The sequence below is a fragment of the Cygnus olor genome, chromosome 6 (genome assembly GCF_009769625.2).
Source record: "Cygnus olor isolate bCygOlo1 chromosome 6, bCygOlo1.pri.v2, whole genome shotgun sequence".
In the NCBI taxonomy this organism is placed as follows: domain Eukaryota; kingdom Metazoa; phylum Chordata; class Aves; order Anseriformes; family Anatidae; genus Cygnus; species Cygnus olor.
The window spans coordinates 38,838,071-39,112,594 of NC_049174.1; the positions used below are offsets into that span (position 1 = coordinate 38,838,071).

The 274,524-nt window shown below is 48.3% G+C and overlaps 3 protein-coding genes and 3 long non-coding RNA genes across 19 annotated transcripts; 3 read left to right on the forward strand and 3 right to left on the reverse strand.

Moving 5' to 3' along the window:
* The first annotated feature begins 14,051 nt into the window (after positions 1–14,051).
* Positions 14,052–140,290, forward strand: FMNL2 (formin like 2). 9 transcript variants are annotated; one of them, XM_040560741.1, is made up of 28 exons: positions 14,052–14,293; positions 76,764–76,847; positions 84,573–84,653; positions 87,984–88,060; positions 89,248–89,331; positions 90,754–90,906; positions 100,317–100,425; positions 101,624–101,700; positions 104,139–104,232; positions 115,957–116,031; positions 119,712–119,822; positions 120,649–120,798; positions 122,886–122,987; positions 123,840–124,155; positions 124,556–124,753; positions 125,847–125,867; positions 128,146–128,270; positions 128,822–129,024; positions 130,221–130,455; positions 131,203–131,271; positions 131,433–131,513; positions 131,904–132,033; positions 132,412–132,575; positions 133,269–133,370; positions 133,896–133,994; positions 134,912–135,035; positions 138,220–138,266; positions 139,675–140,290. In XM_040560741.1, exons 1-28 carry the CDS (start codon positions 14,177–14,179, stop codon positions 139,711–139,713), a joined length of 3,267 nt encoding a protein of 1,088 aa, XP_040416675.1. In that variant the 5' UTR covers positions 14,052–14,176; the 3' UTR covers positions 139,714–140,290. The 9 variants fall into 9 exon arrangements, with proteins under 9 accessions (XP_040416675.1, XP_040416673.1, XP_040416672.1 ...); XM_040560739.1 differs by lacking the exon at positions 138,220–138,266 and adding an exon at positions 136,787–136,920 and having other exon boundaries at positions 139,675–139,858; XM_040560738.1 differs by having other exon boundaries at positions 14,053–14,293; positions 138,220–138,313.
* Positions 140,291–143,756: 3,466 nt separating this feature from the next.
* On the reverse strand, positions 143,757–165,340 carry PRPF40A (pre-mRNA processing factor 40 homolog A). Of its 6 annotated transcripts, none has more exons than XM_040560747.1 (26): positions 164,885–165,340; positions 163,922–164,059; positions 160,859–160,939; positions 160,415–160,445; positions 160,206–160,228; positions 158,929–159,030; positions 158,717–158,827; positions 158,157–158,277; positions 156,871–156,895; positions 156,091–156,390; positions 155,596–155,704; positions 154,633–154,697; positions 153,850–154,014; positions 152,224–152,332; positions 151,872–152,022; positions 150,928–151,061; positions 150,528–150,642; positions 150,279–150,370; positions 149,991–150,107; positions 149,369–149,506; positions 149,154–149,249; positions 148,398–148,484; positions 148,214–148,310; positions 148,062–148,123; positions 146,672–146,806; positions 143,757–145,220 (listed from the first exon to the last, which is right to left on the reverse strand). In XM_040560747.1, exons 1-26 carry the CDS (start codon positions 165,248–165,250, stop codon positions 145,128–145,130), a joined length of 3,063 nt encoding a protein of 1,020 aa, XP_040416681.1. In that variant the 5' UTR covers positions 165,251–165,340; the 3' UTR covers positions 143,757–145,127. The 6 variants fall into 6 exon arrangements, with proteins under 6 accessions (XP_040416681.1, XP_040416680.1, XP_040416682.1 ...); XM_040560746.1 differs by having other exon boundaries at positions 150,279–150,382; XM_040560748.1 differs by having other exon boundaries at positions 158,929–159,006; positions 164,885–165,339.
* A 78,695-nt stretch (positions 165,341–244,035) lies between these two features.
* Positions 244,036–247,353, forward strand: LOC121072578. Its single transcript, XR_005821319.1, has 3 exons — positions 244,036–244,470; positions 244,670–244,728; positions 245,125–247,353. It is a non-coding gene; the product is annotated as an uncharacterized LOC121072578 (long non-coding RNA).
* Positions 247,354–253,994: 6,641 nt separating this feature from the next.
* LOC121072459 lies at positions 253,995–258,630 on the forward strand. Its single transcript, XR_005821233.1, has 3 exons — positions 253,995–254,098; positions 254,869–257,880; positions 257,963–258,630. It is a non-coding gene; the product is annotated as an uncharacterized LOC121072459 (long non-coding RNA).
* A 3,460-nt stretch (positions 258,631–262,090) lies between these two features.
* LOC121072460 lies at positions 262,091–263,058 on the reverse strand. The gene is made up of 2 exons (XR_005821234.1): positions 262,979–263,058; positions 262,091–262,892 (listed from the first exon to the last, which is right to left on the reverse strand). It is a non-coding gene; the product is annotated as an uncharacterized LOC121072460 (long non-coding RNA).
* A 35-nt stretch (positions 263,059–263,093) lies between these two features.
* RPRM (reprimo, TP53 dependent G2 arrest mediator homolog) lies at positions 263,094–263,701 on the reverse strand. The gene has a single exon (XM_040561718.1). It carries the CDS (start codon positions 263,699–263,701, stop codon positions 263,360–263,362), a length of 342 nt encoding a protein of 113 aa, XP_040417652.1. The 3' UTR covers positions 263,094–263,359.
* Positions 263,702–274,524: the final 10,823 nt, after the last annotated feature.

A 274,524-nucleotide genomic window follows, 5' to 3' on the forward strand; every position in this document is an offset into this window, starting at 1 on the left:
GCAGCTGTGCACAGTCCAGAAGCATCTACGGAACTCCTGCTCTAGGTGACAGCACAACCAAAGCCACAGGACATTTCCCCATGGCCCTTAGTAAACCCAAATTCCTCGGTAAATAATTAAATCCGCAGCAATAACAAGACATGGGAGGAGAAAAGAAAAAAAAAATAGGGCTCTGCCAATTATTTGAGTCCTGCAGGAACAAGCTGTTCATTAAGAATAACTCCTAGGAAGCCCTACCGAGAAGGACAGAAAAACAACTATAAAAAAAAGTTACTTCTGAACTCGTTTCTCCGGACCAAATCTGGCAGTCTGCTCCCCCCGAGCAGCGAGCAGGCCGTGCCCCCGCGCTGGCTGCTGTGCCGTCACGAGGACCACCTGCAGGCTCTGGTGCCTGTATCAGCGACGGACCGGCTTCTGCTCGCTCTGTGCTGCCCTGTCACACATCAAAGGGGCCCACTCTGAGCTTCCCACGTCACTTTTATAACAATGTGTTGTCATAATATTTAATTTCAAGCCTTAACTTTTATAACAGATGTGTTGAAGGACAATTAATATTGTCCAAAATGTTTGCTTTTAAAGAACTTGGGTAGCACTTAGGGAGCTTTTCCCTACTGCCTAAAAGCCCAGAAGTGACTTGCTAAGACTTTGAGCTTTGTTTTGCAACTGACTGGGCTCTCTGTATTTTCCCAGCTGCCCCCTAGTTTACTTGCCAGTTTTTGTGGTTTACTGAAATATTTTTTCCTCTTTTTCTAATGGTCTCTCTCCCTTGGTGCTCTGTGTAGGAGTCATGCAGACAGAGAAACTGATGCATGCAGCAGAGAAATGCTGAAAATAATTCTGCTAAAGCATTTCAAGATGTCCACGCGAAGACTCTCCCCCTCAGCCCTTCTGATTTTTCTGTTAGGTGAGGCTTCAGATGAGGGAAGCTGGAGAGCAGCACGCTCTTTCAAGTGTTAGTATTCAGCGTTTTTACTGCTTTCTGCTCAACAGATGAGCAGACCTCGTATCCTTTGTGCCCTTGCATGCGAAAAGATACTGCTTGAAACAAGTACGGAAAAGCTGGAGCGTTTTTATAGTGACTTTTACTTTATACACAGCCTGATGCCACTTAAATGCAACATGCCCTCACTGTTTAAAGACTTTGATTCATTATTGTTAATTTTTTTTGGCTTTTGTTATACAGATTAAGCATTCAAGTTTCCTCATGCAAGCGCTTAGATGCCTTTTTATGCGTGGTTATTGCAATACACTCGGAATCAAGCTGATATGAACTGAAATAGATTTTTTTTCCCAATTAAAAGTTTTATTTCCTTGTACCTGTTGTTTCACAGCGTTATTTATCTTTCTTATATCAGCCACCATGGAGAAGACGGAGGGGGAGAGGTTAGGGGGCCAGTATGGATGCATCCCACTTCTCCCCAGTTCTTCCATGCCCAGCACCCGCCCAGCACCTCGATGCAGCAGTCACCTCCCAGCCACCGCCCTGACAAAGGCACCACCGGGGCAGAATGCGGCCGCGATGCATCCCCGACTGCTTCACAAGCCAAATTTCGGGTCAGATGCTTCCTCTGACGAGCCCCCGAGTTCAGTGTCCTTTCAGTGCACGCATTCGCGCTCTGAAAGGGAAGCGCCGGCACGCTGCTTCGCATCTCGCTGTCCGGTGGCAGCTCGCGCCCAGACAGTGTGTAAGCAGGACCGGGGGCAGAGCTGGACCTGTCTGCAGCTCCGGTAACGTCAAAGGGGTTGCATTCGGCGTGCTGGGACTCCTAGGAACCCTTCTGAGGCTGGCTTGTGCTTTTCAGAGCGGCGAGTGCAAATGCAGAGCTCGGTGCTGGGCAACAAGGCTGCGCGTTATTTTGGGGTGCTCATCCCAACTCAAGACTGAGCATCTGGACACACTTTCCGTGCCTTCAAGCACATAATTAGCAAGGCAGCACAGAGCACACAAATGTACATTTTTAATTATTTCTGAGCTCCTACACCCGCCTTTATGGATGCTGAAGTAGGAGAGAAAACAGCAGCGCGGCCCGGCAGTCGCTGTGTCAGACAGACACGGTCACACGTTTAATGTATGCTCAGCAATCAGCTGATCGCACAGGACAAAACGTATCCGGTTGGTGCTGCGAGTCTTGTTCCACTTCTTCAGCAAAAAAACAAAACAAATCAAAACAGACCCGTGTCAGAGAGAGACTCGGGAGTTCACGAGACAGGGACTGGGACAAATGAGCCAGCCCGACAAAATGAACCCCCGCGTGCAGCGAGCAACACAAGTCTGCTGATTCGAGCTGTGCATTTTCCAGGATTTACCCCAAGCTGCAGGTTCTCTGGCAGCCAGGGGTCCTGGCAGAAAGGGAAGTGGCTTTTTTGCTGTTGTGGGTACACGCAGGAGGATCCTGTGGTACCCGTAAGAGCAGAGGCCCGCCCAGATGTGCCACCAGGATGCTCCTGGCTCACCCGTCAGGATCAGCGACGTCGCACTGATGCAGTCTGCAGTTAACTCTGCATCGAAGAAAATCGCCTGAATTTCCCTTAAAAGTGTGTCTCGGAGAAAACGTTTCCTTCAGTTTCCCGGCCCTGCATTTTTTGTACTTCAAACCTGCCACGGGAGGACTGAAAGGAAATTCTCCAAACTGTCGGAAATGTCCTCTCCTGGCAAACTGGGCCAGATCTGCCTCTGGTTGCACACCTGTTCGACAAGTAGGATAGGCTAGGATAGGCCCTGCGTGACTGTCTTGTGGCTAAATTCATGTTTATAAACTACTCTGAGATCCTCAAATGAAAAAAGGTTTATGAGCAGAAAATAATGAGTAATTTGCCAGTTTCTAACCTCATAAATGGATGATTTTAAATTGGAAGAGGCACCGCAGGGGCGTGATCACACAGGCGGGCTGGGAACAGCATTTCCCTCCGCCGTCCTGGGAGCTCCAGCTGCATAATTCCCTCCATCGCTGCAAACCCAGCTAGCATTTCACAACGAATTGAAAAAAAGCCATTCTGAATTTATTTTATAATTTTTAAAAATGGAAAGCTCGTTTGTTTTCAGCCAGCCTCGTACTTCTTTTGTTTCTCTTTTCGTGCCGCATTCACACGGCTTGCGAGCAAAGCCGCCCGGAAACATTAACTGGAGCAGGGGAACCAATTCCACTCAGTTTGAGCCGGTTCCTTTATTCCACACGAATTACGGCCAGCGGGTTTGCCCTGGGGCTGCTGGCTGAAGCAGCCGGTTCAGCCCCAGTGGAGCGTGGCAGAGGCAACGTCCCGCATGCACGGGAACGCTCGTGCAGGTAGCAGGAGCCCGGTGCCTGGGGCATGCACAGAGGACGGGGAGCTGCCCTGTGAGCCCCTTCTCCCTGCCGCAGAGCTTGTGCCGTCTGATACTTTCATACAGGACAGCAAAACTGCAGCTTAATCGGGTTAGCGAATCGTGCTAAGAGCCGCCATAATGTTTCCTGTTCAACACTGGGGCTGGTGCTGGGCGCTCGGTGCGGGGCAGAGGTGGGACAGGCGCTGGTGGCCCACGGCAGGGGACGGCCGAGGGGGGAGAAGCGCAAAAGAGAGCTTGGTGCCGGCCGCCGGCCGTCCCGGAGCAGCAGCCAGCACTGACACCCCATTAGGACACGGACCAAAAGCGCAAATCTGCTGGTTTGGCCACCGGTGACTTACATTTTTCTAAAGAAAATGCTTCTGGCATTTGTGAAAAAAAAAAAAAAAAAAAAAGAAGAAAAGAAAGGCACCGCGCCAAGGGTCTGGGGGAGCTGCTTGACTTATGTAGGGCTGCCGCTGCCCGTCTTGTTTGTGTCGTCAGAAAAGGCTGCAGCTCTCACATTGCTCACGGCAGCAGCTGAGCCGCGAGGCTTCCTGCTCTGCGCTCCTAATTTTGCTTTAAATGCAGAAGAAGGAGAGGGTGAGAAGCCTAAAGTTTCCCATCCCCAAATGGCTGACTGGCTACAGCCCCATGCGGGGTCACAGGGAGCCCAGCAGCGTGCTGACCCACGGCGAGTGTCACCCGCTCTGGCCATACCGAGCCCCGAGTCCTCCTCCAGCTGCCGGCACCAAACTGTACGGTTTTTAAAAGCATTTTGTCACCTATTGCCCCACCAAATGCTGGATGGTTCATCCCAACGCCTCTCCTTGCATCCCTCGTTCTCTTTCTCAGAGCCTACAGGGAGGAGGGGGACCTGGGGACATCCCTGCCCATGACAGGGGTGGGCTCTGAAGCCCCTCCAGCCCAAACCCCGCGGCGGGGCTGTGGTCCACGTTGAAGAGCAAACACACGTCTGAGTCAAAATATTATGTCACAGGAGATCCCGTGGTGATGGAAACGACCTTATTTCATTGCTGCCCCAGAAACAGACCTGCTCGATGCTCTCCGTGGGCCGCAGCAAAGGCTTGGCCAGCCCCGGGGCGCAGCGGGGACAGCGGAGGTGCAGCCGGGCTCTACGTGCGCAGCCACCGGCCAGATGCTGAGCATCACCTCCTCCAAAACCTCGCGCACGGAGCAGCTCGGCGGTTAGAACGCCGCAGGTGTTTCACAAGAAGGTGTTTAGGAAGGCCGCTGCCGGCGGGACAGGGACGGGGACAGGGCTCCAGGAGCGGGCAGGTCCCACCAGCGCCGCGTCCCACAGCCTTGGGGCACCGCGGTGGCAGCGCCGTCGTGGGCAGCCCGTCGTTGTGAGCGGGTGACAACCGCTGCTGCCCCTTGTGTGCCGCAGAGGAAGGCGAGCTCGGCTAGGAAGGGTGGAGGAATGTCACTGACTGCCTTCTACATCTGTTACATCTCAGAATAATTTATTTTAACCTCCGAAGATACAAGGGAAAATATTTGAAGGCGATGGAGCCTTGCCAGTATTTCCAGTTCATTATAAGCAAAGAACTGTTGCTTATAGCACTTTTTTGGAGCGGAGAGCAGTCTGGTTTTAAATCCCTTAAGCAATGAGGAATCGTATACTAGCCAATGTAAATTCTTCTGCGGTAAAGAATTCACTAATTAAAAAAGTTTAATTTTTAAATCCAGCCTAAATTTTCCCCTCATTTCCTCCCTTTCCATAAATGTTCTCTCTGCCTTCCCCGGGCACGGCCGGCTGCCGGCTGCCCTGCGCTGGGGCTCACCCCAGTTTCTCGGGGCTGGCTCCAGGCACAGCCGGGGCTGGGGCGTGCTCGGGGCCGGGGCCTGGGGGAGGTGGGCAGGGCTGGCTGGAATGTTAACTGCCTCCAAAGATGCTAAAACCGTCCAAACTGCGCGGCCGGGGGCAAAGGTGAGGTGAAGGACAGGCGGTGACCCAGCGATGGGTGCGGTGGGAGCGCCTGGCGTTTGGGGGGCGTTTGGGACCGCGTGCCAGCAGCCCGGTGGCGGTGGGGACGTTGGCACCGTGGGCATGGCGGAGCACAGCGTGCTGCGTGTGAGAGGCAGCAGAGACCCAGCCCCTGCACAGCCCCACCAACAAAACACAAATTAACAAAAAAATGCTATTTTCCAGCTGCAGGTTCTGCTTGCTCCTGCGCAGGACCGAGAGCATGACCCCGTTAATCAGTATGGGGTAAAAAGCCATTTCTCCCCATTCTGCTTGCACATTTTGGGCTGTGAGAGGGGCAAAGGATGGGCCTGCGGGCCTGGCGTGGACCCAGCATCGCACCGCACGGGTGGCAGCGAGCGGCCAGACCACGGAGCCTGGAACAGCCGGAGACACGAGCAGAGAGGCAGCTTCGCCTGGAGATGACACCGTATAAGCAGATACGTGTGAGTGTTAGCAACGTTCAAGTTTAATTAAATTCCTGCAAGGTTTTTTGGGTCTTCATAAATTTCCTTTGAGCTTTCTGCCAACTAGGATATGCTCTCTGGCTTCGGAATATGAAAGCGAGTGTTGTTGTGTTTTGCAAATATATTTTCTAATGCATGCAAGTGCTGACTATGCAAAAGCCTCCCTGGTTTCCATGATTAACACAATTACAGAAGCACCAAGGGTAGCAGCCCTTCTTGTTTTCGACTATCCTTCACAAACAGGAGACGGATCAAAGTGTCCTGTGATTAAGTTCATTAATCACACCCACACCGTGAAAAACCGACGACTCTTCTGCCCCATTTTTCACAGGGGAAGGCATGCTCGGAGCTGGCCGGGGTGGATTCTGTTTGGGTTTGGTTGTGTATTTGCTCGTGGCTCCCGCAGGAGGACGTGGCCAGGTTGGCAGCGGCGAGCCCGCAGCGCGGCCCTGGGCAGGGAGCCTGTGACTGGGAGCAGCGCCAGCCCTGGGGGGGGGGGGGGGGGGAACGGGGCCGTCGTCACCTGTGTGCAGCCCCCCTGCGCTGGTTTTAAATTCTGAGTTTCACTGAACTCCAAGCAATGGCACGACGAGACCTCGCTTGCTGGTAGATGGCGACGGGAGGCCTGGGCCTTGCCGGGCCGCTCCTGGGCTCGTGCCCGTGGGGGGACTGCAGGGCGGGAGGGCGGCACAGCCCGGTCATTTCAGCTGGGAAAGGGATTAAGGTCTAGAAGAGCAGGAGCCAAAGGTCTCTCTGGGAATGGTCAGAAGGGGATACGCTGAGAAATGTGTTTAAAAACAGAGAGGTTCTTCCCCCAGGGATCTGCCACCTGGAGCACCCTGCAGCCCGGCCTTTCGGGCTCTTCGTGCTCGGAGGCTGCACCCGCACTGCTCCACGAATAGCCCTGCTCCTCCGGGGGCGTGCTGAACCCAGTCTGGGACCCCACAACGTGACCTCTGCCGAGAATTAGCGAGTAACTTCCCGTGGCTGCACAGACTTCTACCGCACGCCCTCTCCATCGTGTCCCCAGGCGGAGCCCTTCCTTCACTGCCCCTCCTGCCGCTCTGCCACGGCCACATCGGGGCCGTGCCGGGGCTCCTGCAGCCCCTGGGGAGACAACAGCGGCTGCAGGAAAGCTGCCGGCCCCGCAAACAGCACCCTGTGCTGGTCAAGTGGGAACAGGGAGGGCGAGGTTGGGTTTGACCCTTCACCGGGGTCTAAACGCTGAAACGTGGAGCACCGAGCGCTGCAGGTACCCGGGGCGCGCCGAGGGCGAGCTGCTTTCACCCGGCGGCACCGCACCGCCCGCTGTCCCACGGGGGCTGCTGCCTGCCAGGTACAACGCGAGCCTTTAGGTGACACCGCGGCTTTCGGCAAGGCTGAATTAATGACGGGCCACGGGCTGCAGGGCTGGAACCTCGGCGCAGCATCGAAGGGGTTATCCCGATAAGCCGGCAGCCCCACGTGGAACAAAGCTGGCATTTCAGCGAGAAGACAATGGATTGTGCTTTCTGTATTCATTTTAGTCATCCGTTTGGCATCGAGGCTGAGGTCACCCACCCAGCCATGCACTGCAGCATCTCTGTTCTCGCTAGCAAGGAGAGAGAAGCAAAACAAAGAGGAGCTGAGTCGGCAGGAATGGGGCAGCAGTGGGGTCCGGAGAAGTGCTCCGATAAACGGCTTTCAGATAACGCTGCTGCAGTCCGCGTCAGGACACTGCTCAAAGCCCTCCTGAGCAAGCATTTTCCCTGCCACACGTCCTAGCACGTTGCACAGCCGCTGGTCACACTCCACTCCTGTCTCCCGTCGCAAGCAGTAATTGCTAGCTCGGCCTGCTTTTGTGGCTGAACGATGCGATTTGCAAGGCGAGCACTCAAACAGCAGCCAAAAGGGTGTAGCGACTGCTACCCATCTGTAAATATTTTCTCTAGCAACAGCTTCATTTCCTGTGAAACATTAAAAAGTTTGTAGATCTAACACGCATGCATATGCAGACACGCGTCTCAAAAAGCACACAGCGGGCACGCACACGGGCACAACCCGGCTCAGGCCAGGCTCTGCACCACGCAAAGAAAAGAGCCAATTTGTCACCCCATCCTGTTTTCTGGGAAACACGCTCTAATTATGCTACTAATAACGAGGAAACCCGTGTTCTCTGTCTCACGGCTTCATTCCCAGGGAGATTTCCCTGGCCGGCAGCCAGCCTAGGACCAGGCGCGGTGCATCCTGATATTGGGGTGCCCGGCGAGCCGCGGCCAGCCCGGCCAGCCCAAACCATCGGCGTTCCTCCAGGGGCAGGAGGCCTCGGGCAGTGCCTCCTGGGGCTGCTCTGGTGCACGCATCAGTTCTAGCACGTGTATAGCTGCGATGGTCAGACAGAGCACACCGAGCAGCTCCGGAGCTCCAGGTGTGTGTCCGAGCTGGCAAGGCTGTGCGCAACGCTCCCCTGCGGAGCCACCGCCGAGGCTGCTGGAGCTCAGACCGGCGGTTCGCAGAAGACCAGACCTGCCAAGCTGGGACACCGTTTTGGATTCCAGTTTGGCCTTGCATTCCTGGTGGGACAAGGCGGAACCTCGCGGGCTACAGCTGCACACGGAAAACCTGCGCTCTGTCCTTAAACGGCGCCATCCGCATTGCCCTGGTGTCTGCTGGGAGCTCCAAGCTGGTACGTGGAGGTCAGGAAGCCTGCTCTGATGCGCACGGTCTGGGCAAGGTGCTGCAGAGACCGAGCAAGCCCAGCGCTCGCAAGCCTTCCCCTCCCCTGCTCGCTGAGAGACAAATGTTATTCATCAGCCCTGCAAATTGAAATCCATATTTTTCTCATGACTTCTGAAACTCATTTAAGGCCTCTAAACGGCTTCTATCGGCCGAAAAAATTAAATTAATTGTATTCCTCTTGCCTAACAGTCCTCGGGAGTTCTTTTGTCAGGAGGCCCTGGTGGCAAAACAATGGAAACTTGTGCGGCGCTGACGCCTGAGCGCGGCGTGGACGCGCACCGAGCTCGCCTCCCGGCCTGGCACAATGCTGCCATTGTCCCACGGCTGCCGGCCAGCCGAGGCCGCGGAGCCGCCGGAGCTCGGTCCCGGGACCCGCACGCTGGCAGGCGTTCTGGGAAGACAAGGGAAGAAGGAGTATTTTTGCAATTAATAAAAACAATCCGCCGAGGTCAGAAAACGTCCCCGCCTTGACAATGGCTGTGACGCTCCTTTGATAGCCACGGGTCCCGCAGCCAGCTGAAAGCCACGGGCAGGCGCACAGATACACATCTAGCCTAGCCTCCGTCTCCAGCCGCGTTCAGAAAGTGCTGCTTTACACCCAGATACGAGCGCTGTTAAATATTGACTCATCCCCTCCCATTATTTTCTGCTCCATTATCTCATTTTCACGAGCGTTTGCAATTCTTTGCCTTTCTGGGAATTCAGAAGTTGCGTTTTGTCTGCCTGCCTTCCTGCCCGTAAATCTCCGGCGAGCTCCCAGCCGCGCCACAAGACAACACTCGAGGGACATTTGCTCACAAACGGGATGCCATCGGGCCGGACACGGAGCTCCTGAGCCGTGCTGGGGCTGCTGCGGGGACCCCTGCCTGTGGCTGGAGGCCGGGGGCGTGCGGGGAGCTCTGCACCCATCCGGGCTGGTGCTGCCCGGGGGAGCCTCTCCCTGCTCCGCTTTGGGCGATGCTGCAGCCCCGATGGGTGCAGGAGGGGATGGGGAGGCAGGGTGTGGAGGTCGTGTGCCAGTGGGGGTCTGGGAGAGCACGCACTGCAAATCTGTGCCCGGTGCATGGAAAACTTCAGCCATAAATAACATCAATTTCTAAGGATCCTGAGGAAGCGTGACAGCTGAGCGAGCACCCCGTGTTTGTGAGTACATCTCCCGGGGACATGTTTTAAAGCAGACGCTCTCTGCGCTCCATCCCACGGACCAAATGCTCGTGCTGCTTCCTGTAACCAAATTTTTCCCCAGACCGTGGGCCGATGGCTCAGACTAGCTGTCTTGGAAAGCAGGAGGATCGGAGCTTTGCTAAAAATACCCCGGGCTGCATCCCCCCGGCCGGCAGTGCCAGGCAGGTTTGCTCTCGGCGAGCAGTCACGGCTGTGCCGAACCGGCGCTGCCTCACCTGCAGAAATCCGGGTCAATAAAGCGGCAGAGGCACAAGTCGGGTTGTTTGCCATTACCGCGGCTTTTCTGCCAAGTGCACGTGTTCGGATTCACGCTGAGAGTTGCACTCTCTGGACTCTAGAGAGAGCTCTCACTGCCGCGTCCCTGCCGGCTCTGCCGCGCACACAGCCTTGCTTCAGCGACTGAGCCTGAATATTTCTAAGAAATAAATAAAGGGTCGGAAGAGAGATGCAAAATCCTTGTGCCAGCGGCTTTTGGGCTGAGCGGCTGCAGGTCCCCGGGCCCAGAGATGTGGGGATGCTGTGTCTGGAGCTCGCTGCCGTCGGGACGCTCTGAGCAGAGCCGACTGCTGCCCATGTCACGGCCTGGCTCCAAGGCGCTGCCTCTGATCTCCCCAAACCAGCGCTGGCAGCGAGTCCAAGGACGTCAGCACCATTACAGCAAAGCGTAGCTGCTGCGAGTAAATCAGATTCAAAGTTAATAATCTGATTTCTAGCAAACAGAGAGAAATCAGAGGGCTAACAAGATATGAGCCTAATAACTCGGCGTGCTGGGACTCGGGCCATTTGCATCTGCTATCACAGGCTCAGATCTCTGCGCAGGGTGCAGGAACAGGCGTGTGCGATGAGGCTGTGGACACGGGCACGGAAGGGGATGTTAGCAGAGCGGGGACGTGCCCACCGCCATGGCAGGAGGTAGGATCAAAGCCGATGAGGCTTTAGGTGCTGACGTACAGGCGCCTGTAGAAAAGAAATCAGCGTGACGATCAGTAAGGCCCTTCAGAGTGACTGCGGACTTTTCGCGTTCCAGGTGCTTTACTGATTTGTATTTAATTAATTTTCAAACAAAACATGTACCACTCAAAGATAACCTGCAATACTGTTAAGTAAAGATAACCTGCAATACTGTTAAGTCCAGCAGGCCCGACCATTATTTTACAACTTATTTCTGCAATCTGTTGGGGCTAGATAAGGCAGGTTGCTGGTACTTGGAGGAAATCTCTATAAATACAAGGCTAACAGGCACTGAGGTAGATTAGCAGATATGTCGTACTGGGTAAAACACGGCAACCCCAGGTGCAACCTCCTCCTCTTTAACAGCTGATGTGCGCAAAGATAAAGACTATCTATCAAGTCCCCGATTTCCCATCATTGGGATATCACCACAGAAGATGATTTTCCTTGCAAAGGCTATTCTCAGAATCCAGCTTTTTTTTTTTTTTTTCTTTTTCCCATTTATTATAGAAGAAGTCCTCTGTAGTCTTCCAGGCAAGGTCAGCTGTTACTGCGCTGCAATCAATAATCTCTTCTTAAGTGTGCGCGCTCAGCTCACAATGGAGTTTACGGTCGCAGTACATCTTTATTATGAATGAACACTGCCTCTGCCATTGCTGAGCTAGTACCTAGCTATTTATTAAAGCCTGACATTGACCCTCCAGCTTCAAAAGCGTTAAATCAAATCGTCTGGAACTCCGCAGAAATGTCAGCTCAGGATCCACTGGGAAATGCTTAGCATTGGCGAAAATGAGGCTTCATAAAACGATCCTAGTCCAGTAGATCAGAGGAATTTAAGAAAGGCTTGAACCCAAACTTCCAGCTTTGTTTTGACACAGAGATCTTGGTGACAGAGCTATCGGATTGCTTCGGTAAAGGCTGGGAAGTATTTGTCTCATTCCCCAGTGAAATTCCACATGTGATTATGGTTTGGAGCCCTTGCGGAGCTGGTGTGGCCATTAACCCTGGCTCAGCCAGTGACACCCTGGTGGCATCACCCAGCATGAACAGCTCGGACGCCTGGGATGAACTCTGGAAACTAGAAATGGTGTAGCTGGTTATCTAGTTTAAATAAATAATTGCAAAACTGAGGTCTTGTTAATTAATTTTTATCCCAGAATAATTTATTTAGTTTAAGTGTGAGCCAGCTAAATAGCTTTTTATTCAGCAATGCTGCCGCGCTGATTTTAATGCTTGCAAATGTTGGCACCCCAGCGACGGACTACAACAAATTGTTCAAAAATAATTTTGTTCTCTTAAAAGAATTCCTTCCCTTTGTGCATGCTGCATTTATGGTAAACAGTCACCGTGCTCATGGATGGTTAGTTTCATTAAAAATTTCGCAAGTCTGGTTTTGAACTGCATATGCCTTATAGCATGATTTGGAGCTGAACTGGCTGAAGGACAGCCCATGGCTCCTTGCCTCAATGTCAGCCAAGGAATCCAGTTTGACCTGCCGTTATCCTCACCTTCCCCAGGTATGCATGGCTAGCAGCAGCTCCTGGTCCCCAAATGCCTTCCCTCATCCAGAGGGCCTTAATAACGCTGAGATGATTTCCCCTAATTCAGAAAACTAAGTTGTCGTGGCCCTGCTTTGCACTGGCAGCCGGGGCATGGGGAATGCTCTGCAGCACAGGCAGGTCCGCTGCTGGGCAAACAGAGCACCCGTGGCTACAGACGGTCTGTGTCACCCTGCAGCCTGACCCCCAGCCCTCGTCTGTGATACTCTGATGATCCCTTATCTCACAGGGGTCTTGAGAAGCTTAATTAACTAAAGGGCAGTCTACAGTTCTAAAAAATTATCTTATTAAGGATATTGTAAGTATTTTAGGGTGTTAGCAAAGCGGTTTTAAGAAATTCTTGTCTGTTGGACAAGAATGTTTCCAATCGTGCCACGCTCTCCTGTTGCTAAATAATCATGCACATTTTCTTGCTTTTCTTTCCCCCTAAATGAATCTCCACATGGATAGTTACCAACTCCTACCAGGCAAAGCCAAAAATATCCTATATCCCAGCAGAAATTGATGGATCTGGCCAAACCCCTTTGCAGAGCACACCGGTACATTTACTGCTGCCTGCCAGGTAACAGCACTAGTGAATCCTCGTGTAATTTGACTCATGAGATTCACTGACTTTCCTGAACTAGCTGGCAGCAGAAATGCAGAACTTCGCACATAATGGCTGAAAGCCTTTAATGATGTTTTCAATTTTATTCATAATTGCGAGCTGGCACAGCACCGTGCACCAAAGTGATGCATATGCAAACCTCTACTCCGCAATGCCAAAGCAAGAACGGGCCCGGAGTCAGTGAGAGTGCCCTCGTGACGGTGAGGCTCGGTGAAATTCATTCCTCTTTGGAAGGGCAATCGAACGCTAATGTAAAACAGGGATACTGATTGCCAGGTGTGAGGCAGGGAAGGAATCAGGCCTCAGCTGGAGGTATCAGTGCAATGCAGCGGGGTCACCAAATGGGTCAATGCCATCTTGGCCAAGTTGCAGAGTTTTCCTCCAAACCCACGTCAGGCACCTCGCCACTGGGCTAGTGCTTGTAATGCCGCGGGGTGAACGGAGAGCAGCCCAGCTCCAAGCATTAACGTGGTCTGGCCTTGACCGTCGTGATCTTTTTGGTCCAGAGAGAGTTTACAGGAAATGGTAAAAAAAGTCAGACAACAACATCTGGCGAGAGGGCGGCTTTGATGCACAGGGGACAAGGGCGATCTGCGGGGTGACGCTGAGGCAACACTGTCGTGTTTATGGGCTTGTTCAGGCGGCATCACCTTGAACTTTGGGATTTGTCACCCCATCCTGCTGTCTTCATGAAACCCAAACCCGGTCTGTGGGGCTGGAAAGCGAGGCCGCCCCAGGAGGACTCCCTGAAAATCCCTTACACAGCTTGCGTGGCTCTAAACAAACAAGGCTCGGAGCCGCGAGGGCGGCATCTTCACCCCAACTCCTGTCACGGCGCCCCAAACCGTGGCTGGGTGCCCCAAAACCACGGCTGGGCGCCCCAAACCACAGCTGGGCACCCCAACCCACGGCCGGGCTCCCCAAAACACGGCTGGGCGCCCCAAACCACGGCCGGCGCCCCAAACCGCCGTCTCCGTGCGGGGACGGCGAGGGGCTGCCTGTGTGAGGCGACCCCCGCGGGAGAGCCCGGGCCGCCCTTGTGAGGTAAAATGGAGGCCGGGGGCGGCCGGGCCGGGCCGGGGCGGGCTGAGGGTCGCGGCGGGGCTGAGGAGGGCCGGCGGGACTACGAGTCCCAGCGCGCCCCGGGCCGGGGGCGGAGCGGGGCTTTGTGCGGGCCGCGGGGCGGCATGCGGGGGAGCCGGAGCCGCAGCCGGAGCCGGAGCCGGAGCCGGAGCGAGCCCGCCCCGGGGGGAGGGCGAGGGCGGCGAGCCATGCCGGGCGGCGGCGCGGCGTTCCGCCGTCGGTGCTAGAGGGCGACCGCGGGGCGCCGAGCCCGCCTGGCTCGGCGGCGCCGGAGCGCGGAGGCAGCGCGGAGGGGCCGCCGCCGCCGCCGCCGCCATGGGCAACGCGGGGAGCGTGGACTCGCAGCAGACGGAGCTCCGGGCGCACAGCGTGCCCCTCAAGCTGCCCATGCCCGAGCCCGGCGAGCTGGAGGAGCGCTTCGCCGTCGTGCTGGTGAGCGCCGGCCCCATTGTCTGCGGGCGGGCGGCCGGGGGCGGGGAGGGGGCGGCGGGAGCGCGGCGCTGCCCCGGGTCGGGGGCGGGTGGGCTCGGCGGGGAGCGGGGGGTTTGCGCCGGAGCCCCCCCGGGCTGGGGCCGCCTGCCCCCGGGCACCTGCGGGCTGTGCCGGGCCGGGCCGGGGCTGGGCGGCGGCGGGCCGGCCGCGCGGACTTTGCCTCTTGCTTCGGCTCCTTTCTGGCCGTGTTTGGATCCCTCCACCTGAGGAGCACAAAGGGCTGCCCGGCCGGAACCCTGCTGCTCCTGCAGCTTCGCCCGACGCCACGCACCGGCCCTGGTGTGGTGGTCCCGGTGGTCCCGCAGCCGCAGGAGGCGGGCACCACCCGGGGGCTCCGGCACTGCGCTCGCTTTTGGCTTGAAAGCCAGGAGCTGGGCGGGGGGGGGGGGGCATAAACCCGTGTGTGTGCGGTACCCCGAGGTCCCGTCACGTCCCACGAAAGCTGCCGGAGTGGCTCCTGCGGCAGCCACGGGGATGGGGACGGGCGGCCCCCGGCTCCTGCGGTGCCGCTGCTCGGGGTGGGCGCTCGCTGGTATGTGCGCAGGATTATTTCTGGTTAGACCCAATTAGATTATCGTGTCTAAGAAAAGAATAAGCCTATTCAGCTGGGAACCCCCCACCGATGAGCCAAATGGTGAGTGAGATGTTACGATTACTAGGTTTACTGGAAAACGCCTGATCTCGCCCCGCGCCTGTCGGGGAAACCCGCGGGCGTTGTGCTGGCGGGGGAACGCCCCCACGTGCAGCCCGTGAGCCCTGCTTCGGCGCACCGTACCCAGGGGGAGCCCGGCTTAACCTGCGTGCACAGCCAGCAGGAGGAAAACTGGGGACCTACCGACTGGGTCGGTGAAAGGGAGAAGCATCGGAGCGTCGTAGATAAACACGTAACATAAATACGGGGGATAGCAGGGCCAGGCCTGTGATTTCTTGAGGTACTTGCAAGGAGTGGGTGGCATCTGTTTGCAGAAGGTGGACTTAAATTAAGGTTCAGAGGACCGGCCACTGCTTTGCTGGAGGGAACGGCGGCAGTGCAGGCACGTCTGTGGGATCGGTCTGTCGGATCCCTGCTCTGCGCCTGGCAGGAGGAGCTGCAAGATGGGGCTCAAGGGCCGCTGCTGGCACAGCAAGCTGAGAACTGCCTTTAGCCTGCTCTCGAAACCAGTGAGGGATGGCTGGTATTTGTTGCAGCTTCCAGGAAATATCTGACCAGTTTATGGAAGAATAAACTCCAGGGCTGTTATTATTTTGTTTTCTCTGCAGCGCAGAGGGGAAGATGGCTGTGGCACTGGTTAAACCCCAGCACTGGGCAGGCCGTAAAATAGCAGAGATTAATGAGAAAGGAATGGCAGTCTGGGGGAAAGCAGAGATGAGGAGTATTTTCTGTAGGGAGAGGGGATTAGTCAGGAGATGAGTATGAAGAAAGAGATGCTGAACTTCCTAGGACTGAAGCTCACCTTCTCGGCACTCTCGTTTAAGAATTTAGCCTGGCATAACCGTTCCTCGTGCACCGATGAGATCCCGAAGGGCTTTGCTGGCAATAGCGCTTTTGTTGCTGCTAACGATGTTTCCAAGACCGCTTTTGACGCCAGTGAAGGTGCAGCTGCCTGCAGGTACACGGTCGTCACGCTGAGCAGGTCGTCTCTGTGCATAAACTGTGGGGCCGTGTGGGGAAGGTTCCTGCTTTGCCACGCTCGTGGCAGCCGCCCTCTGAACCACGTGCATGTCCATGAAGAGAGCGCAGGATGGTCATGTTTTTGCCATAAGTGCTGTAACATTGGCTGCTGTCTTATTTTTTCCACTTGGAACATGCTACCCTAATCTACTCCAATAGCTCTGTGGTCTGTGAAGCGGGTGGACGAGCAGCGGGGCGCCTGGAGATGGTACACGTGTGTGCTAGCTTGTGTTTGCTAGCTTGTTAGCAGCCTTCGTTTTGTGGAAGGTCTCTGATGTAGCAGTTTGTCCGCTTCAATCACACACAGTCATCTTATTGCCTCCTTGGTTAGCCTCACTCTTTGAGGTTTGAGGCGCGTAAATTGCAGGAGGTGATGGGAGAAGTGCTCCAGGTCACTGTTTTCCAGTGAAGCTCTCAAATGTAACGGTGCTGATACGTTCCTTCGCCTGTAACGGTGCCACGGGCGTTACTGAGGACGGGCTGGGTGTGTGCCACGCTGCCCACCAGGGTGAAGGACATCAGGGCCGGGTCTGGCTGCATCACACCTCCCGGTCCTTGGAGTCGGTAACACGGGAGGATTGTCCCTGTGAAGCTGTGTTATCTGACATGGATTTAGCGACTGGTGAAGTAAACACGCTTCCCTGGGCTCCTTGCTGCAATGAGGTTTTTACTTGTCTCTGCAGGGGAGGACCAGGGGTCATTTGCCTGTGTGTTTCAGGAGGACATTGATGGTGTGCACTTAACAGAGACGTGTGGAGGATCATCTGAGAGAGATCTGCCAGCTGTGTCATTTTTTCCATCCTATCGAACTGACGGGAGTTCTTCCCTTTTGTTGGGATATGTGTAATAATTCCCTTGGTTCCCAGCTCGTGTGAGAGCGTAAAGTCCAGGAAGGTGGCAGCACAATTCCTGCGCTCTTGCCGCCGAGTTCCCCGTTCCCCGACGAGGGGTGCTGGGTGCTGGGACGGACGGAGCCCAGCTCTCGCCTTGGCTCTGGGGCTTGCCAGCACCAGCACAGCCCCTGGGCCGCGAGGCCGCAGGAACCTCCTGCCGGAGCCAGTCCCTCACCGTGCTCCATCTTCCTCTTCAGCTGCCTCGGATTTTTTTCTCCCGTCTCTCTCCTATGGGGCACGTGCACGTAAATCCCGAATGCGAGTAACTAACCCTAATTTATCGAATAGGGAGCCGTTGCTCAGCGTGTGCGAGCGCCGGCGCGGCCCGAGCGCGCCGCATGTGTCCGTAGACATCGTGGCACCAGCGTGCGATGCGGCGAGCCGGGAGGTGCAGGGGCAGGAGCCAGGCTCCCCCTCGCAGCAGCAGCAGCTCCGGCAGCAGGGTGGTCTCCCTCTGAACCCCTAACGGGGCTGCGTGTTTGCAAACGACACGTGGTTTGGAGGAAGCGGCCGGGACGGAGTTGGCAGGGTAAATTGTTGCCTAATGAGCTGTGATTGACATAATTTGACTGCTGGATTACATATCTGCGGTGAGGTTAGCAGGAAATATCCTCTTACCCCCGCCGAGTGCTGGTTGGTTTTACAGAGGAGTTCTCTGTGCCCGGTCCCGCGGGACGGAGGGATGGGTCTGAGGGGCTGGGGGACGCGGAGGGAGGACACGGTTCTGCTTTCTGCTCCGCTCTGCCTCCGGGGAGATGGGACCTGCCTGGAAGGTCCCCGCACACGGGGCTCTGCTGGGCAGCGCTTCTTCTACTTCTCCTTCTTCACCGGGGATTTGGTCCGAGCATCGTTTTCCGTACGGGGCGAGGGAGCAGCGCAGTGTCTATTGCTAAGGAATTTGTAAGCTCGGGGTGAAAGTCTGTAACGTTTCCCAGCTGTTTTCCATTCTTCTTCCTAATCCTCTATCAAATGCATTATGCATTGTTGTATAATATATACAGCTTAGAGTCTGCAAAGCATTAAAAGAACGTGACGTTGTTGCCGGGGATGTCTGCAAGGTGGTGTTTGGTTCCTGCCATTTGGGTGGGGTTGGTGGGGCACCGACGTCCTTGTTGTGGTTCCCAAACCTGACGTAACTCTCTGGGGATGAATTTCAACTGCGACACTCTACTCCTGTATCGGGCGAAATTTGCATTGTTTTTATGGGATTTGAGAGCAATGTGATGGAAGCTGAGAGATGCTGAATTAGCTTTAGGAGCAGCATTCAGGAAAAGTAGCTTACTAGATTTCAGAAATCGGAAAGCCCTGTTGTGTTTTCTTGCTCAGGCCTTCTGTCTGACAGATTTCTGCCTCTGGGCTCTTTCCTCGGGATCCCGTTTAAATGGTTTGAGCAATGATACCTTCTCCCTGAAGAAACAACCTAATAAGTCAAGTTTAAAAATAGATGTTTCTGACGGGTTAAATTCATGGAGCGAACAATCGCTTCACGGTACAACATCTGTCAGGCTGGCTTGTAAATGGCATTTGCAAGTAGTTCTGCCCAGGTATCGCAGTAGAATATTTTGATAAAGCTGTGTGGTTTGGTGTTTTTTGAGCATCTGAACCATGAGGGTAGCCCAGTGGGTGTTTAGCTGCCAGCAGGTTACTCACATTCCTAAAATTAATTCAGCGCCTGGGAACCTGGAAGGCTTCAAAAACGGGTAAGCGGATGCGTGTGCGTATATTTTTGTGTGTACCGAATTTCCATGTAAAATAATCGCCTTAATTTATTGGGCTGCTGTGCCGGAGGTCTGAACCCATTCTGACAAGCTGCGTGTGTCACTTCCTCGTGACTGCAGCGTGCTTGGGGTGGCCAGGGAGGGAGCAGGGGGTGCAGGGACGGACTGGGGCAGGAGGGATGGATGTCTGCGGTGGGTAACAGCGGGTCAGTCACCTCCCGGCGGAACGGAACAGGACCGGGTGAGAACCACGTGCCGCCGTTGTCGCTGTTTTTCAGGCGTGCTTTGCCTCTCGAGATGCTTTACCTTTCCATGCCGAGTAAACAGTATTAAAGTCTGCGGAAACGTTTTAATCCTGAACAGCAAACCCAGCAAAAACACAAAAGCAAACAAAAATGTTAGATTCCCCCCGCGTATTTGTTCAAAATAACCCCAGTCGGTGGAACATCTCATTTTTCTAGTAGTTTTGCTCCGGTTGACAAAGGTTGTAAATTATTCAAGAAACTTTGTGAAGAGACCAGCTCCTCCGTAAAACAAAACAGCTGCCCGAAGGTGTGCACGCTAGTTGCCAGCCCTGCTTTCTGCTGGTGCGGCTGTTTAACAGGAGGGCAGTACGTTCCCGGCACGGCGTGGGTGCCCTGCGCCCTCGCAGGTGGGGCAGCCCTGGTGCCTTCCTGCGGGGCTGCACCGGGCTGTTTTTAACAAGGTCCTGCCTGTCTTCTGCTCCCACTTCCAGGCTTCCACCTGCTGAATAAAATATTTTTCCCAGTCTGTTCAGAAAGGTGGTGTAAATCTGTCGTCTGAGTCAGCCAGTTCTTACTCCGAGGGGGTGAGTGACCCTCCAGGAACTGCTTTTTTTTTTCTTTTTTCTTTTTTTTTCCCCATTGTTATTTGTGGCTTTGAGTGCGTCCTAAAGTGAAACCAAGTTTCGACATTCACTTTCTGATCTTTTGTTTGGTCACTGGAGTGCTACCGAAAGGAAGACCAGTTCTTAACATTTCCCCCAAATACGTTTTTAATCTTGAGCTGTCAGCGTTTCTGCCCATTTTTCAGTGTTGTTCCTTCCAGCTCAGAAAAACGAGGATAAATCCAATCTATTGTTTGCTCCCTTTGAGAAATGGGAAGATCCCCGCGATCGATTTCAGTTTTGCTGTTCTTTTCTGCCCCGGCCGCTGGCCGCGCTGCGGCGTGTCGTGGTGCTGTGCTTGGAGCAGCAGCCGCTTTGAAATCAGGTTGCTAAATGGGCGCTCCTAAACAATGCTCTTAAATAACAGAAACTGCAAATACGAAGCCATTTAACACACGGCAAGGCCTTTGCTCTGCTTTTTCAAGGTGGGCTTCCCGCGAAGCCGGCGTGGTGGCAGCCCGGTGACTGCCCCCTCGCCCCACGGGGTGTCCCCGGGGTGCTCGCACCCAGCTCTGCCCGCGCCCCAGCTGCCGTCCCGACCCCGCGCCGAGCACGAGCTGAAGGGCTCTCCACAGCACAATGAAATTAATTATGCAAAGCATGCTAATTCAGCCACGCTCTTCAGCACCAGTTTATTTTTAAGCATCTGGGCTGTCTCATGCGTTTGAATGGAGCGCATTATGGTGGGGATCGGAGCGCTTGCTGATGCAGGAAGCCACGGGGGAAAGCAGCAAGCGGGGCGACTGCTCGCTGGTTTCTTGCGGGTGCCGTGCTCTCGGGAGCCGTGCGGGACAGCAGAAGGCACGGCTGTGTCAGACGGGCTGCTCAGGGCAGTGCCTTGTCCCCGTCAGCGCGCTCCTTGGTGGCACTGGGGCATGGGCCTGGGGCGCTTGTCGCTGCTGAGCAAGGTACAGTGCCAGAGGTAAAGGTCATTTGCTTTGGCGACTGAAGACAGAGCCTCAAAACTGGCTGAGAAGCAAAAGTGCACGTCCTGCTTCCCGAGAGGAAGAGGGAGAAACGCGCATCCCAGCCGAGGCTGCGAGGCAGCTGCTCTCGCTGGGGGAAGGCTTCTGCAGCGAGTGATGTGTAGCCACATTTTAGACAAACTGAGATGAATTATTGTTTGTTTTCCTCTCTGTTTGTTTGGGAGAGTCCATCTGGGAATTTGGGATGGGAAACGAGTGACACCAGCTCATTCAACTTGATTTATAATCGTGCTAGAAAGAAATCTAGCCCGAGCCTTGAGCACTTCGGAGCTCCAGCATCACCTCAGCCTGCTTCTCTGCTAAAAACGCCTTTGGGTGGTGTTGCCTGACAAGTAGTCGTTTCCCACCTATCAGGCCCTGCTAATTTCAATTCCGAAGGGTCAGCATAGCAAGATGAGCAGGGTTTTAGCTCGTGGACTTCGTGCGATTGCATCAGTTGAAACCAAAGGGCTGGGCTTTTGGTTCACACCGCGGTGTCGCTGAGCAGCGCCCCGTGTCCTGCAGGAGACCTCGACTTCTGCGGAGGGCTCCCGGGTGTGCAGGCAGCAGGAGCTACGTGACGTGCTGCCCCAGTTTAACTGAGCGTGGTTTCCCTTGCGCCGATCGTTTCGACCTCGATCATCTGCTTTCTAGTGTTAGTAACTCTAGATGCACAGCGTAACGCGTGGATGTGTTGGAGAAGGCAAGCATTAATTTGTCCCAGGCACCGTCTCCTCCTAAAGTAGCGCCTTCCTGCCTTTCCCCGGCGTTTCGTTGCATAAAGGCTTGGGTAACGTATAATTTGCCCCTACTCCGTTGTAACTAACATACTGGAGAAATTAGCTGCGTGTTGGTTTTCAATCTACCATGGGATCTCTAACAAAACAAGTGCTTGTCTTCCGTCACTGTGCATCTTTAAACATATATTTGGGGAGGATATTCAGAAGGCAGCACAATAGCCGCATTGTGCTGGAGATGAATGGCCTTCAGAGGAGCACCGTGCGATGCGTGGACCTCCAGGGCTCCGCCTTGCAGCTCTCCAGAGCGACTCCGGGGCTGGAACGGCGCCCGCCCGGGCCTCCTGCAGCTGGAGCGCGGGGAGGCACGCGGGGACACCCCCGTGTCAGCACCCCGTGAGCTGCCCGTCCATGTGCCGGGGCTGCCCGGTGCCGATCGGGGCTGGGGCGGGATGGGATTCGGCTGGGAGCGCCAGCACTGGTGGCCGTGCTCTTGGACGCCCTCCTGCTGTGCCTTTCTGCTTTGTTTTTTGGAAGTGTACCTAGGGGGATGCCCCAGCCACTGCTCCCGGACCGTAGCGGAGGTGACGGGAGTCAGCACAGCCCGCTCTGTGCCCTGAGGGATCCTCAGGAAACCCCTTGCAGGTTAAAATGCCCAAGCGGCACAGAGGCAGCGCTAACCACGGCCTCCTGCCCCTCCGGGAGCCGCGTCCGGGCGCAGCGGGCAGAGGCACTCGCACCCGGTCCTCGAGCCCCCGTGGCAAGGGAAGGGGCGCTGCTGGGCCTGCTTGGTGGGGTTGCAGCATCCTGCAGAGCTGCCCTGCCCTCTCCTGCGTTCGTGGTCTGCTTTGTCCGCTTTTCCGCACGCGGATGCTGGCTGACGACAGAAATTGGTCCCAGACGGACGATGGATGAGGCCTCCAGGAGGCTGTGAAGAAGTCTTAGTTTTTCTGGGGTGTGTTTGGGTGTTGTGGGAGATATCTGAAAATACAGGAATTGTTGTTGTTGTTTTCTTTCTTTCTTTTTTTGTTTTAAATACACATTATCTGGCCAGAAGTCATTTTACTATAAAAGGACTTGGGGAGAATATAGATTGTACATCTGTTACTTGTTTGTCTCCAAAATGACTGTATAGTCGAGGCCAAAAGCAAAGAATAGAGGGTTGCACAAATTGGCAGAGTTTCTGAAGCCTTTCAGAAGCCAGTAATTAAAGCGAAGAAGCAAATCGTTGAATCCAGAAATTCTGGTTGTTCACCCATCCGATGTCCTGGCACGTCCCTCTCCTGACTCCTGTCGTCCCGCGTTCCTCGTCGGAGGCAGGCGAGCCGCGCACATCGATCTGCCCCCGCTGGGTGCGTGGCACCCAGCCGAAAGGGTCTGGGAGCGATGGGGACGGTCCCGTGGAGCTTACTGAGCGGTTGTCGGACAAACATTTCCAATTATTTAGTGTGCTTGGGAGTGCTTCAAAGGGCTTTCTGCCCAGCTCTGCGAGCCTCGCAAATAGAGAAGATCAAATGAATTGCTATCGCAAACATTTAACTCGAAGTGTGGCCGAGAGGGAGCTTTGATCTTGTGTGCGTGCACGGGAGCCTCTGCGTAGCTGCGGCCCCTCGCCGCTCTGTTAGATCCGCGCTGTGTTTTTCTTCGCTCAGCCGCAGTAACCCGACGCCGCACGTGTCGGTAGCCGTGTTGCACGCTCAGAGGCAGGCGTGACACCTGGCACCGAAACGGGGCGCTGGTGGCCAGGGTGCATCTGGAGCAGCGTGAGCTTTGGAGAGGGGTTGGCCCTAAACTAGGCATGCCCAGTCGGTCGTGTATTTGAGCATCGCGGGGCGCGGCACCCCCTCCAAAAGGCATTGCCTTGGAGATCTGCCTGTCGGTGCGTCTGCACGAGGTGCTGCTCGGTGGCCAGGCTACCAAAGCTCTTCAGGGAGGCTGAAGAAGCAAGTGTGGCGTAATGATAGTCATTAACGTAGGCTGCGGATTAGGCCAGGAAGAATTTGGTAGTAATTTCAATCCCTCTGTGATCACGTCTAGTTTACGGATAACTCTGAGGAGTTGTTGCAAATGTTGTTCTCTAAAACTAGTCAACTTGAACTAAAACTTGAACGAGGCTGGAAGTTGTCGCGTCTCTGCAGTGATCCTCTCCCCGCGCACGGGAAGGGGGCGTGGAGCTGTGAAAATGCAGCTCTGCCCCCTTTCCGAGCCGCAAATACAAACGCCTGTTCTCTTGATCATGTAAATGAATATCCAAGTACGGTGAATGCACATCATTCTTTTTGTTAAATAAAACACGAGCTTTGTGCTTTGCAGCATTTTTCACCTGCGAGTCTTTCTCCAAGCCTCGCTGTGCCGCAGCGGGAAGACAAGGGGTGAGAGTTATCGTGGTCATCTTTCGAAAAATAAAGCTGGAATTGCCACGAGCCCCCAAAACTGAGCAGCAGAAGAGAGATCAGAAGTAAATGTCTCCCAACTTCCCCGCACTTGCTGTAACCACTGGGAAAATAAAATGGAAATCCTCGCTGCCTCCCCCTGTGAACATGTGTTTGACACATTGGGAAGCCCGCTGTGCCTCTCCAGCTAGCGTGGTGATTTGGGACCTGGCAGCTGGCATTCGGCTCTTTGAAGTCACCTTTGCAGACCCATATGAGCTTTCCTTTAAAGCCTTTCATTTGTCTCTCTCAGCTACGCGGAAGTCGAAGAGCAGCGTTTTGGTTTGTTTATTTTGTGGCATTTTAGGACATCTTTCCTCTTTGATGCATTTAAAAATCTCATTTTACCATCTCCTGAGGTTTTGTCTGCTCCTCACCTTCTGCTCCCGTTCTTCATTTCCTGCCGTATGCTGGAGGTGGGATGTCGGTTTTTGTCCCTCTGTGCGTATGCACCTGTGTATGGATTGAAACGTGCTTTTCTGATGACGACAAGCTGTATTTCAGAACTGGCCGACCTGTGAGGCCAGACGAAGGTGGGAGAGGATACGTTCATCCGCAGGCAGCTCGCTCGGGCAGAGGTGGTTGGTGCAGCGGTGCCAGCACCGAGCAGACTGCCTGCCTCTCTTTGGAGAAGCAGAGGCACTATCAGAGCTGTGCTGGGTCTCGTTAAAGGAAAGAAAAGGAAGATGAAAGGAGGTCGTGAGGGTGTAAGGAATCATCTTGACTTGGGAATTAGTTCTGTGTCTTCTATCAGTAGAAGAAAGACAAATTTCTTCTTTAATGTGGAGATGGCTGAGTGCATGAACGATGTACTCGAAACACCGGGGGAAAATGCTTTTCTTTTAATTTTGAAAATGCACTTTTATATGAGAAATTGTAACGCCTGGAATAGGTATTCAAGGGTGATTTCCATGTGCACATTCGCTGTGCTGAATGCATTCATGAAAAGTAACAAGTTCAGCTGGCTGGGATCCAACGGCTGGAAAATGGGAGAAGAGAAATTTATGAAGCCCAATTTAACACTTTGTATTAATTAAAATAGACCAGCACCTGTGAAGGATTCCATGCTCACATACATGCCTGCTTGCCCTCCCTTCCAAGCGAGGTGTGTCTCACGCAGCGAGCCCGTTGCGGTGTCATCGGAGGAGCGGCGGCTGTCCTGCCACTGCTTGCTGCGGGAGCAGCAGAAATCCTGCCCGAAATACAGCTGTGTACACCTGTAACCCCAGACTGCCGCGCAGAGCAGTGTGCAGGTGGGCTTCCTCTGTCCTGAGGAGGATTTTGGCAGAAGATGAGGTGCTTCCATTAAAATATAACAGAACTTGTGCAAGAGTTTACGTGAGCTGCGTCCTTTTGTGTTCAGCAACAGCAGGATCCTTGATCAGCAAGGGTGATGCAAATGAATTTGTTGTTCACAGAGCGGGGCAGGAAAACCAGCTCGCAGTTTTCACATGCTGATACTGCTCCTGCATCCTCAGATACGGCAGTGATTACAGCTGGCAGTCAGTGGATCGCGAGCGCGCTGCGTTTTCTGTTAAGATGGGCAACCCAGATACCTACAAACAGGAGGGAGGCAAAGGCTGATCAAGCGTGAAGTTCTTCTTTGGCACGGAACTTGCGTGGCTCGAAGAGGCAAGAAGATGTACAGCCGAGAAAGAAAGGGACTTGTACTTAGAAAGCTCAAAGCTGTTGTTTATTTGTTTTTGCTAACATTTGTTTCTGAAGGAGGATCTTTGTTAAAGGTGAATTCCCTATTCTGTTTAGCCAGCGGAGAGAAAATTATCGTGATGCGCCTGTAAGGTGTTCAGTGAATTAATTGTCCATTAAAACCAGATTGCTCTCAGGTGCTCCAGGATCCTCGAGGTGCCCACGCAGGCAGAGTATTCCTCATGTTTCTAGTACAAAACACAGCTCTTGTATTGAAACCACCCAGGGAGTATACATAAATAAGCGCGTGGAGGTGTCTGCATTGAGACAGAAACCTGTTGTAATATTTCTAAGATTAACCTACAGGCTTGCGTGGGTATGTTCTCCCAACTGCTGCTGCTGTGCCGAAACATACGATGCAGAAAAGACAGGCAAAACAGAAAACCTTCCCCTCTGAACACTGAAAAAAATCCTTATTTAGATTTATTCCATTTTCAGAAGTGCTCAGTCGAGGAATTACTTGGAGGAAAGTACCCTCCCGAGGCAGCTCTACCCCAGCGGTGCCCGCATTGTGTGTGCCGCGGGCCGCTCGTCCCAGCGGGGCTGGCATCTCGCAAGAGGGCCGTGTTCAGAGCCCGTTTATTGCAGCGAGAGCTTTTCTCGCAGAGATACTGGTGCAGAATAGGGCGTCTTTTGCTGACACGTAGATCAGTGTAGCCAAAACACCGGTTAAGGCCTTGAGTGTGGCCGCCCTTATCCTGCCGGGCTGTTCGTGTGGTTGACCTTGTGCTGTGTCGTGTTGCCTCCACGGACACATCTGCCGTTTCTGTAGAAGCTGCAGTCTCCAGCTTTTAGTAATGACCTAATTTTGGTTTACAAGTTGCTGCTGCTACTCGGGGTGCCGGGGGCCTGGCTGCGGGCTGCCTCCTCCTCGTGCAGTTAGGAGAGCCTCCTAGTTTGCTTAATCCCTCGTTCACAGTTTTCGGTTTGCAACGTTGCCTTTCCTCACGGGAGCTGGGTGCTGGTGCGGCATCTGAGTGCACTGTAATACTAAGGATTTAGGCGGTGGTTAAAATAGAGCAGATCAGTAGATTTATGGATTTTCCTGGCCAGGCTCCATCCTCGGAGCGGGATGTCTGCGCGGGTCCCTCCGCGGGGATGTCTCAGAAGTTGCGCGTGGCGGAGAGCGCAGCTCGGTGCTCGGCAGGCGCGGTGCTCGCGTGGTTCTTCTGCCGCGTTACTGCCAGCGCAGCCCAGAGGCTTCTTAAAGTGCAGATCGGGAGGCCTTCGTGTCTGCCTCTTGCTCCAGGCCTTCTGCCACATGGCATCTTCCAGGCACTGGGCAGTGCCTTTGCCGTCCGTCGCCTGCTGGGGTGGCCTTCGCTCCTGCTCAACCGCCTGCATAGGGGGCAGGAGAGACCTCGGAGGGCTCTGGGAGGGGTGCAGGCGTTATTTACTGCCCGCGTGGGATCCTTAAGTGCTTTTAGTACTTTCATGAGTGCTGGCCTAAGTACAGACTTGGCTTTGGGTTGTTGTGCTTTGTTTGTGGGTCCATGCAGTGACGTGGGCAGCGCTGTGGTCTTGCATGGAGAAGTTAGGAGGAGCCAGGCTGCAAGCTGGCACATCGAGCACGGTCGTTGGAAACGTGAAGGGCTCCCTCGCTTCACTGCAGGCATAGGTGTTACATTAACGGGACGCTTCAGACTCGGCGGAGGAACTGCCTTAGCAGCCTGCGCCGTCTCCCCCGAATTATCTTGAAGGCATTTCTAACTTTGTGGGAGGGAATGCGGCTGAAGAAATATCAACATGCCGTGAGCGAGCACACTGTGTGAGGGAGCGCGGCTTAAATGTTTCAGCGTTGGTAGGAGGCAGAAGCGTGTTGTTTCTGCCTTGCTTGGGGACTTGGGCAGTGGGTAAGCTGGGGGCAGGGATCCTGCCTACTGGGCTGCTGAGCAGCAGGGGAGCAATTTGACAACATTTAACGCAAATTCATCGTGACGGTAAAAGTTTGAAAAAGGGGGTGGTGGGAGGGCTTTTGGGAGCGTGCCGACCCGGGGAGGCGCACAGAGCCCGGGAGCAGCGGGGCTGGTGGCGGCCATGCCGGGCCCAGGCCGCATCCGGTGCAGTGTGAGCTGTCGGGGCGCTGCCAGGCCGTGCTTCACCGTCCCACGGCTGCTGTGCCTCAGGACCTTGCTTCAGTGGCTGCCCCCTCACAGCCGAAGCTGGCGGTGCTGTGGGGAAGCAGTGTGCTCGCCATGGTCAGGGAGGCAGCGTGGCACAGCGTCCTTCTGCCCTGGTTATCTCATCGGTCACCTGAAGGCGCATGTCCTGTGAGAGGCACTGTCATCTATTACCCCGTGTTATATCACGTTAGCATTACTTCTGCGCTCTTTTTGCTCTTTATTTTTCATCAGGGCGGTCTGTGACTTACAAACCAGCCGGTTTGTAAAGGTCCCTGCGTTCTCTGTCACCAGCACCCAGCGGTGCTCGCACTCCCACCTCATAGCTCCTCTTTGCGCAGTATAAAGTCTTGCAAATCTCAGGTAATTGTGATGCCTTTTTTTCTTTTCTTTTTATGTTGTATTCCGGCCTCTGGAAAATGTCACCAAGTGCTGCAGCTCGTAAGAAATGAAAGAGAAACCGTTCCTTTTTACGATTTGGCCTGCTCCCTCGCAAGGGAGGAGGAGGTCACTCGAAGGGCTGCGGGCTCTGTGTCCCGCAGGCTTGTCAGAGCCTTGCAGTCCTTCAAGTCCCCCGGCAGTGCCCAGACAAATGGTCACGGGCTAATGCTGAAGGGCATTTGCCTTAAAGCCAAGCCCCGCGTCTCCTGCAGGCCTCCTTCCGGCCCCGCTGGGAGCGGAGGGCAGGACGCGGAGGCCGGTTATCGGGCTGCGTCGCGCCGGGCGGCTGGAGATAGCTGCGAGGCGAGGGGACGGCCTTGGCCCAACGCCTCGGGACACCCGCGCCCTCCCGTGCTCGGTGGCGCAGTGGGTGCGGGCTGGGGGCGGGAGGGCGAGGTAAAGCCTCTAGGACTGCTGTGGGCCAGCACACGCGTCCTGTGAGTCAGAGGAATGAATGCCCTCCTCTGCTTGCAGGTACGGGATGTGGTCGTCTGCACGGGCTGGTGAGGCACCAGTTCCTCAGCCCCCGGATCTCTCCTTCTCTTCTTGCTGGGACTGCACCCCCAGGGTTAAAACCTTGTTTTTTTTTGAGGGTTTCCCCATATCATCTCATCTGCAGGAAGGAGAGGACTTGGCAGAAGATGGTGCCGTTTAGTGCAGAGCATCGGGAGGTGGGACACAGAGCCCCGTGCCCCACGGCTCGCCCGGCCCCGCGCACACCGTGCCTGCTCTCCTCGCCGCCGTGGCTTTGTCTTCTGCCACGCGGCTGTGTCGGTCGCGATGCTGCTCACCGAAATCTCCGTGCTGTACAGGTGTCCTGACACACGAATGAGCTTTGTTTTGTTTTTTTTTTTTTGTTCGGGTCGCCCGGAGGCTGTGTGTATGCCAGCACTCCGTGTGTAAACAGGGAGATCCCTTGAAGCGCATGTTATTCCCCTGCTCCGATGGTTTTTGCCGTATGAGATGTATGGCTTGTTTATAACATCTGGTGGTTATTGCTTTTAATTTGAATGCCGCTGATGTTTCTGAAAGATGCTTTTCATTATGTTCGTGGGGCCTGATTTCAGTGACATTAAAGGCTCTCCCACTCCGAGAGTGATACAAAGGCATCTTGGGGGGGATAGGAATTGGGCTTACACTTTGTTTAAAATCGTGCTGCCTGGCCGTGCTGGGGGCCGGGGCAACAGCAGCAAAAGGCACTACCTTGTAAGAAATCTTTGTACCTAGGTCGACAAGGACTGCTGGTGATTGTGTGCGTGTAGGTGCAAATCTAATCTGTTGTCCTAATCTGACAAATTTATGAGGAGTTGATGCGCTCCAGAGGTGATCTCTGCTCCTCCTTCTCGGTCAAAAATACAGTCTTCCCTGTATGTGTGGTAGTTCTTTGAATTACGGGAGTGGACAAATGGTTTTTGTTCACTTGTCTGGATGCATAAAATGAAATTAATACCCGTAGTTCTCTCAAAGAACTTCGCTGAGGCAGTTGAGGGCAGAATTTGGTCTGCCTTTTGTTAGTTTTAATCTACAACACACTGCATTCTTAAATTAGAGAAGATTCATCCTAGAAATGTACACAGTCAACGCTTTGAAATACACTGAAGCTCTGCATTTTCTACATAAATTATATACAAAAAAAAGCAAAGTTCGAACCGTTAAGCTTGCAACCAAGCCTCTTTCTTGCAGATGGCGAGCTGCCGGGCAGCTCAATGAAAGGCAGATGTCCTCTCTGCCTACCCAGTTGGGAGCAGCAGGACCGAACTGCGGAGTGCTCGCCGCCGTGTGTTGTTTCACATGCCCGCAGCCAGCTAGCACGGGCTTCGTTTGCAGCCCTGCTCCAAGTGGCAGCCTCCAGGGCTCAGGGGCACGGGGCGAGCTGGCAGGAGCAGGCATCGTCCGTGTGTCAGGGCTGTGCCTTTGCTAACCCCAGAGCACTTCTAACGTGGATAAAACTACTGAGTTTTCTTAGCCTGGCTCTTTTCGGTAAGAAATTGAAAGTCTTGGGTTGAAGATTCAGCCTCAGACAGACCCTAAATAGCGGCTTCACTGAAATAGTCGATGCTTGTCACAGTTACGAGCATCTGTAGGTAGTCTGACAAGAGGGGCAGAATAATAGCTAGTGTCGTTAGCCTAGTAGTAGTGACTTTCATGTCATTGCAATTGCAAATTTAATCGAAAATTTAGAAGCAAAACCAACTCCTTTCTGTTTATGGTATTATCTCCTTAAAGCATGTATTTATTTCTGAATACAGCATATTACATATGAACTCCTGAAAAATGAAAAGATGGTTTATTTTGCCTTAGGGAAAGCAACAACCATACTTAAAAACCTCCCAGAGTAGACATCTTTGGAGAGCATTTTACAATTGGGTTCCTTCCTTGCTTTCTGTTACATGCTCAACCCTCGGACTAATGAGAGTATAAAACTTTCACATTAATATGCAATATCTCTTCCGAAGATCTCCCAGAGCCTCTGGCCTGTGGCAGCTCCACGTTGCGTGGAGGGTATGTTACACGCATAACCATTCTGCTTGTAATCTCAGTCGTACACGATTTAGGATCTGTAGAGGTTTTTACTGCTTTTTTACTTACTCGTTAAATCATCTGGAAAACATATTTAAGTTTTTATGTCATATGGTTTTTTTTTCTAATGTAAAAGCAGTCTAAAAGCCAATGCAAGTGTTCTTTGGTGCGCTCGGAAATGACATCCCACTGCAGCAGAGCGTCTGCAGTCAGCACGGGGCTCAGAAGGATCGGCTTCATGATGTTTAAAACCTGGTGCACAGGTTCCTGGTGATGAGAAATTTCCTTTACCTGGTGAGCTCTCAGACTGCTGCAGCGGCCCCAAGCTTCCCTTCTGGACCGATACTGTAATAGCCCAAAGAGAAAGCCCACAGCCCAGGTTTTTCTCTTTCCTTTCTAAATGAATACTGTAACCGTGAAGCAGACAGCAGCAGATACTGCCCACACTTCCATTCTGATGTAAAGAAAAATGACACACAGTGTAAATGTCATTGCTTGCTTCCCGTGAGCAGGTGCCCGCAGTGACTGGATGGCCCTGGCAGACCATGGCAGACTTAGCGTTTTGGCTTCTAATCGAAATACACTGCTGTAATTCTTAAAGGGAAAGCAAAACCCACGGCCTTCGATGGAAAGGTTTTTGCTGCTAAAAGCAAATGGGCAGGTGCAGCACCAAGTCCACTGCTGCTCCGTAACGGGTGCTGGGGAGATACTGTGCGTGGTGCTCACACACCTGCTGTCATTTTGTGGTGAAAAATGCCACAGAGAATTCTGCTGGAGGGCGATCCAGATGCACGGCCCAAAGGCATTTAGTACTTAGGAGCAGGTAACAGAGAGATTTCGGGTTAGAGCATTTCTTTATATAGGAAAGTTAGTTTAAATAATGCAGCCGCAATTCCTAGCCATCTTGGTCGAGTCCATCTGCTGGTGTATTCGTCATACTCGAGTTCAGTGCAAGCTGGTGTGGGCTGGCAGCGAGTCCATTAGACACGTTGCAGAGAGGTTCTTTATCATCTCGTATTTGAACTTCACCTTTCCTTAGAGCTGCCCTACGGCCACGGATACGGAGTTACCAGACTTCATATGTGGAATCCTCAAAAGCCGTTCTTTTTAATGTCAAGTAATTTTTATTAATTTATGAATCAAGAAGCCAGTAAAACCTCAAGTGAGATTTAATAAGCTCTGTTACCAGTGTTTATGCATAACAGAAAAAACACAGAGCTTTGTGCATGTATTCCCTTTCTTCTTACTATCCTGCAGATGCGTTGGAAGGGTCGAGTACAATGGAAACGATCCTTTGATGCTAATTGACAGCTAATCAATTAACTGCTTCCAAGTAAAGACAAGAGGAGGCAGTCTCACATTCTCTCAGGTCAAGTTTAATAATCGCTTTGGGGAAGAATCCTGATGAGAAGCAAAGCGTCGTGCCGTTCAGATAGAGCACCAGAATGCTTACAAAATGCAAGAATCGTGCAGGTTTTGGTAACGTGACAGTAACGTGCAAGCCATGCGGGGTGGCCGGGGAAAGATACTTGCCCGTGTCAGTCACCCCTCACCAGACCAAATGAGATTTGCTCTCTGAGAACGTATGATGGAGGGCCTGACTTCCAGCACTGTAATTAGAGTGTTATTTTCATTTCGACTTAAGAATATTAGAGCTACAAATCCACCAAAGTTACAGCCAATCCTTTGGGTTCATGAGGGACAGATGCTTGGAAGAAACGCTGGGTATTAACTGGACAGGCTGTGTATTAAATGCCAGTATTTAGGGCAGAGTTCTGCAATCCGTGTCTCCTGAGGAAATCCAGGAAAACGGACACCCCCTACCCTGGGGGAAGCGGAACAGCGAGATGTGGGCGACGGGGCGCCCGCGCTGCCCTCTGCCTGGGTGATCAGCGTTACCAGCATGGGTGTGCAGCAGTGGGAGAGTTGGTGTTCCTCCTAAGCTGCTGCTCAGGATATGCTAACGGTCTGTAAAACAAACAAACAAACAAACAAACCAATTATTTCCAAGCGGTAAATAACCTGCGAATGCATGGAGCTGCTCTGAATTATTTAACACCCATCGTGTTTCTCACTTGCAGCAACAGCTTTATCGGTTTATTGTAACGTTTGAGAAGACAAGGGAAAGATTTGCTGTTGTCTGTTCCTTTTGTTGAGGTTCTCAGATAATTTGTCTTGGATAACCTCCTCTTTCTTTCCATGTTGCCACTGCCTGTGGAAGGGTCTCTCTCTTCCCTTTTTTCCCATGGGGGAAAGTCTGTCCCTGCCTCAAATCTCCTCTGCCAGGAGGATGCAGACCTTTGGAAATGGCAGGACTCCTGCGCTGAGCACTGTGGCAGAGGTGTACAGTCCTTACGGGTGACGAAGCACCTTGGTTGTGTGTGCCCGGGCTTGTCACTTCACATTCTGCATCCCGACGGTTTGCAGACTTGTATTGGTCCTTTTTACTGTGCTCAAGCCTTACTCTGAAGACCTGGGGGGTTATTTTTCCAACTCGTGGTCTCCTCTGATCTCAGGTCGTTGGTGAGCCTGGTGCGGTTCCTGGAAATGCTCTTTCCTTCTGCAGGCTCTGGTGTCCCGTCTGGTTCCTCCTGTTGGGGCTGAGCACACAACCTACTTTTCTGTACCTTAGTCCTCACCTGGCTAACTCGGTGCAGCTCCTTTGCTTGCAGGTGATATCGCCTCCGGATTTCCTCTCTGTTGGGTGTGCAGGTCTCCTTGTGTGCTCCTTCAATGTCTTACACGTACAAACGAGGACAATTCCCTCGTAATTTCCCGGGCTACCCAACTAAGACTCAGTCATTCAGCACCTCAGCACGCAGGTAGGTTATTTACAGCACGGTCGGCTGCGGACCCGCTCAGCCTGGGGTGGAGCAGGGCACATCCCCTGCGTTGGCAGAGGGCTGATGCCTTGCCTCGTGCTGCCACAGAGCAGGGCTGGCAGCGTGTTCGGCGCTAGGAGGGAGCAGTGCCGCGAGGCAGGCTGCTCTCAGCTGCTGGCGGAGCGCTGGGGCTGGCTGTCATTCCCCTTCTACCAGCAGAGCTGGTCCGAAACCAACTTAAACACGGCGCGATGTAAGGGAGCGTGGCTCTGGCCCACAGATGTTTAAAATGAATCACGCTGCTTGTCTGTATTTCTCAGCTGGGGTTAACTCCTGGACTATGGAAAATAAAAATGGGCTTTTTATTGCTTTGGAGGCCGCATTGTTGAGCTAATGCCACGGGTGCTTGGTGATGAATACTGTAGCACCAAACAGCTGTCTCTGAGAGCAGTGCAGTTGGGAGGCAATATGCAGCTTACCCGTCCAGCCCAGCGAGATGATGGGATTGAATCACGAATAGATAAACAGAGCTTTGTGTTTCTCTGTGCTCTCCGAGCGGGGCTTCTCTCCCCCCGAGTTCTTAAACATCGAAACTTAAAGGAATGAGCAAGGAGGAGTTCGGCTAAGCAGCGTAACACACCCAGCAGTGCTCTTCCCTGCTAGGTTTCTTATGATAAACCTCCGCAAATTTCTTTGAAGGCAGCAGCATTAATGGCGTGACAACTCAAAAGCAGCAATAATAATCTTTGTGGTCATTAATTTAGGACATGGATTGGAAAAGCTTAGGAGTCCAAAAAGCTGGGATGTGCCTAGGCTCCGTCAGCCTGATGCTGGCTTCTGACAGCACCTGGCCTTTCAGGTAGGCTGCTCCGACGGACCAGAACGACGTAGGAATATATGCAAAAGTGTAAGCATGCCTAATTAAGAGCTGATTGACTAATACTTTTATTATAGCATTGGTGAGACTGCTGGTAGAGGCGGCAGCTCGGTGCGTACCGGCCCAGGGCAGAGGAATTTGCTGCGAGCGGAGTTCCCCTTCTCGGCAGTGGGCTGTGCGGGCACCAGCTGCCGGCAGCTGCTCGTGGGTCAGGTTTTGGTGGTGCTCAGGCGCACCTGACGCCAGCCTCAGGGCCACCACTGCCACAGCACGGGGACAGGCTAGCGGGAGCAAAGTTCACAGTTAATACGACTGAACGGGTGTTCTTCTGAAAAGCTTTCTAGCAAATGGTTTTATACTAGGTTAAAATACATTCCAACACACGACATTCGTTTTAACTTTTCAATTTCTTAAAACTTTCGCTGCAGCAAACCCGAATCTAGGCTCATCAGTGCAAAATGGTCCTAACCGAGAGCTGTTTATCGACTCCGCACTGTAATAAATCTTGGTTCGTAGTTCTTGGCAGTCGTTGGCTAGACGCAGCAGTACAGCGGAGCGGAGCAGCACAGCCTTGTTCCTGAACGCAACTGCTGGGAAGGTGGGATGCAAGTGGTTAAGGGCAACTGAAGAGAAATTAATGGTTGACGATGGGTGAGATGCAGTGAAACGAGGAGGCATTATTTTAAATACTACCCACGCTTTCACTGATACGAAGGTTTTGGCCCATTTGTAGAAATTGCCCGGTGAGCTGATGGAGCGGAGCACTGCAAGGGAGGTTTCGTTGAAAGATGCTCATCGTTGGACATGGAAGGTGTTAATCAGGAAATTGGGGCGTTCTCCTAGAGGAAATTAATTTAATTGCAGTTCAGATTTTCTGCGCTAAGAGGGAATAATCAGAGTAATTTTACTCAACTAGGGAATGGCACAGAAAGACGTCCCTTTGTGGCGGGCAGCATATTAGTGATAGTTACCGTGAGAGGACCGCAGTTCAAAGAGTTTCTGTAGCCTGGTGCTTATTTTGCTGTGCTTCAGCCATTAACACTTGGGGACGAGCATCTCACCCTAATGAGGCCTTATTTCTCAACTGGCCATCTGTTCACTGAGCCCTCTCTAAATCTTCCTCTGCTGCAAACCCTCCTCCGGCCGCGCTGAGGTCCCGGCTGGCTCTGGGCTGCTTTTGTGTAGCAAAACAAGTCAGCGCCGAGTCTTCCTACCCTGGACCCGTGAGTAGCTTGTACTGCCGAGGAGTTTTTGGATGGACTTAATAAATGAGTCTATCTGGACAAGAAAAGACCCAAAAGACACACATGACAGCGAGTTAACAAACAGCTATTGAAGACAATGGCCTTTTTCTCAGCCTCAGACTGCGTGTCTCTCTGGCTGCGTTTCTTTTTGTGAAATGCCAGGGTTCTTTTCTCTCCTTCCCCCCTGCATTTAAACTCCTTTTCTGTCCAAAATCGTCGTTTAACTCTCCTACGACTGGTGCTTTTACGACATCTACCGCAATATTTTTTGCAGGCGCTGCATGCGTTGGAGATTAGTCTGGCCGATCAGCTTTCCCTGAGCGCAGTGGGAAATCCCTTTGCTCTTAGTGCTTAACAAAGAGAAACGAGAAATCTGGGAAGGTTTCACCTTCCTGCTCTGTGCTGGTGTGACAGCCCCCTGAGCGGGGCGCTGCCTGGGTGCACAGCCCGCGGTGGGGACACCCACGCGCAGAGGACACCGCGAGTGCCGCGCCTGACCGGGGCTCACAACTCTTCCAGTCCAACAAGAGCATGAGATCCGCGCACGCCTGCAGTCCTCTGGCCTCAGGGGACTCGAGAAGTATTTAACAGTAATATCATTTTTTAGCTGTGTACTTCCATTTGTCGTTTGAGTGCCTTAACGCCTTGGAATTGTAGAACTTGGGAATTCTCTGATTCTGCAGTCCTCTGCCGTTGGAGTGCTGTCCCGATGCTAGCCCCGACACCTCGGAAGGAGCCAAGGGAGGGCATATGGATCTGACAGGTAGCCAAAACCCTAAACAGAGCTCTTCTGACATGGGGTTAAGGAGCCGTTTCTGTGTAGGGTTTGTTCTACATAACACTGGTGCAGCTGAGAGAAAAGCTGTGCGGAGCCGCGCGCCCGTGTGCGGAGCGTGCTGCGGTGCTGTGGCACAGCTTCCCGCTGGGCCGGGACCAGAAGGCTGTCCTGGCAGCGTGGCTGAGCAGCCCTCTCCTGGGGACAGCTCGCACCAGTCACCGCGCCAGCCCCGAGCCTTTCAGCGCTCACCTTGGGCAGAAAGACGCGCGGGGTCGCAGCCAGGCTGCCTTGCTGGTGAGCGGGGTGGTGGGCACCAGCTTGCGCGGCCACCTGCTCCTGCTTGCGGCCAGGGCTGTGTTTATCAGCCGCCGATACGGGCGAAGCCCTGGCGGTCCTCCCTCAGGGGAATGCGGAGGAGAGGGGCTTGGAGGTAAAGGTTGCGTTGCAGTCCCGGAGCGTAAGCAAGGCTCCTTGGAATTGCAAAAGAATGAGTTGTTTCCAGGTTGGAGGAGCAGCAGTGCACTCTGTGGTCAGCAGGTAATACGGGCACTTACCCTAAATGAGTTGTCTCTGAAAATAGGGCAGGAATGCCATTTTGGACTCTTGGTGACTTTGCACTTTGATAACATTCAAGGAGAGAGCGGAGGTGAGGCATTTGCCGTTTCTGTTAAACACGTCAGCCTGGTTTTGGTGGTCCTTTATCTGGGAATATTTCCATGATGGCACGAGCAGGATTTAGGTCAGTCTTGCCACATTTTGTTTGTGACTATAACGTAATTTAACATTGCCCAGGTGATCCACGCAGGCTGATTTTCTTTTTTCCTTTTTGGTGTGTCTCAGCAGTGCTTTGAGGTCAGACTCTCTTTTCCCAGGCTTTTGCAGCGTGCTAGCGCGTTCGTTCTGAAGTGATGGATCGTGGCATGGTGAAATGCTTCTCTTCCATAATATCACGGTACATCTTAGCGCTGTACAACTGTATAAGAAGTTTAGGGACACATATTAAAGCTTTCTATTTTCTGTCTGTTTAATAAAAGCTGCATTTGCTCTTTGTGTATATACAATTCGTGATTTATTTTCAGGAAGGATGGAAATTTTGTCCCTATGGTAGCTTCTTGTGAGTAATCAGTTTCATCCTTCATATTTCCTGTGTTTTCTTTTTTAGCAGAATGCAGCCTCCTTAGAAGGGTTCAATTTACATTTAATTCACATTCAGTTCTGTATATATTCACGGTCAAATTCTGTTTTTAGTTAACTTATAGACAACTTCATTGACGTCAAGAGAGGCTGGATGCATGTAGCAGTGTGGCTCTCCATGATTTTATGCATTTATTGCTTTCATTTTGGCTCGCAGATACAGATCTCTGGTGTCTGTCATTACAAAGAACAGATGCCCCTCATTTCAGACCCAAATTTATTCCTATCCCACACAGATCTGGTTAGTGTTCCTGCCCTGTTATTGTTGCACGCTGCGCAAATGCATGTGAAGTGGGAGGTCATGAGACCAAGAATACAAATGGTGATATATGTTTAAGTTCTGCAGTCTCCCAGCATTAGCAGTTTCTCACTCTGCTCTTTCCACATTCTTCCCTTGGCATTGCTGCAGCTGGGACGGAGCCGCAGAGCAGATTCGCCGTTGTGTGACCGTGAGCGTGTTGGTGTCCTGCTGGTGACAGCGGCTTCTGGGCGCTGGCCTGCGCCGGACGCTTTCAAATGGGAAGCTGTAAAAGCGTGGCCCGTGTGCGCTCTGTTCCCTGGCGAGCTGTGGATTTGTAGCTGTGAATGAATCAGGAACTGCACCTTCCAGCTTTGATGCTGCCCTGCGTCTTTGATGCCTCCTTCCCAACGCGCGGCGAGCCGCGAGTGCTGCCCTCGTGCCCTGCAGGCGTTGTGGGTGGGGTCGGGAGGAGTGGGACCCCGCTCTTCATGCTCCAGTTGCACTTGAGATGTGCAGGCTCTCACCCTGCTGGCACCTCACGTGTGTGCAAGCTGAAAACGGGCCCTCGGTGCTCCTGGTGGGGTGCCCTGAACCGTGCAAGGGAGGCCCTGACGGAGCAGCTCTAGTTGGCGTGATGGGAGCTCCTGCCGAGCCCCGCGTGGCGGCACTAAGCACAGCCATCCAAAAAAAAAATACCCAAAAACCAAAAGATCACCTTTTCCAACTTTTTTTCTTTTTTAAAGCAATACTTTGCATACTCTTTATAAATAATGCCTTGTATCTGAGTTGTAGGGTTCCTGCAGAAGAGCAGGATGGGACTTGCAGCCGAGTTCCTGTTGACTCACCGAAAAGCTCCCGAGCTGCCGCTCTCCGTCCTGACCGTACCCCGGACACGACAGGTCCTTCGGTCCTCGGTGTCCCTGCAGGGGCTGCTGACCGGGTGCCAGCGAGCGCCATCTGCCGCGTTCATTTCCACGCGAGCGCCTGCGGAAGCAGCCGCCTGCACCCTCGCAGCGGTCGCCGTGCCGCGTTCCTTGTGGCCAGCGTGTCGCTGGCACGTGCCCTGCACCCTTTGGCTGTCTCGTGGCTTTGTGTCCCTGGAGCACCTTTTAACAGGAAAATGGGGGTCTGGGGGAAAGCAGCAGCCTTCTCTTTGCTGGGGACGGTGCTAGGTGCCTGCGGCCGCCTCACCTCTGGGCAGCCCCGAGAGCACGGGTGGGAGCTGAAGCAAGGCAGACACTGGCTCCAGCTCCTTCCCTTCCCCTCTTTGTTGCGGGGGTAATTTATAGATGCTGATACAAAAGCTCCCTGTTGAAGGCTCATTGAGTTTAATGAAGTGAGTTTGCTGTGCTTGGAAATTAAATAAAAACCCAGCAAGCCAGTAACCTTGAGACAGGAGAAGAGGGTGATTAAAATGCTTTATTCTGAAATGTCCAGGATTGCGAGCCATTCACGGATATACTTACTGATTAAATAGAGTCCTAACTAAAAAATAAGGATCAGCAAAAAACGATTGTATTAAAAAAAAAAATGATACCGGGGGAGTAATGTCTTTCGCGAATCTCTTCCCCAGAATCGCACCATAGACGCACGGGTGCTTCCCAGTCAGATCACATGCCTGAACATATACTTTTTGCATTTTTGCGCTGGGGTAATTGTAAATACCTGTCTCCATTTGCAGAAAGGCATTTCACAGGAGCTTCTTCCTCCTGTGAAATTACAGCTCCAGCGCTGGACTTGCCGGAACATATTCTTGTCCTCAAAGCCGCTGCTTTTCCCCCCGAATTTCCCCGTCCCTCCCGGATGGGCGGCGCTGCTGCCGGCGGCGCCAGGGGATGGCAGCAGGAGCACGGGGCCCCTGGCCGCCAAGCTGGCCCCCTTGTGCAGGGCAGGGAGCTGGATGGGGCTGGAGGTAGGAACCCTGCTTCTTATCGCCCTGCTGGGGTGCTGGAGGAAGCCATTCGGAAATTGGAGCTCTGTCGGAGGATCTGTTCAGGGGAATAAGTGCTGTGCACACCTGGCCTCGGTTGTAGCTGAGGACCTTTAAAAGTCCGGAGCATTAACATAAATAAATCCTCATCCATAAAGGTAGAACGAGCTTAGCCTTCCCTGGCTCCCCTCAAACTTGTAAAGCAGTGTAATGTACGTATCCATCTTCACAAAAACATTTAGAGGTCCGAGGGTACAAAGTAAAATCTGCTGCAAAGTCTTGCTGCTGCAAGGTGGGTGTAGCCTCTTCAAAAATAACGTGTTTGTGTAGCCACTAATGTTGAATTCAGGAATGTAAATTCATGGGATTGTCGTAGATAGTTAAAGAACCGATATCCCGTGTGTCGGTCGCGCGTCCAAACGTGGTAGCAAAGGAGCAGCAGTGATACGAGCCCAGGCTGAGCCCAGCCCGTTCCGACTGAAGCTGATGAGAACGGCACGGCCGGATTTCAGGCCCGAAATGGGAGCTGTGCCAGATGGGCACCTGGGCTCGTGTTCGTGCCTCCGGCTGGGTCGGAGCTGCCGCGGAGATCGGTGCCGCTGGCTTTGCTAAAGCCACGTGAAATGTGGCACACGGCGGGGCTCTGAAGCTCTTGCTCGGGTGTCTGGCTGGAGCACGAGCTGCTGGTAGAGAGATGTGCTAGGAGAATGCAGCGTAACCTGAAGGAATTTGAATGGCTTCAAATTTTTGTGAGCTGAAACCAGCTTTGTGAATCCTGTTGTTTCTCTGAACGGCTCGGCGTTGCTCAGTTTTGGGGTATTTTTAGATGCAAAGCGCTCTGCTCTAGTGCCGAGGGGATGAGGTTGGTAGCGCTTTGATGTGGCTGCACGAGCACGCACGCTCGGCTTTCGTCGGCGTTTGGTCTTCTAGCGAGCGAAACGAAAGAAGGAAAGTGAGCCTGGGTTTCTCCAGCCCCCTGCGTTTAGCAGCGCCGTTCGGTCGGTGGTTGTAGCGCCCGCTGGGCACCTGGAGATCCCTTTGAGATGTATTCCTGGTTTGTTTCTCCCCCAACGCCTCCTGGCTGGATCAAGGGGCCTTGCCTGGCCACTTTGCCTCCTGGCCTGAGGCAGGGGCTGCTCTGAGCCAAAGCAGGCGGCCACCTTTGGGGGCAGGCCGGGAGACTACCAGGGAAAGCAGAGCACCAGCCCCTCTTCTCTAGCCCCTGTCTGTGGGGACGGAGGCAGAAGGGACTTTGTGGGCAGAGGGGCTGCGTTTCTGGGCCTTCACCTTGGGGACGAGGTGTGCGCCGGGCTCGTGTCCCCTCACGTCGTTATCTGAGGGAGTTGGAGGGAGCTGGGAAGGTGCCTTGGGAGCTCTGCTGGTCAGAAGTGCCTTTTTGGGGGACGGCTGTCGGCGTTCGGAGGTGCTGAGCCGCAGCTGCCGGGGCTGGCTTCGGTGCCTTCCCCCAGATGTCGAACCGGTCAGGTGCGGGAGGCGGGCGCGGGCCTGGATTTTCTTGTTGTTTTAGCGATCATGCTAAGCGTGGCTTCAATGAAAAGCCTTTATTTTCTTACACCCACGTGCGTGTTTACTTCCTTGTCATACCTCTCGGAGTTGAAAGGGCTCTTTCATGAAAAAAAATTCCCCGGCAAACAGGCGCTTTTGTTGTGGTTTGTGTGATGACGGGCCGGGGAGAGTTTGTCTGCGCTTCCAGCGAGAGCGCGGCCGATCCCGGCGTCCGCCCGCTCCTTTCTGGCTCCGCGTGCCCGAGCCGAGGTGTAGGTGTGGTGCACGGTGCTTCCCGGGGCAGCGGGACACGCGTCCCCCAAAAGACAACGGGATGTGTGCCCCCCAAAGGGCCGCGGGACACACGTCCCCCCAGCCTGCCGCTCTGGAGCGGAGGAGGAGTGGGCCGTGGGCGATACGTGGTCGGCATTTCAAGGCAGTCCCGTGGCACAAGTGCTCCAGCACACGTTTGCACTCGGTTGCACTCCTCTGAGCGTTGCTGCTTGTGCTTGTGCGTGGATCAACACTAATGGCACCGGTTTTAATTAAGACGAGGGGGACGGTGCCCGCAGAGGGCCTGGCATGGCAGCAGGGAGGCCAGCCATGTCCTGCGGTTCGGCTTCCAGCAGCAGCTGTGAGCTGGGCATTGGGGCTCGCCTGGTCCTTAAGAGCCACATCGTGGCTAGTATTCAAGTGTTTGCATCCGTTAAATCTCAGAGAAATTAAAACAAAAAAAGCCCTCCAGCTAGCTTGGAGGGTTTGCAGTGAAAGGCCCCTGTGTGTAAAATTTGCCCCCAGAGCTCGTCACCATAAAATGCAAGAAAACAGCAAAGGCATAGAGTGTCCTGCTGCTGTGCTTGTGGCACGCACCGAGAAAAAGAGAGAAGAGGTACGTGTTGGTAGTATTCAGGATACAATTTTGTTACTGTATGTGAGTGCTCACCTTGTATTGCTTTGAAGAAGTCTCCTATTTTAAAGAGTATACCAACAAACGGAGCGAGATATCAGCTGGGGCTGCCCCAGCCCTGCGGTGCCCAAGGCCAGGCCGGGGGGGGTTTGGGCAGCCTGGGCTGGGGGAGGTCCCTGCCTGTGGCAGGGGGGCTTTGAGGTCCCCTGCAGCCCAAACCCCGCTGTGGCTGTGACCTGTCTCAGGCTCATGAAGGCAGAGAACCCAAACTCACTTCCCTCCTGCGCAGTGACGACTGCAGCACAGAAATACTTGGGACGGGGCTGCCCAGGTGGGACCCTGCTCTGACACCAGTGTCAACCCAGAGCAGTTTAAGCCCCAGAGGTGAGTGAACACCATGTCCTTGTAGCGCTGGTGTTAGTGATGTGCAGGGGTGCGGGTCCCGGCGTTTGGCACCAGCTGGGAGTTACGTGGCTGCAGAGCTCCCGGCCTCGCGCGTCGGTGGGACCCGAGGAGCCTCGGGGTCTCCTGCACAAAGCACGGCCAGGGCTGAAACGAGACCCCAACACATTACCCAGCGTGAGAAGAATGCGGCCCTTCCGCTGCCTCTGTGTTTGATGATGTTGAGGAAAGAATCCAAACAAGGTGGGCTTTTCTAAAACATTACTGTTATTTTCCTTCCTTCGGCCCAGCTGCACGTACGGCTGTGGGGGCCTGGTGCTGCTCGTTGTCCTGGGGCTGAGGCTGGGTGCTTACAGCGCTGCAGGGCGTTGCTCGTCCAAAAAACTTGGTTGCAGATGAGCCAGCAAAGGCATTTCCTTCTGAGCATTGATAATGTATCGGGGTAAGCAGCTTTGCAGTACGGCTGCAGTAGACACAAAATTCCCCCCCCCATTCTCATGGTCCATTGCGATAATCCCTTTCCCAAAAGGCAGGAGCGGCCACCGGCTCAGCCTCTCTCCATGCGCCTTCCAGCTTTACCCCGAGAGCACCTTCTGCTTCCCCTCCAAAGCTGCTCGCTCCAGCTCGGCGCGGGGCTGCCCGCAGTCACCGTGTCACTGGGTCAGCGGCGCATCCCTGTCCTCGGCTGGCACCCGGCACCCTCCCGCAGAGCTTCAGGGTTGTTTTGGCCGCGCCGCGTGGCGTCGTGCCACGTTTTTCCAGGCTGGACGTCCTCGGGTCTCAGGGCAGAGAAGGAAGCTCCTTAGCGAGCTGGAGGATGGAGCAGGCGTCGGCTCTCGTGCCGATCTGTGTGCTCCAAGGACCTGGGGAGAGAATCAGAGCCTAGCGCTTCTGCAGAGCGAGCGCTGCCTTTGTTCTGCTGCCTCCCGTGCCCGAGCAGCCCTTTCAGATTTGTTTATAGAGGCTTTCTAGATGTCTGCCTGTGAAACGCTCGGCCCTCGAGGGGATAACAGAAAAATTAAGGGTTTTCGTTTGAGCTGCAAACCTCTCCTCCCCGCCTGGAAATTGCTGGCGATGCGCTTTCTTACGGCTTTTAAGCCTTTGGGATAGAACGGGAAACAATCAGAGGTCAAGTGAAAAAAGAAGTAGTTTTGCTGAAGAAGTAAAGAACGAGGCTGAGATGTAGGTCAGATGCACACAGCGCAGGACTTGCAGAGCTATTTTCTCCGGCTAGATTGCACTTAGACTTTTTGAAGTTCACATCTGGTGAGCAGATTTAAGGTACGAGCCTGCAGCGTTTGCGTAGTAGTTCCTTTGCTCGCTTTCTAAAAATACGACTCGGAGACCTCCCTTTTGGTGAGACGTTGGAGCTCTCGCTGGGCTCCTCTCCCCTGCACGTTGCCGAAGCGGTGCGCGGCAGGTGGATGGAGGCTCCTTGTTTTTTGGGTTGCCGGCCGCCTGCTGCCCAGACCTTGCGAGCCTGTTTGGATGCAGGAGGGGAAGGTGTCAGCATGGTTTCCAGCAGGTTTCCAGCGAGCAGGAGTTTGTTTCTCCCTCTGGACCCCAAGCAGCCCGGCGGGGCAGGCACAGGGCTCCGAGCGAGGGATGGTGCCCGTGCGCTGTGCCTGCTTCTTCCTCGCCCCCCGCTGCTCCGCAGCGCTGATCTCGCTGGAGGCGCTCCAGGCTTGCGTCAGGCAGAGCCGGCCCCAGCCCTCTTTTCCTCCGACTCAAATCTGGAAGAGCTCTGTCGAAGGCAGCAGAGCTGCGGAAGAATATTTATAGACAGGAAGGGAATCTGGTCTCCCCCCACCCTTTGGCAGGGTAACTATCAGTTTCCTTAAGATACACGCTTGGCAGCAGCGAAACCTAACTCATGCCGTTGAGCATGCTTCTCCTTAGCGTTCATCAGATGTAAAATGTCATGGCTTCGTCCTGTAACTTAATTTCTTCCATTCGGATATGTGTTAGGAATGAAGTCAACCGAGGAGATCACAAAGGCAGCATTGATGCGGTGGTCCCCACGCGTCCCCCCGCGGGAGGAAGGAAGCGGCAGCGGGCTGGCAGCGCGCTCCGCACCTCGGCACGGGAGCGTGCCCGGCCCCTCTGCGGGACCACGGGCTGGCCCGCCCTGCCTGGAACCACTGCAAGAGCTGCTCGCAGGCCCCTCGCCATCCCAGGCGAGCGTGGCTGAGAAAAGGAAAACCATCTGATGTAAATGAAAACACCTAGCTGGTGTGTTGGACGGTTTGGAAGCTGCCCTGTTCGACCAGGCTGCAGCTGCAGGTTGGCGTTCCGTTCTGCCCTCGCGTTTGAGACCAGGCAGGCTGCGACTTGGGGATGGCTCTGTTGCCACTCGCAGCATTTGAGGAAAAAACGCGTGATGTTTCTACACCTATAAGAGGGATGCCGTTCACCTCGAAGCGGTGAATGTAGTCCTTTCGAGGCGCATCAGAACTGGAGTGACTCGGTTGAGCATGGGTTGAGCACGGGTTAACGTGCCTGTGTGAGGCTGCGGTAAACGTTCAGTCATCGCGGCGAGGAGCAAGCAGTATCTCGGAGAGGGATCAACAAGTGAGCAGAGTTTTCTACGGAAAACTCGAATAAAGTCATTTGCTTTCCTGACTCACGCGGCGAGGGAACAAATCGGTTGTGAAGGATGGGACACAGGCTGGCGGAGGCACACGACGCCCTTGGCAGGCTCAGGGCTGCCAGCCGCAAGGCGCGGGATCAGCCAAGAACCTACACTTCTTTATTTTTGTTTGCAGTGCACCTCAGTGTTTGGCTTAAAGGTTGAGTGTTTTTATATAAATAGCCCTTGGCGGGCTTCAGCTGAAGACATAATCCGTTTAATCGGTGCAATCCCCTCCATGCCTACTTGCCCCTCAACTTTCCTCTTTTCTGGACTCGCTGCCCTGTGGAGCTGGCACCACCTCGAGTCGGGGGCGCCCCTTCACACGCCGGTAGGCTGCTTGTGTGCTCGTTTATTATCCCGTTTATTTCAGAAACAGCAATTTTCGTGCCGAATAAAGGGGAAGACTGAGAGCGTTGGTGCGCTGCGGGACCCCAGTGCTCCCCAGTCACCCCAGTCCCTCCTCTCCTCCCCCGTCCCAGCTTTTTCCTGCACAGCTGCTCTCAGGAAGAGATTTTCAGCGGTGCCAGGATGAGCAGGGCTTCTGTGCTTGGGATGCATACGCATATTTTGGTGCTTGGGATCCCGCGGGACCAATTCCAAGGCCTGTTTTATTGGTGACCCGTTGCTCTGGCCAGCGGGTGCCGTGCCCAGGCCGTGCAGCTGGGGTGCTGTCACTGCTCGCCCGGGCCGGCGAGTGTGTCGGCGTGTGTGCGCCGGGCGTCCTCCGCCTGGTGTCCGTCGGAGGCGATGGCACCGAGGTGGTGTGGGCGCAGGGATGGGAGGGCTCCCGCCCCGCTGCCTGTGGTCTGGTTGTGCAATGGCCACGAAGCAGCAGAGTCCCGTAGGTATAATTACACGCTTCACGTCGTGGGATGTGCTCCTGGGCTTTCTTCTCGGGGATCATAAATTTTTTGAGTAATGCTGCTGCGCGTATCCCTGAAAGTGGCACTTGCACAATCCTTTCCAGGAAGGGGAACGGAGCGCAGTTTGCCTCGCAGAGCCCGGTGGAGGAGTTTAATGTCTTAAATTCCCTTTAATTAAAGGTGAGGAAACCGAGATGTGGAGAGATTAAGGACCAGTTTTCTAAGGGAGCGCAGCGGCTAGTCAGGACTAGATTTTCAAAAGAGCTCAGCTCCATTGAAGTAGCAAATGAAGGACCGGGTCTTCAAAGCACCCCACCGCGCTGGACGCCGAGCCCTCGCGGCAGGGCTGCCATCGCCGGTGGGAACTGCCCCCCGGGCGGAGGGAGGGCGTTCCTCTCCCTCTCTAGGTGGCTGTGGGGATGTTTCCATCCGAACTAGCCCCCGGTGGCGTGGGGAGAAACAGGCGCTCGGGGCTGCGAAAGCTTTGACTGCGTGGGTTTTGCATGGGGGGGTCAGGCAACTGGCTGCGCCTGTTCCCCCGCATTGGCTGTGAAGGACGGTGGCCTCGGTGGCGTGTGGCTGTACAGTCGAAGCACGGATCTGGAAGCGCCGGGGTCTGCCTGCACGTCTCCATCGCTCCGTACCGTATGTGTGTCCCCTTCCCTGCTGCGGCCACGTGGGGTGGCCGGACCCGTCCTCCCGCGGTGCGCCGCGTGCCCCAGCATCTCCCCGGGGCTCCGCTTGGACGAAGCCGTGAGGACAAATGAAACCATCATCTCAGAAGAGGACGTCACAAGTATGGATAAGGCTGTAATCTAATTTGGTGCCTTCGCACTGGTATTAGTACCGGAAATAATTCGTGCTTTCCCTGAAAGCCTTTGAATTCCGTGGAAAATAAAAGGGCACGAAATAGTCTGTAAATGTTACGGCAGATTATTTTCATTGAAAATACTGAATACGAAGACCATAAAGTAACCCGAGACAGCATGAAAGCATTTCTTCGCCGGTGATTACTTTGCTTGGAGTGGAGACCCCAGCGTGGCGGAGCTGCCCGAGGAAGGAAGGCGGGATGGGGTGTGCATTGTCCCCTGATATTCTAGAAGAAAAACGTGTAGCAAATTAAAGAAAAGGTATTTGCCTCTTGAGGTGCTTAGAACCGTGCTGCGTACGCCTGAAAGGCTGTTCCGGGAAGCTCGGTGCCAAAGAGGAATGATGAGGAAGGAGAACCCTGCCATTGCGCTGAGAACTGGCATCCCCCTCCTGCGTTGCCACGGGTGGGAGGGAGCGGGGCCGGGGGTGTGGGTGTGGGTGCACAGCATCTGCTCGCCCCGTTCCCATCCAGGTGACTCCGTGGTGCCCACTGGGGGGCCAGTGCCCCCCCGTCTGGGCTTCTCGCCTTACGCTGGGGCTTTGCTGTGGTCTCCGGACAGCTGCCGCCTTCCTCACTTGATGTGGCTGCGTTCAGCTGGGTCCCAGCGGCTCCGGCAAGGAGCAGCGCGGCCTTTTTTCTATTAACGAGCACATGAAAGATGCCCGCGGAAGTTGCTGGGTCCCCTCCCCGGCCTTTTCTCAAATCACAAAGTGCGATCTGCGCTTGCCTGCCGTGGCGCAGATGTCAGCAGCCGCTGTGCCGCACAGCTTCAGTGCAGGCGTGCGCTCGGTGCTTTCCAGATAGCTCTTTTCTTTTTTTTCTTCCGCGCGTCTTTAGTGCCTGTCCAATTAGTCCTTGTTGTCCTCTCTCTTCCGTAAGAGCCAGAGCAGTTCAGAGAAGAAGAGAGGAAAGGGAGGTAGCTCCAGGGCTGGGCCGTGCGGCTCCGTGCTCGCTGCCCGAGGGAAGAAATGGGTGCTGGGGGCGAGCCACCGGTGGGATCCTTCGGGCTTTCTTCTCAGCAGGAAGGCCATGGGAAGTGACTCAGGCTGTCGTGCAGCTCTGTGCATACCTGCTGAACAGTGAGAGACTGAGGTGAAAGCGTACCGCAGAGGAAGCCTGTGTAACTCTAAGAATTTCCGTCCCAAGGGGCAGCCTGCACCGCGTCGTACGGCCGCGGAGCAGCGTCCGCGCAGCTCATCGCTGTCTGCGTGTGGCTCCTGCTCCCAAAACTGCTTCTTCCCTCGAGGGGGAATAGGTGGGACTGTCTTCGCTTCCAGCACGCCTTGGTAGGGACCTCGTGCGGCGCTCTGTGCTCGCACACTCGTGAGGAAACTGAAAAACGGGGATGCTTCATCTGGACAGCTCTTGCCCTCGCTGGCAGGATGCGGTGGTGTAGCTGTGCAAAGCTGCACCGCAGCCCTTAGTTTTCGACCAAGAAGTAAACAGACACGGGGCTGAGGAGTAACGGCTTTGGGTTTTTGCTGGGAAATGCGCTGACCAAAGCTAAGCGAGAGGGAAGTATTTGGAGAGTGGCATTTCTCCTGGCTCCTTTTCAGAAAGCGCTGCTGTCGGTCAGCGCCAGCCTGAAACTCAGCGGCCGCGACCTGAATCTGACCAGCCTTAAAGGCAAGGAAAAAAACCCACCTTAATTACTCCTTACTGTTTTCCTCTTTTTTTCCCCTCTTTTTTTTTTAATCAGCAGTTAATTTTTTCCTGCTTTACCTGCTCTCCCTGCAGCAGCTCCCCATGTGGATGGGGAGCGTGGGTCCGGCTGCCGGGGCAGAATTGGCTCCTCGGTGCAGAATTGTCCTCGTGCACTCCTGGAGGAGCCCTTCTGTTTTAGGCTGGAGGGAGAGGTCAGCCAAGCGAAGGCCAATGACCGAGGTAACCTGCAGCATTGCTTGCCGTGTGTTTGCAATCAATATTGTTTTCTGGCCGCCTCCAGGAACTGGCTCGTCTGATTTCAGCGCCGGGGCGAGGGCGCACGGAGCACAACTGCCCCGACCTCCGCTGGGTCGCCGCCAGCACCTTGGGCTGGGGGCGGCCGCCGCTCCGAAACGCCGCTGGGTGCCCTGCTGGAACGGATCGGCCCAGAAAACTCCCTGCGGAAATTGTTCTTACCTTTAAAATGTCAGTTCTCCTGCCCGGGGATGTGTTTCCCCGGGGCAGCGCGCTGAAGCAGGGCGTGCGGCACAGGCCAAGGACAAAGGAGCAGAAGGGATTTGGGTCCCCCGTAATGAAGCTAGGTTAAAGAAAACCCCCATGTGCCCGCATTTCCCTTCTTATTTAGTCTTAGAGACCGACTTCTTCAGCAGGGCAGGTGGTGAACTGCCGTGCGGGTGCCCTGCGCAGGTGCAGCAGCGCAGCGCCGCTCCCAGCAGAAGGCAGCCCGGTGGGGCGAGGAGGGGGACGGAGGAGCCCCGCTGGTCCGTGCTGGGGGGGCACAGCAGCCTGCCTCGGGCTGCCTCCCCGAGATCCAGGAGGCGCTGGTGGATCCTGCCGTCTTCAGGAAGGAACCTGGGTCCGTCCTGGGGTGCTCAAAATCAGCGGCACATCCGTCCCACCCGGGTGTTAGGGAGGGGCGTTGTTTGTTTTTTATCCCTGCATCATTCTCTTACAGGTTTAACGTCCCAGCAATAAGATTGCAAGCGAATAGCGTGCAAAGCAAATCTATAGGAACTCGGGGACGGCAGGACAGATGCTGTTTGACTTCCTGACAGGGGTTTTGCTGTCAGGGTGGCTGCCTGTGCGGCTGCAGCCGTGCCTTGGGAGTGGGCCCAGCCCGCGGGGTCTGGCTGTGGAGGCCGGGCGGGAGCCCTGGCGCAGCCGGGGCTGGGTGTGGGCTCTGCCTGCGGGCGGACAGGGTGCCTTGCTGGTAAGAGTGCCAAGGAGCCGTTTCTTTTGCATCCGAAGCTGCAGTTCAGAAGTTCCAGCCCCTCCGTGGTTGGAGAGAGTCCTCCTCCCTTCCGTCCCCCTGCGGTGCGGGGACCGCTGCCTGTCTTTGCAGGCGCCCTCGAAATGAAGCCGCTGGGCACCGCAGCCGCGTTAACCTCTGCTCCTCATTCCTCTGGGGCAGCAGAGGTCTCTGCTGCGTGCACCACCCTCCTGCCGCCTGCTTTTGTGTGCAGCCACGGACTGAAAACTTTGGTTGAGGCGTGGAACTGGAAGAGGGTTTCCGAAGGTTCTGTACGTTGCGAAGACACAACTGACGTGTCCAAGAGTTGGACGATGCCTGGGCTGGTTAGGTGCTGAGCGTTTTCCATAGAGAATGGAGAATTTGTTGCAAGAATAGCTGTTATTAAAAGCAGGCACAAAAAACCGTCAGGAGACATTTTGTATCTGATAAGAGAAGCAGGAAGATAAGAACTCCGTGCAGTGAAATCTCAGCTTAATTGAAGCTAGGAGGGAATTTTTGCTGTTTTATTCTCCAGGACCAGGATTTCAACATGCTACTTGGACTTTCTACAAATTTCCAGGCTTGGTTGCATCTCAGGGGACCGCCGCAGTAACTTCCCTTCTCGCAGAACACGCGGCACCGCTTCGCCGAGCCGTTCCTGCCGCACACTGCAGCGGCTGCGCACCGGACAGTCCACGGGGAGCCGGGCGGGCAGCCCCACGCAGGGCCTGTGACACCAAAAGGAAGGCGGTTTTTGTGTAAATCTCTTCTGGTGAGTCAGTGGTGCACCTGAGCAACAAGCTGGCTAAAGAGTGTTTTTCATGTTGCATTTATTTATCTTGTAAGTGGCTCGTTGGTTCGGATGCGGAGCCCTGCTTCAAACCCATCTGCACGAGAGGGCTCCGTGCCCTCTCGCTGCCTTTTCTCGTCTTAGGTGGCAGTGCAGTCGGGTCAGGGGCAATACTTCGGTCTAAGCTGGGGAAACAATGAGCTCGAGCAGCAGCCACAATGAAAAGCCACGTTCGTTCCTGAATAAATTTGTCTGTTTGGTAGCAGGGTGAGCTTGGCACAGTGCATGTAAAGTACACCGGGAGCGCACCCGTTCTGGCAGGAAGGTTTGTCAGCGTCCAGAAGTCCACGCAGTGGGGTTTGTGTGCGGTGGTGAGGCTTCAGCAGAAGGTCTCCGGCTCCGGCTGCTGGAGCTGGGGCCACTGGCATCTGCCAGGCACTGGCATGGCCTGCATCAGCTGTGGCTGGCAGCTTCATCCTTGCACAGGGGATGTGAATCCCGGAGTCGGCTGCAAAGCTGCCGGTTGCCAGCGCTCAGTGCCCGGCAGCGGCCGCAGTGAGTTAGGGCACACACGTGGCACTGGTCAAGCCCTGAGCTGCGGGGAGCGGGAGCATCACGGGCACGAGGGCTTGTCCTAGGAGCCCACAGCAGCGAGGTGCACGGGAGTGAAGGTGCTGCAGAAAAATAACTGCTGTTTTGCTGAGATGCTCTGCCTCGTGCTGTGAGCGGAGGTGCGTGCCGCTGTGTGCCGGGCGGCGGGTGTCGGAGCAGCCGGGTGTCACAGCCTCAGTGCCCATGTGATTTGCAGGCACAAGTCCCGACAGGGCAACCCCAGGGGCTGCACACTGCCTTTAAGAAATGGCCAGAGGGCGGCGGGATTTGAGGGCTGTGTTGGCTGGGATGCACTCGCTGTGCGTCTGCAGGAGCTGCGAGGAAAATGCAGCGCGAGAGAGTTCACGTGCACAAGCGTGCGGTAGGTAGGGCCCGGTGTTCTTGTGCAGCGTTCTGAATAGTGCCAGAACAGGTTTACTTAGGAGAGCTTTTATTACCTTTTTTTCTAGTTGCGCTCGGTTTTCATTTCCACAGTAAATTTTTAACCACAGATCTGTGTTTTTGCTCGGTGAAGGAGCTAAATAAAAGAAGGCCAAAAGCCTAACTTACAGTTGTTATTGTGATTTCTGTCCAAAAAATCATTGTTTACTTTACCATTGCAAATGTATACACATGGCACCAGCAGCTGGCTGGAATTATTTGGGGCCAGATTCTGCTTTTGTTGAAACTGGTGTAACTTCAAAATAATTCCTTTGTCTTCTGTTACAGCCGGCTCGGGGGCCTCTCTGAGTGCTCAGCCCCTCTGAAGAGGGGTCTGTGTGCGAATATATAGAAATCTTTGTGTCCATATGTGGTGAACCGGCTAAATGTTTGGTGTTCACACTTTAAAATAGGTTTGTTAGCGTTTTTCTGATATTTTGTTGAAAAATGGAACAGAATAGCAGCCCTGTATTTCGGTGTCATCATGCACAGACCCCCACCCTGGGCCTTCTCTGTGGTCCGGGTGCCAAAACCGTGCCCGAGCAGCCGGGATGGCAGCGAGCAGCTGGACCTGCCGAGGAGGTCAGAGACTACAGGGTTTGTCTAATGGAGCTGCTGCGACACAGGATGCGAGCCGTGATCCCCACACACAGCATGTAGGAAGCAGCAGCTGAAAGCTGATGTTCCTTTTCTTTCTCTTCTCTCTAACCTGGTGGGAACAATGGCCGGGGCCGCGCGAACTGGCAGTGGGTGCAGCGTGGGTTGGGTTCGGAGTGTTTGGGATGGCCCGCTGGTGTTTGCAGGCTCCTCAGCACACCTCAGTACCCCCGGTGCGTGCCGGGCGAGAACCGGGCGCGTCCCCGAGGCGCCTGGGTGCTGCTGTTGTGGTGTGCGGGAGGCCAGCTCTGCGTGCGCACCGTGGGAGCCGAGAAGCGCCGGTCCCATTGGCCTGACAGGCTGAGCGTGTTTCTTACAGACCACACAAGAACACGGAGTATATTTTTACAGTGCTCTTTTCCCGAGGTCCATACGGTTTCCGTTTATTTATCAGCGGAGGCGCGCGGGGCTGTGGGTAGGTTTTCCAGTGCCATTCTTTCGATGCCATTCTTTCGATTCCAGCCCGGGAGTGTTAGCGGTGACCGTCAGCGGCGTCCCCAAGGTGCTCCCCGCGTGGTGCTGCCCTGCAGCTCGCAGTGCCGCCTGAGAGCGCAGCCGCCCCGATGCGCCAGCTTACGGAGCTCTGCTTGGAGCCCGCAGGATTATTAAACTTGGAAGGCAACGGAGCTTGTGTGGTAATTATTTATGCAACTAGAATTAAGGGTAGAGTCTAACTGTGGGAAAGCAATTGAGAGAAATATACCTTCCTTGGGTTGGTTCAGGGCAGCAGGCTGTGTTTTTGTAGTCCTCGGTGCTGGACTTCTTGAAAGATCCTACAGAGCCTTCCATAATTCTGACACATAATCTCTAGAAGAGATATTAGCATGTATCCTCTCACATCAAGTTAGGCAGAAAGCTCTGCTGCAGAAATATGAATAAACCAGTGCCTGATTCACACAGGCTTTGTTCAGCTTCATTGATTCGGGTTTATGAACAACTTTGATCCAAGAATGAAAGACGTGCACCAGATGTGTACGATTTCAAGCGACAAGTACCCTTTATTTGCAGGTACTCCCCTGTTTTGCTGGAATTGATTTGTATTCTTCGTACGCTGGCAGTGCTGGGGATCGTTTTTCCTTGTTCACACAGTGTCTGCTCGGGCTGCACCGCTCCCTACACCCACACTGTCTGCTCACCCGGGCTCTCTGAGCATGTTAAAGCTTGACATCACCGTTTAGTCCCAGTCTGATTTCGCAATAATAAAAAGCAGAATTTGGAGAGAGAGCTGCCAGTTTTAATAAGCGCTAAAACACACCCAGCCAAGTTTACTTTATTGTTCTTGGGATACACAAAAAAAATTGTTTGCACAATAACATATTTTGCAGGGTTTGGCTGACTCCAGCCTTTCCTGCCTCCTCCTTTGTTTTCCGGATGCATCAGCAGATGTCCATGAAAGTGCTAAATCTGCACCCTGCCTGACCTTTGCTATTGAGGAAGGTAAATCACTCCTGGCAGGAGGCTTCCCAGAATATCTCCAGAATGATACTATTGCTATTGTAAACAAATCTAATTAAAGAGCTTTTTTTTTTTCTTCCTGCTAATATTTTAATCAGTAACCTACCTCATCATGGGTGCCTATTTGTGGTTTTACACTTCAGTGCTTTCTCAAGAGGCAAAAAAAAATAATTGCTTGGGATGTAAACTTTGGGTCTGTTTTGCTGTTGTTTCTTTTAAAGACATTTTGTGGGGCAGAGAGTAACTCGGAGATTAGGCCAACAAAAAGATAAATATTTGAAATACGACTTGGAGGAAGATGTTTTAAATCTGCATTTTGTACGTGTAGCTGTGGTGGAGTCCTGTGGGCTCCCCACCCTGGTCCATGGCGCTTCAGGGACCGGAGAAACCTGAGCAGGAAGGAGTAGGGGCGGGAGTGATTGCCCAAGGGCACAGCCTGTGGGCCAGAGGTGTGGAGCTGGGGAGGTCTGTCAGAAGGGTCTTCTGGTGCTGCTGTGTTTCCGTGGGTTGTTCTTCTTGTAGTCATGTTAACAATTTGGCTGCCTCTTCGTCAGCAGTTAGGAAAACTTGCTGGGATCTAAAGGTTCCTACATCAATACCTAATGCCTGAAATAGCTGTATCCCTTTCCAAAGGCGGTGTCTGTAGGATCTTGCGCACAGATCTGGTCAGCGCCCAGCTTTGGGAGCGGGGTTCAGACCTCCTCAGCAGCAGTCCTCCTGCCTGCTCTTGCTGTCCCTGGAGCAGCTGGAATTGCTTCACAAAATTCCCCTGACCGAATCCCCACATCCCACCTACTGTGGCTAGGATCCTGGCAGCAAGGGAGCTGCGCTGGGGCTAGCTGCCTCCCCTGGGGCCACCAGCGTGCTGGCAGGCGCTCGCACCCAGAGCCGTGGGCCAGGAAGGTACCTGGCAGAGCGAGGGGACAGGGATTTGGCCTGGAGCTGTGCAGATCTCCCAGAGGGGTTCTCTGGAATGTCTTAAGGGTCAAATTTTCCAGTGTATGTGCGTGCAGGTTAACAATACACTCCACTGTGATTAGTTTTGTAAAACGTAGGGATAGAGGATTGTGCTCGTCTGGGGTGTTGATCGTGAAAATAGCGAGGATGGCAAAGGCGTGCTGCTGACTTCAGTGGGAGTTTTTGGCTTGGCCTGTTTGCAAGATAGCTCTTGCTCACAAGACATGTAATAAAATCATTCTATTGATTTAAACAAAAAAAAAGTCAAAACTATGCCTGCATATGAGCAACATAAACATCAGCATAAATATCAGGCTTTGTACTTTGGCTTAAAACAACTCAGACAGGAAACTAATACCAACGCCCATTTCAACAGATGTCGTGTGCCAGGAAATCAATATAACGCCTTTCCAAGCCAGAGCCACGTTCTGCACGAGCAGTGAGTAGTGAAGTCATGGCTTAACACAGAGGGAGCCTCAGAGCCCTTCGGAGGCACGAATTTCTTGTCAGGAAGAGCGCTGTGTGTAGGTGTGTGCGCTGAGGGTGCTGCAGGGCCTGGTGGCCGGACAGGGCCTTTGAAGATGAAGGGCTCTGCCTTTTCGCTGTCGTGGTGGTCAGAGAAGTCACACCAGATATCCTCAGGATGTTGGGGGCCTGTCCCCTTTTTGTGGCCCGGGATGGCTGCAGAGCTGTCCCCGATCACCTCAGCGCTGCGTACGGGTGCGCAGGAGGGCCCGGCTGCCCTCGCGCCGTTCCTCACCTCCCTGCCGTGGGCTCCCGGTGAAGCAGCTGCGGAGTCCTGCGCTTCACTCCTCGCAGCAAAACCAGTCCCGCTGGGTCCTGGGGCTGACGTGGGGTTTTCGAGTGGTGTGAGGAATGTCTGCTGTGTCTTGGGGACAGAAGTTCGGCTGGTAAATCAGTCCTTGAGGGCTGATGTGGCTTGCGTCAGGAAATCAGAAGAGGAGTGTGCTGAAATGGTTTCCCATTCTTAAAGCACTTTGGGTTTGAGGTGGGACGGGTGGCTGTCCCGTCTGCACAAACAACGGGGCTAAGAGTTCAGTACGGGGCAGACTTCAGCAAGAACAAAACTAAGCTGAATAAAGATATCTCCCTTAAAAAGCTGGTAAAGATATTTCCCCTAACACTGCGTGGAAACCAGGTGACAGTAAGGGCTGGGAATTAGTTTAAAGGTCTGCTTGGTAATGTCATTAGGAGTTTGCTCTGACTGGAGGAAATCAGGGCCCTGCTGTGTCCTAACCTCATTTATACGCTGCACCCCCAGCATAGTTTTTCCAGAGGTGCCACCAAAGCACCCAGAAATGGTCCCTTGTGCTCACGTGAATGGCACGGGGTGGGCAGGAGCTGTTCTTTGTGGTGGGCAGGATGGTGCTAATTTTAATGGTCCTTAATTGTTAAATTAAATCATAACAGGCCTTGGTCAGCGTGAATACCAGCGTTATTCGTAGCTCCCTGATGGTCCTGGCCCAGCAGCCCGGTATCATGGAGCAGGCACTAACCGTAGGCAGCCTGTGCACAGGGAGCCGCGGTGGAAGAGATGTTAGGAGGGTGATGCCATGCAGTGAGGTGTGAAATGCACCCGAACAGGGGAACGGCCCGGCCCGGGAGATGAAGAATTGTAATTAATTAAACCCATTGAGACCGACTTCAAGGGGTTCTGGTGACGGCCTTGCGAGCAGTAGAACAAAGCACCTGCAGCTTCAGATGGTGTCTGTAAAACCCCGGTACGCGTGCGGAGCTTTATTAGTGGCTTTCCTGCGTTGCGTTAGATGTTTTGGTGGATATCACAAGATCCTAATTGGTAAAACATGTTCTATTAAAATAACCCTCTGCCCTCATGCTTGGCTGGCCGTCGAGACGCTGTTTGTCAGGGAACAGAGGAGGTGCAGGAACTGAGAAATCCCCTCGGAGCTACGCCCGGACGGCGCTGGAGCGAGGTCTGCTGGGTGTATCTGCGGGGAGGACGTGGCGGGGGGGTCCCGCCTGCGTGCTGCAGCCTGGCTCACCCGTGGGCTGTGTGTGACAGCTCGATGGGTCTCCCGCACACCTCAAAACCCCTGCTGGCGGTGCTGGGACCGGCCGCGGGTGCCAGCACCCCTCCGGCACCCCGGTGATCTCCTCTCCGCCTGGTCCTGCTCGGCTGGTGCAGGGAGCATCTTGCCAGGTACCTGCTGTGATTTAGATCCATGGACAATTGCATCGTTTATATTATTTCTCATAAAAGTATTTATTCCAGTGGAGGAGCTGCCTGTGTTCTTACAGGGACGGGTACTGTCACGGTCCTGCTTCTGGGGTGCCCTGTGGCAGTGAGCGTCCCGGTTGTACCAACGTGGTGTTTTCTGTTTTTTTAACTTTCCATGGAAGGTAGCAGGGGGAGCATGAGTAACTCCACCTGTCAGCCCGGCCTCTGCCTGCTGAGAAGCTGTCTTGCTGGTTAAATGTTGTCAAACTGCATAAAACACTGCGTAAATCCCTCTCTGGCTCTTCCATTCATCAGTTTTCAGGCACCTCAGGCTCCTGCTGCTCAGACGCCTGCCTCCTCTGCAGCCGGTGCTCCGGCAGAGAGGAGGGCGGCCGCGGGCACGGCACCTTCTGCCTGCTCAGGCGGCCCTGGGTGTGCTGCTCACGTTCTGGTGGGCACGGAGCGATCCGGCACGGGCTGTGGGGCACGTCCTGGTCCGCCACTGCCGCAGCCCCGGGTGCCGTTGCGCCGGGCTTTGGCTCTGGCTGGGGCGCGGATGAACTCTGTCTCCGGGAGGGCTGGAAATGAAGATCGTTTATTCTTTCTCAAGCAGCTGAGTGATGTTCAATTTTGGGTGGTTCTGTTTTTCTTCTGACAAATGCTTTTGGAAGAAGATGCCTGCTGCTGGGGATGGCCGGAGGAGCGGATTGCACAAGCGCAGCGCTCGCTGCCAGCAGCGGGACGCCGAGGGCCGGCGCGGGGCTGTGGCCACCTCCGGTCCCCATCCCGCAGCCAGACCGAGCGGCCACCTGAAGGAGAGGCCTCATGTTGTGCTGCCGGAGGTGATTTATTGCTGGTATCAGTGCAAAGAATTGCCTTTTATCTGGAAACGCAGGGCTCTTGCTAAAAATGTGAAACACCGAGAGAGGTGCTGCTGCCACAGCCCTGCTGCAGACAGAGGCATGGGGGGAGAAATATGTTAAAGAACAGTGTTGCGCTGTTCTCCCCTTCAACAGATGGTTATTTCTGTTGTCCAGCGTGACCTTATGTGTCTGATCCTGTGTGCCTTCTGCGTTTTTGTTGTATTGTAGGGAGCACAGGCTCTTCTCTTGCATGCAGATGTCCTTCAGCTGCAGGCACGGCTCTCAGACTTGCAGCTGAAGGATTGGCGGTGGCTGTTTCTCGACCTACCCGCTCTGCTTTGCTCTGCCACCGCGCTGGCAGGGGGAGCTTTGCCAGCACCGATGGGCACAGCCACGGCCGTGCCGTAGGAGGAAGCTGGCAGAGCTCGAGGTTGCCCTGCCCAGGAGCCCTGCTGCAGGCTGCTGGCCCTTAGCTGTGAGACCTGATGTCCTGGGAGCAAAGAAGCATTAATTGCGACTTTCTGAGCTGGGCGATTTGGGAATTGATCATCTTTTCTAATCCCGTGGTGCTGTAAAGTATCTGGTTGCTCTGTGTTCCTCTTGGCAGGGCGTTAGGATGGGCATTACCCTGCCAGGTCTGCACTGGCTCCTGCAGACAGGAATTAAGATGGACGTGGTGTTCGGGGAGCTTCACGCTGGCCTTATAATGCTCTCTTTCTGTCTCGTTTTAAACCAACAGCGTATAATTTTAGCTGGTATTAGCTGTGTAACTGAGCAGTAAAGCTACCCATTTTAACGGTATGAATTGCAGTTAATGGGCAATACTGGCTGTGAAATAATAATGCTTACCTCCAAAAGCTCCTTTCCCTTTTTCTAACAACTTGGCTAATGAGTATTTGGGGCAAAAGCGATAGTTAGGACTTGCCTGAGGACATTTCATGCTAGCTGGGATAAGCAAATGCGTTGAAATCAATGCCCCTCGGGGGGAAGACGTGGTAGGAGTGTCGCTGGTTTGCAGGGGATGGGCTGTATTCCCGTCCAGCTGTCCGCTACCCAGTGCTGGTACCACCGACCTGCTTTTGGATGGGAACTGCCGCAGCCTGCCCCCAGGTGAGTGCAGTCCGTGGCACCAGCTCCACTGGGAAATGAGCAAGGGGAAGGCGTGGGGCTGCCCACGGAGGCGCAGCACGCTCCTGGTGATCGCTTCTCCTGGTGCCGGCGGCACAGGGAGGTCGCTGGCACAGCGCTCGCCCCTCCTCGCAGCAAAAAGCAAGCACGGAAGAAGAGGAGGAGCAGGGCGGAGGGAACGGCATAATCCCAAATTACAGGCAGGCTCCAGGCTGGACGTGGTATTTTGGGTTTTACAGCTATTTTTAAGTGCTCCGCAGCCTGTTCAGACGTGTGCCAGGAAAGAGAAATCCGGGCAGGGACCTCTGCAGCTGCAGCTCCCGTGCATCTCCCTGCTGCTGCTGTCCCAGCCGCTGCCTTTCTGCTTCCCCCGCTGTCCGAGCAGAAGTTTGTGGACGTTTACCTGGTGCTGGGTGTTTAGTGCTGAGCGCGAGCTGGCCCCAGAGTGGGGCAAACCTGGTCGGGGCTGATGCCTGGCGCTTCCAGCCCTCTTTCCAGCAGAGAGACTGGGAGGAGGACGTGACCCGTGCTCTTGGGTACGAGATGGCTTGATTGATGTCCCCTGGCAGGCGTTAAGAAAAGAGGATTTCACGTCGTTCTTTTCGGTCGCTGTTTTCCCCGGACAGCGTCGTGCCTCCTGGCCCTTACGGTGCCATTCGTGCCTCCGCCTGGGGGCTGCCCCCGCCTGGGGGTCTCCGAGTGCTTGAAGCTCAGCCCTGCGGCGAGGTCGCAGCCTGGGTGGGGATTTTGTTGTGCAAAACTCAACCGGATGAGCTCACCTCTCGCTCCTGAAGTGGCTCCTTCACAGAACTACCCGCTTCGGAGAAGGGCCCTCGGGGCCGAGCCCTGCCCCTGCCTCCCCTGCTCCCTGCAGCCCCACAGAGATGGGGCAGAGCCTCGGGGATGGGGCAGCTCTCTGGGCTCAGCCCCGTTTCCCCTCTGCAGGTCCCTGGGACGAGATCGAGGGGAGCAAAGGCTCTCCCATCATCTCCGGTTCCTCAGACCAAGCCCATCTCCTCCACTTCGACCCCACCTCCGTAGGATTAGTTTGGAGGTGGCTGCAGAGGCCTCCGAGGAGCCACACCGCCCTGCTGCCCGCCCGAGCGCTCGGCATCTTGCTGCACGCGTGGGGGGGGAAGGGGGGGGGTTGGGCATTTTTGGGGTGAAACGAGGGAGTCTGCAGTCTGACCGCGCCCAGCAGCTCAGCCCCTGGCAGCCCGAGCACGGCACCGGCCGTGGTTGAGCCGAGGTGGCCCAGGCTTGTTTTGGGGACGGGGCAGATGTCGAAGGGTGCCCCAGGTAGAGCTGAGCCCGGGAGCTGCTCGTGCCGGGCTGTGCCCGACCCCGTGGGGAGCTCGGGGGGCAGAGGGGGGGGGTGCTTGAGCCAGGTTCTGCTGCTTGTTTTGCCGTGCTCGTGGGGGTTTGCACTTGTGCCTGTGGCTCGTGTGCTGCTCTGCTGGTCTGGGTCTCAAGCGCCGCAAGGGAACCTTCAGGAGAGGGTTTCTGTCGCTCCTTTTTACAAAGGAAAAGTCTTTCGAGTGTTTCCGTTGTTATTAGGCTTTGCAAATATTTATAAAAATAACACTGTGAACCCTCCCAGCGCTGCTGCCATCCTTGGAAACACGGAAGGAGGGAATTTTGCTCGTCCCGTGCCTCTTTGGAGGTTCAGGGACTTGCAGCACAAACCCCAGCCCCGAATCAGCCGAGCAGCTCAAGCCAGCCCAACGGAGAGGCGCCGGCTGCGCGGGCTGTCCTGGGATACAGACATCGCAGCGACACCGCGGGGCTCCTGCCCCAGCCTCATTAGCAGGGCAGAAAAGGCAGGCTAATTAGCTGGAGCTGTGCTCAGCGAGGATGCCCAGCGCCGTGTGGAGGACGGGAGCCAGCCCGGGCGGCAGGAGCGCTGTGCCCGGGGGTCCCCAGCTGGGAATTCGGCGACCCGGAGCAGAGCCCCCGCACGGCTGGGTGCCCCCCCGGTTCTTGTTGGCAGCGTGCTTTTTGTGCTCGCCCGCGTGTCGGGGAAGTAACGCGGCCTCGGGAGGAGTGCCGTGCAGGTTAGCGGTGCTTGTCCCGAACCGGTTCTTCTGACGCAGGTTGCACTTTCGTGCGTAACCAAGCGCGCCTTCCCTTTTTCCCCCTTTTGTGATGAGTCCTCCTTCACCTCTTCCTAGGCTGGTGGCGACAGCAGGTGGGTGGGGGCAGGCAGCTGAGTCCCCGGCTCTGCTGTCACGGCGTTGTCCCCGTCCCCGTCCCCGTCCCCGTCCCCAGCAAGGGCAGAGCCTGCCCGTGCTCCTCCTCGCGCGCCGCGAGCGCTCCCCGCGCCAGCCAAGGGCTGCAGAGGTGCTCGCACCCATTTGCATGCGGCGCTTGCTCCTGTTAATGCTTCCTGGTGAGTCGCTGCTCTAAGGAGGAAAGAAAGCCTTCCAAATAGATGTAACCAGATCCCCCGAATCCCTGCAATAAATACCGTATGTGCTAACATTCAGTTTTTCCCCTTCAGGGGCTGGTACCTCCTTGGCTCTGTGCGGCTCTGCGGCAGGGCTACCTGCGGGTGCCCGCGCTGCAGCGGGGAGGCGGCGAGGTGGGCTCGGGATTAATTCTGCTCGTCCCCTCGGTACCGTGCCGCCCCAGAGCCTTTGCTAGCACACGCTCATTTTCATGCAGTGCCACGCTGGGCTCCTGCGCGAGCCCGCGAGCAGTTTAACCTCATCGGCATGCCGGGGGCTGCCCGGTCTCCCGGCGTGGGAAGCGGCGGAAAGTCAGAGCTGGATTTAAGAGCGAGGTCTTCATCCCGGCAGTCCCGAAGAGCTCCGGCTGCCGTGCGTGCCCGGGTGACTTGGGTGTTAAAAAAAGGGAATTTCGCTTGTGCTCGGTGGTGCTCCTGCACGTCCGCGCCACTCGGGGTGTGCAGGAGGCTGCGTGGATGACAAATCAGTGTGCCTCCGGGTGAATGCGGCGCGCACCGGGGGCTTGCTCCCAGAAAAGAGCCTCCCTACGAACGCCTGTTTTCAGGCCCGTGGTTCTCTCGGCGGGTGGTGCTGAGCTCAGGCGTGCTCTGTCCCGGCGCTTGCGGCCGGCAGCCGGCTCGTCCCGCCCGGGCTCTGCAGGTCGAGGTGCGTGGTTCCTGGGTCAGGGGTTTGTGAAACACTCGAGTCCAGCTTCGTCCTCCGCAGCCACGGCAGCTCTCCGAGGCTGCCTAATTAATAGGCCGTTCGTTGATGGTCAGCGACCGAGGACGGCGGCTCTGGCTCAAAGAGGCGGAGGAAGAGCAGCCCTGGGAGCCAGCCTCCATTTCCCTGGGGAGGGCTTGGGACTGCGGTGGGCGCCCGTGGTGCCACCCAGCGTGCTCGCTCAGCTTTTCCACGTGAGCCGCCCTGCTTCGTGCCGGGGTTACAGCTGTAAATGATGAGTGAGGAAACGTGCGAGGGCTCTTCTGAGCACACACACCTGCGCGTGGCTTTCCATCGCTGCTGGAGGCAGAGAGGCTCGCCGACAGCCCGGCTCCCGGGGTGTCTCTCTCGGTAGGCCTCATCCAGACGATGCTGGGCGGGATGGCTGACTTTAGGAATGATTTAGGGAGGAAACGCTGGTGGCCTTGTGGAGGTGGAGACAGGAGAAGCGTTGTCCTGGGCCTGACCTGTTCAGCGCATGCCATGGCTGCGCTGTGATGGCAGCAGACAAGCAGCAGCGAGGAGGGCTGCCGGAAGAGATGGGAGGTTGGTTTTCTACCAGGAGTCATTTTGCTGTTTCTGTGCACTCGAGTGAGCTTGCAGCCCCCGTGCCCCTTGTGCAAAAAGTGACGCAGGTACCCAGGCAGCGCAACCAAACCCCTCCGCACCGTGTGCCGGCCCGTCACCCGCTCTCCATCGCGGTCACCACCGAGCCCAGGCCCTGACCCAGGGGTGGGAGCAAGCAGTGGGACCTGGGTGTCACCTGCTGTGCCCACGGGGCCACCAGGCCCGGCTTCACCCTGCCCGGGGCTCCTCCTGCTCGCCCCTCAGCTCCCCTGACGCAGCTCCTCGCTGCGCTGGGCTCAGCTCCCCGGCGCTCAGAGCCCTCTGCGAGCGGCCTGCTCCTTAGTGGGGGTTAATCAAAAGAGCATTACCGGTTAATTTGGGGCTCTTGAAGAGCGGCAGAGCCTTCTGGAAAGGCATTAGGTAGCTTAGCCTCCTTTTTCTTCCCCTTCTTTCGCTGATATTTACAGCGTCAAGGTCAGAACAAGAGAACCGCAGGAGGGGCACGGGAGGGCCGCGCGCTCCGAGCTTTCTTGTGGGGGAAGGAGCAGGGAGGCACTTGCCGTTCTCCTGGGACGGCGTTTCCCAGGAAAGCCGCTCTCATTCTCCCGGCGCGTCCTGTCGGGACGGTTGTGCAACAGCCCCGCCGCCCTGTGTTAGCTGACTTCATTTCTCAGCGCGATGACAAAGCCCAAGGGGCTTACAGCGCGGCGGGGCGGATTTTCCGCCGGCGTGCACCGGGCGCGTCCCTCGCCGGGCGCAGGCTGACGGCGGCCCGCCGGAGCCGGGAGCCTGCGGGAGCGGGGCTGCGGCGCGTGCTGGGACCTCGCGGGGACGGAGCTTTTGCAGATGCTGGCGCGGCTTCCACGTGCTGCAGGGAGCCCAGGCAAAGCTCATCTACGGCTCTGCCCTGGCTGGGGAGCAGGCCCGGGGTAAAATAGGTGTACGGGGTTTCGTTCGTTCCCCGGTGCGTTGGTGCGAGACGCGGTGCCCTCCTGCACCGCAGTGCCCGAGGCAGAGCGCCGGTGTCACCGCACAGCTTGCTCCCCGCCGAAGGGAAAGCGCCAGGATTTAGCTCAGGGAGGGAGATTTGCGGCCAGGTAGCAGGCAGCTTTCACAGCATAAGCTAGACGGTAATAAAAAGTGTATGCATTCATCAAATGTAAACATGACCTCAGTTTTGTTAACACCTGCGGATTTTCTCCACCTCTTTGGCAGCGAGGGGGGGATTTTAGGAGGCTTCGGCGGTGCCGTCACCTAAACGGAGCTGTCTGGCTTCTCGCTAAGCTCTGTGGGTGCCCTGCTTGCCTTGCGGCGCCTGCTCCAGAAGCGCCCAGCGAGTCCCGCTTCGTGCCAGCTGGCGCCCTGGGTGCTGCAGGTGCCTCGGGATCATCCGCGAGACCCCGCGGAGCAGCAGCCGAATCCTGCCCCGAACGGCTCGCGGCCGTGCTGAGCTCCAGCAGGAGATGTAACGTTGCAGGGCAGTGCCCTGTCATGTTTCTCGTTCGAGTTTATCAGCGCTCATCAAAGGGTTTTTTCATGAAATATGAGTGTCTTCTGTTTACACTCTTCACGTACCGCACTCTGGAAGTCACGAGGCTGATATCTCGCGGGGTTAGCAGGTGAACTATCTCCAGGATTACAAGATTAAATTAGAAACGTGTTTGTGGATAAACAAAGGCCATTGCAGTACGTGTCGTCGGCAGGTGAGAAAAGCAGTGGGACTCGGGAATGAAGGCGACCCTGGAAGTTTGGCTGGGGCTGGAGAGAAGCCCTCAGCTGGCAGGCTGCAGCGAGCCCCCGTGGTGTGGCTCGTCTCTGTGACCTGCACATCCTGCTGACGAGGAGCCGGCCGGTAAGGAACGAAGCTGCGAATAAAAAAACAAAATGAAAATGCATTCATTGCGCCGGGTGTGAGAGCAGTAAGGGGCGACGCCCGTGCTTCGTCTGTAGGTGCCCGTGCGTGTGTGCTACCAACGGGACGTCTCCAAAAGTTCGCTGATCATCTCAGAGGTTAAAAGCGGCATCCCGAATGGCCCCATCGTTCTCCAGCATTTGAGCAAGTACCTTGCACGTGCAAGCCTCTGCCTTAAATACCATTTTTTGGGTTCCTGTCTGAGTGTGACGTCAGGCAAGGCGTACCACGGGTGACTCAGTGGCTTGCTGTGGAAGTTTATTGGAGGTGGATTAGAAGCAGTGCAGCTTTCTAGGCTGGGGAAAGACGAAATCTATGCAGCGTGAGTGACTCCGGTGCGCGCTGGAAACTTCAGCGTGCTGAGCATAAGCAGAAGCCCAGAAAATGTGGTTAGGGCTTTATTTGGAAAAACTAACCTAGCAGAAACTTTTATGGGAAAGCGCGAGCACTTACTGGTCTAGCACCGAACTTGAGGGCCCGTGTTGGGAAGGCTGCAGTAAAAGCGTTTAAAGAACAAGCAGAGCCGTGCAGCCGCTCGGTTGCGGTGTGCTTCCCGAGGGGAGGTTTCGGCAGGGCTTTGTCCCGTGTCCCAGAGCTCAGGAGGGTTCGCCTCGCAGCGGACCTGGGGGCAGCACTCGGGGCCGACTCTGCCTGCACTAACTCCTCCTTTATATTTCATGCCGAGTTGTCTGGCAGCCTGTGCGCGCTACATGAAAGCTAACGTACTGCTCAGTTTGACATCTGTAGGGCTGTGCAGTCTCCTTCTCGTGGCGGAGGACGAGCTGGGAGGCCGAGGAGAAGGGGAGCAGGAGCTTCCCGGCGAGGATTACCCGGCTGCAGAAGTGGGCGAGGTCAGGACACGGCAAGGACAGCCTGTGGCCGTCCGGGAAGGGAACGGGCTTTGTTTACAGCATCGTCTTTTTGCAATCCATTTCCCAAATAAAACAAAATAACCTGAGTAAAAATGAAGGCGGTTATTTGGGTGATGTGGAGCCGTGGTGACTGTGCACGAGGCAGGAGCGGTGGCCTCCTTTTCTCCAGGGCGCCGCTTTCCCAGGGGAAGAAATGCCGAAACGGCTGCAGCGGGGGGCACCGAGGGGACCACAGGACCCCGTGCGCACGCATCCCGCACGTGGACGCCGGGCATCGCCACCGACGGCACGCCTGCCATGGGCAGGTTGTCTGCGGGAGCCTGCCCTGGAGCAGGGTTGCTGCTTCCTACACGTCTTGTTTCTGCTCACTTGCTTTCAGTCTCCCGCGTGGAGCTTTTGCCAGCTCGTTTTGTAGGCTGCTTTTTTTTTTTTTACAAAAACACGGTTCCTTTAAAAAAAGAGGCCTTAAAACCAGCCTTGTGCTGCCTTCTCTCCTGAAGGCGAGACCCCATCGGTTGGTAGGGAGCCGAGGTGCCTCTGCAATCCCATTGCACGGGCGGCTTCATAAAAGCCCCCGGTAAAATGGCTGTGAACTTCCCATCACCGAGGAGGGCGTCGCGGGGGCGTCGGCGCGCGGGCCCCAGGGCTTGCAGCACGGTGCAGCCTTGTTCGGGGACCGGCTGCGGCAGCGCGGCCCCTGCCAGGTGTCCGCGGACCCGCACGGGTTGGTGTGATGGTTCAGAGTGAGCACGGAGTTGGACTGAGCGCGGCAAGTTGCCTCACGGTGCAGCCGATCGTGTAGACAGAGGGTTCTTGCTTTTCGGTGCTTTGCTTTACCTGCTTGTTGCAGGCGTCACTGAACGCCCTGGCGGGACCCCTCTCCCTGCAGCAGCCGGCCGCGGGACGCGGACGTGGGACGGGGCACCGCGAGGCTTTCTCACGTGCAGCCCTGCCGCAGCCAGGGCACGTCCCACGTGCCGTCGGCCGCTCGTCAGCACCGAGCCCGTCCTGGTTGTGTTCCCTCGTGGTGCTCTCGGCCTTCCCGGGCACGCTGCGGCTCTGCCCTGTCCTTGACCAAAGTATTTGCTCAGCTGATCGTCCAGTCAGATCCCGCTGCCGAATACTTGGAGCCTGACACCTCGGCACTGAAAGGCAACAGGAAAAAAAAAAACACTTAAGGGTACGTGAAAACGAGACTGGTGAAACGTCAAAAATCAGGGCTAGCGGTCTGAAGGCACGTGGTTTTTAGGATTATTCATATGATGGCGTGTGTGTGCTTGTGCGCCATCCGTTTTTACCAACTCTTTTATTGTCAACCCGGGCAGACGTGAAATAAGGTAGGAAGAGCCTTGGGGGTCAGTTGTAAGGGGCAGAGCAGTCCTGCTGTACGAAGAATTTCTCATTGCGGCTAGAAGTCACACGCTTGTGGTTTCCGTTGGCTTGCCATGCGCCTCTTCTGCTGGGTTCCAGTGGTGCCTGCAGTAGTCAGACCTGTGAATATTTCCAACGTAAACCCGAGTTTATAGCTCGCCTGTAAAAATTCCCTTGGGTTTGAAGCTTGGCGTATGGGAGCCTTTTCTCGTGTTTACATTTTTATGTATAACAAGCTTTCAGATAAATTGCTCTCGCTGCTCATCAAGTACATGAGTGTGGAAGAGAGGGAGGTGAATAGCTCGCAGTTCTTTAAAAGTGCTTATCACTTACGGTTGATTCGCTGCTTACGACTTCTTTTTGTTTGCTTAGTCCGAAGGCGTCCCGTGTACCTCGTGGAGAGCCTCATCCTCTTGAGCTTTGGCTCACTGACACGGAGATCTTTTGTAAAATTAGCTTTATTAAAAAGGTAACTAACGTATTCCTTGGTCCAGGACACGTGGAGGGGTTTACTGATGACCACCTGGAGGTGGCGTGGCCGTGGCTCGGGGCATTACCTGCCCACGTCACAGAAGTCCTCCAGGGGTGGAGGCAGCACCGCTTCTCTAGTGCACCACAGTGGTAGTGAAGCAGTTGGCTTTTCTCCCTGTTGTCCCTGACTTCGTTTGTTTTTCTTGGTTTATTCAGGCCCTTGATATTATTCAAATGGACGTTTTGTTTCTAGACCAACGTCAGTCAGAGAAGCTGCCGGCCTGCGGGGTTTCCTCTGCGTCCTAAGACTGAACTGAGGTGGCCGTGGGGTTTTTGTTGCCTTTTAGCTTTTATTCCTTGTCTGTTGTGAAGGTGTACAAACTTCACCCCTCTGGGCAGCCCGTCCCCGCAACTGCCCTTGAGGGAGCAGGTTTTAAGGGGAATTTTTCTTAGGTTTTAAGGGGAATTTCCCATATTTCAGTCTGTGCCCACCGTAAGTCTCACCATATTTTGTTCTGGTGTCTGGGGACTTTTATGTGTATGTCTGTGTGGTGTTGGCGTTCACAGTTTGTCCTGTTTTTTTCTGGACATGTTGAAGTAGATCAGTTCAAATACCCGTATGCATTAGCATAAAAACCGAATAAAATGTGTTCATATGGGTTCGTACATAGGGGAAGAGGTGCAATCATACAGAAGAAAACCGTTCAAGTTTCCACTGAATTGAGGCTTTTTAGTTTGCTTGGTCAGGGGCATTTTTGTGCTACCCTCCGAATTTGGCTGCGCAGTTACAGGTTTCTATGTGATACGCATTCTTAAAGTGGTAGGTTGAGAAAGGGGTTGCTTTCTCTGTTGTGTTTTGTGTACACCAGCGTGAAAAATGAAGCTAACCGGATGTTTCAGAAGTGCCCTTTCACCGTCCCGTGACCTCCTGTTACAGCTCAGTACGGCGGCGCTAGGAGGGTACGAGAGGAAGGGAGCACCTGATAACATCATCCCCACAGCTTCCCCACGCCACCTAGGGTGGGAGAAGGCCTCTTCCTGTCACAGGAGGGCTTGTAGCACGGTGGGATCTTCAGCTGCTTTCAAAACTCCAGTTAGAGGAAATTTCTCTAACCGCCTTTTTTACTGCTTTGTTGAGAGCTCGCAGCTTTTCCCCGGCGAGGCTGACCTCGCAGCTTGGCTGTGAAGAGGGCGGGAGCCTTGGCAGCTGGGAAGGTTAGCAGCGAGGCGGTCGGAGGCGATGCGTGACTCCCGTCCTCTGCAAACCGCCTCTCCTCCTTACAGAAGGAGCACAGGATGGTGCTCCGAAATTCTCCGGGGGTGCGTGGGTAGCACTGCTCTCACTTCATCACCCCGCTGCCTGCGGTCACCGTGTGAGCTCCTGCCCCACGTCGGCTGTTTCGGGGTGCTGGGGCAGCGTGTGCTGGGGGGGCAGTCGTGCAGAGGTACTGCGGTGTCCCCAGCAGGCATGGACAGGATGCCTCTGATCCTCCTGCCGTGATTCGGCTGCAGGAGTGGGTTCGGTGCAGGTACGTCGGGGCTGACTCCTCCTGTGAAGCCAGCGCTGTGCGACACAGCCCCGGGGTGTTTCGGAGAGGAGATTTACGCCTTTGGAAGGAGCGTGGCCTCTGAACTGACCGTTCTTTGCAGCTGCTTTTATGCTGAGACTGTGCACTCACCGTGTGTGCACGGATGGGTTGTGGCAGCCACTGCTGGGTGCTGCTGTCCTTCGTTTTAGTTTCTCCTTTGGAACAGTGACCGATAAGCAGCCGTTCGCTTCTGCTGCCAGCTCTGCGGCGTTTGTGCTTAATTCCGTAGGGACTGTACTGAACAACATCATGAGGGGATGATGTTCTCAGACACGACGCTGGAACGTCTTTAATTTCGGATTATCGGTTTGCCGTATCAGTAGCGAGTGCGCTTGGACAAGCGAGTACAGCGGTGGGGTGTGCTCGCAGCCATCTGCCGGGACGGGTGAGTCAGCCGAGAGCTGGGCTCCGCAGCTTCTGCAGCATGGAACTGTTCCTCAGCGGTGAATTAATGAGGTTTCAGCTTTTCCAAAATCTGTAAAGTATTAGTCTGGGTCTGAGCTTCTGAACGGCATAAACAGCCCTGTGGTGGGAGCAGCCGTCGTTTGCCACCAAATCGTTCGAGACGCTTCTGGGATGGAATTTCAGCGGCGGATGTCAGAGGCATCGTGACTGCCCAGCGAGACCCGGCTGGGCGTGTGCTTCTGCTGCCAGCTCTGCACCGTTTGCTGGCAGTGCCAGGACCGAGCTGGGCTCCTGGGAATGCGCGTGGCCGCTGCAGGGTAGGGGCACGAGGGGCACGAGGGGCTGTTCGCACGGCAGAGAGTGGCCACGTCCCAGTGCCGGGTGGAAACGCAGTGTGAAACCTGGACGTCTGGCTGTTGTTGTCCTTCCTTGTCTGCTGGGGAGCCTCGGGTGTTGGCCCAGGCTCCTGGGCCTCAGTTCCCCCGTTGGAGCCCTGAGGTAGGGGGCGCTGAGCAGCCTCGCCAGGCCGCCGGGGTGCGTGTGAAATCGCTGGGCAGGATTAAAGGCTCGGTCTCACTTTTTTCCGGTCCTGGTTCTTGAGACGGAGCGCATCCGCATTGCCGCTGCTTCTTAGAGGAGGTTGTGAATCAGGTTTGAAGCTTTATGGGGAAAAAAAACCCAAACATGTGTAGGTGTTTGTAGCTGGACACCGTGCCTGAAGGCACTCCTGGGCCTGAGGTGCAGATGTCAGCGACTCACCTGGCACTGAAGGGCCCGATTCTGCCCTTCGAGGTGCTTTCCCTGCAGGTACAGGGCATGGTTAGTGGCAGAAAGGGCTCGTCAGTGACAGCATCCGTATTTTTAGATCAAAGAACCGTTTAATAAGAAAAAAAAAGGGGAGAAGGAGGATTAGAAGAATAAGTACATTTAATTTTAGCATGGATTCCTCATAAGGTCAACACACCCAGAATTGCTTCACTCGCTTCCAGCTTTCCTAAATAAACACACCAGAGCGGGGCTGAAAGGTGAGGTCGTGCAGAAAGTTACAAAAAGCTAAATTTTCATATTGTACAAGAATATTTAGGGCTGGTTTAGTGTCTGGGTCCCGGAGTGAAATTTTAGTACTGCACAGAAATACGGAGGGGCGTTTCAGTAGGCAGCCGTCAGCAGGGAATTTGGTTCCTTTCTGATCCTGGTTTCTGGAGGGACCCGGGCACCTGGCAGTGCCAAGAAGTGAGCCTGGATCCACTGAAGAGCCCGAGTTTTCTTCCCAGGCTCTCCCCAGCCAGGAAAGGCGCCTGCTTTCTTTCAGTTTTACGAAGTCGGGAGGTATGGAGTTGACTTATGGACCAATTTTGGATTTACTTCGTAAGAACTCACCAGACATTAATAAAAGCTTAAAATAATTCAGACTGTGCCTTAAAACAGTCCTGACCATAATACAGAAAAATGAAGATTGCAGCTCATCATTGTGGAGGCAACGGAGATAAAACCGGGAGAGCCGGAGGTGAAACGCGGTGGGACGTGGCTGTCTGCAGGCTGCGAGGGCTTGAGGAGTTTAACTGAGGAGCTGGAGAATAACCTCACGTTAGGAAATTCCGGGTGAGGATAGGGGGTGCTTGAAGTCTGCAGTTGCTGGGGTAATGAGCAAAAGTTTGATGTCTGTATGTAAATCTGAATCTCATTTACAAAGGCCGAGAATATTGCTTTTTGTGTATTAAAGCCCTGAGCTGTTTCATCAATGCTACCACGGAGCCAAAAACTACAGAGGTTTGCTTTTCTCTCGCGCGAGTGGTTGTGCAAATCAGAAATAATCCCAGTCGGAGGAAAGGCAGAAGGAGAAAGTGCGCGGGGAATTAGGTCGCAGGAATATAAGCTTCTCTGTCGCGTCTCAGCGAGGGATTGGCATTAACCTGCGCCCTGCCCTGCCACCACGGGCACTGCGGCTTGGCTTGAGGATACATTCACTGAATTGAAATTTAATATTACCATTGCATCCCAAATTTTAAGGCTGGCCCCAACCAACGTTTCAGAGCACAAGCTACGGTGATGCAGAGTTCAAAGGCTGGGAGCCAGCACCGTGCACCTCCCTGCAGAGCTGCGGCCAGGCTGAGCCCTGCGGGATGCGGCCGTGCCCCCAGGGCTCCTGGGCACCCCGGGAAGCTCCAGGGAATAGGAAACGTTTTTTTTTTTTCTCTTGGAGGCTGGTGAAAACTTCTCGTGTTTTAGGGGTAGCTGCGCTCTAAGTGGCTTACTAAAGCATGCAGGGCCTTCCGTGTGAGCGGGTGGATTAGGAGGACTCTGCCGTGTTCGAGGCTAGCACATGAATGTCGTGATTCATAAATAAAAGGGATTTGGACTTCAAGATGATAAGATTAATAAGAAAGAGCAACAGCCTAATGCCGTTAATTAGCAATGCTTATGCCTTTGAGTCCCTCAAACTGCTGCTGCATTTGTTTTCCAAAACATTAAGCCTTTTAATTCTCTCTAAAACGAGGAATAAGTCACAAAAAGCAGACTTCGCCCCTCGCCCCAGCAGCGTGTGGCTCGGTGCCGCCGGGACCTGCAGTGCCACCCAGACCTGCGGCCACGTGCCAGCCCTCCCAGTGGCAGACATCACTGGAGCCACTGGGTGTTGTGACATTTCTGTGACAGGAGCTGGTTCGGCCCCTCCTTTCCAGGTATTTCTGTTCCCAAATTACCGCGTCCCCAGGGCGCTTTGGCCCTGGGTGGCACCCGGCCTGCTGCTGTAGCGTTTCCTGTGCGTAACCCTGACCGTGTGCCCCTGCGCGTCCTGCCTGTGCTTTTGAAGGTGCCCTCCTTGTAAGGGGTTCCCTTCTTTCTTATAATGCGCTTCTTGGTCCCGAGGGATGCAAGCGAACCAGCCAGCCTTGGGCCGCACACCCGGGTGATGCACCCCGCGGGGGAACCTCGTGTTTTGGGCCCTGAACAGGGTTTCAGTGCCAAAACCCACAAGCTACGCTGTTCGCCCAGTGAATTCAGGTGCTCCGGCACCTCAAAGCCTCTCGCTGTCACGCCGATTGGATTGGACTCTCGCTGTCACGCCGATTCAGATAAAATCATCAGGAAATGGCCAAGGGAAGGCAGCCGTGTGCGAAGCGTGTTCGGGTGGAACGAGGCCGGCTCTGGACGAGTCTGGGTACGCAGCGCGTTGCCGAAGCATCTGGCACGGGCTTCGGAGACGCTGCTGGGGGTGCCAAGTTGGACAGAGCTGAGTTTTGTTTAATAGGTTAAAAATATATATTTCCTTGATGCACTGCTGGTTTTATTTTTAACTCTTAAGCAATTTAATATTTTGTAGGCCTGCTAGTATTTCCCCCAGTTTTCCATCTGCTACTGTGATTAATTCGAGTTCTAGCTTTCTAATGCCAGTCTGGAGCAAACGAAATGGAAACCTTACCTATATTACTTGGCACGCAGCGGTAGACATGAATAACTTTGGAATTTGCGGGGAAAAAGAGAAGTTATGTGTGTGTGGAGCCAAAATAGGGTTGGAAGCCGGCCCTTGCAGACAGCAGCGCTGCGTTGGGGTCTGGCTGAGTTATTTCTGGGGGAGGTTGTGAAGGTGCTGGTGGAGGAAGAGGGCGGCTCGCCTGCAGGAGGCAAAGCCAGGCGTGGAGCACATCTCCCGTGCCTCGGGTGCTGGCGTTACACCGGCTGGGGATGTGGGCAGGAGGGGGGATGCCGGGGGCATCCCCTCTGGGCACAGCAGGGGCTTCGGGTGTATCAGCAGTGGTTGCACTGTCAAAAGCCTTCAGAGCATGAGCGGTAACGAGGGTAAAGATGGGGAGAGGAATTGCAGGCCCTAGGCACGTAGTTGGCTAAAAAACGCCGGTATGTGTGAAGCCCACAGCCGTAGGACCTGGCAGTGGCAAGGAGGCATCTGTGAGTCACTGCACCGGTCCGCAGGGAGCAAGAAGCGCAGGCTGCTGGTGCATTTGGCTAATTATGACTGGAGTCAGAACTATTGCAAGCAGCGAGGTCAGGCCGAGCCAGCTCGGTAGCCTTCTTTGCCGTGGTTCCTGCTGTAACAGCGAGGGGCTGTGCGGTTAGATGCAGCGCGCTTGGGTTTCGGAGAGCCACTCGACAGAGTGCCGTGCGTAAACGTGACACGAATGTGTTGCTTCCCACCGAAGTCAAAACACCCCGGCTCAGCGACTCGTTCTCCAGCAGGGAACGGCTGTTAATAGTAAGAGCAGCCGAAGAGCGAGGAAACGAGGGGTGCTTGGAGTGTGCTGCTGGGGGAGGCTGTGCTGGGGCTGCGGGAGGGCAGAGCCAAGGCCGGGGCTCAGGAGCCGGGAGAGCAGCTCGGCGGGTGCCGGGGCGCGGAGGGGAGGACGTGCGCGGTGCCCGAGTGTGCCTGCGTGATGAACGGAGGGCCTGGGGCCGCGGGTGATACTTTCCAGTAGACGAGTGCCATTTGATCCAGCCCTAAGAAAGCCCTTCAAACCGATCGTGCGTAGCACATGAAAGGTAATGCCAAGCTGGCTCCGGCAGTGTGAGGAGCCCCAGCCCAGTGTGTTCCCTCCTTACCGCGCCAGCGATGGGTCCAGCGGTGCAGTCGGCAGCAGCAGCAGCTTCCTTCCCTGTCACCTCCCAAAAAGGGAGGCGGAGCGCTCGAGGAGCCGCTGGAGGTGACCTGCAGGCGCCTGCCATGGCCGAGGCTCCCGTCCCTGTGTTAGGGGGCTGGCACACAAGCAGACCGCAAAGCTGCTGTAAACCCACTAATAAGCAGTAAGTGGGCACGAGCCATGCACCGCGTACGGGCAGGGGTTGAAGCCGGCCGTACGCACTGTATTCGGAATAATTCTGCCTGTCAGACCAGGGCCATCTGAAGTAAATTGCAGTAATTGTTGGAATACACGAGACGGTTGTGTGCAGCAGAAGGATGCGGAGTGAAGGAGTTCACATTTCGGGATGAGATCAGATTTAACTCATTTCGAAATGAGATCACACCAACCTGCTGCCTGGGTCTTGTTTTCCCTGTTTCGGGCCCTCGTCCACGCTGAGCTCTTGCCATGACTGGATTCTGCAGAGGTTTCCAGGCAGGTTTCTTGTCCGAGCGCCAGCTCGGTTCGGTAAGCTGATTAGGTATAACAAGATGGCAGTTTGACAAGGCGTGTATTGCAGGTAAACAGCGAAGCTTTTCCTGCAGCTGAGATGTAGTGGAGCTCTGAAATGTGTTTGCATCCTCAGAGGTAAGGAATGGCACTTGAAAAAGCCCCAGGAAAAATACCAAGAAGTGCATTAAAATGATAAGTAGAACTGATAAGGTGTGTGCTAAGAGACTGAGAGAGGAATCAAGGGCAGATAGGATCGCAGCCTATAAATACTGTCAACATGACAGCATGGATGAGCAAAAAGAAGAGTATTCGTTATCTGATAGAAAATAAGCTTTGGGAAGAGCAGTCATTGCAGCTGCAGGTGACGCTCATCCGTTGGGGTGGAGGTAGATCAGGTCCTGCGGGAGAGCAGCAAGCGCATCTGCAAGATGCAGGAGGCCAGATGAGCTGGAGACCTGTTTTCCTTGCCTTCCTCGGGGATCCTGCACAGACCGGGAGGTCAGAGTGCACCGGAGGGGCCTCGGGTGTCAGAGCATTCCCGGCAGGAAGAGACGTTCGCAGCCACGCCAAAGATTTCAAAAGAAATCTGCACTGGGGACGGGAGCGACTGCGCTCCACCCCGGCAGGGCTGGTGCTGGCGGAGCACGGCCGTGGAGGGAGGTGGCTGCGGTCCTGCTGGGGCTGCCCGGGGCTGTTCCCGGCCAAGGGGGACGTGGGCACGGAGTCGAAACCTGCGTGGGTGCTCCCTCCATGTGCCGGGATGCGGTGTGGGGGTGTCGGTGTCAGATCAGCAGCCACCGCCAGGTCAGCTCTCGGCTTCCTCGTCCCGGCTTTAACCCGGCTTGTGCAACGCCTGCTGGCGCTGTCAGTGCTGCGCAGCCTCGCAGCGGCGCGGTGACTGCCCCCATGGCAGCGTGCAGGGGCCGGGACGTGGTGCCAGCGCACGCGTCCCCGTACCCGCCTGTCCTGTCGTGGTTCGGCTCGACCAGCCCAGTGCATTTCTGATGAAGTGCTTCAAAAATACCGATCCCTACTGCGTAACCACTTAACGTGCGCGTTGAAATTCCTCGGTTAATGCTCCATCACGTGCCCAGGACTTCCCGTGTGCCACTTGTGTCCAGGTGTGGCTGTTGCGGTCACAGCGTGACCCTGGATCCTGGCCATTGCTGGGGTTTCTTTCAGTTTAGGTGTAGTGTGCCCCTTAGGGTGGGTCCACCAGCGTACCCGCAGGCTGGACTGGTGCTCACAGGCTCTTGGGGGTGCTGACAGCAGCTTGGGCTGTCCGTGCCCCTCCTCTTCCATTAACTGCGATGGACAAATGGAGGATGTCCGGCCCCAGGCCGGCTCTGTGAGCCCAACAGTCACAGAGGGGCTCGGGGGTGTTTCCAAGGACCCCCAGGACAGGCTGGGTTTGACAAAGCTGTAAACCTACTGCACAGGCTGTGAAGGTGTGTCCTGCTACAGCAGAGTGTCTTGGTACCTAAACGTGGGTTTATTGATTACCGCTTCACTGCTGGAGTATTTATGGAGCAGCCTTTGATTCTGGCCTCGTTCTGTGCCTGTGGTGCTGCGGGCTCCCGTCACCTTTTTCAACTGAACCAGGGGAGCGCAGCGCCCGTCAGCGCTGGAGGCCGTGGGGTGCGGCGCTGCAGGGCCTGGCGCCCCGCTCCGCTCCCAGCAGGGAGCCGGGCTCTGCAACCCAGTGCTTGCGTCCTGGGGGTTAATTCGGGTGACTCCGTGGCCAGACGGGTGTGCCGAGGAGAATGCGAGCTGCAGACGGAGAGGTGCTTCGTGGCCCTCGCGTTCGGGCACTTCGCCTTCCTGCGCTGCGCTCGGCCGATAGGGAGGCTCTCGAGACGCCGTGTTTGCAGAGCTCTCCTCAAACAGCGCGGCCGTGCCCTGCCTTTGGGACCTGGCCCTCGGGAAGGCTGCCCCGGGACAGAGCGCCCGCTCCGTGCTGCCCTGCCCCGGACCCCTCCCGTGCTGGGGTATCTCACCTGGCACCAGAGGGGACGGCGGGCGATGGGCATCGTCTGATGGGCATCAGCACAGGTGGCGCTCGCAGCATCCAGGTCGTTATTTCTGCGCGTGCGAGTCACACACATCGCCGTGGGCAGCAGCGCTCCTGGCCCCGGTGGCTCTGTTACCCAGATACGGTTGCGTGCGGTGACATTTTAAAGCCTGAATGGTGTCCTGCTGTTGAAATAAAACGAAATGGCATTTCAGGACTTTTTCTGGAGAAAAGTGGCCTTCTGCAGCGCCCAGCGTGCCGCTGGGTTGGGCGCTTCCCTTATCGACGTGCTTGGGCAGGGTAAGAGAGGGGGCAGAGGGGCCGTGGTGGGCGGCAGCGCTCCGGTCACTGCCTCCTCCTGCTTCCCAGCGCATCCCCGCAGCAGGAGAGGCATTGCTGGGCCCTGCCGTGTGACTCACTGCTGCTTTTGGGGCCAAAGACGACGTTGAGAGGGAATGTTTCTGAATAGCTCTTGTCAACAGGAATTCACATAAAACAATTACAGCAACCGCAGCCATGTTGTCTTGGTTTGCTCGTGTCTGACTCCTCCTGAGCCCGAGCCCGCTGTGGTCCCTCACGTTCGCTTTCTCTCTCCCTGCAGAATGCGATGAACTTGCCGCCCGACAAAGCCCGGCTGCTGCGGCAGTACGACAACGAGAAGAAGTGGGAGCTCATCTGCGACCAGGTAAGGGCGGCTGGGAGGGCTTTTAGCGGGCACCCTGATAAGAGCGTGCACTGGTGTTTGGGCAGCGCGCTCCCACGGCTTAAAAGGGGAGGTCGCAGAGGATTTGAATGGTTTCAAACACTCATTTGTTTGGCCTCGTGCTCCATTGTTGGTAACAACTCAACGGAAGCCTTGTGCTGTGAACGTTGCTTAGTTTGCAAGGCAAAATCTTGAGCAGACCAACCCTCCGTCCCCTCCTGGTGAGTGCTTGGAGTTGGGTCTGTCTTGACCTGCGTAACGCCGATGAATGGTGTTGATCCAGTGAGCGTCTGGCTTTCCACGTCACGAGCCATTGTCGCAGCTGGCGCTAGCTGTCACCTTCAGCGAAACCCGAGTGGTGATGGTGAACTTCCCTTCGCCTGCACAGCCTGCACAGCACCCTCGGATTAAGCAGCACCATATGCTGAGGCATCCTTGGTGTCCGAGCTCTGCCGTGGAGTGCAGACTTGGCAGTGCTCTGCAACAATTAACAGGTTGGCTCTGCCATGGCGAGTGAACAGAAGCTGCATTATGTAGAGAAAGTGAAGCATGCAAAAGGTAGGGTGTGCAGTTGTGAGCCAACAGCAAAATCGGGCTTGCCATAAACTTCAAAAGTAATGGCTAATGAAAATAATCGATCTGGGACTGACAGAGTAGGATGTTTCCTTGGAAAGTAAACACAGAGGTACCAGGATGAGAGTTTGGCAGAAGGTACAGTCATGCTGTGAGGTCAGGAACATCATAATAAATAGATTTGTGAGACATTTCCTTTTCATCCATTACAGTGGCAGAGCCTCTGATGAAATCCAATTACCCCAAAGTAAAGCTGAGTAAAGAATTGCTTGCTTTTTTCACGAGTTTTCTGTGCAAAAAAACTTAAGCATTGAGCTATTTAAAGTTTCACTTTAGCGAGACGCTGAACAAATTGCTTAATCTACTGTAAGTGATTTGTTTCTTCACGGCTGCTTGCTTAGAGCGTGCACATCCAGCGCGTGGACGTGCACGCGCAGCGCCGCGCTCGAGGCTGAGCGCCGCGCTCGCAGGGAGCTGGCAGCGGGCAGGCAGCAGCAGTGAGCTCACAGCCCTGGTGTGCACACTCCCACCGCAGAGCGGACCCACCCTCCGCAGCGCAGCTGCTGCTGATTCACTCCCGAGCTCTACAGCAAGACGGGAGGATCGGGCGGGTGGAAGCGCAGCGAAGGAAGTTTGCAGGGTGCAGTAATTGCATGGCTGACAGCTCCTTTCACAACACGCGCAGTGCTCCGCTCCCCGTTGCTCTGAGAAGGGGACGCAGCACGCGGCAAGAGCCTCGCTGGGACTGGAAGGTCCCGAGGGGAAGGGGGGTGACGTGTGCCACGTGTGCCACGTGTGTGATGCGTGCCATGCTTCCCGGGGTCCCGCAGTGCAGGGGACGAGCTCGGGCAGCGAGGGGCTGCGTATCCGTGATGGGTCGCAGCTGCCCCGACGTCCCTGGTGGGTGTTTGCCAGCCGCTCTAAACTGGAGCAGCGTGAAGCAGGTGTCTGTAAAAGCACTAATACAGCATATGGTGTGTGAAATATTTATATCTGCCCGTGTAATTACGGTACGTAGCCGAAAACACTTAGAGGAACGGATTTTGTATGGAACGTGTAGGGTTTAATGTGGAAGCAAATGTCAACTATTTTCTATTGATATCAGCCATTAAACCTTTATTTTGGTTACTGAAGGACAGAGGATGTAAGTCAGTATAACAGTTTGCAGGCTTATCTCTTACCTTCCTGTGCTGGCGTTCAGCTTGTCGGAAAGGGAAAAGAACGGAAAGTTGCTCTTAAGTGGTATTTTCTAAGTGGTCTGCAAAGCAGGCCCTGGGCGTTTGACTGTGAAACATTTTGAGTCTACTAAAGGAGAGAATTCGGCCCAGAAAAGTAACTCTTACTTTTAAAAAAGTGAGATTAAAAAACGTGGGGAGTTACTGGTCTCATGCTTAATAATAATAATAATAATAATAATAATAATAAATAATAATTCAAATCTGCTTTGAATTAGGTTTAGGCCCTTTCTGGTGAGTCACTGTAAGGGTTGCTGGGCTGGCTGTGGGGACTCATCCCGGGTGGTATTTTCTGTTCCTTTGTCTATAAAACTTAGAAGTCATTTACACTTTGCTGTGGCTTTCCTGAAAGCTTGCTGCCCTGCCTCTCTGGCCTAGTGACCAAAGCATAAATTTAAGGAGAAGGAGAAGAACGGAGCCAGTATTCCTATCGCCACTCACACGTTTGCAGTGATCCTGGTAGTGTGTCATCGAGGTGGGGTAGGCAGTGAGGCGACCTCGGTCCCAGGGGGAGCTACAAATCTAAGCAGGACAGGCAGGAGGGTGCATGGGGGGGTGGCAGAAGCTCTCCCCGTGGTTGTGGGCTGGCAGGGAGTGTGACCTGGAGAGAAAACCCCGAGGAGCCTTGTTTGAGAGCTCCAGCCCTCGCTCTCCTACCCGGAGCGTCCCTGGAGGGGCGAGCCGGGGGTCGTTAGAGAAGGACAATTAATTCCCTGCGGCTGAGTGCCGGCTCTCCAGCCTGGAGGCCCCAGTGGCAGGCCCTGGGGGGAGAGGAGCAGTGCTGGGAAGGATCCAAGCAGGGAAGAGGATAACATGCCCGGAGATGATGAGCCACCCCTTTGGTTTGCTGCCTTCACGGAGAGTTCTGTTCGGTGCTACTCCGGGCATTTTTGTCCCACAGTGTGCGGTGAGGAATTAGAGGGGACACGGATGTTGAGGGCGAGGTTGGGAGCATCGTAGGAAGTTCTTCATTGCCCTCTAATGGCAAACCGTGGCAGGGGCAGAGAGCGGGTCCTCTCCCTTGGAGGAGCTGGATGGAGGTGTGTGGGGAATGGCGGGACCCGAGGTGGACGCGGTGTGACTGACACCCAAAATACCTTCACCGGGTTGTTTCTAGACCTCTCGCCCTTCTGTGGCGAGGCTCCAAAGGAGGCGGGAAGCAGCCTTTGGGCAGCATGGAGGCCTCCAGCAGCCCCCGGGTGGGCGGCCCGGGGAGAGCCCAAGCACAGAAACGTGGTCTTGAGATGATCCTGTCAAAACCGAACTGCGTTCACGGTGGCCTGGGGAAGGATAACGTCTGAAACCAGAGGGACCCCAAGACTTGTGCTCATTTACACTCAGATTAAACAAGCTTTGACTGTAGTTGTCAGATTTAATGAGAGAAGAAGGTGGAGGTGCCTTCGGGGCAGGGTGCAGGCGGCTCTCCCGTGGGTGCCCGTGGGTCTGGGGGGGTTCTGGGCAGCGTGACTGCCGGGTGGGACGTGGGGACACTGCAGCCCTGGGGATTTGGCACAGATACCTCAGGTAGGCCCCTAATGTCCCAATGGGAACGGGATGAAGGGACGATGATCGAGAGGTGGCACCTCTGGCTGTATGTCACCGTGTGGTGCTGTTACCACCTTGCACAGGAGCTCTGGATTTTTTGACGACTGGGTGCGTTTCACAGTTTTGCACATGCCACAGTAGTCACTTACAGCTCTGAGAGCCTTTGCGTAGAAAATACTTGTTTTGTATACCAGTGAATCTCTCCCCCTGCTTGTTTTTTGTTTAAAGAACCCACTGTGGGTAAAATCTGACCCTGCCTGCTTACCTGGTGCATGAAAGCTAAGAATGAAACGAGCTAGCGAGGGTAGTAATAATAGCGTACATTACTAATGCAGAAAATGTCCTGAATGTTTTTGGAAGCAGAAGATCTCTGGAAAAGCCACAGTTTCCTGGTTTCGGAATAAATACGTTTCCCAGATTTGGGTGAACAGGGGATGTATCGAGTTCTTCTTAGGATCACATTGAAGGGGAAACGCAGAAATCCAGCAGTTCCTCTTTGCTGCTGAAATCAAGCCCTCCACCCCCCTTTTTTGTATCCATCAGGAAAAGAAAGTGCTAATGCTGGAGGCTGCTGGTGAAAGAAACACAGGAGCAGTGTTGTGCTCCCCCAGTTCAAGCCTTTCCCTGAATTCCCGTCATTTATTGCTCCAAAGGGACGCTCTGGGGCTCGCTCATCTCAGCGTCTGGCAGCACTCTTACTTTTCAGCTCTTAGGCACAGTTCCCCTGCACAGAGCACCGCTCCTCAGCAAGTTTTCAAGGAAGAAAGGGCCCTTTATTCTTGCAAAATTAATTTACATGCTAGGTGGCTGACAAAGGCAGGGTAGGGTTATAGTTGGTCCATGCCTTTCTCGTTTCAGGGCTGTAGGTAGAGTTAGTGCTCATGAGTCACGTAGTGGAGATAAAATAGGCGTTTTGTCGGGATTTGTTAACTTTGTTGTGTCTGGTGGGCACAGCTCTGTGTGACCACGAGGGGAACCGGTAGTGTCCGAGTCCTGGTGTCACTGACTGGCTAATGCTGTGTGCTCAGTGAAATTCGGAGAGCTGAACATAGATTTTAAACTTTTTATGCGTGTGGTAAAAATCCCTTACCTCCCAGTTCAAGTAGCGTGAAACTCCTGGCCATATAAATTTTTATTTTGAAAGCAGATTTGGCCGATGAGCAATTACGGATTGCCAGAAGGGGAGAGGAGGAGAAGACAGCGAAAAGCAAGAGTTTTTAGCTCATTACTTATGGTCCTTACGGAAAGTGAATTAGGCGTAGACAGCAGTTCCTCAGTGTTAGCCGGGGCGTGTGTTTGCCTCTCCGATGAAGTACATGCTCTCGAGAACACCAGAAGGAAAGGACCCAAGCTTTTCAGTGTGGGACCTGGTGAGTGAGTCCCAGGTGGCCGTCAGTGCCCAGCACCGAGCTCTTGCAGCAGGCGACATCTCAGCCCGAAGCAAGGCGGTCAGAGCTGGATCCACCGAGGCAGCAGTCAGTGCCGGCACAGGGCGACACTGAAGGCTGGTCCCTCGTGACCTTCCAAGGCAGAAAAAACACTTCAAGGGCCAAATCTGCCCTTACAAAAATTTTTACTACCAGAATGTTTCCAGGACTAGCAGATGTTTGCCACAAGTGGTTCTTACTCACTAGTTAGAGAAGAGCATTGCTGTTCATGGATAACCTCTTCACAGTCCCTCAACCCAAATAATTCTGCTATACAATAATGAGCAGCATTTTTTTAATGAATGTGCTGTAGAGATTATTGCATAAATACATAGTTATGGCTGGGTTTTGAGAAAACAAACAAAAATACACCTGCAATGCAGATATTACTAGTAAGTTTGCTCATTGGGCCTCTTCGAGCAGCTCATTCTGAAGACTGCAGCTATTAAAACCGGCTGTTAGTGAAGACTTGTGTCACTGGAACAGGCGATGTCTGATTAGCAAATAAGAGAAATGAATCTAAAAGAGTAACATAGCTTTTCTAGAGGATTAGCTAGATTACCACATCAGTGCTAGGGAACTCCCCAGGCACCGTGGGCCCTGTGAAGCTGGAGACCCGCTGCTGCCCAGAGGAGCTGGCCTTGTGGCCGTGCCCGCTGCTCCCTGCGCTCCTGTGTCATCACTGCTCTTCGGCGACAGCCCCGCTGCTTCGCTCCTTCCCTGGCAGGTGCAAACGGTGGCGTTTGGACATGGTTATCTAATGGCAAAGTGCTGGAGTATCTCCGGAGCTAATACAAAACTGCGTCGGGGGGAAGGAGAAGTGGTGGTGGTCTCCAAGGTTAGGATACCTCTGGTAACTCTTTTCTAGTCTGCCATGGGCCACGCTCTCATTTACAGCAAAGTGCCGTTTTTGTCTGTCTGCCAGAGTAAAGAAGTTTTAAAATGAGTTAATGGATGGAATTACTTCTAAATAACTTGTATTCCTGCCCACTGTAAAGCCATGGTTGACACTGTCCTATGAGGGCTATAAGTGTAAACGCGAAGCTGTCCCAACTGCTCTGCAACAAGTGCATGAATTAAGTTAGCAATTCAGGTACTTTGAGTATTGACATCTTAATCTTTTACATGATTTATTTGATGTACTTTTAATTTTTTCTGTGTACGTCTGCCAACGTCTGCGGGTGTTCCTGCTTTCCCCCTTCCCCTCCATCACCGCCCATCGTGTCTGTTTTCTAAGTGCAGGGGGGCACGAAGGGCACTGAGCGGTGCGAGGTGGGGGACATGGTGCGGGGTGGCACAGGGGCGACAGGGGCCCTTGGCTTCCCTTCGGCCAGGGAGCTGCCCGCCAAGAACTCTGTCTTTCTGGAGCTGCTTTGAGATGAAAAGGAAATGCCAAATTCCAGGGCTCGCTGTTTGGCCTGTACATCTGTGTGAAGGTGCACGGAAGAAAAATTGTTAAAAAAAAGAGGAAAGAACTGTTTGCTTTCTGTCTTTCAGAGCTATAACCCAGGGCTGGTGGACCACAGGGTAGATTTATTAGTCCATTTTTTCTTCCTGACCATGATAAATTACTTTTTTTACAGCAAGCAGCAAGATAATAACAGGAACAAGTTTCGGTGTTCAGACAGTACGTTCTGGTAACTGGGCAGCAGCACACTCTTCGTTAAGAAATAACTTCCAGATAATGTAGTCAAAATTGCATCCTGACCTAATAAGTGGAGGTTTCAAATATCAGTTATAAAATGCGAAGCTGTAACATCAGGAGGAAATCGTTATGAGATCTTTCCTCAAGGGAGAGGGCAGAATAGTTTAAAATTCTTCCAAGATACAAATAGTATCAGGACTTTGGGTAATGCTCTTAACAGGTTTGGACACAGCGCGCTCCTTGCAGGCTAACTTGTGCTTCACAGCAGCTTTATAGAATAAATGTCAAACTGGCCGTGCAAAAGCAAGCAAAAACCAAGAGGGACTCGAAGTACAGATGTTGTTGAAGGTTTTCAATATTACCAGAGGTTTTCAATAGCAGTTGGTACGCCCTCGAGAGGAGTGCAAGTGACAGCACGTGGCGTGCCAGCCTGGCCCAGCTCCGACGCCCCTCTCCGCTCTGGGTTGCTGCAGGGCTGGTGCCACCGAGCACTGCTTGGTGTTTTTTGGTAGGGCTGTGCCTCTCGGGCTGCGGGTCAAGGTGTGCCTGTGGTTCCTGTCCCTCCACGGTGCTGCAGCTGGAATTCGGTGGTGGGTTGGCGGCACTGATGGGTGTGTTTTGGGAAGGCGGATAGAATAAAATCGATTGCAGTTGAGCAGTTCTTGTGCCTGGAGGAGGTACACGTGCTCGTTTGTACCCACTCATCACGGCACAGGCAGAAGCAAAGTTAAACAGTACCCGTTAAAATATTACTTGTCTACTGCTAACGTACTACTCTTGCGTTAAATTTTCCAAAATCCAAATAACAAAATAAAGTTTCTTCTGTGAATGGACCACGCAGTGTGTTTTTAGGATCGTTCCAAATGACAGAAAAGGTTTCTCAGCTCTTGTGGTGACGGCTTTCAGTCCGACATGGACACGCATTTGCTCTTCCAACCCTTCTCTTTTCTCGCAGTGCTCTGACTGGCAGAAGCCCTTTGTTTTCAGATGTGTTTGTTTGTACGTGTAACCAAAATTGTCATCGAATATGTAAGACAGGTTTTTATGCCTCCTATATAAATATCAAATTTCAGGAAATCAAGACACATGTAAATATATGGTATTTGCATGCATATTGTATATGCATAGATTCAGTATTTATAAATACAGGGGATGCGCATATAAATTTGTATTATGTATAAAATGTTTAAATATGCATGTGCGTGCATGTATTTCATACCATTAATAAGTAAACATGAAAATGTTATAAAACGGCTGATGTTTATTCTTACATCCTTTGCAGGAAAGGTTTCAAGTGAAGAACCCTCCGCACACGTACATCCAGAAGTTGAAGGGCTATCTGGACCCGGCAGTGACCAGGAAGGTGAGGAGCGTCCTGTTTCCTCTCGTCCTCTCGTCCTCGTTCCTCCACGAGGATGGTCCTGGGGTCCCAGTTCCTTCCTGCCTTTGTGTAAAAGGCTCTGCGAAAGTAGCTGAGAAAAGTCTTGGAGATGTAACGAAACGCAGAGACAAACAAAGAGAAACTGGAAAGACACTGCGGTTTCTGCAGCTTAGAAAGAGGAACAGATGTTGCAAAGAAAGGGACCATCTGACACATGAAACAAATTGTTTTAATAACTTTAGCTTCAATAAATAGTCTGACAAATTATCACTGAGCTACGCTCTAGGTCTGCCTTTCCATGTGGGCAGTGCTGGTGGCAGGTAAAGCCCGTGCCGGGTGGCGTGGGTCTCACCCGTGTCGGGGGGATGCTGCAGCTCTGAGTTGTTCTCGGCATTCACGTGAAGGGATTCAGTTCAGCTGGCACGCGTTCACCTCTTGCTTGCGGTCCCATCAGAGAGCCTCCCGCATACTTCTGCCTATTTTTTATCCAGAATTGTCTGCTAATGACTCACAAAAGACTCAGGCACTCCACCTGCCCTTTCAAAGATGCCTTTGTCAGTTGAGGTAGACACCTAGTCACAGGAGAGCTGCTGGAGCCAAACGCTGTCCTGTAGGCGCGGAGGGGCCCTCCTTGCACCGGCGGCGTTTGCTGGAGGTGGTGCTGTGGCTGTGCACACGAGCGGCTTTCCGCAGAGCGTGGCAGCTCTACCCGGCGCTCAGCAGGTCCCAGGCTGGGGAAACCAGGCCTCTGGGAAGCAACCGACCCTCTGGGGGAGCGAGATGTGTAGGGCTGGGCACAGCATCAAGGGAATGTGGGCGTCCCCGAGCGAGGCTTCTGCACCAGCAGGGAACTGTGCCTGGTTCTGACAGTTCTGCACCGCCCTCATGGGCTTAGAACTAGCTGCCAGGGATCTTAGAAGTGTAAATTTACATCCCATTCGGAGGACCGTCACTCAACCTTTGGTATTTAACCACTGTGGACATCAGCTCATATCCTGTGCTGATAGTTCTAATACCCTAAAAAAACCGGCACGGAGAGCGTAGCAGTTCCTGCCATTGACTGCTCCTCTTGTCCTCGACAGTCGCTGCTTTGTGCTGCCCTGCAATTAGCTGAGATGGGTGCCCCGCAGTAAAATACATATCCTGACACAGTGCTTCGAGCCAGGGCCGGCTCGAGGGGCGGCCGAGCCGCACCGCTGCTCCTGCAGACACAGGCAGCAAGCGCCCACCCCGCGCCGCCCGCGCCGAGCCCTCGTCTGCAGGGCTGCAGTGATGCCTTCTGACAGGGCTTCTCTTGTTGGGGGCTGCGGCGAGGAATAGGGAGCCATTTAGGAGGAAACCTTTAAAATTTGCCCGTAGCTGATTGTAGGTTTTTGTTGTTTGTTTTATTTATTTATTTTTTAAAATCTGAACGGGGGTCTTTGTGTTTTTCTCCTGCAGGGTTTTGAAATTCGTTCAGTGTGTTTGGCTTTGCTCTGTGGTTAGTCCCTGGGCACACATTGAAGCCTTTCTTATCCTAATACTACTATAAGAGTCCCATGACAAATGACAAAACCGAAGGAGCCTAAAAATAGCTCCACTGAGTTCCTCTCTTTTGTCGCATTATTCTGTATCACCAGCAGCCTTTCCTCAGCCTGGGCTGCGTGTCGGAAAGACTTACAAATGGGCTCCTGGACGGATGCTGGATATTGTGGGGAGAGCTCGGATTACCAGAGTTGCGCCTGTGATCGAGGCTGGGTCAGCGTTTTCGCTGATAATGCCCCGCGTGGCCAAGAGAAGGTGGCTCCCAGCGCTGCTGTGAGATGTGCGCTTGGGCTTCTAATTGGGACTGGGGACGGCTCTTCCCAGGAAAACGGCGACTTTTCAGCTGAGCTGAACTTTGGAACAGGAAAATTAAAAGTGTGGAAATTAGTCATTTTTAAAGAAATTGCAGTTTGGTGGCTTCTAGGGGGCCGTAAAGCACTGAGCCACTTTATTGCTGTCTGCCGTGGTGGCCTGGGAACAGGCTGCCTGTTTCTGTCGTGCCCCCCTGCCCCAGGCTCTCGTCTTTGCCTCCTGCTACATCAGTATTTTGCCTTCACTTCCCCAGATGTGGGGTTTTATTGCTTGCGGTTAGATTGTATCAGCTCTCTCCGGAGATGAGGCGTTGGGTTTTTGTACTCTGAGCTAATTAACCGAGGTCCAGAGAAACCGTTCGTCTGATCTCAACGAGCTATTTCAAAGGAGAAACTAATAGTGCCGTGTGTCCACCCGGACCTCGCAGTGAGACCCTTATTTCAGTCTGCCAGCGGGTTTCTGAGCTGGGAATTCAGTCTGAGCGCCAGCACGCCGCTGGTGCTAACTAGTGTGTGACAAAACCCTCGTGAAGAGGCAGCCGATCACCTTCCCGCAGGTCAGCAAGGCGAGGTGAATCCTGTGCTTTCCCCGTGCTCCCGGCAGTGAGCCAGCTCGCGGCGCTCCCTAGGAGCCAGGCAGGCCCAGATGTCGCTGCGGGCTCCTGGCGGTGCACGGAGAACAAGTACCCTCTCCCGCAGCGTGCAGGAAGGTCCCTGCGGTGGCCTCGCTGTGTCCTGGACGTTGACAAACCTTCCCAGACGCACCCAGCTCTGCCTGCCTGGACTTGGGTGTGCATTTACAGGTCTTCTGCCATTGCCAGAGCCTGCTCTGAGCCCTGGGGTGATGTGGAGCTCTTGCTGCATCACAGGGAGGTTTTGCCAGGCAGTCCTTTCTCCTCCTGCACTGGGATGACACGAAACATCGTCTTTTTTCTACTGCCCAGCATTTTACTTCTGCCATTTCATGGCCTCTTCCCAGCTTCTGACTTTGCAGATACAATTTTGCGTGCATGAAGCATTAAAGCACGCAGATAGTAGCACATGTGTAGTTCATTACTGACTTGCACCCACAAGTTTGGTAATTAGACAGAAATTACAGCAGTTTTTTGGTGTGGGTGTAAGGTCACAAAAGTGAGATTAAAACATATGGCTGAGAGTGACGTCCAAACACTGTAGTTCTCAGTGGAGAGGTTGTTACTAAAACAAAGCTTGTATTGTAAGGAAATATGTATTTATCTACAGGCTTTTCATTTTCTTAATCCTGGAAACTCAAAATATACACGGGAACAGAAGTTATTTTTCTGAGTTTGTTTCTGTTGACTGCCTGACTGTTGTTGTTGCATTCCTCAGGATTTAAGAGAGTCTCTCAGTTTGCCTGAATGTTTTATGTATTCAATCTGTGCTGTATGAGATGCTGGCATTTTTAATAGCATCACAGAAGTCTAAGTGTTGTTTTTGCCTTCTCACTCCATTACAGAAATTCAGAAGACGAGTCCAAGAGTCTACTCAAGTACTCCGAGAACTGGAAATTTCTTTGAGAACAAATCACATTGGGTAAGGGTTTTTGATGACCTCTGGTCTTACTAGATTTACATCTACTGATGGATGTCTTTCAGAAAACATCTCTGCATGCTAGGCAATGGTACCACTTATATTGATTGTTAAAGCCTGAAGGGCTCAGGTAAGGGATAGCTAGGCATCTCAGGAGAAAATTCAGCCTTAATCCTTTCATGATAGGGTTAATCCACATCTCTGTGAAGGCCGTCAAAAGATTGCTGCTCACCCTAAGTAAGTCAGGGCAAAAGTGAGAATAATTGGGTCTAGAATAGTAATAGCACTGCAGCTATAAAAATATGTATATTAAAACATGCTGGTTTATAGCGTTAACATGATACAGTTCACAAAGCCTGGCTGTAAGTAACGTTGCCAGTATTTTGCTTTCACAAAGTAGAAAATTCTTCTCAAATAGCACAAGTAAAAGCATCGCCAGGACTGCAGGTTTTTATTGAACAGGCCGTCTCAGTGCGCATTTCTGCCTGTTTCATCTGTCTGCTTGGGGCCTCAGCACAAGAAGCCTCAGTGTGTCGACCAAAAAGGCTTTGCGTAATTGTCGGACTGAAATTCATGGCAATAGGTCAACGCTTTTTAAAAAGGAGAAGGCAAAAATTACTGCTAAATGTGCAAATGTGCACCTGGGCTGTCAGGGCCGACCCTTGCTACTATTACTCTTCCACGTGTGCTGTCCGTATGCACCTGAAAGACTGCCAGAGGCCAGGGTGTGGAAAATAAACATGAGAAGTGCTGGAGGACAGACTAGAGGACAGACGTAGCCCCTGCCTGGGCATCATGGAGCACGGAGGAGGAGTTGGGCAGCCGAGCTCTGCGGGACATCCATGGCCCTTGGTGTTTATTAGGCCAAACGTCTAGCTTCTGGGCAGCGCAGGGTGTGCATTGGAGAGGGGGTTTTATGGTTTTGAGGTGCAGTGTTTTTCTTGTCCTAGCGCTGCAAAAAGGCTTTCAGTACATTTCAGTACATGTGTTTCAGTACATTTGTAAAGCCCTCTAAGTAAACAAAAGACTTCGTTTTTTTCAAAGTCCTCTTTTCCTGAGTGAGAAAGAAGAGGTTTTACTCAGCAGTCCTGTCTTCCTGCAATGGATGTGTCTTCAGTTTCTGTGAAAAGAATTCCAGTAACTGCACAAAACCGGTGAAATGCTCTGACGTCTCTTGATTTTTCCAACAGATGGGTCAGGGAGTTCTTGAATGAAGAAAACAAAGGCCTGGACGTTCTGGTGGAGTACTTGTCGTTCGCACAGTACGCAGTCACGTAAGTAAGGCTTGCCTCCTACTTGCTGGGCTTGCAGGGCTAAGCAAAACCCCTGGGAGAGGGAAACGCTGATGAGATGCTCAATGAGATGCTTGGCTTCTCCAGTAGCAGAGCTGCCAGGCTCGGTGCCAGAGCTTGGTCCGGTACTGTGTGCCTACTGCAGAGCAGGAGCAGAGAAAATCGTAATGCTAGTCCTAAACTATTGAATTATAGCATCCTATAGAGGAAAAAAACCCTTTAACCTTTGTGATTATTTATCTTTAGGGCTTTACTGATGTTTTTTAGCCTTGGTAGCCTCTGACTGTCTTAGGGTACAATGCAAAAACGATTCAAGGAATGTACTGAAACATGCAGGCTTCCTTAGAAATAGGTTTGTGATTAGTGTCCAGCCCCAAGGAGCGTAATGCTGCCTGCCATGTTCAAAGCACCATCCCCACATTAACCACTACTCACACAGCTCCTGGCAAGCAAGTTCTTGTGTGTCCATAGGCTTTCCATTCACTGTATTGTAGCAATAGATTTTTGTATAAAATTTTATGAAACTAAGTGGTGGGTTAAAGATACTATTGTAGTTGGGAACTCAAGCTGAGTAGAGTTGATGTTTTATTTTTAAAAAAGATGCCATCAGATGTATATATTGCCATTGCACAGAACAAGATTTTTGGTGGAGTTGCAGTTGAATCAATGAAGGAAAATTATATGTTTGAAAATGTTACTAACACTGGAAAAAACTGTGCACAGCAAAAAGATGTATTTGTATAAAGACTTTGTTCCTAAAATTATACAAATATACACAAGTTAGCCTGCTGGGTTTTTTCCCTCTCTAACGTGGTGAACATGAGTAATAACCTCAAAAACTGTAAGGGGAACAAGCAATTTTTGCTTGAAAGAGCAGTACAATGGGCAGCAAATCAGAAATCAAAGAAAATCTATAACAATTATGGTAATGTATTACATATGCTAGCAGATTAGTGAGGGCCAACAAGCCAGTGTAAATGCTCAGTCACATATTGATGGAGGAAACTGAATTAGTACTTGCACAACGTATTGATTTATTGCAATAAAATGGAGACAGCTTTAAGCATTCTCCCTCTTTCCTTCAAGGCAATGCTTTTCATCTGCAAAGTGGCCAATGTTGTATTTATTTTACATTGAAGTAGGATAATACATAGCTGTTTGATCCCTCTGAAACAGAGCGCTCGTGCGGTTAGCTTCGCCCTTTGTCAAGGTCCAGATTTGCAGCAATATGTATTTGAAGCTCGCTCTGAATTGCAGCTGAAGGGAAATTAGTTTGCGGTGCCTTCTTCCTTTCTTTTTGTAATCTTTTGGGACCTACTAAGTCTGCAGATGTTTAACAGGAAGGAAAACGCTATGTGCATCTTTGCTGTCTAACCCAGCTTCGGAATTTCTATTTCCTTTCAGTTTTGACTTCGAGAGTTTGGAGAACAATGTGGAAAACTCGATGGACAAGTCCAAACCTTGGAGCCGATCTATTGAAGACCTGCACAGAGGCAGCAATTTACCCTCGCCAGTTGGCAATAACATCTCCCGCTCTGGCAGGCACTCGACTTTACGGTAAGGCACTGAAGCAGGCAGTAGGTGACCTACAAGCAGCGAGTGCCCGAGTGAGAAGAGTCAGCATGGTTTTCCAATTAGACTGTTTTTCATCTTCCCTCGTTTCACAGTGTAGGCTCAACGTACATAGGAAACATGTCATTGTGCTGATGGTTTTGAGGTGGAAAGAAGTGCTAAGCTAATAACACGGGGCAGCATCTCACAGCAATTGAGGAAATGAAATGAATAAGACTGCCTCCGTTTCCAATGGCAGAATGATCTAAGGATGCGTGATATGTTTCCGTCAGGTACAATGTGACTTGCACAGAGGAAGCAATTACTCTTCTCCAAAGAGCATCTCGGGATTTCCGTGGATCCAGCCAGGCTGGAGCTCTGGTCTGGTGTCTCATCCAAAATGGTCTCTTCTAGCAGCACATCCCGTCCATTCTGCTCTGAACAAGATTTATTTTTTTAAAGGCCACTTCCATGCTTCAAACCTGATGTTAATTTGAGCACCACCCCAGGCTTTACTATGAAGTCTCTCTTTCCAAATAGTGGTTGTTCTTTTTAGTTTGTGGAAAAGGCAGGATCCCTTCCCAAGACTGAACGTCAGTCAGCTCTGTTACAGGACCTTGCATTCCCGCGATCCTTCACTATCACAAAACATACTGAAGAGCATCTTCAGGCTACCAGTACAGTTACTCAGGGGCACAGCTCGGAGTGCTGAAGGGGATTGACTCTATACACGTTTTGAGTCTTTTGGGCTTTTGTAGAGCTTTGTTACATGGTGTTGTGAGCATAAAGGAGTCCTACAGAGATGGAAGCAGTGAGGACCTGCAGATTTTTTCTGTGTCTTCCAGTCGAGGTTCAGTTCTGGTTTGTCACTCAATGCTAATGTTGGCTTTTTAGTTTCTGTTCAGTGGCTGCCATCCACCTACAGCCTGAGTGGTGGCGGATGTGAGATCTGGAATATATCAAAGACATCAGGGAGAAAGTAGAGAGTAGGAGGCAGACACACAGCTCTGGCAAAGAGATACAGGCTGTAGAGTGCAGCAAAATCAGTTGACTAGTTTTTTTTCTGATGTTGCAAAGGTGATTTCAATGTTTGTGGTGTGTTTGGTTTCTGCCTACTTCAACAGAGAATGCAGGGTCTTATGTTTGGAGGAGGGCGTCTGATCCTGCTCTCTGCCTTTGGGAGGCATGTTTGTGATCAGTTATTCCAGAAATGCGTAAGTCAGGTATACATTACATGTCTCTTAAATTTTTTTCTCTTCATTTCCTTCCATCCTTTTTCTTCTTTTTTTCATATCCCCCTCTCATCATTTTTATTTTCCGTTTCAATGCCTCCTTCCTCCTCACATCCACCTTTTCCCTCCCTCTTTCAAATGTTCTTCCCCGATTCTCTCCCCTGCATCCTTCCCTCCTCTGCCCTCACCCACCCTTCATGCACCATCAGATTGGTTTCTCTGCCCGAGCAACTTCAGTTCAAACGCCGCCAGAGCTGCTTTTCACCCTCCTGCCTCTGGAGCGGCTTCACTTTGTGCTCTGCTGATGAGGCTTCGAGCCGGAAAACCTCGTAAGTGCCAGGTGTGAGGGCGCACGCAGCACGGGCTGTGCCGCGCATGGGAACCGCTCCCATGCCCTATAATCTGAGAATCACACATCTTGGTAAGCGACCACCTGAGCCTCGCTGGGAGATTTCAGCCTCCAAAATGTGTGGTTATCGCATTATAACTTCAAAGTGTAGTTTGCTTCCGTAGAGTGGGATTTTCTAGAAAAGACTGAAATGCATTTTACTTTGACACAAGGCATTTGTTTTCTTTATCGTACTGCAAAAAGCATTATTAGTTTCATACCTAAGACACCAAGCCTTAATCATTATCCATGTTGATTAACCTTTTAAGTAGAAATATTGCTAGACCCTTGGTTTTCTCTTAGAGCTGAAGCACGTTTGTTGTGGGTGAAGGCTCCTGAGTTCGGTTACCTGTACTCCTGTCCCAGATGGGTGCAGCAATGTCACCTAGCACAGCGTGTGTCTGCCACGTGCTCCCCCACCAGACCAGGGCCCTTGGGCAGGAGCCCTGGGACAGGATCAGCATCTTTGATGTGTTCTGGAACGATTATTTTTTCTGTAGATGGGGACGGTGTGTGTTAAGAACAGTGAAAGGTAAAAGTAGATGGGAAGTTTTAAGACTTGTTTTTTTGATTAATTTTCGATTAATTAATAAATATTGGTCAACCGAAATGGAATCTTCTCCTGAGAACAAAGTAGGGTCTCCACAGGAGGATGAGCAGGACTGCATTAGTCGAAGTCAGTAAGTTACTGCCCCGTGCTGGGTGGGCAGCGTGCCTGAGGCGTGGAGACCCAGGTCACAGGTTCTTCTCTGCAGGAGCTCCTCTCCTGTCCTCGTTGACAGCCCATGTACGGGGAGAGAGGAGGAAAGGGGCCTCCCTCTGGGATGAAAAGGGAAGAGTCTGACAATCGCAACAGGGTAATGTAAAATTCGGGAACTAGACTCGTCCCTGCCATGCCAGTATGAAAGATGAGAATGTGCTTGGCCTGGATTCCCTTTTATTAAACAAGATCTGGGGAGATTTCTCCCAAACTAAGTTAACTGCAGGTCAAGAGCTGTGCCTTACCCTCATCTGTAATCTCATCTATAGTCTCGCATACGTACAGAAAGCCGAGTGGATCCCCACATGCAGGGAGACCGGCAGAGTCCTGGCGAGGCCGGGGCATGGGACGGGGCAGAGCGGGGCTGGTGGCATTGCGGTGGCGCGGGGGCTGTCGCTCACAAGACATCTGATTTCTCCCTTTCCTCTTTCCCCACCCTTTGCATCTTTGAGCGCTCTTGGTTTCACTTCTGTGTGCAACACCTCCCCCCCAATTAAATCCTGACATCTCTTTTGGACAGGCGAGGGGTTCCTGCCAGCTTTCACATGTGGTTTCCTCATTTTTGGTGCCTGGCTGGCAGCATCACGCTACTGGCTTGCCAGCCTGTCCTCAGGGGTCAGCCGCTGCCACCCTCAGGGCCCTGCAGCTGGTGTGCATTGTACGCATTAAATTGCAGTAGCAGGGCTAGGAGATAAGCACAGCGTAACCCTGGGAAGCGCTGCCAGGGCGATGCCCTCGCACGCTTGCAAACGACACAGCCCCATCGCAGCGAGCAGCTCCTCGCGCACGGCCAGGACTGGGTGCCCCTCTGCGAAGCCTTCCCGGCCGGCGCCGTGGGCACGGAGGCTTTCTGTGCTTCCCTTTGCGTGGCTGAGGCTCTCCGTTTGCACGCTGTAACTTTACTCGGCTTCCTGGAGCTCTTTTTAGCAGTGCTAGACCCTGCCAATTCCCCGCTCGGAGCTGTTTCCTTGGCAACTGAGATTTTTTTTAAAAAAGAGGCACAGGGATTTGGGAGGCAAACACCAAAACGAGGGTAGAAGGATAAAAACAGGGATGAATCTTTGGGGATTTTATTGCTGCTCTTTTTTTATTTTTTTTTTTCTAAGAAGAGCATTGCTTACACGTGAGAGTTAGACCCTCCTTTCAGATAAATATTCATAATGACTTCGTAGTGTCCCAGGCCATTAGAAATTCCCTTTCTTCTGAGTCTAATACTTCAGTTTTTTATGTGGATTGAACTCAGAAACTTATTTTTGTTTCCAGAATCTGCAGAGTTCATAGTGAGACAGCAATCCAGACAGACGTATCGTAATCCGTAGATGGGCTTTAAATGCATTCAAAAATTGGACTCCACTTTGGCACTGCTTCTCATGCTACAGCGATTTAATGTGGACTTTGCCATTTACACTTCCGCTCTTCAGGGAGCGGCTGACTTTGTCATCATGCATTTTGTCAGACGCTTGCTAATTGAGCTGAGCGTGTTTTCTGAGCAGTCAGCTGCCCGTCCTGCCATTTTCTGGTTTCTTGACCAAGAGACCTGAAGGTCTCAACGCTTGTTCCCGTGCTTGAAGTCAGGTAGGAGACGTGCGGCGTGGCCGTGCTGAGCACTCCCCAGCGTGCTTTTTTTATAGCCCTGAGCTGGCTGTGCAGCCTGCGAGAGGGGAAGAAGAGTTGGGGAAGACCAAACCAGACTGTTACAATTTCTTTTCTCCCCCTTTTCTTTTTTTAAGCAGCAAAGGTCTCTTCAGCATTATGGATTAATAATTTTCCCAGATTTTTTTGAGAAAAAGACAAAAACTAGAGGCCCAAAGCGATTTATTCTCTTTACACGTGCAGCTCAAAACCAGCTTCGTTGCCCTTGTTTGAAATGCCAGAAAAGAAACATTTCGGGCGCCGGGGCCACCCGCTCTGTCGCGCCCAGGCGGACGTTTTTGCCCTTGCATGGGCAGAGGAGCCGATTGCAGCTCCCTTGTTCCTTCCTCTGTGGAGGCTGCACGTTCCAGGTCCCCGTGGAGAAATGCAAAGTTGGTAGGAAATTTTCCCCCCCTTCAAAGTCCCTTTCTGCCACTGAAGCAATGTTTGTAATGCAAACACCACCTCCTCCAAGCCACCAAAATCCCAGTGGGAACCAGGAGTCCTGGTGCATGCAGAGCTGGGAGAGCTGCCGGGAGCCACCCGGGGCCTTCCTCTGCTCCCACCAGGAGGGAGCCAGCAGGACACATGAGGGCGGAATGCTCTTCAGCAGATAGTAAGATAAAAACGGTAAGAGAAAGCAGCCGTAACTTGGGTTTGCTATTAATGCTGCGCGTTGGAAGCCTGCACCTTTGGATCGGGCACATGTCCTCGTTCTGAGCGTGGAAGTCCTCCCTCGGAGCTGGTGGGAGTTTGCTTTATGTGCATGTTTACCATGGTGGAAAGGGCTTTTTCTTATGTTGAGTTCCCCAGCTCATTGCACAGGTGTTTTAATTAGCTATATGTGGGACTTTGGTATCTAAGGACTCTCTTACATGGTGCATTTTCATAAAAACGATGACCAAATTATTCCTGAACAGAAAGGTACTTCCCTGAGACTGAGGCAGGAAAGAGCCCTAAATTGTACGTTTCAGCACAGGGTTGGGTGGTGCTGGTTTCGCCACGTGGTCGCAGTGTCACGGCTTGGAAAGGCCGGATCACGAATACTTCCCCAGCTGCCAGCCCAAGAGCCCGGAGGTGGGGTAGCTCGCTCAGCACGGCTGCCGGCCCGTCCCGGCTGGCAGTAGGAAAGCATTACGAGCTGCAGGAGCCTGCACGTGGTCAGGTTTTCTGTTTCTTCCTTTTTTCAGGAGTAAGGTTTTATGGTTCTTCTTTGAAGGAGGGGCAAAGGAAATAAAAGAGGAGCCATCTGAATTTCATTACTAGTATAAATATACGCTCGGCGACACAATCTTTGACCTGCAGCAGACAGGAAATCAAAACCACCAGTTCACCCAGATGCTCGCATCAGCCTGATGGTTAGTAACAAGAAATGACATAAAAGCAAAAGAAGATCGTCCACCCTGGTTTGGCTCGTGTCGGGTAAAGGGAGGTGTCAGAGCTACCGCCAGGCTGTCCTGCCTTTAGGAAGCAAACGAACAGCATCAGGGGCTGGTGCAATTACCACTAATGCAGAGGAGGCATCTTGATCCTTACTTGCAGTGTGCAGTCGCTGTGAAAGAGTTTCTGTACAAAAAATCCTCATCGATTCTCGGCATTCACGTCTACGCAAAGAAATTTGCATCTGTTGAAGGGAACCTCTCTAAATCTAGGGCAGAATCCCATCTGTGCTGGGAATATTTTCTCTGCACTGCAGCTCTCAAGCGCGTACTCTGTACCGGTTTCTCAGCCTCGTCGCAGACCGCCGTGGGCAGAACCGAGAGCCGCAGGGTGCGCGCTCCGCACGTCGCCGATCTCGTCGCCGACAGGGGCTGTGCGAGGTCTTCATCCTTCACTAGTTTAAGGAGCCTCGCCCCCATTTGTTAGAGCTGACAAACCTCTACAGATGCGTAAAGGCATTCTGAAATCGGAGGAGTCGATGCACCAGACACCGAGAAAGCTTTTTTCTTCTCTCAGCGGCATGATACAGATCTAATTGCTCTGCTTATTAAAATTTAAATGGAAATAATGTATGCAGTCTTCAGTAGTTTAGAGCTGAGATAAGTCATTATAGGAAAGATCTGTGTATGACTAGAAGTGGCTTTTAAATCTTTTTATTGCAGTGTTTTTCATACTTAGTGAAATGCATATGGAGATGTTTTTCCATGCTCTCCCGCGAGCGCCGGCAGCGTTTTCACACCTCCCAGTTCTGACTTGGTATGGGCTCCACATTAAATGTGGTCTTGCTTTTCTTTTGTCGCAGGAAGGGATGCACTCCTTTTCCTGCTGTTCAGGGCAAACGTATGGCCTAGGTAAGCACAGAAAAAGCTGTGTATTTACGTCTGCCGTTTTCCAGGCAGGTCAGGGATTGCCACCTGAAGGTGGGTGCTTGGCTCTGCCCATCCCAGGCTCCTCAGAGGAAAGGTGTAATTTCACCTGCATTACTTCTGCACGTACTTTGGGTGTGTGGGTTGAAGGGAATACCCCAGCACTTCGGAGGGAAAAGAGGTGCCCTAGGTTTTTCCCCGTCGGTTCTGGGAAAGCGTTTTGTTGCCGGGGATGACCGGAGGCAAGGGCCGGGAGGTGTGAGAGCGCAGGAGCTGTCGGTGGGACTGGTGGCATGGCCGTGGAGCCCTGCAGCACACAGCTGGGGCTCCTCGCCCACCCGTGGTGCCACCACGAGCAGCAGACAAGGTGCCCAGGAACCCAGGGCGAGGTGCAGAGCCCGATAAACATCCTGCTGGCAGCTTGGAGAGAGCCGGGCGGCCCCGCAGTGCCTTCCCTGACAGAGGAGGGAATGAACAACGGGTTAAAACTGGAGCCGGTGGAGTTTTGCTTACCAAATGTGAAGCTGCCCACGTCTTGCCTGTGCTCGTCCTGTATTCTGGGCTTTCTGCCTCCCCTGCGCTCCCTGTCGGGGTCCGCTCCCCGAAACTCGCTCCGAGTGCGCCGAACGCTCCCCGTGGCTCGGCAGAACTGGGTCAGGTTTCCTGCAGGCCTGAGATCGTTCTGGAGTGCCCGTCGGCTGATTTATGCATTCATATATATGGAAAAAAAAAACCAAAAAGCCGTTTGACTGAATTCTGCTTTGAATTTTGGGGTTTCTTTCATCTCGGCGCTCCTGGGAAATGAAAGCAGAGCGCAGGCACTGCTGCAGCCCGGGCACAGCGGCTGTGCACCGCGCCGGAGCTCCTCTCCCGTAGTCTGTTCCTACTTGTTCATGTATTTATGAGTATTCTTTACTAACAATGAGGTTAATCGTTGATTTTAAAAGCCACGCCTCTTTTTAAACAAAACGAGTAGCGTGAATTAGACAAGCAGGTACACAGTAGAATGGGCAGTGCAGAGGGCAGTCTCCCAGATGCCCTCAAAATGTGGCAAGAAAAGAAGGTGAGAGGAAAGCAGCGGGGTGCTCCCTCTGAAGCCGTATCAGGTGCCTTCCAGGTGCTGGCTGGGGACAGTGCTTCGTGCAGGGTGCACCAACCACCCTGGGATGTGCCTCCTGGTAGTCTAGATTACCTCCAGCAGTCTAGATTTAATCACCCTAATACAAGGATGATTATCTGTCATCCCATCCCGGGTTTAGTGGTTGTCGATGGGTTTTTCCTTTGTGAATCAGTGTAAGAGCTTTTGGAGCAGTGGTGCTGATGAGCCCTGGTTCTCCGAGCGCTCTGCAGAGTGCCTTTAGAGCAAGCAGGTCTGCTTTCGTCCCGTCACCCGCTGACTGTGTTTGATGGCACGCAGTTCCCGTGTTACAGGAAATATCGAGGGCTCGTTCCCGTCACTCCCTCCCCGCCACTCGCCCTCGCCTGCGTTGATGCAGTTCTCCCTTGGCCCTTCCAGGCAGAAGAGCCCGGTCTCTCTCTGGAAGCTGTCCCCGTCGTAGCTCACTGCTCGCCCTGCTTCTGAGGGTGTTTGCAGCTGTGCTGTGAGTCACCGCTGGGTACCAATATGGGTTCGTCTAAACTGAGGCTCAGCACTTAGTCACGGCTCGGGATGCCACAGTCCTGAAGCTTTTCCCACTGCGTTATTTTCACATATCAAACACAAGAAGAGCCCTCCCATGAATTGTCCAGGCTGCAGAGGTGGCATTGGCAAGGGTGAGGCTAGCCGCAGTTGTCTGAGGTAGCCTTGCTTTTGCTAATGGCCGTGTTTACGCCAGCTGCCAAGTTTCATCTACAAATTTCATCTTCCTCCCCCAGTGGGGCTGCTCTTAGCATAACAGATGTCAGAATTCACAAACCTCTTAATTGCGTGTGCGTCATGGTGTTTTCCTTTCTGCCTTTCTTTCAGCAGATTTTTATGCTTTCTTCCTCGGCTTTCAGGCCTGAGTGCGATAGTTTGAAATGCAGAATGATCGCTGTGACCACTTGGGGGGTTTTGCCAGCCTCACAGCCTGCCAGCTGATGCCCTTCCTGCTCCGTGACCGCAGTGGCCGGGCTGTTTTGGTGCCACCTTGCCCCTCCAGGCCACTGGGCTGCGGCTGGGGACACATGGGACAAGCCTTGGGCACTGTCACTTTGCTCCTGCTCCACTTCAACACCCATTATATATATATATATAAAATATACATACAATTATATATTATTATTAGTGCATTGCTGTCGGAAGGGTTTCTGGACCATAGCCTTAATCTCGTTGTTTATTCAGTGCTGTGTATGACTGCAAGAACATATATGTATTTCACATGTCAGCCGTCTCCTTGTCTCCAGTTTCCTGTGCTCAGCTCCCAAAGCATGTTTTGCCTTAAAGAAAATAAGCAGTATCTCAGGAAGAGCTGAAATGTGGTTTTCATTTACCGTGCCATAGAAATGACAGATTGAAAGGTTTCCCTTTGTGTTTATTCCATGCACTTATTTAATAGAAGTCAAGGTTGATTTACCAGTTAGGGGTTACAATTAAAATAATTAATGCCTCTGTGCTGTGGAAAGTTCCTAAAGGCTGTATTTTCCTCGGATAGTTTGGAGGGCTTTCAGAAAGCTCAGCTGCAGAGTAGAAGAGAGGCACCATTCTTAAACGAAATGCAACCGAAATTAATAAGTTTACTGATGCCTACAACTGTTCACTTTCATTAAAAGTCTGTGTCTGCACCAGCAGAGCATATACAGAAAAAATACGGGATACCTCTGCTGTGGTAGAGCTGTGGATGAGAGCTGGCAGGTCCTGCTCCCTCTGCTCCCGTTGGTACCTGGCGCTGCTCAGTTCCTTCAGGGCCCGTTAGCCTTGTGTCTGGGCTTCCCGTGCTGCTAAATCAACAGCCCCTGGCCTTCTTTCTGCTTTATTTGCATGCGTATTGTCAGATGGCTGCGTGCTCTGCAGAACTGAAAAATGTGTGCGTTTTCACCAAGTGGAGGAATGTTTCTGTTCCTTTCTTCTGGCCACCTACAATAGTCCTGTGACTGATGAAAGCTGTTTTTGTTTGCAGGTACAATACCTTGCCAAGCCGAAGAACGCTAAAAAATTCCAGATTAGTGAGTAAAAAAGACGATGTTCACGTCTGCATCATGTGTTTACGGGCCATAATGAACTACCAGGTATTTCCCTTTTCATTCTTTTGGACCACATCACTTTTTCTTGTTGGGAGGGAAAGGTTAGCGGTGAATGATTAAGGTAAAACTGATGGGAAGGGTTAAATGCTTATTCGTTCTTAGCGTAGCTGGGAAGCTGCATATAACACAGCCTTTGTCCACCTGCACAGCTGGCACACGTGAAGGCACACAGATAAGAGCACACGCGTGGTGGGCCAGGTCCTGTTTGGTGGACCTCCTTTGCACTAACTCATTAGAGTTAGTAATCTGCACAGATTACAGTTTGTCTCAGAATTTAGTATTAACAAGAGAATTTTTAGAAGAGTTAAAGTTAGACACTGGTGGAAAACAAGATTTCCCTTAGTCATGTGCTTATGTGCCAGTCATGTGCAAGGCTGTTGTAGTAACTGCAAGTCAAAGAACGAACTGGACCAAAGCTTCTGGACCAAAAAACCAAAGTTTCTTCAGTGGGATGCTGTGTTCATACGGCATGCCCAGGTATCTTCGGGTGCTTTGGATTTGTCACTCAAACAGTAACAGCTAACAGCTAGGTGATAGGTAACCTTTATTACAAGTTGTGTGGTCTTAAGAGGTACTCTAACACTGCTACGTGTGTGAGCTGGGCTCATGGTGATGGCAGCTCCCTGGGAGCTACAGGATTTCTTTCTTCTAACAGGAAGGATGCAAGCAATGGTGCAGTTGTGGTACTAACTGATACCGTATTTTCCAAAGCAATTCTTTTTTTTTTTTTTTGAGAGCAGACCCCGCAGTACTCGCGCAGTAGCTGCATGCAGCAGTTGCTCTGTGGCAGCATGCGTGTTGGAGAAGTGATTTTGGCAGCTGAACTGCAAATCCCCCTTTGGAGAGTAAATGGCACACTGGACTGTCAGAAATAAAAAGTGTCGGGAGGGGGGGAAGAACAGGCAGAGGGGTTGTCAGTGCTGCAGGAGCAGCTCTTGGACCCCTTTTTGTTGGCTGCCGTGGCCAAACCGAGTACCTCCGACGTGTGGTGACAGAGTCGTTGTTAGTCACGGTGTGAGATGGAAATGTGCTGACTGACTTGATAAAACTCAGCAGTGTTTTATTTGGCTTACAGCATTGTGAAAGACTGCCAGATCTGGTCAGAGATATGTAATTTGTTGGGTTTTAAAAATAATAACTTCAGTTTCAAAGCTGAGACGATATTTTCCCCTTCTCTTTTCAGTACGGATTCAATATGGTCATGTCGCATCCACATGCTGTCAATGAAATTGCACTAAGTTTGAACAACAAGAATCCCAGGTAGGCTGTGCTTGCTATCAGAGAATTTAAGAAGTAGGTAAGTAAAGAGTACATGGAAAGGGGTTTTCATGGATATGTTTATGCGCAAACCTGTAGCAAAAATCAGACTTCACTCTGAATCACGTTCAGTCGGTGTTATGGTGGGAATAGATGAGCAATTTCCATCAGCAGTAGTTCCGTTGGTTTCAGAAGCTGCTGACTCTTCAGCTGTATCTTTGCTGCTTGAGCTCCTCAACCGTGCTACAGTGCAACTCTGCTGATCATGGGCAGCTTCACATGGGATTTTCCTTAAGAAACTAAATTTTCTTCAATAAACTTTGTCAGAGGGGTCCTCAGGTTTGAATGTCTTCGAGAGAGGGTTTTGTTCTTGTCCTGCCTCTGTACAGCACCTGACTCAGCGTTGGGCGTCTCTTCAACCACAGCCACAGTTTTGTAATCCCACGGTGGAATTAATTGCTGCAGGGCCGTGTCCCCTCTTCTCCCCGCACTGGTGGCCCTGGTAGCTGCTTCCAGCAAGGCCTGGAGCTGCAGACCTCTTGCATGTCTAATGAAACCAGATCTGACATACTGATGTTTGCAAGGAAAGGTAAAACTAGGGGATGTGACAGAACTAAACAGCACCATATGGAGAGAGCGCCTTTGCTGAGGCTGTCCACTTGCCTCGCAGTACACCGCTTGAAATTTTGTCCTGATGGAAGTAGGTACTTCCTTCCTCACTTCTCCTTAGGCTTAAGTCAGCAAGCCTGGGCACAGCGTAATGGGAAGGATATGGGAAGTTTATTGTTTTTATCATTTTTTGGTGTCTTGAGTCTGGAAATCAGGTGATGAAGAGACAACTTAAGGTTTTGGTTTTGAAAGAGGTGAGTTGTTTAGATTCCTGATTATTTAAAAAAAATGCATTCAAATGTGGCTAGAACACTAGAAAGACAATTTAATGTTATGCTGTTCAAAACCTAATTACTTCTTGTTTTAGCCCCATCATGATTTTTGAAGAAACCTGAGTTTTGGGTGCTTAGGGTTGGCTGAGATGTGCTCAAAGGGAAGCAGCAGCTCTGAGACGCGCTGGAGCGTTGACCCCAACCACACTGCGGAGCTAAGTGCCACGAGAGCTGGCAGGCCAGGGGGAGGATGAATGTAGCAAGCAGTCATAGTCTCCATCTCTTCTGTGTGTGCCCAAGAGATGCCAACACAGTGGTACTGTCCTCTGCCTGTCCCCACACCAGTTGCAGATGTGCAGGCAGCAGGCGGGTGGGGGCTCTGGCCAGCCTTGCAGACCTGGGCATCCTCCCGGCCACGCTGTGCACACCCATCTCCGTGCCCTTTCCCTGCACACGCAGCTCATGGCCTGCCCTTGCAGAGGATATTACTGATGAGCCATAGTGAGAACTCCTTGAGCCTGTCTGAAAGAGCTTGGGTTTTCTTCTTGTGGCAGGAAAAAAAATTGATGAGTAAGGATTGAAAGTGATCCATATAAAATTTCCTCGGAAAGTGAACATTTTATCTGGTTTCCAAAGATAACCTTGACACTTTGAAAGCCAAAAGGTATTTCTTTTTCTGTAACATCTGGTTTGAGTCAGTGCTTAAGCATGAGACTAATTTCATATGTGTCTGCATGATTTTAATATCTGCTCATAGCTCATCTGGCCATAAAGTCCGGTTGGTGCTTTTGCCTTATGTGAACCCTGTAAGAAAGTACTGGGGATTATTTGTATTGGAGCTACAGTGAGTCTGTTGCATGCTTTTCTTTCAGTAATCGGATGTCTTCTCCCCCTCATTACTATGCCTGTGTTAGCACTGCTGTCAATCAGTTGCCCAGATTTCTGATTCAAGAGGGGAGAGATGTGCTGAGGCATCCTCTACTCACTTCAGTGTGCCACAGCTTACTTTTCGGGGGGGGCTACGAATAATGCAAATTGTCACAGAGAATAATTCAGATCTGTATCGGGAAATACAGATGTGAGTTAAAAGCACGTTCACCAAGAAGTGGACTCAGAGGGAGCGGGCTGCTCTGCGGGCAGCTGGCTCCTGGCTGGTGTGCGGTGATCCTGCTGTGCCCCAAAATGCCTCCTCGCCGAGTTTGTGCAGGCGAGCTTCTGGGAGTGCCAGCTATGGAAGGCTGACATGCTCTGCCTTTACCGGATTGATGTTCTGCCATGGGTTTGCTTGGATTTCCACAAGTACAATCTGTGATTTAAATTTTTGCATGTTTTGGGAAGCATTAAAATGGGGGAGAGCCGCATGATCCCGGAGACTCAAAATACCCTGGATCAGACGATGCTCAGCATTATGCATCCTGCAGGTTTACTCGCTTCGAGAGACTGAATGCAAACTACTGGATGCAAACTACTCCTCCCAGCATCCGCACATCATTTGGCAAACAGGTAGAAGGTGCTCAGCACATGCTTGTCATTGATTGCCACGGTTTGGTTTCTTCGCAGGACAAAGGCCCTCGTCTTAGAACTCTTAGCCGCTGTTTGTCTCGTCAGAGGAGGGCATGAAATCATTTTGTCTGCGTTTGATAACTTCAAGGAGGTACGTTTTTCTGCTTTATCAGGATTTGATGTGCATATCTGTAGCTCTCTGTGTGTTAGCTAGATCGTTCTCTTCCATCTAAATTTCTTAGACTGAGGATTTTCCATTAACTGTAGATTTTCCAAAAATCACTTTGAACTGCATAGACGGCAGTGATCGTGGCATTGTTTTGTGCACTTTTGTGTAAAAGAGTGGAATCCCAACAAGGTGAACCCAGTCTGCGAATTACTCCCTTTACCTTTTGGTCGGTTGAGCTGTGCCCCTGAAAGGGAGGGCTGATGGAGATTTGGAGAGCTTTACTCCAGTTCCTCTGTTTCTGAATGCTTTTGTACGTTCTTAGATGAAATAACCAGGAATTGTGGATTACAGCTCCCATTTTCAGAGCAATTCACACAAGCCTTTGAAATGCAAAATTCCTGGTTTTACTATCAGCAAGAATTTTATTTGTGAAGGAATTACAAAAGCGAGCCTCTGTGATAAAACCCTGACTCTGCTGAAATTAATACAAGTATTCTGGTTTGCTCAACTGGGGCAAAACTGTCATTCGTATGTGTGCACGTTCAAGAGTAGCACGTTTGCATACGGTGGTTAATGGGAATTGAGAACATTGTATGAATGTTCAGAATTACCGGTGTGGGAATCAAGCACAAGAAAGCTGCTATTCTGGTTTATTTTGAATATTGGGTATATGTGTGGATGTACTATCAAAGAAAAAATTAATCTAGTCTTACCAGCTCAAAAATTGTTAAACTTGATGAGTCCCAGCTGGACTGTGTATAAACATGTAGCAGGTTTTAGCTTAATGCCACTGTTGCTCGAAGCGGGTTAATGCAGGTGATCAACGAGCCAAGTTGTTAGGTTTTTTACTTTTTGTGTTTTGGGAATTATTTCTGGTAGAGAGATACCGATCTCTGATTTACATCCTCTGTAAACATTTGCATGTCGTGGAGCTCTACCATAGCTGTAGTGCTGAGGTTCCTGCCGGTATACGGAGCCGGAGCAAAAGGTTTGAAGTCATCTCCAGTGTGGTCCTCTTGTGGAAACCCCGGGTGTGCAAGACCAGACCCGTCCGAAATGTGAGCCTTGGTGTGTGTTTCCTGAGAACAGAGCTGCTGGGAATGGCGCGGCCACTGGCGAGGCTTCACCTGGGGTGAAGTTAAATTCAGGCTGAGATTATTTTGCGACCGTGGAGAAAGCCGTGCTTTTGGGTTACACCAACAAAAGGGGTGGGCAGTGTGGCTTTGTGAAATGAAGGAATGATGGAAGCGAATGCAAATGGGATTGTTGTGAGAACACTTCTGTAACATCTGAGAAGTGCTTTATTTAAATAGGAGAAGCACTAAACGCGTGAAAGTGCGGCGTCAATACTCCAGGCTTAAATTCTCCGTGGCTCGTTACTACCCTGTTAGAGAAGAAACATAACTCGTTAGGGAGGACAGCGTGAGGGATCCCAGATAAGTCTGGCAAACGACTAGCAGAAATGCCACTCGTCGGGATGGAGTGTGGGGCTCAGTGAGCAGGCCCTCGTGCATGTCACAGGGAGGGATGGGCAAGGTCCCTTTCGCTCCCTTTCCTTCCTAGAGCCGCAGTCAAGTTTTTGCTCCTTCCTTTCCTTCTGTCATCTTTTTCCTCCTGCTGACACTCAGAAATCGTTACGTAGCCCAATCAGTTCGTCTTCCATTACTTATTTATTCCTCTGCTGTTTGTGCTTGATGAAGCCATTCGTTCTGTGGACCTGCTGGACGTTGCAGGTGAAGCGGGTGTGCGAGGAGAGGAATTTTACCTGTCTAATTTCTGCCTTCAGCTGTTCTGTTTGTCCAGTTATCCTGCCTATTCTTGCTCTGTACTGTTGTTTTCCAGTTTCCTCCTGGGCGACTTTCGGTAGTGGTTTCAAGCCTTTCTGCTTATAATTCATTCAACTGGTCTATGAGAAACCTCTGAGTTACCGACATGTAAAGCGTCCAGGGTTAAATTTCTAGCAGGATACTTCCACTTTGAATTACTGTAAGCTCAATAATATTTGTGTGGCTTCTCTAAGTATGCATCCCAGGGCCGCCTCAGCTTCCCTGTGGTTCTTTCATCAGACACAGCATACGTATTTAGGACAGATTAGACTTGTTGAACTAGATCTCTGCCACCCTATCTCCTTGCCATAAAATAACTTCAAAAGAAACCTGAACTCCTGTCTAATGCTCTCCCTGTAATAAAGTCAGTAGAGAAAACAGGATATTTCGGACCAAATTCTGCTCTCATTTGCATCGGGGTGAACATCAAATATTTCATTAGGCTTTGAGCTTTGCTCCGATGTAAATGAGAACAGGATTTGGCTCTCAGGGTTTGCTTGAGCTAGAAAACCACAGCTGATCTGAATCTTGTCAAGAATTCTTTTCGAAAATGGCTTTTCACTTGAAAATGATTTTACAGGCCAGCTTTTTCTGGCTGAGGTTGGGATTTTCAAACGGACAGTTTGTTTTCTTAAGGTGTCTCTTGAAAATCGTTCTTGCTCACTTACTTCGCCTGCAATCCTTGGTTCCCGTGCACAGGGCGCTTCCCCCTGCAGCGGGCTCAGCACTGCGCGTTGCAGCCATAGCCCCGTGCTGCCTTTCCAGCAAATAATTAGGATAACGTCGAGCGGGTCGCTTCTGCAAATGGAAACACATGGATGTCCTGAGGCCACCAAGAGCGTGCAGCAACCTAGGAGCTGGAGAAGGAACTGAACATAGCAGAACTCAACGGAGAAAACCCGGAACTGCTGTTACTGCCGGGAAACGGAGAGCAGGGAGGGAAGGGGCAGCGTGGGGTGGGGGCACGGAGAGGCAGGATTTTGTGCAAGGTGAGGAAGCCAGGCTTTGCACGGTCACACTGATTTTGGGAAAGGCGAGCCCCTGCTTCAATGCAGCGAGTGACAGAGCTGTTGAATACCTTCTTCTTGTTCTGCCAGAAGGCAGGAAGCAGTTACAGTGCAGTCCTTATCCGTATGGCACGGAACAAATCAGTTGTTTTCAGGGAGACATCAGTGTGAGTTTCTCATCTGTCTTTGTGTTTCCCCTTTGTGTTCTCTGCCGTGTTGACAGGAGCTTGCACGCTGAGGATAAGCAGGGGATGGCGAAGGCTGATCTCGTGGTGCTTCCTGCAGCGTGCTCCGTGCTTTGGGAGCTGTTCCCTAGCGGCAGGACAGCGACCTCCAGCCTCTGAGGGCACCTCCTGCCTTCGGTCCCTGCTGCCAGGCCAGTGCAGGCGCTGGGTGAATTGTTCCCAGTTTCCAGGCCACATGTAGCACATCCCTTTTCAGGAGGTCTCGGTCGGGGCAAACGGGAAGGAAAGTTAAAACGAGCTTTGTCTTTGCGTACAGAAAGTGGCGCCGGGTGTGCTCGGGGCCACTTGCACTCTGCGTGTGCAAAGCTTCCTTTTTCTGTAGGATGCTTGGCTGAATCCTGCTGCACTTAGGGGAAATAACGGGGAGTTCCTGTGCCACACGAAACCCACATGGATAGCCAGGGGCGTTTGCTGTCTCCTTATCTGTCTGATAGTTTCTGGCCTGTTGCCGGTTCTGTCTGCAGCCACCGCTTGTTCCCAGCATCTCGCGCTGAAGGAAAATGCTGTTTGAAAGGGGTAATGGCAGCCTTGGCTGGACGAGCTATTCAGCACTGCCCCGACCCCTGCATTACCCACTTGCAACCGGGCTTCCTTAGCAATATTCCCAGGTCCTTTGTGCTTGTTTCCATGGATTTGTGAGAACTGGCTACACGGTTTTATCCGAGTTGCCTGGGATTTGTGTTACAGGATGAGCAAATGCACTTTAGCAGAATGCCAGGGGAAGAAAATGAGAGTAAAGTTAGCCCAAGACAGCTCTGTAGGAGCTGCGGGGGTCACAGACCAGATGCTAGGAGCCTGTGCCCCATTTACATTGAAGCAGGCGGAGTGCACCATTGGAAGACAAGATATATTTTCCTAATGCTTCTTCAGAGTAGTTGATTCATTTTAGTAGTGTGATTGTATGTGTGGGTACACAGAGAATTAAGCTGCTGTCTTTTGCTGCCAACAGTAAAACCTTTGTTTTCCTATTATTTCATGGCATACTGCTTCTTGAAGCAGGCATGCTGCTCTGGGTTCACAGAGGCGGCGGTGCACTGGATTTGGGCTCCTTGGTGTCCTGGTGAGTCTGTGCGTGGCCGTCAGGGGCCGTGGGAGCCAACACGGTGCACGTGTGCGGCTTCTCACGCACTCACACTCGCTTTGCACGGACGTGACTTGGAGGCTGTGCTGCTGCTGCCGCGGCAGCCACCCGCCACTCGCTCGGGGCACAAAGCGAGTGTCAGTCAGACTGTCCCTGCGCTGTGTCATCTGCCCGACATTGGGCCATAATCAGCGTTGTTCACTGCTGCCTTCCGGAGGGAGGATGCTTGCGTGTTGACGGGGTTCTGCAACCTGCGAAGAAGGTCTCTTCCGCGAGAAGGTCGCTTAATTGTAATAAAAAGGTGCCAGTGAGCAGATAGTGCTCGCATGCCTCTGTGCTGAGGGCGGGTGCGCAGGAAATGTTCTGCTGCACTTGGTGCTAGTGGGAAGATGAACGTTGTACAGAGCTGAGAAAGAGAATGGGAGAAGAACCAAGCCTGCAGCTTGCTGAGAAGCGTCTGCTCTCCCAGCTGACCTGGCTGGTATCCTGCTGAAGACCAGAACATCTTTTAACAGGGGGCAGCTCTTGTCTGTCTGCTCCCAGGCGGGGTGAAGCGAGCACGATGGGAACCTGGTGGCGATGGGGGATCACCTCCGGGCATCCCCTCCGCTGACAAGAAAGGCAGGCTCAGGGGCTTGCTGCGGGCAGCTGCAGCCCTGCGGGAGGGAGCTGCCGGCCTGGGCACCGTGCCTTTGCTGGGCTCACTGCAATTGTACATGGTGGTGCCCAGATGGCAACCACGGCTCGGGATCCTCAGGGCCAGTTCTGAGCTGGGGGTGGGCTACTGCTGCTCCACCGTGCAATTTTGGAAGGTTGTGCGCTCCCAGCAGAAGTCCCATAACGCTTTGCCCGTTACATGTCTGCATTTATATACATACATACACATATATGTGCATGTATAAAGATATACACCTTTGTCTGTTGGGCTAGGTTGAAGGACCTTGTGCTTGCAGAGCAGGCTGGTGGAGAAATCTGGTGAGATTGGCCAGAAATAGAACCAAAAAAAAGTTCTCGTTAAGCAGAACTAAATAAAAACTTGTTGAGGCTATGAATGCAAAAAGCTGTTTTCCGGCTCGTCTTGGCCTTGCTTCTTTTTTATCTTTTTATTTTTTGCAGCATTTCTAATTAGCTGTTTAATTTGCATTCTTCATAAGCTTTTTATTTACCAAAAGTGTAGTAGCCAGTAAGTGAACAACTTCAGTAAGTTTACTTGTTGAAAAAAGTCCAAACCCAACAGCTCTAATGTATTGCACAGTGAAAACAGCTACAAAGACTTTTTTTTTTTTGCAAATACTAATTTCTTCAGCTTTTGTGAAGATCTGAAAATGGCAGTTTTTGACTATACTTTGCAGCGTTCTGAACTAACATTTTAAGGAGCAAAATCTTAGATCCTTATTCAGCTTTTTGTTAATCTCCATTTTGAACATAGGCTTTACTTAAATAACAGCTAAGTATTTCTGAGAAAAGACCAGAGGGCTCTACCACTCTTTTTTTTTTTTTTTTTTTAAATAAGCATAATTGTAGTTTTATACCAAACCGAGGAGGCAGAAGAATTGACTGCGATCTGTTGCGAGACAGAAAGCCAGCCAGAAATAATCCTGGCTCTCTGCAGGAAACACTTCCCGACTTTGGCTCTAACCCAGCAAAGCAGTTAAATTGCTTATTATATAAGCATATACCAAAATAATTGAATTCAGTAAGGTGAGTGGATGCTTGTGTGCTTCTCCATATGGGAAATAATTTTAGAGTTTTAAAATAAAAAAAGAATAGAGGTGCTTTTTCTAAGATGAACCATATTTCTCAGAAGACCACCTCATTTTGCTCTAAGACAAGAGGAAATGCCAAAAATATTCTTGGAATTCAGATAATCCAGGAAACTTTTGGGAAGCTCCTCATTTTGTGGTTATCCCAGCGTCTGAACTTTCCTGTCTGCTCGGCCGAGAAGAGTCAGCATAGCTCCCTGCAGGCCCGGGGGTGAGGAAGGAGCACGGTCCGGGACGCTGGCACTTCCTCTAGTTTAACACCAGTTTAATTGACTTATTTGTTCGCTGCTCTGCCGTATCTGACAGGTGAGCAGAATTGCAGTCCCATCGCACATCGTCTACTCACGACAGCGATGCCGGGCGTATAATGGCAGGATTCGTTTGGATTGCTGTGCAGCGAGCTGGAAAGCCGAGGCATGGCAAATGAGCCTCTTTGTTTACCTCCGTCAGTTTTCACTCCAGCGAAGTGAGACAATATTGTTCAGCCCTAACTTTTCACAATACTGAATTCAGGGTCAGATTTCTCTATTTGAATAATGAGTGACAGCACTGAAAACAGCAGAGCTGGGTTATTCTTACAGGCCATTATAATAACTCAGTGCTAGAAGAAACAGTTTGCAAGTGCTGGAAAATGTAAATACATTTGTTGTCTTTTCTACTGCAGCAGTATTTTCAGGGAGCCTTAACCCTGCTGGTAGAGAAGTAAGGGGTATTTTAACCTAGTAAGTATTAAGTAACTGTTTACTTAACCAGTAACTTATGAGAAAAGTGATTTTTTGTTCTTCAGCGAACTGCAAAAATGTCAGCATGATCAGTCAAAACAAAGTGTTCCTGTTGAGCGCTGCTTGCCCGTGGTGGGATCTGCTGACCACAGTGGGCTGTTGTGGGGGAGAGAAAGCAAGCATTGTGCCGCCGGGACAAAGGAGCACAGACAGGAGGAAAGGTTTACAAAGGGTCGCATGAATTTTTGGGTTGCATATACATCAGGCTGTTTATAACACCGCACCCGGTATGGGCTGTGTTCATGTGCACAGTGCATGTGTGCCCTGAAATGATGCTCCTCGCCTGAGATCAGTCGCTCTTACTGCACTCAGAGGGTTGTGGAAGGAGCAGGGATTAGCTTAAAATAACCTTTGAGCACCACATGGTTAGATGGTCACTTTAACACTCGCACTGACAGATAATGGTGCTGTGTTGCAAAGCCTCTGCTAAGGTTTATGTGTTTCAAATTTAGCCCTTTAGTAACAAGTGACTCGCACCGGAGCGGCTGCAGCAGGCGGTTCCTGGGCTGCATGGGCTCCGTGTCTCAGGCGTGCGAGCATCGGCAGATGTGGAGGAGATAGAGGTCTGGCAGCTGTGGCTCCTAGTGTGCGATTTGCACTGTTGGCCAACAAAGCTGCAGCTTGAAAGCCTGAAAATACAGCGTGCGTTCCCTGCCGTCTCCATACGGAGCTCGCTGCGTTGGCTGGTGGTGAGGTTTGGTCGCAAGCTCGGCTCCCCAGGTGATGCTTTGTGTCGTTAGATAATTACCTGGGGCAGGAGGATGATGTGCTTCACTCTGCCTGGGTTTTCACTTTGTCTGACCCTGCGCATGAAAACATGGCCCTTTTTTCAAAATAGCCCTGTTGCCATGTGCTGTCTGCCCCGGCTGCCTTTCTCCAAAGGCCACGTGAGTGGGAGCAGCGCGGGCGCTGCCGCGTTTGAACTTTGCTCCTGGGTGGTCTAGATGTGAACTGCGTGACCTGACAGCACTGCCAGGTGGATACGGATGCAATTGTCACAACATTTTTCACAACAGATCTTTTTGCTTCCTTACAGCGCTGCTTTGTACCTTTGCAATGCGTCCGCAAAGGGCTTACCTCGTTAGCACCCAGAGCCCTTCCAGAGAAAGGACCCTTCGTGGGTGGCTCTCCATAAAGCCACATTGTTCTTCGAGAATGACGTGGGCTTAACGCAACCTAAAAAGATTTTTTCACAACCTAAGTAGAGACAGAGGCTTATTATAGCTGCGGTAACCCATTTAATCTTTCTTCATACATAGAATAATGCTAATAAAAGAAAGATCAGTCTTTCTTAGTCCCAGCCGTACTTCCAATGCAAATGACAGACCTTGGAAATTTATTCAAATATAAATGGCAACATATGGTTTTCTGCGGTGGGATTTGATTTCAGCATTCGCCTTGGATTTCGGCCAATCTTCAGGCTGTAGGCTTCATCTACAGTTTCGCTCTCTTTAATCTTCCAGGATAAATTATATCATTTCATGAAAGTCAGCTCACTGTCTCTCTTGAAGCACACATGTTCCCAGCACTGACTCATCTGATGATAGTGTGAAATATCTGCAAGCAGCCGCTGAAAGCCACAGGTTGTTGGTGCTTTTCCTGTTGCTATCAGCTGCCGAATCCAGCCAGCCGGGGCTGCTGGATTCCCATGATTGTCAATTGTCTGCTGGGCTTCTGTCACGTCAAGTTGCTCCCTGATTTAATTAGTCAACGCTAAATGGCTGGTGGTTGTTTATGTCAGCTTTTCTCATCCATGCGGAACGGTTTACATTAGATTTCCCAGAAATCAGTCCTTCCGGCTTGTATTGTTGAGCGATCCTATGTGCCATTGTCACGTTTATTTCCATAGTACATGATCTTGTTTAAGTCCTCTCCATTTTGTCCGAAGTGGCTACATGAGAGGTGTAATTGTTTAAAGAGCTCAAACTTGAGATGAACCTATTTTTTCTTTTGTTGTATTGACTCCAACTGTTTTGTGGTAAAGGGAGAGTACGAAGAGTGTAGGAAGGACTTGCTGTTGGTTGAATTGAAATACCATGCCAGTTACTATAGCAGGAAAAAAAATGGCTTGGATAATAATGCAGGGATGAGCACAGCTAAGCAGCCTGTGGCGCAAATCAAGGAGAGGCTTCTTCGGGTTTGGTTTGAGAGGGAATTGGATCAGGCCCAGTGTATGCCTCTGAAATCAAACTACATTGGAGGGCAGCTGCTGCCTTTGATCTTTACAGTGCAAGTGGGTCCCTGAAGCCCTGCCAGATCCTGGTTTTGGCTCTTCCTGGGGGAAGTGAGTCTCTTTGCAGCGACTCATCCCTTCTCCTCCTGAAGGCCGTGCTGCTTCTCCCTGGGAGCATACGTGGCCCAGGGAGGCGTGCACGAAGCAGCAGCGGCCGGCCTCTTCCCAGGCAGCAAGGAGTGAGTCTGACGGCCCTCGGTAAGAGGGTGCCTGGCAGGGTGCTCACAGTAAGTCCCTGAGGTAGGTCAGGTCGCTGCATGTTCACTGAAGCTGAGCTCCTTTGCGCAGAAACCATTCCTGGTTCTGCGCGCAGAGAGTAATACAGAGATGCTCTGGTCCCTGCTGGAGAGCACTCATCTGAGCTTTTGCTTTTAAATGCACACTTGTTCAGCCAGATGCTCATGATGAGCTCTGTATCTATCTCTGTATCTTCCCAAGGGCGCTTCTGGCCATTTTGGAGTTGAGTTTGGACATCTGGTGGCTTTGCAGAGCCTAAGTCTCCTAAGTGAGGCCAGCTCTTGTGCCACCACCCCGCAGCGTGTTGTGGGGCAGGAGCAGGAACTCACTCGTTTGCCCTAGGTTTCGGTTAGAAACATTTTGGAGCTGCCCTAACTCTGTATACAGTGTTTGGGCTTTGATCTCCCGGCGAAAGATGATTCCTGGAAGGCTTCAAGAAGATTACCCATGAAGAAAACCCTGGAGTTAGACGGAAGATTTAAAGCCTGAAGCTGAATGACCGGTGTCTCTCCAAACTCACCTGTCCTTTTCATGTCCCAGGGCCCTCCTCTGCTAAGCAGAGACAGGTCATGCATCCTCCTCCCACTGCACAGCTGCGGGCCAGACAGCACAGCAAGACTTGCTGCACCCAAGTGGGTCTGTCTCAGCTCCGTTTCACTGTATCTTGGGCCTTAACGTGTGTTTTACAGGCAGAGTGGAGCAGCCCACGTAAGAGTGTTCAGTGCTTTGAAACCCCTTCCATGATGCAGGCTGTACAGAGAGCTGAGTCCTTTGGGTTTATGATTGTGACAATTTGCCTGACCAACGAGCACGGTCTGTTTTTCACAAGGGTGCAGGCTTTGCTACTGAAGTATTTCTAATGAGTTTCTAAGGTTTAGCTGGAAACACGCTGCATTTTAAACACCATTTTAGCCAGTGCTGGTGTACACCTTTGGCACCCTGCCTAGCAGATGCGTGTGGTTGCTGAGCCAGCACCGAGCCCATTAGTTGCAAGCTGTGGCACTGCGGCTGTGAATATTGATGGTAGTGTTATCAAATAGTCCATCATAACCATTGTCACTGACCTCGTACAGAGATCCAGTGACAGACATCCCATTGACGTCAGGTACGGACCACAGATATATGAAGAATAACCCAGTTATGACAATTTTGCATGGGAATGACAGAAGATGTGTCATACTCACTGCAAATAGATTTCCTTCAGTCGTAACAGACAGCAGAAAGCAGGGGAAAGAGCACCCAGCAGTCCACCACAGGCAGTGCTTTGCAAATCCAACGATCAGCTTAGTTTAGGTCCCATTAAACTCTGTGCAAAACCTCCCGCCGACTTCAGCGAGGTCTGCTCGGTGCCTTCTTGGTGGAGATAAATACTGCAAGACAGAGACAGCTAAAAAGAGAAAGCTGAGGGGGGATTAGTAATAGCAATGCATACTTCGGAAAGAATTTGCTTTGGGGGAGTAGGTGGAAACCTGGGTCAGGGATGTGGTCCTGCTGTGGAGGCACTGTAGAAATGCATCCAGAGAACCAATCCTTGCCCCAGAGGGCTTAGTTCCCAAAGAAGCACCCAGTGCTCCCACCAATCCTAATTACCATTCATTGGCTAATTTCACATAAATGCTGCATGATGAGCTGGCTCTTGAGGGAAGCAACAGCTGATGTTCTCAGATCTGGAATGAGGAGCCGTGGTGGTAGCTGCCGGAGTTACCGCTCTGTGAAGTGGCTGGCTCCCTGGGGTTGTAATCATGCTGATTCATTCGTGTCCGCCTCACAGTAGCATCCAGCACTCCCCAGATGTTTGTCTGAAGTCTGGTTAAGAAAGAAAGAAGCCTCTTGGGCTCACCAAGGGTTTTGTTCTTCGAACAAAAGGAGGGCAGCAGTGCCCACTCCACGTTCCCTTTCACTTTGCAGTGTGTTTAGTATTTTGTGAGTTTGTTGGGAATCACTCAGATCATTTGTCTGCTGAGAAAACTAGGACTCAGCCAGAGAAGCTATGGGGGAGTAATAAGATTTAAGCAATATACTGAGACCTACTTTATCTTTGATCTTATTTCTCCCTCAAGTTGGATGCGTTTCCTGCCAGCACCCCTGTATTACAGCTCTGTAATTCTGAGCAGCTGATCGTTGTGCTGATGCATTTCACTCCTCATCTAGCCTGTGATAATTTTCCTTTTATCCTCTCTGTAATTTGGTCTTCTTCCTAATTACATTATGTTACAGTGGAAAACCAATTCTGAACTGTAAGAGAGGCCAAGTCTTCCCGTGGCATAGCCTAGTGTAACTCTGTTGTAACACTTGTACAAGCGGTGGGTATCCCTAAATTTTTAGGGGGAAAAGAGCTATGAAGAGTTATAGTTGGAGAACAGGTGTTGCTGTGAATCCTCAGCTGGATTTGTCATGAAGAAGAATATTTGTAACAAGAGAGGGAACGTGGACAGAGAGATTTTGAGCAAGCATAGAAGCTGCTTTTTAAATGTTTTTAATACTCTCTCTTGCCAATTGCAGTTTAACATACACGTGGTGATTCTTTTATAGGTGTGTGGAGAGAAACAGCGCTTTGAGAAGCTGATGGAGCACTTCCGAAATGAAGACAACAATATAGACTTTATGGTGAGCACTCTTTATTATCAGCAGACTTGGGTTTCTCTACTTAGTGTGTCTGTTCCTGCTGTCACACGCAGCGGTGTGATGTGTATGATCCTTGGCCTAAAATTACCACAGCACAATTTTTCAATATTCTAAACTGCATAGTATAACTCTCGTATTTTTTTAGTTTCAGTTGACTTGCCTTCAAGAAATGTCTTCTACCAGAGCAATGGCAGTAGGAAAGTAGCCTTTGGTTGCGTGTACTATTTGTATGTGGCAGGATAGCTGCATCTGCAATATCAAGATGCATATTCTGTACATGGGCCAACATCCTCAAAATCACAGACAGGGAAGTGTGGGAGAGACTCACTGCAGCTGCTGTCTGTCCTTATCTGTAGATAAAAATAGCAGTAGTTTTCACCGCTTTGGTTCCTCAGTGTGCATGTGTATGATTATTCACCAAATCCACTTCCCCTGGAGCACAGCAGAAAACAGCAAGAGAGGAAGATGTTACTGGCACCCACAGATGCCAATGCCAACTTGCACGTTGGAAACACGTGAAAGACAGAGGGACATGACAAGGATGAGCTGGCTGGTTACGTACTTGATATAAAAAATACTTCCGTATCTATTTCTTTAAAGCATGTGGCATGTGGGTGGTCATTTTGGTTGGAAGGTCTATTTTTAATTACTAAACAAATGCAGTTCAGATATGGTTGGTGCAGTCTCACTTGCACTACTCATGCCCAATGCCTCGAATATGACACGATCCTGTTTGTAGGTGAGAGAAGAGTTTCTCACCTAGTCACGTTGGCCATTTGTAGGGTCACTGTGAAGCACATGTGACGCTTTATACCGTTCTAGTGCAGAGCTTTGTGTTAAAGACCTCTTTCTGCCAGGAATTAGGCATTAAACCAGCTGGTGGGGTGCTTCCTACTGGCTTTGAAGACCCCAGTGTCAGTGACTTGCAGCCACAGTGGCCAGGGCCAGGTTTGCACCCACAAGGTGATGGCAGAATCAGAAGGAAGCAGCGTGAGCAAGATAGGATGACCTTTTTCTCATAGTTTAAAAAAAAAAAAGTGTTATAGTGATCCCTGCAATTTTACTAAAGTTAGCAAGCTGCTCTCAGTAACTCTGTGACATGTTACAGTTGGGTTTGTTCCTTATTGCAGTCCCAGTAAGGACACGTTGCTAGTCACAGTATACATTAAGTACTCTCAGATGTGCGTACAGTTCAGCCTGTAATTTAACAGAAAGATTTGTCAGGCCCCAGCACCCAACTCTTGGTTGTTTCTGCTGTGCTCCCAGGGAAGGGTGATTGTAACTGGGGAGCAGGAGAGCAGCGCAGCGTAGTGCAGTCTGCAAGCAAGACAGTGGCACCAGCCTGCGGCCTGTCACCTTCTTGTGAGCTACAGGATTTGTCCCCTTTATTGGAAACAGCCATCCCTCATCTTTATTTAAGATAAGAAATGGTGTATTGCAAGGTTGGAACAGGGAATGTACCTGCCAGCATGTCTGTACAAGCCTGGTGAGCTGTGAATATTCAGCATCCAACTGGGCAGCCTGTTTCATCTGTAAGAACATTCCCTGGTCCTCTCAGGTTGAATTTAGTGGTGAAATTTGCTTGAAAAAGGATAAATAGAGTTTTTTCAGAACTTGCCCAGCTAGTAATAAAGTCTGCACCTTTGGGTTGCTTCCATTGACTGAGGGCTTGAATATATGACAAGCCTAGAGCTAGAGGAGAGAGCTCATGACGAATGATTTGGCAGATCTGCTCATTCTTGTCACCGTCTGGCCCTAACGCGCTCCACATGCTGCTGCGAGCAATAGCTGGGAAATGTGCCTGGGCGCGAGGAGGGGGCGCGGGGCTGCAAGAGAGGTACGAGAGGTGCGGAGCCGAGGAACCAAGGTGCTGAGCTGAGATGTGGAGCTGTGCAGAGAGCTCCTGCCCGCTGCCTCTGCGGTGCTGTGCTGCGGGGACCTGCAGGCTGCACCGTTTGTCAAGGGTGCATTACGAAGGCAGAAGTCGTTCATTTCTGCAGGATGGGATGAAATGGCTCCAGGATGTAACGTTAAAGCTCGAGTAATTCAAGTAGTTGTAAGGAGTGAAGATAAACAGAGAGCTATTCCTGCAGGACCTGGCTTTCGGGCTGCCCTAGATGGAGAAGACAAGAGTTGTCTGGGAAGCTGGAGCTCAAAGGGGCAGCAGTTAACTGCGTGGATCTAATGGGGGGAAAGAACAACAAAAAGGCAAAAGTATTTTAGAGAAGGTTCCTGTTGTTGACATTGACTTACTTCATTTTAAAAGCAACTTTCTTAGATTAATTTTCTTTGACTTGATAAATTCCTTAGTTGTGTATGTAAGGATCTGAGAAAGGAAATGAGAATTTGGCTCTAATGTTGTAAGAGCCAAAGCAAGTATAACGAGAGCGCTTTTGATATGAGGAAATTTGGCTCTGGGAGATTTGACAGGACAGCAGTGTTCAGCTGGCCAAGGCCGGCACCGGCCCTAGGAGGAACCAGAGTTCACCACAGAAACTGGAAGGAGTCCTCTGCCATGCAGGGAGTCAAAACTAACTGCGCGAGCAGGGTTGTTTGGGTAAGAAATGGGTGCACGTTGAGTGGCAGGGATGAGACACCCCAGGAGATTGTGGCCCTGTGGTTCCTGATGGCTCCTGAGCTAGCTCAGGTTGGGAGAATGGGCATCCCATCCCCAAACCTGCTGTCAAAGGCCACCGTACAACAGACACTTGCCCACTAGTTTATTCTTGGGCCTTGAAACAGAGAACTGGCCAGTTTCCAGTAGCAAACTGGAAATCCAGAGGGCAGCCTTCAGTTCTGTCTTCCCACAAAGCAGCCCAGAGACGTGGAGTCGCCTGGAGGCTTGTGTTCATTCTAGAAACCTAGGAGCTATCTCAGTAAATGCTGGGAATGTGGTATTACTTCTGTCACAGTGTCTCCAGCAGGACTGGCTTATGCCCTAGAGGGACACATCAAGGACGAGGCAAAACCTCTCAGAGCAGTTCAGGGAGCGACACGGAGGTGATCACCCGAGAGCTGAAAGAGTTGGGGATGTGCAGAGTGGGATTTGGCTGTGCCTTACGTTCCCATAAAAAGCAAACCTTTGTGGGGTTCCTGGCCCACTTCCTGCCCTTCTGCAGGCAGCTTGCTCTGCTGCTCCTAGGGCTCACGGCCCCCTTCGCTCGAGGGCCTTTGTCTTGTCTGTGCTGTGCTTGGACGTGGTGGCATGCCAGCTCGTATGGTGTGGTCCCTTGTTCAGTTACCAAACCACAGATTTTAAAACACGCTTTCTGCAAATAACAAAGCACCTTTTGTTAAGTCCCCTTTTCCAGCTTAAGGGTTCCAGTTGCAAAATTAATCTCACTTTTAAAGGCAATTTTGGAACACGGCATTGTTTTCTTAAGAACTTGTGTGCTTGTGTGATGTCTTGCAGTGCGAGCTGGCATGGAAAGCCAAGCAGCGTGCAATAAAGGTAGGCTCCACAGACATGACTTAATTTCTGGAATCCATGTTTCCCTTTATCACAACAGACAAACACCCTGTAAGCCTGAATCCAACGCTGATGGGGAAAAAAAAAGCTGCAGAACAGCAAATCACGGTTTCCCTTGGCGGCAGCCATAACAAAGTGCGGTCACTAGCACTGTGTGCCCTGCCGTGCTGACCCGTGATGGTTCCTCTTGCAGGTGGCCTGCATGCAGTTCATCAACATCGTTGTCCACTCGGTGGAGGACATGAACTTCCGAGTCCACCTGCAGTATGAATTTACAAAACTGGGCCTGGACGAGTACCTGGACGTGAGTATGGCCAGGTTCCTACACGTGGCTGTTGCTCGCCAGACGGGTGAGCTTATTTGCAGTGTGGGGCTGTTGGCATGTGTGGGCCTTGCCCGGAGATCCGGGCTGCTCCTGCCTCTGCCCTGAGGGCAGCAGGGACACGAGCGAGGCCGGGGAGGCAACAGGTAGGCAGTATGAGGAGGCCAAGCCTCCTGCTGTCCCAAACGTGCTGCCTCCGACAGCTTTCAGGAGGGCAGCACAGGGCGGCCCCACAGCCTCTGCTGAAACTGCCGTGCTTCGGTGCCTGACAGGGCTGCGGCCTGGAGCCATCCTGCGAGCTGGAATTACAGTCCGGGAGCTAAATTGGTATCTTCGTCTGATAACAAGGGGAGGATGAACCACAGCCGCTCTCTGTGGCAGTGGCGTGGCACTGCATGGTGCAGGCCGTGCGCTGACCTTCGGCCTCGGGCTGTGAGCACCGTGCCTGGAGGCACTCGTTGCGTGGAGATGGTACGGACGGGCAGTGCCTCATGCTGCAGGGCCCCGTCCGTCTCCCATTTGAAAAAATCCCTGCTCAGTGGTACCCTCTGTAGTAATTGAAGATAAGACAGTGCTCATTTTTATTTGAAAGTTCTGGATGTTTGGTCTTCAAAAATGACTGCTTACCATTTTTCACCCCAGCTAATGTTAAAATGCAGAGTGTTGTTAAAATGTTAAAATTAAAATTCCTGAATGTTGGAAGTGGCTGGGCTCCCACTGTTCTCCCTCCCCTTTTCACTGTGTGCAATTATGTTTCTTCAAATTGCTGCCTGTGCTGAGTGACAGCTTTTTATTTTTGGATTTACAGAAATTGAAACACACAGAGAGCGACAAACTGCAGGTGCAAATTCAAGCTTATCTGGATAACGTTTTTGACGTGGGAGCATTACTGGAGGACGCCGAAACCAAGAATGCAGCCCTGGAAAGAGTTGAAGAACTGGAAGAAAATATTTCCCATGTTAGTACAAAACTGAAGTCACTTTTACCTTTGGAGTGGTGCAGAGCCTGCTCTGCACAGGGCCTTTGGTATTTCCCCTTTCTTTCAAGAGGTGGACATAAAAGCATAGTGGGGGCTAGAACCTTTGGGGTGAGGAGTACTACTTTAAAGGGAGCCTGTGGACTGCTGTGTTTTCTTTATGGGGGATGAAAAGATATGTGGCAAATGAAGGAATTCTGGAAATCTCAGACAGGTAAACTTCCTGGGTGCTCTCATGATGTAATTTGAACCTCACATGCTGCGTATTTTAGTTAACTGGGTTCACCACTTGCTTCAAAGATTTGTTCGTAAGATGTTTATTGACCTGATGAGAAAATGTCTTATTTACTATCTCACACAGCCCCTGGCTTGTTATAAAGGAATAGGATTGACTTTTTAGCGTGCAGCTCAATGTGCAGTTTGTGTGTATGTTAAGGGCCAGTTTGGTCCTTGCTGTGCAGCACCTGCCTGTCTGAGAGCTTACATGGCCCCCGCTGCATTCCTGAAGTACCTCGATACCACCAGCCCATTTATCCCCCAAAAGCCGTGGTGGGCTGAAGAGGGAATTGTCTCCACGTGGAGGTGCTGAGCAGAGAGCAGTCGTTATTCCTGCTGGTGGGACCTCGCCTCATGTGCCTGTGGAGGTCCTGGTGCCACAGCTTTGCGGCTTCGGAGGTTTTAGCTTCTATTTGCTTGTGGTTCTGGGTGGAGGCACTGGGCACACAGAGCCACTGCAAAGCATTGTTATGAGCTGGGGAAGCTAACTTATGTAGAAATGGCAAATTCCATAGCAAATTCTCAGTACCAGTAAATAGAGTAGATAAGGATCTCCAACTCCAAAAGCACAGTGAAAGCTCTGTTTGGCTTCCAGCACTCGCAGCAAGGATGTGTGAAGCGGGAGCAGGCAGGTGGAGTGTGGCCACTGCCGCGGGGCTCCTGCTGAATCCGTGGGGCAGGGCCGTGTCCCGTGCTGGAGGAGGGTACGTGCGGAGCAGATAGCTGCTGTGATGGCTTCAAACATGTTGCTGGGCTCAGGAGGCAAGGGCTTAGTAACATGGACTGAAAAATAGCAGTGTGCAGATATGTGGTGTTTGCTCATCGCTTTTCTGTCCCATCTCTTCTTGGTGTCAGCCGCTTTAGTCCAGAAAACGTGGCTTGGCTGTTTTAAAATTAAATAAAAGTGTTTTCCATACTTCAAGAAAGGGTCATTCTATTACCAGTCCTATATGGCCATCACTTAGAATAAATATATTAAAAAAACCCTTCCAGTGCAGTATCTGCCACTCTGAGGTGCTCTTCTGCTAGAGAAAAATGATTTGGTAGAAATGGCACGGGTTGCTTCGCAGATCTTTCAGCTGTTTAGAAACGTAATGGTTTACTTTGGTGGCAAAATATTAAGGGCTGACTTCTGATCTCCTGTTACACAAACTAGACTAATCCCAGGAGTATGGACATAATTTTCTGTTATTTGTTGACAGAAATATTAATAACAGAATTGCAGATTTTAATCTCAAAAATACAGAGACCAGTACCACCTTCACCAGCCTTGCCTGAATCAGAGTGATTAGTGGTAATGGAAAAAGCCAACATGAACATCATGGCTTTCAGACCCCAGGTTTGTGGGGCTGGTAAAAAATAGAAATAAATCAAAAGACCACGGGAAAGAATGAACTCTCATTAATTGCTGATTAAATTAGCTCAATTGTGAGAGGAGATATTTACAGGTCCCACCACTTCGGCATCTATTGGCTTTCAACAGTGCCATTGTAGGATTGTGGGGTTTTTTGGGTTTCAGATCAAACTTGATGTGTATACAAAATAATAGCATTTTAAGTTTTTACTGTAGAGTAGACTCTCTAACTGGACAGGCTCGTGGCTGTACTCCAGCCAGGCTGCCTGCTAGTCAGGGCTGAAGGGTAACGTTCATCATCATCAGCCCTTCAGTAGGGCGCTTGGTGCCACCTGATTCCTCCACGTAGGACCCCTTGCTCTTTCCAACAAGTGTTGCTGACATTTTGTTTGAGAAAACTACTATTACTTACATAATTTATTTCTCTATTGTACAATAGCTTTCTGAAAAACTCCAAGATACGGAGAATGAAGCTATGGCAAAGATTGTGGAACTGGAAAAACAGCTTATGCAAAGAAACAAAGAACTGGATGTGATTCGGGTAAGTGCAATAGGTAAACTCTGGGTGATGCCACATTCCAGTGGAGGGATCTGCTGTGCATTTCATGTCTGGGAGGTAGTGGCTGTTTTAACGGGTTGAGCATTTTCCATTAGTTTTCTAATTTTGAACCTAGAACAGATTTCAAGTAGATTTATTTGTCTGTGCTCTCGGAGATGGACATTTAACTCTTTGAGTGTGGCAGCAGATCAGTGAACTAGACAAGTACATCCTATTGCTCAGGTCTGTAGCGTTGCTGGTTGAGTTTTGCACACGTGGTTGGCTGTGGAGGGGAGTTTGAGGTGGAACTGGAGTCTTTCAGACTCAGGTAGCGCAGCATCAAGCACAGCCTGCTTTCTGTGCACAACCCAGACTTTCTTTCTTGGTGTACTATTTTAGTAACAAAAATTGTTAATGTAATACTAACTTCAGCCTAAATGTGTCCCAAAGCATGGCAGCTTCTAGAGTTCCTTCTGAGTGTCTGCCTTGGGTGCTTGCAGGTACAACTCCCCTCCAGATCAGGAGCTCTGTTCATACTTCCCCTTATGGGTCAACATCTGCTCATAGGCAGAGCAACCAGCAAGGCAGCAGATACTCCGAGTTAAAATCAAAATCAAGGTAGAGTACATCTGCTGTGCGTAGGTCTCAGTACTGCACACAGCCTTACCTCTAGTGTGGGAAAAACAAAAAGGAGGCCTTCCTCCCCAGTCAAGATATATGGTTTGTGTCAAAATGCTTCGTTAGATAATGCCTGGTGCAGCCCACAGTCTGGTGTCAGGCTGCCTTCTGTTGCTGGTGTTGGCATTCTGTTTTGTGAATAAAACTGCAAATGACTTGTTTGTGTGGCATTCACAGGAAATCTACAAAGATGCAAATACCCAGGTTCACACCTTGAGAAAAATGGTGAAAGAAAAAGAGGAAGCCATCCAGCGACAGTCAACGCTGGAGAAAAAGATCCATGAACTGGAGAAGCAGGGGACCATTAAGATCCAGAAGAAGGGTGATGGTGACATCTCTATTCTTCCTGTGGCTCTGGCCTCTGGGATGGTGCCGGCAGGCTCAGAGGCTGTGGCTGGCGCGTGTGTCACACCGGTTGCTGGAGCAGCAACTACTGTCCCCTTGCCACCACCTCCACCACCATTACCAGCCTTAGCAGCAGCATCTGAGGCAGGTAAGAAGCGTCACGTCCCCGAAACACGGGCTGGCTGGGAGCTTGAGAGCTGGGGTTTTGTTGTGCTGGGGTCAGGCATGGTGGCCTTACACCAAAAAACCACCTTCAGTTGTTGTAACGAGCTTGCAGGTCAGGTTTGTTTGATCCATTTCTGAGCTCTTCAGCTGGCAGGAAAAAAAACACTAGCTTCTTTCATTAGGGTGGTTTCGTCCCGTGCTCATATACTGAGGTAGTGTGGTGAAGGGTCCAGGAAATACCTGGCTAGTATAGAGGTGGAGAGGAGAGCTGGGGGGGGCCAAGGAGGGTGGTGGGCCCTGTTGTGAGTTGTTCTGCGGCGGCTTGTGACATTTTGATTTCTGTTCCTGGCAGTACCTCTTCTCTTCTCTCCTTCTTTCCGTAGTGCAAAACGGCCCTGTGACGGTGCCAATGCCGCCTCCACCCCCGCCTCCACCGCCGCCTCCACCACCACCACCTCCTCTCCCAGGTCCAGCTTTGGACACCGCTCCTGCGGCTCCGCTGCCCCCGCCGCCCCCGCCGTCAGCTCCCCCCCTGCCCGGGACAGCCTCTCCCACCGTGGTTTTCAACTCAGGGCTTGCAGGTAAAACACCCCCGCGTTTCCCCAGAGTGCTGAGCGTTTGCCTGCAAAGTAAAGGCAAGGCCGGGGCATGTGGACTAGAGGGGACAGGATACCGAGGTGGGACTTTTTTTCTCTTAGTCGCCTAACCAATACTCTTTATCTCTATCTGGTATTATACTTAGAGGGATTTATAAAAGGAAAGATCATTTATCAATCAAACAGATTTGGTTTGGTCTATGAGAGATGACTTCTTCAGTGAAACTAAAGCTGTTGCCAGAAATATTTTTCTAACATCATCATTTTTGGCTTGAAGTGAACAAAATATGGTTTTGAAAGAAATGCAAAGCTTCATGGTTTTGATTTCTGCTCAGAACATGAAGAAGAAATATCTGTGAAAAAAAAGGCAAACTTTTTGTAGTATTTTGGAAGGAAGAAAAATTTCCTGACCCATCTTCAATCATGTTTTTATGCACTCTCTATCATATGCCAAGCATCTCACAGAGCAAGTGAATGTTAATTGGTATCACACCCCTTCCCCTGCAGGAAATCTCAAGAGTACATTATGATTCCAGAGACTGAGAAGGTCTGATTAATAGCTTTTTTTTATTATTAAGCTAAGTAAGTATTCCAGATTCCAGCCTTTAATTTTTTTTTTTCTGAAAGCAAAAAGCATCATGGAATTGGAAGGTCCCAGGGTGTATTAAAAAAAAAAGAACAAAAGACGATGCTTGGTTGAGGTTACGGGTTAATCTGTCCCCAGTGGGTTTCCCAGAGCAGCGCAGTGGTCCTGCAGCGTGCAGCGCTGCTTGGCACCGTGGCTGGGGGAGCAGAGCGGAAAACTTGCAAGCAGGCGCTCCCTTCTGCCTCTGCTGGGCCAGCCTATTCTCCAGAGGTCTTTCCACGTGGAGAAGACCCCTGCCTTAGCCTGGTGTCCTCGTGGTGTGCGGGGACGGAGCGGCGGAGCGAGCCGTGCTGCAGTGCTCGGTGCTCCTCGAGTGCGGAGGCTGCTCAGCGCAGTCTCTTCAGGGTTGGAGGGGAAGCAGTGAAGCGATAAACCTTGCTGTTCTGACCATCACTAACATTTTTTTCTCTGTTCTTTCTGCTTCCTGATTAGACGGGCCAATCAAGCTCTTCTGTAGGTTGCTCTCTGCTAAGTATTTAACTCTCTTCTCCCCTGTCCCCCTCTGTCCCTCTGTGCTGTGACCTGTGTGTGCCGCGGACGCGTGTGCCCGTCCGGGAGGTGGAGGGAGGGGTGCAGGCTGCCGCAGAGGGGTGCTGGGTGGAGCAGGAGCACGCGTTAGCTTCAGGGTGCTGCCAGCCAGCAGGATTTGGCCACTCTGAGGCCCTGATTCAGCAAAGCACTTCAGCAAGTAATTAAGATGTGTGGTTTCTTTTGAGCTGTCCTCCAGCCACACTCTTTGCACCATTCACATCAAGAATTGTCTTTTTTCCCCCAAAGGCTGAAGCACTGAGACTGGGCAGCCTCCACCAGTTACAGATGCCTTCCTCAGGGTCTGTACCCAGCCGTGACCATGTCCCCGCTGTGCTGCCCTCAGTGGTGCAGCTCCCAGGGATGTTACCTTGCCAGCTGTTGCTGGGTCTCTGTAAGGGAGGAAGAAGGGAATTTTTAAGGGATTTTGATTAGCTGAGGTGGGAGCTGGGTCACGAGGCAGTTCGTTTCCCTTCCTGTCCTGAAATAACCCAGCAGCAGTTACTAATCTATTCTAATGTATGCATCAGATGGAAATGTTTTTTTCATGGGTGTTTCAGCTTGGAAAAAAAGTCTTTTTTATTTTAGGAATTATTTAGAAGTAAACACATTAATTGTACAAAGAGTAAAACCATTTGGCTTAGGTGAGCAGAAGTTTATCATGCGTGTTCATGTCTTCCAGTTGGGTGCATGTACTTCTCAAAATACACAGACTTTCAAGTTGAATATTGTGTATGTTCCCTGTTACTCACTGATGGTTCTTTGTTTCGAGCGAAATGTCTTGCCAGTAATTCATTCTCTGCAGTGTCCCTGCAATATGAGCATGAGCCCGAAAGGTACACAGATGCACAGCTCAATTCTTTTAAAAGTGGGAGGACGAAGTGAGAGAAATGTTCTCGTCGTTCACCTGGCTCCGGTGCACAACGGGAGAGTGTCTCCTGAAGCAGGTGGTCTCTGTCCTGCCCAAAACGTACACACAGACTTGCTAGGCAAAAGTAAAATAATTATTTGCTCAAGTGCTGTGCAAGCAGGGAAAATCCATCTTCTGAAATCACAGGGAAAAAAACCTAGCATCTCTACATAGCATCAAAAAATGAGCATCAAAAAATGAGCTTCCTCTCACTACAAATGCAGGGTAGGAAGGAGCCAAGACTTCTTCCTTGCAGCAAATACTGGATTGAACTAAATCAGACGTTAACCGCTGGCACCTTGGGGAAACACGAATGTGCTGCGCAGTGCTGTGGTTCTGAGCATCCTCAGCTGGGGAGGTGGGGGGCATGGGGGCACCGGGGCTGCTCTCACCTGCCTGCCTCTGTGCGAGTGCCCAGGCTTGCAGAGAAATGGCTCTTTTTTCCAGCACTGGAGATGAAGGACCATGGCTTCTGTTTCCTGCTTGCAGTTTGGATAGAAATGGCTCATTTTCTAAATAATTTTGGAGCAACACGTTGATTGATTACTTTAATGAACATCCCGATTTTGTAGCGACTAACAACACTGTATGTACATCATCTTACAAAGAAATGAGCACCGAATTACCAAAATTACTGATGTACCCTGCACTTCTGGAGGAATAGCAACAGAGTTGTGTTGTTTTCCTTGCCCCAACATTACTTTTTGTACTCTGTTCACTGATTAATGGCAGTAGTTAACCGTCATTTTCTGTAGCTTCCCTGTGTAAGTTACTAAAGCACACAAACTCTGCACAACCCGAGAAGACCAGACCCATTATTTCAGCTGTGTGAAAGCTCACTTGTGCTGCTGCCCACCCCTTGGGCTTTAGAAGACAAACCTGGCACTTCTGAAGCCGTGCTGCCCCATTGCAGCAGGGTACCAAAACCTGGGGAGAGGGGCTTCTCTGCTTCTTGTCCCCTGACTTGGGCTGAACTTTGCGACCCATCGGCTGCCAGCAGCACACCCTCCCTTCACATCGCTTAGGGAAAGGTGTCCTCAGCTGCAGCTGCTGGTTCAGTCCCGTCCTGCAAACGCTGGGCCTGAACCAGCCGAAGGGCTGGGTAAAAGCCCCTCTGCACTGCTTGCCCGTCGAGGCAGCAGGATCTTTTCAGGTTTTTCAGGGTGATAGTTTAGCTCTGGCCAGTTCTTTCTCCAGTGCTGAAATACCGACTCTAAAGACCACAGTCTGGGCGCAAGGGGTGTTATTCAGCTGTCGGGGAATTTATCATTTCCTTTCCTCTGGTGTCTCTAGCTGTGAAAATCAAGAAGCCGATCAAGACCAAGTTCCGCATGCCAGTGTTCAACTGGGTCGCCCTCAAACCCAACCAGATCAATGGGACAGTCTTCAACGAAATAGATGACGAAAGGATCCTGGAGGTACGAGTGCTGTCTGCTGACTTCTCCTATCCACTTCTGTCCATAACCTGAGTCAATATTGGCTTTTGCGGAGAGAGATTTTGGCAAACAGCTCATCCAGTGGCCTGTGGTACCCAGTAAGGAGTCCTTGTAGCTGCTGGTATTGATTACAAAAGGTGCACAATTATTATGTGCATTTGTTTAAAGCAGATCAACCGAGAGGAAGATTCAGCTTTCCCAACCTAAAATTGCTGGTCCAGCCTGGTGGGTTTGGGCACGTGTGGGCTGCACGCCAGGGAAAGAAGCCTAAAGCAGCACGGAGCAGGGTTGAGTACTCAGGTGTTGCGTGGTCCCTGTGCCCTGAAGATGCACGTGGCTGCATGGACTATTTGGGGTGGAGGCCAAATTTCCTGGTTACTAACTCGGGAGCACATGTTTACTACACCCCGCAGCCACAGCCTGAAGTACTCTGCTGCAGCCACAGGGTTTTACTGCAGCTCTGGTCCACTATTAGGCAGTGCGGGCTGTGATACTTGCTGCGGGAGGGATAAATCATGTTCTTTCCTTTTTAGGATTTAAATGTGGATGAATTTGAAGAAATATTCAAAACAAAAGCCCAAGGTCCAGCCATTGATCTTACTTCAAGCAAGCAAAAAATAACTCAGAAAGGGTCGAACAAAGTCACGTTACTGGATGCAAACAGGGCCAAAAACCTTGCCATTACTTTAAGGAAAGCTGGAAAGACGGCAGATGAAATATGCAAAGCTATTCATGTGTAAGTAAAACACTTGTCAGCAAAGCAGTCATACTCAAGATTTACTGTGGTTTTTGGTAAGTGGAATGGTTTTGAATTGGCAGTTGATGTAAATGTTTTTGCATCTGGAAAAAATCCAAGAGTAAGGATGGAACCATTCTGAATTCCCACAAATCAGATTCCCTTGTACTGAAGTATGTTAACTTGCAGTTTTATGTTGCTGTATCACTGTATAGGCTTAACAAATTAACACGTCTTTTATTAAAGAACCTAATTCATGTGAATCCACAGCGTGCCGTTGCACACCGAATCTCTCATCCTGTTTACACGATCCTTTCCGTTACAATGAACGCTCAAAGCCCAGGGTGTCAGGGGGAGGCAGCTATCGCAGTGTGCTCTGTAACGCACAAGTTCAGTCCAAGTGCACTGGAAGCCTTCTGCATACAACGAGCTTTACGTAATCGCCGCACGCAGTGCCAAACTCCGATGTGATACAGGTGTATCCGACAGACGGGGCAGGTCCCCCAGGGAATTCTGCTGCGCCCTGTCCCCTGGTGGTACAGAGCCTTGGCTGCCAGCTCCAGCAGCAGCAGCAGGGCCGGAGCACAGGTGGAGCTGCTCCTTTGGGCCGGTGCTGGAGTCGTCCAGAACCTGGTGGTGTTCGTGGCCAAACATCTGCTATTTCTCTAAGAGTGAGATCTTCAAAATTTGGAAGTTCAAGCATTACACTGGGCCTGGGGAGGAGAGTCACCCAAACCTGCTGTGGATTGAGGCAGCTCCAGGGTTTACGGGGCTCTGGCCCAGTAAAATAGCTATTTGTTCCTCCCAGCATATCTTTGATAAAAATGAGATGTGGCCATGCACAGGCGAGGGCACTGGGCACTTTGTTCAAAGCAGAGACAAGATGCCAAACAGCGGTGTTCCCATCAGCACTCGTGTCTGTGTCGTCTCTTCAGTGCTACCTTGTTCACACCTTCATGTGCAGGCAGCTTCATGTGCAGCACTGTGTCCCTCACCCCAGCCAGGGCAACACGAGCAGGAGTAGCATCACAGCATCTTCGTAGTTTCTCACTACTGACCCAGGCTGACGTGTAGCTGAGCAGTGTAGGAGGCAGAGGTTGTTCCATTGGCAGCTTTCTCACTTCTTTTACTTTTCTGTCATTTCAGGTAGACCCTTGTTGTGACACTGCTTCTTCTGTCTTTTTGTTATCACCCAGGTTTGACCTGAAAACGCTACCAGTGGATTTCGTGGAATGCCTCATGCGGTTCCTGCCCACCGAGAACGAAGTGAAAGTGCTGCGGCTCTATGAGCGGGAAAGGAAACCCATCGAGAACCTGTCCGACGAAGACCGGTTCATGATGCAGTTCAGCAAGATCGAGAGGCTGATGCAGAAAATGACCATCATGGCCTTTATAGGCAACTTCGCAGAAAGCATCCAGATGCTGACCCCGGTGAGTAGGAGACAACCCCCGGAGATGCCTCTGTGATGCATTAGCTGTGCAGAACCAGGGCTCCCCGAGGCGTCAGCCCCCGCAGGAGTGCTGCTCTCTGTGGCACGAGTCAAGCTTGTGGGGAGCATTGCAGCTACATGCTGGCGTGAGGCAGCCAGTGAAGGTTATAGAGAGTTAAAGGTTAATTTTTCTGAGAGATGGTTTGAGTGTCATGGAGTGATGATGAGTTCTCACAGAGCCAGAATGAGAAATGATTACATGAATGAAAAAAGTGTTTTTCTAGGTATGTTTTCATTTATCAGTGACTCAGAGATCTCAGGCACTCTTTGTATGGCAGCTTGTATGCTGGGCTGCTCCATATCATCCTGCTTTTTCCCTATAGAAGTTTAAAACTAGTTTAAATAAAAATCTAGTTGTTTGTGTCATCAGAAAAAGTTACTATCAGTGCTGGTCTGGGAGCTCTTTGATGTGTGTCCCATCCAGTCTGATGCATCTTTCACAGTAATAAGGACTGAAATGTAAAGACAGTTTCACTCAGCCACATCTGAATGTGCTAAATCTGCAGTGCAAATGAATTATTTGAAATCCTGACATGCCAGGGCAGGGTAACATTCATGCTAGGGCCCACTGTATGGATCAAAACAAGTAGTTTTTTTTTTTTTCTTTCCAAAATGTGTGTTGAATTTAACTTTACTTTGGGGTTTGATGTGCTTTATTAACCAGCCCTCTTCCTGTGTTTACCTGCAGCAACTTCACGCAATAATAGCTGCGTCTGTCTCAATAAAGTCATCCCAAAAGCTTAAGAAAATACTGGAGGTAGGTCTGATTTTGGTTACGTTCAATAGCCCAACCACTCGCCCCTTATGTGTGCTGAAAGCATGCATGGATGCCTACATACAAACTCTCCTTTCAGAGGTTGCACAGACACTGCGCATTTGTCCTGAAAATTCATGTTCTGCTCTGTTTCTTTCTGGCAGATAATCTTGGCTCTCGGTAACTACATGAACAGCAGTAAACGAGGAGCTGTGTATGGATTTAAACTACAGAGTTTAGACCTGGTGAGTAAACCAGAGGTGACGAGGCCGGTACCTTGCAGGGTCACAGGCTGCGATGCATTTCTTGTAAGCTGAGAGTGGCTGCTGGCTGCCTGGGGGCTCGGCCGGGGCTTTCCAGCCGGTAGAGGCAGCGGTCGGGGAAGGCACTTCCCACCACACTGTATGAGTTTACTTGGCTAATCATCATTTTGGAGGCCCCTCAGGAGAAGGCCACAAATCCTTGGAGGCTTTGCGGTCTACAGTTTGAAAACCACCCGGTAAACATTTACAGGAGCTTTTATAGCTGTTCCTGTCGGTTGGAGAAACACCAGGAAAAAGCAAACACCACTTTAGTCACTTTGTTTGGTGTCCGCTGCACCTTAACCCAGCTATCTTTTTGCCTTTTCTCCCCAGCTCTTAGAAACAAAGTCAACAGACCGAAAGCAAACCCTGTTGCACTATATTTCTAATGTTGTCAAGGAGAAGTACCAGCACGTATCCCTCTTTTACAACGAGCTTCATTACGTGGAGAAGGCTGCTGCAGGTACTGTAACCACTGGGACCATCCAAAAAATAAAGACGGGTGGTTTAAGTGTGTGTACCGATTGGTCTTGTAGTAAAGCCAACTTAGGAAAAGATGCTGAATTCTCAGCGTCAGCGGGTTGGCTGAGCTAGTGCGGGCACAGGGATCGGTGCTGTCGCTGTCCTGTCGCAGCAGTGACCTCCTGTGCCTGGTGAGTGGTGGTGGCAGTGCTGGTGCAGCAGGCACACGTGGCTGTGCGAGGGACTTCAGGGTGAGCCACACAGGCTGCGTGACACACAGCTGTGGTTTGGGGGCACTTCTCGGTGAGGAACTGTTCACGCTGTGGGTTTGGGTACTTGCGCAGCAGGAGTGATTCAGCAATTTCATTTTGTTTCCTAGTATCTCTTGAAAATGTCCTCTTGGACGTGAAAGAGCTCCAGAGGGGCCTGGATCTGACAAAGCGTGAGTACACCATGCACGACCACAACACAATGCTGAAGGAGTTCATTCAGAACAATGAAGGAAAGCTGAAGAAACTGCAGGATGATGCCAAAATAGCCCAGGTAATTCTTAATTCTTCAAGATTGGCAAGGGGGTTTGAATGGTGCAAGAAGCAGAACACCGTCTGTACACACACAAGTGCTTTCTGCTGAAGCCAAACTAGCTTGCAGCTGGTTATGGCACTCTCCAGGTTCTCCTCCGTTCTGACTTAACAGTGTAAAATGGCCATTACTTGTGGAATGAAGATTTGTTGGCCTGTCGTGGTGTATAAATAACCTCTTCCATGCTGTTATCCGCACACATACTGTATCCTCACACATACTAACCACCCATTCTTCCTCCTTCATGGTGAGACTGAGTTTAGATTATTTGCTTGTGCTAATATTTTCCTAGCATTTTTTCTTCTGGCTGCAGATACGTCTTACCTCTGTCAGCCTGGTGATAACCCTACAGATGTTCTTCTCAACAAACTCTGTGGTTCAAACCCTCAAGCTCCCTTTTGAGGCAGGCTTTAGCCCATGAGGGCACAGCAGCATGTCACTGCAAAGGACATGCTTTTATGTACACAGCAGGGAGGAGAAGGAGCAGCAGTTCTGTGGATTTGTTCCTGAGTTCATATGCTAGATGTAGATGTGCTGGTGTCAGCCAAGAGTTTCACACTGAGGAAATGTAGACCCTCACACTGAGTTCTGCAGTAATGGCTGGTGAGTATATCATGAAGTATGTGCAGCACAGTAACCGTGTGCTTTTTGTAGGATGCCTTTGATGATGCTGTGAAGTACTTTGGGGAGAATCCCAAGACAACACCCCCCTCAGTCTTTTTCCCAGTGTTTGTCCGATTTGTGAAGGCCTACAAGGTGAGCAGGAGCATCCTCACCTTCTCTTCTGTCCTCAGCATTTATTTGGCACCTGTGTGGCTCAGGGTTCCCAACAAAACAGCTTGTGGCTCCCTCTAGCTTTGATGCAGCGTGAACTGTCCTAGACAGCACAGTAACACCGGCCTGAGGCAGCACAAATAGTTGTTTTGGGATTACTTTCAGGGCTGAAAGACAATACAGCTGTCTGAAACGCTGGAGGAGTCCTCAGAAACTGAATGTCTGTGGGGCTGCAGTTTGCACCTTTAACCCTGAGTATGCGTCTTTTGGGATTGGGAGGGGGAGGTTGCGTGACCTAGAGAGGTCTCTCCCAGCCAATTTTTTTCAGACTTTGTTTAGAGGTAGTTAAACTGCTACACCCTAAGCTTGCCTAAGCTTGTTTTCTTGGAAAGTCCTGTGGTAGCAAATGATTGTGTTATTTATTTGTAATATTCAGGTTCCCTGTGGCAATTTGAAGCTATAACCTGTTTTTTTGTTTGTTTGTTTGTTTTTTTGGGTGATAAATAGCAAGCAGAAGAAGAGAATGAGTTGAGAAAAAAGCAGGAACAGGCCTTAATGGAAAAACTTATGGAGCAAGAAGCACTGATGGAGCAGCAGGACCAAAAGGTATGAAACAGATATGTCTTTCAGGCCAGAGCCATCATGTTCACGTTTTTCCTGAGAATTCAATTCAGAAACCACAGCTCTGTGTAAGAACTTAAGTTGTCTAGACTTACGGTTGCCCAGAAATGTAGTCTCTAGAAGTTTTTTTCCTTATGGGGAGAAAACCAAAATGGGCTAAAGGAATCCAAGTGTATAGTTGTGCTACTTCGACATTTGCAAAATTCAAGAAAACTGAATAGACAGAAAGTCATCTGGCCCATATTGCTGTTGGCTAATTTTTTTTCTTCTTTGGCCTTTTATCTGTCTGAAAAGCCGTCTGTATGAATTGTGCAGAGCCTCCCATCGCTTGCAGGGACACATAATGTTTGTTCCCAGATCTTTCCCTTTTAGAGCATGGCAGCAGGAGTAAGCCTCGTGTTACCATTTTATAGGAATTTTCCTGACCTCTTTTTTCCCCGAGCTAATGCTTTGCTGTAGGAGGTTTCCCATGGCTCTACAATGGCCGCTTCGGTGATTGATGCTGCTTCACACAGCTCTTGTCATTAACAGGTATCTTTAATCCCAGCCGGGCTTTCTCCTTGGGAAAGGAAAGCCTGTTCTCATTCACTTAATGCTTTTCAGAGGTAAAAGGCTGGAGTTTCAGTTTCAAGTGAGGAGAAGGCTTGGAACTAAATTACAAATGTAAGAAAGAAAAACAGCTTGGCAGCCAGGTTAACTTGTGGCTCTGGCCTTCCTCTCCATGGGATGTGAGCTTGCCACAGCCTTGGGTTTTCCTGGTCTTGCGAAATTGGGCAGAAAACTGGCAGTTACTCTTTGTTGGTTGCTACAAATGGGATCACCTGGCATTTCAAATGTTCAGGAAAAGAGAAACAGGGTAACTGGAGGTGAAGCCTTACAAATCCTCTCTTCTTTGCTTTCAGTCTCCTTCACATAAAACAAAGAGACAGCAGCAAGAGCTAATTGCAGAGCTCAGACGGCGACAAGTCAAGGATAATAGGCATGTGTATGAAGGGAAGGATGGTGCTATTGAAGACATTATAACAGGTAAACCCACTTTGTTCCACAATCGCAGAGGCCCTTTCAGAAAGGACAGAAATGTGTATCTGCCTAGTAGCTATCGTAAGTGCTTTAGGTACTTGAAGTGTGTTACTGGAGCACAGCTTAGGAAATTGTTTACTTGATGTGAATCAAATGTAGAAACTTATGCTAATGGTATGTAACAAACAAACCCCAATAACTTGCCTTTCACATGTCCACTGTCAGTGCTGCCCGAGTTTGTCACAAGCACAGGCCTGGGACATGTGCTCTGTTTCTTCCCTCTCCTCTCGCAGCATGTTGGGACCCACTCAGTCTGATATTAGAGTAGGCAGCTCAGTGCCTGACCTCAGCAGTTACTCCGGTGGCGATATGCATGCCATGCAGATCTTTCCCAGAAATCTTTTTTTACCCTTAAATGGAATGAATGATGGATGTTTAACACTATTAAGAGCCTACATTTTCATTAAAATGTACTAACAGTAATTGCAGCACATTATTGCACAGTTACAGCAAATCATTTAGTCAAACCTGAATGATTTATGACCCTAAACTGCTTCTGGTTTTACTGCTTTTCAGTTTGTTAGACAAAGCCCGCACTGATCACCAACCTAGGGTCACAGGGAGAGGCACAGAACCCGTTGTCACAGCCAGAGACAGCCGGGACATTGTGTGCAAACATCTCCTGATAGAGCTGTCTTCTAAATTGTACTTTGCTCAGGAGACGAGTAATTTTTATCCATGCATCTCCTCTGATTGTGGTACTTGGATTTTAGCGCATGCTCTTCACCTGTGATGTGGAAGGAACATGATTTTAACACTTTGATAGCTGTACAGTAATTTATTTCTGTTGCACAGAAACTCAGAAAAAGGTCTTAGGGCAGGGTTTCCTTGGCTACTTCTCCTGAATGTTTTCCATGCCATTTTTTCCTGCAGGAGGGGAGGAGAGCTGTTTTATCTCTCAGTAAGGAAAGCCAGAGAATTTTTGCCCAGCGAGATGACAGGGTTGAAATGCTTTTGCTGAAGCTTTCACAACTCTTTCTAACTTTGATTAATGGCTTCCTAAGATAATAGTCTCTAGGAGGCAGACTTGCTGTAATATCTAATAGCTTACTGCTTCTACAACTCCTTCAGACTCCTTGAGACTCAAATAGTTGACGAAGTGGTTCTCCTGCTCTGTGGGGGAAACAGATTGTGTGAAAGGTGACAGTCCACATGCAAACGGCAGTCCAGTGCAGGGAGGGCCAGACTCAAATAACCCCAACATTTCCTATGGTCTCCTGTCCAGGATTTCTATTACAGGGGTGTCTCTGAGGGCCTCAGGCCACGTAATAATACAGGTTAGGCACAGAATGTCAGGTAGAGCTGAGGTCACTTGAATATGGCCTGCAAGATCTGTCAATGGTATGGAAATAGTCGAAAGTGTCATTTAAAACTGGCTAGTGCCTCTTCAGGTGGGCAGGAAAGCCCTGCTGGTCTGGAACAGGCCACTGTCAGAAACCACAGCCATTTCTGGAGTAATGGCTTTTACATTTAGCGATGGTCTTTCAAAACCATTGAAAACTGTGTAGTATAAGAAATAATTATTCAAAGACTTAAAACTGCCTCGTTCCCAAATCCTAGTAGTATCATGAGACAGCTGATTGGAACATGTAAAACCGTTCCTGGATGTCCTTAACCAAGCACTAACAGTGTACTAATGCGATAGATCCGTGCTCCTCACTGCTCTGTTTGTCTGTTTGGCTGTTATTCCCATGCAGTGCTGAAGACTGTGCCCTTTACAGCTCGAACCGCCAAGCGTGGCTCTCGGTTTTTCTGCGAACCTGTTCTCACTGAGGAATTCCATTACTAAACTATTCCTCTTTCACATCTGATGCTCTTAGAAAAAAAAAAGGTTGCTGTAGATTTTTGACACTTCTCCATTTGTACGGACCTCAGCCAGGATCATGTGAATGTTGAGTGTATAGTAACGTCCAGCGTCCGCCTGAAGTTGTATTGTTGTCACCCTTGTTGCATGCTCTCGTGTTTCAGTAACTTTTTATTCCATCCCATCGACTTTGTCTTTGATGCTTTTGGCCATCCTTGCATTTCAAAGGCATCTCTAATCCTCATGACAAGTGCCATAGAACAGCAAGTGGTGGAAGTCACGGTAGATCTGGTGGAGGCTGCATACAGTTGACAAGACTTAGGAGGCCAAATGCAGCCGTGCAGTGACGGTTCACTTGTCTTTTCTATGTCATCTCTTCTGGCCTACAGATCTTTCTCTGTATGCAAATCTACCTATGTAATACGCATGTAATAAATCGGCTGTATGCCAAGCAGAGTTACGGTCTGCATGAACTAAAGGGGACTCTCGTGGGCTTTGCTTTCTGGCTTGGAAGGGTTGTCCGTAGTAATGTACGTCCTCTGCGAGGAGCCGCGTTTTGTTTCAGACTTTCTAACCAGCACCTGCATGTCTGCATGTGAGATACGGAATAAAACGAACAGCATCAAATCTCCTCTCATTTGGTCACATCCACGTTTAACTTTTTTCAGTTCCATGCCAACTTTATCTAAATCAAATCAGAAATATTTATTGAGCAGTAACCAGTTCCAGTGCTCTTGGTGGACTCAGTGCAGTGCTGCAGTTGGCTTTGTTCCGGCAGCGGTGCACGAACGGGGGCAGACGGAGGCAGCGACGCTGGGGAAACTCAGTTATTTGCCAGAACCATGGAAATTGTGACGATGAAAAGCTTGACATGGAACTGAGTGATTTACATCTTGTGGTGTAAAGTGTAAGAAGGGTGTGTTTAACCCAGCATGTTTGTTAACACTGTTGTCTTGAATTAAGGATCGAGTGGCTTAAGAAGACAACAGTGTTTCACTTTGCAATGTGTATTTTTATGAATGCTTCTAATAAAATTGCAAACTATAATCAGCTCAACAATTATTTGCTCTTTCAAGTTAATTGCTGTGTTATCTTCCTGGAGCCAATCTTCAAAGCAGCTTGGAATTTGGTTAGCAAGAGGCAAGGGTGGCCCTCTTGTCCTTTCCTCTCCTTGTCTAACCTCCTCTCGTAGCCTCGGCCTTACCCCTCCTCTTGCTCTGTTGGCTAACGTGCCCGGATCTTTGAACGCTGAGTTGACTTGCTCTTCATTTTCCATCCCATTTTTTACTTAACCATCATTTTGTGTTTGTTTTTTTTTCTGTTTAGCCCTAAAGAAGAATAATATCACTAAATTTCCAAATGTTCACTCGAGGGTAAGGATTTCTTCTAGCACACCGGTGGTGGAGGATACACAGAGCTGGCAAGCATCACTTTTTACTTAGCTTCCTCCTCTCTCTGTATGCCAGACAGCCTGTCAGTAGTCGTGGCTAAGTGTAGTGCTGGTGAGAGCCCAAAGGCCAGTGCAGGTCCAGGCTGTTTGTCCTCACCCTTCTGTGTCAGGGGCTCGGTAGCCCACGGGCTGCTGACCCCTGCGTTTTGGCCCTTTCCCTCCCGAGGTAGCCCGAGACAGGCAGCCTCGTCCCCAGGTCGGTTCAGCCCCTGGTTCCCTGGACAGGCCCCCAGCCCGCAGCCGGGTGCGTGGTCCCCATCGCCCTCCGGTCGGGGCGTGAGGGACGGGCCAAGAGCAGCCGGGAGCAGGGAGCAGCAGAGGCAGCCCCGGCACAGCCCCTTCTGCCGGGGGCTGCGGAGCCTGGGCGTACCAGGAGGTTTGAGGGAGGCCGTGCCCAGCCCCACACAGATTTGTTTCCCAGGCAAAAAGATAAAAGCCTGCCTAAACAGGAGGCGCGGCGTGCCCAGCGTGCCCCTTACATACTGCACCCTGCGGGGTGGCACCTCTGTAGCACAGGGAGCCCCGCCGGTCACCGCGTCTTCACAGCGCTCCTAACACAGGCTTTCGTTCAAACGTCCATCTCCGGCTTTCTCCATTGTTCGACCCATCGCATGCTCAGTGTCTCCCTTCTCTTCCCTCCCGAGCTGTCACCCCCTAAGCAGCAGCCAGGGCGGGCCGGGACAGATTTTGTGCTGTGCTGAGGCGGAGGGCAGGGGCGTTGGGGTCAGCAGTGTCTCTGCGGCCAGCCGGGCTGGTCGCGGCGGGGCAGCTCCGCAGCCGTGGGTTTGCAGGCTGGCTGCAGAGGAAAGCCTGCTTTTAAAAAACGGGTGGATGGGGAGCATGAAGCCAGGCTGTTCTGATAAACACGCGTACCCCTGTGCCCTGTGTTTCCTATTCAGTGAGTTTCGTCCCACGTTGCAGAACGCTTGCAGCTCACGCCAGGGTTTTAGAGGCTGCAAGAAGGAATGAGGCAAACTTCCTGCAAACTGGCTTCAGTTGCTGTTGCCTTTGCTAACGAGGTTAATCAATACCAGCTGCCCGGGGGTGGGGAGAGGCTCAGGCCGACTTGACGTGGTAACTCCATTTGGGTTCAGCCGCACCGCAGAGCATTCCCCAGCATTACCTGCTGCTTGGGCGCGCAGCCAAAAGGGCACGGCAGTCAGTGCCTGCTCCCGGCTGTGCCCCTCGGGGTGACGGCCCTTCTGCTGTTCCTACCCAAGCTGCTTTGATTGGCTTCCAGCAGGACCTTTTCTTGTCTAGAGAGCGTGCGCGCGTGCGTGTGCCCGCGGGCGAGACGCGTGTGCTCACGACGGCCGCTTTCCTCTCCGCAGATCTTAGAAACCAGCCATACCGACGGGCCGATGCGGTGAGGAGAAGCGTCCGGCGGCGCTTCGATGATCAGAACTTGCGCTCTGCAAACGGTGCTGAAATAACCATGTGAGCTGGAGACCTGCGCGTGTAAAGTCGAGGGGGTGCTCGAGCGATACCTTGTCCATGTGAACTGTGTGTTCTGCCACTTACTTACAGCCTTGGGAACGGTAACGTTGCTTTCTAAAGGGCTCAAAGACCTAGAAAATGCATAGGAACGTCAGCGATGGGCTCTCCACTCAACTGTAGCTAACAAGTGCCTAAAACTGAAGTACCTGCTCAAATTAATCAAAGCAATAGGACTTGATTTGATTGGGTATCTTTTTACACCAATACTTTATTCAGTATTTTTAACCAAAATGTAAAATATGTGTTGTTTTTGGGTGTTTAGTTTGGTTTGATTATATAAAAGTTTAGTGATCGGTCTTCTGTTGACCTTACCTGGATCCCGACTGGTTGTAAACAGGTAGTACTTGGATGTGCTCTGCTGCAAGCTCCCTGAGCTCTTAAACGCATTCCTGCGCTGTCAGCTGAGGGATTAACCTTGGCTTCAGATGCACTTATTGGCTTTTTTTTTTTTTTTTTAAAAGAAACAAAACATTTAAGGGCTTTTTCTGTATGTAATAGGGAAATAATGACAAGAAGATCCGTACCTTTTTCCACCATACACAGACTCCACACCATATAGGTAGGATGTGGTAACGCGTAGGTCAGTGATCACACGATTTGTAACAAATGAACGCTATTCTTCACTTTAGGAGTCTGATTTCGGTGGTGTGCAATGCAGGGCTAAGGCACGAGGGATACCTGCGGGGACAAACGCATTGCAAATGCACAGGAGAATGGTGGATACGGCAGTTACTATGTTCTTCAGATAGAGGCAGCTTTTGAGTAACAGTGTATTTATTAATTAGCACTAAGGTATTAACATCTCAATAATCAGTATTAGGCTTCTGAGGACCATTACAGTTCAGTTACTAGCACAGAGAAATCATCCTGTGCCCTGCTGTGTAGGATTAACATCCCCTTACAACCGAGTTTGCATCTACGTTGTAACCCCCCGGCGTCCTTTGACAATCGAGTTCAAATTAAGTCCTAAGGTTTGTTTGTTGGGTTCATTTGTTCAGTAACACTCCAGAGAGGTTCTACATTGCATTTCCAAAGCGTAAAAAGGGACGGTAACGACGCTGTGCACTCCCCACTGCCAGTTTGCCCCAGTACCCCAGAGTAACGAGACACAGCGCTCCGTGCCGGCAGGGTACTCGATTTTCTCAGACGTGAAGAACTGGACTGCAGATAAAGTTGTACTTTCCAAGATACATTTTGCTTACAGCTTACCTTTCCTGGTATCGTTGCATCAATATGTTAATTGTAAAATTTATTGTATAGTATTTAACCACTGAATTTCTTTTCTTTTATGTTGTGCTTATGTGAACCACTGGTGAAGGTCCCATTTTTCTCGGATAATGTGTAGTTATATGATAATCTGTTTTTAAATGTACAGATATTTTGCTACGAAATTGGTGCAGTTTTTTTATGGTTTTTACACTTCTCTTTTATTCCCACTTTAGCCTCTGGGTAATATTGTAAATATTGTTTAAAAAAAATGCATCAGCCTGTGCTATACAATCTGAATGTTATTTTAACTTATAGTTTTTGTTTTTATATTTAACTAAATGGACAGTTTGGGGCTCAGTTACCACATTGACCTCTGCTTACCTATTTACAGGAAGTTTACTTTAAAAACTGCCACCTTCTTGCATTTTACAGCAACATGTACTTGACATGCTAAAGAGAACATGCCAAATTGCCTCTTTCTTCACTGTTTGTGACAGAAGAGTATTTGAATCTGTGTAAAAAAATTTGGCAGTTAATTTAATAAATTGGTAGTCAAACGGTTTAAAACAGTAGCTTTCATATTAAGCTCAAAGGTATTTTTTTAAACTTAAGACAAAAATTCTCATTCAACTAGACTGTAACGCTGGCATGTTCTCTTTAATATTTTTCTAGTAATAGACCTGCTTCTTAGCAATATTAGAAATGTTTTATAAAAGCAGTTCATGTTACTTTCCTGGTCTGTTCCTGGCATAAGATCAAATAAACTATTTACACTACTAGCCCGTAATCCAGGCTTTTTGGGGTGTGTGAGAGATTTATAGTGCCCCTGGTCCTGGTGCTGCCGGAGACATGGCCGTGGCGTGCTGCAGCCACCTACACCTGGCTTCAGCACAGGGCTGGGTTTTAAAAAGAAAAAAGACAGAAGGAAGCAAGACTGGTTCTTTGGGGCAGTTGGAGTCTGGGCAAGGCTGGAAGTGAAACACCGAGGCCCATTCGCCCCCGCCTGCCGCCATCCCACCCGGGCAGAGCCTCCTTTTGCAGCGGGTGCCCACTGCAGCACCCGACTCGCACGAGGCCCACTGAATGCGCAGCGCTGCCGCCCACCCCACCAGCCCAGGGACCTCGAATATTCATCTTGTGCTTCGCTACGGCCTCGCCCGAGGCCCCAGGTCCCTGCGTCACAGCCTGAGGTGGGCCTGTGCTGCGAAGTACCTGGAGCAGGAACACAGCTGTGCCCCCAGCAGCAGTTCTGCAGCAACCGCTCATGATCGCCTCCCTGCCAGAGTTAGTGGTGGCGAGTGGTTTGCTATCAGAACACAAAACCCCCACTATTAAAGGCCTAAACTAAATGAGACAAACTTCATATTTTAGCCAAAATTCAGATTTAATTTTAGAAGGTTTAACAAAATAAATACAGTGGAATGTGGGGGGAGCGCGGGGCTGCCAGCCCCGGCCCCCGGGTGGCTCTGAGGGGACGAGGGTTGGTTACCTTCGAGAGGGCAGCAAAGCAGAGCAAGTCAACTACAGTCAAAGTTAAACATCATCATAGGTACCATTAACATTTAAAAATAACTGATTTTGCTAAAAATCCTTTAAAGTTCAAGGCAGAAATGAAGCATTTGAACGCAGAGCATCATCGTGCTGCCCAGCAGGGGAGGCACAGGCAGGGGGCGTCTCTACTGCACCCTGGACAGGCCACAGGAGAGGTGAGGCCACGGAAAAGGAGGGAAAAACAAAACAAAACGCACTCAGGAAGCCTTGTCATTTCCCTTAAAAATAAATTATGCCTTGCCAGGATTGTTTTCAAAAAGCCTCATTTTAAGATTTTTTTTTTGGAAGATCTAATTAAAAGATGAAAAAAAACAAAACATTTGATTTTTATTTTTTTAATGGAAAAATAAAGGCAAACCTTTTAAAAGTAGTATTTACTTAGAAACACGTTTTCCTTATGTAAGTTCAGCAAATGCAAGGCAATAGCAAAATACTGTACACACGTTCTGTGTTTTGCAAACCATTATGACCAAATCCTAAATTAGTTCCCTCTGCATTCCCCCATCCCGGATCCGTATCAATGTAAAGCCAGTGTAAGACAAGATTATCAGCTAACCTCATGTTCTAGAAATCATTTGCAGTTTATTTTTTCACTTGGGCATTGCTACCTCTTCCACCGTTCACACGTTTCCATCTTAAAATATAAATCCAGGGAAGTGAGCATACAAGGTTAACAAAATACACGGGATGGGTAAAGTCGCTGCTGACCGCACACAGCCCTGGGAGCACCAAGTTCCCTCTCTGGTTCTGTGCGTGGGGAGCCACTTGCTGCCGGGGAGCAGCCTGGAACAAAGCCCCTGCCAACATTTCAGGCTGCAGCTTCCCAGCTTTGACACAAACACTTCACTGTAGGCAAAGAATGACCACAAATCCTACTGCCCAAACCTATGCTTTTTTTTTTTTGTTTGTTTTTTAACTGATGGGCAGTGATTGGGTGAGCAATTAATGCTCTCAGCTGGAAAGCAACAATAGTGAAACAGGCTCTGTACTGACCATCATCTAAGCACCAAATGATCTCAGAAAAAAAAAAAAGTTACTTCCTGCTAAATAGAGCAGATCAGCTGTCTCCAGCATTTTGCATTTTAAATGACTAATTGCAATCTCAACTAGTATTCTTAAGAAGCCTGAATCACGTAACCACCCTAGCAAGAAAATATGCTGTATGAATTGGACCTTTGGGTTATTTTTGCACTAGTAACAGCTGTCATACATTAGGAAAAAAAGCACTGGAAACAGAGCAAAACTCCAAATACAGCCTTCAAGTATTTTTGTGTGAGCATATGTTGCTTAAATCCAAGAATCAGAAGATAGTAATAATTTATCAGAGCTGTACACAGTATTTAAAACTAGAAATAAATACTAGTACACACTAGGAGACAAGGTTTAATAATTGATAAAAATGTACAAAAATATTCCAATCAAAGGTTTCAGAACGTGTACCACAGCAGTCACTGCTTGTCACTGAACAGGGCCGACAACTTTCCTAAAAGCAATCAAAAAAGAGACGGAGCTTCGGAGCTTAAGCTTCTTCCTTTTCCCTTTTTGAGGAAGGGTTTAGCACACACTGAGGTTCTAGACACAGATACTGCAGCTGCTACTGAAAAGCTGGTGGTACATTCTTCAGCAGGTTCTTAAGGCAACATATTGAAATTAATTTACAGGATTTTTATTTTACTTAGGATTTTCTTAACGTGAAGATAAATGCTGAAACAGCTGTAGCCGTTCTGGATCAGGTTTTATGCTAATACAAAGGGCAGCTGCGAGCAGCAGCACCCTCTGCCGGCACTGCACTGAAGCACCTATTGCATTTCTGTCAGCCACATCTGCATTTTATTTACCATAAACATTCGCTTGGAGATGAGACTTAAACATGAATCTCAGCCAGGACATCAGGTCTTCTGCTTCACGTAAATGCTCAAAACTGGTTTGGCCAGGAATGTAGTTCATAAAAAGACCAATTCCAAGATCTGATTATTTTTGCAGTACAGATGAAGAAATGGATTCATTACTCCCCTTCCATTGCCTTCCCCTTTCAAAAAATAAAACCAAATTCATAAGACAAATTAAGCCACAAGAAACTATATTAAAAATCTTTCTAAAAATGAAGTTTTACCTGCCTACGCTGGCCAGGAAAGACAGTGTTACTACCTTTCTAGGAAGGACCGTACTTAGGAGATGCTTTGCTAGAAAGGTGCCAACGCTTTCCTTAGCCTGCAGACAAGATCCAGCGAGAACTGAAAAGCCTTCCACCGTGTTGTTCCCTTCAAAGGGCTCTCTCCATGGCGAGCAGAACACCCATTCCGCCTAGCAGGTCAAGGACAGACATTCAACTTGTAACTCAGAATTTCATTCACTTTTCTAGATTTGATGCCCATAATAATAGTACTTGAATGTATTTACGTGGTAAGATTAAAACCCACTGTTATTCCAACAATGGAACTCAGGATATCAGAACCCACATCCTGAATCAGACATTGGTTTCTTTTATTATGCCACAATGTAAACATATTTGGTATAAATAACGTTCTCATTGATCTTCATCCAGTTGTTCCAAAAGAGTCCGCCTCTGTTTTTCCAGCTCCCCTTCGCTCAGTTCACTGCCTGAAGTATCCCAGTTACCCTGCAGAGAGAAAAAGCTTAATGGTAAGAGCGATTTATTTTCCACGCTTTGTTCTCTGGCTGAGGCACAGTAGGGGCCCCCCGTTAGCCTCCTAACCCTAATGCAGCGCTTTAGGGAACGCTCTGCACGGAGGCTCCCAGCTGAAGCCCAGGCACATGCTCTCTGAGCGCTAAAATCCCCCAGAACCTGTCATCCTGCATGGTGCACACCTGTCCGCAGTTGTTCCTGCACGGACAGACAGAGCTGAGCCCTGGATTTTCCAGCAGGACTTTTCTACAGACATTTTTACTGATAAAACACGTTCAAGAGCAGTGTTTCTAGTGTCACCCGATGCCTGTAAGCATCGCAGTATTTAAGCCATCCCCGCACGGTACCGGCGCGCTGCTCACAAGCCCCGCGAGCTGCTCGGCGCCTCTCTCGCAGGGCGTTCAGGCAGCAGCAGTCACAACAAGAGGCGGGGAGGGAAAGAGGGAAATTGCAAGCTAAGCTGAGGTCCTCCAGTAGACAGTGACCACTTAATCACACCTGAGTTCACGTTCGCATTCAGCCACGTAATTGGGTTTTTCAGCGGCATTCAGATGAGGCCAAAGCAGCTTATTTTAAGAAGATAATACAGAGAGCAGCCATCTGCCCTCCCTCCTCCCCCTGGGAGGCGGAGCATATGGGGCGCTATCCAGAAGGACAGCGCCATCAGCGCCACCCAGCTAACCAGGGCGAGGCAAACGATTCCCACAGACACCCAAAGATGTTGATTCCTCCCCCCTCCAATTCTGTTTTTTTTTTTTTTTAAAAACACGTTTGCACGTCTTTGAAAACACTGTCCTGAACACCTTCCAAAACCAGTCACATGCAGAACCACCACAGCAGAGAGCAAGATCACGGTTACAAGTACACTGCCATATGATTTTCCTGCTTGAGAAGTTCAAGAATTTAGATTTTCTCCCAGTATCAGGCTAACACCACCCAGCATCGCAATTGCTACCTAAAACAGTGACAAGAGGACTGAAATTTTAGAACAGAAGCCCCACAATCAGTCAGATCTTTACCCAGCTGTGCTGCTCATTTTCCTTTGAGATCAATTTGGCAAATTGGATGGAAAAAAAGAAAGGCAGTCTAATCCTAAATAGCACTTTGTCACAGCATGGACTGCGCTTCAATACGGTCTATAAGATAACGTGCCTCATTTACACTTTACATCACCAGCACCGAACAGCATTTAGCCAAATGATTTCACACATCAACAGCTAAATACTAAGTGAGGGCACAGGATCTGCATGGTTCAGCTCTGGTTGAACGTTCAGTCCTTTCATATATGGAATTGGAACATAAATAAAGCTTTAGCACCTTACTTAAGGTAAACCCTTTACGAACCTATAAACTTGCATACTCCAGCAACCCACTGATACATAAAGCCCAAAGGCATTACATAAGAAGGAAATAAGAAAGCTTACAGAATCTTTTCCAGGTCGTTTTTTAGTCGGAGATTTATGTTTTGATTCAGATCTTTGTCTAGCTCTATCCTTTTCACTTTCTCTCTCTCTTTCTTTTTTGTCTTTTTCTCGTTCAATATCTGATTCTGGTGAATCCTTTGTAAACAAAGGGAAAATATTAAGTATTAATATTAACTGTGTTAGATATCAGTTTACAGAATACCAACACTTCAGAGAAGTCTGACTTCATTTTAATATAGGCCATATTAGAAAGAAACTGCTTGAAGCGGTTACTGATTTAACACATCCTATTAACCAGGGCAGAAACAAGTAATTTCAAATCACATTACTAAAGTGATTTGAAAAGAAAAGGAGAGAGTCTTAAAAAAAAACATTTACCATTTTCAGTGCATGCTAAGACAGGGCATGCTGGGTGCCATACGATAAATCTCTTCTATACAAAAATGCCATTCATCCAACAAGAATTTTTCCTGCTCCGGCAGGGGGATGATCTTTCAAGGACTAGATGATCTTTCAAGGTCCCTTCCAATCCCTAACGTTCTGTGATCTCTGGGAAGGGTGAAGGCTGGTGAACATTTTTCTAACACAGTTGCTTTGCCATATTTGACTGCTTTAATGCTGCTGGGCTTTTACTGGACTGAGGGATTAGGTGCTGCAACTGTGCTTTCATTCCGTTTCATCCCAGTGTCACTAAGCTTATGTGACCCTGTCTGTGTTGTGATCCTTTAGTTACTAACGTGTTACTCAGCGCCTAACAATTAGCATCCCCACTCTTTGTGGATGCTGTCTATTGAAGGGCACAGCTAACTGCTGGGAAGTTACAGAAACAAAAGAATAGATGAGTTTCAAAAAGCTTTGCAGCAACAGAGTCCAGAGACACCAACTTCTTTCTTTACCCGACACCAAAAATATTCTTTGGCCTCAACTGATACAGAGACGAAAAGCTCTTTCTGCTCTTTAGGTTCTTTTGATGCTCCAGCACATTTGATGTCAGAGCTTCTAACCCAACCCCGATACTCAAGCAGACAAAAGAAACGATGCTTAGCATAAGGCAAAAGGAAAAGATGGCAGGGATTCTACAGAGCGCTCCACAGTAAAAGCCAACGCCAAGACTTGCCATGATGATAAACAACAATTAGCAGGCTACTAGTAAGTCCTTCATACTCCCTTGATTAGTGGCGGTTAACCCCCCCAAAAATTATGGGGTCTTAAGTAGTTTAATATTAATGTGTATGTAACAAAGTTACTATTATACCAATACCCTGTCTGATCTCAGAGTGCTTACTATAAAGGCAGCTGGGTGATTAAATACCCAAAAAAGGATTGCTAACACCATAAGGTGTCAAGTTGTCCCTTAAACTAGCTCAAAAAAAACCTTAGCTGCACTTACAGACTTATGTCTTCTCTTCTTGCTCTTTTTCTTGTGTTTTTTTGACTTCTTGTAACTTCTCTCTGCAAACATACGGAGAAAAAAAATGGTAAGAATACAATTACCTATAACAGAGTAACACTAATTTTAAAGCAAAGAAAAAAACCTCATACCAGATTCTGCACTGGAAGAACGCTCAGAAACTGATCTGGATTCTGACCGTTGCCTTTTCTTCTTTGAATGACTATCATCATCCTCAGACTCTGAGCCCTTGATACAAAAAAATGCGGTTAGCAAGAAGACAGCATTCCAAATAATTAATTACAGGGGTAGATTTTACGACATCAAACACCTTACCGAACGAGAGCGAGACCGCTTCCTGTGATGTTTTTTAGACTTTTTAGAATGTTTCTTGTTCTTTGAATGATGGTGCTGACATTCATGCTAGAGTACATGAAAAGGCAAACGTTAGAATTCGGGCACAGCAAGAAACTAATGACATCTCTCATCATCCACATGGCACCTACAGCTAGTAATGATTAAAGATAATCAAGCATTTTTTGTGTCAAAAAATTATACACCACTACCAGTACTGCCATGTTAAAGTTGTAGTAACAAGCGCCCAGGAGCAAGGAAACAGACAGCTAGCTTCAGGCACGGATGCACACAGCTCCTGTTACCTGCATCCTTGTTTCAATGCATCCAAGTACTTGTTCAAGTTGGCCTACAACATACTGCACACCTTGCTTTGCAAGATTTGAAATTCTGAAATTAAGCCATTTTAAAGTCTCTTCAGCTCCAGAAATTGAAACAAAAACCATAAAGCGTATGTGTTTCAAATTTTTATCTCACACTGTCTAGAAAAAGACAACACCTTTTTCAACAATGTTAATTTTAGTTAACTTTTGAAAATTCTTGCAGGGAAGCAGATTAAAAGAACAGCTACATATCAAATAATTATAACATGTTTCTTCAGTGCCTCACTTTCAAAATGAGGTTGTATTATCCATCCTTTAGGGAAATACAGAACGTCTCTCTCAAATTATGTGGGAAGGGAGACAATCAGGTAAGATTTTTTTTTGGTATATTCTCTGATCAGGAAAAAATAATTACCTCTAGTACATGCATGAAATCTTTAAATATTCTTTTTCTTTCAGACTCTAGAGTGATGTCTTCAAATGCTGGTTCTTTCACAAATCTATCTCTGATCTGTAAAAAAAAACAGCAATGAATTACTAATATGGAATATAGCCATTCGGAACTGTTAGCACGCAACAGCTTGTTAAATATATTTGGAAAGACTTTCATAGCTAAGTGACAATACATACATCTTCCCAGACAGCATCCAATTCAATCGGAGGAGTAGCTTGTTTCAACATACTCTTGAAGGCAGACTCTTTGCGCTTCATTTTACGAGCTTCTTCTTTTTCCCTCTCTCTTTCACGAGCTTCTGCCTTTTCTAGCAGCTATATTGAATTAAAGTTGTGAGATTATTTGAAAAATATTGAAAAGATTAATAATTCAGTTTCACGCAATTTTTGGAAAGCCCAATGACAGTTTACCTTTTGAGTTTTCTATTTGTCATTTGCACCTACCCACTACTTGCATGCGTTTCTCAAACAGAATCTAAAATATATTTAATGCCTGATGCAAGCCAGACCAACAGAAATGCATGAAAATCCCTTAAGAAATTACAAATAAGCATGATAACATTACTGAATTCCTACTGATGTGTTTTACTTTCCTCAAGATGTTTATGGTTTCAGGTAAAAATCCACTTCTTCAATCTTTATTTTGGAACTGTTACAGAATAAGCGGCTCTAAAACACAGCCTCTTTCTTAAATATCGTGACAGTAGTCATAACAATACAGTGAAAATAAGTGCCAATTCTTATTTTACAGGGATTTTTTTATCACAATTTTGGAACATTCCTATATATTAATACTTACACTATTGAAAGCCAGCTTGATATTTCCTGCATCTAAAGTTGTAGCTCTTTTAGTTGAACTGATGACCGTAACAAAGTCTTCAAAAGAAGTGTTCACTTCAACCACAAATCCTTTATCCTGTTAAACAAATCCCTTTGCATCAGGTAAGTTAAGGAATTCTCACATTAATGGTGATATACACGACATCAACGCAACGTAACATCCTACCTCCCGGTAGCAAAGTTTTCACTTGAAATAGGTATTTGGCATTAGAAGAGGAACAGCATAATGGGGCTTTTCCCCTCTCACCTTTAAGATATCTTTTATTATCTTCTTTTCATCATGGTAACGTGCTTTTAAGTCTTCAACATAGAACTTGAAAAGATCAAGTGCTGTCGATCCTGATGAAAAAACTAAATAAGTCAAAAGCTAGCTCTAATAAAAGAGCTGCATTTTTTAAAAAATTCAGAAAACATACAGACAACCCTGCTTTACTCTGCCGCAAAATTAAGAGCTTTACACCTTATTTTTACAGGGTTGGAAGGAAAGTGTTCTTACCAGGTTGACCAAGCATATTAGTGAATCTGATGTCAGAGCTTATGGTTGGGTACAACTCCATCCAAGAGGACATTGAATGTAATTGTCCATGCTCATGAAGTTCATCTAAAAATATCTACAAAATACAAGTGAATTGGAATTTCATCATCACTTATCATACTTCCAACTTTGCTAACAGCTGAAACGAATACTCCTGATAACTGAAATTCCATATTTGTTAAATTTTTAATTTTCCATATTCTTCCAGTTTCTGGCAAACAGATTTATTACATCACAAAGTGGTGCAACTCTGATATTCGATTCCTTATATGTACCCATTAGCCTATCCTATGAAATAAGAAAAAAACGGAGTCTCTAATCTGTATGACACGTCTAGGACAGAAAAATAAAGTCCACCAACCTGAAAAGATTCTCTATTTTTACGCTGCCGCCTTCTTTCTCTAAGCAAGCTTTTCTGTTTTTCTTCTTCCTCCTCTTTTTCCAGTGCCCTGATATGCTCTTCAAAACAGATCAGCGCATCTTCCTTATCCATATCTAGCAACAGGTAACAACAGAGCATTAAGAGAAAAAATTAAGTACTGCTACTCACTAACTGTAAGACCTTTCTTAAGAGATAACTGTTGCCAATTGTTACTATTAATGGAGTGAGGTGAAAATGAATTGACCACTGAAATATATTAAAGACCTGTGCAGCAGCAAAACCACCAACCCTCCTCCCCTCCAACCTGGCAAAATTTTCTTTGCCAATACAGAGCATGGAAGTCTTGATGAGGAAAATACTGTGGATGAGCACTTGTGCATCTCCCTCTAACATCCCAGGTATCTTACAAACCCAGGAAAGAAGTTAGAACAGAGTAACTCTATCAAATGCTTCAGCAGTTGTGTGAAAGCATATGCTGCTCTTAAAAATAGGATCAACCCATTTACAACAAAGGTGTGAACATAATGGAAAAAATACCTTCTTACTCAGAAGAATAAAAAGGATTACTACTTCTAAGAAAGCAAACACAGAAGAACCTCAGTCTAGCAGAAAGTACTGTATTTGCCACACTGCTTACGCTGTCAAATAATTCTCCAAATTTCACAGGATAACAACTACTGAGGTAGTTTAATCCCCATGACAGAGGAATCCAATGCTTTATTATTAAGACTATTCAATAACAGTTTCTGAAGCTGACGTTGTTTCTGAGGAGCCAAAAGAAGACAGGCCCTTTTACATGCACTGCTCAGCAGCTGTCACAGCTGCTCCCAACCTCACAAGAGCAAGCCATAACCGGGAACCCTCACTGCTAAAGACAAATCCATTCCCTCCATCCAGAAGAAACGTGTAGACTTTTTACATACTCTGAAGTTCCTCGTCTTCTGCAAACGTAGGATTGTCCATCAGATACTGCTGAGCCTCTGACCAAGTAGTGCAGTAAGTGACATTAGCCATGTTATCTAGTATGTTCTTTAAAGCTTCCCAATTCCTCTTTCGCAACTGTTTGGCTTGTTCCTGAGGAGAAAATGTAGTAATGCAACAATGCTTATTTGGTTCCCAGTGTCTTTCCCACAAATTCCTCCCATTCTGTTTGCATTTTCACTGTCCCTGAACTACGCACAGATCTGCACTGCTTGCAAGATTTCTTTACCAAGTGGTATAAACTAATTTACTGGTAAGTCAAAAAAAAAAACACCAAACAGGTACAAAAGTTACCTTCTCTTTCTTAGACAGAAAAAACAAGACATCCTCATAAATTTCAAGACGATCACGCTCAGATATTGCATTCCAGACTTCCATCTCCCCAAACATTTGTTCAGCTTTTCTATACAAAGAAAGAAAAAGCATACAACAACTTACTGGTGAATACTCATTTAACACGTTATTGCAAGACAGTGGGACATCAGCTACATTATAGGCAGTAATGCTTTTGTAGAACATCTCCCAAATTTCTCTCTTGGACAACTTCTGTGACAGCTTTCTCTCCGTCTTACAAACAATGAAAACGGTTGAAAAATCAATATTCCTCTCCATAAAGTCCAGGTTCACCTACAAATCTAGTAAGCACCCTGTGAAATCAGCTGAAGAAAATTTTCAATGACAGGCCTACTAGACACACCTCCCCTTGGGCAGCTGCAATGTCTTTCTTTTTTCTTTCCTATTTGTGAACTAGACAGAGATGAATAAAGTTGCACTGTCCTTTAGATTCAGTAATGTTGCACAATAGCTGTCTATCAGATTTAACCCTTAAAAAAGGGCACATAATAAATAAAATCAAATTAAAACAAAAAAGAACTCGAGTTTTAAAAGGATAGCACAAAAAGCCACACAACTACTAATTCTTTGTAGGTGGGAAATTACCTATAATTTGTCTGCATCGACCTAGAATCTTTACCACCTAGAAAACCACGCGCAATGTTAAGTCACTGTGGTGGATAAACTCAAACTTCACACAACTGTTTCTCAACCCTTCATCAAGTCTTTCTGGAGAGAATAAAGCCTTACCAGTCTGCGTGCCTACTACCTGAAACCAACCATCAGTATCGTGGATTACATTGTGCTTTTAGAATCAATGAAAAACAAATGAAAGCAACTTTTAAAGATAATCTAGGCTTAAAGCACAGAAGGGACTGTTCGCGTGCTTAACATCACACATTTAACGAAGTTATCACCGCTTTACACTCAGACCACATTCCAACAGACTCCAGCTTCTGGATGCATAAATGTAGGATGCTGACTCACCTGTCTTACACCAAGTTGCTTGGTGTCAGTGCTCACAAGTACTTGATACAGTACTCAGAGAAGAAAAAAATCTGAGTGTGGACAGTTTGTCAACTGAGATTTTAAATTTGACTGAACTTTGATAATATAGTAAATACCAAGCCTGCCAGAAATCCATGAGCTCAACCTGACAAGTCTATCACACTTCTATTTTAACACTTGGGATGTTGGCCCCAGACATGCCAAAATTTGACAGCATTTACACAGTATCACATTCCATGAACAGGCTATCAGGCTTTCTTTGTTCTTAATGGCAGATGTAACATAAAACACCTCCCAGTGTTACTATTCACCTTTACTTATTCAAAGTTCAACCATACGGGTTGAATCAGTATACCACTCTTTTGTGTTACCTCTTTTTTCTTTCTTTCCTGCCTATTTTGCCTGACTTCAATACATTCTGTGAAAATGAGAAGAGTTGTTTTCCCATAAATATTTTACTTTCCGGCTTTTCAAGGCTGAGCAAATACAAAGGCTAGCATTACCAAGAGCAAACAGCAAGTTTAAGGATAAACTTGCCAAGCTAGCAAAGGTCAGAACTTCATTTAAGATTGATCTTACTTGTATCTTGTTGTGGATGTCATCTTTTCATGGTTTTCAAGAAAACGCTGGAAGGATTCTTTAGCTTCTTTGTATTTTGATCTTGCTTCTTCTTTTTCTTCTTTTTCTGTTTGAACTTTGTAAGCATTAAAGGCTTGCTTTTTTTCACTCAACTTTGCCAAAGCACTTTGTATAAAAAAATGAATTACAGAAAAGGAAATTAAGTTAGAAAAACAAAACTGAAGAGTCAAAACATAAAACAGATCTGAACAATGCAAATCTTTGAGACAAAGTTATATTTAATCTATACGGCCAGTCATCGCGCTCTCTCCTTCAAGAGAAATGAAATATCATTTAAAAAGAAAGTAGTAAGAACAAGAAGTTATAAATAAAAGCAGTTAAGAGTAAAACAAACTACTATCCTATTTTCAGGTAGTGTTTACACATTTCAATATTATTTTTATAATTGATATGAACCAGTTTTCCTGCCAATGTTTATGGCAGCCATCCATTTCAAAAAGTAGCCTAGAAAGTCTTCAGCTCCAGTAAAAGCATGCCTTTGTTCTCAAGCAAGTCATTTAAATTGACTAAAATACAACCGTCAATTGCCTCATCTTTCGCTAATCAAAAATTAAACCTAGGACTTGTGCTTTACATAGTAAAGGAACAGCATTCCTTGACAATGGCGTATGTTCACAAATGGACAAGTATGTATTAAAGCGATCAAAAAGTTGCACCAGTCAAGTCAAACTACCTCAAACAGTATTTGTATAGAAATGTAATGAGAAAAGAATCAAGCAGTACCTGTATCTAGGATCATTAATGATCATTTTCATAGCTTGCTCCCAAGACGCATTAGACGGTACTCTCTGTCAAGACATTATATCATTACTTTGGCACCAATATCTAACAATTAGAGCTTCCTTAAAAAAAATCTTTAGGAAGAAAAGCACTACATTTTTTGGGGTTAAGACAACATTTGTTGTTACAAAACTATATTAACAGTTTATTAACAGTCAGCTTGAGAAATGAAACTAGATTCTTTGGTATTATCACTATCCCTACAATAAATTCTCCTGGAAATTTTTCTCACTTGAGAAAACAGATTCACTACACTGAGGGAAAACCAAAGCGAATCTCATTTTACTCTCATTTCACCTCAATCTTTAAAACAAAGATGAAAAAAATCAAGACTTAGACAATCAGACAACACTTTTATTAGAAACGTACCTCACAGTCAGTCAAAAATAATGGTAACCATAACTTCAACAAACATTTAAATACTGTTGTTAAAATTACAACTTCACAGAAAAATGTTAAATCAGACTAGCTCATGGGAACGCTGCACATCAAACCTAACAGTTTGTCGTTTTTCAATATGGATCTCTAAACTGTCTCTGAAACATCTAGCGAAGGTATCCATCAAATCACTCACCATTCCAGTCTGAATCCTGGACAAACACCAGACCATTAGTTTGCATGATAGCGTGGGAGTAGGTAAAAGGAAGAAAGGAAAAAAGCTGACCTGAGAGCCCTAATGAAAATCCTACACCTTGCTTCTCACCCAAAGCGCTTCTGAAAAAGGCTAACTCTGTACATTGTTTTCACTGTATTTCTTTTCCCACATTTCTTGTCTAGCATGTAAGTCCTCTTTCACAACAGTGAGAGACTTTAAAAAAAAAAAACACAAAAGCCCTCTAGCTGTACCTAACAAACGTAGCTTGCGTAGTTCTATAAAGCATTAAGAATAACAACTGACTGAAATACCTTTTCTTTTAGGAGTTCTTTAAATGCTTGCTTTGCTTCTTCCTTTGTATTCCACGTATAGGTTTTTTTAACTGGCTGTGCATCATCGTCTTCTTTCTTTGAAGAAGCACTATAAACAGAAATTAATTATTTTAGTATTTAAGCATTTTTTTTCCTAAGTTAAAGTCACTGAAGAGTCATATAGGGTAAGTGTATAATGTTACCCCCAGAGAACTCTTCAAGCTATTGAAAATTTATCAGCTGTGAGCCACAAATGGTTCTATACTAGCTTTAGGGGAAGGCTGACAAGAGGGCATTAGATTTTTAAAAATAGATTTAATACTCCTTCCTCTTTCTTATTCATTCTTCACTGCTGCCATTGAGATCCATGCTCACGTTTCACTGAAGAAACAGCTAGTTGTCAAAGAAGCCTGGCCACCTAGAACTGGAGATTAACCAAATCTGACAAGAAATACAGAAGTTCAAAAACCATAAATCCTATATAATTTTACTTACTCTGCTGAACCCTCCTGCTTGGAAGAATCATCCGCTGCATTAGCTGCAGTTTCTGCACTCTGTTCCTGTGCAGCAGGTGCAGAAGTTGCTTGCTGTCCCTGTTCCTCTGCTGTGGCTGCAGCAGTACTCTCATTTTCCGTCCCAGAAGCTGCAGCAGTTTCTCCTTCAGAGGCTGCTGTCGCTGCAGTAGTGGTGGTGGTTACAGCTGCTGCGGTTTCGGCAGCAGTGGTGGCTGTGGTGGTTGTGTTTGCTGCTTCTCCTGTAGCAGATGACGTTGCAGATGACTCTTCAAGCTTGGTGCTGTAGGTATCAAAAATGGCAACGGTCACATTTAAGCACTGGAGAGCTTAACAGGTTAGGGAAGACAGTAGTTTAAAGAAGGTAAAGTAGGAAGGGAGAGGTTTAAGTCAAGTTACAAATATTTTATCTCAGAATAATACAAAATAATCAGCTCTGAGATAGGAAGGCTTCAATGAAATTATGCATTTATGTATTATATCATAGGATAATACCACAGAACAGCTTGGGTTGGAAGGGACCTTGAAGATCACCCAGTTCCAACCCCCTGCTATAGGCAGGGATGCCACCCACTAGATCAGGTTGCCCAGGGTCTTGTCCAACCTGGCCTTGAACACCTCCAGGGATGGGGCACCCACAGCTTCTCTGGGCAACCTGTCCATGCAAGGACCACGTTTAAGATTCAAGGACTACATTCTACTTTTAAGAAGTAATAGGCAGCCTAACATAAAACGCAACACTAGTAACACACTAAAAACATACCTGTTTTCTTCTGCTTTAATCATTGCTAGAGGAGAAGAGGAAAAAAACAATCAAAATACAGCTTTATTTAAAGATATTTTACGTATGGTAAAAAGTCACTGTTAGCATGATTTAATAAAAGCACAGATTTAAGTATCTTCATTACCATTGTCCTTTGAAGACTGAAATCAATTACAACTGAAACAAAATTTAGAAAACCCACTAAATTAAGATTAGGGTGTATGAAAGGGATTTCCTCAATTTAAAGTAATTACTTCAACTTCAACTATTTTAAAGACCAGAACGTTAAGCTTATTGAAACAGATCTTTCCTTCTTTCTTATTCGAACATTCATTGATGCTTATGCATTGTAGTATTCTATATATTTACTTTATAAACAGCTGGTTTTGTAGTTTTTCATCAAGATCTTATTTCCCTCACTATACCAAACAAAACTTCTAAAAGTGAAGAACAAGAGCACATCATCGTGTTTGTTTAAAAAAAATGAATAGACAATGTTCTGTGTCCCTCCCCGCCTGTTTTTACAACAGAGAAGGTCAATACAAACATACTAGTATTTTTTGCTACAACAGTTTCTCATAATATTTTTTGAGAGAAATTAACAGGAAATAATTACCTAAGCAAAGCCTGACACAGTTTTGGCTTTCAGTAGACACTCTGCTTTCAGTATAAAACATATTACTGTTCTTAAAATTCTTCCAAGACACCAAAACAAAATGCAATTCCTACTCAATTACAAGCTATATAGTATTACAGAAGTCCAGCACCCTTTTACCCTGTTTTCCCAGGTGAATGAGGATTACTACAGTAGCCCCTCTGCTTCTTGTCTCCCCTCACAAACGTGAACCCATTAAAAAATTCTACCAAAGTTCCCACGTTTCCAAAGAATTGGTGGCTAAGAGTGAAATCATACAACAGACTCAAATGAAGCATTACCTAATGTAATAAGAACATGCACATAGCTCCGAACAAGCCACAGCACATTACATCCTCATTCAGTTCCTGTTTAAGGACACAAGGGGGAGCTTCTGCTGCTGCCGCTACATAAGTAGGCCAGAACTAAGGGTATTATGGAAAACTGGGTGTCAATGAGGTAGAAAAAACCAAGGAAAACAAGAATGCTCCATAGAAATCTCAGACCGCAGAACTCTATTGCATGCAGCTAATTCCATTAGTTTTTATTTCTAGCAGAAGTGTAACTCCTATGCTCTGACAACAGTCTTTTGCCATAACTTGTGCATGCGCACAGCTTGCTCAACCTCCTTACTGAACTTTGTTGACATTACCTTCAAGATCTTCAAGTTCTTTGGGTTTTGCCCAGCGTGATTCCTTTGTTTGGGAATTATAGTAGTATGGCTTTCCAGAGTCAGATTTGTACTCTTTCCAGGGACACTTCGACAACAATTGCTAACAGAGAAAAAAACAAAAACATACAATCAAATTTACAGTAATATTTTAAAATTAAAAGACTGCTAGAAGTGAGCCATAAGCACTAACCCAAGAAATAATTTAAGAATCGACAAATACAGGCATCTACTTGCCAAGGAAAATCCTCCCTACTGATATAAACACATCACTTATCTAAATATTGAAGAATGCCACCCTTTTGACTGGGAAAATTTACACACAAATTGAGAACTGTTTTAGTTTTGTCCATTTTGCAGCTTTACGTTCCACCAATATAAGGAAGGGGATATAAGCATATTTGCAACATTTCTATTTTAGGAGTTGGCTCCCACTGATAAAAATCTGTTGGCGCACCTATCCTGCATGGTAGTCATGTAGTAAATTCTTGCCTTCACACAAACTTCCACAATACAGTAATTTGCCTTTGAATTTAGTTTACCTCAGCTGGTGTTTTGAGATCATCTGGCTTCTCCCAGGTAGACTGCTTTGTTTCAGTATTATAGTAGTATGTTCTTCCATCAGGTGATTTGTGTTCCGTCCACGTAGATTTCTAGGAAATTTGAATATAACATTAATGATGAACAATAACTGATGACCGAGATGCTATCAAAAGCCACTAAAAAGTACAATACAAGTGGAAAGCAGATAAACCTGTTTAGAGTGCTCTTCATTAACAGAACTGTTGGTTGTGGCGGTTTGCTGAGCTGCACAAACTACGGGATGTGTTGTCTGAGGGCGAAACAAAACAGAGCTCTGAAAAGACATTCTGGTTACTATTTGTTTTTCATTTGAATGTGCATATTAAATATAGTAAATAATTCAAAGGAAATGCAGCAAAACAAAATCTAAACAACGTTAAGTTAGTATTGTTTTCAAGAATCTAGTTTGTGCTATGCTATTAAGTCTCTCACTCCCCTCCCATTCAGCAATCCAAGGTAGCCAATTGCCATCAGAAAAGAATGGAAAAGTTAATGGGATCAGACCCTAGCAACTTCGAGTAATAACCTTCAAATAATAAAGCATGCCATGTTTTCAAAACTAAGAAAAATTTGCTTCAAGGAAATCCGACTTCAAGAGTTTCATGTGAACTCAAGATTACCTTCTTAATGCTTTTCAACAACAGCTTATATAAATTTTCTGAAATCAGAGGTGGCAGAACTCAGCTGTAGCTGAAATCTGTTCTGAAAATCTGCCATTTCAGTTACTGAATATGGCTGAGAAGAAACGACCCTTTCACAGGTCAATTACACAGAATGCAAGTCTCAGAAATAAAAGAACAACTGAAATTCACTCATATTCATTTAATAACTGATACTCATTTAATAATTACACTAGGCAAAAATCTACTTATAAATTGCTTGTGTAACAGAAGGGAGATTTAAAAAGGAAAAAAAAAGTAGGAACAACTTTCACTCTTCTTCAGTACAAAGCCACAACTTTACCCTGAATAACTGCCTAGCCTGACACTGGCAGACTTCAAACTGAAAAGAGACAGCTTTAAAGTAAGCTGGGTATTTTTGACCTATCTGAACAGCAAGTGAATTATATCCTAGACAACAAAAAAAAAAATCAAAATAAACTGCCCTGCATACTAGAAGAACTAGACAAAGATTAATTCCAAAGCTCAAAAATTCATGGAAATAACAAGAAAAGCACACCTTTTACTTAAGTTCAAGCTCAATTCCTTAAAATAAAAATACTAATGTCACATAAAACATATGAAAACCTTGGCAAAGCAGAAGAAATGCATTTGAAGCTATTAATTTTAACATTAACTACCAATTGATAATCTAATGAAGCCTTAAATCACAGACAGGCCAGCAAGCTCCATAAAAGGAGGACAAAAAGAAAGTTTTAAATCTGTAAAGCCATGTTTGTACGACACCACGCTTCTATTAAAGACTTCTAGAATTTTGATTTTCACCTACCTGAGTTCCAGGTGGCGTTACACCTTAAAAAAAAACAATCAAAAAAGGCTGGTTACTTTTTTTTTCCCAGGTAAAAACACATAAAATTAAAAGAAAAATAATTTCTCCCGGAATCAGTAACAGTTAAATTACATTTTACAGAAGTGTGGTGGTTTTTTTTTTTTTTTTGGTGAAATACTTTGAAACAGTAACAAAGAGCTTATACTTACCTACTTGCGCGTCCATGCTGTTCACCCCTGGCTGTAGAAACAATCAGCAGATATTTAGGCACCAAGTACAATTGTAATCCAATCAACAAATACAGAACTTATCCAAACAAGTGGGTGTCCAGCAGCAAAATGCTCTAATGTCTTAAATATGGATTCCTAGCTTCCCACCCCCCCCCAATTATTACTGTTGACTTGAATTAGGAACATCAAGCTACTTCTCAGAAAGGCAATATACAAAATAAGCTACACCGGGGGTCTCTCCTGCCATTATCGCAATATCTCTGTCTTTAGCTCCCAAATAAATGATCTCCTACATAAAGCTCCATCACAATTAGCAATAGCTTTTTCACAGTCCAGTGGAAGAAAACGAAGACATACCCATGCTAAACAAAAACAGCTGACACAAAGACATTTTCAAATTCAAAAAAGTGAAATTAAACTCACCGGAACTGTAGGCTGCATAGCAGCTTGGGACATGTGAGACATCATCATTCCAGGCATTACCGACTGCATCATTCCAGGCATCTGTAATTAAACAGTACTTCAGATATACTTTATGATATTTTAAACATTAAATATGATGCCTCATCTTTGTTTTAAAATAATTACATGACGCTTGCTTTAATACAAATGAGCCTTCTAAGCATTTGGAAACAAAAAGTAAGTTACATCCGTAGAATCCTGATTCCCTTCTGCATCCTACAAAAACTTACATTAGGAGTAACACGTCTCAATTTTTCTGAAGTCTGATGTGTAATATTAACAAAGACCACCACTTCAACAAAAGAACAGCAGCAAATGATGAGGTATGTAATCTGTGTGATAAGCTATTACTGAAATCTTAAAGCAGGAAAAATAAAGGTTGGGAAAAATTTCTGCAAACTTCCAAGGCCACATGGAACGAATTAAACATAGGAAAGGTAAACTCAGAGTCTAAGATTAGTTGTGCTCACAATTTTTTTTTTGCAACTTTCAACCTGTCTCCCTTTCCTCTCACCTCTGCAAACAGGAAGGAACACTTTACAGGGACACTAGAAGAATGAATTTCTGCAAATAACTTCAAGATGAAGAGAGCTATTGAATTTAAACATCAAACACACTGATTTCTGAACTCTCTTTTTTAAAGATCTGGATGAAAATCTTCGTATAGACATTCAGTATTAAACCACGTACAACATGAACTTGGCAATGGGGATAAACACCGTACCACAGCAAGGGAAAGTTTGAGTCTAGACTTGTATCTGAGTTTGTCGGGTGATCTGATGGGATACAAAACACGGAACTGCTACTCAGATAAGCTAGCCTCGGCTCCAATATTTATGCTTACAGTCTCAAAGGGATGGTTATGCAGAAGTTACGCACTGAACTGATACGCTGGAAAGCTGATAACGCTACTGAAAAAAGCGTTTAATATTTTGTATGTTTCCCATTATTATTAATATTTTTACTGATCCTGACTTCTAAGAACTGCTAAACTATTAATAAAGTGGCAAAAGGAACAAAATAAATAATCGAGGTATTGCCAACGCAATTTTTTGGCCACCGATCCCAAACAGATCTCTAGAAGTCAACCCCCTTCAACCTTCCAGTTGTGCCCCTTTACCTTTATTGTCCTTGGCAGGCTGGCCAAGAGACCCCATCCCCCTGTATCTTCAGGGAGCACCAGGTTACCACTCTCCTCATCTTGCATCTCGTGGGGAAAGAGGGTATGTGGTAGGGCTACTGCTCCACCCTCAATCCACAAGGTTTTCTTGGGAGGGTGAGGGAGGAAGGAAAGACTGGAAGGCGGTCCCTCCTATTCCTCGCCATCCTGTAGAAGCAGGAGAAGAAAGCACTCTTGCCCCACTGCTACTTCCAACTAAGGGGGCTCTGAGAGCATCAAGCTTCTTAAAAGCCCTGGCCCAGGTCCTACAGAAACCCCGAGCTCTGCTCTGTTTGTGTGTGACACTAAGACACAAAGTTAAAAAAAAAAATCTGTTGGGAAGGCGACCCTACTCATTTCCAAAAGGCCTTCCTTCCTCTGACTGATGCTGAGAGGAGGCCACACTACTGCTGTTACCTACGCAAGGTAGTCACCTGCCCTACAGGGGTTCACCTCAGAAAGGAGGCAGACAAGCTAGGAAAACACCTCATCCTGCAAAGTTTCCCAAATAACCTCCGATAACTGCTGGAAGAAAGTGGTTATCACCCAAGGGAACAAGCCAACACGAGCTGACACTTCCACCCATCCGGTGTGAGGGTATCACCACCCCGTCCCAGCCTCAGGGCCGCAGGATGATCGAGCCTCTAATCCCCTCTCTGCCATGCCATTCATCTTCAGCTTTTTACTCTACATCTACCAAAAACTCCTCAGTTCTCTATCTCCATTGCTCACTAAAATATTAGACACCGAAATGGGTAAGAACGTTACACACGTACGTATTACATGGGTAAAAATAGTGGAATAGAAGGAAACAAACCAAAATGCCTGTTAAGCAAAGGAATAAAATAGAATTGCTATTTAAGTTTTTAACAAGCACACACAAAAGCTCACGCCATTAGCTATCATACCAACAGCCAAGTCCTCCTCACCTTTTAAAACTGCATTAATTTTGCAGATCTAACAGGCTGCAAAACCATGCTGAAGAGTCCTCTCAGGCTCAGTGCATCAGTGGAAAAAAACCAAAGCACATGCTCTATCCAAGGTACTGCAGAGGAGCACAAGGAGCGGCCAGGACGACCTCGTGGGCTCTTCTTGAGGCGTTAACCATTCATGTCACCCCCTCGCCAGTCTAGTTGATAACCCTCAGTTTCTACTTAGGCAAACCACTATCACAAGCAGTATTACTGCAGCACCTCTTAAGACCAGAAAGAGAACTGACTCTTAATCGGAAACCACACAGGAAAGGATTTTTCATTATTTAAAACACAGCTTTAAACACGCAAAAAGCACAGCTATGATTCTGACTACTCTACCCGTCAACCCAGCTTCACACCAGTCAATGTGAACAGCCAAGTTTGTTTTTCGAACTGCACATTCCACTAGCAATAACAGCATATTACACGTCACTCCCTAGGATTCTGGAAGGAATTCTGCAAAAACTCAAGCTGTAAATATTTTTCCCTGCAATTTTCGTCTACCTGGACGGAGCAGATAGCCAAGAACAAGAGAAACATGAAGTTCTCTATCTTTTCTACTTCTGAGAAGAACCAACACTTTTCGATTCTAATACGTACTAAGATGACAACCTTACTTCTCCAAAATCCATGCAAAACTAGCAGCATCTTTTTTATTCAAATTACAGGTTCATACCTACATCTACTGATGCTTAAAGGCCAAATGAAGCGTATTGATTATCTGCTATAACGAGAAGTTTCTGCACGCTGCAGATGGATAGGAGCGGTGGCGTAAGACACCCTGAATGATTAACCTTAGCACTTGCAAGCTGCCATACGAGACTTACCTACAAGCGGAGATGACCTGACATCGTTATGGGAAGAAAGAAAAAGACACTAAAAATGCGTTACCTGCCCCATCGGCGGTCCTCCCATGGGAGGCATCATCTGAGGCATCATACCATGCGGAACCGGCGGCATATTCGGTGGCCTCTGCCCCATGGGGTGCATTCCCATGGGCGGGTAATGTGGCATCCCTGGGTGTCCCATCTGAAAGGCAGCAACAAAGGAAAAAAATGAGCGTGAAGCTAACGACCCACAAAAGCATTGAAAACAAAGAGAGGCTGAACGGAAAATTATTTGACCAACTTTAACTCAACACTGCGTAGCAGTAATGACAGTAAGGATTTGATCTTCCAGGTCCTCTAGAGTCATGAGCATTAGAACAAATAAAGTTTCCAAACCAACATCCAAATGAAACCTCCACAAATCTTTCTCAAGCCACCTTATGGCTTGTCACAGCAAAGCGTACTAAACCTGGGCCTGTAACTACTTCTGTGTGCTCTTCTGCACAACTATAAGTGAGTTTGCTCATTGTGAAAAGTTACACACATTCCTTTCACTCCTCATATCCAAGTCTGAAAGAGCGTTTACAATGAACGTGACCTGGAAGAGTTTTTACAGTGAATGTGATCACCATCTCCTTATTAAACAACCGAACTCTGTTGCTCTTGCGATGCCTGGTATGGTCACGCCGCAAGGACAAAAATGTCTATGGACGAGAGATGTCGTTCGTTTAAAATGCTCGAATTACAGCACGTGCCTTCTGTTGTGGCCACAAGCGCTGGTTCTAGGAGTCCTTTAGGAGCTGTGCTGTGAACGAATTCACTCGCAGAGCACGCAGCCCGGCCTTGCACCACAGCTCTGCAGGTAGGCGCTCCAGGTCACTAGGCAAGCACCACCTGAAGGTGCCATTTCAGAGCGGCGGCGGCTGCAGCCCCCCCCCCCCCACCCACCCCCCCAACGTCCCCCCAGCCATCTCCCCCCGGCTTCCCGGCGCCCCCCCCGCCCCGCCCCGCCCCGCCCCGCACTCACCATGAGCGAGCCGCGGTCGACAGCCCCGGGCCGCATGGCGGGGCTCAGCAGGCTGCCCCCGCCGCACCTGCCCAGGAGCCGCCCCCGCAGCGGCTGCCGCGACGAGGGCCCGAAGGGCATCAGGGGCTCGGGCTCGCCGCGGGGCGGGAGCAGCGGCGCCAGCAGGCTGACTGGCTTGCCCGCCGGCCAATCGGGGCGGCCCGCCAGCCGGCTGCCCTTCGGCGATTGGTCGGCGGCGGCGGCGGCCACGGGCCGGACGGCGTCCCCCGGCGTCAGCTGCATGAGGGGGGGCGGCTTGGGCAGCGAGAAGGGCAGCGGCTGAGGGGAGGCCGCGGCCGCCGCCGCCGCGGAGTCGCCGCCCGACATGTCCCGGCCGGGAGCGGCTGCCCCGAGGAGCGGGCGGAGAGGGGAGAGGCGGGGAGGAGGCGGGAGCGGCCCCTCGGCGGCGGGGGGCTGCGGCCGGGCCGGGCCGGGCCGAGCGCGGGCGGCGGCGGCGGCGGCGGCGGCGGCAGCGGTGGCGGCGGGGCCGGGCCCGGGAGCGGAGCGGGCGCGGGGGAAGGTGCGGCGGGGCCGAGCCCGGGGGACGCCGGGAAAGTGGTCACGTGGGCCCGGGGCGGGCCACCAGGAGCTGGGTGGTACCACAGCACCTGAGAAGGGGGGGAACAGCGCCGCGGCTGACGCGCCTCCTGCCTGAGCGGGCAGGGAGGGGGCGGGCGATTCCCCCCCGTGCGCCGGGCGGTAGATAGAATGCGCCGGCTCGAAGGCTTGCGCGCGTCCGTCCCCCCCCCGCGTCACGGCGCGTTGGTACGGGCCGAGGTGGGGGAGCGCGCGCGCGGCAGGGTGGCCCCGGCTCCCCCCGCCCTGGGCGCGAGGTGGTTGGCGCCCGCTGGGCCGGCGGGACCCGGCAGGGGGGGGTCGGGTCGGGGCGTCTCGGCTGTGGGGCATTTTTTGGGGCAAATCTATCTGAAATCGGGGGGTTTTGTGCTTTGTGGGAGTCCCAGCCTGCGGCCTCCAGTGAGGGCCGGTGCCGGAAGCCCTGAGAGAAAGGGGAGGGCGAAAAAGGAGAGCTGGAAGTTCGTCTGATGTGAAAATCCACCACAGCTCTGACTGAAATTAAGTGTAACCTTGGTTTTCAATAAAGTGTTACAACACGGAGGTGTGTGCTCTTTGCGTGTGGTACATACACAAATATTTAAAATAATGCATCTGCTGAAAGTGGTTGGTGCGAAGAATGAAGTTGTTATAGCCAGGTAAAACTTGCACAGTATGTGTAAACCCTCTCTTTAATTACGTACGTTTAGAGGTAGCACCAACTCACTGCTTTGTTTCTGAGTATCTGTAATTTAAAATGCAGTTGGGCTCCATATAACTCCTGTAGTTTGTTAAAATCAGTTGTGAATGTGGCCCTTTGGATGTAGTGGTGTTTGGGGTGCCTTTTTTTTTTTTTGTGGGGGGTGGGACACGTTGGATACCACAAATATAATACCTTCTAGGTGTGAAAGTGCTCTTACAGGTGTCACACTCCTGTCATTTAACAAGTCTGTTCAATGGTAGTCTTCAGTTCAAAGTGATAACTAATAGGATTTGTGCGAGACGGGATTCAACAAAGATCCAAAGTTACCATCCATGTGGCCCTGCAACAAGATCATGCCACTGCAGCGGTATTCTGGTGGAACTTGGAATTTGTTGATAGAAAATGTTTCTAGTTCTGCCAGTGGCTTTCCTCTTCGTCAAATGTGCCTGTCAAGTCAATTAATTATCTCTTAATAATTAAGATTCCATGCAGGTGTTGTATGAAATGCACAGATTATCACCTGTGCAACGTGCTCCAGGTGATCCTGCTTGGCACGGGAGTTGGACTAGGTGATCTTCAGAGGTCCCTTCCAACCTCGGATACTCTATGATTATAAATCTCTGTTAATACGATATACTATACCCAGGCTGAAAGAATACACCTCAAGTTTCACCGGGCTTAGGTGAGAGCATCCAATTAAGAGTTCTCATCTAAGTAAGGTACTAAATTCCCAGCCGGTTGTCCTGTGGGAGCCAAATGCTGTTCTCTGCGCTGCGTGTGAGGGGAGCAAAACAGTGTGTGCGGCTCTGCCAAATTACTGTAGGAAAGCATTGTCTTGACACTGAGCTGGCTTTTTAAGGTGTATTTTTTATAAAAGAGTTAACAGTACTAAGCATGTTTTTGGGTTCCTGGTTGAAAGATGGAGACAAACGCATTAGGCAAATGATATGTGAACCACATAGCTTGCTTCTGATTTTCAGTGTCTCTTTGACTGAGTCTTAGTTATCCTTTTATGAAGACATGCTGAATTTGCTCAGATTGATGTTAACTTCTATGGTGACCAAAGGAGGAAATTTAAAAGCATGAATGGTAATATGGGAGGATTGAGTTGTTGATCTGTAAAGGTGCTTTTACTTTAATATGCTTTTTTTAAACCATGTTGAAGTTTTGAATGTTTAATCGCTGTGTGATAAAACAGGACAGCTTGTGAACAGGATATTAAAACTTGATTTCTGTCATACCAAACAATTGGTGTATCTTCATCAGTTTTTCTGATCGGCATCCTTTCCTGACAGGTTGGCGTGCCCTACTGTACTACTGTATTATTCAAGACTTGATTTTTTTTTTTAACGTTTGAATTTGTTTCTCAATGCAAAATAATGTACTTTAGTGACTGCTGTTTTGGCAAACTTCATTGTGAATCTGAAACAGTTCTTTTGGAAACTGCTCTTCTCTTGCAGACTGTCCAGTTTATACTTTCCTGGCCAGATTTCCATGTAAACGGGCTGCACGTGCAGCTTTCTTCTACATGGCTCAAATCCAGTTGCAGACAGCATGCTGCTTGGCAGAAGGTCCTTATCTGGTATTCATCACGTGAAGGAGTCAACCCATCCGTGAATTCCTGGGTCTTGGTGGAGGAGTTACTGATCCCATCCACCTGTGTTGTCTGCATGGTTTAGGGAAAAATAAAAGGCTATACTCTGTGTCAGAAAAGCATTGGAAGTTTGGCTTCATAATTATTTATGACTGGTATGACTTAAAGATGTGGTCAGAGCAGCTATGAAGGTGCAGGTACGAATGGCAAAGCACGTCTGCACACGTGGGAAGGGGTGCAGGCTCTGCTGGGGCTTTAGCTGTACTGGTGCTAAGGTAGCTACCAAAGACAGGAAACTGTCCTCTGTTTTCAGCAGGGAAAGCTCTGCTGTGTTAAGGTACTACTGTCTTCACTCAGTAAATGCTTCGGTTCAAAGTTCTGTGCAAAACCAGTTTCAGACATGGTTTCCTGATTTATTTGTTAATATCTGAAAGGGAAGAGCAAGCAGCGCTGTGAGCTCTGCAAACAAAATGTAAGTTGTGAAGAGACTTGTATGTATGAACGTGTTCCTGGGTGAATTCTCTGCTGTCTAGGGAGGGCTGATCTCACGATGTGCTCGTAGCGAAAGTGATGAGTATCAGTCCTTGAACAGTTTTGTGGAACTTAGGTTTCACAATTGCTATGAAAAAAACTTACCATCTAGTTCCCAAGTGTTACAAGAGGGGTGGATGCATACAACATGAACAATAGCCTAGGGACAATGGAGGCAGGAGTTTTGCTAGAAACTAAGAATTTACTTAATCTCTTGTTTAAAAACATCTTGCGAAGCTGAGCAGTTTGTTTGACAGAGCCAGCTATGTTACAGCTGTTATTGTGTTCTTGCATTCATCTCTTTGGAGTGTGTGGGCAGATCTCTTCGTTTGCTGATTACACTGATACAATACAGTCACCTGACAGCGTGATTAGCCATCGGCTGATAAGTAGCCCCAAAAGAAGCCAGACATGTCAATGGGGTATGTCGTAGAGTTGTCTTTAGGGGCTGCCAGAAGAGCTGGAAGCCTTTGGGGTGGTTTCTAGGGATTTTTTTTTTTTTTCCCCAGAGGAGTGGAAGAAACTAATGTTGATCTATATTACTGTGATAATAAGTTACTTACTGTGTGTGTAAACTAGGGAGTAACCTGCCTGAATAATTGTTAAAGCCCAACGGTTAATATATATGGCCATTATAATTATGGTGTCGTGATTATTGCTGAAATATTTATTATTTTAAAATAAGATGTGCTCATGAAACCTAGACAAAGTTCTTTTAGAGAAGACAAATGAATCTGGTATGAATGCACAGGTGAAACTGCATATGTAATAAATGATTTCACGTGCACTTAGGATTATAGTAAGTCTGTGAACTCAGTGGGACAGATAATGAGTAAAGTGGGAGAAGGGCTGGAGGTATGGTAAAGGAAGAAAAATTGCAGGTCACTTGCACCTGTGTTCTGTGCCACTGAACTGCAACACCAAATTTAGCAGTGAACCAGGTTGTTTGCAAAGTTCCAGGTGTGAAAACAACTGGAGCAGTAGTGTTAAAAAAAAAAAAATAGTATAAACTGAACTTGTGTTAACCATGCTGTGGTGCTGCAGAACAGACAAATGCTGTATTGAGGAGCACAGGAGCATACCGTAAGAGAGAGAGGACGTGATCTTTGCTGTGCTTAGTGTTGGCACAACTTCAGCTCATCTGTTTGTGACCTTAAGTGATCTGAAAGAGTAAAAGGCTGGTGCAGAACTTGGATGAGGGCGAGATGCAGTGCTGAGCAAGCAGCTACCGCTTGTGCTCTTGTGCATACAGCTACTGTACGAGTGGAATTGTAATGATGACATTCGGATTAAAAATTAAATTTAAAACTTAACTTTGTCATAACCTCAAGTTGGAGAGCAATAATTTATTTGGAATTAAAAAAACTGGCACTATTTTCTTAACTCTGTCATGCACAGGGAGACTAGTTTCTTTACTAAAAGTATCTGATTGAAAATTATTTGCTGCTAAAATGAGTTAAAATTCAACAAGCATTGTCAAAAGATTCTGCAAGTAACTTTAGGAACTAGAATAAAATCACACTTAGCCCCCGAGCGTGAGTTGATGTTGGTAAGTTTAGCTTTCTGTCCCTAAGATGTAGCTTTAAGTGGTATGTACTTCCTGCAATTGCATAATGTGTAATGTGTCTTTCTATTTTTTGAATTGCACCGCCTATCTTACGGTGCGTTGTCTCCTCATTCGAAGGGAGCAGAATTCAGGGAATGGGGATTTTACTTCTGTGCCTGACACCTGATTTCCACCCCTGCCACTATCATCAAACACTGAATACCGTGCTGTCTGGGTACAGGCATTGAAACAAATGCTCCGTGGCCGGGCGTGAGCTCGTTTGGCTCAGATGCTGAGCTGGGGAGCTGCCCTGCCTCGTTAGCGTGGCACCGGCATAACGAGGCAGGATGCAGCAGTGCTCAGCTCCCAGCAGCCTCCCGGGGCTGGTTCCAGTTCGGAGCCGGGCCAGGTGTGGGTGCCGCAGTGTGAGGGCAGGGAGAGTCCATAAAGACCTCTTTCAGACATTTTTAAGTGACTTGTCTTATGGTATGCTGGCCATGGCAGTAGCCTCGTACCCTTTGTGTTCTACTTTTAATCTTTCTTGGATTGTGGGATCAAGGAAAATTTCTTTGCAAATATCCACTGTAGTTCTTAGGTTGCGGGTAAGAGATTAAAAATGCAATCGGCTTGTATGGCTTCAGCACTGCGTGTGCTTCTGTATGTATTTATATATCGAAGGAATGCGCTATGCATCATGATTTCTGTGTTGTTCAACCTATGAAATAAAGGTATTCTGGTGAGGGATTGATTTGGCATCTCTGATATGTTTGCTAATCACATATTGCTTTTCAGTGCTGGAGAAGAAAGCCAGTTTTACCACACTTGCAGATGTTGCTTCCGAGGGTCCCAGCGTTTGTTACAAGAGGGTGAAATTCAGCCAACTGCAGTACCAGGACCAGAATTTAACAGGCAGAGATTTTGCTGTTTCCAGTCCCGCTCCAAGCCAGTTCTATCACTTCAGGGTGGAGATGCTGAGCAGCTCGTGAATTAGCTCCCCAGTAACTATTTTACAAAATTCATACCTTGAAATTAGAGTTAAAACTGTAAACTCGCATCCTAGTGACTCCAGCAGAGCCCAAATGAACAGTTTCCTTGTACACAAACATTAAAAGGCCTTTCCTTAATCAGCCTTTTCTGGCATGGTATAACTTATATTTTTTTGATCTCACATTTGCTATCTAGAGTTAATGGTGTTACTGAAGCCTCCCACTTAACCTGAACCTGCTTCCTACCCAAACATGACCTGCTCACCTCTGAAAGAAGGGCTGCCATTCTGCAGCTGGGAGCAGTGCTTGCTCTAGCCTTGTCATTTACAGTGGAGTGAGGTGCTGGCTCCTGTAGCAGCAGCAGTCCCCGATTTCTCTGGCACGTCTTCCAGAGCAAGGATATATGAAAGATGTCCTTCCCCTCTGGTGCGAGCACTCCACCCTCACTTTTGCATGCTTTGCTCTGCAAGCTATGACTCTGCTTTTATTTACTGCACGCTTTCACCCGCTGGCACTTCCTTCCCTGTTGGAGCAGACTTGAGCTTCAGCGGTGTGAGAACCACAGTTCGCTGCAGGAGCCCCAAATCTGGAATGACTTCAGAATGCAAGTTGTCCTAAGGAGTGATGTGATTGAGTGATTTGGGTTCAGGAGAGCTGAATTTGCCAGGATGCTTTTGATTCCTCACAGTAAGCATAGCTTGAAAAAGGGGGATTGAAATTGCTTTTGTTACCTCCAGGTGCAAGTTTGCTATTTACAGTCTCATTTTTATTTGCATTTAGTAGACTTACTTTAGGCAGTAATGTTTAAAGGAAGTGATTTTTTCCCTGAAACTTCTTGCCTTGCTTTACGTTTGTTTTGATAGAGTACATATTTGTCTCGCACCCTACCTTCCTTTCCAGTCCCCCAGGAAAGCCTCCTGTCAGTACAGCTGTATTCTGAAATCTGTGGGAAGCCAGGGGGAAGGAGCGTTTGATCTCGATTGCTTGTACAAGGGAACGGTAGATTAAATTAGTTAAATTTAATTAAAATATTTGATCTTTTATTTTTGCTCTTAGAATTGCACTGTAGGTTTCTATGTATAAACTAAACAGATAACTAGTCTCAAACATCTTTAGACACATGTCACTTCACGTGTAGGCAGCTACTTTTTGGAAGCACAGCGGTTTCAAAGGCAGTCTGTAGTCTGGCCAGCAGGGTGAGGGCTTGTACACAGAATATGATTTAACACTGTGAAGCTAAAAGAAAATATTAGTGAAGCTTCCAGCATGTCTGTCTTGGGATTCAGTTAATAAACCAGGAACAGCTTGTTAAGGAAAAAAAAAAAATCTAGGATTATTATTTTTATTATTTTTTATATATATATAATATGTATATTTTAATTTCAGAGTGCCATTTAGAATTCTTCTACTTTATGTGCACTGGTACAATAATTTCAAATGTTGTCATATTAAGCAAAGAACAAGGGAGTCCAAAAAGCAATGTTGCCTTAGCAACTGCAGTCTTGGTTTCTGGAGAGATTAGAATTATTGTTTTCTAACATTGAGTTTAAGAAATATCTCTGGGCATTGGAAAAAAAATTGGTGAAATCATATTCTACATGAAGCCAGTTATGTTTTTGTTTTGCAGGTGAGTCTAAATGATTACTTCATAGCACATGTGCTCCAGGCTACAGAGTAGGTTGTTTTTTTTTTTTTTTTTTTTTTCTGTTAGAGCTTCATAACTTATTCAAGGTTGAATGGATTCTGTATAATGATGTTGGTTTTTTTCTTCCCCTCTCAAGGAGTCCCAAAATGTATTCTGGTTAGAAGCATTCAGCACATAACCTCAGTGTCTTTGTCAAGAATTATAGGGAACTTTTCCCTGTTCCAAAGGTATTCTTTGCAGCTTATTTCTTCCCCCTGAACAGGGGTACTTATTTTTCACTCTTTTATTCTACGAAAAATGAAATTAAATTTTCTAGTGGTGTATTTTGCATTATAAATGATGGGATTACATTATATGCTGGGTCCTATGTTCTCATGGCATTTTATCATGATTGTTTTTTGCTTCCACTTGTGCTGTCAGCTATCATGGAAAAAGCAAAACCAAGAGTAGACTGGCTTCAGATTAGTCCAATGTGGGGAAGAAGGTAACGGGAGTGTATGTAACTTTTTTCCTGAAAAAAAAATAAATCTAAATCAGAGAATGAATGCAGTGTTGTTTCTGGGGAGCTCTTGGTGCATCGTGCTCTTAGGAGAAAAGGAATGGAAAGCATAGCCTCTGGGGAGCCTGAAACTTCTGTGAAGCATGTTGGTCCTGGAGGTGGCCGTTTTCTGCTATTGTTTTGGAGAACTTTAACGCCTGAAGAATTCAGGTTCTGGGAAATCAGTTGAATCCTGACTGTTCAGGTCAGTTCAGGAAGATAAGATTTTAGATGTTAGGCATCGTGAGGAGCAATGCATCCAAAACCAGCATCATCTCTGGTGCCTGGAATTTGGGAGAGAGTAGAACTAATACCTGCCAAGCTTTAGGAAGCAAGTGCGTGAGGTACACGTAATGAAGTTAGTGGAAAATGAAGAGCAAAACTATGTGACGATAACAAATGATTCTCACTTTGGGTAGCTTTCTGCTGTCTGAGCGTGTGTGAGGCTGAGGGGAGCTTCCCTCCGAGGTGAGTAACGTGTGTGTGCTGCGGATCCCATGGGAAAAGGTGGGACTTTCACCTGCTTTGCTTTTTTTACTAGCGTCCTTGTTAAAATGCAGTCCAATGACTAGTTACTGATTTTGATAAAGCTAATAAGGGATTTTATGCTGTATAATTACGTATCCTACTTTATTGTTTTCATATGCTTGTTTTGTTTCGTAAAAATCATGCCATCAAACATGGATCAGTAATGCTTGTTGCTTGATCCTATGGCTGTATAGCTGATGAATTCATGGATTTAAGACAAATAATCCGTATTTCATTACTAGCAAGTGCTAGAAATAAAAATGTACTCTGGACTATTGGTTGAAAAACAAATCCTAAAGTCATAAGAGAGGATTAAAGTTGGAAAAAAATCTCTCAACAGAAATGTTAAAAAATGAAGGGAGTAATGACATCTGCTTAATAGCATCCAGCCCCCTCAGCCAACAGTTATGACCCTTTGAAGCCTCTACATACAGGAAATAAAAGCAAGGAGGGGAGGGAAAAAATAATAATAAAAAAAAATGGCTGAGAAAAATCAGAATAAAAAGTAGCCCAAGTTATCTGAAATTTTATTTTCTACGTGGGAATGCTTTGAAGTCTGTCTGAAATGTGTTCTAAAATCCACTAATGAAGCTAAAGATAAAAGCATAGGGATAAAGCTTAAAGGGCAATAGAGCTGCATTTAATTCGCAAACAATGCTAGCAGTAGGAAGAGAAATCTTATAATGCATGGACATTTTCCTTGTTTCTGAAGGTGGTTTCACTTCAGAGCACCTATCAGCAAGGAGGTTTTCTTTTTAGTTGAGAGAAAAACAATGACAGGCTTTTAAGTTAATGTCAAGTGTGATGGAAAAGTCAGAAAAAAAAAAAAAAACTAAAAGGGTATATTTGGAAATAATGTGGAAATGCAGCTCGCTCACTGCTAAGTGTGGCCTGTCCCTCAGGAAGGGAAGACAAATCAATTCTCTGACAATCTTCCTGAAAGAAGATTTTTTTTTTTTAATGTACTAAATTAAATACCTTATTTCACTTCTCAGGGAAACTTTTTAGTGCACTGAGAAAGAAATCCATTTGTTGTCATCCAGAAAGTTGTCTCTTCAGTTAATTATTGTCTTCTGTGAATTTAAGCTTGAAATTCAGGGTAAATTGAGCTTCACTAGGTGGAAGAACATATTTCATTGGGCGTCTGATGCAAATGCATTTCCTTGTTTCTGCTGGTCGTGTTTGGAATTCAGGTGGCTAAACAAGAAATGAGTGTTACTGGTATAAGACCACTGTAAGGGCTCGCCTTTGCAAACAAAAGTCACGCAGACCACCGTAAAAATGTTTCCCTTTATATGCTAATGCAAATCGTGCTACAGATGACTAAGTGCTTAAAAGAAGCAGTTCTCTCATGGCAGGCATTTCCCAATCTGATATTCAGTCCTGCAAATCGTAGCATAGGAAGAGCAACAGAATCAATATTAATGCATTAATCTGATGTTAAATGTGAAAAATAATCTGAACATGGACAGAGGTTATGGACGTGTAGGGAAAAAACACTTCCTTTCCCCATGGTGTTCCACGCCACGAATGGGCAGCAGAAGTGCACTGCCCCAGAGGCGTTAAAACTGGCTCCAAATGATCTTCTTCATAGTTTCTCTAAAAGGCTTTTTAATTACCCTGGCATATGCCTGCAGAATGAAATAACAGGGAAGCTGAAAATGCCTTTTTCAATAATCGGTTTGAAACAAGTAAACACTTTCTGGCTGGTCATTCTGCCAAATTTCTATTCAGCATAAATGTTTGGGCTTTTGAAACGGCTAACTTTTTAGTATCTCATTTGAGTTTGACTTAAATGTTTGCTGCTCCTACCCCTCTCTATAGAGGCCTTTTTATGAATGGAAAACTTCATCCTGTAGAGCTGTAAAGTGTTTTTCCTTAATTTTCCATCATGTTTGAGTGTACTGGCAGTCCACATGGCTTGCTATGGAGAATGAAATCAGTCTGACAGTACCAAATGTTACCTGTACACCTGCTTGCTTTTGGCACTGTTCGTGTTCAGCAGCAGCGTTATTCTTCCTAACGCACAATTGAAGATGGTGTGTGCCCAGCGAGAGAGAGCAAAAGGGCCTGGAGCTTTCTGATTTCTCCTGCCTCCCTCCTGGCTCACCTTCCTCAACAGAGAAATCCAAAATCTGAACTTGAAGGGAAGCCCTGCAGCATCGAATAGTAACTGTAGAGGAGAGGGGTTTCCTGGTGGCTGACTAATTGGAGAAGCCTCACGAATGAAGGACTGTAGTCATCATTAATCTAGTTTGGAATTCGCTTAATTTCCAGAGTTAGCCATGGTTATGAGAGAGTTTTTGATTTTTTTTTTTTTTTTTTTGTTAGCAAGTTTAAAGGTATCAGACATGCGCACACACAACGGGAATTACATGCAAAATATAAATAAAATATATTTTACTTAAGGCAGTGCCTACTGTGTTGTGTTGGCCTAAGTCCTGCACAAACGCTGTCCATTTTTGTTGTTTCCCTCATGCTCCTTAAACAACCTCAAATTTCAGGGTTCATAAGTACTTTCAGGAAGTATTCATGCGGTCTGTTGTGTTGATGAATGCCCTTGAATCCAGTTTGGGGCACCCATCACAGACAGTGTTAGGCTGGAAGGGACCTCGGGGGGCTGCCCTGAGGCTGGCTCACTGCCGAAGAGCCGCTTCCTCGGGGGGCTGGGGGCTGAGCATCCCCACGGGTGCTGGTCCCAGAGGGACATGCAGCCACCTGGCTCCATGCAAACGCTGCACAGGGGCCGAGTGCTGCCTTTGGGCTTCCTCGGAAGGGAAGCAGCAGCTCGGGCACCACGCTCGCTCAAGCACTTGTGGTGGGAAGCAGCCGCGGTATTTCTGCACAGTGTTCCTGCAAGAAATGGGTGCTGGAGATATAGCTGTTACTTGCTAGCACATAGCAAATGTGGCAATGAACTTTTTCCTGGTACTTTAGAGCATTAAAACAGCTGTTTGAGATCAGATCAGCAGCTGTAGCAGTGATCCGATGGTGATTAGTGGGCTCAGGGACTTGCAGAGTCAGAGACAGGCTTTTTTGTTCTTATCCGTATTTTGCTTTTAGGACTCTTGCTTTTGCGCCGGTGTGCTTCTTTACATGCAAAAAGTTCTCCCAGCTATAAATTCTCACCGAACCCCACAGCAAAGAGCTCATGGTTTAAATGCCTCCTGCGAAGATTTGTTCTGAATTATTGTCATCACTCTACTGTCAGCGTCCCGATGGTGCAAACAGCGCTGATTGCGTATCAAAGCTATTGTTCCTGCCACAGGTTTGGAAGGAGAGCAGAGTGCAAGTACGCCTCAGGACCTTGAAGATAATGCGTTATAAATAAACATCTAAAATTTGTCTGAGGCTGCAGCGTACAATGGCATGGAGCATTGGATTCTGACCATGCTATACAAAGATTGCTGCTAACGGGTTTTGGCAGTGTCGCCTCTAAATCAGAAAGCCAAAATGATTGCAAATTGTCTGCTTCAATACAGATCATACAGCTGCCTGGAAGACCGTGGAAGGAGGGTTTAATTAATGTTTGTTCTTGTCAATGTACTGATCAGGTTTTGATGCAAGGTTCTCTTCTTTGTGCTTTTTTTGGTCAAATTTTATTTTAAACTTGTATTCTATGCTAAACAGTGGCTCCAGTGGAAACATAAGCATCTGCCAATGAGGAGTTTAAATTTAGGACATGTTGTAGAGATCTGAGAATGTTTTTCTATTTGGGTAAAAATGTTTTCTATGTTTTCCTCTTCAGCTGCTGCTATGGGATGCTTTAAAACAATAATCCAAGATGTTTGCTCTCCAGAACGCCTCTTGGTGCTCCTCTGCTCGGGCTGTGCGATGCCCCAGTGATCCCGCTGGCGTGCCCGCGCCAGTAATTCACCGTAAGCTGGAGGAATCCATCTGATTTCTGAACTCCTAATCCCGCAAAGCCTTTAAATGATGGTTATTTTAGCTTCGTTTCTGATAAAACGGGGCTTGGGAGACGATGACATTTGCTGTCTGTTTCTGCTCTGCTCTGCTCCCTGTCACCACCCAAAAAGACCTCTGGAGCCCGTTAGGCAGCGCTGGTGGGACTGGGAGGCTGGGGCGTGCAACAGCACGGGTTGGTCGGCAGAGTGTTTTTCCCCAGCTTGAAAGGAAAGCTGTTGGTTGTACCTGGCTTTTATTACACAACAAAAATGCATGTGGGAGATGCTATAAATTCCCCGCTCATGAATGCCTGTACAGCCGAGTATAGCAGCTGAAATGGGGAAGGCTGGAGTTATAACGTGCTCCTTCGCTGGCCCACAGCTGGGAGTAAAGGCAAGGTAACGCACTGTGACTTCTCAGCTCTGAACTGCCTGGTGTTAGACCCACCAGATGGGGTGGACACCAGTGAGAAGGAACCCAGTAAAAAGTCTTTAATTCCCCTCTAACTCCTTTTGGATGCTGGGGGTAAAACCGACAAAGCAGTACACATCCTCAGCGTGAGGCACCTGGCCTGCTGCTTTTGGTTTGTCTTACCCCACTGCACACCTGAGGGAGAGACGAAACTTTAGCCTTGGACAAACCACACAGGATTTTAATTTGAGCCCCCGCACAGTGTGGTGAGTGTGCTGCTTGCCTGGGTACTGGTCTGAGCTCAGAGAAGGCTCAGGGCGGACAGCTCTGGTCGAGGCCCTGCCACGGTTCAGAGCTCGGGCACCTCTCCAAGTCCGGCTCTCCGGGGCAGTTCGTGCAGAGCAGGCGCTGACGTGCAGTCTTTGGACGTAGGACTTTTTTTCTTGTGACAAATTAAGAAGGAAACAAGATTCCTATAATGCATTTATACATCTTCTTGCACTGTCCACATCCTCCTAGTGTCACGGGAATTAGGCGTGAGCCTGAGCTTGTTGCACCTCAGCACCTTTTTGGATTCCCATCGTCACCGCTCAGCAAAGGGCGACTTCTTCAAAGGGTGAGTGGCTGCAAAGCTCTGGTCAGCAGAGGCTGCGTTAGCCGAAAGCGCCCGATTCCCTTTTAGACTGATCCTTTATACGTTTGCCCTTTTTTATTATGCGCTACTTTGTTACAGTTCGAGAAAATACAATAAAAAGCACAGGGATTTGGGGACTCGATTAGTACTGCTGCGAAAGGAGGTGGCTGATCAGAAAAGGAGCTCGGTTTAAGAAGTGGGAGCATGGGAGGGTAAATTGTGATATCAAAAGTGCGTGCTGGGCTTTTTGCTTTTACTGAAACGTCTGGGCATGGAGCATAGCTGTATCGAGTGCAGGCTCGCTGTGGAGGGGAGCATTCTTTGAATTAGGCTGGCAGTAAGGGAACACTGCCTTTCTCTTGCACCAAGTCCCGCTGAGAAAGGTGTTGCAACCTTTTGTGTCGCCTGCCTAGCCCCCAGCTCCTGCCTGCCTGCATGCAGCCTTTGTCATCCAGCTCCTCGTCCAAGCTGCACTTTGTGCTTTATAGGGTAGCCGCAAAAATGTGTCTGGCAAAGGCTTTTTTCTTAAAAGATGCGAATAAAAAGCATCCATAATCACAGCAGGTATTTTATGACTGGCAGCTCAAAATGTATGTATTAATAAAAATTTATTTTTATAAATTTTAAAGCCTGTGAAAACTGGCAGCAAACTTTTGTACTTGTGATCCAAGGCAGTGAAATGTTCTGTCTTGTTCTTCCACCAGCTGCAGATGTCACGGGTGGGAAAACAAACTGCTGCTCCTGGCTCAAGTCTCTAAACTATCTCTGATTCAAAATATTTGACAGAAGTACATTTTAAAGCCAATATGATTTTTTCAGGGCCTGGTTAATTTATTTCAGAAAGTGTTTCTGTTAAATAAAATACGTTGTGAAGCTTAGCAGGACTTTTGCTGCACCGGGGTTCCTGGAAATGTAGGGGAGGGAGCGAAGTGCAGCCTGAGGCATTCCTCCTCGCAGGGAACCTGCCCAGCTCCATGGGAGGAGCAGGGCCAAAGCTGCGTGGTGGCCTCAGCTGCTGTGGGATGAAGGGAACCCTCTCCCAGGAGGGACGGGGACAAAGCTCTCCGATGCCAGCCAACAAGAGAGGCACTGTGAGCGACAGGATGCTGGCGATAGTACTCTGATGGGTAATTTTCCATCTGCTTGTCTTGAAATACACAGTAGAGTGCTCAGACACTTTCACAGCACGGCTCAGGGGATGGCAGCTGCATCTGATACCATCGAAGCACCCCTTGTGCTGAGCCTGACACCTTGACTTCTGAGCAGTCAGGTTCTCGCTGTAGCTTTACGATTTCTTTCAACACCCAGCTTTCCAGAAGCACAGGACAAGGAAAGTACAGCCCAACCTCATGTAATGAAACGGTGGCAGATATGTAATGCAATCATGCTTATTTGGTGTCATACCCTCTGTGTGCTTTTTTTTAAACTCCGTTGTGGATTGAAATGTGATCTTTCAGCCCTAGTCATTCCATGCAGCGTCCGCCTCTTGGACAAGTGTGAAATGGCTTCAGCACTTGTGGATGATTCACTGTTTCTTTATTACACAGCGTGTGAAATTGTTGTCTGTGCTTTGTTGAGCGTGCATGACATTCGCTGGGGATTTTCAAAGTTTATTTTTAGCTTTTCCAAATAATTCACAGATTTGGATTAAATTTCAGTCTATGTAGCAATTTAAAACAGTTGGTGTATGCTAAACGTCTGTCACTGAAAACCGTGACCTACAAAAACTGTGTTATAATATCCTAAGCAATGAATTATTCACATACTTGCACATACTGTAAATGCAACGCCAGCTTCAAAAATCCAGACTGAGCTTTTGATCACATCATCCCAGCAGGTCTGGCACTTGGCCTGCGCTGCAGCTTTCCTCCGCACCCTCGGTGGAAAAGGAGAGGAAAAGCCAAATAAAATTGTACAAAGTAAACCAAAGAAAGTACAGAAGATGGAGAAGAGAGAGAAAAGATGGAATGGCTCTAGTAAAGGCATAATGCTCAAGTGTACCACGTCAGGAACCTCTGCCTGCTGCCTTGAATTATCAGGGACTTGGGAAAGGTTTTTTAGAGAAGGTGAAAAAGAACAGACCACTGGGAAAGTAGTTGATGTGTTTATATATGCACGTTTCCAGCCACTGCTGTCATGCATGCGTGTAGCAGGATCAAACTTTACACCAGAGGACCAGTTCTTTACAAGCGAGATATTCATATGAATTGCAAAATGATACGGGTTTTAAGCATACATCTCAGAGCGAGTGAGTCGCTATGGTTTTGAGGGAGAATGGTTCAGTGTGAGGACACCAGCTTAGAGCCTGTAACGGCTTTATGAGAGGAAAACACGTAAGGCTGACATTTCATAGCACTGTTGTCTCTGCAGTCTTTATTTATGTGTCTCATAATGGAGATTTTTTTTTAGTTTAGCTTCTTTCTACCATGATTGGTACGGAGCTGTATGAAGAGCTGACCGTGAATGCAGAGAAAATGACATCCTAGTCAAATGTTACTTTACATGAGCTGTTACCTATAATGTACTGTTCATTTTGGTATTATAGGACTTTTAAATATCACTTGATCAAAATGAAACCTGTAGCTTGTTTAGATTTGCATTTTTGTAATTAACTGCACCATGTGAAAACATGCAAATTGTCCCCAAAAGCTGCAGGTAAAACAAGCGATGCTATTTCAGCTAATTTCTTCATCAGTAGAGCTCTCTGTGATTTTACTGCAAAGTAGATGAGAATTTCTTGCTTTTTCAGCCACTTGAAACAGGTTTTGGCTGCCCCGTTTTGTCAGCAGTGATGTATTGTACGTCTATTTTGAGATGCTTGCTATTTTATTCTTTAAGCAATGAAAATGCATCACAAAAACACCCAGCGCATCTACTGCACGATCTTGAGGACGAAGCAAAATCTGCCTGTGAGGATTTAGCTCTTGACAGGAGAAGGTATTTTTGTTTGTTTTATCAAAGATGGGGTCTGAAATGTTGAATAAAAAGAAGTTAAAAAAGGCCCACTAAGCTACTTCCTTCTCATCTTTTCAGCGACAGCAGAAATGGAATTTTATTATTAATCTGAAAAGACTTAAAAATTATCTCAGTGGTTAAATTGCCTTTTGCTGAGTCCTTTATGCTTTTGATATAAATAAATAGAAATTTCTATTGTTCTGGGCTTTTATCTAAAGTTATTACCATTCTTAATGCAAAAGTGATTCATCTGTGGCATTGGTATTTAATAAATTTCAGTTCTGATGCTTGTACAATCACACTAAGTAGTACTTTGTGTTGAAATCATATATAGGTATTAAATGCTTTCCTGAAGGCTGCTCTTCACATAATGATATCTTCAAAGCTCTCTGCAAGTATCATGTAATTAATCGTCCCGGCAGCCTTGCGAGGAAGCTGGAAAGCGCAGCGGGCGCTGGCAGCGAGCGGATTGCAGCCCCGGCTACCCCCGCAGCATTCCTCGGAAATAATTAAGGAAAATATTTTACTTTTGTTTCTTTTTGGACTTTGTTAACCAAACCAGGTTTTATTACTCAGGTTAAGAACACTGCTACAGTGAAGCCAAGCCTAGCGCATCTCTTGGCGTGCCTGTACACCCAGGCTCTCTTCTTCAGAGTGTGTAAAGGAGGAGTAAGATGAAGCCGTGTGGGAAGGTCCCAGGAAACGACTCCAGATTTTGAAGTCATTGGTTGCTGGAGTTCTGAACCCTGGCTTTCCCTTGATATTCAGAAAAACTACCTTTCTCTGCTGGATTCAACACGCATCCCTTCTCCCCCTCCCTGCAAAGCAGGCACGTGCTTTGAGAAGAAAGTTAATTAAACACGTTTGAGGAGAAAACCAAGTGTGAGTGGGGCTGTGGGTGTCAGCCAGCTGTGTGGGGCCCTGCTGATGGGATGGGGGGTTCCCGAGCATCCTCCAAGACCTCTGCTCGCCCTGCCCATGGCCTGCGACAGTGGGGGGAAGGTGTTTTGGGGGGGCTCTGTGCCTGCAACAGGGTTCTCTGCTTGGGAGAGGGACTTCCAGCATCTGGACATGCTGGAGAGCCTGAGCGTCGGGGTCGTGCCTTGTTTTCGTACAAACCTTTTAAAGTTCAGGCTGGGGAGGGCTGCACAGCATCTTCCTCCATAAAAAGGTAAACAGTCTGCAGTGGAATCAGGGGGTGAGGAAAATTATTCAAACACCGTTTCCTCTCCCTTTCTCTGCCTTCTGGCTCGTGTCCTGACTCCTGCCCATTGCTCCCCCACCCAGTCTGGTGGGCTCGCTGAGCAGTGCTAAGGTGGGTGTGCATCTGTCCTGCAGTGCTGGTGGGAATGCTCGCCCTCCTCTGGAGCATCGCTTGCCGACTGAGCAGCTGAGGTATTACAAAAGGCTTTGCAAGTGATACAAAATGATTGTGCTCTGCTTTTTTACGTCTGCAAAGTGATTTCGTCTCGTCTGTCATCCGAGTGCTCATTTCTATCTGAATTCCAGTTTTGCTTCCACTCTTATTGTACAAAGATCCATTGAAACCGATTAAAATAATAAAAAAAAAAGAAAGCAGCAATCAGCATACCTCAGTGGCATCCATGGCAACAATTTTCCCCTTGCAATTAGTTTGACTCAGGAGACAATAAGACTGTTTACCGTGCTAAAGGAGATAAATAAAGACTAATAGCCACCTTTTTAATAATGTTTCCCCCTCTAAGTCTTTCATTTTTGCTGGATTAATATTCATGATTTATATTTGGGAATATGTTATCGTGCAGATCTGTATTTTTTATTTGGATACTCATCTTTTCCATTTATTTTGGCATCCGGTCAGTGTCATTTCCTAAGCAGAATTTCGTAAGGTATATGCCCAAATGCAGTTCATGTACTTAAGAGATAAAGAACTAGTCTATTTCCACAAAGTGTAAGCTGCATAGGAAATATATTTTCAGCAGCACGTGCCAATTTTAATGCTCACCTCTCTTGCTAATTCCCAAGAAGCTGTCCTTCCCTCCTCGTGGCACCCCTGCAGCGTCCACACGAGCTGGGACATGGCCTCGGCGTGGGGAGAGTCAGTGGGTGCAGAGCTGAGCTTCCACACTGTGGGATGGAGTAAACGAGTCTTTTTCAAAGAAACTTCTCTTTTTTGTCCTATTTTTTTGGAAGGCAGAGAGCCACAGAAAGTCTGTTCTCTGGAATTGCAGCCGCACATTTTCGTACATTCACTGTGTGTTGCCTCAAAAATCCCTTTCTTTGCTAAGTGCATCTGAGGTCCAGGCTGGAATATTTCTGCAGACCTGGGAGCTCTCTGGTCGCTAGCAGGGTGCTGCCCTCCCCATCTGCATCCTGCCCCTACGGCTGCCCCTGCCTGCGCTAGGGCCCCACGCAGCCACTGCCGAAATTAAGGAAACAATAGGCCAGAAAAACTCCAGAGAGCCTCTGTTTCCATTACCTCTGCACATGCTGCAGCACACAGAATGCAAGGGTTACATATTTTTAAATATAGTGTGTTATAATTATATATAGTGTATGTATTTTAAAATAAACTCTGTCCTACAGTTTACAGTGCCTTGACCTCTCTAAAGCTCACGCATTCTGCTCAAATATCTCATACTACTACACTGAAATAACTTTTGGGGGCTGGTGCCTGTTGGTCCCTCAAGGCTCCCTGATGCAGATCCAATCTACATTGTCGAAGTCAAATGTATTTTTGCCAACTGGTGTTTGTCTTTCAGCTGAGGGCTCCTGTGAGCTGGCATGGTTAGGGTGACTTACAAGTTCTTGGTCCTCTGGTGTTGCAGCAAATTAGCTATCTTTTGTTATACTTTAGTAGCAATTGAGATAACAAACTATAAAATCAGTATCGACACTTGTAAAAAACTCAGGAACCAAACATTGATCTTAATCAATGATCTTAATGAAATCAACTCCTGATTTGGACTGGTCATAAAAGAAGGGACAGGAAAGAGCCTTTGATAATGCCGTGGCGTTAATTTCATTAAGTCTTCTTCACATAAATATGGCAGAAGCTCCTTGATTTTGTTTGGCAATGAGCTATTTGTAACAGACAACTAACGTTGCAGTCCTCGCAAACTGTGAGGCTTGATTAAAAGACCCAGTGCCATCAAAATGACGGGAATGGATGTTCTCAGGGCTGTTAAGTCCTACTGAGAACAATCAAAAAGTTGAGTTATGATTCCTCAATTAGCTGCGGGGTTAACTTCTGATGAAAATGAGACATCCAAAAATGCCTCAGACTGTGTTTGACAAGGCTTTCTGTAATGAATTGCTCGGCTCTTTTGTGCTTCAGCACCATTCTTGGCTTGGAAAGCTGCAGGGACACTACATGTTCGCTAGATTTTTTAAGTCAGAGAATTTAGGTGCTGTATTTTTCATGTACTCTCCTGTATCACAAGGAATATGGAACATCGTTAAGTCCCAAATACCCCCTGCAGAGAACAGCAATTAGCAATTCCATCACGCCCCCAGCCGAAGCGCGGGGCCAGATGGTGGCAGGGCTGGGCAGGCTCATTTGCTGGCGGTGCATGACGAGCACGTCCTGCTCCGCTCACGTACCGGCCCCAAACACGCATAGCTGGGACCTCACCACTCAAAATTGAGAAGAAGATGCCACAGCGATGATGCAGAGTGGAGGAGGTCAAGGGGACACACAGAAAGCAAACACGACGAGCAGACTGAGGGAGCACCGAGGTGAGCGGAGGCAGCTGGGGAAGGGGAGCTGCTGGAGGGCACGGCAGAGACCTGAGCTACCCCAGCAATGTGCCAAGGCACTTCTGCAACACCTGCCTCCACCCAGTTTGATCCATAGCACCCCAGTGCAGGGCAGGCTGATAAGACAGGCATTAAGCTTAATGCATGCCCACAAACGTGCTGGGAATACTGTTATTCCATCTAGCTGGCCTGCCAAGAGGCAAAGTGTGACAGCAGGAGATCAGGGCAAGATTATGTTATGTCTCAATAAACTGTCTGTACGAGGAAACTCGTTAATATCTAGCTTGAGTGTCTATGTCTAACATGGGAGCCCTAATGTTCCTTGAGAAAATAACTGCGCATGGTCAGACTGGTCTCTCCCGGTATACAATAACTTCACTGACAGCAGATCCAGCTTAGCCCATGGGAGACTTATGAACTGCTTGGGAAATAAGAAGAGAAATGACTTGAATTAGAAAAAAAAATTAAAAATTGTTACAGCTGTGTAAATGTCTGGGAATTTTACCATTGAATCAAATGGCGTGAGGATGTTGCCGTGATACTCTCCTAAGCACCTTAGAAATACCTTGCACACTTTGCTAAGCAGGACTATAGTTACATTAATTGTATGGCTGCTGCTCATGCACTTTGAATAATAATAATTGCACTTTAAAACAAGTTCCAAAAGGATTCTTCTTAATACCCCAGGACTTGTTTAGTATGTGCAGCAAGTTTTTGGACTGTGGAGAACATAAAGGATCCAAAATAAATCTCACTTCACAGGCAGATGATGCACATCTTAATGCCTCCATAATTCACTGTAACAATACCGAGTGATTATAGTAAGCTCAGTCTCTCATTCCGCTGAAAAATTGCTCATAGGGGAGATCACCATCAAAAGTTGTTTATTCATTTGCTTCACATGCACAAGAACATAAGGTAACACAATAATAACCAGATTTTCTCACTTATTCCCCATTCCTGTTGCTGTAAATACCAGGAGGAAACAATGAAGATTTATTGTTGAAGAACTTTGTAACCAGGCATGGCTACAATCCTTGGCAAAAAGAAACTTACATCTGTGTCTTTTAATTTTATCTCAGTTATAAAGGCCCTAAAATTTAATTATTTGAATAAGATTTCCTGTTAATCTTAATGGAATTTCATCAGTAGAATCTAAACAAACAGGAATTGAAAAGCTGCAAGTAACACAGCATCAGTTTATCCAGTTGTGTAATAAAACATAAAATATATCAGTAGGTGACAGAAGAAAACCAAAAACAGCAAATGAAAGAAGTGAAAATTCATGGCAAAGCTGGCTGTGCTATCCACCTAAAATACACCATTCCTTTAGAAGAAATGGCTAATAATTAATAACAGCAGATTTTATCTAAGTACTGCTGAATTTTATGTTTCCAAATTAGGGAAAGCCCCTTTAATGATTCGTGTGAGTTTCTTTGAGATGGGGATCATTCTCCTATCACCATGGGCAGCTCTCACACATATCATACTGTCCAAATCAATAACCTGTAATTATACTAAAATTATCTTAAACATTGATGAAGATGGAGGAGAGTGGCTCTTTTTAATTAGACAACAGAAGTAGACTGAATCAGACTTTTTTTGTAGGAAAACGGAGGACTTCTCTGGGGTAAGAGCTGCTGGTGTTGTTTTCTTCACACCCAGACAGCTCAGGGACAGTTACTTGCTGGGTTTCAGTCACCTCAGAATTTAACTCGGGAACAGAATTTGTGTTGTAAATGAATCATTTTGAAATAACAATAGATTTTCAGGTTCCTCATTGACTTATTTTCTAACAAATAAAATGTAACTTGCTTGTTAGAGTAGGTCATTGCACACCGGTGAGCGAGGGTTTGGAAGAACTCAGCTCATCCCCTTTCTTACACGACATTTTTTCATGGAGAGATTTATTTTCCTCTTCTTCTTTGCATATTTTTCCTGTTCTTCTTCCCCCAGGCTGCCAGAAAGACCCCCTTGTGTGATATTCAGGAGGGAAGGTAGATGAATGCGTCCTGTCATCTCCCTTATTGAATGGATGGGCTGGGGATTCTTTGCTCACTGCTCTCAAACCTGTTGGCAATCCAGTCAGAACTGCAAATGGATATACGGACGAATTCAGTGTTAATCTGTTTGCTGATGACTATCCCTCAGAAAGGGGATTATCTACAAATTAGAAGCCTATACTGCGAAGGGAGAGCACTCTCTCAGTCAAATCCAGGCTTTATTTGAAGATTATCTAAAGAATAAAACAGATTCTCCATCGGCTGTGTTTAACATTTCACGTCTGGAGTGGCTGAGTTGTCTGCAGAGCAGCGTTGTGGCTGGTCACATCCATTTGGGGCAGCGTTTGTCAGTGATAACCTGAATTATATCCCGATTTAAACACCAGCAACAGCACTTCCCACTTCAAATCTTCAAGGAGGGGTGTGATACTGGGAACGTGTTTCCTGCCACTTGCTGGCCTTGTGTCCGAGCAGCCCACACGTCACCCTGCAGCGCCCGACACACCAGACCCAGGGACTCCTGTGCTCTTGCTGCCTCTGCAGCCCTGTCCCTCACCCCCAGCCCAACACTGAGTCACTCAGAGACATCCTCCAGGCTCATCTCAGCCACGCTGTTTGTTTTATGAGCAAGGAACCTAATTAAAATGGTGTTGGTTGCAAACGGCATGAGTTAGGGCTTGCTCAGCAGGTGGCTGCCCGCATGTTGCCCTGGGGCTGTAGGGCTGGGCATGCAATGCTCTCCTGCTGCTGCTCCAGGGTCACGCCGTGCAGCAGAGGGAAGCTCTGGGGAATATAAAACTTGTATCTGGAGAGCCTCTTTATGGGAGAGCCTTAATGCTGCTTTTATTGCCGTGGCAAGAAAGCAAAATAATACCAGCGATGTGTCCTGTTTGTTTATCTCTGGCTCTTCTACACTGAGTGTAAATTCTTCATTTATGCATTCACTCCTGGAAAGAGACCCGGAGAGTGCAGGCTGGCTGGAGATTGCTCAGCTACAGTCAAGAACGTGACCCCGGGCACTTGGCAGGAGGTGTGTGGCTGCCATCAGCAAGCTCCTGAGAAACACGTCTTTGGGCACCGCCAGGTTCTTCCACCTACATACCTGGGCTGAGCTGGACATTTGGGCTCGTCTGTCCCCAGGTGGGCTGTGACGTTCAGAAAGCCGGTGGCCCTGCATGTTGGGTCCCCTGCAGGACCTGGTTCCTGAAGTGATTTGATCATGCCAGTGCACGCTGCCTGTTTTGAACGCTGCTAAAAAGCAAGGGGGTCACATCAGCTGCTCGTGCTTCCTAAGGGAAAGCCCTTCCTGGTGTCCCAGGGCACTGCAAATTGTTTGATTATAGAATTTTCTCCATCTGTTCCCATAGCGTGTAATGCTGCAACCACCTCCAGTACACCTGCACTCCAGGAGAAGGAGAAACAAAGATATAAAAAATGAACAGGGGAAGAGTAATTCCAGCTGGGTCTGAAGCAGCAGCCCAGGAGTATTTCTAGGTGGTGTTGGTTCATTGCTTCCCAGCCTGCTGCCAGCCCTCCTGCTGGTCTCCTTCTCCCACTCCTCCGTAAGGAAAGGCTGCCCACAGGAGTGCAGGCTCCGTCTCTCCCTGGTGTTCAGCTCTGAAGAGCAGCATTGAAAACCAGAAACTTAAAAGCCTGGCAGAATGGGTACTTCATGCCACTCTCTGGTGAAAGGCTGCTTCAATTAGCATTTGGCTGTGAAAATATCGTATTGTAGGCAGGCTATTTATCTGGCATGGCATTATCTAAGTGCTTGCCCTGGTTTATAATCATTTCCATTCAGGGCAGCATTATCATTATGTTTTACTATTTGTGGGACTAATGTGTTTCAGTGTGCCTTTGTCCAGCCAAGTGCTTGCTTACTTTGCTGGTAACTTAATGGCAAAAACAAATGCTTCAGTTAATTTTACACATGTTTGTACTGATAAAAACTCACAGCTTTGTAGAGAAAGATTTAATATACATGCAAATAGATTTACATGGGAGTATATGTACACGGTATAAGTAAACATTATAGTATATGACGTTCTGTATAGCTGCAGTAATACAACAGTTTGGGTTAGGTTCTCCTTTTAGATGTGAAAATTTGAACGTCTCTTCAACCAGTGGCAGGCTGACAAAGCTGACTGGCAGGGTTTGCTCTCGTGCAGCTCTTGCAAGCCACAGGAGGAGCTGCCGGGAGTGGGGCTGGGGGCAGAGCTGTCCCCCGTGCCTGGCTGCTGCAGTGGGCACGGCCGGGGGGCTTTGTCCCACCTGGGTGCCCCGTTCCTGGTGGCGGAGGAGGTGGCAGCAGCCAAAGCGGGTGGCCGTGCCCGAAGCTGCTGCACGGTGCTGGGAGCCCTGCGAGGGGGGAGGCAGCAGTGGGTTTGGGTTCAGTACTGCCTGCAAACAAAGTGAGGAAAATGACTTGCTGAGCACGTTCTGCCCAAATTATCCACCGATATCTGCGATCCCTAAAAGTAGGCTTACCGTTCGGGTCGGATTGTGACTGCTCGCTTTCCATCTGCAGTCTTTTTCATTGCTGTTTTTTAATGAGCTATTTGATTTAGCTTTCATTTTGACTTCTTTCACACCCAGCTGGAAAGCTTTGAACATATCAACATCACCACAAAAAAGCTATTATTTTCAATTAGCTATTAAAGGCATCGGGATTTGATGCAGCCTTGCAGATCAGCCTGCCTGTGTTTCTTGTGAGTTTTGGGCTATCAAATATGAATTACTAGCTTTGATCAAAGTCCAAACCAGTTCTTAATGAATTATTGAATTCTTGGGGAAACTGTATGCCATTTCCAGGCACTCTGCAAACTTCTCCTGCAGCTCCCATCACGTTCCCAATGCTGCCTGATTCTCCAGCATTTCTCCAGGAGAGGTGGGTGCAGTGTCTAGCAGATGCAGGCTTGGACCCGCATGCCATGAGACCTCCTGGGGAAGGACTGAAAATAAGCAAAGAGCAGACACAGCAAAGGGGAGGAAGGCACAGGGGCTTAGCCCTTCCTCCAAATCCAGACTTTATCTGAAGAGGTGAGACCATCTGGTTTGGCTTGCTGAGACCTTTGGTGTCTTCCAGTGACTTAGAGCTAACCAAGGAACTGGCCTTTACAAAGGTAAATTGGGGAGAACTTGAAATCTAAGACAAAACTTAACAAAATGGCAGGAAGTGACTTACATGTTTGATATGCTTAATATTCTGAATTCTCATTTTAATAGCGGAGAGCATAGTTTTGGGTTATTGATGCAATTTTTTTCTTGCATCTCTTGTACTAAATTGAAAGAATAAAATCTGGACAGCTGCCTTGGCGTCTAGCAGAGATGTGAATGCTCAAGAAACAGTTTGAATAATGTATTGCTGCTTTCCTGGCTGATGTCCTTAATATCAACTTCCCTACTCTCAAGCACGTTGGCACGACTCTTTTGAAATATTATATTGCCAGATCAAGTCTATCAGGCCACAACATCCTGGCTGGGAGTCAGCAGATTCCTTCTGCTGCCCCTGTTGAGTCTCTGCAGCATCTTGTGGCTGCTTGACATCTCTTCTGCTTCCCCACCTGTGCAACAGGGCAGTAACAGCACCCAGTCCCCTGGGAAGCAGCTGGGGACCCTGAGATGAGAAGTTTTAAGAGTCAATATTAACATTTTAATGCATATTGCTAGGTAGTTTCAACATTTTTCTCATATACGCTGCAGCATTTTCCAAGAATTGGATGTTTTTGAAGTGATATCACCATACTGGCAGTTATTGGAGTGCCCATGAGCTGATTTAGGGAGAATTGCCTTTTGCAGCACAGCTCCTTCTTCGTTTCCACATTTCTCCTTTGCTTCGTTTCCACATTTTCCCGTTAATATGATGTGTGTTAAATTTGGTGCTCTTCAACCCTGTATACAGACTTGCACATTCACAGTCCTTTGGTGCCAGTCAGCTGTTACCACCAAGTTATTCACTCCTCTTTCTTGTAAATGACCACCTATATGTCTCCTCCCATAAATAAATCAAACAAAATAAACAATTAAGATATAAAATAATTGAGGAGTAAATTTTAACTTATAAATGAATCCAGGACCTGAACCCTCTCTCTGTGGGTCTGAGCAGTGCAGAGCAAGGGCCCCTGTGTAGCTGTTGTGTTGCCGTGGGTGGCTGTAGAGGGATGCCAGCTCACGGCAGCCAAGGAGATGTTCTTGGGAAAGTAACTCTGGGTCAGAGTTTATTTTTTATTCCCAGGATTTCCAAATCTGGGATTGATTACATAAAGGGCTGAGTCTAAATCATGTTGACATCTGCTCAGGGGTGAACTGACCCCTCTTGCTTGCAAAGTTGATCACGGGTGAAGCTCTAGCCAGGCCTGTTGGTGAGGTACTGTAGCAGAATGGAGTGAAAAATGGATGACCATTGCAAGGAGCAAATTATCTGAACACCTGGAAGTAAAACCATATGCTGTAGAAATTAAAATATTAGAAAAGAATACAAGCCAGGTGGCTATGAAGGAGGGATTCTGACAGCCCTTCTGTTGTTTTCTGTCACATTTAATGTTTCCAGTAGATTTGCCCCAACTTTTAGCACCCATCTCTACCAAAACATCTAATATGCTTCGTTTTCAGTGTGGCTTACCTCAGTATCTTACAGCCAGGTTCCACAGAAAAAGGCAGTTTGTTCTGCCACTCGTTTTTCCTAGCTCACTAAGATATGAGAACCTGGAGACTATCAAGGGTTGAACACCACCATCGTTTATGAGAAATGGTTTATAAAGCACAGTAGGGGTGGAGATCTTTCTAAAAGCAGCCTGTGCTTTGCCTTAAGGAGTGAGCAGCCTGAGTGTCCAACTTTATGATTCCTCACACATTTAAGCAAACAGTGCAATTGAAGTCAGTGTGACCTGCACCAAATTAGCCGGGTTGTGGCTTGTATAGCTGGCTTTAGAAAGACAATCTGTGATTTTTATATCCATCTTGGCAAGCTTAGCCCTCAAGCAGAGTGGAACAAGTACAGCCATGCACTTAGTGTCAATAATTTATTCGTTCATTAGTGCATTCAGATTTGGTCTTGGATGCTATTTAAATTGACGCTTAACTAAGTAACAGCCTTTCTTACTGTGAGCAGGTGTTGCAAATGCTTCTGTCAGTGCATTGTGAGTTCAGTTACCAGTGCCCGCAGTAATTCCTGATAGATTGTTGCACGGCCTTTCAGAAAGGATCTGCTGTACTCTGAAGTCCCAGCTCACTGCAGGACTGGAGACTTCGGTCTTAGGAAGGTGGTTTAGTGGTGGGCTTGGTAGCGTCAGGTTGATGGTAGGACGTGAAGATCTTAAGGGTCTTTTCTGACCTAGATGATTCTGTGAGCTACACAAGGGCTTGAGGGTGAGAGCTCTTTCATCCCTTTATGTGTTTCTTCAGCGGGTGACCAAGCTGGTGCAGCAAGGCAGCTTTGTGCTTGATATACCTGACTTCAGAGGTTATGCTGGCATTTTGCCTTTGTACGAGCAAGAACACTGTAACGTTCCATGTTGAATGCACGAATACTGTGCCATTTACAACATCTGATAGCATGCAGAGCCGCATGCACACACGCCAGGAGAAATATGCCCCAAGAGAAAAGAAATGAAGAAGAAAGTCACAAACCGAGCCAACACACTGGATTTGGGGACATTTGGAGATTTAACAGCCTTTAGCACAGATTTTGATGTTTGTGGTGCTGAAGAATCACAAACTTCCAAGAGGAGAGAGTCTCATGTGCACACACACACGTATGGTGGTCTCATGGTGACAGCCCCTGCTCTCTTGGTGGCACGGGACATTTCCCTTCCCCCTGGCCCCACAGGAACCTCCCTGTGCCAACTGCAGGGATGAGAGACATGGGAACCCATGCTGATCCCCTCGCAGAGCACGGGGAGCTGTCTCCAGACAGGGCTCAGTACCTGCACACTGGGCAGGACGCGCCGCAGGACCAGCCAGCTATTTCCAGACCACTGCCGGCTGCTCTGCAGATAGGTTTGGATAAGGGATCTAGGCCAGCAGCCAGGAGCAGTGGAGACAAGTAGTCAGAAAGGAATAAAGAGAGAAAGGCTGCTCTTCCTAATGAGTGCAATAAAACAATAAAAGTGCAATTATGCAGTAAAACTATTGTCATTTTGGGTTTAGAAGATAATGCACTAGGCAATAACGCTCATTTTAGCCTGTGTTTTCAGGCATTTTTTACCCTCTGACATTATAATTATGTACTACTATCTGATTCCTGCATCTCTTCATTTTTATGGGTACTGAAGCATTGCATCAGAACAATGTCAGATCCAGAAACTCTGTAAGCCCATGCTCATCTTTAACTTTGTTTTGTTTTGCCAGCTCTTGAACATACATTGGATTGTAGTCTCTCCATCCTTCACATTTGTCGAGTAACATGATAGCATGAGAGAAATAATTACAGCCAAAGTATAAGATGCATTCCCAATGCTGAGCTCAGTGTATCTATTTCTCTTGCACATGAAATCTAGAAATTGTGCATGAAATCATTTTTATCAACTTCCCCCTTGCTTCCTGCTAATAGCATAATTTTATGGAGGATATAAATTATAGCTTCTGTTTAATTTTGAAAAATGTCCTATTCCCTGCAGTTACATTTTGTCATAATAACCAGAAATACTGACAAATGCAGAATAATCTGCCTTATTGGTGCTTTGTTTTCCTGTTTGGCAAATAATATTTGCCTTCCCCCTCCTTCTCTGGTTTCTCTCATTTTTTTTTGGAGAATCAGTTTGATGGTGGGTTATCAGAACTAAAGGAGTGAAACATACTCATGTAGTTTGTGTGTGTTTATGCTTAACTCTTTTTAACATGATCCCTTGGCTTTAAGCCGTTTCATATGTAGTTTCATGTCCTATTGTTTTGAAGCTTTCAAGCTGAGCTAGCCACTATTGGGTGGAGGCACTTCTGCTTTGGAGTGGTCTAAAATGATCTCCTGGGAGTTTGAGCAAATGTCTTCCTTGCATGTTAAGAACAAATGCCAGTATTTAGATTGAAAAGTCTAACTTTAAGTTATATCTGCATGCGAGTTTTACAGCAGAGGAGAGTCCCACTTCAACCTTAGTTTTTTAGGATTGTTATTGCAATGGTGTACTAATAATAATAACCACCCTCTGTCCTTTAGTAAAGCACCATCCTTCAATTTGTAATTGACTTGGGTCTAATTCTTAACAGTGGTTCATTTTGAACACCGGGATTTAGTCACTGCTTTTCTAAAGGTTAATATAAATCTGTAATGAATGGTACAGATTAAACATTGGTGACATTCTGTTTTCCCATCTTGTATAGATAAAATATTTACACTTTAACAGGGATCAATTTAGAAAGCAGGTGCAGCTTTGATGTTTACATCTTTTAATCAGCAACCTTAATTAACAAGTTGTTTGCTAATGATTAATCACCTGCACAAATACCGTGTGGATTTGTCAGTTTTGAAGTTACAGGCATCTCGGATAATTTTTTTTTTCACCTTAAGATGAAAAATGACATAGGGTGATGATGACTGTGTCCTACAGAATGCTTGAGCTGGGACGGCGCAGAGGCAGGACTGGGTGTTTTCCAACAGCCCTGGTCTGTGTGCAGAGCGGTGTCTCTTGCAGCAACACAGACACTACCTATCAGGCTTTGGTAATTGCTATAATGCCTTTAATATTATCCTTCCCAGATGCAGCTTTGCAGGGAGGAAGTGGAGATGGTTATTACTTGCACCTGCAGGTAGCTCCTAAGCACATAAGTTAGGCTGTGGAGGGTAGGAGAGCCCTCCAGGTGTGGGTACGGCTTCTGCATTTGGTGCTTGCTGTCAGCACTACTGAAGGCGCGGGTTTGTTTTCCCCGTGTAGCTGGGGGACAAGCTGTTGGTGTTTGAATTGCCTAATAAGAATTTTAGCTTGAAGTTCTTATCTTTCCTTTGACTGTTTCAGTGAAAATTTTGAGACTTTTTTTTTCTTGGTTCTTTCTTCTGCCCTCAATATTGTGCTTTTGCACACAGAACCAAGCCTTTCTCACGTGAATGTGATTGTGTTGATGACTTGAAAGGTACCAGAAGCAGCAAAACCAGAACAACTCTTCCATGAGAAGTGGGATTTGCTGCTTCTGTCTTGCAGCTGCTGTTAAGGGGGCTTTTCCCTGGGGTCGCCTGAAGGTGCCCCTGGGGCAGTGGGAGTCTGGGCACTGTGCGAGGGCAGGTCTGGTGGGAGCAGGGGGGGCTTCCCTCCTGCAGAGCTGCCCCCAGTGTTTTTTGTTGATGACAAATCTCTCAGCAAACTCATTAAAGATAAACTCCCTGCTCTACAGCTTGCAATAATTTATTATTGTTAAGCTATAGTTTGCTTTCTGAGCAGAAAGATGAGGTTGAAAAGTGTCTCTGCTCTGGTGGTGTCATTAAGCCTTAATTCAGTACTTCACGTTATGAAGTACTTACTGGCTTTGTTTATTCACACAAAGGCTTTGACAGTGATGAAGTTGGAGAGGCCTGTGTCCTCCTGGGTAGACTTCATGGATGCTACCCATAAAGCTCCCAGGCCACTAATGACCCGCTTACTTGCAGCAGTCCATTAACTCATTTTATTCCTACATCACAAACCATACAGCTGACCTCTTGAGCGATGAGGAGGTGTCGAGATGATTTGTATCTCTTCGGCTGTTTTATATTACTCTGCCTTCTGTGAAATGACTTATAATGCAGTATTGTTGAGGAAATAAGATTTAAGGGAGGCTTTGTGAAATGAGTGCAATATTTCAGGAGATATAATTGGGAAATACTTAGTAGAACAAGACACCTTAATAACTGTCTTCAGTAGAAGTCAAAACATCTGAATCTCCTTGAAGACAAGGAATTGATTGCTCTGCAGTGCAGTTCTCTAATCGATTGGTAGCCCAGCTCTGGAGACAGGAGCTTGGCATTTAACCTCACACAGCAGAGGTATGAAACCTGAACCCAGTGTATGGGGAGCTCTGTGCTGTGCTTTAGTGGGAAATTTTTCTCAAATGCCAGAATAAGAGCTTCTGCGTTTCTAAAATGGACTCTTATTTCCTTGCTTGACAGACTGATAGCAGTTGAATTTGTGAATAATTTAAGGATTAATTGAAATGTATTTAGGAGAGTATCCTTCACTGGAGACAAATGCTGAACTTGCACTAATGATGGTGCATGTGTGTCAGGTGAGGAGGAAGTGGGAGTTATTGTCTGTTATTTCTTTGTTCTATTACCAGTATGTATCATGGCTAACTACATGCGGTCTTGGATTTCTGGACTCACAAAAATGATAGCTATTGTGCTCCTGCGTGATGAGTTGGGTAGACATCTTTAACAGCCTATGTAGCACCTTAAGCTATCGTGTTCCAGCATGGCACTACAAACGTAGGAAATGCAGGTTGCAGGCTGGTACTAGCTTTCTGTTCTGGGTGCTGGAATATGGATTGCAAGAAGCCTTAAACCCACTGCTGTTACAATTTTTTTTCCTTCATGTAAAAGGAAGGAATATCTGTTGGGATAAATGATCTCTGCTGAGATTCATGCTTGACCAAGTATCTCCACTAGCCTAAAATTTTAAATATTTAGGAGGTAAGTTCCTGAAGAAAATGAAGTGATAGACTGGGATTTGACACTTGGCAGAGCTACAAATGGAGAAGACTGTTAGCCAGCTAGGTGGCATGGTTGTATCTGCAAATACCAACCAGGGGGTCCTCCTAGAAAGACCTGGGTTCAAAGTCATGCTTTTTCTTGTGCTTTCCTTCCCCCTGGTTCTGTCACTAGAGTCTGAGCATGTTTCTGTGTGAAGCAGCTCTGGGGGCTGGAGGGTCCAAGAGGGCTACTGTGTTCTGCTCTGACCTGCCATGAAGTTATCCCTGAGCTCAAGCCCTCAGCCAGGATATATCAGTACTGGCTTGAGCCTCTCAAGGGACTTAAGCAGAGAAATATCTTGATTTGGTGAGAGAAGGGACTGTGCATGCAGAACTGTAATCTAGTTTTGCCCTGTAGCATGGTTCATGGGAAGCTATTTAGAAATGTTGAGTTACAGCAGCCAGAGAGGCTTTTAGTTACGGTACAAAGAGAATGTGAAAGATGACTGAATGGGGGGAGCACGGGGAGAGAAGTCAAATCCTCGTCTGTGTACTGTGATCCTTTCCTTGGCTGTGCTCCAAGACTGCCCCCTCCAAAGCAGAACTCCATTTTCTTGCTCCACCATGGAGATCGTTGCATGTCCTTTATTCTAGCCAAAGAAAAGGGATGTGACATGCTCGACATCAGTAGCTGTGCTGGAAAATCTTTTTAAGATGCACGTGTTCACTGTAAGGCTCTGTTGCAGAGGACAAACTGACTTCTCAAACAAGTGAGCAAAGCACTAATCCTCGACTGAAGGCTGTGTTTTACCCAGCCTGACTCCATTGTCCAAGTGGAGATGCTGGCCCCAATAGCTCAGACCCAGGGACTCAGGCACTGGTTATCTGCAGGGGAGGGGATTGTTTTGGAGCATTTTCTTAGTTGGATCTAAACAGTTCTGAGCAGCTTTGTGGCTGAGACATCAGGTGCACAAAAGGGATAAAAGTCCTCATGCAGCCTCCAATTCTTAACATTTAACAGCACCTTTCAGCTATTGTGAGCAGTATTCCATATAGTGCATGAGGATTTGGTCTGTTTAAAAGAGGTTATATGTGACTATTAATTCACCAGAGAAATGGCAAAGATGCGTATATTGTTAACAGTGTGCTCCTTTATCTCCACATATTATGATTTTATGCCTCCTTATGGGTAATGATTTAAAGATTAACGCATAGTAATTAAATGTAGCTTATAATGGGATGTGATTTTTTTTAATTCGTGTTTAAGTGCATATCTAAGTCTAAGTTTTAAAATCCATATCTAAATGAAAGTGCACTTAGAGATGGGACTTCAAATACGGAGTTTCTTCTCTTTATTTCTGTTAATTATTTTGCAATGAAATACTCCTTTGTCTCTGTCTTCCTTCATGAACTTACACCTCTGTAATCTATAAAAAAGATTTTGTGTTTCGAAAGATAAAACTGGAGACTACTTCAGTACCCGAGTTCCCAAAATGGGGTGTTCTCATGCAGAAGTTTTCTCTGGAGTATAAGAATTCCTAGGGAATGCACAAAGTCATCAAGAAAAACAGAAACCTTATATATGTGTACGCTGCCAGTTTACATACACAGAAATGCTATTTAAATAGTAACATGTCCAAATGTTGGGTTTTTTAGTGGATTTTGTTGGGCACCAATTTAACTGTGAAGGGTAGATGCATTTCAGGACAGCAAAAAAATGTTTTTTTCCCATTCTGTGAGGCTTGTCAAAATCTTCATGTCTCTTCCTCTTTCGTATTTAGAAGAGATGAATATCTTTCAAAGATTCCCATCCCAGAATAGTAAATTGATTGAAGAATGTAGACGTAGCAAATGGTTTGGCTGATGGTGTGAGAGTATTTGCTTCAATCAGCAACTTGAGCTTCTAGTCAAGATCAACTCTCCTATAGGGATTTGAGTGGTATTGTGTTTTTTTTCCAATCAAACACATGGTATTTTTATCAGTTCTGGCCTATTATCTTCACTCACCAGGCTACAACCCTCCAGTGTCCTTCTTGGACATCAGGTACATATAATTGTCCTTTTGTTTTTGCCTCTTGAAACTTATTTTCCTTTAAATAAGAGTTTACAAAAATGTACTTCCCTCTGGCTCTTCATAATGACAGCAACACCTGGTTGGCTGTAACAACAAGAATTTTAATTGAGAGAACTGATAGTGCAGACACAACAGCACTGCATTACTAACTTTTCCTATGCAGAGCAAAAATTCTTCTGGTGTTTCCTTTTGTTTGCCTTTAATTCTGGCAAAGCATAGATGGTGCTCTGTGATGCCATGTGAGTATCTTCTGCAGAGTGCTAATATCTTGTGAAACATGCTCCACAAAAACATTTGTTTTATTTCAGTTGATGACTTGTTCTTCCTGCCTCTAACAGCAATACTTACATGATCATATTCTGATTATTTCTTCCTGGGGAAGAGGACTCAGGCTTCATTTGAGCAGTGATTTTTCAAAGAAATGAAAGCCTCCTCCACTTAATCATAAAAAGGAAATGTAAGACCAATCTTGATTCTGTTAGATTCTCTGGGCCTCCACACACTACCAGTCTTAAGATTAAAGAATGTTTGTATGTCTGATCTTAAGTTCCTGCTGCTCTTGTGTGCTTCCCATCAGTATGCTGCAAATTCAGTGCCTGTTGTGTGAAATTAATTTCTGTAATAACCAGCTGTGATACCCAAGGGAACTGTGACTTCAAGTGGAGAATTAACGCAAGAAGCAAATCAACCCTTTAAATGAAATCTGGGTTTTGTGCAGATGCTGTTCAGAATGAAGGACCTGTTTGCACCTTTGTTTGACATGGTAGAGTCATTAGAGAGCCACAGGTCATTGGATGATGAAATGTATGCATTTCTGCAGATTTTAAATGCTTGGTTTAATGTTGACAAATGGTAATAATTCAAGTGCTTCATAAACATCAGGCTTGTTCTCCTCCTTAATGAGGAAGACAGTGGTGAAGGAAGAAGCCATCTTCTGAGATAATTGTCAAGGTACACTTAAGAGAAATGTAATCACTCACTTGTCAGAAGTGTATGGAAGAGCAACCATCACCTTTCTGCCATTTATTTCTGCTAAAAGTTTAAGGATTCCTGCTCCTTACCTTGAGGGAGATCAGAGCAGTTTAATGCTGAATGGCAAAATAACATAAAAGCATGTGTGCAGTGGAGGCAGTGGGCTGTACGCAATCAAATTGGAGGGATTTTCAGTGGCAGATCACATTAAAATAAGAGCTTAGAAAGGAATTGGCTTTGCTTTTGCATTTAGTAGCACATCTTATTCTTGGGGACATTCAAAAAAAGGTGCTCATCTTCTTGCAAATGGATCTCTGCTATTCCCAGGTAGCCTGTAATCCTTCTGTGAAAACAACATAAGCTGATTTGGAGGAGGGAGGTGGTAGGAGAATTGCTGAGAAAACATTTTGTGGAGCTGTTCCAGGAGCTTCATGTGTGCAGTGCTCCTCTGCTTTCCTGGACCAGCACAGCTTGTGCTGAAGGATGTAGGCAGAAATGAGGATAAATTGGAAAACTGCAGTGTTTTGTCTTAAGCATTTGATAAAATTCTGGAAACTTTTAAAAAAACAAGAAACAACAAACAAAAAAACACAAAACAAAAACACCACTAGTATATTTGACTGCCAAGGTAAAGGAAGGGGGAGAAGATGTTTAATGAATGCAGAAATATTGCAGAACTTCCTTACTACAGGCTTGTGCTTAAAACTTGATTAATGTATAAGCAATGCATGGGGTAGTATGACCAGTATACAATTGGTTTTTATCTTCAGTAAAGTGAAGTTAACACCATAAAAGTTGAAATACACAGGGAAACAGTCTTCTGTAAATTGCCACTTTATTTTTCATTTGTTGCTCAGGGAGATAGCATAGCCAGGCATCATTGTTTCAGTGGCCTCTGGATATCTTTTCATTTTGGGACTGATGTGAATCCCATTAAAACTTGCTGGGAATCATTTGATTCATCTGATGGCTGTTCCCCACTCAGCCCTGTAAAAGGTCAGAACTGTCTTGTTATTACTGTTTGTTGTTAATTATTATTGTTTGATATGCTCCTGGGTCTGCTATTCAAATTATTCTAATATCCACCTGGCTGAGGAACAGGGGTTTTGCAAGTTACACCTCCTAGCAATTACCCTACTGCTAACCAGAGCCATGGGAGAGCTGGAGGAGGTGGGGTATTTACAGCTGTAGTAACACTGCCATACACCAGCTATGTGCGGTCTGCATGGACGCTGACTAAACTAATTGGCTTTCAAGCAAAAACACTGGCCTCTGGATCTTCATTTTCAATATTTCTACTGAGTCACAGCGTGGCTGAGGTTGGAAGGGACCTCTGGAGAGCGTCTGGTCTAATTCCCTGCTTGAGCAAGGCTGCCTGAAGCAGGTTGCCCAGGTCCATGTCCAGATGCTGCTTGTGAAGCAGCACCTCTTCACTCCACCTGGGAAGGAGCAAGTACATTGACCTGGAGTGTGGGGGCTTATATGAGCTCCCAATGTGTGAGTGCATCACTGTTATAGATCAAATGCAGTCAGCTGTCATATGTTTTTATTCCTATAGCAGGAAGGCAGGTGCTGTCCTGAAGAGCAGATCAAAGGGTTGTGCTCCATCTGATCCACTTTCCTTCTGCCCCCTGACATAGCTCTAGGCACAAGTGGCACCAGTGGTTTGGCAGCAGTATGTTGTGTTCTGCCCAAAGCATTTTGGCATGTGGAGCAGGACCTTGACAGGAATTCACTGCAGGCTGGCACCTGGAGAAATGAACACTATTCATATTTCTCAAAAGTTCTCTATTTGTATATTCTACATTTTATGCGCAATGAATAAAAGCATCTGAGAACTTGCAGGTATCTGAAATGATAAAGGAAGAGTTTACTTTTTGATACTTCCCTGTTCCAGTCATTTACTGGGAGTTTATTAACTTGACCTCTAAGCTCAGGGCAGGAGCAGAGATCGGATCAGTGTCAATTGTAGGTACCTCTTTCCAGTAGTGACCACATGACCAGTAAATTTGGAGTGAAATATCATTCCTCATCCTTGTGACAATAAATTGTCATACTGAAGCATGAGATGTGACTAATCACACTTTAACGTGCATAAATGAAATGCATGCTTCATTACAGGCTGTAAAATGAGCTTGCCCCTCTTTAATATCTCCAGCTGCTGTGCTTGACCCAGCCTGCTGTAGCGAACAACTGTTCAGCTGTTTGTCACCTGGTTGTGATAAATGTCTCTACTCTGAGCTTATGAAGTGAGACTGCACTTGTGTGCCCCCCTTTACCCATCTTAGGGAAGAGTCAGAGAATGGGCAAGTCAGCTGTGGTGAGCTACCTGCTCATTGCTAGTAATGGTCACTGGTGGAGATGGGGGTTTGCATTAGCTTCCAATTTTAAGATCTGTGTTCAGATCAACTTGTGATGCTTCTCACTGACTAGAAACAGATGTGAAGTTAGCACTTACTGATAGCTGCTTCATGAATAAAGCTCACAAGCATATTGGGCTAAGATTTACCAGAGTCCAGTGTCTGCCTGTTTCGGAGCCCAGCTGAAGAGCTTTAACTGAGATGGTCTCACAAAGTTGAATGTATTTAGTAAGGCAACATATACAATGGATTTGGAACTGCTGTTGATAAATGTGCTTACTGCAGTAGTGCTACTGTATGATAATAGTGCCAGCAAAATGCTGTCCTAGGTCTTTCTCACCAAAGGGTGAAGGTGCAGAGCTTACCAAGAAGGCATCCTCCTCTTGCTGGAGGAGGGAGGGTAGAGCCTGTTCTAGGTTTCCAATTCCCTCCCTCTTCCTTTCTTCCTCACTCTAATGTCATCATCTTTCTTCCTTTTTTCTTCTCTTCTTACACTTCTATATTCTAACCTTATCAGTTCCCTCTCTGGGGTGATGTTTAGCATGATTTGGGTGAGGAGTTGAGTACTATAGTCATGTGTTCAGCATGTACTTCAAGTTCATCATGTTTAGGGGTGTGAACTTTTAATATTTGTTTTACAAATTATAAAGCAAAAGGTTTCACGTGGGCACTGTGGCCCTCAAGATTCTGTTCTGCTGCCAAAACAGGGCCCTTCCACCAACACAGGAATCCCTCCTTCAGCATCCTCTCATACCAAGCTCGTGTACCTCCATCCACAAAGTTTGTGTAAGAGAAACAAAACCAACCTGCTCAATTCCCCTTTGCCCAAGGCTGGTGTTTATCAGTGATGCTAACAAGTCTGACTGTTCTTCACAAAGGGGATGCTTGTGTTGGTCTTGCTGGAAATTGTTTAAAGTCTGCAAGGCTTTTAACAGGCAGAGAGCCCTTGTACTGTTTCCTGAATAAGCTTGTGATTTCAGGCTGGTGGATGAGGTGATGGACATAAAAATTGTGCCTGCTGTACTGCTGCTGTAATAAAACTGCTGCTGTTTGATGGCTAGCAGTGCTGGGTCTGTGTCCCTCCTGCTCTTCTTGGGTCATGCATGATTTCTGCAGACAGTGTCACAACTCTTCAACTGCTTTCCCAGACAAATCTCCCAGGAGAAATGTGGTGGTGTGAAATGGCAGTGACAGGAATGATGGAAAGTTTATGTGGTGCCAGGCAGCACCACTGAAACTTAGTGATATTTTGAAAAACTGTCCCCTGTAGAAGATGATCAGGTTTGAGACCATCGAAGCAACCTGGAGGTACACAGGTCCATGAGGTGCATCCGAGGGCCCTGGGGGAACTGGCAGATGAAGTTGTTAAGCCATCATCCGTCAGATTTGGTAAGTTGTGGCACTCCAGTGAAGTTCCCACTGACTAGAAGAGGGGGAACATAATCCCCCTTTTTAAAAAGAGGGGGGAAAAAAAGAAGACCCAGGGAACTACAGGCCAATCAGTCTCACCTCAAACCATTTTATGAATTTCTAGGCTAGGAAAAGAAAAATTGGGTAGGCTGTTGTGGGGGACAAATGGTTAACTACTGATGTTGTGTTCTTCTCCATCCAATCTTCTTTTCTTTACTTTCATTTTCCAAGGAAAAGTTGGTATTACTGACATTTGAGCCTCTTCAGCGTTATGTCTGTATCAGTTAAAATACTCTTAGGACATACTAACCTGTGTGGGACTGGCTATATTTCTAATGCAGGAACAGAAACGAATGGTGGGAGCAGGTGGATGGAGCAGTTAGGTGTGTGTTAAAGGTTCTGTAAGAGTAGTTCTTGGGGGCAAAAGGGGCTGGCTGAAGGACAACAATGCAGTTTCACAGCAACTGCCTCAGATTTAAAATCTTGTTTTGCCGCTTGTAAGAAGGAAAGTAAAATCTAGTTTCACTGGTGTGTTACCCAAGGTATTTCAGTAACCTCCAAAGAGGGTTTTTCCTTGGTATTTTGCTGGTTGATAGCTCTGAAATGGGCGCTTCGGTTCCTTCAGAGCCAGCAAAGATCATTGCAGCCCCTGGGGAAGGGCTGGACTTAACCCACAGGCTCCTTCGACCACGGAGTCATGCCCGAGAAGCAGGTGAACAGAGGGCACAAGACAAAATCCATCTGAGAAGTCAGGCATGTGGTGAGGGGAGGGGAAGCTGGAGAGCAGTGTTATTTCTAAAACATGGTTATAAGTGACCTTTAAATGTTCACAGCTGTCTTAAGAAAAGCAAGAAGAGGGGGAAGATATTTTTTGTTTAGCTAACTTTAGGTCACAGAGGACAGCAGAAATATTGGAGTTGTGCAAAATATATAATGTCCTCCTTATAAGCAAAAGTTTAAAGTCAGCCTCAGGGGTTTTGCACTGTAGCATTTCATTTAGCCCAATATATATATCAGAGGTGGCTGCTTGTCTGTGAGCAGAAGGAGGAACTAACTACATCACAGAAATATCAGTTCCTGAGGAGAAGTTTCTCCTCACCAGTAAAAATCAGGATGTCAAGTCCCAGATCTATATATTTCACTCTACCTTGTAGAAAACCAGAAGTTCAATGTAAGTAATCATTTCCTTGTTGCTTTGGTATGTTGGCAATGAAGCCTCTGCATTTGCCTGCTCTTTGATTTCAAGCATTAGCTGTCACCTACTGTGAGCTAAATTGTTTTAAGGCGTGAAAGTAAAATTTTTCATCTAGACTTGATTCATGCTTCCAGTGTAACTCATACTCTTAATTAAGTCCTAAGTGAATTTATTGTCATTTTTGAGGGTTAAGTCGCTTGTCTTCTGGTACCAATTCTGTCTAAGACCACAGCTAAGCTTTTGGAGGTCCCTTGCTTCCAGCTCAGCTGCAAACCAGTGGGCTTTTTCAGCCTTTTGGGTGCCAGCATTGGTCTGAACATTTCTCCCCCTATTTGACCAGGAAACCTAGGACCCAAGGAGCCTGCTGTTGGAATACCAGAAAGGTTGAGCAATAAGACTCTGCCATCCTTCAGGTTACTCAGTTCCTGCCTAGAAAAGCATGGAATAATAAATACTGACTGCTGTGTGATGGTGGTTATTTAGGTAGTAACAATGAAGAAGTTAAACTCTGTTGCTCAGCTCTCAGCGGTATGAGCAGAGGGGGTGGCAGGTAGTTTGAACACCAGGCATGCATCTATAAAAAGGCATTAGAAATTACTTTTCTTGTTCACTTAGCTCTTTCCTTGCTTTGCTGTCAAATTCTGTTTCCAGAATATGAGAGACTTGAGTGACCATCATTGCATCAGCAGCCAGTCAGTAAACCTGTCTTTAATTTACTCAGGATAAAGGTGTTTTTGCAGGGCAGGAAATGTACAAGTTTCAGACTTAGTCCTGGACAACAAAGTATGAGGGGAGAAAATCTTGCCTCTTTCAAGGATTCAGTTAAATGATTGCAAAGCAGTGACAGTGCATGCATTTGCTTCTCTGCCGAAATGTAATGGCAGTGCTGGGAGTCCCTTCCCCTGCTTTGTACTGGTAATGGGGGCTGCTTTCCAGCCAACAGACATCACGGGGGGCACCTGCATGAGCACAAGTGGGCTTATCTAATAATGTCATCCCAGAGACAGAGCACTACTACAGCCTCTATTTTTAGCAATATGAGGTGTGATGAGCAGGGATTATCTTGTTTATGGTATTATTATTACATAAAATATGCTCCTGAATCTGTATAAGGCTAATATGTGCTTGGAGGAGGCAGAAATCATTAGGTTTCTCTTGTAAAGATGGATGTGTAGTTTTGAGGAACAGTATCTGTCCCAGAATAGTTAGCAGCTGCTGTAATAATTCTTCTGAGGTTATAAAGAAAGCGACAGGCTTTCTGGGGTTTGTTTTGGTAGCAGTCCAAAAAAGAAGAAAATTGGGCTTCAGGCATCAGATTCATCACCTGGGCTGGAAATGAAGGAAAGCCAGTGCAGCCCTGAAGCTTTGCTTCGTGTACAGCAGGAGAAGGTCTTGCAACTGCCAGTCCTGCTCCCCACAAAAGGGGGATGGCCCCCCATGCTCCCCCCCGTAGTTGATCCTGGGTCAGAGGAATGTGCTAGGCTGGTCACATCTTTTAAAGACGCTGTTTTGGAATAGCTGTGGAATTAAGCACATTCTTCCATGTTGGTTGATAAATGTTTCCTGCCTTATGACTTTGAAAGTACAGGAGTAGATCTGTTTTTAGAATGAAGCAGGGAGTGAGAGTGGTCACAGCCACCTTAAAGCCTGATCTTCATGTAGTCATGTGGCTAACATTCCTTGTGCTAGGTTAATATTCCTGCGCTTCAAGTTCCATAGTGATCCATCACTTTATAAGAATACACAAATACCTCACATACCTGAACAAAATATGCCCTCCCCCCCAGCTCCCCCAAATAGCCTAACTGGAGGAAATGAAGCATAAAATATTGCACAGCAGGTGGCAATGATGAAATGACAAAGAAATGAAACTAGCTGTATGGTTGCTTTCTTTTTTTTCAATTCCCCAAAGGGAAAAGATGATTCACAAAGTGATTTGAGGTAGATGCTTCAAGCCTTAGCAGCCTCAGTGACTGAGGGTACATGGTGCTTAATCTACCTCCTTGGTCTATGTGGGCAGTAAGCATGTTTTATTTTTATATTTTAATGAGCACACAAGTCATATCAGGTTTCCGGAAAAGAATAAATCATAACAGCATTCCCAGAAGCTTTGTTTCCTCTTTTAAACTGTCTGCTCAAAACTGGAGAGGGAAATCAGTAAGGCTGGCAGACAGTCACCAGGCATCTGTTCGGGGAATCCAGATTCATGCTCTGTGTTTGAGCTTGCCTATGCTGCAGCAGGCATCAAAATAGGATGGGAAAGAACCTGTAGGTGCCTTATTACTTTGTAATCAAGGAAATTTTGTAACCAGAGATCTCTCTAGGGACTAGTCTCCTCTGCCTGATTTCCCTGTGCTGTTCTGGGCAGTAATGCAGCCCTTGGACATGTCCTCTTGGTTGGGATGAGGCAGCTTCCATCCGAGGAGCGTGGGCAACCCCCCAGCAAATATCTGGGTGCTGTTGAGGAAGATGAGGTTGCTCTTCTGATAAAAACTTCTTACAGGACGAAGTACAAGTGATGAGGAGTAAATTCATCCTAACGTATAGGTTCTACTGACTTCACATGGTGTAATTTGGTTTTGACTTTGAGTTTTGTGGAGCAATGGTTTTAGCTAAAACCTGTTAAGTTCTCAAACTGATGTAACTTTGCAGGTGACTTTTCTAGGGCTCCTCTGAAATCCTGGGTACAAATAGCTGTAAGGAAAGTGTTACTAGATGAAAGAAACAGCTTCTTTGTACTCTTGTGCTCTCTTATAATAACCAAAGTTTTACATTATGTGGTGAAAACCTGTGGATCAGTTTTTTCTAGTCTTCACTGTGTCTGCTGGTGGTCCTGTACCTGGAAAAGCCCAGCCACAGATGGACCATGGAAACAAACTTTGTGTACTGACTGTAGCCTTCTCCATTTAAAAACTAGGACAGAAGCTGCATTTTTCAATTCCCACTGCATGTTTCCATTCCAGGACAAGGCAACACACTTGCATCTTCTCAGGAATCCATTTGGCACTTCTTGTGAACAATAAAATCAAATTTGAATCAAAGGAAAAAGTAAATGAGGACTGGAACAGCCTGTTGTTTTGATGTCAGATCAGGGCCCCTAGGAAGCACTCTGGCTGAAGTGTTTGGTGCTGTTAGGATTTGGTTAGTTAACATGAAGACGTGTTGCAGGGCTGCTTTCAAAAGGGGTTTCAGAGCCGAGGGACAAGGCTTGGGCAGAAGCAAGGCTGCCACGGAGCTCCCAGGGCCCTGTGGACAGGAGTCTTGTAGGCTGGCACAGAAAACCTCTTAACACTTGGAAAATACCAGAAGGGAGTTTACTTGCATAAGTCTGCTCTGGCACCATATATGTGTGCATTATGAAAATCACAGGGTGAAGGATTGTGTCCTTCATGCAGAAGACTTTTCTTAGTCATGAGACTATATATGCATTTGTTCGTATCTTTCCAACTTTATATTTGATCATCTCCAGTAAGAGTAAGTTTCACAAGTTAATTAAATTCTTGAGCAGTTTTTTGTTTTTCCCAGGAAAAACATCTTTAATCTCATACATTCCCCCAAAGAGGCAAATCTTTAAAATGTATTTGCGTCTAATGTGGAATTTATTTTATGACAAAACAGGAGATACTTGTACATGAAAAATAAATACCAAGAATAAGTCATGCATTTTTCATTTTGAGTCTGAGTGCAGAGAGTTGAGAAGTTTAAATATTTAAAATAAACCCTCTGATGCCCTGTAGAGCTCCGGACTGTGCATATAGGTGTGTGTGTGCTGGATGGGGGCTGAACCCCCTGTGCCTCAGGGGTCTGTGCCCTGCACTCCGGTAACTTGGAGGTGGAGGGAGCTCCCTTGCCTGGGGACATGCTGTGTTGGATGCCAGGTGTTCCATCTGGCATGGCTGGTTGCAGGGATGGGGAGAAGCTCATCTGGGTGGTGTATGTTTTGCTGGACCCTCACAGTACCTTATTTACTTTGTTGTTTACTGCATAGGTGGAATCCTCATTGCAAAGGCTATCTTGGCTATTCATTTTCACCAAAAATAAAAACAGACAAGAGTCCACTTAATGGCTAAGGTCCAAGTGATCCAAGCCTGTAAACCAAGCTGGGGAAGAGGTGAGGCAGAGAGCAAACCTCTGACCTCGTGGTGATTCCTCTGTAAGACAGAATGGCGTTATGTCTTTAAGTTTGCATCTTTTTATCATGCTCAATTACAGTTTCTACTGCTTGCGTATAGGAAAGTTCTGATGTTTCTTCATTTTTGCTAAAAACTAAACTTTCTTAGCATAAAGACCAAGATTATTTGCTAGCCATTGGGACTAACGATCACCTACATCCTGTGGGCCTTCAAAAACACCTTGCTCTGTAAGGAAATCACACAATGCACCATCATATGCAAGAAGAATAAAGCTTGGTGTGGTTGTGCCAGGCAGCACATAGCTGAACTGTGCTGCTTGCTCTGTGTGTTATGTCAGATCATCACCCCTGAAGTGCCTGCCTTGCTCCTAGGTCACTACAAACATCATTTGCATGGTTGTCTCTGTTGGCAAGTGAAGCTGACAGCACCATCTCTGAGTTGCTGAAAAATAAAGGATACAGCAGGAATAACAGATTTCTCAGAAGTTAATAAGATCCATATGACTCATGTAGTGAATTAGCATTTTTGTCTTCCCTGGTTTCCAGATGCAATTATTTTTTTCACTGCATTCTTCCTTTGCTTTTTGTGAGCTGGTTTCCTCTGACCAGTACCAGTCCAGCTGAGCAGCATATAGGATACCAGATTTTCATTATCACACTTTTTCTTACCTTCCCCTTTTGCAAAAAGCTTGCCATTCTACAAATTGTTCTTCATCAGAGATAATGTGCCCATCTGAAATGGAAGCACTTCTCCCTTTAGTTGCTCCCAGAAAGTGGCCAAAACACCTGCAGATGCTGATGGGTTTTAAAAAAGGAAAATCAAATGTTGTCTCAGCCAGAAGGCTGTTCAATTAACTTTTCCTGCTGGGAATTATTAGACCTGAGGCTGTGCTGTTGGGAGGAATCGTTTCTTAGCATCGATGCTAAACGAATTAGGACTTTGTTGGTAACAGAGAGGAACTTATCAGAACATGAGAAGCAACAGCAAAGCTCTGAAACTTTAAAATATACAAAAATCAGATGTGGTTCCCCTTTGGAGCACCATAACATCTCATTGAGAAATACATTTAAATGAGAGTGCCATTCTTATAGCAAATCTTGATATTTGATAAAAAAAAAAATATTCTTCCCTTAACATGTCCACATTGTCCAAAAGTAGAATTTTTTTGGTTATTTTACTAAACTTTACCACTTCCTTAGCACAAGTTCTGTCAATCCTGTTTAGCTCAGTCTGTCTGAATAAAGGGCAAGCAGCTCCTGTAGGGCCAGGACCTCTTGCCCTGGTGCTTAGGTGCCATTTGAAGGGCTCCAGGGATTGCCAGTCAGAACCAAAGCCTGCTTTGCCTGAGCGCTTGCTTGTATCCAGGTGTTTGGACAAGCACTCTAGTTCGGTCTAGCAAGCAAACTCTTGAAGCTTTTGAAATACGAATTTTAGTAGAAAATAAAGCACAAAACACTTTTAGGGAGGTGAAGCTTCCATCCACATATTGTTTTTGGAAGAATTACTTTGAGCTGAACCGCAAACTCTTTTCTCAAGAAACTTTTCAAATAGTTGTCAAACTGTTAAGTGTTTTATCTGAATCCATTTTTAAACAATATCTTCTTACCTTTTTAAATCAACACTACCAATAAACTCTTCTGCAAGGCAGTGGTGCATGTATTTTCAGCAGTTTTAACTGAGGTATATCTGGCATTTCTTGGACACGATGCATGACCAGAATATTGGCCTCTCTTCATGAACACCTGAGTCCTGAGCAGCTTCTCAAAATGAATACCAGTTACTGCCCTGAGCTTTCTTCTTTTGACCCTCTTGTTTCAGAAGGTGTGGGCTGATTTTGGCAGTGATCAGTAGGTGGAAGCCCTACTTTTTAGTCTCCTCCAGGTGTGGTACTAACAAAGAAAGTTCAGGGCTTGGAGCTTGCAGGGTGAGTGAGCACATCTCTCCTGTAGTGTCCCTGCACATTGTGTGGCTGGGTTCATCTTTCCTGTAGCACTCTAAGGAAAGTTATGAGCATCAGAATTTGAGTACTCCTCAAAATGCACCAGAGGAGTATGTTGTAATCTATTATTCACGGGCTATGTGCCTTTTTGATTTAACCATTTTTCTTTTTTAATAGTTCATCTGCTTTTATCCAGTGCTTCCCTTTTTAATACACAACTTTTTTTATATATTTTTTCTTTCAGACCTGTTCTACTTCCATTACTTCACTGCTTTCCAGATCTTCCCCTTCTCTGTATCTGTGGTTGTACTGTGATTTTTATCCAGTCCTTTTCTTGCCCTCTGGAATAATAAGTTCAGGGGTGGCACCTGCAGCTGAGCAGGAGATGCCCAACTAGCAGGGTATATTTCTAGTTCCAGTTTCTGTGAATTCCTGTGGGAGAAGCAGAAGCGGAGGCAGGGCTGTGGCTTGGGGGCTTTGGTTTGTAGGGACAGCAAAGCCTGGGTTTGGCAGGTACCAAGTGGCAAAACACTGTGAGTCATGGGGTGAAACCCATCCCTCTGCCACACAGTTGGATGGGTTTTGGAGGAATTGCATGTGGGTGCAATCAACAAGAAACCCAGTTGCTACCTGGTGGTGTCAAATAATGAGCTGAATAATTGCTGTGTGAATGTTGCTTTGTGTTAGAGTCTCTTTGAATTTGTGCCTTAATACATGTGCGAGTATTCCAGTGGAGCAAAGTAGGAGACCTTAAAATGATTGCTCTGACCTGAAGCTCTGCGGTACTACTGTATCCTCCAGAAACTGGCTATTATCTCCCCTCCAAAACATGTCTCAGAAGTTGCAGGGGGTGACCTGCTCACATTTCTCACTTCAGTCCACACTTGTTAAGCAGCTGCTGGTGAGGGCTCAGCTGCTCCAGTTGTAGTTGTGGGAGAGGTTTGGGCATGCTGCTTTAGGGGCTGCTCCCAGGTGGTTAAAACATGTCATGCATCACCTCCACAGGCTGATTTTGAATTTGTACTTATTCCCCAGGGTTGAGTAATGTAAAAATTTGAGAATTAGGCAGAAGCAGTAAACCTGTGCTGTTGGGATCGGAGTGGCCAGGTTGAGGAGGAGCTGAGTGCCGAGCTGCTCGGCTGTCGGGGACTCGCAGACCCTCTGGCGATGAGCTGGGACCCAGCCACAGGCAGAGCTACTTTCCAGAAAGAAATGTGTCAGTGATGGTTATTTGGGCTTTTAGCTAATAAGCAACCTGGAGAGTGGGCGCAGCCCTCAGCAGTGCTGCCAGAAAGGAGAGGGAGAATCGCAGCCTCTGAGCAGCAGTGGTAATGGGAAGTGCAATTAAGGCAGGTATGCCAGCTTCTCCCTAATTGAGTCCGTGCTGCAAATATAGATGTATGTGTGTGAGTAATGGCTGTGCCTCTGCAAGCTGCACACATCTGATAAGCTGAAGGCGCTGGAAAAGAGACCTTCAGACCGAGCTGTTGTTCCTTGCAATGTTTTGGGCACATCTGTCCCAATTTCCATGATTTTTTTGGATTTGGGAAGGTGATATGCCTACAGCTCTGTGCCGATTGCTTGGTGAGACTGCCCGGGGCAGCTGGTCCCAGCGTGAGGGGCGGAGATGAACACGGGATGCAGGACTGCTGGTGTTACAGCATCTGCGAGTGCCAGCGGTAAACACCCATCCAGGCTGCTGCTGGTGTGGCAGCTTTATCTGCTGGGTCTGTTAGCAAGAAACTTTTCTTCTGCTGGTGAAAAAGTCGTAGTCCTTGTGGATGAGCTGTAGGCTGACTTTTTGTACCTTCTGTGCTTTAATTACTGGAAAATCCCTGGAATCAGGGGATGGCATCACATGGTTTATGGCTGTGCTTTAGCTGGGATTCAAATGCCTTACTCGGTCAAAATTTGCTCTGAAATTCGAAAGAACTTGTCTGAATAAGGCACACAGGATGCAGTTTATCGTTGGCGTGTGCCGTGGGTAATTGTACTTACTCAGCTGTCCTAGCCGCATGCAGCCTGATAAGGTGAGCAGAGCCAGATGTATCGCAGGCTAAACCAAACAGTAAGATAAATCCTTACTTTCAGAATTAACTAGGCAGTAAAGCATGTTGTTTTTCACTAAGTGTCCATAAGATGTAGCTGAATAAGGTATTTGTTCTCTCTGAATGGAGCAACAACTCTATTAATGTATGGCGCAGCCTGGATTTCCTCTCCCTGACATCTCATAATGATAGTAGTGTTACAGGGACTTAAGGGAGAAGATGCTCCCCGGGGCTTGCTGAGAATAAAACGTGCCCTGCTATGACTCCTGAAGCCATGGTTGTGGTGATGGGCACTTCCACAGGACGTGGGCAGAGCTGTGTGTGATGTGCAGCTGGGTGCCTGCCGACAGGTCCGGGGCACAGGTAACAGCTAAATGCAATGACACGATTCCCTCAGAAAATATATGGACCTGCTATGTTTTATTTGTAATTAAGAATGCATTAAACCTGGTGCTATCAGTTAATCAGACTTTTATGCCAATTAGGCTGAGGCTTGGGGGGAAATATATTCAGAGGCTTTATAAGAGACAAAATGGTCTGAGAAATTTGCTTTTATGTATGATGAACAAGACAGATTAAAGATAGCACCAGCCTTTGACGAGCTGCTCAAAAGGCACACAAGGTTATCTCTATTTTGAGCAAATCATAGTTGTAATAAAAATTGGAAAACTATGAGTTTCACAAAGCATGAGAGAAATTCTTACTGTTAATTTTCTGTGAGGACGAAGAAAGAACAACAGTCTGGGGTTACCTAGTCATCCGAAACAACAAAAAGCCCTGCTGGCTCGAGTGTGTTGCAAAAGGTGGGGTTTGGGGTGAAAAACTGGTAGTGTGAATGCCTAGGGATCTCGGGGTTAATCTACTCCAATTAGTTTGGTGTGGAGGAAAGGTGGACTTATTAAGCACACTTTATTACTGCGAACCACATTCACTTTTGCTTTTAGATGAATAAATACTAACAGCTTGTTTAATAGAAGCTAACAGATGCTAAGCACTAGACAGAGGGGTTGGCAAGACATGGAACCTGCACAGGACAGCCTTGGCCACTTCTATAGTGATGAAACAATGGGCTGAGAAATTTTCTTCTACATTGGAAATTCGTTGGGAAACATGAGATCAGCTCTATTGTGGAGGGAATAAACACATTTGGTTGGGTAGTTGTCTTGGTGAATAAGACACAGATCAGTAAAATTCTGTATGCAAGGGTAGTGTGGCTTTTTTTCTTTATATATGTAAATTGTTAGCTTAGGAGTCCTCTGTAAACTTATGGGAAATCATAGAAAACCAAAAAATTAAAAAATGAGGCTTCAGCCTTTAGCTTGAAGGTTTCCTTGGATAGGGACAATAAGTGCCAATAAAATGAGTTTCTTCTTTTTTTTTCCTTCTGTGAATTACCTTCTGTCTCCACAAAATGTGATGCCTTCTGTTGCTATGGCTCTGCTGAAACTGGGGGTGAAGTTTGCTGGCTGTGATGAGGACAAGTTTTTGCAGCATATAATCAGGTAGATAAGCTCTCTGTTTGGATCCAAAATGCAAACTTTCTCAGTTACGTGTTTCAGGAGATAGCCTTGTTGAACAGCTCTAATGCCATGATGGCAATTGCTCATTTCAAGGCAACGTTCTGCTGCTGCAGGTTGGTTTTTGTAATAGGAAATAAAAGTGAAATTGTTGTCTTAAAGGTTAGAGGGTACAATGCACCAAACTGCCAAACTCCCATTTTTCAGAGTTTCTTAAATATTTGTTAGGGAGCATTTCAGGCTCTTTGGGATACTAAGATGATGTTCTCAACATTAAGCCATTTATGAGCTTGCTTTAATTTCCATGTCACTTTCAGCTCCAGAATAAACCATTCTATTGGTCTAATTGAATTAGAGTAATGAAGTCTTAGAGGCAGGAGCAGTGTGTGGGATTCAGGAGGCTGAGCAGGTGGGGGCTCTCTGAGCCCATTTTTGGCAGGATCAGGACCCCTTACTTTGGTAACTACCTTTCTCTATTGCTTCTTGGCTGGTTTAGTTGATCGCTGTCTATTTGCCCTTACTTCTCCATGCCCCTGTTGTGGAAACCAGTATCCTGTCTGTTACTATGACCTTTTACCAAGTGTTTTTTTAATATCCTGTATCTTTTGCAAACCTTTCTTATACTGTTTGTATTGCGCTTGCAGATGAGATTGAATCTAAACAACGTATACCTTTGCTTTAGCCTGACAGAATTCTTAAATAAACAAAACCATTTGGGATGTCTGTACTCCAGGCCTGGATACCGAGCTCTGGGATCACATCTGCATAGTTCCATGACACCTTACTCACGGACTGTGTTCCTTTGTTTTTGTCTGTGACTGATTATAATTAATGGTCTGGGTATAGAGTCACTTTCAGATGTGAAGTAATGAAATACAGTTTTCATTGCAATGAACTTTACAGTGTCAGAATTTGGCATTTTATTTGTTGTTTTTATTCTGATAAGGCTGCCTTGAAAGATGTGACATTTTGTATGGTTACCAAAATGGAAAATTTCCTCTGCAAATGAGTCTTATGGAACTGATTAGAAATGAGTGTTTTGAATGATCTCCCACTGCTGCTGCTCAACTGTCTGATGAGACCTGAGATACTGTAAGCCCAATTCGTACCAGCCTCTCAGAGGCGATGAAAAGCAATTTTGTGAATTCTTTAACAATGTCTTCAACTTAATTGACAATCTCAGGCACACATGAAGCAGTCTGTTGCTTACCAAGCGAAAATTCCTGTCTGTAGAGCTGATCCCATATGATCATTATTTCCAGCAGTTCTCTTCAGAATCGATAGATGAAGAGTAAAGCAATGCAATACGCAGGAATGGAAACCCTTCAAGATGGTCATTTTTACATAGATCTGTTCTCGTGTTCTCTGAAGCCAGTGCAGAGAGAATCATCGGCTTCCAAGGGCCTTTGTGTGTAATAATCCTAATCAAACCTCTGGGAACTAAACTCACAGTGAAAACTTTCAGGTCAATAATGAGGAGGAAAATATAGCTGCTTTTTACTTAAGACTCTATCTAAAGTTTAGTGTTTGATATTCATGGCTTTCTGAATGTTTTGTATGTGTTTTCCTCTATTATGAAGACTATACAGGGTGTAGGGCAAGAACCAGCCCTCAGCATTCCACACTTTAAAACCAGGCTACTATATCGATACCCTACCTGTACCTACATTTACCTAGCTGGGAAGACACTCTTCTCTATCTAGGTAAGACTCTTTGACTTAAGCTTTATTTTAATGTTGTATGTTCAGATAAGTCACCTGAAGATTTCTATGCCCTTTACCTTTCAGCTTGTATTTGGTCTGTATAAGGGCTGTCAGATAATATTCTGACGGATGTGCCCCCAGTGGTTTATCTTCATAATGTGATCCCACCCAGTCTTTCCCCAGTCTAGGTTAAGAAAATTGATGGTCGGTGTATTTGACTTTAATGCAAAAGGGTTTTTTCCTTCCCTTCACAGAAAAAATTATCCAGGGATGTGTCACTGTGTTCAGTTTAGTCATGTGTATTGACACTGTCTAGATTACAAGTAATTTTTAGTGAATAAAATCATAAAACTGAGCAATGATGGAAAGGAGCAAGGAACAACTTTTATACTGTCTTGATTAAAAATAACTTTTCTTCTCAGTGAGCTGGAAAAATGTTTGCCTTCCTGAGAAGAAACTTTTTCAGACCATCAAATGAAATGGTTACTAGTTGACAAGCCTGAGAAACAAACACCTACAAGTCAAGATCTTTTAGCTGCTGTGTGACTCACATTGTTGCAGCTGAAAACATTTTTTGATGGACAACTTGTCAAATAAGAATTTCATTATAGGAGACCTATGAATAAATGTATCTTCAAGACACAAATTACAGTGTGGCCTCTGAAATGAAAAAGTGCAAAAAAATAATAATTTCCACATGCTCTGAATAAAATAGGATATACTGGTAGGCTTATGATTTTCACTTCAAAGTAGAATGCCCATTTGTCTGAAATAAGTGTAATTTATAAAATTAATATTCTGGAATGTGCAATCATAAAATAATACAGTGTTCTCTGGTGTTACGTGGCAACTGCTGTCCTTGAAATTGAAAAGTAATGCAGGTAGGACATAATGCATAATGAAAGGGAAGGAAAAATACTGGCATTAGATGCACCGAGAAGCAACGTGGTCTTAAGCCATCCCTCAGCATGCTGGTGGCCGTGTGGCACGGTCCACCCTTTCACATAAGGCTAATATTCATATATTCGTAGGTGTAGTTTTTGTGTCTGCAGCTGTGTATTCGGTCCACCTCTAGCACATGTAAGCTCGCTTCCCCAGAAGCTCAGCACGGGCAGTGCTCCCTAATCCCGAGCCTGCTCTTCCCCCCAACCCGCTGACTTTGGCGCTGTTCCGCAGGCTTTGTGACAGCTCGCTTCCCCGACTCTCCCCTCCCGCACCGATGGGCAATATTTCTCATGTCATCTCACTGCCTTCCTCGCTCTTCTCCCGAGCCGTGCTTGCTGGCCCTGGGCTGGCCTATGCACCGTGACCCCCAGCAGTTTTCTGGCAGTCTGTCTTGGCAGAGCTGCAGCTGCTTGGGGTGCTGCTTCCCCCCGCCATCATCACTGCTGGTGGGGAGCTGTCTCCGTAATTAAGGTTATCAAACACATTGCTGCTGCCCTTGCTCACTGGCTCCATGCTCCATCTTACAGCCACGCTGTTTGGAGTGGTAGCGTACTGACCATGAATGAAATTCCTCCTTGAAAAGGGGCCCAAAGTCATCAGCCAGCACCATCGATTGTGTAAGAGCATTGATCGATGGCTTCCGCTGGTGAGCGTGGGTGCGCCCAGCCCCTGTCAGTGCATGGCCCCATGGCTAAGCCCTGGTGTGGCAGGGACCAGCAGGCACGAGCCTCCAAAATGTGGCGTGGTTCCCGCTTCCCAGAGGTTCTCCTTCTGCACCTTCACAGCTCTAGGTTTTTTTCCTTCTTTAGCATTTGTTTTGGGTGGGTGAATTATGATGAATCACAGCCTGATCAGCACTCAGCTTGCTCTCTGCTGGCATCTCAAACATGCAGCTGGGGTCCAGCAGAGGGATTTGCAGAAGGAGGAAAGGAGGAAAAAAGAAAAGAGCAGGTGACCAGTGCTGAGGTTATGAGGACCTTGCCTTCCTCCCTTCCGGATAATGAATAGCTGCTGCTTGATGGAGATGCAGGGCCTGGATCAAGCTTTGTGTAGCCACTCCTTTATGGACAGGGTTTATTTATACAGTAATTTGAAGTGTTAGAGTTTTTGTTGTTGTTGTACTTCTTGTTTTGGCTTGGTACGCTGTGGTGGTGCCTCAGCCAGACTCCTCTGGGCATCACAGTTTGGATCAGGAGCACAGCCTGGTGTCTGCAGCCCAGGAGCTCACTACAAACTCATCAACACTTTTTTTCTTTTCACAGCTGTAAATCAGTTGCAGTCTTTGCTTGGGCTGAATACTGCCAAAATCCTACTTTAATCTAGAGTCTTCAGTCTCTGCCACCTTTAAAACACAATTTGGATGTATTGATGCACTTCACATGTGGGTTGAGTTTCATGATCCTTGTGCTGGACATGAGCTGAGCATTGGCAAGGGCAATGGTCAGGGCTGGCTTCATCAGGCCAGGCAAATCTCAGCTGATCCTTACTGCTGGCTAATTGGGCATTAATGATCAAAAACTCTCAAATGGCATCATCTTATTCTCATTTTCTGTTTCTAATCCTGGGGTTTTATTTCCAGGTGTCTGGGGACATTGAATGGCAGAGAAAAGGGAAAGGGGAAGAAGAGACTCTCAAGCCCAGTGGAAAGAAACTTCAAAGCATCAGCAATTTATCTGAAAATCTTTAATGGTTCAAATTACCCAAGAATCTCAAGAAGCACTCAGTGAGGGATGAAGTAGTAGTAGTGTGACTTATGTATGATTGACAAGGAGGGAGCAGGATCTTCCCCAGTATGCATTTCTGCAGGTCTTCTGTTCTGTTAATATCAAGTTAAAATATTCTTTTAGGAGTCTTTCCAAAACAACAAATTTTTCTACATCCAAGTGTCTTTGTAGGAAAAGACTTTATAGGAAAAAAAAAACTTCATGGGCTTTTTTGTTATTTCCTTTTCTCCTTGTGCATAAATGGTAATGGAATGGGCTGGAATAACAAAGGATAAGCAGTTTTTTTTAAAAGCCATTTCTGATAAAGAAAGCTTCCCGAAAACCTCTGCTGTGCAGTGATATCTCAAGCTACAGACACAATTACCACCTGTAACCAAGATCTTCACTTCGAAACAAGACCGAGCTGCAAGCCCTCCCCACTCCTCATGGCTGGGTTTGCATGGAGCTGTGCAGGGTCCTGGGGTTGCTGCACCCAGGGATGCTCTGTGCGGCTCCATCCATCACATGGCACATATCCCCCTGCACCACGGCCGTCAACAGTTTCAGATTTTCTCAAGGATTCCCATTTTACAAACACCACTCTTCTGTTCAGCAAGCTACAGTGCAGGAATAACTTAGCTGGCAGCTTGTCAGGCTGAAATCTGGAACTGCAGTAATGCTTGCTCATTTGGTAGGACCAAAGAGCTTAATTACGTGCACCAAATGACTTGTTCCAAACAGTTGTATTCTCATTTTAATTAAGCTGTATATGAGTCAATAGTTATCTCCTCTTTTCTTACACTGAGCAATAGCTTTCCTTCATGAGCAGCATCCTTGATAGTGAAGAAAAAAAGTTATTTGAAGAAAAATTTATTGCTCAGCATAAAAGTGAAGCCTTGCACCAAGCATCCCAGCAAGTACCAAGGAGTTATGGGGAGGGATTTCTTCCTTTTACATCTCTTCCACAGGTTTTGATGCCTCTGCAAATGTTGTCACTATGCTGGTGGATGAGCCACCAAATGATATGCATGAGTGTGTCTGAGTGCTTTGCAGGCTCGTGTGCAGAGAGAGCAAATCCTGTTCACTAATTTGATGTTGGATGCTTAAGGGGTGTTAAAGCGAATCATTTCAAGAAGCAACTTGGAAAACTTTTAAATCAGAAGATGTGTTTGGACCACCCTGAGGAGGAGTGCTCGGGTGCTGCAGCGGGTGGGTTTCATAGGCTTTAAGTTATTTCACAGCGGTAGGAAAAGTGGCCCCCCTGCTGTTTATACCTTGTCTTGCACCCTGGCGTTATAGCCCCTTGTCTGGGGAATCCATGCAGGCAGGGCTGTGGCTCTGAGTGCACGAGGGGCTGTTTGTTCATTTAACTCTGCCAGGAGAGGTGAGCAATGGTCCCTTAGCCCGGAGAAGGAATAAATATTAAGAATGATGCACTGTAAAAACGTCACTTTAGGAAAAGGAGCCCGCTTTAGAAGAATATATTGATTTTTCTTTCCCTCCCCTCTGTGTGGGTAATGCAAACAGCATTCCCTTGCCGTTACCTGCCTGGCAGTGGCTGCTACAGCCTCTGATTAATGGCTCGCTTGTCTTGCCAAGCGGCTGCTTTAATTCTGCTTAAATTTGAGTGGTGGTGCTGCAAAAACGCCCTGTACGCAGTAAAAGCAGGTCTTCACGTGCAATATGGTCAGCTCCCAACAGCAGGGTAAGTTTCTGCCTTTCAGAAATGAGCACACATGCACCCTTCAGCTCAGGCATGGGGCTTGGAGGAAGGCGGTGGTGGCCGGAGTCTTCCCCACTGCTCTGGGCAGCGCGTGCCTGGCAGGCTGTGTGCCCCTGCTCCCTCTTGGCTTTCCCCTGGCACGTCAGCTCTGTCTGACAGCATGCCAGAAGATCCAGGGCACGTCTTTCCAAAGGTTAAAGATGAAAGGTACAACACAAGGTAGACAGTTTAAATGCTTAAAATGAAGGGAAGACAGCTGCTATCCGTATGCGTGACAGCGCTGACAGGCTCGGCTGTGATCTTAAGCAGAAAATACCCTTGACAGTAGCAACCCAAGCTTTAAAAATATGATTTACCCAGCTAAAAGCTATGGACAAAAAAGGTTCTCCCATAGTTTTATTATAGCATAAATATGCTCGCTGTGTTCTCAGTTGCACCCTTAGTGTTGGTCTCTAAGCATTGCAAGAATGTATAGGTAAATTGGTCAGTTTTTGTCACGTTGTCTGCAGACACAGAACAGCTCTGGTCTGGGGCCAAGGGCTTCCAGCCTTCCTCCTCCTCCTCCTCTCATCGTGGTGCTGGTGCTTGCCCTTCTGCACAGCGCTGCTGCCCAGAGCAGTGACTGCACGTGGCTGCAAGAAATGCTGAGAAAAAGCCTTTGTGTCAGCCCAGAGTGCATTGGGAAGCCTGGCTGTGCCTCGAGCTCTGGTCGTGTCTCTGAACAAAGAATATCCCTGGGATGGGGGCACTCTGCCTGTGGAGTGCCTATTTCTGAGTGTACAACAGGTAAAAATCGAGCTCCGGTCCCGCTGCCACATCTGTCCTTGTGGGTCGCACCAGATGCTGGTGTGAGCCCTCCTGCAACCTGCTTTGCCCAACGAAGTGTGTGTGTAGCCATGTAACAAGATGCTTTCCTTGCTTCTTGTCAGCTTGGGGACAGCTGCTACGAGTGGCTTTATGGGACAGATTTTAGGAGCAAGAACTGCATTACAGAGCTGCACCATAATTGGAATTATCTAGAACTAACTCCAAACACTTAGTATTTAAACTTAGTGTTTAAAAGCGGACAAAACCTGAGGAAAACGGGGAACCAGCTCCCAGCAGTGCCTTGGTTTGCTGCCCCAGCCCTGCTCAGTGGCAGAGCTGCTGGAGAGGGGGAGAGGGCAGCCCCAGAGCCTGGGACCCCATCAGCCATGCTGCCTGGCAGCTCTGCGAGCACCTGCCTGGGCAAAGGCACCTGGCTGTGGTCTTACTCACAAATTGGTAGCTTTAAAATGTTACCTGAGGTGATGCTGAGCGGCTTTGAAGGGCTGAAATAGTTTTTGCTGAAAGTAAATATCCGTGTTGGGATGGAGGCTTGTGTGCAGGTGACCCAAAGCGTCAAAACAGACTTATTTAAATATTTGCTGCTGTTTGGATTTCCATCACTTCTAAAAACCCTGCAAAGTTACGCTCAGTAGTTATGCAAGGAGTCTGCAGTAACAGCATTCTGCTTGATCTGGTATTTGTTGTTGGTCTGCTGAAGTCGGTGAGCGTGGACTGAAGCCCCCTTGCTGTTTCAGGAGAGCAGCAGGACAGGACCATTGCCGTGCTGGGCTCCTGCAGCCAGGCGCGGGAGTTATGTCTGTGAGTGCTATTAAAAGGAAAGTCACTGCAGGAGGGCAGTAGCTTTGAGGCGTATCTACTCATTTGAAATATTTCAAAATCGCTTGCAACACAGGCATGTTATGAAACAGAAAATAAAATATTGCTCTCTGCTTTTATTCACCTCTAAAGGTAATAAACAGAACAAAATGCTATTTTATTAGTGTCTCTTATTTTTTTTCCTCTCATGATGTAATTTATATAGTAAGAGAAATAAATATCAATCTTGAAACTGCTCTCAGTGGTGCAATACCAACATGCATTGCAGCTCTGATAATGTGCTTGATTTTTTTCTAGCTCAGTTAGTGTCACACTGCAAAAGTAAGTTGTATTTACACATATTTCTAAGCAATGTGCACGACAAGCTGCAATATAAATCAAATCCTGTGAGCGCAATGCGAGACTACTACTCTGCCCCTGATTTTGTTATTCCAATTTTAGTTCCTTACGCCATAGTTTGTGGGGGAAAAAATCTTTTCAAATTCAGTCTGTTTGCTGCTAGCTCTGCTTTAATGTGATTTTGCAGGATTTGGAAGGCAAGGTGTATTTATCCTAAACACACGCCTCCTTGCATGTAGTGAGAGTAGCTGACTGAAGTGCTGCTATCAATCTGATGTAAATCTGTATGGGCAGAGTTTCATCGAGCTACATACATTTTATTAGCAGTATGTCAAAATCATTAAAGTCTTAAATTAGAGCTGAGTAATGAAACTTGTTTTTGTGTGCACACATAAATGTGAAATAATGCAACCTGCTCTAGCGTGGCCATGTGAGGAAAGGCGCAGGCATGACCAAAGCTGTGGTGAGCAGTGTGGGGGGACAGGAGAACACAGCAATCCCTCCTGGTTTTGTTGGTGTCTGGGGGATGTGCTGTGCCTCTCCAGGCTGAGAGGCGAGTCCCTCATTCTCCAAAAGAAACTGCCAATTCTTTCACCTGTAATTACAGACACTCACTAAGCAAGGCTTTTAGCTTGCACTGTGGATGTGATGGCAAAAGCTAATCAAATACTTCTACTACTTGGTGAAAACAGAGGGGCCTCATTTCTGAGGCCAGTGTTTTTACACCTACTTTACTTTTGCGTTGTGCCACTGAAGTCTAACATGGCATTGCATTCAACCTGACAATAAGCGACTGGTGTTGGAGGTTGCTGCAGCACCAAAAATGGTGACAACAGCTCTGAGTTCTTATGTGTTTTGTCTCCTGCAAACTAGTGACTGTCTTAAGATTAATTGTAAGAACACTATTATTTCAGCTCTTCATTCTCCTCTAGTTTGGAGAGACAGTCCAATTTTAGTCCCATTTGAAAGAAGCATGTATTTCTCAAAATAACTGTTTCTGTTAAATTTCATAAAAACTGGCTATTGCCAGGGGAATGAAGTCCTGTTGATGACTCCTGCTGAACGACATGCTGCTGGGGGCCCTGGGTTCCTCTCGGTCTTTGCTTGACCCTGGTGGTGTGGCTGTTCTCCAGGGACACTCGGCGAGCCTGCCCCTCACTGTGCTCTGTGGGGGCACATGGCGGCAGTGCTGAACCTGAGGACGTGTCCAAGCACTGTTCCTCACCTGGTGTAGGCTGGTTTTTGCTCAGAGCACCATCCACTGATGGGTATGGATCAGCAAGCCTCAGTGATGCTTGTGTTGCCACTGCTCTTAATTAAGGCTGGGCTAATTGCCCTGGATCTGCCCAGTGTTAGCTCTGCTTGCCCATCGTGTCCCCAGCACACCGGTCCCTGCTGTTTCTCTCACCCAGCTGGCTACAAAACAGTACTTACAGAATACTTACCTGCAGGGGCTGCAGGGTTTTTCTGCTTTCTTTCGTCTGGTCTCCTGGAAAAGAAACCCATCGTAACCCGCGTATGAGCCTTTAACAGTTCGATTTGTCTGTTTCTTCCTGCTGTTCTGCACAGTGGCACAAATGCTCAGCCTGCCCAAGGATGTTCACATTTGCATGTTTCAGTAGCAGTTAAGGTTTGTCCTGGCAAAAAAAAAAAAAATAGCCTTGCCACAGACAGTCCTGCACACCTGCTGCCCTTGAGGTGTCATTTTCCCTTTAATAGAGATCAGTTCAGTAAAGGTATTTTTTTCTAGTTAGCACCTCGGCCACCTTCCCCTCTACTCCTCCCTGCCCTCTGGGGCTCGACTGACAATTGTTGAAGAATTTATTTTTACGCCTGGGAACGTCGCCAGCTTGGAGCGGTTTCTTTTGTGGCAGATGCTTCACGCTGTCCATGTGTTTATTAAATCTCATGCTGATTACTGCAGGTTCCTAATTTGTCCTCTGGACTATATGCTTAAAGAAAAAAGGCTGGACAAAAAGACTTGAAATTTTAAGAAGGCGTATAGCAAGGGTGACATATGGCTGGTGTCATGGCTCCTTTTTTAGTCTCAGTTTACTGCACTACCTTCTCATAAAACCGAGAAGGGCCTTACCCTTTAAATTTTATTTGTACAGCTCCTTGGGATGTGAGACAAGAAAAGAACTTTATAGAGTTTATTGTGTTGTACTCTCGCATCGTCAGGTCCCCAAGGCTACGAGCTGCGCAGCCCTCCACGCAATATGTCAGAGTAACAGGAGGTGTGGGAGATGCACAAATCGACGGGCACCTTGCCCCCGTGAAACCCGTGACTGGGCTCTGACGGAGGAGGATGCGTGGCCACCTCGGGGGACATCCTGCACCCCAGCCCCATGGGCTCCTCTGTTCTGGGCTGCCCAAAATGCAGGGTAGCCCTGCCCAGGCACCCTCTGGGGGCTCTGATGCAATGTTGCATCGCTTCAGCTTGGCACTGACCGTGGAAGAGACCTTAAGAGCTTTTCCCCCCAAATGCCCTTGGGCTGCGGGGAGCTGAGGTCGGGGGGGAAGGTGTGGTTTTGGCAAACTGCTCCCACATTAAGGAAATGATCCTTGGAAGGGTGATGGAGCACCGAAACTGCCACAGCCATGGTGCACAGGTCATGCTGCCATCCCACAGGCTGCTTTGGCTCTGCTCTGTATCACTTCAAAGCTTTATGGCACTGCAGCCCATGGGCGTCCTTCCTGTGGTAGTCCTTTTCACAAAAATAACGTGCTTCTGCAAAGCACGGTTGTTAAAACTCTCTTTGTATTTAGATATTAATCATCAACCTTCTTGAATAGAAATGAGTTGAGCTTCACCATGCAGTTGGCTTCCATTGAACGGAGAATTGTGGTTTGGTCATAAGCTTAACCGTAAATTAGACAAAACCAGAACTAAAGCTACTACATTTATTTCAACAAATATTAGAGCAATTTGAAAAAAAATATCAAAAAGTTCAGCAAATTTATAAAAAAATTGGCCAAATCAACAGTAGCAATTAATACTTCAGGACAGACAGCATGAACAGGCTAAGTGTAAAATCAAATATTTATTTTTCAATCAAAATATTTTCAGATCAAAGCAGATCAAAAAAAAAAATTAATCTGTGCAGGGATGAAAACAGTTTTTACCCTGATCGGCTTCCTCTTGCTGCTAAACCAGTATGTAAATTATTCACCAAGTCTAACGCTAATGCTAACGATTTTGTGCTAGATTAATCTAAACAATAGCTTTACCTCTAACCTCTGTGTTGTTATCCAGCATGGGGCATCCACTGATGGTGTTCCCTGGGTTGTACAAGAGGAAAGTGAGGCAGGGCTCCCAGGTGAGGGAAGGAGGCTCCTGTGGCTGTCCCCAGCTCTTGCAGCTGGGCAGGGGGCAGGGGGCACAGGAAAGAGCCCCCCATCTTCCCAGCTCCCCAGCCTCTGCCCTGTGCCCCGCTGGTGTTCAGAGCTGGGTGCACGATCCACCCCCCTTCAGCTAGCTGCCACGTCTATTCAAATTAAGTCTTTAATTAAAATAAACGCAGTAGGCTTTCAATTAGACCAGAATGAAAATTGGGAAAGTTGTCTGACTGTTTCTCAAAATCTTCATGAAGTATGATAAGACTTTGGCGTTATTATAAGACTTAATTATACCTTCAGTGCAGCATGCCGAGCTGATCTTAAAATAGCGTGATTTGTTTCCTACCGTTTGTTCCTTTAACAAGCTGCTAAACTGCTGCTTAGTGGCCCAAATTATTTCCATTAAAGAAATATTTATTGAACTTTATCTTAATTTAAATGTGAATATTTCCCTTAAAGAAAAACTCGAGTAAAACAACAGGTGCTAGTGCAAAGAAAAGTTCTCCAGGAGCCTGCAAAAAACAGTTCTGTTTGGAAATGATGGTTTTGGATGGAAAACAAAAATTTGATGGTAGAGGTAAAGCCAAAATGTTGGATTGAGTATAATTAACTGCCACCATGTGATGAGTTATGCAAGCCTTGAGGTCTTTAAAGGACTGCATAGCTCTCTGTAAGGTGCTGGAGACAAATAGTTGGGTGAACATGTTGGGTGAGCTGCCGTGGGGTGAGGTACCGAGAGGCCTCATGGCACTATTGCAGTGATTCCTTCAGCCCTTAGCATGCATCAAAACATTTTGAGAAGCAATGCGCCTATCTGACCATAACAATAAAAAATTAATTTGGTACCTTTGACTTCACAAACGCTACCTGTGGCTAAGTAGAAGGCACAACAGGACGTTACTTTTAGCCAACTAATTGTAGAAAGTGATGTTAGGCTTTATTTCTGCTTCTGAGCTTAGGGGTGGGTTTTGCAGTTTTATTATTACACTCAGCTATCTTAAAAGCCTCATGCTGGCTTCTTCAAAGATCTGCTGAAGCTGGAAGCAGCCACTTACCTTTCTTTTGATTTTTTTTTTCAATAATGAATGTGTTATTCTACTATGTAAATGTAAAGTCTTTCTAAAAATAAGAAGTATTTTTAAGGGGCTGTTTTTGTAACATCACCTAAACTAGTCGTTCGTGTTCCCTCTGCTTTCAGTATTCTTCCAAGCGCCTGTTTGGGGTTAGCACCTGATGGGCCTGTAGCACCTCCACAGATAGCATTTAACAAATGGGGTAGGACATCGATTTGGATGTAAAACACCGCTGCTGCTGAAGTCGATGGCACAGGTAGCATTGGCACCAGCAGGGCAGTGCTTGATTGTCGGGATTTTGTGCTTGGCTTTCAGATTTTTTAAATTATTTTCATGCCTGAGTACTCTGTTTGGACAAGGTTCATCTATATTCATACAGCTGTCTGCAGAACTGAGTTTCGTTCTGGAGTTGTTCAGTCCCTTTGTCTGAACTCGGAGCTGGGGCTGCAGGACTTGGGAGGCTGTTAGGCTTCGTGAGTAATGAGCGGCACCGCCTCCTGCACAGTAGAGGGGCCAAGAGCTTTCTTACCAAATTTATCTCTGCCTTTGGTCTGGGCATAGTTCCAGGGATGAATTTGGCACTTTTCCCATATTTTCACCTGAGGAAAAAAACACTTCCCTGTTCCAGCAACCATTTCTAATTTTAGTTTGCTGGAGGATAAGCATGATAAATAATTATGTTTTCACACAAGAGTTTCTTTGCATAACTGTTGAATTTTTTGCCCACAATAAGCACTCTGACCAGGACATATATTTCTTGAAGTTATTCTGACTGAAATTCCCCATAGGAAACACCAACGATACTTTATCACAACCTGATCTCCCTGGTCTAACTTGTACATTCAACAAACTCTAGAAGCAGCTGTGCTTTGCTTGATTTATATTGCTAAATTATTCGACATGTAAGTCCGATTTACCAAAGGGTTTAATAAAGCAGTTAGGAAACTTGTGACTGGCCAGAAATTGCTTTGTGCTTACCATTTTGTGTGCCCCCAGCCCCCTGGCCCTTTCAGTACGGCACTTGGAGGTGTGGGAGCAGTGGGTAAGTACAGAGCAGCCTTCAGAAATGTCTTTCCAGCCTTCAGAAATGCACATGTGGTCTGTGCTAGGAAGCTGGGAGGGTCACTTTTCTAGGATGTCGTGAAAAGCAAATGATAATGTCACCCACTGCAGGTAAGGAGACCTGCAGCATTTTCATTGTCCTTGCAGCTGTGAAGAGGACCAAGCCCTAAAAGGGGGATGATGTGGGCGGATGATCTCAGGAACCTGACTTTTTAAAAAAATGACAGTGACAGTTTTTATGGTTTATGGCTTAAACCACTTTTATAGCATTACTTAAAGCCAAATTGAGAAAGTTGTGCTCCAGATCTTCCCAGTGCCATGGAACATCCCAGCTCCATTTATGACCTCAAATGAGAGGGGGGACCGAGGCTAGACTTTGGACACACAAATTTTCATGGAAAAGAGCTATTTCTTCACATGAAAGATTACCACTTTACCTTATGGCTTCTCCAGACTGTTCTTAAGTGGCACTTGGGGATTCTGGGCATGCAGCTGTGGCTGCAAAGGTCTGTTTTGTGTTCTCATTGAACTCTACACCTGCTCAGTTTTGAACTCTTCCTATGAATTTCCTGAGAAAATGTGACCCTGGTTCACAGTTACACAGACGAGGTCAAGCTCTGTAGTGCTGCTCTCATTTTCCTTCTTTTTAAGGTGTCATTAGATAAATTGCATTCTTAGAAACTCAGTAAAACCTGTATTTTTCATGTTGTTGGACTTCTTTTATGTATTGCCAGCGCCATTTCCTTCCTCTTTCAGACAAGGAGAGGCCCTGCGGAGCTCCCTCATGCTCTGCTCTAGAGATCTTGTGGTGTGAATGCTGCTCTGACAAAGCAAGCACAGCACTGAGCCCTACTGTGGCAAACTAGATAAGCAGAGATTAAAAAAAAATAATAATTCTTGCTTTGATGAAGGCTAATTCTGATTTTAAAGTGTTTGGTGATCCTTGCGATCTATTCCAGCAGTCTCCAGATCCACTCCTAGCAGGTGCTTTAGCTTTGTAGGAATTTGGGGCCACATCCATCCCCACGAGCGTGGAGCAGCATCGTGGACCCGCCCCGCTCTGGCTGCTCACCTTGCAAATTGTTGCAAGGTGAGCAAATTCACAATTGCAAATTGTTGGCAGTGGAATTTTTTGACTTTCCGTAATGAATGGAGAAAATTATTCTTAAATGCAAATTTGACTTAAAGGTACCAAATCTTAAAGGTCCCTTTTTGGGTGAATGTAGATAGTTATCTTGTCATTTGCCTTGACGCTTTCTTCATGCTATCCTTGAATCAAAGGAGTCAATGTGACTGTTCATCACTGAGATTTCTATTCTCTGGATATCCTTTAAGACCCACTTAGGCAATAAGTGTTCATGCTTCTCCTATTGTGGCTGGGAAGAAAGGTCAGAGATTTTTCAAAACTCACAAAGAATCAGACTTTTCTACAGGCAAACACCGTGCCAAATGCATTACTGCTTTTGAAGCTCACCCCCCAAATCTGGGGAACAGAGCTGGGCAGACTGTCCAAATATTTTAATCTAAGACAGGTTTAAAATATATTTAAATACATCCTTAAATGTGCAAAAAATAGGAATAAATAACATCAGTTTTTCTCATTTTTATCAAACTAGAAGGGCTCATTAAATCTATCACAAGATATATAGCTGCGAGTGTTTGTAATGTATCTCATGCAGATATTTTATGTTTAAAACAAGATCATGAACTGAAATTTTGAGGTCAGATTAAACCTTGTTAGCAAACCATCTGTCTAATGGGTAACAGCCAGTGATGGATATCATTGAAAGATGGAATAATTTATGAAGCTTGGATAGCTTTTCCCTTTCTGGCTGCGTTCTGCTCAGTGGGGACAGCAGTGCTGGGGGGATTGGTGGGGCTGTTGGTGGCCGGTCCCATGGGATGGGGCAGCCCCCCCGCTGCCACCTTGAAGTGCTCCCTGGCACCCCATGCCCATCCTGGTACATACATGAAAATAACCCAGCAGGGATTTACACGGAGCCAAGGCTCCTGTCACAGGTTGCTGCTGCTCTTGCACAACGTGGGGCCTGACCTTTAAATAAAGGCAGAGGGAGTTGTCAAAGGCAGATAGAGCAGTGTGAGGGAAAAACAGACTCTTACTACTAACAGTGCAGATCAGAAGCTTTCCATGGTAAGATTTTTTCCTTTTTGTACCTCAGGAACAGGAAAAGACCTTGGGCAATGGGAGGCTGCTGGTGGCATTATGCATCCCGTTTAAAACAAACATCTGACAGTGACAGTGAAATTGTCTAGGGAATTGACTCCTTTTTCTCTGGAATACGATAATTATTGATTTTGAGTCTCTTTTTTACTAACTGGTGGTCTTTACAATAGAAGTGAGGCTTTAATTGCTATTGTTTTGATTTTCTCTCCTTCGTTGAAGAGTTGAAGACTTTCAAATTTTAAACCTGTGAAAACATGAATTCGTCATGAAAAAAGCAGTCAGGGAGCATTTGATGATTGAACCCTGCTGCTAACACAAGTGGTGAATAATTGAAAAGATCAAAAAAAAAAAAAAAAGCCAGCTTGTGGATGACTCTGTTTTGCTTTTCCCTGGGAGGCTGATGGCCTTTTTTAATGAAGCATGTATATCTGAAATCCTGCTAAAGAAAGTAGCCAAGCTAAGTTTTTTTTTTTTTTTTTTTAATTAATCATTTTTTATTTAACAAAAAGAAAGAAACCTCTCAGGCATCCTTGCGTGGCCTGTGGTTCTCCAGCCATGATCTTGCTCCTCTGCTTGTCTTTAAAATGCGCCATGTAACCTGTTGCCTCCAGCTGGGTGGCGCGGTGGATGTGTGTGGCCATGGGATGCTTCCTGCGCTGAGCTGTCCTCTGGTGTGATGCCCACTCAGGACACACGTCCGTCTGCTTTGGTTTCCTGCACCTGCCCCTCTGGGAAGACGAAACACTCAGATGTCCCCACGGGCAGGTGGTGTTGCGATGCTGAAAGCTGGTGCTGGCAGAGGGGTAGGTCCTTGTTTGAAAGGAAGTGTTTCCCACCCAAATGAAGATGGTTTTTATGTTCTCAGTTGGCTTTTTATACAGATTGGGCAGCACGTGGAGGGAAGCTGGCTGATTTCTTATGTGAAGGTGTATCCGAGTTTTAACGTGGTCGTCTTCAGGCTTTCATAGCAGAGCCCTGCTGAGGCTGTGGTTCCTCGTTGAGGTTCAGTATTTTGTTCAAATACTGGAGGAGGACAAAGTCAGGGGTAGGAGCTGGATATGGGACATGCATGGCAGGAGTGGTCTGCCTCCAGAAGATGGACTGCTCTGACCACTTTAAAATGGTAATAATAAAACCACACACACAAAACAATCAAGGAAATAACAAAGGCTTGTCGATAATGAATGATTTGCTGGCCACAACAAAATTCTGGGGGATGGCTGTGTAGAGGGCTAATGATTAATTCCCAGTGGGGTCTGGAAGCTGTGGGCGTATGGAGGCATTTCTGTCTCCAGCCCCAGCAATGTGGGGAGGCTTGCTGTACAGACCAGGGCAGTTTGTGTTTAGCAGCAGGCCTTTTTAAAACAGACATCAGCATCAGTGTGAAAAATGTCCAAGGGAAGCAAGGATGCTCTCCAGTGACAGGGCACCACCAAAGAGTGCCCTGGAAAAAATAATTGCCCTGCAGCAGTATTGAAACCTAATGGATTTTCCTGTGCAACTCCAAGGCAGACAAGAGAGGAAAATCAGCGTATTTCATTGGGCACAGCATCGTGTCGTTTTCCCATGAGGATGTGTTGTAGCTGCAGTGTGGTTATGTAAAATGCCTCCACGATCAAGCAAATTCTTCATTTCTTTTATGCTCAAATCAGTATGTTAAAAAATAAAAAATAAAAAAATAAGAGAGAGAAACTCTGGGAGATTTGAACAGTGTAGAAAATGCCATTGTACCCTGCTGTTACATAAATTCAGGTTCTCTCCCTCTCTAAAATCAATTGTCCTGGGAAGCTGCACTGCAAGCTGACACATGGAAGCACTTTGTCACAAGCAATTATACCATGCTACAGTAAATTGCTGCACAATCTATTACATTATGGGACACTCAATGTGTGCAAAATTTTTCTCTAATCAGTCTGCCTAATTACCCATTAGCAGAAACGAGATTTGCAAGATTTTCCTAAGACTTTTCCAAAGAAAGAGTATTTTTAAAAGGAAATGATAAGTTTCCCTGTTTAGTATTTTAAGTTTTATCTGTTGAAAAGACTGTTCTGTTCTGAAATAGGGGAAATTGTTGTTTAACTAACGCCTTCTCACTGGAGAGCATCCTATAGCCCAAGCCACCGACCTGCACTAATCTGGCAGGCCCATACACTAGATTATTGTTCTGGGTGGTTTGTGCAGGACGCTGGCCAGCTCTAATACTGACTGGAAGACAAAGCAGAAATATTCCTTTATCAGGTACAGGGGAATTTGCAAATATAAGCAGCTCAAAACCACGTTATTGTGACTTTTCCTGTTTGCCATGACTAGCAAATCCAGTGCAGGAGGATAGTGAGCAGAGGCACCCTCGGTTTAAATCCATACAGCCAGAGCACCTTTGTTTCATTTAGATCGTGACCAGTTGCACCAAGACACAGCTTAAAAATTTCCTAAATACCATTTATTTGAAAAAACGAGGAGACATTGCTGACTGCTAGGTGATATGGGAGGAAGAGCATGAAAACTGAAGCTGGTGCAAGGGACCAAAAACAGCAATGCTTTTCGTAGAATGCTCCTGCAGACGCAGTCAGTGGGGCAGGCGGCTGTGGCAGGGGCATGTAGCACCGTTTAATGATGCTATCCAAGACAAAGAGCTCTGTGCTGAGGCTTTAGTAGGTCTGCTTGGAAATCCTTTAGTTCAGTCTACTGCTTTACGTACACAAAAAAAATGAAGGTTTTGGTACCTCTTTTGACCTTTGGCTGGCATGCCTCCCACAGACCGTATACAGATTGCAGTGGCTACGCAAAGGTTGTGTTTTTTAAGCAAGGTATTCGTGTTCACCTCGCTACAGCTGGACATCTTCAGTAGCAAAAGGTAAGCTGAGATAATAGCAGCCTTCGTACAAAGGAGAGTTTGGCTACTCTCAATGGAGAGCGTTTTATTGTCACCTTTCTGGCACTTCACCGTCTTGATCACTTGAGACGTTTGTCCCATTTTTTCCTGATGGTCTCCTCTCTGTTTGCCAGCACCTCTGAAACCAGCGGTGCCCTGAGCACCCCGCGCTGGCAGCCAGGGGGGACGCGGGGCTGTGCTTCAGCTGCGCCCCCAGCACCCTGCTGCTGCTGCCTCCAGCTAGCGACAGGTCTGTGTTTCACACAGGGGCTGGGAGCCCGGCTGGCTCTGCCCAGCAGTGCTGGCTCTTTGCTCGAGCAGCCGGGCGTCACGACAACATCTGCTCTCCGTGCTGGTCTGCAGACTTCTTGGCTGAGACAAGAGCAGAACGAGCACGGTTTTCACCACTTCCCCCTCTGCTGTTTGTAAATTGCTTTTCCCAGATGAACTGCTTTATCTGTTAAGTGCTGCACTTCTAGCTAGTTTTGCCATTGCTTCTTGTAAAGTCTCCTTTCCTTCCTGCCCTTCGCTTTCTCATTACGCTTTTGTATATCGTCGCCTGTTCTGGCATAATTTGGCTGGTGCTTTAAACTCTGGTGCCTTTATGAGTTATCACCCTTTCTGACCATCTTGACAAAGACTTTAGAAAGGCTTGCTCCTTTTTGCAGCCTTGCTTGGATTTTGATTTGATTCGGAGGTCTCATTTTAATTCACTTTCACCTTAGGAACATGCATAATTTTGTAGTGACTTAATTTCTTTGTTCCCTCTGGGTAGCAGGGAAATGCAATAACACTTAGGTTCCTCCAGTAGCTCCCATCCAGCATGCAGCAGCGAAGTGTGTTTTGTAGCTCAGATGTGCTGCACACATACTCGGTTTTGGGAAACATGACAGCCTTACCTATTTTGAAGGAGACGTCCCCGAGGCAAGAGCCATGTTTCATTTAGCAGTTAAATTAGATCAGTCCCAGCAGCTGCATTTGGGATCTTTGGCAACACGACCCCTGGAGATGCTCTCTCCTTGTCTGCATGGCCGTGCTCCTGCAGCTCCTGCAGCGCTGCCAGAAGGCGCGTCGGGAGCTCCAACCCACGGCGCTTCCTCGAGGGGAAGTCAGAGAGCATTAACCTTTCACTCCAACCTGCCACTAATTGCAAAGCTGTGCACGGATAGAACTGCAATCGATGTCGCAGAGGAGTAAAGGGGGTAAGGAAATAATTTGGGAAGCAAACAACAAAGTGCTGCCGTACAGGGCAGCTAAGTGCCGTAATGAGCTTTGCTGCTCTGCTTGGCGATGTCTGGAGATGTTGTTTGAGTTATGTGATAACACAGCATGGACATTCACAAAACCTGAAACGGTCTCTTTGCATGCAGTTTTATAAACAGCTCCAACCTGGACCTTGAAAGCAGCTGGGATGCCAGCCACAGGATGGGCTCCTGAGCAGCTTTTCTGTTCAGTTTCTGGTTCTCAGCTCCCTTTTCTCTCCCAGAAGGCACGCAATGAGACTTTACGTGCCTTTTTATTCTTTTTTTCCCCTCCTGTCCCTCAGAATGACTTCTTCCTTCTTTTCCCTCCTTCACCGATTGCAGCATGCCCACTGCTGGGTGTTTGTCAACTCCCAGGCTGGTTTTCCCTCTCTCTTTACAGGAGTTATGTGGTGGATCCAGATGGACCAAGCTAAAAGGCAATAGCAACCATCAGGTGAATATCATCTTTCAAAGGTAGGACCGTAGCACTTAGGCAAAGAAGTGAGTTTTGGGACATTTTCCTGGGGCACAAACTGAGGTAAATCTTGACTTGCCAGGCCTGACCCAAGCACATGCAGGCCCCATGGCCAAGCTAACTTCCTCCCTGCGGGGCTGGTGTCAGGACGGGGATGTTCCCATGGCCCCCGCCTCCCCTCTGCTCTGCTGACATGCTGCGAGGCTGAGCAGAACTGGGAGAGAGAGCAAAGCATGTCTGTGTACGTATATATACACACGTATATATGGCTTTGACAACGGGTAGATATTGCCTGGGCAGTTAGTGCTTGTGTAGCAGAGATGCGGTATTTTTAAACTAAAGGAAAAAAAGACTTTAAAAAAATAATCGTGTTAATAAAAGCTGATTGGTTCCTAACTTAATTAGAGATGGGAACAAGGGAGCCCGAGTGACATCTGTTACTTCTGCCTTCTGCAACGTTTTGTTTTTCCCATGGACGTCACTCAAGGAGAAGCATATTCCTTATCAATTTCTTTTGAGAAAGAGTTTCAATTCCTTAGCAATTAATATCAGAAATAGCTATTATGTCCCTATATTATGCCCCTGCCCTGCAGAGGAACACAAGACAAAAACCTTGAAACTGTTGCTTACACAAAACCACAATAACGCACAGGGGATGCACATGAGAGCAGTAAATACTGTTCTGCAGTTAATTTAACTGCTTAAAGGACTCGTGTGTAAAACAAATCACGTTGTACATCCCTGACATTACCTTGGCACTTTGTGCTCCACCTTGTAGCCCGCTTTATACCAGAAACCCTCCTTCTCTCACTCCCTCATCCCATGTTTTATTTTCGACATGAGACACAAGCTCCCGTCGATGACACTTACTTACCATAAATCAGCTGCAATCAGGAGCGGGGCCCAGGACGGGCTGCAGAAACCTGAGTGCCATTGATCCGCGTGATTACCGCAGGCACCAAGCCTTCCCTTCCTCCCGTCTGGTCGCCGTCTGCAGGCTCAGCGTGCCCGTCCTCTCATTACTTCCGCAACCATAAAATGCCTGATTTATTGTATTGGGCTGGGGAAGAAGGCTGTTTAACTCACCACTGCCCTGTCTGGGCCCCTGGGTGGGTGCGAGGGCCAGGGACACAGCCGTGTCCAAAGTACCAAAGCATCTAGCTCTTCACTAAGTACTAAAGCAACAGACGTTTCTTCTCTGAGCTGTGTGACTGCAAGATTAAATGGGTACAACAAAGATTCAGGAGAGAGCAGTTGTTTCAGATGTCTCTGCAACTGACCTGCAGCTGCCCACGTTTGCATCCCTCACCACTATGATTTGGCTAAAGGTCGGGACGGAAGAAGTTGCATGCTGCTGGTGACACCAAGCTGGGAAGAAGACCAACCAGTGTGGTGCAAAGCAAAGAGCAGCGAGCAGCAGAGGGGTGTTAAAAGCCACTCAGGTGATTTTCATTCTGCTGGCTCCAAGCAGTGTGCATGGAAAACATGCCTGAAAGCTGGCTCCTGCCCTCACCTTGTTCTAAAGGGGGATGTGTTGGCTGCTGTGATGCTTTTGGGGACTAGCCGAGTATTTCTGGTCGAAGCTTGCCCCGAGCACTACTGGGGCTCTCAGAGCAGCACGTCTCCACCAGCATTGCACCCAGCAGCGGCTGCCGGCCCCTCCGGGACCACGTCTCCAACAGGCTGGGCAGTGCTGGGGTGTCCCGGGGGGGGTTCAGGAGCACTTCTTGTCCATGACATCACCTGCAAATTCCTAAATCACATTTAATTGCAGAACCCAGGGAGTACAACACACATCAGATTTGAATGGGCTATGGAAAGGACAAAAAACATTAGCAGTTGTAATATAGAGCAAGTTACTGTTCCCCCGACAGATATTTAGCCTTCTGCCTTTAAACATATGGGGGAAATATAAAACAATAAAACATCACAGGAAAGCTGTTACCTTTCAGATCCAAGTATAAATATTTAAACTCGAGGTGGCTGAAGTTTCATTGCTCGCTGTCAGAAACGGGCTGAGGGAAGCCAGCCGGGCTGGCAGCCCCGCATCACGGAACGTGTCAGAGGACAGCACTGGGGCAGCTGCGTAAGCTCTTAAACCCAAACGTGTAAATGAATTTATTCTGTGCTTAACGGTGCCTCGGCACGAGCCCAGGCACTGCTAATCCCAAGGGCAGGCTGCCCACAGCATCAGAGCCGGGGAATTTTCTGGTTTGGCTCTTTGAGTTTATTCCCAGGGGGTTCTGTAGTGAAAGGCGACAATGCACTGCTGGGGGTTCGCTGGAAATTTAAATTTTGGTGTCCAAGAATTTTATTGCAAGCTAATTTTAGTTAAATAGCCTACCTGGGATTCACATGGAAGTGAATGCTTCTGAGTTTTCATTTCATAAGAGCTGGAAAATTTGCTGGCTGGGCCACGTCCCCTGTTCAGCTGCAGCCCCAGCAGGGCCCAGCTGCCCCTGGGTGCTGAATGCACCTTTGCTATGCGACTAGTCTGAGAAACCTTACATGTAAAGTCCACAAAACAAAATTACTTGTTCAGTCCTTTAACTCACTTTCTGCAGGAATTTATTAGTCATCCACAGTGCATCTCAGCACTTAAGATCTCAGAAATAAGCAATCAATATCCTTGTAGAGGGGCCAGGGGGTTTGGGAATTATGAAGACCCCGGGCTCCCAGCAGGGTGCATGTTAGCTAAAAGTGCATTTACAAACACAGCAGCTGGCATCTGTTAGAGGTAAATGGTTTGAAAAAATATCTTTCCGTTCCTCACTCCGCACTATTTGTTTTGATCATGATATAAACAGACAGCTTAATAAAATGCTGAAGTATAGCTGCTGAGACTAATGTCCAGCTGGCAAAATATGTGATCTCTGAAGCAAAATTTGCCACATTTTGAATGCATATATTAAAACCAAGGCTTGCTGGTATGTTTTTATGATGATTAATATTTACAATGCTGTGTTTACAACTCACTGTGAAATGAATATCCATTTACTATTTTAAAGTGTTTAATTTTATGAATCATTTCCAGCTACTAACCCAGAATTTAGAGCAGTGTGTAACTTCTGTACAGCTGGAACTCTTCTGCCTATCCATAAATTCAAACAGTACTTCCCCAAATCCCCATTTCCTTCTTCTCCAGTGAAACCCAGCCTCTACCATGTGCCTCTGAGAAAAGTATTGCATTTTGGTAAACCATCGCAGGGGGATGTGGTTTGAGTGAATGGACTCATTATTTGCAGTGACACCCCTGTCCCCGTGCAGCCCCCTCCTCCCTGTGCAGGTCGTGGTTCTGGGGTTTTGCTTTGCTGTGAGCAGGGCTTCATGGTTAAACCGACGTCTACCTACATGGTGGGATGGGTGAAAAGCCACACATTTTCATAAAAGCTAGTTTTACTAAAGTCTTTGAGATCCTACATAATTTTTTGCATTTTTCCTCATCCTGCAAGGTAAGGTTTCCTTGGAGATCATAGGCATATTCCTAGCAAGAGAACTTGCTGACGGAGCATCTTATTTAAAAATAAGGATGGGGTAGGTGGGCTGAGAAATAACAAAGTGACAAATCTACAGCATGAGGAGTGCTTTAATTATCTTACAGATTATTTAAGAGAGGGCCGAACCGACCTTTGGGTGAAGTCATCCCGTCCGTGCCAGCCCCCTCCCACTGCCCAGGACTCCGTTTCCTCCAAATTTCTGCCACACTCCTCTGGCTGCTCACAGGGCGAGGTGCTGGTTTCCTCACGGTGCGTGGTGCTTGCACTGTGCTTGTAGTGGTTTGCCTCCAGAGCAGCTGGTGGCAGTGCGGGGACGTTTGAACCTTGGATCTTGAAGGTCTTCTCCAACCTGGAAGCGACTATGATTCTGTGAAATATAGCAGGGATTATGGAAGTTGGTGGGTCCAGGGGTAGCTCAGGGGGTTCCAGCTAGATGTGGCATGCAAGAGGTTTGTGTGTGATGTGTTTATGCAGGGACAGGCTGTTCTGGAACAGCTTCTCCAGCCCTTCCATCAGTATGCACTCTTCCTCCACCAGTGTTACTTCACAGTCCCGATTCCTGTGGTAAAATTGCTAGAAAAGCCAGGCTTGGCCTGAGCCCAGGCTGCCATTAGGCGAAGAGGAGGGCTGGAGGAGGCGGCCCTCCTCGTTGTGTCTCGCTAGAGGCAGGACCAGGCCCCTAGCACACGAAGGGCACTGCACCATCAGTGCCCGCTGCTGCCGGGTGCCCGGCAGGCTTGTGCGGCACCACACAGAGGGCTTGCTCCCTCTCACCATGCCAGCATCTCCCATGGCTGGAATTAAATGCAGTGTCCTTTCCTGGGGACCTCGGCCTAGGCTGGGTGAGAGACAACACCCAGGAATGATTTGCCCTGTTGCCCCGCCGTACAGGGGTGCGGGTCAGTGCAGGCAGCCCAGGCTTGGCCTCAGCACGCTCGCTGCAACACAAAACCGCTCACGGAGGGAAGGAGCTGGCTCCTCAGGTGATAATTTCCAGTAATTAATACCGCAGGGAGAGCTCTACCCCCTAATAGCATAACAACCCAGAAAGCCTGGCGGGGAAGTGCCTTTTTCTCAGGGTAATGCATTTTGTTTCTGTGGGTCATTTTCCCGACAGAAATGAGAAATATTGCCTTGTAACAGAGCAGGGCTCGGAGCCTGGCTCCTCACACACACCTCTGTTTGCTTGCACCTAGTAAAACTGATAAATGTTAAAATAAAAAGCTGTGCCTCGTTTTTTAGCTAATTAATCAGTTTAGTGCTCTTTGGCTTAATATTTATATAAGGTTTATAGATCAAATCCTGCAACTTGTAACTATTGGTAACTAGGGATCTATTCTTGCTAGGTGGCCTCTGAATTGGGTGGGAATTTTTATTACAGGGAGGCATGAATAAAGGTGTTAGGGATTCAGGTGGCATGAATCAAAATGTGAACATCTTCAGGCAGCGGATTCACTCAGCATTGAGCAAACTCTGCTGTGGCTTCTTCAGAATTGGCTGCAAGCAGCTAATTAGGGATCAGCTGGTAAATGACATGTTTTCAAGAGCTGTTTTGCTTCTATCCAGGCCTGAATGCAGGACACAGATAAACTGAAGGAGGGAAAAGGAGCAGAGCCCCTCTCTAGTGCATCTCTGTAAACGTGGCTAGTTGTGTTCAGGCCTTTGTGTTCTGGGAGAAGCATAAAAATTAGTTACAGGAAGGAAAGAAAGAGGCAAATGTCATTCCCCCAGTGCTGCCCCTTCCCCTGGTGCTCCTCGCTGTGCACGCGCTGCGCTGGCTGCACCAGGTGAGGCAGGGTGGCAGTGAGGGCTGCAACTAAATGGTGCTGTCCCTTACATCCAGAGCCAGTAACAACGTGCTCAAAAAGAGCACACAGCCAAAGAAAAACAGCAGGTGCCTCATCCCCCAGAAATGAAAATGATGGCTAATAGGAATTATTTTATTTTATTTCAAGAAGCTCAATTAAACAAAAGTTTTAAAAAGCAAAGCTCTCTCATGCCTGGAATCCACCCCAAAATGCTTTCTAGAGAAAATAATATATTTCAACTGGCTTGGCAGCTGTAGCGATCTTTTTGTACTTTATTAGGATAAAGAGTCAGTCTTCTCCATCCATTGTGGAGATTTAATAAAACCTGCTTTCTGTTATGCTTACTGTAGCTCAGCATTTCCTTTACTTTTCTCTGCTTCTTCACTTTTTTTTCCAGCTCATGGCAGAGGGGAAACGAAGTGCAGCAGTTTTGCAGTTTGTTCCTGCTCTGGGAGCATCTCTCACACTCTCATGGCGATGTTCCTGTGAGTTTGTGGTGTGGGACTGAGCACAGAGCATGGCTTGCAGGGTGTGGGGGTGGGATGCCGATGCCTTTCCTCCCGGGGGGTGTTACAGAGGGAGCAGGGAGAGGGGTCTTGGCTCAGAGCACGCTTGTAGAGAGAGCTAAAATACCGTCCTTTTACTTTTATTTTCTCTTAAATTACAAGCCTCCCATCCTCACTCTTTTTGCTCATGTTGATTTGGGGGAACACAAGAGGAAGGGAAGGTTTTGTGCCCTCAGCCCAGCTCCCAGCTGGGCTCCCAGCTCCATGCTCGGTCCCCCAGCTCCCAGCTCCATCCCCCCGGCGCGGGGATTCTGCAGGAGGTGGGTGCCCAGTGCAGGATGCCAAGCTGGTGCAGAGAGAGGAATTCGGGGAAGAGGAGGAAGGGTATGCTGTACTGTGCTGCTGGGGCTTGGTCCTGGCAGCACGGCTGTTGCAGCACTTGCTCGTAACTACCCACCGAAAAACCTCAATTCTGAGAAGCTAATGAATGCACAGCAGTCTCAGACAAGTACAAAAAGAAGCATCTTGCTTGGCCCCAGGGGAAATTTTCCATTACAGCAGTGGAGACCTCACTTCAGCAGAGCCAGCTTCTGGTTTGCAGGACAGTCTGTGTTAGCAGCACCGGCAGAGTCTGGCTGAGGATGCTGCAAGTGCCTCCCCTGTTCTTACCATGCTCTGTGCAAGGTGCTCACATCCCTGCTTAAAAAATGACAAGGAATGTTTTTTTCTTTTTTTCCTTTTTTTTTTTGGTCCCCCTAAGAATCCCAATAAAGCAGAGCCTGGCTCTGCCCCCCTCCTGTCCGCTGTCCCACACGTGCACCCCCAGCACGCCCATGCAGGCAGGACAGGCACGAGGCAGCTGTGAGGGCAGGTTGGCTGCAGATGGTCGTGCTGACCCCAGCAGTCCTCGTGTCCCCAGGTCAGGATGACAGTAAAACGAGCACAAAGAGCCAGTGTTAACGACTGCTGAAACTGAAAAGGAGGAAAAACCCTCCTGGTTTTCTCCCAGTTTGCTGAATCCAAGTGCAATGAGCAAGCAGTTTTATCTGTGGAGGCAGCATGGAAGTAGTCTGACCCAAACGAGTCTACATTAATACTTTCTTGCATAAAATGTCAAAATGAAACACACAGTAATTCATATTTATGGGGAATATAAATTGCTTTTTATTTAATCTTGCAAGCATGAGAAAGAAAATTAAATTAATTCCTGAAATCCAGATATAAATAAGTTTTGCTGTATGTATAGTAACTTGCCAGCTATTACTCTAGGAGATTTCTTAAATTTTGTCTCTGCTTTATAAGTTGGAAGTCTCAGCAAGATTTGCAATAGAAGGGAGGATCTTCCAATCAGACAATGATGTTCTTCCCTGCAGGGTGCAGGGGCTCCAGCTCCAAGGCTAAAAGCATCCTGCTTTGAAACCCAAAGGGGCTGAGGGGCTCTGGCATCACGGCACCTGCATTACTTTGTCAATGGGAAACTGAGTAGTAATGCGGATTTGTTAAAATCAGGAGAGGATAGGCAGCTTTTAGAATGGAAAGATGAAGGGACTGCACCGTTTACCCTGCCCCTCTCATTTGTGATGAATTTGGGGTTTTTGCATGTGCACTTGATGCATGTCTGTGCCCTCCCAGCTGCAGGCTGGGCCTCGCCGTGCAGGAGCAAAGCTGGAGAGGTAAATGTGTGTCATGGAGGGCTGCCACTGCCGGCCAGCACGGGCTGATCCATGCAGTATGATTGCTGTGAGGCCCCTTCTGCTGTGCACTCTGACTTTTTCTTGTAGGGCTTATTTCAAACGCATGCAAACCATATAGAAGGCAGAAGCGTGCCCTGGCGATAGGCACCTGTGTGCTGCAGACTCTCCCAGGCAGCTGGACTGCTGCTGACTTTACGTGGTTTCCAGTAAAAATTTCCCGTCTCTGTACTGGTGCCCCTGGGCAGCCCCGGTGCACATGGGTGCAGGGAGGAAAGTCCTGATTGCCCCCAGCATCACCTCCTCTCCCGCCCCCACTGCAGAAAGCACAAAAGCCAAAAATCTGTGCTTCCCCGTGGTTCTCCTGCTTCCCTTTGTCAGGTAAAGGCAGTGCTTGATTTGCTTCAAGTTAAAAACAGTCCGGACACTCTGCTGTGGTGTATATATTACACTATTTCATTAGAAATTGGAAGAGGAAAGAAGAAGGAGAAGGTGATTTTCATGTATCCTCTAAATAAAAGACAGAAATCTTAGAAAAATTCATTCCTGTTGTGGGATATGTTGGATGTTGGAACTCTTTTCATTCTCTAATTATGCTCTTTAGTACAGCCTCTCTATTTAACCTGATGATTATTGCAGCTGAAGAAAATATACTGATGTGTGAACTTTTTAAAGCTTGGAGTTTTGTTTATGAAATAGGTAAAATCACAGACTCATTTTGGTTGGAAAAGACCCTTAAGATCATCAAATCCAGCCGTCAGCTAACGCTCCCACGTCCATAACAAAACCATGTCCCTAAGTACCACGTCCACATGTCTCTTAAATACTTCCAGGGATGGGGACTCCACCACCTCCCCGAGCAGCCTGTTCCAACCCCAATCCCCCCTCTCCATGAAGAAATTCTTCCTGATATCCAGGCTAAACCGCCCCTGGCACCACTTGAGGTCCCGCAGCGCCCCACTGCTGTGCCGGCCCTTCCTTTGCGGGCGGTGAGTAACTCTTCCTGCTGCGTGCGCCATCCCGAATTGCTATCAATCAATTCAAGGCACAAACAAAGCAATTAAAAATCAATAGCTATGCAGCTATTAGAGAGCAAGATTTCATTAGGGTTAATAATCGCAGGAATTAGGGAACTAATCAGCCCTAGTGATCTCCAGGAGAAGCCATCGCAGGCTCTGCATCCAGCCTGCCCACAGACCTCAGTTACTGTGCCAAACGCTTAGAATAAATGACTAGATGTTATTTTGTAACTCATGGTCATGATAATGACCAAAAATCAGGCTTGTAGCTAATATCTTGTGTACTTGGCAGTAATCTTACTTTCTGTAGGATAAATAGGAGCAGTGTGCTGTGCGGGGAAGGCTTGTCTTCTGTTTCTCTGTGCCTGAAGAGACCATTTTTTTTTTCCATAAAACCAGCTTGCAGGCACTTACATTTTTGTAAATTCACTTTTGTAGCTTTTGTCTCTGGGTCACAAACCAGCAGCTGATATCCCTGTGGCCCCGTTCCGGGGTACCCACCAGGCGAGCTCTGCCCTCTTCCCATAAAATGCAGCCCATTCTGGTGTTTGGGTCATTTCTTTTTCACTGCAAGTTAAACAGGTCCTTGGAGGCTGCTAAAAGTCTTAGCAAAACATCCTAATCACCCAGAAATCAGGAGGAGCCTTCTGGGTGTGCTGCCACTAATCAGTCCATTTGCTGCAGGCACGACTCATTCTGCTCCTTAATTCAATACAGCAGATGCAAACCCATTTCTGCTCTGCTCCGCATTGCTGCTGGGTGGGTTGTCATGAGCCCACCGTGCACCATCGCAGCACCACCAAGCACGAGGACGGTGCTGCCACTTTTCCCTGTAACATTATATTCTACTCATAGTGGTGCCACAGGAGCAGGCGCTGGGGCCAGAGAGGTGAATTATTCGTGCCCTGCTCTTTGCTTCAGTGGGTGTGACAAAGGGTGACGGGTGTGTGGCTTTGCAAACCCTGCCAGTAGCAGTGATGCAGATATGCAGTTGTTCACCACCCTGAATGACTACCAGCTCCCCCTGAATTACGCGCAGGAAGGTCAGTGGGAGGTGTCGGACACATGCATCCTGCTCTGAGCAGAGCTGTTCCTGTAAATCTTTCATGGCAACATCACTGGTCGACCCCTCAGGTGCCCCAAAGCAGCAGGATGATGGTGAGGATCCACAATGGACCTGAGCAAGGTGGTCCAAGAGCTGTCTGTGGAAGTGGTAAGTATGCAAGACAAAATATTAACAGCGAGATGAGGTGAGGAGACAGAAATTAGGGTCTGAGTATGAAGAAAATACTTTTGGTCAAAGCCCTGGTCTTAGACTGATGAGAAGGTTAAAGGGATGACTTAGCAGTATTAAGCCTGTTGTGGTTTTCTGTTAATTGATATAAAAATATTCTATTCATCTCTTTTTACAGATCCTGACTAACTTTCTGGGAACCTCTGGGGTTGTGGTGGCATGCTCCCTGGTGCTGCTGTAAGTTCCAGGAAATGTGCTGGGATATCCAGAAAAAAAAAACTGTTTATTTATAGCGTCCGACATGAAGAATACCAGTAGAGATATTGATGAAAGGCACAGATCAAGGAGATAAAAAAAAAAAAAAAAAAAGCATGTTAATGTAGGCTATCTCCAACAGTACTTGGTGAGCTTTGCTATTGCTCTGGCTTTGCCAGTCATTTTCCAAGCTTACCGTGTAGGGTTGTTAATTATATCCAATGACAAAGTAGCCAATCGAATCTAGACACTTTTTTTTTTTCCTTTTAATTGAAGTTAGCTAGAGAGCTCATTTTAAAACATCATGTAGGAAGTCTGAGATTTAATACGTGCTTCAGAAAAGTAGCAATAATAATCGACTTTGGCTTTACTTCTCAGCTGGCAGAGGCATGGAGCCAAGAAAACCTCATCCATCCCATGTAACGACAAAACCAGGCCAGGGCTCTTCACTGGGGTGGGCTCGTGCTCAAGGATGAGGCACTCACGGTGTCACTGGGGCTGTCCCACCAGGACTCAGCGCTCATCGATGCCCCGTCTCCTCAGCTGTGAGTTCTGCCTTCTCCTTCAGTGGAAGGGAAAGTGAGGTCCTTGTTTAATTCTATTAATTAATGTCCTGCATCAGCTCTTTGTTTCCATTGAGTCATACTAAAGGAATGCAAAAGCGATGCGAAAAGGTGATCACTTCCAGGCAGCTGGTGTTCTTGAAAAGACAAAACGGGGACAGTCTGACAAGTTATTCATAAGAAATAATTATCTTTAATAAGCCCTGATCAAGTGTTTGTACCTGCCAATGTGCATCTGTGCTTGGGAAATGATCTGCTCAGAGCCTCCCTCCAGGAACATGAGCCCTCAGTGCAGGGGCCAGGACCAGCTTCCATCTCCTTCAGACAAAGTGATCAGCCCCATTCTTCTGTGGCATGACCAGCTTTGATTAGAAGCACCTGAAGCACTGCTTCGGTGCCTCTGACACCATTTGTCTCTGAATACACGGCACCGTGCTGCTTACATCAGCTGCTGCTTGTGGTGGCAGACAAGTGCATGTGTTTTCACATCGGGCTTGAAGCAGGAACTTTTACATATGAGTTGTGTAAGAGGTGCAAGAAGACCATTTCTACTTAAAACTGACAGGCAAAAATAAATTATGCATATACTTCATTCAAGTAATTACAGACATGAAAATGTAGATATTTTTGTATGGGAAGCACTAGTCATATGCCACCTTTTTATTACTGAATTTGTCAGTTAGCACTTTTACATTTTTGCTGTGATCTTAGTGATAAAAAAAATTTGCTACCAAAAAACTTGCCCATCCCCTTATACAACAACCGAACCAGATGTGTCTCGTGTGCCAGACCAGCTCTGTGGGACAGCCGTGGGGCAGCTGGCGCCGGGAAGCTCAGCCTTCAGGCAGGAACCACCTTGGGCTCGTCCAGTTTGGGTCGACACAACTCTTCCCAGGTCTGCCCTTGACTGTTAGGGCTTCTTTATTCTGAATAAATCAGAGTGAAAACATGCAACAATGTAAGCAAGGAACAATCCAGTCCAAGTCCATCAGATTGCTAAAATGCTCAGAGATTTGTATATGTTTGCATGTTTTTTTTTTTTCCAGATGCAGTCCTGTGATTTCAAATTATAATGAGGTGACCTGATTTTAATTGAACTAACCTTTATAGATCAGTTGATAGGCTTAAATATTTGCTTATATTAGCAGAGAGAAGGAAACCAAAGTCTTTTGCATAGTTACAATTGCCAAGGAAACCACTCTGCTGGTATCCACATTGGGCATTTCATCTGCTCCTGTGTGTGGCTGTTGGAAAACTGTCTGATTATAAAAAAAATGCTTCCAGTCTGACTAGATGTCTAGTCAATGTCTGCGTAATTTTCTATCAGTTTATCCAAGAGCTGCTGCTGTCCTGTGAAAATTTGTGGAGTCGCAGGCTCTTGCTTCTAAAAAGGTATGCAGCCAAATGTGAAATGTGACCCTTGATGGGAAACTACGAATTAAAAATTGTCTGTAATTAGAGTGTTTTCCAGACATCTCATAGTTTTTCCGAAACAACCTTTTAACTCTGTGATTTATTTTAGTCTTTACTTTAAACTAGGTCAGTCTTAAGAATTTCTACTGCTTGAAACACGCTACCAAATCAAACACATTCTAACAAAGACTAATTGGACTCCGTTTAAAAATAAGCATTATGCCTGGAAAAGCAGTTTTCTGAAACTGAGCAATGTGTTTAAATGCGTAATGACACAAAGCTGTACACAATTTCTAACTCAGAAGTCCCCTGGGGATTACACGCGCACTTTACTAAAGAGATACCAAAATTAAGCACTAATCCAAGAGGCAACCTCGTTCATGGTGCTCGTTTTGAGACCAGCCTGTCCCTCTTCAGGCGAGGGTGATGGACAGAGCCTGGGCCGTGGGCGCATACTGACGAATGGTGCTCTGATTTCAGTGCTCTTCACAGACACCTCAGTTTTCACTCCTCTGTCACCACGTGTGCTAATGAGTTGTGCTTTGAATCAACTTCTGATCTGTGTTTTTTAACCCAGCTCGGAGCAGGCTGTCTGCGGGGCTTTGTGTTTGAGAGCCAGTATAATTATTACAGGGAGGTTTTCGGAAAGCTGTGCTCGCAGCAGAGATAGCATCTCCATTCCTCTCTTGGTGCTAATCAGTTTATGTGAGCCTGCCTTATGCACAGCTTTCTGACCATGCCAAATTCTTCCGAAACAAACACTTCATCCATGGTTATCAGACAGCAGCATGCCTGAGAAATTACATTATACTCAGCAAAAAGCCTCTGAAAGCATGGATTTGCCACCTCTTTTCCTCAGAGAGCTGGACAATAGCGGGTTTTTGTTATTGTTCATTTTTCTTCTGTCATAAGATCTGTCTTTTATTTTTCTCTTCTATATCCTGGACAATTTCTAATCCTTTTCCGTAGGCCACACAATAATAGCTTATTTTTCAGTTTAGAATGAAATATGACTAAAATCTCCAGTCCGCAGGCTGCCTGCCCCAAACCTCCTTGTTTTCCTCTTATTTTTATTTTTCCTACTTTAACACAGTTCAGATAGTAGCCATAGAGGCCTAATCTGCATGTTCGGAAACTGGAGAAAAATACCTGGCAGGTGCTGGCCTGGCACCATGGCCTGCCAGCACTCAGGTTCTATTTCCAAAGAACAGTAGCTCTCTTATCCCAAGAATAAAATTAAAAATAAATAAATAAATAAAAATTACTTAAAATCTCTTTCTATATAACTTAGAGGAGGAATGCACTTTTCTTCACACTGGAGGGATATGTAAGGTTACTGAGCAGTACTGTGTTCTTCATCACCCCAGTCCTCATGGGGCAAGCGTTGTTTCCAGGATGGAGATAGTGGTCCTTGTGCCCCAAGGCAGCAGTGACCTCCCACACGTGGGCTGCCAGAGCCATCGGTCACTTGCTCTTGTTCCAGCACATGCAGGGTGCAGGGCGAGTCTGGGCATTTCACAAGAGGAGAAAGAAGAATTAAAGGAGGATGCTGTTTTTGCTGTAAAGCTGCTGTGCTACAACACTGCCACACGATGTATCTGGGCACAGACAGGGTGGACGTCATGGGTGCCCCCTTGTACAGCCCCTGGGGGATGTGCTGGCTCTGCTGAAGTCCCGTGAAATGACATCTTCCCGAAGCATCGAGGCAGACGTGCTGCTTGGGCCTGCCCCTGAGGTCTGCAGACCTACCCACAGCTGCAGTGGCGATCAGCAATGCATTTAGCCTACGTCGTGCTATGAGTTGTGACTGTCCTGCACCAAGCTTTGAAAGCACCACGCCTCCTTTGTCCCCTTGTCCCCCCAGGGAGCAGAGGTGGGATCCAGAGGTGGCTATCACCTTACAAGGATGTGCTGACGTGAACATACCGGCATAAGACACTGCATGCACTCTCCTAGATCTTGACTTTCTCATGAGCAATTAAAAATGAACATGACAACCTGTTGGACGAAGAGTTCAGCTCTTAAGCTTTGCTACGGCTGTGGTCCACAGCGATTCCAACCTGGCCAGACACTTAGGGGGAGAAACACAATTACAACGGCATGGCAGGAGCCCTGTCCCACTGGTAAGGAAAAGGTCATTTTTCCTACACCACTGTCCAAAACCGTAAGACCCTTTGCAGTTGAAGGAAAAGGCTGTGTCATTCTCAGAAATAGTCCATTTATTTATTCCTACCAAAACTGCTAGAGACCGATTAAATAATAGTATGCTGCGGACAGGGGCAGAATATGTTTTGCTCTCAAGGGTTTGCATTAGCGGCCACCAGACTCATGAAGAATGGCAGCATTGCCCGAAATGGTATGACGGTATTTTCAAAAGCATCAAGGAGGCTGATGACAAATTTCCCTAGCACTCCGGTATGTAAATGCCTTAAGCTCCTTCTGTAGTGTTTGCCCCGATGCAAATGGTCTTTAAATAAGTGCTGCAAAGTCTGCGGTAGCGAGGAGCTGAAAGCTGTGTGCGCTGCACAGATGCAACGTATCCTTCACAGAGCAAACTACGGATCTCTGTCTCACAGACAAACAGTTTCCATCTGTTCCCTCAAATTAATGATTTCTAATTAGGCAAAATACATTATTTCTTCCATGAAATTCAGTGATGATTCTAAAAATGCAATAGGACCTGTAGGAAGCTGTGTTTGCATGAGCCTTATGAAAAATCTCAGGCAGTGGCAGAAGATGGCTCACTGCTTGTCAGATAGCCCGGGTGCCATCCAACAGACACACCAAGGACGCTGCTGAACTTGCTCCTTTTGTAGTAGAGCCCTAAGTTGCCCTACATTTGCAAAACGAGGTCTTGAGCTAAGGAATGAAGTGCATCACAAAGAATAAAAGACGGGAGCAATTTAAGAAATCGTACCGATGGCCAATTGACTCATGCTCTCAATCTAGCCATTCCACAAGCAGAAGGAGTCGAGATGTGGATGGAGGAAAATGACGAGCGAGAAGCTGTACGTGCCCATTCTCTTACAGCTCTTGGGGCATGGGCTGAAGTCTGGTCCCGTGTGTGTGCAGTACCCGGCCCCCTGCACCCCAAGGGGCAGCACGACCCCAGCTGGTAGCTTTGTGGGCAATCTGCACTGCCTGGTCTGTTCTGCTGGAAATGGCTGGTTATATCACATTTTGTTTGCTTAAAAACACTTTAAAGAGTTCACAAGGCACATGCCTCGAACCCCGCAGAAAGCCTCCCAGTCCCTTTGCTGTTATTAATAACAGCACTCATCACAATTTACATATGCAGCTGGAAGCCTTGGAAGGGCTCCTTTAAACATCCCCTTGCATAAATAGGGGCGATTCCAGCCCACCAGTTTCTTGGTTCTGCTTTGAGAGGATGAGCTGGATGCCTGAGTCGCAGCAGCAGTGGGCTCCAGGGGTACGGGTGTGTGCTGGGAACAGGTGATGGTGTTTTAGGGGGACGAGGACACTCCCCACGAGCTAACTACCACAGGAAGGGGTTGGGGTGGTGCAGGGATCTGCCTTACTGCAGTGGCACTTGGTGCAGCTGGTATTTTACACTTTTCTTCTCCCTTTCCAGCCTTTTTTTTTTTTTTTTTTAAATTCACATTTGGTCCTCTGGACTCCTTTGCTCACTTTTCCCATCTCCTGGCATTAAAGGTAAGATAATGGATCTCTCATTGCACCTGGTTAATTAGCTATCACTGGGTAGGCGATACTCTCTGCTTGTATTTTCTGCTCTATTTTTTTAAGCACCTGAGGATATGCAGTCCAGGGACTGCTGATTTTGGGTTGGGCAGTAAAACTTAATCCCTTCTGAGTCACTTATTATTACGGATGACAAAGGGTTTATCGGAGCATTAGCTGTTTCTCTGGACTGTAACAGCAAGTCTGGTCTGCTGCTGGCTACAAGCATCTCTCCTGCAATTATTACTTGAAGCTGATGGCTGATATGAAAACTGCTCATCATCAAAGCCATCTCAGTACCATCAGGCTCCATTTTTCTTTCTCAGCATGCATGTAGAAATTTTACTTATCTAGGATAAATATTCATGCCAAATTCCTATTGAAGTATAGAGAATAAAATTTATCACTCATTAGAGAAATGGAGCCCAGAAAATATAATGAACAGCGTAGCCATTTTCAATGCAAAATCCATATACATTATCCTGCTATCCCCCAAATTGCTCTTCGGGTCAAACAGAGAGACACTGCAGAAATACTAGTGAAGTAAATTGCTGAGCCCGGTAATTAAAATGTCACGTACCGGCAACTTGTGCTTACCCCTGTTCCTTACATAATTGCATGAAATTTGGCAGAACTTTTCAGGGCTCTCCAAGGTTTCTGGTTGGCAATGGAGGCGTGCAGGTCCCAGCGAGGCCGTGTCGGCACTGCAGGTGTTTATGTGCACCCACGGAATTGGGCTTTGCCAATTCACAGCTGGCGAGCACCAAAGTGCTGGAGAAATGCAAGAATATTTAATTGCATTCAGAACCTTTCCCTTCTCCTTGCTGTGGTGGTTTTACTCGGGTGGGCAGCCGAGCTCCACCACAACCGCTCTCTCACTCCCCCCCCCCTCCTCAAAGAGGAAGGGGGAGAAAATACCCAGGTTATGAGGATGAGGATAACCACCCAGGTCATGAGGATGTGTTTTTGTGCATGTGGCTGTGTGCACACAGTCTGCAGCAGTGCAAATATTCTGTGCAGTAAGTTCTGTAGGTCAATAATTCCACTTGAGGAAAAAGTATATATATATATATATATATATATATATGTCTTTTTACCCTAATCCCCCCCCTAAATCCATTTTCTTGCGCAGTCCCTTTCCTGCATGGAACGTTTACATCCCTACCGTCCAGGACTTGGGCACATAGTAAACTTTTTATTTTTATATTGTGTACTTTCATCTTGTTTCCTGAGGTCACCAGTGGCAGTGCAAGAGGAGAGCTCTCCAGGCTGAACTGGAGGTGAGGGTTTGCAGGTAGGAAGCTGTTACCAGTGTGCTGGGCCATTTATTTTGGTCCTACATGCACCAGCCTATTTTAAATACGGATTTAATACAGCCGATACTGGTATGGCTGGGGAGAGAACACCAACTTCAATTTGCAGTGTCAGTTCTGGTGACAGGTCCATCCGTAATGGCACGAATTAGTTGCAGCAGCTTTACCTGTGGCCATTTTGCATACATTGTCCGCCTGTTCTAGATATTTCAGCCAGCTCTTGTTTCCTAAATGCAGGCCTGTTTTTTCTTATTATCTCACAAAACTGCAAAACTCGGTTTCATTTGAATATGTCTTTACCTTCCTGAATCTTGTCCTCCTGTCCCATCCCAGAGGGCCAGCTGCTAGTGGGTTTTCTGGCCTTCACCCTGCCAGAAAATGACTCCTCGTTGCCTCCCACCTGCCCTGGCTGGCAGTAAGGGGATTTTTTTTTAGAGCATTAAGGGAGCCTTCATTCAGCCCCTTCCCATCTCCTCATGCCCTGCAGGACAGCTCTGTAAAAGGACCCAGGGCTGTGCCGTAGACATCCCTCTCTCTGGGAGGAATTTTTCCAGGATTGCTGTTCTTTGGAAGAGTGCCTGGTACGTGAGTATGGCTATCCATCACCTTTGGAGCCATTCTAACATTTCTCTTTCAACTGCACATATCCCACTTCCCTGGGATGTACTTTGCTACTTGCCTTTCGTACGTTTCCATTTTCCCACTTTGGATTTCCACCCCAAACAAAATCATTGTGCCACCGAGCTGGGGCTTTCACAACGCAAATGAGGGCAGCTGCACCCAGGTGGCTGAGCAAACGATGACTTAAATTAACTCTGCCTCCGGCGTATTGTCAGAGGTGCTTTGTGGTGTACTCCTATCAAGAGGTTATAGCGATGCAGTATGTCTGTTTTACGGTCTCATTAAGTCATAGCTGTGCTGGATTAAAGTCTCCATCTTATCAATCATTTTTCTAAACTGTACTAGAAGTGAACAAAATCTGAACTGGAAGGCTAGTGTAGCATGATGCTGTAATTATGTGCCAAACTTTGTGTTGCATTTTAGCTTTTCCAAAAGGAATGCATGATACACTTACTTTCTACTTGGTGATTAGTTTTTTCTCTTAGATTTGGAAGGAACAAACTGCATTTTTTTCTGAAATAAAATAATTATACCACAGAGATCTTGTTAAGTATGTCACAGTTCAAAGATGGGAGATATAGTGGTGTGTTATCCCTGTTTTGCAGCCGCAATACTAAATTGCGTCTCTGGAGAAGCAGGGATGTATCAGGTGTGGATTAATCTCAGTGCTCAAATATTACCTTTGGAAAGCATTTTGTTTGCAGAAATCAGAATGCCATCGTGGCTGGGAACAGCCCCAGCAATGCCATTACGCTTAATGCTGTGCTCCAAGCTGGTGTAGCAGGGATGTAACCGGACACTTGCGAGGCAGCACAGGGATATCTGCAGGAGAGCACAGCTGGCCAGATGTTTTGTCTTTGCCTTCCCCAGAAGGAAGATGGAGATGGGCAGGAGCTGGAGCTAGGAGAGAACAGCGTGGCTGCTGCCCTAAAGCTGCTCAGAAACCCCTCACAGGCGCCTGGGCCGTGTGTCTGAATTCCTCTGGGATCTGTCTCTCTGAGGACAGCCAGCTGAGGGGAAACGGTGTACAGTCCTCAATTTCCTTTCCAGCACGAACTGTAGGACTGCTGTTGGGATTGTTTGCACGTACCCCACTGTAAAAAATGACCCTGACCTCTAGAAAGCTGCATAAAAGCCTATCTTAAATAAGGAAGCCATGTATTTACTGTAAGAATTGAAGTCACTGTGGTAAAAGAAGGAAAAAAGGCATGCAGAATTAAGTGCAGCAAAGCTTTTTTTTTTTTAAGTGTTTTCTTAAAGAATACTATCTATGGTATTGTTATTAGATTACTAGATAGGAGCAACACAGCTGTTAGTCACAGGGGGCAAAGGCAGAAACATTAAACAAATTTGTCCTGAAAATAAGTAATGAACTAGCTAACGGCTCTTAAAGTTGCCTGAACAAGCTCTAGCCCACTTGGAGAACCCCAGAGGTATAGAATTAAATTTCACATCCATCCATCCATGCATCCAAGGCATGGTAGGGGAATGGCAAAACTTTCAAATCATGAATTACAAAAGGCCAATACAGCTGCTGATGATCCATATGGCTTTCTACAGGATAGAAATTATCAGCCACACTTTACCCTTGATACAATGTGCATTTTGATGTTTAACTTGTTTAGCTTTCAAAATTTATTTAAGGATGAATAAAGCAGGCTACACTTACAGGGTCTTGGACTGTGTCTGTGGAACCCTGGTTTTGAAAGGGCTTCTTTGTCACGGCAATTTAATCAGCAGAAGGTAAGAGAGAATTGTGACATTGTGGCCAAGAGAACAAATATGCATTTGCTCTTTTTTGTTCAAAATACACCCATGCACTTTTTAAACAGAGGAATACAGATTTATGTGTCAGCGAGGTTGTGTTGCCTCTGTGTTCACTTCAGTGAGGCTGCTATTGGAACATTGTGTTTGGCTCCAGCATCCTGAATTTAAAAAGAAGATGCCAATTAGTTGGCAGAGATTCAAATAAGTTCTATGAACGCAGTTACACTACAAAAATATGTCTTGTGGTTAATTGCAAGAAAGTCCAAGGCTTAGAGCTTGCAAGTCTCATTCATAAAATGGGAATTGGTAATGCAGAGCCTGTCACTGGAAAAAAATGTAAGAAAGAAATCAATGAGTGACATGAGATATATTCAGACAAAAACAGTGTGTAATTTCTGAACACTGAGGATAACTAGCCATTGGAACTGTTGTGCTGAATCTCCATAGATAGGAAACAAATTAACCTCATTATTTAATATTTTTCTAGACATAATCTAATTAAAAAATGGGTTATTAAAGGAAGACAGAATGATGATACTCATCCCTCTATGGTGCATGAATAGATTTCAATGTGCACCTACAGAGACGTTATCACCACAAACAAGCAGCTTACTGCTCCTTGGTACGCTCTTTCCAAGACTCATGTGCTTGTTAAAATGTGAATCAGAACTACTTAAATCCACGTGCATGGGTTATGGATTGGTATCTTCTGGAGAAGACAAAGAGTCGTATTTTGTTTGAAATAGGTCAAATTTGTCACTGCTTCCTTCTGCTCCCCAAGCAATCCTTGCATGGCTAACTTCTCTGAGGTGCTGGTAGCGGAGGCAACTCTTCAGGAGAGTGATGGCCCTGGGGGATATTGCAAGCACAAATGAACTCTTCTGATTAAGTGAGTGTGCCACCGAGTGCTTTGCTTCGGGGCTTGCTTCTTCATTGAGGTGGCACGAAACAAATAGGAGCATCCAGTTTTCCGTGCCCAGGTACACCCTACCCAGTGGTGCTCCTGATCTTGAAGGATAAAAAGAGGGTTTGCAGCTGGAGGAGGGTGTAGGACTGAGGTTCTCTGGCACCTGCAATGAGCAGTGAGCAAGGAGGAGGCAGGGGTGGAGAAAGGACTGAAGTGTTATGAAAGTTATAACCTCTCCTTGCCCTGCTTTCCTATGAAAACGGGTGTTTCTAATCTTCTGGAAACAACAAAGCTCCCACTTTACTGTTAAATTGATCGTTGCTTCCCTACTGGAGCGCTGTAGCCCGTGGACACCGTCTCCCAGCCGTGCAAGCCGAGTGGCCCAAGCAGTGAGGGTGAGGATGAGCAGGCCCCAACCGCTGCAAGGCGTTGTACACGTGTGCAGACTGTCGGGATTCATTTGGCATTTCGACAGAAACATTTTAAGATGAAGTGAAGAAGCTCCTGGCAGGAGACTGGGCATGGTCCAACACCAGCTATCGGGGCTGTCGGTCCTGCTGAGGTTGGTTAAGAGCAGGACCAACTCTTGTAGGACTTTCATCTCCAAGCACTAGGCTGTAACATTTTCTGACTGGTTGGTGCCTGACTAAAATCCCTTTTTTGAATCGATCAGAGGAATGAATCTTTGCAACCCTGCTTAGAAACAACATAAGCTGTTGCCTCCTTGCCCTGCTGGACAGCAAAGCCAGAGCTGAGCCAGACGCCCCTGACATGGTACGCAGCCACAGCGCCGATGGAAATGAGCAGCACGGCACAGCACGGGACTTTGATAAACACTAAAAATAGTGCAGCGCTTCGATTGCTCCCTAATCTTCATTTGCAAATGGTATGAGAATGTCCATGTAATTTCTATTGGAAGTGTTTTTGCAGTGTAACTGCATGCTTTCCGCAGTCCAGCTGCACTCCCACTAGATGCGGGGCCGGTTCTGCATTTCTCCTGCAGTGCTTGTGCAGAGCCCATGGCTCTGGTGCCTGGCGCTCTCCACAGGCACCATTTGCACAGAGCATGCATGCTCCCAGCAGCACTTAGGATCTAGGAAATTGTGGTTTTCTTCCTAGAGCCACCCTTTATGAACTGGGAAGATCCCTGGGCTGAGTGGAGGGTTGCTGGGGTACAGGGCATGACTGGCTCATCGACTCCAGAGTTGTTTCAGTCATGGCACTCAAGAGCTGAAGCTGTGCCAAGTGCCTCGCCAGGCCTCACACTTCCTCTCTCTTCCACAGGCATTACAGCACGAGCTCATAATATTTTCCCCAAAGCCTGCTTTTAATTAATGTATGCAGTTTTGTTGTCTGGCCAGGACATGGCAAATCTTAGGTGTCATTAGTTAATACCTGCTGTGCTCCATTTCCCGATGATGCTGTATTTTTTTCTAAAGCAATTCATTTCTCACTTTGAGACTATCCTGTGGACATGCTTTGTTCAAATTCAAGATGTTATTTGTGTACAAAAATGGTCACGGTGTACCATTTGAAAAGGAGCTAATGTGATAGCAAACAAATGGAGTGTGTAAAAAAAAAAAAAAAAAAAAAAAAAATTACTTAGGATGCTGTGTGATTTCCTCTTCTTTAATACAGCATGAATATGCCAAGGAGATTTGTGCCCAGTGGAAATCAGCAGGCTGGAATTAGGCGATGTTTACTGACAGGGATTAATCCTCATACAGGTGGTGCGGAGTGAGGCTGGTTAGACTGTGGGGCATTTCCCTGCAAATGAACCAGTGTCAGGCCAGTCATAATGAGGCAGGGAAGGGGTATTTAGTGAATGACAGCATCGCATAAACTCATCTGGTAGGAAGAGTGCCAAATAATCTCAGCAATCTTTTCCATCTTGAACACATACATTTTGGTACATAGAGCTTATATTTGGCAAAGGGGAAGGGAGATGTAGGTGTCATTAATAATTAAGAGATTTTAATGAAAGTTTGAATGGATTTGTGAACCACTGAACATGTATTCTGAGCACTTTGAGTGGCATTTCCATTACACACACAAATGCCCTAATTGGCAATCGGGTCTGAGAGCACTGCGCTTGCTGTCAAGCAGCCACCAGCCTTCTGGGGAGATGTGGCTGATGCTGGCAGAGTGAATTAAAGAAAACAACTTCTTTCTCCACGTCCTGAAATTGCTGGTTATAATTCTGTTTGTTCTCTTTGTTTGAAAACCTTTGAGTAGTTCTTACGTGTAGTTAATATTTACAGCATGATCGGTGTTTCTCATTCCTGTAGCTTCAGCAGTGCACAGCAGCAAACTGAATGATGGAGTTTCCTAAGGCAGCAAGGGAGAGGAGCAGGTCCAGCTCTTTGTGAATGCAGCAGTATCCTGTAGGGAATATATTCTTAAAATTCTTTTACCTGTGACTTTTGCTCTAAATTTTATATCTTCCCAACAGAGACTTCCACAGCCTGATATCTCCCATGCTCAAAAGTTTCCTGCAAGCCAGAGAAATAACTCTATTCCATGCCTAGCCTTTTTTTTTTTTTTTTTTTTTTTGGACTGAGCTCCGAAGTATTTTCTACCTGATCAGCTTATCCTTTAGAGTTGTATCACACATTCTGCATTCTTGTTTCCAGTTCTTTGTTGAAGCCTGCATTTATTTATCTGTTTTTTTTATTTTTTTTTAACAGGAAGTGGGGATAATATGCTTTAACTTTTGGTTAGCCCTGAAGAGGTCAGGCAGTTGAACTGGATGATCTTTGAAAGTCCCTTCCAACTGAACTTTTCTATTCTAATCAAGAAATGAGATAAAAAGGAAAAAAATCATTCGTTACCTGGAGGAACTTAAGAAAAGGTAATTTTTTCCTTTTGCCTAGTCTGAACCTCCTCTGGAGCAGCTTTGTGCTGTTCCCTTGCATCCTGCCAACTGTTACCAGGGAGAAGAGACTGGCACCTCCCTTTTATCACTTTTGTTGCCCTCCTCTGGATGCTGTCAAGGACCTTAACATCCTTTTGATATTGTGGGGCCCAGAACCGCACACAGTACTCAAGGTGAGGCCACAGCAGTGCTGAATCTAGTGGGCTAATCTCTTCTTCTGGCCAGCTGTCTGTGCCATATTTAATGCACCCCAAAATGCGGTTTGCTCTCCTGGCTGCCGGGGCACGGTGCTGGTTCACATGGAGCTGCTGCTGATGTGGGCGTCCCAGCTGCCAGCTGTGATGGTTGTGTACCCAACCAGAGCCGGGGCTGCCAGCCATTATTTATTGCACGGTATATCCACAAACGAGGCACATGCACCACTGAACTTCTGTGTGTGCGTGTACATTTTACTTTCACATTTTCTATATTGTAAAATCATTCCTAAGGCTGTTGTAGGCACTGCGGGCCAACCGTCATGCTCCTGGCTGCAGCTCCTGGCACAGGGCAGAAGCCAGACCCCGTCGGGAGCCGGGCAGCAGCTCCGTAGCGGTGCTGCTGCTGCATGGCCCTGCCGGCGCTCCGAAATGGAGGCAAGCGGGGGGAAAATCCTAACCTGATTGTGGTGGAATAAAGGACATAAAAGTGATAGATTGCTTTGTGTATTTTTCATATCATGTGCTCATGACACTTTTTTTCCATGTGCTAAAAATACCTTCTGGAGCTGTGGAATGGGTCCCCAGCTGCTAGTGGCCAAGCTGATGGATACGCTTAGTCCTGAGCAGTCCGGGCTTCCGTTGGTTTCCTTCTTCAGTGACGGCATCTGGTCCTCAGCTACAAGCAATTTTTGGCATTAAAGAAATAAAGGTGTCCCATAAAAGAAACCAGCACCCCACAAGGGTAGGTGAATTGTGTGGCCACCAAGGTCACTTGCTCTGGGCTTAAATTCAGTGAAGGAGGAAAGAGAAGATGGTGCTGCTAAAACTTTGCATGTGAGTGTGTGTGTGTGTATTTTCCCACCCAAGCAGGTGCTTCTATCTCTCCTGTGAACACCCACTCCTTTTTGGAAGCCTGCTGATTTCCCCAACTTTGGCAGTACCTGGATTGACAGATTCACCAGGCTCTTTTTTAATGTAACAAAAACTTTTCCTTTTTTTATCAAGTTTCAGGTTTCTGCCCCTCAGTGTCCGTGGTGCTTTTCCCTTGCATTTTGTACACTTTCTGCTGCTGTCTGGCTTCTCTCTTTCTTCTTTCTTTCAAAGAAACCTGCATCACCATTCCAGTAATAGGAAGTAACGGTGCAGAGGAGACTGGGAGCAGCAGAATCGTCTGAATTGTCTGAAAAAAAGCTGGCTGCCAGCCACCGGGCACACATGAAAGTATGATGTGCAATAGCTATCACTTTTTAATGGTGAGCTAACAGAAAATTAGATTTTTGGACAGCAAGTTTAAACCTTAATTATGGAGAGGACACTGCTGTTTTATAACATAAAAGAATTGAAAGACTTGATGTCCCTCGGGGCTCCTTTCGCTACACCAGTCAGACAGCCCGAGTCATGGTCTGCTGAAATCAATGGCAACGGCAGAAGCCGTTCACGCACACAAACAGTGATGGGAGGAAGGAGAGAAGAGCATTGGTAATGATTCATTCTTTAATGGTAATTAATATGGGCTCAAACCCAGCTAGGGCTGCGTGTTCAAATGGGTTGCCTATCCGAATACGAGCCTGAATATTTTTAGGAAACCCTTCCTCTGAGGGTCCTAGCTCCAGCCAGAAGCAAGCACTCTGCCTGTCACTTACAGTGAAGATTTTTTTTTTATTTTTTTTAACTGCAAATAAACAGTGGGACTTGTTTTCCTTATTAAAGCTAAATTGCCTTTAAAATCAATGCGAATTTTGCCTGAATACAAACCCAGAGTAAAGCCCTGTGCTTGCATATATCTTAACTGCTAAAGTGCACCTTTTCTGCCTACTTCAGACATGGTTTGATTATTATTACGACTAAGATGTGGGAAGCATACAATTAAAATTGTATAGCCATCGAGACAAATTTAGCCCGAGTACACTCAAAGGGTTATCTAAAAGCAGCTGCAGTTGCTAGAGTGTTTTTAATAAGTGTATCATTTAAAATATTGAACAAAACACTTCAGTGCCTGTTTGGGAAGTGGCTAAGATACCTCTTGATTTTTGTTCTGGAAGATTAGTGCACGTTTTGAGCTGAAAGAGGGCAATCTTTTATCTCGTGTTTCTCAGGCTGCGCTCCCAGCTAACTGGAAGGAAAGAGGAGACCAGTTGTGGGATGAGAGAGAAATCAGGTGGAACCTGGCAGGCTGCTGGCAGCATGCAAGGGGGTTTTTAGGAGTGTTTACGGGGTATTTACACAGAAAAGGGGCTCTAGCTCCTGGCTGATGCTCCACAGGCAGGGCTGAGCACGGGCACGGCCTGGCTGTGGCTCTAGGCCGAGGCGAGCAGTGCTGTGTTACTGCCTTCCAGACAGCACAGCGTGTTAGGTATGGAGACAGTCTGAGGTGAGACTGCTCCAGCCTTGCCCTGAGAAAAGTGAGATTTGATCTAATAATGTATTTTAGAGCGTACATTAGTAGCTGATGTAGTTTAGCTGAGGCTGCCCCATCCCTGCAGTGCCCAGCGCCAGGCTGGGGGGGTTTGGGCAGCCTGGGCTGGGGGAGGTCCCTGCCTATGGCACTGAGGAGTTGCAAATAGTGCCCAGGGAGGGAATTATTCCAGCTGCCGTGCTCTGGTGGGGGCTGTATGAACTTTTGGGGCTCGTTGTCTCTGAAACAGCTGCTGGGAGGCTGTGATGAGGTCCTGGTGCGAGTCCTGCTGAGAGGCCCTGCTGCAAAAACCTGGCCCTGCCACAACCACAGAGCATCGTGAGGGCCAGCATTTTCAGACAAACCTGAGATTTGGAAGAACTCATGTCTAACAGTAACAACAGAGAGCTGTTCAGGTCTGCCAGGTCACTCTTACAGAGTCTCCTGTCCCTCTGGGAATTTCATGGATGGAAACATTACAGAGAAATGGGAATTCTCCTTTTTGGTGGTAAAATTGATTGTATTCTACCATTTAATCTGAATAAACTAGGGACAAGGATGAAGAAGCAGGTCAGATGTTCATACTGTCTTCAAGCCAACTACAAGGCGATGGAGCCCTTCCTCGGGGCACCAGCTTTATCCCAAATGCACCGCTTTCCCCTGACGCTTCCACACTGCAGAGGGGTGTTGGTGGGAAAGCAGCCCGTGTCAGTATCAAAGCCACGGCGCTGCTGGTTTGGTTTCAGCCTGTTGTAGGAGCTTGTGGGGCTTTCCTGGTCAGCACCACAGACCAGGGCTCTCCCAGCAGCCTTCCGGCTGCTTTTCTACATGCATCCCTGGAAGGATGTGTGAAGGGAGCTGTGAAACCTATGCTCCCCCTCAGGTGTGCAGGCTGGTGGCTGTGCATGCACTAAACACTGCTCCCAGCATGAGTGGAAGCCACCTGCAACCATGCCACACAGCGTGAGCCACAGCTGATATCAGGGTCATTCCTGCTGCCCGAGATGCTTCTTCCCCATGCCGTCCTCTCCCTGCCTGCCCGAGTAGATTGTAAATATCCCAAGTCTCCTCCTGGTCTCTGAGCACCAAAGTCCCCACGGTACAGATGGAGAGTGCAGCCTGAGCGACGCCAATGGGTCTGGAAGCGTGCAAGCACCTTGGCAGCATGGAGATGGAAAGCCCTTTCCCCAATCTGCCTAAACTGAGGTCTCTTTGTAGAGCTTAAAAACAAGCCTCGAGCACATGGCGGGGGGGTGAGGGGCCCTCACCTTGGAAGCGGTCCTTAGATTGGAGACAACTGGGCTAACTTTGCGAACTCTGCAATTTTCTTACAGAAGCAGGAATTTACCATCTCTCAGATTTACAGTGCTGGAAAAAACTGTGTCTCCTGGCAAAAGTTAATCAAAACATCCTACACTTTAAGTGTTTGCTATAACTAATAAAGAGTACATAATGAATCTAGCCCTCAAACAATGTTCAGATATGCAGTGCCCTCCCTGCAAGTCAGACTGCAGCAGTGGCCGTGCGCTGCGTTACCGTGAAGTGACGCGAGTTAAAAAGTTTGAGATGTTTTGCAATGAGTGAAACATCTCTGTTAGGAGTTTTCACTCTTATTGTGTTGTCTTTAAACACTGCATTATCTTCTGTTCCTGCAGCATTAAGCAGTAAAGAAAGGAGGAGAGTTTTGGTTAAGTTTCTCACTGATGTTTCAGTTGATAGATAGCTTAGTAACGTTTATTTTGATTTAATGACAAATTCCACAGCGTATTTGTTCCCGAGAGAACAGGCAGATCTGTTCTTTTTCTTTCCCTTAATGAGTACACGGCTGAGATTTCTGCTCATCTTAGGGAATCATACTACATTGCGAAATTCTGTTTTGTCTCATTTTCTACCAAAAGTTTATTCACAGTCAGGAGGTCGTCTCAGGCTCCAGCTTTATTTCACACCCTTTTAAGCTCTGGTGCATGTTGTAAATGCTAAGTTTCACCTTAGTCTATCTAAGGGGAAACTCATAATAGCATCTCCTAACGACACCCATAATAATTTGGCGGTTTGACCATCTTCGCACCAGCTCAGGAGCAAGTGAGGGAAAACCAAGCAGTCTGAAGCCCCCACAGCTCCTCCAGAAAACTTCCCGACTATTATCAGCATTACAAACAGCGACAATTAACAGTCTTGCTCCAGGACCCGGGGTGTCAAGAGAGAGAGCTAGCTTACGGGGCTTGAGCCTTTCCGCACCCATCCCGCTGCTGCAGTCCCCAGCAAGCGTTTGTGCCGGTTCCACTCCTCCCTCAGCAAATGTGGCCACATTGATTTATCGCTGGCAACCAGTCCAAGCCCTCAGGGATATGATAAACAGCTATGCAAGCCTCTCATAGAAAGATGTTCTGTTATCCCTATAAAGGAAATGGATGAAGGAGAAAAAAAAATTTATGAGAGCATAAATATCTCCCCCCCCCGACGCAAGACTGTAGCAAGTCACCTGTTGGCGACCCTCCGGGCGGGCAGTGGGACGCACTCGCACTGTTCTCTTGTGGGGGGCACGGGGCCACGCACCGGGGGCGTCGCGGGGCAGCCCCAGGCGCGGCTGTGGGGCGCTGTGGGGCGGCCCCAGGCCAGGACGGGCGGCGGGGCCCCGGCCGGTGGCGCTGTCCCGCGGGTTGCCCCCGCCGCTTCCCCGCTCCCCGAGCCCCGACGGCGAGCCGCGGCGAGGCGGAGGGAAGGCGAACGGCCGGACCTGTTGCCCTCACGGCCCCTTTTAACTCGGCACCTGCCCAACAACCGCTCCCCGGGCCGCCCCCGTTTGCCCCCGGCTCCCCCGGCCCCGCAGCCGTCGGGGCGGGCGGTGTCGGGGCGGCGGCGCTCAGTAGGGCCCCACCACCACCGCCTCCGCCTCCTTGGACGGCCGCCGGTCCTTGACCAGAAAGTTGATCATGCCCTCGGACTTGATGAGCAGGTTGCAGCCGAGGAAGAAGATGCCGAAGACGACGGTGAGGGCGAGGACGCACATGACGGCGATCTGCACCACCCGCATGATGTACACGCTCCGCTCGTCCGCCGCCGCCGCCGCCGCCGCCCCGCCGCCGTCGGTGACCACGGAGGCGGCGGTGCAGCAGCGCAGCGCCCGCTCCAGCTCCAGCGCCGCGCTCCCGGCGCCCGCCAGCAGCCCCGCCGCCGCCGTGCCGCCCGCCGCCGAGCCGTTCATCCCGCCCGGCCGCCCCGCCGCCGCCGCCGCCGCATGCAGGCGGGCCGGGCCGAGCCGAGCCGAGCCGGGACCGGCCGAACCGGGGAGAACCGAGCCGTGCCGAGCCGAGCCGGGGCGAACCGTGCCGTGCCGAGCGGTGCCGTGCCGTGCCGAGCCGTGCCAAGCGGTGCCAAGCGGTGCCGAGCCGCGCCGAGCCGCCCCGCGCTGCCCCGCTCCGCCCGCAGCTCCGCGCCGCGCCCCCCGCCCCGCCCCGCCGCCCCCGGTGGGCTCCGGGAGGGGGCTCGGGGGCAGGGGGCTGGGGGAGAGCTCCGGGGGACGATGGGGAGCGGGGGCCGGGGGCGCAGGGTCTGGGGGACAGGGTTCGGGAGAGAGGGGCCGGGGACAGGAGCTCTGCGGGTGGGTGTCAGGGCTGGGCTTAAGGCAAGTTCTGGGGGCGGTTTCCTCGGGGGTGGGTTTGGGGAGGGGTTTGGGGTTGTCAGGGCTCAGGGTTTGGGGAGGGGGATTTTGCAAGTTGGGTCTCTAGGGAGCAAGTTCTGAGGTGGGGGGCTCCTCACAGGGGGCTTTTGGGGAACGGGTCTTTGAGGGTTTCTGTGAGCGGGGTTGGGGAGCGGTTTTGGGGAGCAGGTTTCAGAGGTGCGGGGTTCTGGAGGCAGGTTTGGGGAGCAGGTTTCTGCCACACAGGTTCCCGATGCTGTAGGAACAGCCAGACCAGCTCCCTGGGGACCGCTGCCGACAGGAGCTGCAGAAACCCAGTGGGATTTTGGGGTTGCACCCAGCCACTGGCATGTGGCAGCGTGTGGGCTGTGCCCCCCCTGCAGCCCCACAGCCCACAGACGGCTTCTTGTCTTCCCTGTGGGAGCACCACACGTGGGAGCGTGCCAAGGAGCAGCGTGAATTTCCTAAATCCATATTGCTTTCCCAATGGATTTGCCTGTGGGATTTTCCCTGTGGCCATGGGGAGCGAGTGTCCCAGGAGGGGGTCCCAAACCCTAGGGATGTACCTGAGCACAGTGGGGACCAAAGCAGCCCCTGAGGGAGCCCCGTGTGCCACGCCTGGGTGACTGGGAATGCCTCCAGGGGGGATTCTCTGTGGGATGGGGAGATGCCGTGCAGGGGCAGCGGGGACCAGTGTGGGGCAGGGCCAGGGCCCCCCTTGGGATGTGGCAGGGTAATAAGGGGGCTCCCAAAAGCAGCCCCTCAGGGCAAGGCCGCTTCTGATGCCACCAGCGGCACCCAGTGTGTGGTTTGGAGGTTTGGGGCTACAAGGAGGGAGGCGGCAGCTCCCCGGCCGTGGGGCGGTGATGAGGATCGGCTGCTCCCACGCCTCCAGCCGAGCCATGACTTGGGATATTGCTGAGCAGAGGATGTGGACGCAGGCACCGCCGGTGCCGCGAGCAGCAGGCGGCCGCTGCCGTCGTTAGCCCTGCCCGCTCTTTGCTTGAGTGGAGATTTAATTACTGCAAAGAGAGGGAAAATCTGTGTGCCAGGGGCTGCGAGCAAACACTGCCCATGGCAGGCTGGGGGCGATGGCCATGCAGCACATCACGCTGTCCAGGGCTGGTCCTTGGAGGACTAAACGGTCTCATGGGAATAAACTAATGGGGCAGTCGAGGCCAGGCACACAGCAATGATGTTTCCCGAGCCCCTTGCAGCTAATTCATCTCAGGGTGGTGGCTATTTCATTAACTGCTCACAAACAATTCCCCAGAGCCCAGACACAGCCCGCTGCTCACATCCTGGTCTCGCTGCCCCTTGTTCCCTTGGCGCAGGGCTGTGGGGTGCTGGTGCTGGTGCCTGTGCAGGGTTCATTCCCTGCAGCACTGAGTGTGGCTCGTGCCGCCTCCTGCCCAGGGCAGCCCACCTACGAGGCTGTGCTGGACGAGGTTTGCTGCCTTATCAGATGGGACACGAGGAGAACATTTTGTTTTTACTGTTGAAGAAGATAATATTAATTCTAATTAGCGACGGGAGTGCTGGCAGTTATTTCAGCCAGAGGAAAGTGCTGGAAGAGAAGTTCCAGCTCCACATGGCTCCTCTTTGCAGTGTGTGATTCCCTTGCCAAAAGGTGGATCGGGGTGGGCCCCTCGCAGATCTCACAGTTCAACAACTTCTGGCACCTCTCCCCACTGGTTAGGAAATGGTTCACATCCCTAAGCTGTGTTGGGAAAGTGCTGGGTGCTCCTGCACCTGAAAAGTTTGTGGCTAAGGGTAGGGAGGATCCGTGTGAGTGCTGCGGGCCACTAGGGAAGTTTTTTGTGGATCAGTCATTTGGAAATCCTAGCCTGAAAGTGCTTCAGAAATGTGTCCTAGTAAATGAGTCTCAGTGCCCTGAGGTAGCAGCAACATTAGACCCATGCTAGATACCAGGACGTCACAGCACAATAAAGCAGTGGTCGTGTAAAAATACGCAAAAGAGGGAAACTGCAGAGAAGGCAATCTCTGGTCATGTACGTGGTGAGCTGTAACACCAAAATTTAATCTACTTTGGTTTTCTGTGATGAGGAGCCAATATAAAGAAAGACTCCTGGTCTGAACAGGCAAAACTGTGTGCTTTCAAACCTCCCCTCTGTAATTTAACAGAGGGATTAAGGCAAGGTGTGCAATTTAACCTCCAAAAATTCATGTCATTGCTTTTGTTCTTTTCATCCTTATGATTTGCAAACTACAACTGGAGAGCTGTGAAGAGTGAAGTGTGCTTCTTCTTGCCCATTGAAAAAAGTTTCTACAAGCTTTGGCGATGCAGATTTCAGCGCGTGCAGCACCACGTGGGTGCAGAATACTTGCTGTAAAGGATCAGGAAAGGGCACGCTCTCCTCCCCTCATCCAGGATTATGGGTGCTTGGAGGCTGGGGGCACCCGGAGCTCACCTGCAGGGCAGCCTCCAGCCTTGGGGGAGTTTGGGATGGGGCTGGGATGGGGCTGCAGTAGAAATGGGGATGGGTTGGGATGGGATTGGGATGGGATGGGATGGGGTGGGATGGGATGGGTATGGGTGTTTTGGGTCTTTCCCATAGGTAGCAGCTGGCTTCCAAGAACAGACACTTGTGGGAGTGAGGGACATTCTGGCCAAACGCTGCCTTCATCCTGCGGGACTTGATCTGAAATCCAGCTCCCTAGGTGCTGCTTGGCCAGCACCAGACCGTGTCAGTGAGGCCGGCGATTCCTCTGCCCACGCCTGCTGCAGTGTAGCTTTGGGTCTGAGCCCCCAGCAGACAGCAGCGCCTGGGTGAAGGATGCCCCCAAACTTCCGCTCACGATGCATGTGGGCCACCAGCGCTGCCGAGGGGGTCGTGCATCTCAGCACCCAGCACACTGTGCTTGCACAGGACCGGGGACGTGGCTCGGCGCTGTCTGTTCTCCCCACCCAAGCCAAGGCCCCACTGTGCGGCTGTGCGGACTCGGGGTGGGTCTTGGTGCTGAGCGGCACGGTAACTCCGGGCTGCCGGGGCCGAGGAAAGCCGAGCGCAGATTTCAGGTCGTGCAGTGACATCTAGTGTGTGCGGGGAGCTGGCAGCCGGCGTGGCGGGGACACGGACACGGGCACGGGCACGGACACGGGCACAGCGCCCGCGTGGCGGGGTCAAAGGGACGGAGCCGTCATCTCTGTGATGTGTGCTTTCTCACACCGCATGGTAAAGTTAGCTGACACCTGGCGTCTGAGTCTAACTAATGATTTTCAGCAGAGACGGTGGCTGTCTTGTTTCCTTGTGTTCTTTCTTCATGCATTTCATCTTCAGATGCTCCCTCACTCGGGATCTCAGCTGAGATGAACACTGCATGACCACAACATTTTATTCTTCGGCTGACGTGACGTGCACACTGAACCTAGCCCGTGCTCGGTCGCCCCAGTGAGCGGGACGAATCCCCCCGGCATGTTGCCATCACTCGACAGCCATGGAGGTTTCCCCAGCACGTGCCACAGCCAGCACCGAGCAGGGCCTGAGAGCCAGCGCGGGAGGTGCCGCCAGCCCCTTCCTGTCCCTGTGTAATTCAGGTGTGCAGCCGCAGACATTTTGTGGATAATACTGAAGAGGACCGAAGCACAACCCCAAAGGGCTGCCTGGCCCTCCCCGTGGCTTTGGGTGGTCAGATGTTTCCTTATTTCCTGCTCAGTGGGACCCGGGAACAGCCCTAAACCTGGCCTGAACCCATGGTGCTGGCATGAGCCACGCGGGCCAGGGCCTGCCATGCCTGAGCGGCTTCCCCCTGGGCACTGCGGTGCCTGAGGAACGAGAGAGCGGGGATCTCCCCAGGGGATTTTAGATTTTTTTTTTTTTTTTTTTACTAGTGACTTCATTTATCATCTCAATTTGTTCTATTTTGATCAAGGCAATGAAAACAAGGCTCCGTCTTCTAAACTATTTTATCCAAGGAAGTGAGAAATTGTGTATTTATAAACATGCCAGTCAATGGATGCGTGAAACACACTCTGTTCCATTTTGGGTGTATTCCTCTGGTAATTAGCTATAAATACAGTCTCATTTGGTGACTGATTTTAAGTGTATTTATTCTACTTAGATGTGGAAAAATATTCATGTTGATCAGCTCCCCCGAGGCCTTCAACAGGCAAGCTTAATGAAAAGAACAGACAGGTGCTTTTTATGAGCGCTTTTTTTTTTTTTTTTTTTTAATTTGAAAGAAGGCTTGTGACCGTACCTCTTTCATCCTGGTCTCCAGCTGAAAGCCCATGCTGTCAGCAGAGTTAATATCTCACAACAGGACCCTCTGGGCTTCTGGGTGTAAATATTCACGGCTTCATTCTCCTCCATTTTCCCGTTTTCTTATAAAAATTGCAATAACTGATTATGGAAGCTCGGCAAATAACGCCATGAATTTACAGGGTTTGATTCAGTTCACAGTTAGGGTGATGCAAACAGGAGCGTCAGAAAATGGAGTGACATCGGTGCCAGACTGATGCAACTGGCTGCCACCTGGATATACAATCTTTTTACAGAGTTCAATTCACCTGCAAACATCCCTGCTGTGGGCATCCCTGCTGCAGGTCTCCCTGCAGAAGCGGTGGTTTGTCTCCCCGCTGCAGCTTTGCTTTGATGATCAGCTCCTTCACCTCTGCAGCACTGCTTCAGGCAGCAAGCGCTGCTAGGTGGATTGCCAGAGCACCTGGCCAGATGTGCTGCACAGGATAAATTTTTCCCAAAAGATTGCAATTACGGAAATGAATATATTTACTTGTTTTTCAGTGAATAAAGCCACCAGGCTCTGTGCTCACTCTAAACTGTTTTAGCATGTAATTTGGCTGCCTACTGGGATGGAGGTAATTAATGACAGAGGGGGAGACAGCTGTAACGATTGGATATGGACATGACACAAAGAGGTACGTCTCTATGTTACAGAAATACTCTTCCGTGCTAATCCTGCGGGAAGTGCGAATCAATGCCCTCACCAATACACCAGCGGTGTATTGTACTTACAAATCACACCCAGGGAGCCAGCCCTCCCGGGACAAGCCTGCCGTGTGGTTGGGCTTGTGCAAAACCACAGTCTGACGAGAGGTGCTGCTGCGTAGACATGGTGCGGGCACTGCGCGGTGCCAGACGTGGCTGTGCAGCAGAACTGTGTGGGGACTGAGCTGGGGACATCGCCCCCAGCCCCCTGGGCACTCATGGCATGGCCACAGAGGGCCAGCAGAGCTGCCTTTGGGCAGAGGGGCTGAGTGCCTGGGCTGGGGACCGCAGGGGTAGCACCTGCCTGTTCTTTTGTGCCATCAGCGGGCTCAGGTCAGGCCCCGCGCAGCACCGCATGTTCATTAAAAGCTGCTTTCAAGTTAAGTGAACTTCAGCAGCGGTTTTCTCATCTGAGTTACCGGTTCTCGGTCAGCAAAGGCATTTAAAATGTGTCTCTATTGAAAAATTAACCGAGAAATGGGTTTGTGGAGGCTTCTCAGCATGCATAGCAGTGATGCTTCTTCAGGGTCAAGACCTGCAAAGACGAGTTTACAAGTGATGCTTTAATGAAACCACTATTAGCATTTAAATGGGAAGGCATTGACCAAATTTTTAATAAAATTACCTCTAAAAGGGAGCTTAAAATAAGCATTTTAAATTAAACCAATTTCTTCAAGCTCAAACCAGAAAACCTTTGGGTGATAATGGAGTTGAACGAGCTGAAATGCAGGAATGCTAATACACAAATCAAGGAGGAGAAAATTGTCTTCCTTGACGTCAGATGAGTTAGCTGGTTTTAGCTGTACAATTGCAAGGCGTGGGCATCACCACGGCCCACTCGGGCTCTGCAGGGACCATCCGGCTCCCATGCTGGGGACAGGTCTGGGTTGTAAATTGGCAGTGAAAATGGGCAGCACTGTGCAGAGGGGACGTGGGGCTTCCTGGGCAAGAACAAGTGCCAGCAGGCAGCCGGAGTCCCACGGGAGGGCCGGGGCTGCCCACGCAGCAGCTGCCTCCCCCAGCGCAGGTGTGGGGCTTTCTGCAGATAGCGCCCCGGCTGTTATCACACATCGCGCTTCTGGTGCTGGCAGCTGCAAGCAGGTCTCTTACACCGCTGCTGGCAGATGGCACTTCGCAATTCCCCCAGGGTATGGAAAACATCAGAGGTTGCTTTCCTTAAAATGATATTTCTTTCTGCCTTGCTTTTCATCTATAATTTATAGTAATGTGTTTTAATTTCAACACCAAGTTTTGATTGTGCCTCTGCTCCGTAAGGATTCAGACCCATTTTCCTGTACCCATTTGCACTCCTCAATAAACGTTTCATTTCCCTGCAAACCTCCAGCATGCAGTGCACAAACACAAGAAGTTCCCCGGGAACTAAAACCATCCCCAGCTGTGAAGTCCCCAGCATGCATGCTCAGCAGCCTCCAAAAGCATAAGAAATACAGTGCAAACCAGGCTTTCAGCTGTAAAAATATGATTCTATCTTTGTTAGGTGTTAGTGGTAGACCAAGAGTGAAACAAATTTTGGAGAAGTCTTCTGGAAGATTTTGTTTTAGGGAAATAACTGCCACTGTTAATCAGAACTTTTCGAAGTTATTATCAGTCTCCTAGTCACAAATTACCAGACAATATATCAGCCTGTTCAGTCTGTCATAATCTGATGATATTTAGTCAATGTTTTACTTAGTATTTTAATACCTCAGCATGCCCTAGATCACAGGATAATGTCCTGCCTTCACAGGGTCTGGTAGCGTTTTCTTCTATAATGAGTAAATAAAAAAGCCCCACATGCTTCACCCTCTGTGATTTAATGATTTAAGGGCGGGTGCATTTGCTATGCAAAGATCCTGCCTGGCCTGCATGTGCTTTCATGCCACAGCCTTGCGTGAAGCTGGTGGGAAGAGAGGAGACGTCCAGAGGTCCCTGAGTGCCACCTCCTGCTCACAGCAGCTCCTCCGAGCCAGCACCAGCCCTGATTCGTGCTCTACAGCATACAGGATTCCTGCTTATAGCAGCAGATGAAGGGATTGAAGTGGGAAGGCTCAGCATCCTTTTTGAGAGTACTTGTCTGGTTGTTTACAATTGTTGTAAAATAGCATTTCCTCCTCCGCTGTCTTTTTAAGCTGTCTGATTTTTGAGATTTTAACAGGAACCTTTCTCATAAACCCTCACAGTGTGACCTTATAACCCAAGACTGTGGAGGATGTGTTCTCGTTTCAGAAATACAGTGAAGTTCGGTGGTATCTCTCCCTGAATGACACACCCCCAGAATCCTCCTCTGATTTCTCTCAAATGCTGTCAGTCTGCCTCTGCTAAGCGAGATCAATTCCCAAATCCATCCTTGAAGAGCACTGCTGAGATCCTTCCTTCGGCTCATCACTATTTGCTCTTTTTGCACACCATCGAGGTATTTTGGCCGACGCCGTGCCACTCACTAACCCCCCTCATCCTCCTCTTGCAATTAATCCCACCTAGCACTGCTATAACGCTTTTGCAGGGATGAAAGCCCACATTCCTTTTGTCCAGGGGCTGCAACAGTCTTCTGGTCTGCTACAGCTCTCACGTACGGACACAGCCCATTGTTATTTTACTGCCTGTTTCACTCTTCCTCTTAACCTGTAGGCATTAGTGTGAAATTAACTTTATTTCCAGTGGGGCAGTGGTAGTGGAACAAAGCCCAGCTTGGGTTGAGGCACTGCATGGACAGTGTCCTGGCGGAGGAGGCAGGCAGCCTGAAATCCCCCCATGAGGGAGGAGACCCTTGGGTTCCTCCTTGGCTGCTCCTCGCCCCCGCAGCTAACAGCCCCCGGGAGGGGGAGATGGGAGAAGGCGGTTTAATTCTGCAGGTTTTTTTTGTTGTTGTTTGTTTGTTTGTTTTTTGTTTTTCCTGAGGAAGTTTAATTGCATTAGCATTTGGCCCTGCTTATTCAAATTGCATGAGCTGAGGTTGCAAGGGATGGATCGAGACCTCGCCTGGCGTCTGGCTGCTCCTGCAGTGGTGCTGGCTTCTGGGGTTTGGTGGGGAACGGCGAAAGGATAGGGTTGTTCTCTGAGTGAGTGCTCCTCTTCGGTTGCCCAAAATAAAGAGATTTATCCCTTCAAACCGTGCTCTCTTTCACTGCACTGCCACTGCGTGAAATGGGGCAGTGAGGTGAGAGGAAGCGAATTTCACCTTTCTAATAGCATTTTTTAACCTCTGTTCCTCACACAGCTATCAGTGGCTCTGTGTGCAGAGTCTGTGGTAGGCTGACTAATAAAAATGACTATAGTTACCGGATTAAATTTCAGCCTTCTGAAACAGTGGATCAATATTTTGATGTTTAGAGTAACAAGTCATTTAGAAGTTGAGTAATGGCTTAGCAGTCTTGAGATGGGAAAAGGATAAGAAAAAGTCTGCACTTTTACTATATAGCTGCTTCCTCTGGTTGGTAAATTGTGGAAGAAGTTAGAGCCCAGGGGAAAAGGGGCTGCCCTACAGTGCACGGGAGCTCCTGCGGCAGAGTGGGCACTGGCTTTACTCTGCGACAGGGGCAGGAATTTTCCACAGGGTTTAGAAGGAAAAAGTCAGTGCCAATCTTTTAACTCTATCAATCGGTTAGCATGAAGCATCTTCTGAAAGACTAGAGAAGTACTTTCTTGTGTAGGAGAGCATGTCTCTCTTGCAGCTGCGGGAGCTCGCAGCTCCCCATGGGGGAGTGTGGGCAGTGCTGGTGTGCCGTGTGTGGTGCCCTGCCATCAGAGCCAGGTGAACGCTCAGCCCTCGCCATGGGAAGCGACATGTCTAACACAGTGGCCAGGAACTGCTCTGGTAGCCAGGGGACAGAAGCGTGGCTTCTGAGTGCCTCCCTACAGCTTGGTGAGATGTTATTCCTCGATAAAAATAGAATTTTTAACCAGCAGTCTTGGAAAGCACTTTATACCACACCATTAGGCTTACAGGGCAATAAAAACATTTCTTTGCCTGTCCAAATGTAAAAAGAAAAAAAGAAAATCAATCTCTCTGGAGCCAGTTGTTATTTAATGTTCTTACTTTAGCAACGTGGCTCGGTCTGTCATGGACAAAGTTAGCTTTCTGTGGTGTTGTTCCAGGAGCGAACAAACGCATTTATCTCCGAGTTGCTTTCACCTAAAGCCAGCCTGACACAGGACCGTGGCTGGGGGAGCTGGGGGAGCTGCTCTGCTGAGGCCTGGGGCGCTCAGGTGCAGAAGGGGGCCTGTGCCTCCTGGTGCCACCCGGCTGCGGGGTGGAAGGCCGGCAGCTCCTCCACTTGGCACCTTTCCCTCAACGAGGTTTATTTCAAAATAAAGCCAAGTGCCCCATGAGCAGGACTGGCAGGGCCTGATGATTAGGGCTCGTGGGCAGCAATGGCATGTTTCCAGGGTCAGCCTGGGCCCTCGTGGGGCTGGTGAGGTGGGCGGGTGGCTCTCGTGCCCTCAGAAGCATCTCAGCTGCTTCCCAGAGCCACCACCAGAGCTAAAGGGAAACTGAGGAAAAAGGAGATGACCTTACAGGTGGATCACAGAATCATTAAGAGGGGCATAAGTCATATAATCATTAAGGCAGACCCTGGTGTCCCAGGCCGGCAGGACGGGCTGCTCGGGCGATGGGGCACCGGCTGGGAAGGAGCCACCGGGCACAGCTCGGGTTCGAGTGCCCAGCCCGCAGCCCTCGCTCGGTTACGAGCCCAGGGAAGCAGAAAGGACATGCTTCAGGTGGGAGCTTTCCCCGTGTGGGCTGCCCTGGGATCTGCGCTGGGTGAGGCAGGTTAGCGGTGGTAACAGCCCCCAAGCTATCTGCCTGCCTTGGCGATGTGAAATGTGTGGGGTTGCCTCTGCAAACTCGTTTGAGATGGCTTAAACACGTGTCCAGTTGGCTTGCAGGCACCGAGTTTCATGCATGTGCAAGAAATCTAAAACCTTAATCACATTTTTTTTCTGTGCTCTCACAGTCGACACAGAACGCGGAACAGCTGCAAAATGCAGTGCGGTGAGATGGGGAACAGAGCTTCTTGTGAGCATACCTGTAGTGGGAGCTCGTTGCATCTCTCTTACTTTGTGCATCTCTTGGGGATTATTTTGCTGTTGGCTTTGTCCCTAGATGATATTTATTATTCTGGTCAGAACCAGCCAAAAGGCATAAGCATAATGCAGCCTGCTTCTGAACCCCTGGCTGTTCAGAATACCTGCTCCTCTGCATGCCAGCCTGCAGCTTGGCTTTCTGTCCTGACGCTTACAGCCTTCTGAACTCCATTGCTGGAGCCTTGATCCTACAGAGCCTCAGGAAGGACACCAGGGCACACACTGTATCTGGGGAATCTGCACAGGGAGGTCTGAAGATGGCACCAGGAGCTGCCGTGCTCAGAGCAGCCTCTTGCAGGACTGCGAACACCCAGCACAAGTCCTCCCCATGCC

Excerpts from the sequence above, each read along its gene's own strand:
- FMNL2 (XM_040560737.1), top strand. The coding sequence starts at position 14,177 with ATGGGCAACGCGGGGAGCGTGGACTCGCAGCAGACGGAGCTCCGGGCG. Across the intron at positions 100,426-101,623 it reads GGGCCATAATGAACTACCAG|TACGGATTCAATATGGTCAT; the intron begins GTATTTCCCTTT and ends TTCTCTTTTCAG. Across the intron at positions 130,456-131,202 it reads GCATCCAGATGCTGACCCCG|CAACTTCACGCAATAATAGC; the intron begins GTGAGTAGGAGA and ends GTTTACCTGCAG.
- PRPF40A (XM_040560746.1), bottom strand. The coding sequence starts at position 165,250 with ATGTCGGGCGGCGACTCCGCGGCGGCGGCGGCCGCGGCCTCCCCTCAG. Across the intron at positions 156,391-156,870 it reads ATTAAAGCAGAAGAAAACAG|CACCAAGCTTGAAGAGTCAT; the intron begins GTATGTTTTTAG and ends TGATACCTACAG. Across the intron at positions 148,485-149,153 it reads ATTTCATGCATGTACTAGAG|CATGAATGTCAGCACCATCA; the intron begins GTAATTATTTTT and ends CATGTACTCTAG.
- RPRM (XM_040561718.1), bottom strand. The coding sequence starts at position 263,701 with ATGAACGGCTCGGCGGCGGGCGGCACGGCGGCGGCGGGGCTGCTGGCG.